This window comes from Eptesicus fuscus, chromosome 20 (assembly GCF_027574615.1).
Source record: "Eptesicus fuscus isolate TK198812 chromosome 20, DD_ASM_mEF_20220401, whole genome shotgun sequence".
In the NCBI taxonomy this organism is placed as follows: domain Eukaryota; kingdom Metazoa; phylum Chordata; class Mammalia; order Chiroptera; family Vespertilionidae; genus Eptesicus; species Eptesicus fuscus.
In genome coordinates, this window is record NC_072492.1 from 7,275,117 (window position 1) to 7,477,679 (window position 202,563).

Consider the following 202,563-nt stretch of genomic DNA (forward strand, 5'->3'; position numbering starts at 1 on the left):
TGTGCCTCTTCACATGGAGCGCTCGGACCCGCTTCTCTCCTCTCACCAGAGGCCACATCCTCCACGCGTCTGCACCCCCCATGCCCTCCAGGAGTGCCGGTGACTCTGGGTTTCTTGTGACGGCTCCCTGTTGTCTCCAATATTTTCTTCCAGCTTCGGACATGCATTCTGCGATTTTTGATGTTGGCACTTTCTTGGTCTCATCAGAAGGTGTCAGTGAAGGGTGTCAGATGACAATCAAGACTTCCATTATTTGCTCAAGTGGCTCTTCAATGGTCCAGGTACGCCATCATACGTAGCAACGGAATTCTCATGTGCATTGGAATGACAATATGGCACAATGGCCACCTGCCCAAAAGTGGTTGTGAGACGCTAAGGCTCATCCCAAATTTGGAAATGGGAACATGTGCCATCACATTCAGGAACGATGGGAATGTGCTGCTTTCTCTGAGTGCTCTCTCCCTTTGCTTTACCGAGGCCATTCTTCTTGCTCTAGAGTCGCCAGCTCAAGGGTTTCTTCCTCCATATGGCCTTCTTCTCCAGGTCTCGCCTGCCTCCTTGAGGGCCTGTGTCTCAGCCCGGATTCACTTTACAGGTGTGGCTACAGTACAGTGGGAGGAGCAGATAATGTACTGAAAGGATGAGTGTGTGAATTCCTCATGGGATCTGCATGCAAATTAGTCAGAGCATAAGGAATGGACATAACTGTAACTCATTATGCATTCAACAAATATTTCTAGCCCCTTTATGCCTTGAGCATTGGAGTGGGGGAGGTATATCATGAGTGAAGATGATATGATATGATATGATATGATATGATATGATATGATATGATATGATTGATATATGATCTCTAGCAGGTAGTAATGAGTTCTGTCACAGAGGTCCAGCAGGGAGGGGTGGAATAGAACAGCTTTGGCGATGGCTTCAGGGAGACTTCTCTGAACAGGTGCCATTCGAAGACCATGAGAGCATCTGATGGAAGAGCGTCCTGGGCAGGCAGGAAGGCAAAGGCCTGGGCGGGAGGATCCGGCATGATTGAGAGACAGCAGAGGGGCTGGCATGCGGGGCGCCCTGTGAGAAGGAGGGAGCAGTCATACAGGACGTGAGAGGCAGCAGAGGGACCATTGCAAGGCCTTGAAAGCCCGCTGGGCTGGTGACACTGCTCAGTTGCCCTGTGTGTCCTCAAGAGCCCTTAACTCTCCCTCGGTGTTTTAGGGGCAATGGCCCAAACAGTCAGATGAGTGAGCCGCCCCGTCTCCTTTCCACACCTGGTTGGGACGCCCTTGAATCCGACCTCAGGAAGCAAAGCTCCTCAGGGTAGGGGTGTTTGCACACTGAGGTACCTTCTGGCAATAAATACCGAACAAGAGGGATGTGTAGGGCACAATGGCTGCAAAGAAACGTTTTCTTTATCCCCTTTTCCCGCGCACCGTGCCCGTAGGCCCCTTATTCCCCTGACTCCGGATGAATCTTCAAGGCGAAGCTACAGACACTCGTTCTCAAATCTGGACGGAAAAGGTGCAAAGACGTGTCAAAGAGCGTGAGGGCTACGAGGTTGCGCAGTCATCTTTGAAACCGCGGGGTCACACGGCGCCTGGGAATGTGTTACATCTGGAAGAGGGATCCATTTCCAGCCCAGACTGCTTCAAAGGCCTGCTGTGCCTGTCAAGCTCAGGGCTCGTCTGCTATTCCCAGCGACACGCTGACAGCAGGGCTGGGTGGGGAGCAGACCCCAGTGCAAGGTGACGAGGGGGAGCACAGAGCGTGCCTCTGGAATATTCTGCCATGCTGCGTACGGGCTTATGTGTCCTTTCGGTTTTCAAATGATTCTAAACAAACCCAAATTTATATTTCTATATTTAGCAGCCCCCAGTTTGATCCCGATCCTGTCTGGGACTGCATGGCCCTCCGCCAGCGATTAAATTAGGCTGTGGGATGTCTATTGCGCTGAGCTAACCAATGGTCATGGGCTATTTTTAGCAGCTGTAATATAATGTTAGTAAAAATGCGCACTTTTATGACTTTTTAAAGTAATCTCTAATACAGTTTCGAAGTTGGCGCTTATTAACTCCATCAGGGCCGCAGACTCTGCCAACAAGAGAGAAATAGGTGGGGCTCTTGATTGGGAGAGAGGCAAGACCGTCCGTGTAGGAGGTCGCCCCACAGAACACCACACTCAGGCCTGGGGAGCAGTGTCTCCTCCCTCCCTCGCAAGCCATTTCCTTGGCTGTGCCAGGAAAAACGGGGAGCCAACGCCGGGGAAGTGGGTGGAGTCCTTCTAAAAGGCCCTGAACGACCCCCTCCTGCAGAGGAGCCTTCCTCGGCCCACACCCACACGCTCAGCCCTGGGGCGCAGGTGCCAGCCCAGTGTGCACCCCACATCCTCCCTTTCTCACCCCCCTCCCCTCACACAATCTCTCCTGCAGGATGCTCTGACCCATCGCTGCGCCCAGCCTCCTTCACGCTCAGCACTGCCTTCTCCAAGAAGCCTCCTCGCATCGTCCCGGGCAGGCCTCCTCTACGTCTGGTCTTCATGTTATTTCTGTAAAGACAGAAAAATATTCTCTTAAAATGTTTACGAAGGTCACCCAAGGCTCAGAAAGTCTGAGATCGGCACAGCCAAGAGGAAACTAAGGAGTCACGACGACTAAAGGCCCTGCGCGCCCTGAGTGGGTCCTGAGCAGAGAGAGGGCATTAGGAGCAGAGGGTGGGTTTCACTCACTGGGCCCCAATCAGTGTCGGTTCATTAATTGTATCAAACGCTCCGCACCTGAACCCCGGATTCCAGGCAGGCGGGAAGGCTCACTTCTGTTCACAGATGTTATTAGGAGGGGAATCTAGGTGCAAGGTACACGGGGACTCTGTACTATCTTTACCATTTTTCTGTAAATCTAAAAAGATTTATTGAAAACAGAAGAACAGGAAGGACCTCACAGTGAAACCTGATGAGATGAGATTAACAAGTGGTCGCTGCCGGCCTTGTCTGCCTCAGGAGAGAGCTCAGAGGGCCCAGAGCCCGGCCACAGCTTGCTCCCGGCGGGCAAACCCTCCCTGACCGCTCCCTTCCCAGACCGGATCTGCTCAAATACACGAGTGTGACGCTTTGGCGCACAGACAGAGACCTACAAGATGTGTGAAATAGACAAGTGGTATGCAGTAGTTTGAACAAGAAATAAGACACCATCTGATACCCAAAGAAAGGTACATCCCTCTCCGGAAAGTCATATGCTGCTCTCTGTTAAACTGGAGGAGACATACACCCTTTGACAGAGCAGTTTCCCTTTAGGACCCAGCCTGAAGAGTGAGTGTATTTAGCAAGCAAGGCAAGAGGTCACTAAAGAGAAGAATCAAGTGGGCTTCTCGGAGAGCTGCCTTGGCCTCAGGAAGAAAGTCACAGAGGCAGAGAGGGAGCCAGCTGGGCTGTGTGGAGTCGGGAAACAAGTTACAGAGGCAACAGGAGGCCCCTGAGAAGGAAAACAAAGGTACCTGAGTTCCTGAGTTAGAAAAGAAAGGAGGGGAGAGGTGTGTGTGGGGGAGAGAGAGAGAGAGAGAAGAGAGAGAGAGAGCGAGAGCAAACCTTTGAAAACGAAGGGCAGTGTACATGAGGACATGGGAGCAGGGTCCATCACAGTAGCTCTGTTTAAGGGGACATGGGGGGAAATGCATGGGTTAACTGTGGTACAGGCACACTATGAAGTCATATTGCAGTTTCATCAAATAAAGAGTCCTTTGGACTGGTAGGGTGTCCCTGGTGTCTGGTTAAGTGAGAAAAGTAAGTCATAGCGGGGAAATGGGGGCTGACTGATGGGCTTCCTTTGGAGGTGATGAAAATCTGGAATTAGATCGTGGTGACGGTAGCACTGCACTGTGAATGAACTGAAAGTCACTGCGTTGTACATCTTTAAATGGTTAAGGTGGGTAATGCTATATGCATTTATCTCAATAAAAACTAACAAGTCCTGTGGATGTGTGGGTTTCCTGTGCTTGCTCAAGAGGACACCTGCTGTTTATGAGCGCGCTGTGGGAGGAGAAGTGAGCCTCCCAGGGCCTCCTGGAATCCAGGGTTCAGGTGGAAGGAAAGAAATCTCTCTGAGGGGGAAGATAGGAGGAGGGAGGAGGACGGTGGGGTGAAGGGTGAAGGGGCAGCCTCCTGGCTGGGGCTGGGAGGAGAGTTAGGGAGGAGCCCGTCAAGCAGGAATGTTTCGGGGAAATACTAAGCGCTGAAGAACAGAGAACAGAACCTCTCCACCATGACGTTACAAACCCGCAGGAAAGCCCAAGCATGCCTACTAACGCTGAGCTGACGCATGCTTAGAGTGCCTCGTTCTCTTGTGCAAGCCAAAGGAGAGGAAAAGGTTTAAGTCAAGATCGAGAGGAAGCTAACAGCTGAGTGAGCCCGTGGAGGCCTGGAGGACAACCTTCGGTGGGCGATGCTTCCTTAGAAGTCATGGTCCTCTGTGCCTCAGTTAATGGGGGGGGCACACCTGTTCCAAAAGGACACACTGGGGTCTGGTCCATCTGTGTGGTCTCTGCAGCACTTAATACAATGCCAAGCACATAGTAGGTGTTCGATACACATTTATGGAATTGAACTGTATTAAGATGGATTTTTATATTGAGATGTAATGATATGCAACATTGTGTACATTTAAGGTGTACCTGTTGATTTGATATATTTCTATACTAGAGGCCCAATGCACAAAAATTTGTGCAAGAGTAGGCCTTCCCCCTCCTCCCCCTGCCGCTGCTGGCACTAGGACCTGGGCTGCCTGCCCTCCTCCAACCTCTCCTGCCAAGGCCCCACCAAATCAAATTTCTTCGTTGGTGAACTAATTTTATATATATATATATAATTATGTATGTATACTAGAGGCCCGGTGCACGAATTTGTGCACTGGTGGGATCCTGGGACCTGGGACCTGGGCTGGCTTCCCTCCAGCCTGGGCTTCATCAGGAAGGATGTCCGGAATGACGTCCAGAAGATGTCTGGTCTAATTAGCATATTACCCTTTTATTATTATAGATTGCAATATGATTGCCACTATAGCATTAGCTAACATTTCTATCTCATCACATAATTATTATTTCTTTCTTGTGATGAGAACATTTAAGATCTAGTCTCCTAGCAACATTGAGTACATAATGCAGTATTGTTGGTTATCATCACTATGCTATGCATTAGGTCTCCAGGACCTATTCCTCTTCTACATGCAAATTTCCCTTTGACCAACATCTCCCCAATTTGCCCATCCCCCAGACCTGGTAACCATTGTTTTACTCTCTATTGGTTTTAGATTTCACATATTAGTGATGCCCTGTAGAATTTGTCTTTCTCTGTCTGGCTTATCTCACTTAGCATAATGTCCTTAAGGTTTATCCATGTTGTTGCAAATGTCAGGATTTTCTTCTTTCTCGTGGCTGAATAATCTTCCATTGCATATATGTACACTATATCTTACTTACCAATTTATCCTTCAGTGGACACTCAGGTTGTTTCCAAAGGATGCTGCAATGAACTTGGGGTGCAGTTATCCCTTCAAGGTGGTGATTTCATTTCCTTCAAATATGTCCCCAGAAGTGGGATTGCTAGATCATATGGTTCTATTTTGATTTTTTGAGCCACTTTAATAGTGTTTTTAACCGTGGCTACATAAGTTTAAATTCCCATCAACAGTGAACAAGTGTTCCCTTATCTCCACATCCTCACCGACACTTGTTATTTCTAGTCTTTTTGATGATAGCCACTCTACAGGTGTGAGGTGATACCTTATTGTGGTTTTGGTTTGCAGTTTCCTGATAATTAGGGATGGTGAGCATCTTTTCATGTCCTGTTGGCCATTTGGATGTCTTCTTTGGGAAAATGTCTATTCAGATCCTCTGCCCATTTTTTAATTAAATTGTTAGTGTATTTTTATATTGTGTTGTATACGTTCTTCACATATTTGGGGTATTATGCAACATATGGTTTTCTCCTAGTCTATAGGTTGCCTTTTCATTTTTTTATTGTTTCTTTTGCTATGCAGAAGCTTTTTAGCTTGATGTAGTCTCACTCATTGATTTTTGCTTTGGTTGCTCATGCTTTTGTCATCCAAAAATATCATTGCCAGAATCGGTGTCCAAGAGACTCTTTCCTGTTTTCTTCTGGGAGTTTTATGGTATCAGGTCTTGTGTTTAAGTCTTTAATTTATTTCGAGTTAATTTTGGGGAATGGTGTAAGATAGGGGTACAATTTCATTTTTTTGCATGTGGCTGCCCAGTTTTCCCAACACCATCTGTTGAAGAAACCACCCTTCCCTACTGAGTGGCCCTGGCCTTAGATGAACATTTTTTACACTATTCCCAATCAAGAGAGGAGTCCAAGCTTGCTGATACTGACCGAGTTGGCGCTCAACCCAAAGCCCAGAGGACTTACAGAGTCTGTCCGTCTCCTCTTGTCACTCTCCTTCGGAAGCTCTCCTTGCCCGGCTCTGCCCATTGCAGTACCAGCACCCAGGCACCTGGTACATTCCTCCATCTAGGACTGCAACGGCGGGAATTACTAGTATATGCAGACCACAAACCAAGGTGTGCCGACAAACTGTCCCTGCCCCAGTGATCAGCACACCATCAATTGGTCACTTTCCAGGCCAGATTCCTCTTCTACCCTTGTGGTTCCTTGTGCACCATCCCTAGATTTTTATATTGAGATTTGCCCTCCAACCCCCTGCCACCTCCACCTCCAGACAGAAGCTACTAACCACACATAAGAGCGGATCACACACTGGCCTCACACCTGGAACAGGTCTAAAGTCAAGGTAGTAGCTTCTGGCATCTGCTTAGCTCTGCACCCTTTGCTCAGTTCTTTCACGGGTGGCATTACCTTGGCCTCCCAATAACCTGAGAGGTACACAGGGCAGGTCTTAAACGCTCAGAAAGTTGTAAAGGCAGCAAGCAATGGGGTTCTCACTTGGACTCTAAATCACAGGGAAGATTTTTGAGTCAAGTCAACCAATTTGGGGAATGAAATCTACCAGTTGAAGTCGATGTGTTAGTTCACCCATTTAATCATCTATCTGTTTGCTAACCTTTGTATTCCTCCATCTGGCCCAGAGTTTAAGGTAGTAGTAGCAAGCTTGATGGAATGTTTTACAATTAACAAATGGCACATTTTCTTTCCTAAAAAAATGGGAGCCTATGATCAGGTTGTAATGATAAACAGGTAAACAATCAAAATGCAGTGTTATAACTATAACTATGTTCATTGATTCCGTTAATTTTGTTAGTGCTCACTGTATACAAAGAGATGGAGAAGACGGGCCACTGCGGAGTGGAATGGATCCATGTGTAACCGCGTGTAACCGCGAGGCTGCCGGGAGCCACCCTCAGCCCTGCTTCTTCGGTTTGGAACTTGGGCAAATTATTTAATGTTATGGAGCTGCAGCTTCCTCCTCTATGAATGGAGATAATAAAACATCCTTGACAGGGCAGTAGTCAGCATTATTAGTTACTAGATGTAAAAGTTTCAATGATGATTGCTCCATCATTGCTAGTTATAACTATTACTAGTTGTTACTGTTATGAAGCAGTGATGGAAAGGGCAGAGTCTGCAGTGGGAGAAAACTCAGATTTTTAAAATTACAAACTTAAAATCAAATCTATGATTTTAAAAAAATAACTATAACCCATAGAAAGATACATATGTTCCACTGATTTTTTATTGAAGTGCAAAAACGAATTTGATGGGGAAATGAGAACCTTCAACAAGTGATGCTGGCATAACTGGATATGGGGAAAAAACACACATTCCAGGCCTCACCTCACACTACACACCAAATTTTACTGTTAGTGGACCACAGACCTAAATATAAAAGCTAAAACTAAAATAACTTCATCCCAAAATGCTCCCTCATACCCTATGCAGTCTACCCGTGACAACCCTCTGCTTGCTTCCAGTCCCTGCAGTTTTGCTTTTAGAAAAAGATAATGCCACATGAAGTGGAATCACACAATACTTAGTCTTCTGTGTCTGGCTTCTTTGCTGAGACTGACAATTGTGACTCACCCATGTCCTGGCACATTCTGTCCATCGTTATAGCTGAGTGGTATTCCATGGTGTAGATGGTGTAGCTATACCACACCTGTTCGTCGGTTCTGTGTGAGCCCTTGGACTGGCTGTAGTCTGGGCTACGGTGACTAAGGCTGCTGTGAGCATTGAGCACAGGTCCTTGGATGGACTCACGTCTTCCTTCACGTGGGGAAATGCCTGTTCATAGGGCAGGTGAATGTTTATGAGAAACTGCCAGGCTATTTCCCAAAGCTCAGACAGTTTTGCATTCCCACAGCCTCTCAGCCACACTGGGAGGACGAGGAGGACAGGCAGGGCCACTGAGCTGGCCTCGGGCCTTCTGGGGGGGCACCCAGAGGGTGTCAGATGAACAGAAAAGCAATGTTTCCTCCCCAGACACACGCTAGGGAGACAGAGGCAGAACTGAGGCCCAGGGCAAACTAGTGCATACCCACCACCTGGGCCCCAGGGAAAGGCAGGGCCTCCTGCTGGCAGAGCCTCGAGGCTCTTACAAACAAGAGAGAAGACTTTTACTCTCAAGCTCACATTCTGTATCCCCGTGCTCACCCCTTGGTGTGCAGAATGGCAAATATTTAGCAGACGAGAGGATGGGACTGTGCTGTGTGCAGACCAAGGCCCTCCTCTCGGATTGTTTCCATTTCATGTGAGTATTTGATTGGTATTTGCCTCGTCTGTTTAAATTCATTAGACAGTGACCGAGGTCCCAATGAAACCAAATAGTTCTATTGAAGCTGGAGGAAACCCAGAGCAGTGGGCTGTGCTGTCAAAACCTCTCCCTGCAAGTCCTTCCCTGTTCGCGGCGGCCAGGGGCCACAGACCCAGCCCACGGGGCTGCTTGTCACAGTGGCAGAGTGGGGAGAGCAGTGTGTGCTGGCCGGGGCTGGGGTGGGAGAAGGGACTCGGACGGGTCAGAAGGGCTGGTGGCTGCTGCTCATGGTTACAGTGTCGGCCAGAATCCACAGGTGGCTGGGGTCAGAGTTCAGACAGGCTTCTGGGGTCTGGGGTAGGGCTTTCCCTCTCCCTCCTGTGGAGCTTCGAAGCTTCCACGGGGACATGAGGGGCTGTGGGCTTCAACAGAGCAGCTCTGCTTTCATATATTTTATATATGTACTTTGTACAAGATTTCATTGTTCGTTTTTAATTTTAAAGAAGTATTTTCTACAGAGTGCAGAATCTTGCGGGGGAGGGAGTAATCAACCAAGAACCTTGTATGCATACATGCAAGGCCCATAGCCAAAGACAACAGGGCAGTGAGGGCCTGGGGCAGGGCGCAGGGGTGGGCTGGAGGGGATTAAAGGCAGGGGCAGGGGGGTGTGGGGGGGGGGTTGGGGGGAGAAGGCCATGTGTAATACTTTCAACAATAAAGAATTAATTAAAAAACAAACAGCATTTTCTTACTAAAAACAATTTGAAAATGACTAGTTCAGAGCTACCCAAAAATCAGTTCTACCAAGGCAGAGAGGAATATAAACGGGGGAAGCAGGCTGAAGAGCATATAAAAGGGGGAGTGGGGGGTGGGGGTGGTGGCAACCTCCACAGGCAGCTGCTGCTTGAGCCCAGCTGTGTCTGGGAGGGATGGGGAGCCCGGAGTTGCCTGATCTGCTGATTCTCAAGAAAAACCAGGAAAACAGATTTTTACATATAAAACCTCTCAATTATCACATGTCACCAGCTAATCCAGTTCGTTTTATAATACCATGTGGACGGAAGAGCCCAGGAGGGCCTAGGTTTGCCTCTAGGTCACTAACGAGCTCTGGTCTGGAAAACACTGGAAGCAGCGGTAGCTTTTCTTTATGGGGCTGAGGATGCACACCTTTCATGACGGCAGAGCTAGTTCTGACTTCCTATTTTATGTTCATCACGCATCCTCGGCGCTTCGCCCAGAGCCTGGCGCGTTCGTGCCCAAACTTCTGTCCAATGACCAGCTGGGGGGCCTTCACCTGGCCCTCTGCTGCACCGAGCGAGCCTGGGACCTGGGACAGGCCCCATTTCTGGTCTGACAGTCCAGGTGGCAGCCCTGTGGGAGGCACACCTGGCACATCTGTGTGCCCCTGGGCACTGGTGAGTAACCTAAAAAGACAGGCTCTATTGACGGCAGTCAGAAGCCGCGCTCTGCAGTTCCCAGGTCTCTTAAAGGTACAAGAAACTTCTGGTTCGTGCCCGGAAGCCCCCCCGCACCATCACTTCCACTGAGGCCCGCAGGCAGCCTCGCTGCTCTAAGGAAGGACCCTGGGGGGACTGTCATGACAATGCAGATGGATGTCAGGCCGCTGTGCGGGTCAGCAGGTGCCCAGGGCACTGAGAGCGAGTTCTCCCACACTTCCAAGTGAGGGTTCCACCACCTCCGCAGGACTCGCTCAGGAAATACCCGCAGGATTCTGTGACCCTCAGCTCACCTTGACCTCCCCAAAAGCTCAAAACAGTGCAAGTTGGAAGTCAGGGGAGAATCGTCTTTGTTGAGTATTCAGTGGCAGTGAGAACCACTCCCTGCCCCCCAGCCCCGCGCGGGAGAGGGGTTTGTCCTTCACCTAAGCGCAGTGACAGGGACAGAAGGAACCATCTGGAGGGTCGCCCTTACACCCTCTGGAGTTCCAGCAGGCCAGGAACTGTGCTCAGGAACTGCAGCCCATCCCAGAGCCTCTTCCTGAGTAAGAGAAGGTATGATTGACAGCCAGAGGGGTAGTCGGGTGGAGCTCTGTCGGAGCAAAGCTATGCACGTGTGTCTGATGGATCAGACATGACCATAGGAGAGAGGTCCTTTGTGGAACCATGAAATACTGCCCAAGAGAGCTTCCCGGAGGCATGGCGGTGCCAGCCAGAGGCGAGTGGTTAGACCTGGGTTCCTAGGAGCAGAGGGAGAAAACATAATCGGCGCTGGAAGAAGATGTATCACTATGCTACAGGAAGTATAGTTCATATTCCCAGCACCATCCAAAGCAACCCACAAGAAACCAGGTCGGCGTTGCTCATCTGCCATCGTGTCGTGGTCAGAAGTGGTCAACTCTTATTACGTGAATACCAGCCACGCCAGACCTCGCCTGTCCCTCACCTCTCCTCCCTCCTCGGTTCAGACCTGGAGGGTCCGAAACCTCACCTGGTGAGCGGGGGACAGGGCTGCAGGGAGAGAAAGAGAAGAGAAGCCTCCCCCTCACCCCGCACCCAATGTGTGTGCCGATATCCTCGTGTGCGTGGACTGGGTATAGTCCTCTCTAAAATGAGACGCTTCTCGAAGCTGAAGCTGACCAGAGAACTGTTTCATTCCTAAGAATGAGCTAGCCAACTGCTAGCTCCCAGGACTGTATCAACGTGTGAGTGCCAAGGTGGGGAGAATAAAATTGTTAAAATAATAGCTTTTTAATATGGAGGCAGAGGCAAGGTGGGGAGAATAAAATTGTTAAAATAATAGCTTTTTAATATGGAGTCAGACCTGGGGGATAGGATGCCCAATGGCATTAAAGGGGTGAGCACAGGAGGAAAGGCAGGCGGGCTGATGTGGCCAAAGCAAAGGAAGTGACAAAAGCAGGTGGTGGGAGCTCCCAGGACGCTGTCTGCAGTGCTCTGATGGTGTCCTTGACCCTTGACCCTGCTGCCGAGAGGGGCGCTCTCTGAGGAGGCAGCGACGTGGCCTGCTGGGTACTCTCAGGGGTAAACCTGGACCATGTGGGCACAGACTAGAGACCTTCTGTGGCCATGACAATCACTCACGTGACCGAGGGAGGCCTGGGTTAGGAGAACTGTGGTTGGAATGGAGGGAGGATGGATCTGAGAGCCTCTGGGGGCAGCGTGGACAGGAACCAGCTGTCCTTGGAGGGAGGAGTGGAGGAACGAGAGGAGTCAAGGAGGACAACTAACTGCAGAGCCTGAGCCTCAGGTGGCTGCCTGGTGCCAGTGAGCTGGGTGCCACGTAGAGAAGGAGGAGGAAGTTGGAAGGAAACCATGAGTTCAGATTCAAACATGGTGAATTTGAGGGCTATTGGCAAGAAAGGCATCTGAGAAGCAGCTAGAAATCTGGTCTTGGAACTGCCCAGAGGTCATGGCTGGCGAGATGGAGGTATTTGTCCCACCTCAGCGTTTTCCGCCAGGAGGTAACTGCAGCATAAGGCGTTCATCCACCCTTGAAACATTCTCCCAATTACTTTTTAGCACATCTTAGAAGCAGAGGAGAAAAATGGATCGCTTTTTAACATTTTCATTACGTTCATTCTAAAATTATACTCTCCTGGTTTCCAAGGACTTCCAGTGCCTGGTGTTGATATATAACCACATAACTTCACCCTCCGTGTACAATGCTGAGTTACTCACGCCTCTTCCAGGGCTCGCTCCTGACACGGGATGTCAAACAGAAATAGAACATGCATCTCCTGTATCGGCTGAAGCCTTACAGAGAACTCCACGGGCCACAATAAATAATCCTCGTGTTCCTGGAAAGGAGCTGCGTGTGCAGACAGGGCAGGGTCACTGCAGATTTATGAGTGCCTCTCCCAGTCAGCAGGCTCTGAAGCCCCGGGCAGGGCCCTGAGGCTGTGGGAGGTCCAAGGCAGCAACGCCACAAAAGATCAGCTGGTCCTCGGGCTGTCACACCGGGCACCTGAGGGGCCACAGCACATGTCGCCATTTTCTAGCTTTCTTACTGCTACTCCTGCTGCCAGAGAAAGAACTTGAGGTTCGGTGAGATCTGGGTGTGTTTTCTTACTGGCATTCAAATCTGATAGACAAACACTAGACAAATGTCTACTATTGTGACCTGCCCAGAGGTGGCCTTAGAAGAACTGTGTGTGGGTGAAGATCGCCTTCCCATCTCTTCTTCCTTATTTTTTCTCATTTTCCACAGCCTTGGCTTCTCCCTCCTCTTTCTCCCCTGTCCTCTCTTTCCCCCTCTCGCTCTTCCCCTCCTCCTCTAATTTTCCTGTGACAATCCCCTTCTTGTGCATAATCTGGAGTAAATTAATTTACCTCTCAGGCCCTTCATTTTCTCACCTGCAAAGGAAAGGTGTAAGACCAGGTGCTTCTCACACGTGAGTGTGCAAATGATCCCCCTGAGGATGTCGTTAAAACACAGAATCTGATTTAGAATTAGAATATAGGGGTGGGGCCCATGATCCTGCATTTCTAACAAACTCACAAGTGATTTCAGCACTGTTGCTCCCAGAACCTGTGGATGACAAAGACTCCTCCCCTGTGGGGCTACCTGTCATTACACTGGTGCTCCGTTGGCGAAGCTGCTCAGAGAGCTGTGTGCAAGTTCTGCGGGTGCATTCAGCCTCAGTGGGGGAAGGTGAACGTGGTAAACTGCTTTCAAAATAAGTACAGCAGATATTTGCCTTCAATGGGATAGATGCTCTCTAAAGACTATTACAATTCAATAAATCTGTGGTTCAATTTTAAGACACCTGTGGTTCTCTTCAATAGGGAGCATATTCGGGTATGAAAGAGTCTAATTAACTCATCAGTGTTGAGGATGAATAATGGAGGCCATGTTTAAAGAAATAAGGAGAATGGAAATCATAACAGAAGGGTCTACAAAGCAATAAAAACATTATAGATGGTTAACAAAACAAAAGTTGGTTCATAGAAAAGCCTATTAAGATAGCACTTTGGCCCAGCTGGCATGCCTCAGTGGTTGAGTGTCGACCTATGAACCAGAAGGTCATGGTTCAATTCCTGGTCAAGGCCCAGGCCCAGGTTGTAGGGATCATGCAGTGGGCAGCCAATCAATGATTCTCTCTCATCATGCCCCCTAATTGGGATCGAGCCCACTACCCAGGCATGTGCCCTGACCAGGAATTGAACTGTGACCTTCTGGTTCATAGGTGGACACTCAACCACTGAGCCATGCCAGCCAGGCTGTTTTAATAACTTTAAAGAAATATTATAAGCAAGAAAACACCAGCACATTTCAAAATCTAGAAGCAATGGATGAATTGTTTTAAAAGTATAAAATGCAAAAGTTTTAATATGAAAGAATGGAAAACTTATTTAGACAAATAATATTTAAGGTGAGAAAGTAATAAAAAGCCTTTTGTCTAAATTAAAAACTGGGCACAGAGGCCTTACAAGTGAGTGCTATCAAACCTTCAAGCAACAAATAATCCTTATAATATACAAAATATACATTTCGCCTCACAAAAAGTAAAACAGTTTTACTTGACTTGAGGTGGTGAACACCCAATATAATATACAGATGATTATAGAATTCTATAATCACCTGAAACCTATATAATTGTATTAACTAATGTCATCCCAATAAAATCAATAAAAAATTTTTAAAAAATTAAAAAGGAAAAATGTATAACCTATATACCAAAACCAAACAGGGCCAATATAAGGAAAGAAAATTATAGGCCAATTTCACTTAGAAATATAAATAAAAGTCCTAAGTTAAATATTGACTAACAGAATCCAACATGTATTTTAAAATAATTCATCATGCTGAAACTGATTTGGCTCAGTGGCTAGAGCGTCAGCCTGTGGACTCACAGGTCCCAGGTTCGATTCCGGTCAAGGGCATGTACCTTGGTTGCGGGCACATCCCCAGTAGGGGGTGTGCAGGAAGCAGCTGATCGATGTTTCTCTCTCATCGATGTTTCTAACTCTCTATCTCTCTCCCTTCCTCTCTGTAAAAAATCAATAAAATATATTATTTTTTAAAAATAAATAATAATTCATCATAATCAGAATTTACCCCAGATATTGGAGGATTATTCAACAATATAACATCTATCAGGGAGGAACCAAGATGGCGGCATAGTTAAACAACTAATCTGCTGCCTCACACAACAATTTCAAAAATACAACTAAAAGACAAAAACGTCTACCACCCAGAACCACGGGAAAGCTGGCTGAGTGGAAGATTTACAACTAAGAAGAGAAAGGAACACAATCGCTGAAAAGCTGAGGTACGGAGGCACGCAAATCGGGCCGGCGGCGGGCGGCTGGGTGCGCAGCTTTTCTTCAACCCACAGGGAGACAAGCTCCCAATCACTCTGAAATCCAGTTTCTGGGGACACTCGGGGGACCCAGGCACCTACGGGGAGAAGCTGGACTCTCGGCCATCGGGTCGGAAAGTGAGAGTGACTTTTTTGCAGAGGTGCGCCCAGCAATCATTGTTTACTGCGCTGGAGCGCGGGGCACAGGGACTTGGAAAAGTGGAAAGGCAGAGACAGCTGACGGCAGCCATCGCCGTTGGCCACGCCCCAGCCTAGTGACGCCCTGAGACCCCGCCCAGCCCTGAGACCCCGCCCTGCACATTCTACAAACCCGCCCAGGCTCCACTCAGCGGCTTTTGCATATAAATGGCCTGTTCTGGGGCAGCTCAACCAAATTAACTGCAGCTCCAGTCAGACTGCTCCAAAACCACCCAAGCAAAGGAGGAGAAAACTAGCCCTTGCTGTAGCTCCTGCTGGGGGACACACAGTACACAAGGGTACACCAAGAGTGTCCACCTCAAGTAACTGGGAGGCTGACCCGTTGAACCAATAGGACACCTTGTACACAAAACTACCCTACCAACTTAGGGAAGCAGAGAATATGAGAAGGCAAGGAAACAGATCACAAACCAAAGAAATGGAGGAGAACAAGCAACTGGACATAGAGTTCAAAACCACGGTTATAAGGTTTTTCAAGAATTTCATGGAAAAGGCCGATAAATTCAATGAGGACCAACTAGAAATTAAACATACACTGACTGAGATAAAAAATATTATACAGAGACCCAAAAGCAGACTAGAGGATTGCAAGAATCAACTCAAAGATTTGGAATACAAAGAGGCCAAGGACACTCCTCCAGAGAAGCATGAAGAGAAGAGAATTCAGAAAGTTGAAGATAGTGTAAGAAGCCTCTGGGACAACTTCAAGCGAACCAACATCAGAATTATGGGGGTATCAGAAGAAGAGAGAGAGCAAGATGCTGAAAACCTATTTGAAGAAATAATGAACGAAAAATTCCCCCACCTGATGAAAGAAATTGACTTACAAGTCCAGGAAGCGCACAGAACCCCAAACAAAAGGAATCCAAAGAGGACCGCACCAAGACACATCATAATTAAAATGCCAAGAGCAAAAGACAAAGAGAGAATCTTACAAGCAGCAAGAGAAAAACAGTTAGTTACCTACAAGGGAGCTCCCATACGATTATCAGCTAATTTCTCAACAGAAACCATGCAGGCCAGACGGGAGTGGCAAGAAATATTCAAAGTGATGAATAGCAGAAACCTACAACCAAGACTACTCTACCCAGCAAAGTTATCATTCAGAATTGAAGGGCAGATAAAGAGCTTCACAGATAAGAAAAAGCTAAAGGAGTTCATCACCACCAAACCAGCATTATATGAAATGCTGAAAGGTATTCTTTAAAAAGAGGAAAAAGAAGAAGAAAGATAAAAATTATGAACAACAAATACATATCTATCAACAAGTGAATCTAAAAGTCAAGTGAATTAAAAATCTGAGGAACAGAATAAACTGGTGAACTTAATAGAATCAGGCATAGAATGGGAGTGGATTGATAATTCTCAGGGGGAAAGGGGTGTCTGTGTGGGGAGTATGGGAAGAGACTGGACAAAAATCATACACCTATGGATAAGGACAGCGGGGGGGGGGAGGTAAGGGCAGAGGGGGGATAGGAACTGGGTGGTGGGGAGATATGTGGGGAAAAAGGAGAAACAATTGTAATCTGAACAATAAAGATTCATAAAAAAATATATATAACATCTATCAATCTGATTCAAAATTTAAAACAGAAAACTCATGATTATCTCAATAGATAATGAAAAAGCATTTTACATATGTCAACACATTCTTATTAAAACTTTCATAAGATGGGGACATAAAGTTTATCTTTCAGAAACCTATAGCAAACAAAATACATAATGGAGATACTTTACAAGGTAGAGAACAAAGTAAATACACATGCTTTAATCACTACCATGTTGGCCATGGTTTAGAAGGTCTTATCTAATTCACTAAGTTTTTTTTAAGCAAAAGATTGGGGGGAAAAAAGAAAAGAAAGAGTTGCTATTCTTTGAAGAAGTAATGCTCATTTACCTAGAAAGCTCAAAGTAATTAAACTAATAAATCTGTATTAAATTGATGAATGAATGAATAAGTGAATGAATGAGATGGTTCAGCAAGATTTCTAGACACAATTCAATACATAAACACAGTAGTATTCAAGAAGCACTTCTGGAATAGCAGATTTACAAGCTCCATATGCCCTCTCTGTCAGTCTGGGTAGCTTTTAAACAGAAGAAATTTATTGCTCATGGTGTGAAGGCTGGAGGTCCAAGATGATGGTGCCAGCATAGTCGTGAGGATCCTTCACCAGGTCACCGACTTCTCATTGTGTCCTCACATCATGAAAGGAGCTAAAGGATCTCTCTGGAGCCTCTCATAAAACACCAATCCCATCTACACAGGCTCCATCTAATCACCTCCCAAAGCTCCCTCTACTAATAACATCACATTTGGGAGCTAGGATCCAACATGGATTTTGGGGAGGCATATTCAGACCATAGCACTCTCCCCAGTGAAATAACCATAACTGGTAAAAATTATTTTAAAAAATGATCTAAAGTCTCTGTCTGGAAATTGTTCTAAAGGCATACATCAAGTGGAGAAACATTTATTCAAGAAAATCTACTAAATCTCAGCAAGACAGTGAGAGTCTGTGATGTTTGAGTCATGATTCACACCTTACCTGGCTCTCCACACCCCATCTCCCCACCAGCACAGTGTGAAAGAAGCTTTACTATAGCTAGGAAGACAGGGCTCCCTCTCACCCCACTTTCAGTCTAGGGTTCCAGTTTCCCCTCGGGAGGAGCAGATTGACAAAAGTTCTTTTGCCCCAGCTCCTTGTTTCAGATGCTCTACTGAGAAGAATAAAACCTGGAGGCCTGGGGCTCCCCTCCTCCACCCAGCCCACACTCATTAAGTGGAAACTCTACCCTAGGTATGGCAGGCCAATAATACTTGGCCCAGATCACCCTAACCCTGGCTCACTTGTAGGATGGAGGTTCTGAGTTGGAGAAGCAAGATGAGAAAACCAGGGATTGCCACTGTGCTCAGAGCTGTGCTCATGGAGCAAGGATACCAGTCCAAGCAAAGAGGATCATTGTCCCCAGCCCCAGCTCCAGAGCAGTCGTGCAGAAGTCCTGTCCATGCGGGAGGCAGGTTGTAAGAACAGAGATCCATAGATCTCCCTAAAAAGACTGACTTTACTTGCAACAGAGGGTGGAGAAGTTCAAGCCAAAAGGCACTTTGACAGACAGTAAACATTTTGTTGTTAAGCAATTAGAGAACATGTGTAGTTTCAAGATAGCAATCAGCAAAATGGTAGATCAGCAGGAAGTTTAGTAAAGAGAATCAGGGAAGACAGAGAGATGGCTAAGAAGAGCTATCATGGACTTGAAACAAATCTCAGAGACTGGCCTCAAAAATTCACCTCTGCAAAGGGCCTGACTTTAATTTGATAAATTGTAGAGCAATATATGCCCAAAAGCAAATACCCAGTTTCAACAAAAAATTACAAGATATGCAAAGAAATACAAAAGTGTGATCCATACACAGAAATAAAAGCAATTAAAAGAACCTGCCTTTTGAGAACAATCAGATGTTGACTGGACAAAGACTTCAAAACAATTATTATAAATATGTTAAACTAACAAAAGGATATAATGTTTAAAGGATCAAAGGAAGATATGATGACAATGTTGCAGTAAATAGAAAATATCAATAGAGATAGAAATTATTAAAAAGGACCAAATGAAAATTTTGGAATTAAAAAGTAAAATAAACACAATGAAAAATTCACTAAAGGGGTTCAATAGTAGATTTCAGCTGGTAGAAGAATCAGCCAACAGAGAAAAAAGAGGAAGAGAAAAAGTAAGTGGAGCTCCTGAGAAATATGAGACAGCATTGTGTGATAATATGTGCATGATGTTAACATCAGATGCAGAAAAGAGAAAAGGCAAGAAAATGTATTTGAAGTAATAATGACCACCACCCCCATCTGTATATGTGCACCGGGCCACTAGTATTATAATAAAAAGGTCAATCCTAAAGGAATATATAACCATTATAAACATATAATGAACTGAATAGAACCTCAAAATAGGTTTCCCAAAAATATTTTTAAAACATTAATCTATACACTCAAGAAGCTCACCAAACTCCAAACACAGAGAAATTCACATCCAGACATATCATAGTCAAAATGTTAAAAGGCAAAGAGAAAATTTTGAAAGCAGCAAAAGAAAAATAATTCCTTGCACACAAGGGAACCCCAATAATATTAACAACTGACTTTCCATCAGAAACAATGGCTACCACAAAGCAGTGGGGGTGGCCATATGCAAAATGCTGCCCTAGCCAGTTTTGCTCAGTGGATAGAGTGTCGGCCTGCAGACTGAAAGGTCCTGAGTTCGATTCTGGCCAAGGACACATGCCCGGGTTGCAGGCTTGATCCCCAGTGTGGGGCATGCAGGAGGCAGCCGATCAATGATTCTCTCTCATCACTGATGTTTCTATATCTCTCTCCCACTCCCTTCCTCTCTGAAATCAATTTAAAATATATTTTTCCAATGCTGAATAAAGAAGCTGTCAACTAAAAATATTCCACCCAGCAAAACTATGTTTAAAAATCAATGGAGAGACTAAGACATTACAAAATGAACAAAAACTGCTTGCAGATCCAGTTAACAGAAATTGTAAAGGAAGTTCTTCAGACTAAGAGCACATGGCACCATACAGTAACTCAAATCCACAAGCAAAAACAAAAATCTCTAATAAAAGTAATTATATAGGTAATTACAAAATACAGTATAAGTGCACATTTGTTCTCCTTTCTTCTCTTAACTGACTTAAAAGCAATTGCATAACTGACATATACATAAACGATGAGGTAAATGTAAGTCTGCAGTTGTGAATATATGAAACACAGAGTTTATTCTTGTATTATTAATTATGGTATTATTTTCTATTCGAACAACTATAAACCTGGTTTTGCCCCACCCTGTATATATCCAAGCACATATATAATAATAAAAGCGTAATATGCTAATTAGACTGGACAGCCAGACAACCTTCCAGATGAAGCCGGGGCTGCAAGGGCTGAGCCCTTGCACGAATTTCATGCATCAGGTCTCTAGTAAACATATAAATTGCATATATTATATCTAAACATATATCTATCATGTTGTATATCTAAACATATACAACACATATATCATATATGTATCCTTGTATTGTTGGACCTATAATCTATAGAAATATAGTATATTTGACAATAACAACAGGTGGAACAAAGCTGTACACTTAACAATAACAGTGGGTGGAAAGGAGAAAGAAAATGACACCAGACAGTAACTTGAATCCACAGGGAGAAATAAAGAAAACCAAAAATGGTAAATAAAAACTCTGTAAAAATATACTTGCTCTTCTCTATTCTCTCAGCTTCCCTAAAATACATAAATTTATAAAAAGTAATAATTTTAACAATGTATTATGGGCTTACAGCATACATAAACATTGTGTGTGTGTGTGTGTGTGTGTGTGTGTGTGTGTGTGTGTAACAATAGCACAAAACACAGTGAGTAAGGAATAGAACTATACAGGTGCAATATTTTATATTTCACTGGAATGAAGATAGTATAAATCTGAAGTAGATTCCAAAAAGATTTATACTGTAGCCCCAGAGAAGCCACTAAGAAACTATCTCAAAAAATATATATTAAAAAAATAAGTAACGAAAATAAAATGTTATAACAGAAAATATTTAATTAATGAAAAAGAAAGCAGCCCTAGCCGGTTTGGCTCAGTGGTTGAGCAATGACCTATGAACCAGGTGGTTTTGGTTAGATTCCCAGCCAGGGCACATGCCCGAGTTGCAGGATGGATCCCCAATGTGGGGTGTTCAGGAGACAGCCAATTGATGAGTCTTTCTCATTATTGATGTTTCTATCTCTCTCTCTCTCTCCCTTCCTCTCTGAAATCAATAAGAATATATTAAAGTAGGAAACAGCCTAAGTACCCATCAGCAGATGAGTGAATAAAAAACTGTGGTACATCTACACAATGGAATACTATGCTGCTATAAAAACGAAAGAACTTTTACCATTCACAACAGCATGGATGGACCTGGAGAGCACTATGCTAAGTGAAATAAGCCAGTCAGAAGGATAAGTATCACATGATCTCACTCATTTGTGGAATATAATGAACAATGTAAACTGATGAACAAAAATAGAGCCAGAGACATAGAAACATCGAACAGAACATAAAACTTCAGAGGGATGGTGGGGGATAGGGGGGGCATGGAGGGGTGGTAACCTAAGGACTTGTATGCATGCATATAAGCATAACCCATGGACACAGACAGTAGGGGGGTAAGAGCATGTGCTGGGGGATGGGAACGGCCGGGGAGAGGTCAATGGAGGAAAAAGGAGACATATATAATACTTTAAACAATAAAGAATTTAAATTTTAAAAAAGAATATATTCAAATAAAATTAAATTTAAAAAAGAAAATCCTCAAATCAAAAACCTAATTCTCCACCTTAAAAAAAATGGAAAAAGAAGATCAAACTAAACCAAAAGCAAGCAGAACAAAGAACATATTTAAGGACTAGAGTAGAAATAAATAGAAGAGAGTAGAAAAAAAAATAGAGAAAATCAATGAACACAAAACTTAGTCAAGAAAGTTCAAGAAAATTGACCAAAAAAAATCTTTAGTTAGACTGACTAAACATAAAGGAGAAAAAAATTTGACTTACTTAAGTCAGAAGTAAAAGTAGCAACATCACTAATGACATTACCAAAAGAAAAAGAATTATACGTGAGTACTATGAGCAACTATATGCCAACAAAGTAGGTAATTTAGATGAAATAGGAAAATTCCTAGAAAGATACAAACTATGAAAACTGACACAAGAAATAGTAAATATGAATAGGCCCATACAAAGAAAGGCTCAGGGATATTCATGGAAAATAACAACAATCCAATTCAGGCAGGACCACTAATGGCCTAGTCCAAGCATGTCAAACTCACAGCCCGAGGGCCGCATGCCTCGTTTATTTGGCCCATGTTAGCCTTTGAGTTTGACATGCTTGGCCTAGTCCTTCCAGAATTGAAGGCTCCAATCTCCTCACCAGGCAAAGGGCCATGACCAGCTCAGGTGCTAGCTGAGAGGATATGGGATGAATAATTTAAAAAAGCAGGAAGTTACAAATACCAGCTACAATCACATGACTAATTGCAGATATGAGGACTACAATTGTTATAAGTATTTCTTCCTTATTTTATTACTAGAGGCCCAGTGCACGAATTTGTGCACGGGTGGGGTCCAGCCAGCCTGGCCCCAATCGGGGCAGATCGGGGCCGGGACTCTCTGGAGGAGGAGACAGTGGGAAGTTGGCCAGCTGGGGAGAGGGGCTATGGGTGATTGGCCGGTGGGCCCCACCCCTGATTGGGGTGGAGGGGCCGATTGGGGGCAGGGCTGGCCATGGGGAGGGGCTGTGGGCTGGCCCCACCCCTGATTGGTGTGGGGGGGAGCCAATTGGGGACAGAGCTGGCTGAGGGTAGGGGCCAAGGGCCGATCGGGTGGTGGGGGTTGATTGGGGGTGTGGCCGGCAGGGGGGAAAGGGCTGCAGGTGGTTGGCCAGCAGCCCTGCCCCTGATCGGGGGGTGGGGGGCAATCTGGGGTGGGGCCAGGCAGGGGAAGAGGCTGTAGAAGGTTGGCTGGTTGGCCACGCACCCTATCGGGGTGGGGGGTGATCAGGGGTAGGGCTGGCCAGGGGGAGGGACCACGGGAGGTTGGCCAGCTGGCCCCACCTCCTGATCAGCTGGTTCGCTGGCCACAGTAGGCATCATAGCGACCGGTCATTCCGGTCATTACAGCATTCCGCTCGCTGGCTTTTATATATGTAGATGAATATGTCTGTGCGTATGTATCAAATATCTTTATGTTCCACTCTCTCTTGTCCTCTATAACATAGATATATTAATAATAGTTCACCTTAATCACATTACTTAAATTTCAGGATATGAAGAAGATTGAAGACTGCCTTCTCTTCTGTAGAGAGGGTAAACGCACCTTGGGTTGTGTCAGGATAGCGGTACCTTGTTATGCAAAAGTATGGCTTTACTACTGTCTTTATTTGGATATTAAGTATGGTTAAGGAGATGAATACAGGTGTCATGTTGATAGAGGTGGACCGTGCTGGGTAGGCCCCCCAGTTACACAGTCCAACACTGATCGAGACTCTGCTGTGAGGTATGTTAGAAATGTGAATAATGTCCAAAGTCAACTGGCTCCAAGTCAAAGAGATTGTCCTTGATAATGTGGGTGGGCTTCATCCGATCAGTTGAAAGGCCTAAAAAGCCAAATCAAGGTGATGAGTCGAATTACACCCGAGTTATTGTCTTGCAACAACAGAATACAATGAAGAGGGGCAAGGAAGTGGTTGAAAAGAATGACCATGGATTTAAGCGAGACGCGAAAGAAGCAAGAGCATGAGCGGAGGAGGGACAGTGAAGAGACGGTAAGAGCAATGGACGAAAGGTCCCAGGTGTTGTTGGCGCCCAAGCTTTGCTCCTGCCAATATCCTCACTGTTGCCTTCACACATTAGATTCCCTTCTGTCCATTGTGAAGAGGAAGACATAAGGGAGTATTCACATAAACAAACCCAATGATTTCACGTAGTGACAAATGCAAGCAAGGAAACAAGCAGAGCGAGGGCACAGAGAGCCGTGCAGAGACGAGGACCTTTAACAGAGACCTCTGAGCAAAGGCCCTGCTCTGCCATTACTGTTCTGTGCCAATTCCTCCCTCTCACGAGCCCCAGTCCCACTGCCTCTTTCCCACTCTCCAGATAACGGTGCCTCCTCCTTCAGGGAAGTATCACAGGCCCTTTCGTGTTTCCTCCAAGCGTTCAAGAGTGGTGAGGGGAAAGGTGACATGCAGTGCTGACAGGAAGGGGTGAGGGAGGGAGCTCTGCAGGCATTTGGGGTCAGGGAGGCAGGGAGCAGCAGATGTTAGGGATGGTTGGAGACACCACAGGGAAGCGCAGCTATAAGGACTTGGGTGAGATGGGGTGCCACACTGCTGAGAGTCACCAGCTTAGTCGGCCACTCCACAGAGTAGCCACAGAGGGCGGAAGCGGGGGGTCAGTGTGGAAGCCATGGCAACAGCCAGAGATGAGGTGGTGGCTCGGCCCACGATGGGCGCTCTGGAGGTGGGAAGGAGTGATTGGATTCTGGGTTTATCTTGAAGATAGGGCCAGCATGTTTGCAGATGAATTCAATGTGGAGAATGAGAGAGGGGGCTTAAGGGCAACTCAGAGGTTCTGGCTGAGCACACGGGGGATGCTAACTGAAATACTAGTAAGAAGGTCTGTTGGAAGAATAAGTGCGGAAGGTAAGGAGCTCAGCGTGACATAATGAGATGTCTCACAGGCTTCCAAGTGGGAACTTCGTGTAAGAAGTTAGATTCATGAGCCTGGAGTCCAGGGGAAGATCTAGGTTGGAAATATAAATTTGAGAATTATCTGCTTATAGGCCGTACTTGAAGCTTTGAAATGTAATGCGATCAACAAGGGGAGTGTGTGTGTCGTTACTCCTGCATATAAGTAAGTTTCTTGAAAGCAATACCTATTGCCTGCGCTTTATACGCCAGAGCACCATATATATTAAACAACCTCTGTTAAGCTACTGCCATTTAAACATAGACCTCAATAAAATAAAATAAAATAAAATAAAATAAAATAAAATAAAATAAAATACGGCACAAACTTAGCCGAGAACTTGAGAAGGGCAGGATTATTTTTAACTCTACGCAGACACGCCACAGAGCAGTAAACGTAGCTAGCCATGCTTGAAAACTTGTAGGCTTGTAGCTAAAGTTGATCTTGGGTTGTCAAGTGATTCATTAAAGAAATAAAAAGACTCTACTCTTCAGAATCCCAGTTACTTACATGACTATAAGCAAATCATTTCTCCTCTTTGAGCCTCTGTTTCTCCAAATACAAATATGATTCTCCCTAGCAGGCAGGCAGAGCCGAAAATGTACTTTGCTTTCCCAGGAACTCGGTGTTTTCCAGCTATATGGCTCCCCCAAGTGGTCAATAGAATGAATGCAACCTGGGTTTTGGGCAGTGATTATTGATCGTTGGGCTCCTGTACAGGTTACCCACCAGGGGTCAGACACTCTGGTAAGCATTTGGGTATGTTTTCTTGTTAAATTCTCACCAAAACACTTGGCGGCAGATATTTTCTTATCCCTATCTTACAGATGAGGAAACCGAGGCACAGATTCAAGTTTGCGTGATAAGTGCTGATCCAGGATTCAAACCCAGGCAGTCTCGTCCGGGTCTGAACCCTCGTGACTGTGTGGGTCAAGGTGAGGCCCGCCTGGCAGTAAGAACGGACGGACGGACGGACGGCCCAGGCCGGAGAAGCTTTCTGGGTGGGCCGGGGGGAGAGGAGATGATGGCTGCCTGCTGGGTGTGGAAGCCCTCCCTGCTCACCACCTCGGGTCAGGAAGGGTTTCAGAAGCCAAGCAGGCCCCCCACCCCCGGAAACCGCGCCCCCCTGCGCCATGCAGCTCCTAGCTTGTGGCTGGATTGACTTTCCTGGTCCAGTGAGCTGCACCCCGGGAGAGAGGGTGGAGGGCAGCCACGTGTTCCTCCTGTGCCTGCCTGCATGAGGCTTGCCACCCGAACCTGTTTCCTAGCACAAGCAGACTCGCACTTCCCTCCTCCTCGGTGTTACTGTTCCTCAGGATCCTTTTAGGAGCTGAGCTGCGAAGGCGCCCATGCGAACCAGACTCACCAGGGTGATGACTTCGGATCGCACATAGATGCCTAATCCCTATGTTGCACACCCGAAGCGAATATAATATGGTGTGGACTATAATGGAAAAATACCTTTTAAACAATTCCTTGTGAGGTATTTCAGATCGACAGGGCATAAAAGATAAATGTACAGTTTAAAGACTCAAGCGAACACCCCTGGCCCACCACCAGCTGAAGGACGGACCGATGCTGAGCAGGTCGGAGAAGCTGGTGCGCCCTCTCCTGCGTGCACACAGAACCCATATCCGGGGTTTTGAATTAATCACTCTCTTGGTTTTTGGAAGTATTTTGTCACCTTTTAATGTATTCCTAAAATAAGTTTTTTAGCCCTGTCTGGTGTTGCTCGATGGTTAGAGCGTTGGCCTGCACACAGAATGATCCCAGCTTCAATTCCCAGTCAAGGGCATGTATCTGGGTTGCAGGTTCCATCCCTGACCCACCCGGGCAGGAGGCAACCAATCGATGTGTCTCTCTCATATCAGTATTTCTCTTTCTCTCTCTCTCCTTCTCTCCTTCTCTCCTTCCCTTTTGCTCTAAGAATCAGTGGAAAAATATCCTCCGGTGAGAATTAACATGTATATTTTAGTATTGCCTGGTTTTGAACTTTATATAAATGGATCCACAGCTTATGTAGCTATCTGTGATCTGCTTCATATATTCAATGTTACACTTGGAGCTTCATCCAATTTGACATGAATATGGGTGTTTCTTTCATGTTCAATTATTTATACTATTCTATTATTACACATACTATATAATAAATTATGATAGCTGTATAGTCTCTGTCTATAGATGAATAGTTACACATCTTCTCTATTGTTGTGGACATCTGAGTGCCCCTGGGTCGTTATGATAAGCAATATGGGCATTCCTGTGTCTTTCTCCTGGCGTTCAGAGCTTCTCTAGGACACACTTAGGGCAAGACCACTGGATCGCAAGGAGTGTTCATACTGAAATATCCTATCTAATAAAAAAGTAATATGCAAATTGACCATCACTCCAACACACAAGATGGCTGCCCCCATGTGGACATAAGATGGCCAGCAGGGGAGAGCAGTTGGGAGAGACCAGGCCTGCAAGGAAGGGCAGTTGGGGGGATCAAGCCTGCAGGGGAGGGCAGTTAGGGGTGACCAGGCTGGCAGAGGAGGGAAGTTGGGGGCGACCAGGCCTGCAGGGAAGGGCAGTTGGGGGGGACCCAGGCCTGAAGGGGAGAGCAGTTGGGGGGGACCAGGCTTGTAGGGAGGGCAGTTGGGGGGGACCAGGCCTGCAAGGAAGGGCAGTTGGGGGGATCAAGCCTGCAGGGGAGGGCAGTTAGGGGTGACCAGGCTGGCAGAGGAGGGAAGTTGGGGGCAACCAGGCCTGCAGGGAAGGGCAGTTGGGGGGGACCCAGGCCTGAAGGGGAGAGCAGTTGGGGGGGACCAGGCCTGTAGGGAGGGCAGTTGGGGGGGACCAGGCCTGCAGGGGAGGGCAGATAGGGGTGACCAGGCCGGCAGAGGAGGGAAGTTGGGAGCAACCGGGCCTGCAGGGAAGGGCAGTTGGGGGGGACCCAGGCCTGAAGGGGAGAGCAGTTGGGGGGGGACCAGGCCTGTAGGGAGGGCAGTTGGGGGGACCAGGCCTGCAGGGGAGGGCAGATAGGGGTGACCAGGCCCTCAAAGGAGGGCAGTTAGGGGTGATCAGGCCTTTAGGGGAGGGCAGTTGGGGGGGACCAGGCCTATAGGGAGGGCAGTTGGGGGGGACCAGGCCTGCAGGGGAGGGCAGATAGGGGTGACCAGGCCTACAAAGGAGGGCAGTTAGTGGTGACCAGGTCGGCAGAGGAGGGAAGTTGGGGGCAAACAGGCTGGCAGGGGAGCAGTTAGGCATCAATCAGGCTGGCAGGGGAGTGGTTAGGGGGTGATCAGGCTGGCAGGCAAAAGCGGTTAGGGGCAATCAAGAAGGCAGGCAGGTGAGCAGTTGGGAGCCAGCAGTCCTGGATTGTGAGAGGGATGTCCCAGATTGGAGAGGGTACAGGCTGGGCTGAGGAACAACCCTCCACCCCCATGCACGAATGTCATGCACCGGGCCTCTAGTATGAATAATAATACTCAAAGTTACAGCAATTTCCCCAAAGTCTGTATATCAATGTGCACTCCCAACAAGGTATATGAGAATTCTGAGTTCTGCATCTTCTAACTTCACTTTTTTTATCCCAAAGACCTATTGCCCCAAAACCACTAATTTTAACTTTCTCCACAGAAAATCCTCATACTTTCAAAAATTAAGTTTTTGGTATATTCATGAGTTTGATTCTGATGTCTCTATTCAGTTCTTCAAAAACTGAATTGGAGAATGTACCTATTATTCTATTCTCTGGAAGACTTGGTAAAATTTGGAATTATCTGATCTATAAATGTTTGGGAAAACTACCACCAAAACCAGGCATCTCAGGATAGTGTATTTTTAAAAATCACTTATCAGCCTTATGGAAAATGAATTCAAATTTCAAATAAATATCATATCTATTATCATCTCTAATTGCAATGTAATTAAATTCCAAGTTAATAACAAAAAGGTATTTGGAAATGTAAAAGCATACTGTTAAATAATTCATGTTGCAAAAAAGAAATCATAATGTAAACTTGAAAACTTAGAATAATTAAACCATTATATATCAGAAGTTATGGGATACATGCATAGCTGTTCTTAGAGAAAAGTTTATAGCCTTGCATGCTTACATTAAAAAAGAATAAAGTCTCAAACTTATTGAGTCTACTATCCATGTTAAAAAGTTAGGAAAATAATGTAAAACTAAAGAAAGCAGAAGATAAGAGGTAAAAAAAAATGATAATAAAAGCAGAAAAGCAATCAGGCCGACAGGGGAACAAGCAGTTAGGGGCGAAATCAGGCTGGCGCAGGAGAGCAAGCAGTTAGGGGTGAGATCAGGCCTGCAGGGGACGGCAGTTGGGGGCAATCAGGCCGGCAGGGGAGTGGTTAGGCAGCAATCAGTTCGGCATGGGACCGGTTAGGGGGCGATGAGGCCAGCAGGCGATGAGGCCGGGAGGTTAGGGGTGATCAGGCAGGCAGGCATGCAAGCATTTAGGAGCCAGTGGTCCCATATTGTGAGAGGGATGTCCGACTGCCGGTTTAGGCCCAGTATTGGGCCTAAACCGGCAGTCGGACATCCTCTGAGGGGTCCCAGATTGGATAAGGCTGGGCTGAGGGACATTCCCTCCCCCTTTCTCCCCACCCCCGACCCCCCCATGCACAAATTTCAGGCACTGTGTCTCTAGTATCATTAATGAAAGGGGGAAATGAATCAGACATTAAAACAAAAGAATACTATCAATAATCACATGCCAACAAATTCAACAACTTACATGATATAGGAAAATCAACTTCTGAGAACTAATACAAAAAGAATTTTTTCAGTATATGAATCATGCTATAAAGAAATTAATGTGATTTAAAACCTCTCAAAAAGAAAGCATCAGGCCAAAATAGTTTTACACCCAAAGTTCTAAAAAGCTTTCAAGGAATACATTACACCAATTTGATACATATTCTTCCAGACTAGATGAAAGAGAGAAAAAGCACCCCAATTCATTCTGCAAGGCAAACATAACCTGATTTTTTTTTTAAGTGTTACAAGAACAGTATATATTTTTCACACAGGATTATAGATGTGAAAATCTTAAACACAACCAAGCTGTGTTTATCCCAATAAATAAAGCATTGCTTAAAGGGTGCTTTAAAATTGAATGTTTAATTTTACTGTATGGTAAAATCCATAAACTAAGGAGGTAAAAGACCTATACGTGGAAAACTACAGGACACTGAAAAAAGAGATAGAGGAAGACGTAAACAGATGGAAGAACATACCGTGTTCATGGATTGGTAGAATCAACATCATTAAAATGTCCATACTACCCAAAGCAATCTATAGATTCAATGCAATCCCCATTAAAATACCAACGGCATATTTCACAGACCTAGAAAGAACTCTCCAAAAATTTATCTGGAATAAAAAAAAGACCCCGAATAGCCACAGCAATCCTGAGAAAGAAGAACAAAGTAGGTGGGATCTCAATACCAGATTTTAAGCTGTATTACAAAGCCACTGTTCTCCAAACAGTCGGGTATTGGCACAAGAACAGATATATAAACCAATGGAATAGAATAGAGAACCCAGAAATAGACCCAAACCACTATGCCCAATTAATATTTGACAAAGGAGGCATGAATATACAATGGAGTCAAGACAGTCTCTTCAATAAATGGGGTTGGGAAAATTGGACAGATACATGCAAAAAAATGAAACTAGACCATCAACTTACACCATACACAAAAATAAACTCAAAATGGATAAAGGACTTAAACATAAGACGGGAAACCATAAAAATACTAGAGGAATCCATAGGCAGAGAAATCTCAGACATATGCTGAAGCAATTTCTTCACCGATACCACTCCTAGGGCAATGGAAACTAAAGAGAAAATAGACAAATGGGATTACATCAAAATAAAAAGCTTTTGCACAGCAAAAGAAACCATCAACAAAACAACAAGAAAGCCCACTACATGGGAGAACATATTTGCAAATGTTATCACCGATAAAGATTTAATCTCCGCCGAAACCAGTTTGGCTCAGTGGATACAGCGTCGGTCTGCGGACTGAAAGGTCCCAGGTTCGAATCCGGTCAAGGGCATGTACATTGGTTGCGGGCACATCCCAGGTAGGGGGTGTGCAAGAGGCAGCTGGTCGGTTTCTCTCTCATCGATGTTTCTAGCTCTCTGTCCCTCTCCTTTCCTCTCTGTAAAAAGTCAATAAAATATATTAAAAAAAAAAAGATTTAATCTCCAACATCTACAGGGAACTTATACAACTTAATAAAAGGAAAATAAAAAAATGGCAACGGACCTAAATAGAATCTTTTCGAAAGAAGACAGAAGGAAGGTCAAGAGACATATGAAAACATGCTCAAAGTCACTAATTATCCGAGAGATACAAATCAAAATGACAATGCGGTACCATCTCACACCTGTCAGAATAGCAATCATCAACAAATCAACAAACAACAAGTGCTGCAAGGATGTGGAGAAAAAGGAACCCTCGTGCACTGCTGGTGGGAATGCAGACTGGTGCAGCCACTGTGGAGAACAGTATGGAATTTCCTCAAAAAACTAAAAATGGAATGCCCATTTGACCAAGTAATCCCACTTCTAGGAATATACCCCAAGAAACTAGAAACACCAATCAGAAAGGATACATGCACCCCTATGTTCATAGCAGCACAATTTACAATAGCTAAGATTTGGAAACAGCCTATATGCCCATCAGCTGATGAGTGGATTAGAAAACTATGGTACATCTACACAATGGAATACTACGCTGCTATAAAAAAGAAGGAATTCTTACCATTTGCAGCAGCATGGATGGACCTGGAGAGCATTATGCTAAGTGAAATAAGCCAGGCAATGACAGAAAAATACCACACAATCTCACTCATTATAAATAAAGAACACTATAACCTGATGAACAAAAAGATAGATACAGAGGCAGTAAAGCACCGAACAGACTGTCAAATTACAGAGGGAAGGCTGGGGAGTGTTGGGGAGGGGCGGAAAGAGATCAACCAAAGGACTTGTATGAATGCATATAAGCACAACCAATGGACACAAGACACTGGGAGGGTGGGATGAGGGCACGTGCCAGGGATTAGGGGAGGCTGGGGGAAGGTCAATGGGGAAAAAAAGGAGACATATGTAGTACTATTTGTAATACTTTAAACAATAAAATAAAATTGTTTAAAAAAAGAAAAACAACAAAAACCGTTACCGTAGATATTGAACTACTAACCCTGATTCCGAGGTTTGAGATGAGAATTCCTGGATGTTCACTTATCTGAAAGATGGGGAAGACCAGGAAATACATTGCTTCTGTCTATAGCACTCTTAGAAGATATATAGAAGCTGGTTCTTCGCATACTGAAGGTGATCCTCATACCATGTGGTCCAATACCAACTGTCCACTCCACGTGGTTCCCATGGCGTACCCGGAGTCACCCATCCCGTTTCCCCTCAAACCACTTAATGAGGTATTTAAGGAAACCAACAAGTTCAAAATCAACAGTTTTGAGGTTGTCTATCACACATTCCGAGTACTAAGCACAGGTGCTGCGATGTGACTGATGCACAGCCCGGGCCAGAGCGGGACATGGGCCCACCTTGGACTTGAGGCGGGGCAGCCAGGGCCCGGGACATGGGCCCATCTCAGGCCTGGGAGGAGGGCAGCCAGGGTCCGGGACATAAACCCATCTCAGGCCTGGGAGGAGGGCAGCCAGGGTCCGGGACATAAACCCATCTCAGGCCTGGGAGGAGGGCAGCCAGGATCCGGGACATAAACCCATCTCAGGCCTGGGAGGAGGGCAGCCAGGGCCCGGTGCACCTGACCCTCCTGCAGCAGAGACAGGTGTGAGAAGCCAATGAGCAGAGGGCACCTGAATACTGACTGAAGAGCCACCTCAGATTTCTTTACCACCTGACCCCCTTCTCAGTGATGGAAACCTAATGCCATCATGCTAACAGGACACAGTGGCCTCTGCACTGATGCTCAGGCGTCCCACTTAAGCATTAGGAACTAGAGCTACTCTGGTTGGTTCTAAGGTAACCACCTTCTACCCTTTATGTTGGCCACTGAGCCTCTGGGACCTTGGGTTTAAACTCACCTCCAAGATAACAACCAGGCCTTGGTTAGGGCTATGAACCCAGGTTCCCCCAACTACAGTTCACTCTTCTCAACTCCACACTTCTCTGCTGTCAGGTACTTTAAATCAGTGTAATGTCTCATCTCTAACTCCACGAGAAAACCAGTGCCACAGCCTGGATTTGCTCTCACTCTCCCCCGCCACATCTGTCAGGGCAGCACTTCACTTCCCTCAGCCTTGCTTTGCGGTTCTCTGTGTTACAGTCAGAATCAAATGAGATTAACGAACACTGCACTGTCCACACAGCATGGAGCTCCCATGGCACCAGGTCGGGGCTCAGCGGGGATCTGGAAGCTCCATGGGATACCTTTCTGGGGGCAGCTAAGGCTCAAGGGGAGGCCAGGATTCCTACAGCCACACCCTTCCCTGGAGAATGCCTGCTCCTTACACCTGGTCCTGTAGTGGTCCCTCCTGCACCTCTGGTCAGATCAGAAGCAGGCGCAGAATGGTAAGGTGCCGAGTTAACATATGGTCAGGAGTCAGGATTTGCTCACTGACTGAGGTGGCAGGATCACAGACACATTCAGTGCCCAGGCTTCAGTGTCCTCTCCAATAGTTCCCAGGGTCCCGAGGCTTTTGCTCACATACAAGTCCTCCCATTCATAAACCTCTCAGGTCTGAGGCACAAATCCCTTCCCTTCCCCTCCTCTCGCCCAGGGAGCCGTGAGTAACTGCGCTGAGCTGACATGGACACTCACCAGCAGCCACAGAAGCAGGAGCAGAGAGCGTGGTTGGTGACCAAGCACCAAGCCCAGCAGACTAGACTCCACCCATCCCAGGGGGAACTGCGCCCTCTCCCTCCGGCAGTAAGAACATTGGGCAGAGCAGGGCAGGGCAGGGCAGGGCAACCAGCAGAGAACACACTCAGGGGACTCCGCCTCACACTTGCTCAAAGAGAAGGCAAAGCCATACAGCAACCACAGGAGGAGCAGAAAGAAAAGCCATAAACACGTGCAGAAGAGACTCTCTCCCAAGGTGAAACTCACAGATAATTTAATGGAATTTACTTAATCTTCCCCTCTCAGGGTCTGACTTCAGAAAATCAAATTACAAAGTCATCATCACATCCTAGATTTATTACAACTGACCTGCAGGCAAAAGGATAGAACTATTACATAAACACTTCGATTCCATGTATATATCTTAAATAGAGGAGGATTTCAAACAAGAATACAGGATAAAATATTCCAAAGCTCCAAGAAGCAGTTATGTTACTGAGCTCCATTTTTACAGACAAATAAGGCAATATCCCTGCACATTAGCTTTTTGATAATTTTTATACATTTTTCTATGATACAAGAGAAAAATAACCAGAGCTCACAATGTACAGTTCTTACACTATTTTCACAGTCTGTGAACACTATACACCCTTTTGTTTTAATAAAGATACATTGTAATAAACTTGCCCTTAAGTTTATAGTTTATAATAATCTATGATTAATACACTAAAATTGCTTTGATGTGGTCATCCACACAACAGAACGGTCAGATCAGCTTAGCTCCTGGACAGTCAGCACTGCTTTGATCTCCACTGTAGAATGGCAAAGTGACCCTGCGCCGAGCCCGACGGGAAGTTGACAGCAGACGGGAAGTTGAGTCCCCGGGAGATTCGGAGAATGATGGCTTGGTGTGGCTGAAGGAAGACACCTAACAACGCTTCCTTTCAGAACACTGGGAAGTCTAAGGTTTATGATGCCATAGGGGAGAAAATAGGAAAATTAGGCAAGTGGACCAAAGCGATAAATCATTTTTTAATTCTGAAATTGACAGGGAAGTGACTTTAAAACAGCACCATTCTCCCTTTATTGTTGTATAGTGTTGATGACTGTCACTCTGGGAGGAGACACAGCAGTACCTGCCCCGGGGGTTCTGGAACGGCCTCACCTGGTCTGGGACCACGGCTGTTTTATATTCCAGCGTGCTGGGACCACTCACAGTGCTGCTCACAGAGCCGAATGCTCAGTGCCAGGGAGGCCAGAGCAAACCCAAAGGGAACCTGGCTAGTGGGGGAGTGAGGAAGCACAGCAAAGAGAGCAGGTTTAAATGGGCTTATCACTATTCTGGGGTTGTTTGGGTTGTGGGGTTGTTCTTGTAGAATTCCAATTCCAAGACATGGTGACCTGTTAGAGGTTCTCACAGGTGCTGAGCTCACCTAAGACTGCCGTTTCAGGTCCTCCCTGGGTCACTCGAGTTTCTAGAAAGATGCTGCCTCATCACCTACCACGTTACTGAGCCCCATGTTGTTCAGCCTTTTAAACATTGGCACATCTAAGAGATTTGGGGCTAGAAATCCTTGGTAAGGAACATCCCTGGTAATTATAAAGGTTTTTAATAGGGGGGTGGGGGGAGGAAGGCAAAGTACTGGATTAAGCAAAAGACACATAGTGGCTAGAGACTACAGGGGCAGGGAAAGAGGCTCAGAAACCGAAGACCTGGACCAGTGACGGCAAACAGCTGAGATTTGGTCTTTTGCTGCCTACGAGAAATCTCTATCTATCTAATCAATCAAGGCACATTGCTCCTCGCTACTTCTCCCTGGTAGTGAGTTACGATGGCTAAAGTATCAGGCTCGGGAAAAGGGGGAAAGACAGAGCTGCTAAGAGCTGTTCCAGATAAGATGCTAGCATTGAAAACATCTGTAAACATTGCCCTCCGTACTTCTTTCTTTTCAGTCCCGGTGGTTGGTGGCAGGTGGAACCTCAGGTTGGCAGCACATCAAATGCTGAGTGACAATTCTTAGGATCAGCACCTTCTTTGACAAGGGGCAGACTCCCAAGTCTCCCAATGAAGAGCAGAAGGACCGGTCAAGGAGAAAAGAACACATTCTGTCCTGTCTCAATATTTTACTGTTCGCCTCTTTGAACGCAACATGGTTTTTGGTAAAGATAAATTCATTCTAATTTAAAACGATGTTTCAAACGGGAATTTGGCCGAGCACATCGATCCCCGAACATCGACTGTGACCGTAAAGCAACAGGACCTCAGATCAGAAAGTCTATTGCACTTGGTGAAGAACAGAAACCCTCCTGTCTCCCGGCTCCAGAAGGCAATGCGTCTCTCTGGCTGTGCAAGCTCTTCTCACTCACACCGAGTCTCTACGTTCAGATACAGTATGTCCTTCACTGAGTTCTTCCAGGACCGGAAGTCTGACAAATACCACTCCAGTAGCTGCGTCTCCAGGTTTTGAGTCTAGAAATGAATTAAAGATGTGATCTAATCACAGTCAATAAATTGATCGTACTGACTTCCACGTTTCATGAGTATGTCATCAGGAAAGAGCAGGATGAGGTCTCTGACCAGCACGAACACTGTGATCAGTCGGATACTTCGGGGATGCACGTCCTAGGTGACAGGAGTATACAGACATGATGGGAACAAACACCAATCGTATTGCACATGGTGTCTGGGCGAGCAATAAAAACACTGTGATACGGGTGAAAATTCTTTACGTCTTGCTTCCTCTCAGCCCTTTTTTCTAGAGTCTGACATAGCAGCCGCATCAATCGACATACATGGGAGAGCTGGGAGATGCTGGCATTTGATCCAGGATTTTACAAACATAGCTTGCGACCTCTACAGTACGTTCTTCATACATTAAAATAAAGGGATGTTTCTGCAAGAAAATGGAAGAAAAAACAAATAAAAATGTATATGAGAGCCCACGTTGGGCTTTTCCCAATTTTGGTACAGCACAGAACCAAAGGCTCAACCACGCAGGACTATGAAACAATAGCACAGGCTCAGCACTGCGAGCAGAGCCTGCATTCCCAGGAGGCGTGTCAGTGGGTGTGGCCTGCCGGGCGAAGCTCAGGCTGGAATCTGGAGCTGGCCTGGAGGTGAGGTCTGGGTACTAATCTGTGGACCAGGGAGCATTTGCTAAGGCAGACGGCACTGCTGTTCCTCTGCATAAAGCATCTGAGAACCAAGAACTACAAGACCACCAGGTGCTAGTCTCAGGACAGACACCAACTCAACTGCCCATTCACCCAGGCAAAGTGAATCCTGAACAAAAAGATCTGTTTCAATCCTTCTCACGCCCCCCCCCCACACCCCCCCCTCCCCCCGGCTCCAAAGGAAACTAAATAGAAACTTACCCTATGAACTTCTGCACCACACTCTCCAAAGCCTGGAGCCCATATCTGCCTCACAAACCCACCTTTTCATACTCCATCTCCACTAGTATTTTTCCTTAACAGCTTCTCTAAGCACAATGACTGGATAGCTATTTTTTTTTCATATATATTTTTACTGATTTCAGAGGAGAGGGAGAGAGAGAGAGAAACATCAATGATGAGAGAGAATCAATTGGCTGCCTCCTGCAAGCCCCCTACGGGGGATCGAGCCTGCATCCTGAGCATGTGCCCTGATCGGGAATTGAATCAGTGACCTCCTGGTCCATAGGTCAACGCTCCACCACTGAGCCACACCAGCCAGGCCTGACTGGGTATCTTTAGTCACACCTGGGGTTGACCATAAGTCTGACCATAAGTCTGAAAGACAGAACCTAAGTGTGACAAATAGGTGGGTTTTTTTCTTAAAATATTCCCACATTATCAGATCACAGTACTTTGTTCACCCCTAAGACCAATGCCACTACCAGGAGACTATTTAAAAGGCCTAGGTTCCATGGGGGGTGGGGGGAGTGGGGGGAGAACTTTTAAAAGAAAGGGGAATTGGCTGTATGAATCTAGATTTATTTTCATGAGAACATTTTATAAAGGCAGAGAAAGCACAATAAATTCTTACAGATGTGTTACACATACATAAACCACATGGTAAAATAAAATGGCTCCTTAAAGTGAATCTTAAAATTCTCCAGTTACTCAGTGGTTGAGCATCAGCTTATCAACCAACAGGTCACCAGTTCAATTCCTGGTCAGAGCACATGCCCAGGTTGCGGCATCGATCCCCAGTAGGGGGTGTGCAGGAGGCAGCCTATCAGTGATGTTTCTCTCTCATCAATGTTTCTATCTCTCTATCCCTCTCCTTTCCTCTCTCTCTAAAAATCAACAAAAACATATTTTTTTATAGATTTTCCAGGTTAATTTTTATATGTCAAGGTCAAAACTTTCCATAAGAACAAACCTAGTAAATCAGTAGGAAAGCTGTAACTTCAAATTTTCTCTTTCCAAACACTTTTGTTTTAGAACCTTTTACAAAAACCCAGTGAGGTGGAGCTGTCTGTCTGTCTATGAGAGGCCACCACCTGCTCAATGAGGTGGAACTGTCTGTCTGTCTGTCTATGAGAGGCCACTGCCCACTCAGTGAGGTGGAGCTGTCTGTCTGTCTTTGAGAGGCCACTGCCACTGCTCTTTCCAAACACTTTTGTTTTAGAACCTTTTACAAAAGCCCAGTGAGGTGGAGCTGTCTGTCTGTGAGAGGCCACTGCCGGCTCAGTGAGCCAGCACGCTGAGCAGACCAAGGCTGAGGAGACAGCTGACATTACCAAGGTCTCATACTCACCAGAAGTTCTTTATACTTTGGCCTTTTGGATTCGTCCTTTGTAAGGCTAAAATAACAAAACAAAACAAACATTATTAATATGAAGACACATTTACCCCAAGTATTTTTTTCACACAAAAAAAATATTATAAAGAATCGAGTAGTTTTTTTCCTTCAGATGCAAAGTGAATAGCAGACAACATGCCAATCTCAGAGAACAGGAAAAATTAGGCAATCTATGAGCAAGAGAAAAACAAAGCAGTTTTACGAATGTAAAGAAGATATACTAAACACTCTGGCTTTTTGCTTGTAAATATAAATTTTTAAATTATGTTGGATAAACAATAATTATTAAAAATAGTCAAATAATAACAAAACCTGTTGTATTTAAAATACAGATTGAAACAGCATGAAGCCAGATTATGTCACCATAATTGCCTAAGTTTATTCTCAGGAGCTGCACACACAGGCACGCACACATGCACACACGCATACGTGCACCTGTTAAAAGGTGGCCAAACATTAGGTGTGGAGTTGACCTTCCTTGGAATAAGGTTTCAGAGAGCTAATCTTCAGTTCTGCCAATGTAACGTTAGGCCTAACTTGACTCCACACCCCCAACCATGTTATATGTTATGTCAGAGTAGAGATCCACCCCTGAAAGTCTGACCTGGTAGGATCTTCACTTGGTAAAAGCTTCCAAGTGATTTGGTACAATTCACAATTAAAACCACATCAGAATGAGATGGCCAGTCTCACCTGGGCTGTATTTCTTGTACAGAGAACTAGAAACCGGGAGGCTGCGCTTCTCCACCACCCGCAGCTGTTTTCATCCGTGCCTGAGCAGTAGAATAAGAGAGCAGGGCCCTCCAGGCTAGCTGGAACCGCCCATGTGGCCGCAATGATCCGGAGTCCCAGCTCAGGAGACAGAGTGACAGCAGAAGGCTGCCCTTCCCCAGTGTGAAGTACCAGTGTTGCTAAGGTTAAATAAACCTCCCTGTTCTCACTGCGCATTTTTGAACATTCGTAATTCAAGTACTCACCACAAGTTGACAAAGTTGATGAAACTCGGGGAGAATTCCCTTTCCTCCGAATTACTCAGCTGCGGGGGGTCTCCTTTCACGACTTGCGTTAGTTGATCAAATACACTATTCCACTTTGGATAAGGAAATCGGCCTGTGGCCAACTCGTACTGAAAGAACACAGAGGAAAAAGCAAAATACACTAAGGCAGTGGTCGGCAAACTGCGGCTCGCGAGCCACATGCGGCTTTTTGGCCTCTTGAGTGTGGCTGTTCCACAAAATACCACGCACAGGCGCGCACATACATTGGGATTGAAACTTCGTGGCCCATGCACTGAAGTCGGTTTTCGGCTCTCAAAAGAAATTTCAATCGTTGTACTGTTGATATTTGGCTCTGTTGACTAATGAGTTTGCTGACCACTGCACTAAGGCAATGTTTACTCCTCATCCCTGAAATGGCCATGTTGAAAATCTAAACTCTAAGCAAAATTCTTATAAAAGCTTGGCATTAAATCCATGTCAGGTTAAGGTGGAATCTTCAGAAGTATTGAGGCTAAGTGGAAGTGATACTAGAATCAAGATAATATAAAGAATTCTGTATCAACCAAATGTAAGAACTTGGACTAAAAGGAAACACTGAACTTAAGCCCAAAGTCCCACAGTGCATGCTTCAGGTCTGACTCCTTTGTATACAGGATTCTGCAAGGCTGGCTTCACAATTATTTTAGTACAATGTCTTCACAATTTATAGTCACCTGGAAAGCCATGTCCAGAACTGTGGTCAAATTCATTTTTAAGGTAAAATAACATTCAACATACAAAACATCCAACGAGCTCCCAAGAAACATTGTGTATGTCCTGATCGATTGCAATTCTGCAGTTACTACAATTCCAACCACAACCAGATGTCACCATCGCTGAAGAAAAAGTCAGGGTCAAAGCCTTCACCTTGAAGCCCAATAATGATGCTTAAGAAAAGGAATAAGGTGAAGGACCTAGGACCCTAGAAATTAATTTCACACATTTTATAATTTTATGAGATTATCCATATTAAAAAAAACAAATTATGAAGCAATTATAAGTACTGAATACCTTGCTTTAAACAAAGACATAGTACTAAAGAAACTTGCTAAAAAATTTTTTCTGTTAGAACCTTTCACAGAACAAAAAATTTGTTTTTATAATGAAGTAAATACTTGATTTTTAATATAACTGGTTTGGACACAGATAGGTATTTCTGAATCGTTAGTAACCCTTCTAAGCCAGCAGTTGCCTCAGCTAGAGGTTAGAGTCTTGCTGCAGTCTTTGGCACCAGCCACCATCTAGATCTAAAAGATACCCAGGTTCCATGCTCTCTCCTGACTGAAAAGAGGATTCCTTCTCCTTTGCTCAGTTGGCTGCACAATGGGAAAAGACTCAGGAGGTGCCTCCCAGATCTGGTCACAAGAGAAACTAGAAGCAGTCTTCAGCAAAGGTGAGCTGTTAGCCTCAACTCTCTACTCAGAGACTTCACCAGGCTGGCAACATAACTCACCAAGGATAACTAAAGGGTAACTAACAAGGACAACTACAAGGATAATTACAAGGGTAACTACAAGGATAACTAAAGGATAACTAACAAGAACAACTATAAGAATAACTAAAGGGTAACTACAAGGATAACTACAAGGATAACTAACACAGCCCATCTAGTGGCAGAAGATTCACACCCATGTAGGCAAAGCTGTCGAAAATCAGAAAAATGCCATCAAGCCTGGTAAAACAGCAAGCACAAAAAAATGAACCCAAAACTTCAAAACAAAACTTGGTGTGTGTGTGTGTGTGTGTGTGTGTATGTGTGTGTGTGTGTGTGTGTGTGTGTGTGTATATATATGTATATATATATATATATATATATATATATATATATATATATATATAAAAAGCCTAATATGCTAAGTGTCCAACCGATTGGTTGACAGTTCAGTCGACCGCTCTACCAGTCGCTATGACGTGCACTGACCACCAGGGGGCAGATGCTCTGACTGGTAGGTTAGTCTGTTGCTGGGGTTCGGCCGATTGGGACTGGGCGAAATGGGCCAGACACGCCCTGGAGCCAACCTCCCATGGTCCCTCCCTGGCCTCTAAAATATTTCTTCCAATTAATTCCTTTCAATGTGCACAAATTCGTGCACCAGGCCTCTAGTTAAGGAAATAAGCAAATAAATATGCTTTTTAAATAGAATCAAAATTTCAACACAGTCAAGAAAGAAGAGTTTATTTAATTGTGCTTAGTTGCAAATTAAGCAGCTTTCTTGCTATTCTTTCTGTGTTGTTGTAAGGTAGAACTCTCATTTAGAACTGTCACCTAAGCAGTTCTTATTTCTCAACAACTGAATTACTTTCAGTTTCTCTGTGACTTTTCTATTCCATGACTGGAAGACTCCAGTGGAAACGATCTCCACACACATGAACATATTCCTCTAACACACACCCTGCACAGTGTTACTGAACTACTCAGGCTGAACGGGAGGAACCTGTGCCTTCCTGGGACTCTGACTGCACATGAACTGCCCCTCCCCGTTCCGTTCTCAGTGCATGAGACTCCTGTGTGTGTGACCAAGACATCCACAGCTAAAACGTTACAGAGCCCTACGCACCTCAGAGAACCTTGATGAAAATAATCAATTACGGTTTAATTTTTAAAGTATAAAACATACTTTTATTCAACAATTAGAAGATACAGTCCCTGTGATCATAGCCATGAGGGAAAAAATAGGTAAATAAAATCAAAGACTAGAAGAGACAAGAAGCAGTTCTTATGAGGAGTGGAAGACTGATGAAATTTATTTTCACTTCTAAATTTCTTGGTACATTACTGAGACAAGGCTGGGTGGACATCAACATACCAATGTGATCCCCAAACTCCAGACATCAGAGCGGACATCATAGCCTTGTCGTGATGCACTTGGGTCTATTCTTTCTGGCTGGAACACAAAGAGAAGTCACAGTCAGTAATTAGTCACACGATTAAGGAGCAGGGAAGTGGAAGCAACAGCTGGGCAGGTGGCCCAAATGCCAGCATAATCCTTACAGGAACCCATGTCTGGGGTCAGATTAAGAGACACGGCTCTAGTCGGTTTGGTTCAGTGGATAGAACATTGGCCTGCTGACCAAAGGGTCCTGGGTTCGATTCCAGTTAAGTGCAACATACCTTGGTTGCAGGTTCCTTCCTGTCCCTGGCCCAGGGCCAGGGAGGAGCCCTGCAACCAAGGTACGTGGCTCATGCAGGAGGCAACCAATCAATGTGTTACTCTCACATCAATATTTCCCTCTCTCTTCCCCGATCTCTTCCATTCTCCCTAAAACTCAATGGAAAAATATCTTTGGGTGAGGATTAACAACAACAATAAAAAAAAAAAAATAGTAGGAAGGCAAAATTAAAAACAATCAACAGCAAAAAAAAAAAAAAAAAGAAAACCTCAATAGCTTCCTCCCTAAAAGGGAATACAAAGCAACTCTTCTAATTTCCCCCCTACGTACTCACAAGCACTTACAACCCTGAAGCTGAGAACAGCCAAAGGGAGATATAGGAAGAAAACTAGAAAAATTTAAAAAATAAAAAATTGCAGTGTCAGCTTAGTAGCAAGTAGTGGCAAATAGGGGAAAAAAGACTAAATCTGTTTCCATGAATAAGGCCCTACTGCAATATATTTGAGATACAAAAGCAAATATGAGCCAAATTATAATTATTTTACCCATTCTTCATCAATAAGCTAAATTTATCATTATTTCTATTAGTCTTTTTAACCAAATTAAACATTGTCAATATAGTAATATATCACCCTATCATTTAAATAGCTAACATCATTTTTAGTAACTTCTGTGAAATTAGAGACCATTATCTACACAATGTGTCAGGGATAAGAAGACGAGAGACAGAGACGGAAATAGAGATAGAGCGCACATCGGTGGCAGAGCAGACCATGGATCATGACTATGACTGAGTAACTGCTGTTGAAAGGCATGCCCAGAGAAGCATACCAGCTGGCCATATTATATTCTATTACTGTTGGCAACGACTAGTTTGGACACCTACATATTTTGTTTTGAACATAAGTACTGTGGCTGCATAAATTTTCATTGTAAGCTACTTATTATTCATGAGGACAGACACTTAAGTTACATGATAACTTGCAGAAATTTGTACATTAGGGATACAAATGATTTTTGCCCAAAAGCTATTTCTAATCTTGGCATGACAAAAATCTTTCAAGATATGGCAAGAGCTAGAAACCTCAAAGTTAGCAATGGATAAGCTCATCACATTAAAATTTTCTATTTCTGTAATTGAGCCAAAAATATATAAAATTTAAAGATAAATGACAACTTTTGAGAAAACTATCCTATATAATAAAAGGTTAATATGCAAATCAACTGAATGGCAGAACGACCAGTCCCTATGATGCACATTGACCACCGGGGGCAGACGCTCAACACAGAAGCTGCCTCCGGTGGTCAGTACGCTCCCACAGGGTGAGCGCCACTCAGCCAAAAGGCTGGCAAGCACAGCGGCAGAGGCGGGAGCCTCTCCCGCCTGTGCAGCAGCACTAAGGAACAGCAAGCTGAGCGGTAAGGAACGGCAAGCAGGCGGGCAGTAAGGAGCAAGGGGTCCCAGACTGCGAGAGGAATGTCTGACTGCTGGCTTAGGCCCCCGAGGGTCTGGACTACAAGAGGGCGCAGGTCGGGCTGAATGTCGTGCACTGGGCCTCTAGTGTAACATAATTCTTCTTTTATTTTATATTAACACAAAAGATTAACAATCTAATGAAAATGGACAAAGGATAATGCATTAAAGTGGCCAAATATAAGGAAAAAAGGCAAGTCCTAGTTGATTTGGCTCAGTGGATAGAGTGTTGGCCTGCAGACTGAAGAGTCCGAGTTCAATTCCGGTCAAGGGTACATGCCTGGGTTGTGGGCTTGATCCCCAGTAGGGGGCGTGCAGGAGACAGCCAATCAATGATTCTCTCATCATTGATGTTTCTCTCTCTCTCTCCCTCTCCCTGTCTCTCTGAAATCAGTAAGAATATATTTTTAAAATATTTAAAAAAGAAAAAGAAGTCATGAATTTATACCCAAGATTATGTGGGGCAGTTGTTTTCTAACATTCAAAAATAAGCAATTCAAACTGCTAAAGAAAAAGTACTGATTACTCAAGTGCAAACCTACATTTCCAAAGGTGACAGCACTTTTAGCAATAGTCGCTTACTAAATTTGACTTCTGTGAAGTCAAAATTCTCAGGGATTGTATCTTTACACCTCCAGTAGTCTCAGTATAACTCACAGAGAATGGTGGCCTTCAGTGGCTTTTAAACAACTTTACTGAGATGTAATCCACATACCATACAATTCACCCACTTAAAGTATACAAGGCAATGGCTTTTATACAGTGACAGTTATCTGTATCCATGACCAGAATCTATTTTAAAGTATTTCCTCACCCAACACCGTTTGGCCATCATCCTCTCCCCATCCCCTCTCCCAGGTCTAAATAACCACTAATCTACTTTCTGTAGCTACAGGCTTCCCTATTCTGTCCTTGCATATGAATGGAATCATATCGTATGTGGTCTTTAGTATCTGGCAGTATTGAAGACGGCATCCAGCATTCCCAGTATAGGACCATGGTCCCTAGTCCAGGAGGAGGAAACAGCAGACCTTACTCATAAAGAATTGTGTTTATCTGTTCTATCCTGTCTGGGATAGATGCAAGGTGCCTGACTTTGTTTTGCCTAAACTTGAACTCACTTAAGGCAGAAAAGCAATGGACAGTCCTTGAAAACAATGTAAGGTAAATGAATGATCCATATATGCTTGGTGCAAGAAACTGGGATTGAGGCATACATTAGAGTATCAAAAGTTAGGAGAGCCTTGCCGGTGGGGGCTCAGTGAACAGAGCATCAGCCCACACTCCGAAGGGTCATGGGTTCGATTTCCAGTCAAGGGCACATACCTGGGTTGCAGGTTCAATTCCCAGCCACGGTCAGGGCTCATGTGGGAGGCAACCAACCCATGTGTCTCTCTCACATCAATGTTTCTCTCTCTCCCTCTCTCCCCCTTCCATTCTCTCTAAAAATCATTAGAAAATATATCCTCAGGTCAGGATTAGCCAAAAAACAAAAACAAAACAAAATACAAAAGCCTGGGAGAAAAATTGAAGGGTAGAGATTCTTTGGGAAATTTGGCTATTCAAAATTACCTGTATATATACCCAGGGCAGGACACAAAAAAATGAAAAGACCCAAAACTTTAATCTCTGGCTGATCTACTGGCTTAGGGCAAGTAGGAAGTGAAAGTTAAGACAGATTTATAAGTGACCTGGCTAAGGACTGAAGGAGAGTCTCAACACAAAGCCAATGTGCAAAAACTGGAATAGTTGTTTTGGTTTTTTTCCCCTTTGTTTTCTTTGTGGAAAAAAAAATTTTTTTGGAGCCTGGTATTGCCCACCCCCCTCCCAACCCTGCACCCCAAAAGAAATCTGTCAAAACACTTGCTGAGTCCTGGCTGCCATTGCCCAGTGGTTAGAGGTTAAACTGGTAACCTATTGGTGCACGGGACAACGCTCAATCCACTGAGCCACACTGGCTGGGCTGCTAAATAATTTCTTTACCAGACATTTTAAAAATCTAAATTGTTAAACAAAGGGAAAAAGTGAATACCATTTTTTCAGCCTGTATACAAGTGGAAAATGAAAATTATACCCTAAAGAATTAAGTTCTTTTGAAACTAAAGGGAAAGAGAAAGCTGAATATGAATGAATGAATACTTTTAAATTTGTTGAATGAAGATCAAAGGAAGTATACACATCAATAATTTCTCACTATTGATTAGATATAATAACTTGATTAGATTTTCCTGCCTGATAGGCTTGCACATATTTTAAAAGAAGATTATGTCAGGGTTTGAGAAATGACCCAGGTAAATAGGTGGACATATTTCATAAAGTACTGCTATGAAATGTGTTATTTCTATTACTGATTAAGACTATCTTGCAAACTAATAAGGATAGGCTTCTATAATGTAAGAAGAAGAGGTAAAGATAGAGAAACTGAAGTTACTTTTTAGAAGCCTCTTCAAGTTGGAGGATACCAGAGGGAAGGGTGAGAGGATCCTGGGTGAAGGAATCCTTCGAAAATGAAGAATATCAATTACTCCTTTGGGGAAGGAAAACAGGAAAAATTTTGAGGATATGAGTTTCTATTTTACAAATGTTTCAAGTGTTTAAAAGAAAAAAAGCAATTAGTGAAATAACTTAGCATTATGTTCATGCAATGTGATGCAACATCAAGTACACCTCATCTATGAAGCATCCATACCAAAAAAATGGAGCGTCTGAAGAACAATCAGACAAATCCAGTATGTAAGACATTTTAAAAACACTCCCAGAAATGTCCAAATCACGAGGAAGAAAAAAAAAAAAAAGAATGGTCTAGACCAGTTTAGATTAAAATGCAAAATTTAACAACTAAAAATAATGTATTATGTATCTTGATGTGATCCTTACTAACAGCTATTAACATACATTTATTTTGGACAACTGGGAATTTTGAGTATAAATTGTATATTGGATGATACTATGAAATTTGTTAAGTTTTTAGGTTTATGTTTTAGGTATGGTAATGATCTTGTGGTTACACAGATGAATGTCCTTTTCTTGGTAGGATGTGCTGAAGTGTATAGAATGAAATTCATCATATCTGTGACTTCCTTTCAAATGGTCCAGAACACACACATACATACACACACACACACACACACACACACACACACACACCCCTAAATGTACATATCAGGGGTAGGAAAAAGTAGGTTAACAGTTGTTCGTATGGAAAATATATAATACAAGAATGAATAATAATACAAGAATAAACTCTGCATTTCATGCACTCAAAACTGTAAACATCCTTTTGCCCACCTCTGTCTACTAGTATGTTTATGTGTATGTGTATAAATACAGACTTCCCTAGATGAGGAGGTAGGGAAGTGACAAGATGTTAACTGGTTTAAACTCTACACTTTGTACACTTTCTATGTTAAATATAATCTAAGAAATCACAATTCCTATAGACAAGATGCATTGCTGATACCTTCTATCAAGATACATTAAAGAAAGTCAAGTAACTCGGAGGCTTGTAGGATGAATGCTGATTATATTCTTGTCCATACATACCAGCCTAAGAAGACTGGAATGGACAGAAACGCTTCATTCAGTCCAGTAAAGATGAGAGGCAGAGTTTATCATCAGCTGCCTCCTTCAAAGCTGAAGTAGGTCGGCAGGAAGAGAAAAGCCTGCCCCCCCCCCCGCCCCAGGCCTGTGAACCTTACTTCTACACAGAAGCCGAAAGTCTACTTCTTTCTAAAAGTTACCTGAATGCAAGTATCAGCTGTATCAGGGCTGCAACTGCACCTTTAACATCCACATAAATCAAATATAATTCTTAACCAATGTTACACAGCAAAAACAGTCAACCTTAGTACTGAGACAAGCCCTAAAAGTACAGACAACAGTTTACACTTAATTCTCAGGGCATGATTGCTAAATGTGTAAATTATATGAATTCCCAAATACTCCATATTTTAATTTATTTTCTTGCTTTTGATCTGGTTGTTCCATTTATCCCTAATTATCATGATGAATGCAAGATCATCCAAATCTCCCCAAGACTCTTTTTGTATGTATTAACACACACACACACACACACACACACACACACCTCTGACATTTTCATCTGTGGAAAAGGTGACATGAAAAGATGTAACAAAATAAAAACAGGTATTAAAAACAAAAATTCTAAAATATGGTTAATAATGGAAAATCTTCTAATATAATCATTTTCAAGTGCAATGACCAAAGTACAGGCCACAAAACATATATAAAGAATATATGTAATCCTGTGCATTAAACTATTTAGAGGCTGAGAGATAAGTGAAAAAATTTTACTTTTAAATAACACTGAAAATACAATGTATTCAGGTTTTTAAAATAAGTGTACATTTGGGGGTAGCACTGAGTCTGCCTATCCACAAACAAGATAAAAAAGTTGTAACATGTAGCCTATGAGATTTCGTACTTTTCTATTGCTTACAGCACTGGGTTTGGAAATGTATAAATCAAAAAAGAAGCTAACAATTAAAAGGAGAGAAAAACTGTATTCAGCTCAAAGCTAATCTTCAGTTTAAAAGTCCTAAAGACTGAAACAGAAACTACTGATGAGAAGGACTGCTTTAATAATGATGCAAAACCTGTCCGCGAAGAACCATAGCCTCAGTAAGAAAATGTTTACAACACAGACACTAAATTTGCAGTGTATGCAGCACTGGGACAAGATGAGGGTGACAGGGGCGGGGCATGCTAGAAGAGGTCAATGGAGGTGGGGGGGAAGAGACATATGTAATACTTTTAACAATAAAAAATTTAAAAAAAGATGAGGATGACATGTGCAGGATAGTGGAGCTCTGTCTCCCTGAAGGGAAAGAGGCTCCAGATTAGCCAATACCTAAAGCATCTTCCTTGCATTTGTTAGTGTGCTTCGTCCACCTCTAAAGAAGAGATCAACAATATATAAAACATAGCCTCAGATCTATATGATACACTGAGTTCTACCATGAACTTGAGTCTTCCATTCTTCTCTAAGTAATAGTATCACTTAATGGCCAGGACACATTATCAACATGTCCAGTGGGGGACTTGCAGGAAGCAGCCAATCCATGATTCTTTCTACAATGGTATCTATTACAGTCAAGATAACATATGGAGTGCTGAAAACACAAAGCGGCCTTCTGAACACTAATGATCTAGTTGATTAGTAGAGTCAGAGAAGCCACAAGTAGAGTCTAAGTACCAAAGAGGAAGAGAGTAAGACAATAAAACAGGAGTTCACTGGGACAATTTTGCAACAATTCATGGAGCAGCTAGAACCTGAATTTGGTCGTTAGGGAAGAGAAAAGGATTCTAGCCTGGTGAAACTGCATGACCAACCAATGACAGAGTCCTCAGAAGTACAGCACCAAAGGCGGGCTCCCACTGCAATGACTGTCGAGCTTCTAAGAGGACTGGGCCTTTCACTTACTGCCATGTACGGCCTACACCCAGCATCTCTGGTCTTGGCAATGGAGTCCACGAGCTGTCCGCTGATGCCAAAGTCACAGAGTTTAATATTTCCACTTCTGTCCAGAAGGATATTGGAAGGTTTGATATCTGAAAGAGACGGGTACCATTCAGTGTAGAAGTAATCAATCAAATGAGTTACATTCTAAAGTATGTATTTTAAGTAAAAATACTGAAAAACCTTAGACAACGTAAGTGATCAAGTCCTTAATATTCAGATGTATGAGAAGATGAGAAATATGAAATTTCTCTAAAGACCGATGCTTAAAAACTCAGTACCAAAAAATACTATACAGCCCTAGCCGGTTTGGCTCAGTGGATACAGTGTTGGCCTGCGAACTGAAAGGTCCCAGGTTTAATTCCAGTCAAGAGCACATGCCCGGGTTGTGGGCTAAATCCCCAGTGGGAGACTTGCAGGAGGCAGCCAATCCATGATTCTCTCTCATCATGGATGTTTCTAGCTCTCTCTCCCTCTTCCTTCCTCTCTAAAATCAATAAAAATATTTTTTTAAAAAAAAATACCACAAATGTATTAAAAAAAAATACTATACAATACATTTAGGCATTCTATTATGTTGTTTTGTTCTCATCAAGGGACATATTCATTTACTTGCTTCAAATTCATTACTTAACAGTCAAACTATAAAGAATGAATTTAACCTATCTATATATATAAAAGCCTAAGCAACCATTGCAACTGTTATGACTGGCCGGTGGCTATGACGTGCACTGACCACCAGGGGGCAGACACTCAACGTAGGATCTGCCCCCTGGTGGTCAGTGTGCTCCCACAGCCAACCTCCTGCGACCAGCCAACCTCCCACAGCTGGCCAACCTCCTGCAGTCCCTCCCCTGGGCCAGCCGGCCCTGATCGGTCCCCATCGCCAGCCAGGCCGAGGGACCCCACCCGTGTATGAATTTGTGCAACAGGCCTCTAGTACTCTCATAATTGCAGAGCATAGCAAAAAGGGAGGGGAAAACCCCAAAACAAGAACAAGATGAACTATGAGAGAAACAAAATAATTTTGTTTAAAGAAAAATTCATTATTTTATGTTAAAAATAGTATTAAAAATTCATTATTTTATGTTAAAAATAATATCAGGTAGGCAAAAATAAATGAATTATTTTGAAGTTCAAGGTTAACTAATTTCTGGACCAGGGTCAACCCCAAACTACAATTACTTAAATAAATGTCCCAATTACTAATTTCTCTAACCACTAGAAACTACGATACTTAGAAATCAAGGTTCTGCACTTCTCTGAATATGATCTTTGACTTTCCTACTTATTTACTATCAGGATGAATCACACACTGTCACATATTGTCTTAGGTCTGTCATGATACCAGAGCAACTATTTAGTCTGAATTAAAGTCAGGATTCCCACTGTCATCCAATAGATCTACATCAAATGTTTAAAAATTTTTGAATGTGTGTTTAATAAGGACAAGATCACTATTCTCACAAATACAAATGCTGTATAGCAATTTCAATTAAAGGAATCTCTGATTGCAGCACTTGACAGGGACAGTAGTGTGCCTGTAACACACAAGGGCAGTTCCCCTCTGATTCCTCTTTGACTGCCCACAGGACCACCTTCACGCCTTAGTTGTATACAAGAGAAACGCTAATTATCTATCGGCAAATGAATAATGATTTTTCAATTAAGAATAATATGAATTTACAGCAAAATCTCCTTCAATTATGAAGCACAACATATTAGTAAGGTAGACTAAAATTTATAGACACCCAAAAGAAAAAAACCCTAATAGTGAAGTTTTAGGGTACATGTAGTAGGTTTTTCTTGAAAGTGGCACTGAATTTTCAGTATTTTTTCCCTATTAAGAAAAAATTGTTCTATAAAAAATAATTCTAGCCCTAACCGGTTTGGCTCAGTGGATAGAGTGTCGGCCTGAAAACTGAAATGATTACGGTCAAGGGCATGTACCTTGGTTGCGGGCACATCCCCAGTAGGAGGTGTGCAGGAGGCAGCTGATCAATGTTTCTCTCTCATTGATGTTTCTAACTCTCTATCCCTCTCCCTTCCTCTCAGTAAAAAATCAATAAAATGTTTTGTTTTTTTAAATAATTCTATACCCACCTCTGTGAATGATTTTCAAGTTTTCTTTTAAGTGGTTTAGTGCTTTCACAGTCTGTGGAGAAAAAGCAGAGATGGGATAAACAATTTCCTTTTAATCAAACGGCACAATAGTTTATCATAAGTAACAGCCCACATAGCCCATTGCATTCTTGTAATCTAAATGTTTCAACATCCTATGCAATTTTTGTTAACTGAAGATGCTGAATGTTGACTTTAAATTTAAAAACTTAGTTGCCCTGACAACTAAAAAGAAAACCCTGTAACTTACAATTTTTTAGTAAGTCATTAACAAGTTGTATAATATTTCTTATATCTTCAAACTCTTCAAGAATAGAAATATGTAGTATAAGAAAAGTCCAACAGGTTGGATCCATTATCAACCCTAACTTAGTAAGTTCTTCCAAACTCTCAGTTTCTCACATCATTCACACTCATTGGGTGCTGAGCCTTCGAAGTAACTTTTGCAGAGCCACATCTCTCTAATGTCTCAAACAGCCAGGCTTGCAAGTTCATAGAATTATTAAATTAGCAATAAGAGATTTAATCGACCTGGCTGGGTGGCTCAATTGGTTGGAGCGTCATTCCATACACAAAAAGGTTGTGAGTTTGATTCCCATTCAGGGCACATGCCTAGGTTGGGAGTTTGATCTCCACTCCATTAGCAAACAGGAGTTTGATCTCCACTCCATTAGGCAACGGACCAATGTTTCTCTCTCACATCAATGTTTCTCTCTCACTCTAAAAATCAATGAGCATATATATCCTCAGGTAAGAATTAAAAAAGAGAGATTTAAATCAAAGTAATTTTAAATGTTGTGCTCAATATAAAAGGTGATCACCAAGACTAGAGACATAGGCAAATATATAATACATTATTTATTAGTATATATATACTACACATATTGCATTATACAATAAAATAATTTTATCTATGTTTTCTAACTTCATAATCACCTTGTATAGTGGTTAAGAACAAGATTCTGGGATTAGGCTGCCTGGGCTTAAAGCATTTACCAGTTAAAATTATATAAACTTCAAAGCAAATTAATTGCTCAATCTCTCCATATTTCAGATCTGTCATCTGTAAACAAGTTACACTATTTATCATAGAGAGTGCTATGAAGATAAAATGTCATAAGATCTTGGCCTGATATAAATAAACATTCAATAATCACTAGCTATTTTCATTATGCTACTATTGTTTGTATGAATAATATCAAATTCCAAGATAATATTGGCTTTGGTATACTGGAGACAGATGACTAAACTGATCAATATAAAATTTCCTAGATCAGACAGAAAAATTAACGAAGTTTTTAATAAAACTCTACTTCTTTTTATAAAATATATGTGAGGGTATATATCTTAACATTTAGCTCATTAAACATTTAATTTTAAGCATTAAGTCAGCTAAATAACTTAAAACATTAACAAGAGACGTATGAATCTTAAGATTATAATGACCAGAAATGTAATTTTTAAAATTTCAATCATACACACACATCTCTTATAACTAATATACAATTCAGAAACTATATATTTTTAACATTAAAATTAGTGTTTAAGTAGGATAAAATGCAATGGACAGACAACCTATGCTGGATATTGAGGATGCAGGAAAGGAAGAGACAGGAAATTACATGCAACTAGGTATCTTACAGCTTCCTATAAAATTTAGTTGACATATCCACCAAACCAGATCGTGATCAGAGTCTCAGGCATTTCTAAGAATCGTATTAATTTTACTCTATCACAGAAAATTATTTTTGGAAAAAATAATTATGAACAACCTTTGTCAACTAAAAGATTCAGAGCAAGAAAGGAAATAATCATGACCCTACTTTAAGGCTATAAAAACATAAGTAAAAAAGTACCTCTTTTCTTTTTGGTACTTGGGTAAAAGTGAACTGACCAAATAAGCAGTAATGCTGGTTACTGAAACTGCTGGTCAAAAATTGAAATAGTGCCCTGACTGGTTTGGCTCAGTGGATAGAGCGTCGGCCTTCGGACTGAAGGGTCCCAGGTTCGATTCCAGTCAAGGGCATGTACCTTGGTTTCGGGCACATCCCCGGTGGGGGGTGTGCAGGAGGCAGCTGATCAATGTTTCTCTCTCATCGATGTTTCTAACTCTCTATCCTTCTCCCTTCCTCTCTGTAAAAAATCAATAAAATATATTTTTTTTAAAAATTTAAATAGTTTAGTTTGGATAGCCCAACTCTTAAACCACAAAGAGTTTTAATTAAGAGACTTCAAGGAGACGGCTGTGATTCTGATTAATTTAGGCATAAGCATGATAATATAACGTATTTAAAAATAGTTAAACCAATAGTGGAAAAGGGAACAGAAAATTGCTTGTTCTAATCTTACTGATAGAACAATCTATTGTGGTTGATTGTGATTTTGTACTACTTACAGACCACATTTTGAAAATAGTTCTTTATGATTGTGTCAATTACCCCACAGAAGTGGTTAGTCTCTGTCCCTTTACCAGTGATCCTCCAGGAAGTCAGTAACATTCTGTGAAGGACATCTGGGCATGTGCATTCAAATGCCAGCAGCATCTTCACATGAGCACATAGAGAACGAACAATTTGAAAACCAGGTACTTACTGCTAAAGTGATTTTGCCTAAAATTTCTTCTGGAATAACATCATCTAATACACTATATACATATTTGTAAAACTTATCAAACGAGGTAGACATGAGTTCCATACAGATCCAACAGTCACCCTATAAAATAACAAATATGTTACTCTTATACATCATATTACATACAATTTTTCCTTCACTTAAAACAGAAATACAATTAACAAAAAAGCAATCTTCATTTAAAAAAAAATATTGTAGAAATTTTTGGTTCCTTATTAAAGCTCTGGACAGAACATTCTCCTCATGCTTAAACACAAATTGATTTGCCCAATTTTCCCCACTCTTAATTGTAAGGGTAGGAACAGTCTTACATAGAAAACTTTTGAGCTTTATAAGAATTTCAAATATTGCCATAATTAAATATACAAATAGAAAATATGGAAAACTGTTCATTCTCACTAGGAAAGAAAATAGATTACAATTATCTTGATATACTGTAAAAACTTCTTAATAAGTAAATAAAATAAAAAAGAGAGACAGAAAATACATAAAGCAAACCCAATGCCTCAAAAGTCATCCCACTCTCAGCATCCCCTTGCCTTGCCTTGCTGTTCTTTGAATGACCCGTATTATCTTTTAATATAAAATATAACTTATTTATTTTATTATGTTTTTCATCTACATTCCCTACACTCCACCAGGACAGGGGCTCAATGAACATTCCTTAAATGAATGAATGCTGGCTATAATTAAACTGAATCGTTAAAAAACTGATGGCAGCATCATGGAGTGTTTTAAAACAGTCTGAAGGCAACTGGACAATAAAACAAGAGAAATAAAAGTGTTTATACCCTTTGACAGAATCATGACTGGGAATCTAATTTAAAGAAACAGTCCAGAAATTACAAAAACAAAAAACAAACTAGAAACCAATGAACTATCCCAAAAGAGGAAATGGTACATCATTAAAGGAATTATCTAAAATTAAATTATTTTAAAATGATACAGTTCATGAAAGGTATGCATGAGCAAAATGTAGACCCTAAGTAATACCATGATAACACTACTAGAGGCCTGTGCACAGATCCATGCACCGGTGGGGTCCCTTGGCCTGGCCTGTGGGGATTGGGCTGAAACTGGCTCTCTGACATCCCCCGAGGGGTCCCGAATTGCGAGAGGGCGCAGGCCAGGCTATGCGCAGGGCCTCTAAGATGCATATAAGATCTTTGGTTAATCTCTTCCCGCCCTCCGACCTCTCCTCTCTCCCCTTCCCTCTGAGATTCATCAGTCTGTTCCATGTTTCCATGCCTGTGGTTTCTACTCCTGCATTGAGCGTTTGCCCCTACCAGTCGGACAGTCACTTAGGCTTTTATATATATAGATAAAAGTATTTGCACACATGAACAAGTACTACAAAGTACCTTGAAAGAGTGAAAACAACTATCAGGATGATATAAAAAAATTACCTAAAAATGATTTTGTATGTTGTCACTAATCTATGGATCCAGCTGTACCCTCTGAGATTTCCCACCACTAATCTTCCCCTCACGCCTGACTTACATTGATTAGAGATGAATGCCCCTAAAAGTACAATGGCTTGCCCAGAACAACACTGCTATTAGTGATATAGCCATAAACAGAACCCAGTGTACTTAACTCCTTTCTCCTATCAACACCTACAATGCAAGGACACTGACCTTGTAAGGAGAGAGGGCCTATGTTTCAATGAACTGAGGTGAGCACAGAGCTCTCACAACAGGAGCACCTGCTGGAGCACGCATGTAGCCCAGGGCTTCGCAGAATACTTATGGGAAAGCATACTTGACATGAACTTTTACTTCTATTTCTTTTTTTAAGTCTTTTCTCTCTCTCTCTTTTTTTATTTTGAGTGCTTTTACAGAATGACTCTCACAAAAGATTCAGTAACACCCTTCACTCAAAACATACACTTGAATTAAGTTAGTCTAAAGACATTATCTCAATAGATTTACTAGAATTTTTATTACACTTAACTCATCTACTTAGAAAAACAGTAAGGAAATAATTGAACATCAGTAGTGTAGTGAAGCAGAAAGACCACTGATATTAGAGTCTGCAGGCCTGACTTAGTACCCAGACTCTCCTACTTTCTGCTTATATAAGACTAGAGGCCCAGTGCATAAAAATTCATGCACTGGAGGGGGGGGGGGGGTGTCCTTCAGCCCAGCCTGCTCCCTCTCACAGTCTGGAAGCCCTCAGGGGTGGGAGGTGACCCGGCGATCAGGGGAATGTAACGCCCCCATCACACCTCTGCTGCTGCCACTGCCAGCAGCACAAGCCTCGGCCGGCCCTGGTACCTGAGCCTTGGGCGGCCCTGGGCAGCTGGGCAGCCACCATCCAAGGCTTGCCTGTCCCTCGGGGGGCTGAGGGGACTGGGGGACTTCGGAGGCAGGCGCATGGAGTGGCTGGACCCGCCTGGGCGCGGGCCCGACCGTGCAGTGCGCCTGCTGCCCCGGCGGGGCTGAGGGGACTGGGCGCTGTCATCTTGTGGCTGTGGGCGCCGCCATCTTTGAGGGCGTGGCAGTCAATTAGCATATTCCCTCCTTGTTGGCTGTGGGCGCCACCATCTTTGTGAGGGTTTGACCATCAATTAGCATATTCCCTCTTTATTAGATAGGATTGGGCTCCTCAATTCCTCATCTAGGAAATGGGATCTCTCCACCATCCTCAATGAACTGTGATAAAGATCAAATGAGCTAACATATGCAAAACACAAAATAAAGTGCCTGGTATGTGGTAAAAACTATAGCTAAGAAAATAAATGGAGGACAGGGACAGGTGGAAAAACAGAAAGGCAATCAAAAGAGAAAGAAAAATATGGGAACCAGAGAAGTGAAGGTAAGAAGTAAATTACGGACTAAGGATGAGAAGAGCAGGCAAAAGGGGCAATCAGCATTAGAGAGGAAGATGTCTATAGTTTCTAAGGCACATAACCTAATGTAAATTTCTTATTTCTTCTGGTAGTTCCTTTTGGCCATCACTGAGAATAGGCAATGTTTAAAAAAATAAAAAGGAATGGCCTGAGCTGCCTCAAAAACCAGGGACGGCAGCATAGCTCTCATGTTCACATGAAAGACGAAATGGCCATGTGACCAAAATACAAAAGCAGAAATTACTGAATGTGGATTTACTGAAAGAAAGGCGGGGGACAATGAAAATTTGAACTACTAAGATCAAGATAAGGGTTCCTAAAGACAAAATCTAGATAAAACTAATAACATACTTATGTATCAGCAGTAACCACTTAGAAAAATGTTTACAGAGACACCACTAACAATAAAAAGGAAACCTATAAAGCACCTAAGAATATATCTAACAAAAAAAGCAAAATGTTTACAAAAACAAGTATGAAATGTTACTAAAGGACATAACAATCTGACTAAATACAGAGGAAAAGCATACTTACAAATGTGAAGACTCAAAATCATAAAGATGCCAAATTCCCCCAAAGTAACCTAAGAATTTAGTTAGATTCTAATCAAAATTATCAGGCACCTGGACAAGCTTATCCTAAAACTTATGTAGAAAAGTAGAGGCACGCATAGCTCACACAGTTTTTAAAAAGGGGGACTGATCTATTAGACAGAGACCTTTATATAAAGCGTTCACAATAAAAGATGGTGGTATTAATATGGGGGCAGGGTAAAGATGCCCGTGGATCAGATTAAAAACCCATGCACCCAGGCAATTTGATTTATGACAGATTTAGCAAAGCAAGCAGTGACAAAAGGATGGACTATTCCAGGAATGCTGCTGAGACCAGTAGCCTTCCATACACAAAAACATTAAATTAGGTCATTACCTCAAGTTAGTCACAAACAAAAATACAAAAACTCCCAAATGCAACTTTTGAAAAGCAAACGTTTAAAATATTTTTGTTTTGAAAGTCTAAGACTTCAGGGTGGGGAAAAAATTTCTTCCCATACGCGTACATATGTGAAAAGAATAAATCACAAAGAGTAAGACCTGTCAACTTTAACTCCACTATAATGAATACTTTTGTATGATAAAGGATACCATACCAAAAGTTCAAAAATAAGACAAGAACATCTACTTGGATATAAAGAAACAAAGGATACCCTGGATAATAAAGCATATGCTAAACTAATTAAGAATAGACAAAACTTAATAGAATAATGGCAAAGGTATATGAAGAGGCAAGTCACAGAAAAGAAAACCTGAACACACAAAAAATTCTGTACTTCACCAAGTGATTAGGTAAATGTAATTTTAAAAGTGAGACACTACTTCAAAGTCACATGACCGCCCAAAATGAAACACTTAATAGTACCAGATACTAGCAATGAGACCTGTGACAACAAATGCACATGGCCTACCCAACATGCCAACCTTTGTTCTGCACAATGTGCCCAGATAAAACTACATTTCCCAGTCTTCCATGAAAAGTAGGGCAGCCAAGAAATGTCAACACAAAGGGTTGATGATTCCAGGGCAGACCTTTTCGTTCTTCCTTCTTCTCTTCCCTCCTGTGGCCATGACAGCTGTACTCTAGGAGCCAACTTGGACCATGAGGCAATTTAATCATGAAAACCACACACTAGGTAAGCCACTATCAGTCTCCAGTGTTGACAACTGAATTCAATTCCTGACAGAGAAATTATCATTCTGACTAGCAGGAATATAAGTTAGTATAACATAGAAATACGACAACATCCACTAAAGTTGAAGATATTCATTATCATTTAACCTAGCAACTAGATTTCTAGGTATGGATTCTACAGAATCTGTAACCTAAGTTGTCAAGGAAACATGCAAAAGGAAGCTCATTTTTACTTTCATAATTGCAAAAAATTAGAAACTACCAACATTAAAATTATTAAACATTTAAAAAGTGGTGTATTTACTCATCAGAATGTTACAAAGCTGTCAAATAAATTAACCAAATCTAAATCTATACAGGATTGGGCAAAAGTAGGTTTACAGTTGTTCATAGGGGAAATAATACAAGAATAAACTCTGTTTCCTGTACTCACAACTGCAAACCTACTTTGCCCCACCCTGTATTAGAGATCTCTATTTACAGGGGCAAATTCTGAAAACTATGCTATGGAAGATACAAACAGGATGATTCCATCTAGGTAAACTCTGAAAATACATAAAGCAATACTATGTATTACTTAGGGGGAAAATACATATTTGGAAAGCCTAAATAAAAACAAGTTGAAGGATGCATTAATTTCAAGGTAGTGTTTACATTGGGAGATTAAAAGGGGAAATGGTATGGGGACTTCTATTGTATCTAAAATTCAAACACAAAAAAGAGCAAATATGCCAAAATGTTAATCTGTGGTGTGGCTACACTGCTATTCCCTGCAATTTTCTGTATGTTTGAAATATTTCATAGTTTTTAAAAAAAGTAAGAACTACCTTAAGAAACGAGCAAAATAAACCAAAATAAGTAGAAAAAAAAGAAAATGTATGACCAGAATAAAAAAATTAAATTAGAAAACAGAAAATTAATATTACTGAATGTTGAATCACTTAAAGATTAATAAATTTGAGCTGGGCGGGTGTGGTTCAGTGGTTGAACACTGACCTATAAACCAGGAAGTCACGCCTGATTCCAGATCAGAGCACATGCCCGGGTTGCGGGGTTTATGCAGGAGGCAGCTGACCAATGATTGTCTTTCATCATTGATGTTTCTAACTCTAACTCTCTCTCCCTCTTTCTTCCTCTCTGAAATCAATAAAAATAAATTTTAAAAATAAATTTGATAAACCTCTAGCCAGACTAATCAGGAAAAAATAGAGAAAGTGCAAATTACCTACATCATGAATGAGAGAGGGAGAGGGAAGAAACATCACTATAGATTCTACAAATATTAAGATGATAATAAAGGACTATCATAAATAATTCTATGCCAATTAATGTAACAATTTAGATGAAAGGGTCAAATTTCTTCAAGGAAATTTACCACCCAAGATCACTCAAGAAGAAACAGATACCTTGATTGGAATTCTATCTTTGAAAGAAATCGAATTTGTAGTTGAACATCTTCCCACACAAAAAATGGCTCATGTTCAAATGGCTTCATTGGTGATTTCTATCAAATATTTACAGAAGAAATAATACCAATTCCATAAATTCTTCCAGAAAACTGAAAATGGGGAAATATTTCCCAACTCATTCTATAAGGCTAGCATTATACTGATACAAAGCAAAAAAATAAATAAAACCATTATAAGAAAATTACAGATGATTATCTCTCATGGGATGTATATAAAACTTCTAAGTAAAATTTTAGCAAATTTAACAATATATAAAAAAATAATACATAATAATCACATGGTTTTAGCCCAGAAAGACAAGGCTGGTTTAACATCTGAAAAGCAATCCATGTAACTTACCATATTTTAAAAAGAAAAATTTAGCATACAATCATCTCAAGAATGTATAAAAACCATTTGACAAAACTCTAGTATCCATTCCTGAAAAAACCTCTCAACAAACTAGTAATTGAAGGGAACTTCTTCAGCCAGATGAAGAACATCTATGAAAAACCTACAGCTAACATCATAATTAATGGTGAAAGGCTGAATGCTTTCCTCCTAAGATCAGAAACATAACAAGGATGCCCACTCTCACCATTTCTATTCAATAGCAGTGCACCAGAGGATCTAGCTAGTGCAATAAGAAACGAAAGAAAAAGAACAAAACCAAACAACAACAAAAATAGAGGTAGGGAGGAAGGGAGTGAAGGAAGAAAAAAGAAAAGAAAGTGTGTTAGAGAGAAAGAGCGACAGACAGACAGACAGAGAGACCCAAATTGGAAAGACAGAAATAAAGGCTCTTTATTCACAGATGACATGATAATCTATGTAGAAAATGTGATGAAATCTACAAAAAGCTTCTAGGATTCATTGAGTTTAATAAGGTTGCACTATACAAGATTTAAAAAAAAAAAACAAAAAACAAGAATAGAGACAGAGAGAGAGATCCATATGAGAGACACATCGATTGGTTGCCTCCCACAGGCACCTCAACTCAGGTGGGGATGGAACCTGCAACCCAGGTACGTTGCACTTGACTGGGAATTGAACCCCAGACTCTTCAGTGTGTGGGTGATGCTCTAATCTCTGAGCACACTGGCCAAGGTGCCAGCTTTTTTCTTTTCTCTTTTCTTTCCTTTTTTTTTTTCTTTCTTTCTTTCTTTCACTTTTTCTCTTTTCCTTTTCCTTTCTCTTTCTGTCTCTCTCTCTTTTTTATTTATTTATTTATTTTTTGTCCAAGGGAACAGCACTCCACGCACAGGTAATAGCTAGTGTGAAGTCGTAAGAACCTGATGAGCTTAGCTTACCTGTTCCTATCTATTTAGGAATGGAAAGAAGGTTGCCGTCTGCTGTTGCTGGAACATAGTAGGCAAAGAGCAGAGCCATAAAGGAGAGGCAAACAGCAATCAGGTAGTGTGAAGCTTTGCAAGTAAAGTGCAAAGTTTATTCTCAGTGCAATTCTCCGGGGGTAAGGTTACCTGATTTACCATTTTAAATCACTGCTGCATGGGAATGAACCTAGAAGGGCAAGACTGGATAGGAAAGACTGGTTAGACTGTGGCTTGGGCCAGGATTACAGCAGTGAGATGGCAAGGAAGGCCACCTTAAATATTAGGGTATATTTTGGAGGTAGAGCCAGTAGAACTTACTGATTGGAATGTAAGGAAATAAGAGGAATCAAGGTAACTCCTGACCTTTTGGCCTATGTACTTAGGCTGATAGGATCAATTGTGGAGATAAATCCTGGGGGTGATGAGGGTTTGGGAAGTGAAGAACAGATGTGAGGTAGTAAGCTGAGAGTTCTCAATTTGTGATCATCTTAATTTTTAGTTGCCTATCAAATATCCAAATGGAGCTATTGGTTAGGCAGGTGTACGAGTCTAGAGTTCAGGGGAGAAGTCAGGGTTGGAGATATAAATTTGAAAAAAACAAAAAACAAGAATCACTTGTATCTCTACATATTAGTCACAACATAAGAGGAAATAATTTTTTAAAATCTCATTTATTAAAGCATCAAAACATATCACATACTTAATTTAACAAGTAATGTGAAAGACTTATATGGTAAAAACTATAAAATACTGCTGGAAAATGTTTTAAAGATGTAAATAAATGAAATAAAATACCATGTTAATGGGTCATTAGACTTAATACTGTTAAAATATTGATACTCTCACAAAAGATGTATAGATTCAAAATAATCTCAATCAACAGTTCTGGGGATTTGTTTTGTAAAAACTGATAAGCAGATACCAAAATTTATATGGAAACAAAAAGGGCCTCAAATAGCTAAAACTTATTTTTTAAGAAAAATGAATTTTAAAGACCAGTAAGTACTACATGATTTCAAGACTTTCTATAAAGCTAGACTAATTAAGACAGTGTGAAACTGGCAAAGAGAGACAAAACAGATGAATGAACAGACTATAGACCCACACACTGATTTCTGGTAAAGGTACAAAGGATATCCAAATGCAAAAAAGCAAACATCAATCCACACATCTCACCACATGAAAACTAATTCTAAATGGATAATATAATTGTGATGTCTAAAACGATAAAACTATGAGAAAAAAACATATGAGAAAATTTGACTTCAGCAAAAATTCCTTAGATACACCAAAAGCACAATGCATAAAAGAAACAGACAGACAAGTTGTCTTACATTGACATTAAAAACTTTCGCTTTCTAAATAAATATTTAAGCCCTAGCTGGTTTGGCTCAGTGGATAAAGCGTCCTGAGGACTGAAGGGTCCCATGTTCAATTCTGGTCAAGGGCACATACCTGGGTTGCAGGCTTGATCCCCAGTAGGGGGCGTCCATAAGGCAGCCAATTAATGATTTTTCTCTCATCATTTATGTTTCTCTCCCTCCCTCTCCCTTCCTCTCTGAAATCAATAAAAATATATTTTTTTTAAAAACCACTCAAATGTATAACAGATAAAACACAGACATGGGGGGACAAACATTTGCAATCATATATCTGATAGTAAACCTGTCTCCAGAATAACATTTTTTTTCAAAACTCAATAGTAAGAAAATAAGCAAAACAATTAAGAAAATGACAAAAATATTTGAATAGAAACTGCATCGAAGAAGACAGCTGGCAAGTTAGCACAGGAAAAGCTGTTTAACAGCATTTGTCATTCGAAAAATGAAAATTAAAAATGCAATGAGATTCCACTCTAAATCTATTAGAGTGGCTAAAAATTAAAAAGACAGACACCCCAACTGTTGAAATGTGGAAGATATAAAGTCATCAACTACCACTGGAAGCTGAAAATGCAACCACAGTTGACCCTTGAACAACATGGGTTTGAACTTCAGAGGTTTACTTAAATGCAGATTTTTTTTTTTTTCAATATACAATCACCCCTCCATATCCCTGGTTTCACATCCTCCTAGTCAACCAACTGTGGATGGAAAACAAGTTATTCTGGATCTGCAGTGGGGAATCTGAGAATGCAGGGCGCCAATTGCATGCATTGTTCTATGCTATTTTACATAGGAAATTTGAGCATCTCTGGATTTGGGTACTGATGAAGTGCCTAGAACCATCCTCTGCAGATACTGAGGGACAACTCTAGTTAAGTTTATGGGGAGTTAAAAGTTATATGCAGATTTTCAATGGTAAGCGCCCCAACCCTCAAGTTGTTCAGAAGTCAACTGCACTTTTAAAAATAGTTTGCCCATTTTTTTAAAAAACTGAAACATATGATCCAGCCATCCCACTTCCAGGTATTTAACCCAAGGGAAATAAAATCATACGTCCACTAAAATCCTTGTACACAAATACAGCAGTTTTACTGTAATAGATAAAAACTGGAAACAACCCTAATGAATAAACAAACTGTGGTGTACCCACGCAATGGAAAACTAATACTACTCCACAAACAAAAGGAACAAACTATTTATACATGCCACAACATGAATTGCAAAATTATTATGCTGAGTATAAGAACATTTCTTTTAAAAAGAGTACATACTGTATGATTCCATTTACACAAAATTCTAGAAAATGCAAATTTATCTATAGTGGCAGAAAGCAGACCTACGGTTGCTGAGGATGCTGACAGCAGAAAGGAAGTGTGTATTACCTGTGGGACACAAGGAAACTTGTGAGTGATGAAGTTCATTATCTTGAGTATGGTGATAACTGTACAGGTGCATACATTTGTCCAAACATATCAAATTGTATACTTTAAATATGTGTGGCTTATCATGTGTCAACATTAGCTCCATAAAGTTGTATTTATAACTTGCAAGGGGGAAGGAAAGAGAAAGAAGAACATGAGAAGAAGGAGTAGAAAAGAGAAGGTGACTAAATTCAGCTAATAGCACTTTTATATAATCTGATGAACTTCTACAATCACAACTTACTCAAAACAGTATTTCCTACACTAGAATTTCTCCAACCTCAACCTAAGGATTTCCTTGCTATTAAATTCTGGCAATTTATATATTAAAAGCCTTTAAGTAAATTATAGGCTAAAAGTTACTTTAATTTTTCAATACTACCAAGCTCTTTTTCCCAGTCTACAAAGCCGGAAAACGAATTTAGAAACCTGTGCAATTGGATGTCTTAATAACTTACTTAATCGAGTCCAAGTTGAACTTGGGGCTTTTTATTTGAGTTTAGGTCCATCCTAGAAAGAAGTATACATGGTTGGAAACAATGGCAACATATAAGTTACCAACTTCAGTAATAAGTATTATTTATTCACTGCTCTAAATAAAGCTATAGAACTTACAAAGGCTCAAAATTACCCAAAGGCAAGATTAATCTCTACATAGTAGCTATAAGAAGAAAAATACCTTTTCACAAACCCCTTGATTGATGGTGACTGAATCAGACCAAAACCTGATGTCTTATGGACACTAAATTATGTGAAATATTCTGGAGGGTTTCTCTCAGTGACAGGATTAAAAGCATGTGTCTCTCACACAGTGATATAAGGCAAAACGTCCTGACTGCACAAACACTTCCATTCTTTCCTATCATAAACCCAGAAATTTTGGGTCTATTACTGATACTGAAGGTCATGTAGCCAAAAGAGATCTTTATTTTTAAGTAATCAATCTTGAAAGAAAAGTGTTTCTCTAAACGCTTATTAAATCTGTTTAACATTTTTACTCTTTTTAACTTGAGAAAACAAACTTTGACTACTCACTTTTTTGTTTTAATCCTTACTAGGGGATATTTTTCCATTCATTTATTTATTGTCTGCTTGTTTGTTTAGAGAGAGTGGAAGGGAAGGGGAGGGACAGAGAGAAACATTGGTGTGCGAGAGACACCTGATGGCTGCCTCCCACACAGGCCCAACCAGGGCCTGAGCCTGCAACTGAGGTATGTGCCCTTGACCGGAATTGAAACCGGGACCCTTCAGTCTGCAGGCCGATGCTCTATCCACTGAGTTAAACCAGATAGGGCTGACTATGCACTCTTTAAACGAACTTTCTGCTTCTAAAACTTCATTTTTTACTATTAAGAATATACCTATTATTTCTTCTATTCTACGGTTTGGGGAGAAGTTTAAGTTTACTCTAGGCATTTTGTGACTATATACAGCTTAACTGTAGAGTTCTTAAGATTTCATCTTATCATAGTCAAAAACTGTAATGTTTAAAAAGGTTATATTTTAAATTAAGCTAAAAGTTCTTCATCCCTGGACCACTTGTGGTATATAATGACTGAACAGTGAGAACTTTGTCTCTGAATTCCCAACTCTGACACGTAGTGGCTGTGTGACTTTTTTCAAATTAGTACTCAAATCTCCGTTTGCTCTCTGGAAAAAGGACACAGTACCACCAGACTCCCTGAGACCGTTGTGATGATAATATATGTGAAAACGATAGAGCATTCAATAGATGCTAGTGCTTATAACTGCTTATCTCAACTCCCTGCGACCTTCCTGAGATGTAAAACTGAGTTTTACCCAGCTATTCATGAGAAACCATAAGGATACCATTCAGATCCTATTCTTTTTGCTTATACCTTAAAAAGCTTTTTGTTTTATTATCAGTAAGTTTTCAATTGTGGATATCACTTATTGGTACTTTGCCTTCTTTTCATGAAATCAGAATTCCACACTACTTAGCCTGGGGCTAGATATTTAAACGTTGCTTAAATGAAGGATTAAATAAAAGAATAGGAGCACTAAGTTGGCATATTCAAGCACTAGGGAGGTGAATTTCAGTGAAGATGAGCCAGTGGGAGACTTTAGTGAACACAGCACTGGAAAAGCTGACTATGGAATCTAGTTAGGAAAGAAGATCTAGTCCAATCCTAAATAACAACTCTTTTGCATAAGATTGAAAAAGGATTTAGTGATTATGAAGAATAAAGTTATGGCTTGGTGAAGAAGGAGAGAGGAGATACCAAGATTCGTGTGCAACCTAAAGAAGTTCCAGACTCATGACCTTACTCACAGAATAACTTGATGTAATACTTACGTCCAGGATACAGTTATGTACCCAAATACATGACTATATACAGATACAATGTCATACTGAAGTGAAATAGTGAAGTAAGCTAAGAAATTCAATGTATTGGTTAAAAAAATATATGAATGTTCAAGTCATAAAAAGTACAAGGACAGGAGGAAGAAGAAACTACAAGTCTAGAATTAACAGTGATTAATTAGTAATTGAACAAAGAAATAGGCTTTATCATGAAGTAGTATTCTTCCAGTTACTAGAGTTACCTATTTAGAACACACACACACACAAAATAAATAAAGAAATAAATTTTAGGGTTGGGTGGAGAATTAATTGATTAACCTCTAAGACAGTGATGGGCAAACTTTTGAGCTTGGTGTGTCAAAAAACTGAGCATAACTCGGGCAGTGTGTCACTTTGAGGAAAAAACATTATTTCGCAAATGTTTCATCCTCAGGAGCAGCAAATGTTTCATCCTCGGCATGCGGCCGCCTCAGCGGCCGCATGTCATCAGAAATGGCTACACGTGTCAGTGCTGACACGCGTGTCATAGGTTCGCCATCACTGCTCTAAGGTCTTCTCCAATCACAAGATTTCATACTTCTAGCCAGTATACATTCAGTCCTGTCTTATAATGTAGTTGATTTTAAGTTTCAATAACTACAGTAAAAACCCCAAGGCTATACTCTTTGTGAACCAGTTCCAGCACATCCGAACATTTTCAAAATGAGAATGGTATTTTTAATGAGCATTTAAAATGCTTAAGAATTCAAAGTTGAAGGTATCACACTACCTTATATGAAAGAATACTACAAGGCTATAGTAATCAAAACAGCATGGTACTAGCATAAAAACAGACACATAAGTCAATGGAACAGAATAGAGATCCCGGAGATAAACCCATGTCTATATGGTCAATTAATATTTGACAAAGGAGGCAAGAACATACAATGAGGTAAAGGCAGTCTAGTCAATAAATGATGTTGGAAAAACTGAACAGGTGCATGAGAAAAAAATAAAACTATATCACTTCTTATATCATAAAAAAAAATAAACTCAAAGTAGATTAAAGACTTAAATGTAAGACTCAAAACCATAAAACTCCTAGAAGAAAACAAAGGCAGTAAAATCTCTGACATTTCTCTTAGCAGTATTCTTTTTGAAGCATTTTGTTGGGCCATGGAAACCAAATAAATAAAGAAATAAAGGTACATCAAGCCCTGGTCAGGTAGCTCAGTTGGTTAGAGCATCGTCCCAATGCGCCAAGGTTGTGGGTTAGATCCCCTTAAAGAAGAGAAAGTATTTATAAATAAAGCAAGGAAATAGGGAATTCACAAATGACAGCCATTTTTTTAAAAAGTGTAAGATTCACCCTTTAACAAAAGGAAAAATAAGTGGTAAAAATTTATGTATAGATTATCAAGGCTATATACTAAACTACTGAGAAATTAACTTATTACTAATGTATGGCATTTAATTGTACATTAATATCTAAGCCTGCCACACCCTTATTTATCCCAATTAGATATTCATTCGCCAGCTCAAAACGCAATTAGTTCATTCCTACCTCTCTGAAGAGTGCACCATAAAACTGAACAATGTATGGGCAATCACTACTCCGCATTACTACATCCAAATCCATAAGAAGTTGCTTTTGTTCTTTTTCATCCACTGTTGACCGAATTCTCTGGAAAAGAATGAGAGAAGATGTCATAATAACATAAAACAACTATAGAAGCCTGAGAAAAATCACTACCACAAAAAGATCAAAAATTCCTAAGCAAACTTCGCAAATACTAACCCAACATGAAAGTTATTATCTTTGTTATACTTTACAAGAACAATTTCTACCACAGAAAAACAAAATAGGATATATGAATTTTTATTTTTAATAAAATAGTACTTAATAACTCTTTAAAGGACTCAGGCTCTCAAAACACAAGCATTCACTGATGATGTTGGAAATTATGCAATAAAGTTCTTGGGCAATAAAAATTAACCTTATGCAAAAGGAAATCATAAGGAACTACACTTTAAATCATAATGGACTATACTTTAAACAGTTTTCATGTGAATAATTAGAGATAGCTTCATATATGCTTTAATGACCACTTCAGAATTGTATGAAATCAAGGCATTCAATGCAAGAACATCCCTCTTCCCTCCTGGGATCCTTGCACCACCATAGCATCCTCATTCATTAGAGAGAGAACATAGTTCAGAACAGGTAAAAGCGAGAACTACTGTATGAGCAGCACACAGTCTACTATCCATGTCTCCAAAATCCTCGACTGGAATTCTCCCCATTCACCACTTCCTGAATGGTAAAATCAAAAAGTTCTACCTGACTTTCCAAACCATGAGTCAGAATGCAGAACAATATAAACATGTTGAAAAAAACCCTAAAATTGAGGAAATACAGGGCTCTTTGTCTATTCTAAGCTGATGAGGCCTTGCTCTGTACACTGTAGACCTAGGGTATATTCCTAACCCATCTACAGAACAACTTCTGTGCACAATCCTAAAATACTGCCACAAAAAAATTAGCATCCCCATGTTCTACCCACAAACAGTATAGGGCATGGAGATGGCCAGAGGGAGAGTTCTCACTGCACTACAGAGACAGAAGTTCAGAAATTATAAAACATTAATAACAAAGTTATTTCTTAACATTAAGGCATACAAACAACTTTTGTTCTCATAAAAATATTCAAAATGTCACACCGTGCCACTGTGTATAATACATAGCACATACTTACAAGGCAAGTTAGTATCAAAAAATACGTAAGGTGGCATTATGTCTTCCAAAGACTTCAAGGTATCTGTCCTCAATGTTCTTGAAAGGGATGAAGGTGTCAATTAAGTTCTTGAGCCCATTTTACAGAAGAGAAACCAGAGGCACAGAGAAATACAAGAGATGTATTCCATGGGACATGACAATAAGCAGTTATGTAAGGACTAGAAGTAGGTTCTCTCATCTTCATTTTCCACACTAAATAGGAATTCCATGCATTTCAAATACAAAGAAATTTAATTTTGCTACTTAAAATATAGAGCCTCCTAGCTATAGTACTTCACACCAAATAAAATTTACTAACTGGCATCCATCCGTATATGCTATTTATTTAAAACTTTGACATTAAATTTCACTGCATAAACAAGAAAACATAAGAATACAAAATACGAGCAGTACTTTCAAAATTAAAATATTTCCCTTCTCTCTCTTCTATCTTTTCATTGTTCTGGAATAAACAATCTTGCTTGTAAATCAACATCAGCATGTGTACTCAAAAATAGCCTACTGGTGCAATGTGCATTTATTCAAAATCTGACATTGATAATTCTTATAAACATTTCAACTTCATGTATTCCTGTTTTAAATATATAACTTTGAAAGTGCAGCTGTAAAAATACTAATTTGGGAAGGCAATTATTATTTTTTTAATCTAAATTTAAAAGACAGAGACCTGGTAATTAGAGACAAACAGGAAAGAAAAAGCAAATGGCCCTCTATTTGGGTAAGATTTCCACCTATTAAAGAATTCTCACTTTTAAAAGTTGTAAAAACGTATTTTTTTGCTATTTTATTTGCATGTATGTATTGGCAAGTATAAATATACTAGCACACGCACTTACGAAATACTATTTTAAAAGATGCCCTCTTTGCTAGTTTTTGTTTCCCTAAACTGGTTATATGGTTGTCTATATTTAACATTTGTACAAATGCTTATATTTCAACTACTAGAAAGCATGTTACATTCAAAAGTTTAATAGTTATCATCAATACCTGAATATTGGGGACTCTTTTTTTTAAATATATTTTTATTGATTTCAGAGAGGAAGGGAGAGGGAGAGAGAGACATCAATGATGTGAGAGAATCATTGATCAGCTGCCTTCTGCACTGGGGATCGAGCCTGCAACCTGGGCATGTCCTCTAACCGGGAATCAAACCGTGACCTCCTGGTTTATAGATCGATACTAAACCACTGAGCCAGGCCAGCTGGGCTGCTGGGAACTATTTCTAAAAATACTGCTGTAGCTACAGAAAGAATACCTGTTACTATGTGAACTGGAGGTGGAACTGAAGTCCCAGCAACTGATTAATATCTATACTCAATCCCTGTCAGGATTATTATTAACCAGAATATAGAGATAATTCCTGGTGCAGCTCTAACCTTTGAGATCATCAGCAGAGCAGGAATATCTATTCATCTTTAATATATTATTTAATACCACTACTAGTACAACACAGAACATGGGGCAGCTAGAGGGCCTAGCATGAAACTGATTTTGCTCCTGGATGCTTGTCAACAGACTAAGACCTCCTCATGCTGCTGGTATTACATCTGAATCATCTGGGATTAAGCAAGTATAGCTGACTCTCAATTATACTGAAGTTTTAGGGTTGTATTGCAACATTTCTTATATGTGAGCACTTAATAAAATAATTTAAAAGGTCTAAAGTACTCAAAAGGAGATTAACTACACATACACCTACAATAGCTTCAAATTGAAATTAAGTCAATAATTTAATAAATGATTAAAGTCGGAGAGAACTGTTTTTCAGGGCAAAATTTAGACTAGATTTTTTTTTTAATTCTAAAATTTTATTTATTTTTTTCCTTTGTAGTGACTTTATTGGGTTGTCACAGGTCAACAAAATTATACAGGTTTCAGTGTACAGTTCTACGACCCATCATTTGTACACTGTGTTGGAGATTGCTTAATGATAATCAATTATTCAAATGAGAGAATACTTAGTAACAAAAGTCACTACCAGGAAAGTTCTAATGGAACATCAAAACAATGTATATGAAAAAGATTATTAACATCTGAAATAAATAAGGCCCGAGTTCTCTAATATTAAGGAAGCATAACCACCTAAAATGGAACACATCAATAAGAAAACTTCTCTAACTTCTAGAAAGCTGTCCTTAACTGAGGGCACTGAAAAATGAAAGTGCAAAGGTGAAGCCAATTATACTACTGGAAATTCTCTTGTAATTATAATGTTCAGAAGTCAAATGTATGGGATAAATGCCTTGAATTACAGGCAAGTTTTTTATTTATATAATAAATCTAAAGGCTGATGTTTTATTTGTGTTCAACAAACTATTTTTTTCTCATAAAGAGTAAGGATGAAAATCTCACCCAAGAACACAAATATTTTTAAAAATCATCTCAAGGACCTTACCTTTTAAAAAAAGTTTCATTTTCACCCAACTGTTAGACTCATTAAAATCGCTTGTTTCTATACTATGAGGATATTGAGCTCTTTTACTTAGCACTATTTTATTAACCTAGCTTAAGTAATTATGTAATGCTCTCACAAATTAAACTGTCTTTTTTGAAAATCAATCCACATTGCTTTTCTAATAATAAAGTATTATAAGTTTTCTTTTATTTGGAAGATAATGTAGAGAAATACTTAAAATCAAATCAAGACTTACTACCCTATATATATAAGTGGTTTTCCACAGTGAAGAAATTTATATACTTTAAGCTAAAAACATTTTTCGAATTATTGTCCAAATCTGTATTCTTATACTCCTAAAAAAAGCTTTAAAACAGGTAAATACCAATAAATAGAGCATGTAGCTCCAGACCAGCAATGCCAAATGACTCCAATTAAATGTCACTTAGAGATACAAGGAAAAGGATCAACTGAATTCCCAGTTCTCTGGTTTTATGGCTGTGAGGGTTATATGTGTTTCCAAAGAGCGTCTCGTATATAAACACGAAGCACCGGGCAAGGGCTTGTCCTGAAATGACCCGACTGTGTCTGCCTGTGTCCTGCTGTGAGAACTCCTGCCTCTCACCAGCCTAGAGCTTTTCTTCCCACCAACTCAAGCTCTAAGGAAAGGTCAGGCAGGTGGCAAGCTCTAGCTCCTGAACAGTGTGTTCATGGAGAGGCCCGCTGAGTCACCTGATTCCATTCCTGCTTAGAGAACGAGAAAATCAGGTCGTCAGAGACTTGAAAGACTCAGAATAAGAAGGACTGATGACAAGTCATATACGTTCTTGCTTAAAAACAGTAATTCCAATCATCCGAGAGATGCAAATCAAAACAACAACGAGGTACCATCTCACACCTGTCAGAATGGCTATCATCAACAAACAACAAGTGCTGGCGAGGATGTGGAGAAAAAGGAACCCTCGTGCACTGCTGGTGGGAATGCAGACTGGTGCAGCCACTGTGGAAAACAGTATGGAGTTTCCTCAAAAAGTTAAAAATGGAACTCCCATTTGACCCAGTGATCCCACTTCTAGGAATATATCCCAAGAAACTAGAAACACCAATCAGAAAGGATATATGCACCCCTATGTTCATAGCAGCACAATTTACAATAGGTGACATGGGGTAAGGTAAAGCAAGCGATTAGTATTTTGGCCATTAGCAATGCAAAGTGTTATTTTCTTTTTGTTAATCTTCACCCAAGAATCTTTTTCCATTGATTTTTAGAGAGTAGAAGGGAGGGGGAGAGAGAGAAGAGAGAAATATCCATGTGACAGAGATATATCTTCCGCGCGTGCCCGACCAGGGCCAGGAATCTGGCCTGCAACCGAGGTACATACCCTTGACCGGAACCAAACTCGGGACCTTTCAGTCCACAGGCCGTTGCTCTATCCACTGAGCTAAACCGGCTAGGACCAAAGTTTTATTTTCAATTTACCACCAACCCAAATCAGAACACCAGAAGGTATTTACTTTCCAGCAAAGCTGTGTGGGATCTGCTATCAGTTGCAGGTAGCTAAAACTCATCTCTCAGTGACTGTGGCTCCTTCCTTTACATATGCACCTCTCACCATCTAAAGTTCCAAAGGCACTTGTATTTGTATTCCATATTCCAAGTGACGTCCAAACGTATGATGTCAGAGCAACCACTCACAGGACAGAATGAAATCAGAAGCTCCCTGTGTTGTGTGCGCCAAGGGGGCACTGATAAGTATCATCCATGTGAAGTCCTAGAACACGGACATGAGTGACCGTATCACATGAGAGCTGAGGTGGAACTCCTCACCAGAAAATAAAAAGTGAGATAGTGAAGGTTCAACAGTCTTTGCTTTAAAATCTAAAGATGAGTCAGTTACAGATTGAAGTCCTCCTTCTATATTGCCTTCCTTCTCACTACTGCATTTGACTAGCCAAAATAAATAAATAAATAAATAAATAAATAAATAAATAAATCTAAAGATGAAAAGAACAAAAAGTATGTCAACTGACATAGTTATAAGAATGGTATTTTGAAAATGTGTCCTCTTTCTGGGATCTACAAACACTAATACTTTTCTGCCACAAACACACCCTTGGTCATTAGGCATTCCTTGCTAAAGAAGCCTCCTAAGGTTAGTGTCTGTAAATAAAATGGAGGGCAGTCCATCGCCTGGCCTGTCAGTGCTGACTTCAGATCAACTTCCATCAGTGATGTAGGGGGTAAAAGAGCAAAGATTACACCCAGATCCCTAAGTGTCCCCTAGGATCCTAACATTCTGATCCTTACAAAGAGGCTGCTTTCCCCACAGAAATGCCCAGAATTACATTCTAATACAAAGCTGGGAAACCCCAGAAATCACCACAGCACATCACTTTGCGATCACCTTCTTCTGGGCTACAGAAAGTCCTAGGCATCCTCACTTTCCCTATTTCCAGACTAAGATTCTATATCCCACAGATTCAGCAAGACTCTTATCCCTGCTGCTCAGGTTCATGCTCAGCTGTTAAAGAGCCCTCTAAATAGACCACAAACAAAGATGCCCATGACAGCTCACATGCCATCACTGATAAGGTCCAACCAGAAGCCAACATCAGCCAAAACAAACAAAAAAGTATTTGGGATGCTGATTATAGGTGTAAAAATGGTTTTCATGTCAAAGAGTGTCTGTTAAATCAATTGTTTGAAATTATGACAATACATGCTTTCACTAAGGCAGGAAGGATACTAAATCTTAACTGCAAAACCATCCAAGTCTTTAGAATCAATTTACTGAACTCTCAATGGTATCTTAGTCTAAATAATTAATTAATGGTGGTACCTCCCATTCTTCTGACGATACTGAGGCCCAATTAATTGCTTTTTGAAAAAAAAATTTTATTGAGCTTTTTTTTATAGAAAGAGGAAGGGAGAGGGACAGAGAGAGAAACATCAATATGAGAGCAAAACATCAATTAGCTGCCTCCTGCACACACCCTACCAGGGATTGAGCCTGCAACTTGGGCATGTTCATTGACCAGGAATAGAACTGGCACCTAGCCGAGACCGGTTTGGCTCAGTGGATAGAGCGTCGGCCTGCGGACTGAAGGGTCCTGGGTTCGATTCCGGTCAAGGGCATGTACCTTGGTTGCGGGCACATCCCCAGTGGGGGGTGTGCAGGAGGCAGCTGATCGATGTTTCTCTCTCATCGATGTTTCTAACTCTCTGTCCCTCTCTCTTCCTCTCTGTGAAAAATCAATAAAATATATTAAAAAAAAAAAAAAAAAGAACTGGCACCTTTTGGTGCATGGAATGACACCCAACCAACTGAGCCACACAGGTCAGGGCCCAATTAATTGCTTTTATATGTGTCCTGCAGTTCCAAAAACAAATGCAATAATACATCATGGGAAAAGATGCCCTGGGGACAAAGTTAATGGGACAGGCTTGATATATGGTGATAAGGTTGGTATCATCTTCTTCCTCTTTCCTATTATATCACCCACATGTAAAGGACACAATGTTAATCTTAGCATTAAAATTTTAAGGGCTTACATACAGATCATAAATTACAGATCATTACTTCAGTACCGACAACAAAAAAGTGAGAGAAGAGTGAAAATTTGATGTATAACCAATTTTAGAGAAATGGCCATAAGACAACAAAGAATGACAGAAAAATGTGCAAGAGGTATATCAAATATTGGTTAGATGACCCTCATTTAGAATGAGGTGTGATAAGACATGTTTTTCTCCAAGTAACTATATAAGCTGGAATATGTGGTACTATGTCACAATTCAGTCAAATCAACCAAGTGATAGTAGAGTTTCAGAAACTAGATATCCAGAATGTTCAGAAACACATAGTGGTTGACTAAAGTTCCCCTAGAGCAACCATTTCCAAACTGTCCTACTTAGACCCCAAAGGTTTTCTTAGAGGTCATGCCAAAAGGACTTTCAAATAGGGGTAGGCAGATTTCCCACCTCTTGCCCCCTTACATCAACCAGAATAGTACTAATTTTGTCTATTTAATTTATTGGGGTGGATATATAATTCTGAAACCACACTCTAAAAACCACTAAGAGCAACAGCAAAAAAACACATGTATACTAGAAGTTCCAATCCCAAATACACAAGGGACCTGAGTTCAAAACCAAGGCTGGCCAGAGGGCAGCCCTGCCACGTCCTTGAGATCTGCCCAGTGCTGGAGGTGATCCACTTACACTTTTCATATGCAACACCACAACTTTAAGTAACACTAGGAAGCCTAAAATAATACAGCTCAATCAATCATGTATTTCTTAATTAAGCCACATAATCCAGCCAATCAAATGAGAGCCTAAGACACTAGAGTCAGTGTGAATTCAAAACAAGATGGCCATGACTTGTGTATCCCACAAGTGATCTGATAATCAAACACTAGCACTGTAGCCTTCGAAACTCAACCAAATTGGTTCCATCGTGTAATGGTTAGCACTCTGGACTCTGAAACTCAACCAAATTGCCTAACAAAGCACTCCATACTATCAGAAAAAAGCTTTTCCAATATCATTCTAGCAATTTCAAAACAATGTGCAACACCAACATTTAAAGACTAAAATGAACCTTCTCCAATAATGCTCACACTCCCTACCAACAGAAATGGCAGGGCCCCTGCAGTGGTGGGGAAAACAAGCCAAGCTATACTTTGCTGACCCCTGCCTTCCCATACTGGCAGTACCACCTGCACCAAGGAGGCCTTCCTAATGAGCAGATGAAACACCACACTGCTCAGGGGAGGGCTCAGCGGTGGGATGCTGATACTGTCAGATGCAGGGCTCTGATCCTTCCCAGCAGTCCTAGGGGTTAACACAGGTCTCAATTCCAGATCAAGGACACTGAAGTCAAGATCCAAACACCAAAGAGAAGCAGTAATGCAGGAATCGAGGTCAGGTTACCAGCCCAGGATCAGGAACACTTAAATCAATGCAACAGGACAGTTGGAAGAGTAGAGAAAACACACTGAGTGTTGAAGAAATAATACAAGTTAGATCACCAAGAAACAGAAAACACCTGAACCCTTAAATACAAGGTCACATCACAAATTCAGTCTGGCCTACGCACCTAACCTCAAATAGCCAACCTGACTTTCTTATTAACCCCAGTAACTTCACAAGTAAAAGACTAAAAGGTCCTCATAATGATCAATGGTGACAGCTTTAACATAACTTCCTAGCCCCACCTACCTGTCCAATATTAGTTCCAATCTCCAATGAGATCACAGCTTTATTTCAGCATTAACCCTCCAATTAACAATCTCATTGCCTTCCATTTTTAGTCTCAGCAATTTCCTTCCCTTACGTTCCCTCTCACTTTCATTCTTTTCTACTCTCCTGTTTCTTCTCTCATAGCCTACAAACAGGAGCAGGGCACACATCCTTAAGGAAATCAACGTGGACATGAGTCTGTTAGGAAACATTAGGGAAGCTGGTAGTCTACGCAAGCAGGATTTACACTGCAGGCAGGGCCAGGTGGGGGCTCCCTGTCAAGGCCTGAAGATCATTCCTCCCTGTCAGCAATGTGTGTGTCACTCCACTCAATTCTAGCCCACAGGCCTGAACCACAGCACTTCAGCTACTCTCTCCAACTGTTTATTCCTGGGTCCTGATTCTGATCATCCGTGGACCTAACTCTCCTGGTGTTTCTAATCCTGGCTCAAAAAGCTAATCCCGAGTGCTTCTTCCAACGTTTGCTCCGAATGCTGGGCTTTTTCTATGATTAACCCTGCCAGAGAGCTAGCCAGGCACCTGCTTTACTGTTATAAGACAGCGAGGTACATGTCTAATGCCTTCATTCAGTGGCTATCCCACCATCATGCAAAATGGGCATAAAATGCTATCTGCAGAGGATGCTGACCAAAGTCTGGAGTACCCAGCCAGTCGAAGGTTGGCCTTCCTGAGCTCTAGAAGGCCCTGTGGTGACAAGGGCTCTGCACAGGGCTGCCTGCGAAGCTGTCATTCAGGCAGACGTAAACCAGTCCTGTTGCCACCATGCCGGAAAGAAGAAGGCCGTTTCCTCAGGTGTGTGCAGTTAAAACTAAAGGACTAAAATTTTCCAAATTGTTCGTCCTAACACAGCACCACACTGACAGCTTGGGGACTGTCCTCAGGTCAAAGGTCAAAAAATTATTTTAAGTATAACTTTTATAGTGTTATCTTATTGAACCTGACTTATTATATCTGAACTGATTTTTAGATTAAGTCTTGGAGGTAATTATTTCTGGTACTTAAGAAGTCGTCTTTTCAAACATTTCTTATATTTGGCAAAATAAACTTGGGGAAGGGCTCCCTCCCTCAACATTAAAAATTAGAAATAACTATTTAACTATCAGGTTAATATCACAGTTCATTTTGGTACAGATACTGCAAGTAAATCTTAAGGATGATTTCCAGGATAAGCTTAATATCTAACAAAGTAATCCTTCTAAAGTCCCAAATTGCACATTAAAACACTAGTACAGGGCTACTTCAAGTGTATTTCTCATTTCACCCACTGCAATGGAAAAATCACAGCACTGTGAACCATGGTCTCATAGTTCATTTCTATATCTCCACAGTCCTACTTTCAGAGCTAAAAACTGTGGGTGCTCAGTAACTCACTTTCTACATGTACAGGTCAAATCAAACTCCTTATTCATACATTGCTTCTATGTATTTGTACTTGTTAATCTGGCTTGTGTGCCTAAGGAATGAGGGAACAAACTGTCTTAGGTGTGATGAAAGGTTAAGCTTTTTCAAAGAGACCAACAATATATGTATTTTATAATAGATGGCATATATCAGTCATCAAATACACCTTATCAATACATTGGTTAATATGTATATTACCATCCTCCTCATGCTAGACTATAACACATGCTCAAGAATTCAGGGTATCAAATGTGACCATTACCAGTATGTAGGTCCCAAGACTGCCTTAAAGTATTTCTTACGAGTTGGGTTGTTGTTTTAATATATATATTTATTGATTTTTAGAGAGAGAGGAAGGGAAAGGGAGAGAGAAAGAGAAACACTGATGTGAGAGAGAAACATCAATGGGCTGCCTCCTGCATGCTCTCACCAGGGATTGAACCCACAGTCCGGGCATGTGTCCTGACCAGGAATCAAACCAGCAACCTTTTGGTGCATGGGATGATACCCAACCAACTGAGCCACTCCAGCCAGGGCAAGAGTTGGGATTTTTAAATTTTATCTTTATTGTTCTAAGTATTACATATGTCCCCCTTTCTCACCCTTTAATTCCCCCCCCCCACTTCCCCAAGGCACCCCCTTCGCCTAAAGCACTACTGTCTGTGTCCATGGGTTATGCATATATGCATAATAGCATCCCAACAGAGGTTCTCAAAATAAGGTCAAATTACAAATGGCGACAATTTCCTATTCTCACTTTTAAATTCCTTCAAAACTTGAGTCAGCATTATACAGTTCCAAAGGTTATCAAATTAAGAAAAACATTTTTAACGTCAAAATGAAGTATCTTCTTTATTTACCTTTAAAACCGATTAACTGTAACTAAGCCAGTCCAGATTACTAAAACAGATCCCAGTGTGAATTAGCACAGGGGAACACACACAGCACAAACTGAAAAAAGCAGAACATGACTACTTAAAAGTGCTTTCCCTAGTGTTGGGGTCAGAACTTAGTTACAGAGGGCAGATTTCCCTTAAGGCCCAGCTAAGTAAAAGCGGATGTTATGAACAGACAACGTGGGGCAAAGCAATACTCATGCAGAAGAGTCTAAATAAAATGACTTTCCTTCCACTTACTCTGCAGTGGCACAAAATCAAAAGAGAAACAATTTATTCTAAGAAAAACAACATTTTATTTCAACAGATAATCCAGAGCAAAGATCTTAGCATCTTCATCTTTAGAGGCCTATGGGGTATATGCAAAATTTCATACATGTCTGCACCTTTCTGAGAAAAAGTCTATAGATCTCATCACATTAGAAAATATGACCAAGATAAGAACCTACAGAGAAAATCATAGTTTTCCATCATTAATTTCTCATTAGTTTTAATGACCCAGCAAAAAGAAATGCTCAACAATGAAGGAGGCTAAAATAGCAACATTTTGCTCACAATAAACTTCAACACAGGCAGCCTTTTATATTAATATAATATAAATCCACTCCCCAAAATCAAGTCAGAAACTGAGGCTCCTCCTCTCATCAAGCTACTTTGATAAACTCTCAAAATAGGGAATTAACAGGAAGATAGATAGCTTAGTCTGCAAACCCATTCTCAATTCTTACAAACTGGAACATTATTTATCACTCTAAGAATTTTAAATTCAATGACAGTATATCCATATCTTATTTTTTTACTTTTCTTTAAATTGCCCCCCACCCCAACTGTCAACTTTCCTAAAATATCTTACACAGAGCAAATATTCATTAAACATTGGAACAAACAAGTGAACAAATTACAATTATATGGGCCAACTAAGAGTGGGATGGAAACCATCAGTTCATTACAGGTGCCAACACAAGCCTGCCAGGTACAATCTATGGGCCAATCTCCATTTCTGGCCACTCTTTGATTTTTTTTTTTTTAATGAACATATTAAGTGGCACGACACTCACAATAAGGACAGAATGTGACAGCATTATCACAAGGTTTACATTTTAATACATCTTCCAAACCAGGGAACAGGGCAGTACTGAGTGGAGATGAAATAAACAAACAGAAGCCGAGCCGGTCAGGACCGAGTAAGGTTGAGGTTAGTGGCAACAGCATGTGCGTGGTTTCCAGGAAACCTTCAGTAAGACTGCTGTTAGCCCTAGCCCCGCACCTTGCCCAACCCAGTGCGCTGCCTCTTCTTCCAGCTCCCCGCCTGGCTCAGTGCAGCACTGCCCTGCTCCCAGGGGGGCAGCCGCCCGGCCTGAACTCACCTGGGCCGTGGAAGGGCCTGAAGTTTAAAACATGTTAATGCATCATGCCAAAAGTGCAGTGAACATGCATACTTCATACACTCATGGTTCCAGAGAGCTAGAAAACGTGCCACCGATAAGACAACCTCTGTACAAAACACTCTCAAAGAATTCGAAGAAACAATTTTATAGACACCCACATTTACCACAAAGTAGTAAGAACAGAATAGTAGTATTACTACATCAAGAAACTGCACCTAACAGATTAAAGTTCCAAAAATAATTATGTGCTTCACCTACTTTAACTGCCATTATTTGTCCACTTGGTTTGTGGACCATTTTGTTGACAGAACCATACGCTCCTCGTCCGATTTCTCCCAGGTCTTTCAAGTCCTCTGCGGTGAAATCCCAGTGCTGTTCAGGGGAGATCTTCAGTTTTCCTGACGATTCGATGCTGTGTGTTCTCAGTCTCTCTCTGTTAAAATATTGAAAAGCAATTTCCACATTTTAAGTAGGGTTTGACTTACTTATTTTAGCTAGCAGCGATTAATGTGTGGGAAATTTGTTTTCTCATAATTTACTGAAACAGTCTGACCTCCAGATTTTGGGAGTTTTTTGTTTGTATTATCTTGATTTTTTACACACTGAATTAAGAAAGGCTGAAATTTAGGTAATCCATAAACACAGCTTTAATGGGATTTATAAAACCAATTTCCATTTATTGAAGAACCTAATTCTGCAAACCAGTTTTTATTTCCAAATACAGATCTTTTCCAAACTTTGCAAATTGTATTATCAAATGTGGAATCCCAAGAGCTATAAGCCCCATTTTCAAAAAGTTCTTTTCCTACCTCACCCAACATTATTTATTCCAGGTCCACAATCCGGGTACAGCTGTTCACAAACTGCTGCACATTCAAATCATCTGGGGAGAATTTTTTAGACCCTACAGCAGTTAAATCAGAATATCTAGGGACAAGAGGCAGGAAACCATATTTTTAAAGATCCCCGGGTGATTCTGACAGAGTTTAGGAACTTGCACCTCAGTGTACTGCCGTGTTCATGATAATGCCGTGCTCAGGAAGGGGAAAAGCTAAATGAGTATTCCGCTGGCTCTAAGATGAAACTGTCATGTGCTATTCAAATTTGAAACTTTTAGCCTTTGTTCGTTAGATAAAGCAATGGAGTGAAAACAAATAATTTATGGACAAAAGCGCTTACTCATTACAGATTTTCATTAAATAAAAACTTCACCTCCAAAATCCCAACCTAGAGAACATATTAACTTCTAACCATGCTTCGTTAAAAAAAAAAAAAAAATCCAATTAAAACTACAAAATCAATCTCTCTCCCTCTGTGTGTGTGTGTGTGTGTGTGTGTGTGTGTGTGTGTGTCTCTTTCATCACATACACATACACTGCAATGTGTAGGAATAAACTGCATCAACTAGAGTGAAACATACATAAAGAAAACATTCCACTGAGTATCATCTACATTTTTTCAATTTCATATTAAATGATCAGAATCTTTTTTTAAATCTCATCTGGTGATACAAATAAAAGTTTACATGCTTGTTTTTTTATTTTTCTTCTTCCAATATTTATGAACGTTTCTCATATTTTTTGGTTTTTGTAGCTATTTTTAAAGTTCTCAAAATATTTAGAATTTTAAGAGTGCTCCAGAATAACCACATACACTAATATTAATAATAACCAAGATTTGGTGAAAAGGTACAACCTTCCAGTTATAAAATAAACAAGGCCTGGGGATGTAATGTACAGCGTGGTGACTATAGTTAATAGAGTATTATATATCTGAGAGTTGCTAGAGTACACATCTTTAAAGTTCCCATCATACACAAATTTGTAATTATAGATGGTGATGGATGTTAACTAGACTTATTGTGCTGATCATTTCACAATATACACAAATATTTAATCATTAAATCATGTACCTGAAATAAATATAATGTCAATTATACCACAATAAAAATAAATAAAACCTCTTCAAGGTGAAAAAATAATAGCCAAGATTCAAGATTACAGTTCAAAGATTAATACACTGTCAAAATAATAACTTAGTGAACTAGCATACCAAAAGCCAGATTCTCAAATCATAATATTAACATGTCATAATACCAGCCTTCATTCATACAAGTTTCCAGTTTACCAAATACTTTCACTGGTGTTCCTCAGACTCTAGAATCTAGAGTCACAGAAGCCCGGAAATTAGTGGCCTAAGTGACCAGTCAGGAACGGATGTGAAGCCTGAACGAAGTTTTTAGGATGGAAATCAGACCCAGGCAAGTACACCAAGCTCAGAGACTAATTTTCTCAGTAACCTTTTCCATGAAGTATACAAATTAAGCCAGGAAATATTCTAACATCAAAAAGTTCCACGCATAGTGATTATTGTTCTATGATCAATGGCAAGTAAGCACCATCTGTATGGTACAGTTTAACCACTGGTGAAATATACAGCACCAGTCTACCGCTGAGGGAGCTGGAGAAAGGTAATTAAAATTGTGTGTAAATTGGAAGCAGCATTTTGAAGTATTCACTAATTCAAGGCTATGGCAGAGAGGCTCTGCGGTGGTCCCTAAGCTCCACATTCCTGGTGCTCACATCTCTGTGTAAGCTCCTCTGAGCACAGATGGGACCTGTAACTTGCTTCTAACCAATAAAATATGGCAACGGATATCATGTTCATGATCACACTGTGTTATAGAACATTTATTGCTAGCATCCCTAAGATACAAAATGAATGATATTTCATTACTACATAAAAATCACACAACAGCTATAATATCTTTGCTAATAGTTTAGCTTACTATATATAGGCTGATATGTGATTTCCAGAAAAAGTCCTCTTTTTTTTTGAAAGTGAACAGATTGATAGCTAAACTATGCAGGTTACCTTCTTAGGTTAATGAAAATGTTCAAAAATTGAGTAAGGTAACAGATGAACAACTCTGAATACACTAAAAGCAACTGATTGGACAGTTTAAATCGGTGAATTGTGTGGTATAGGAATTATATCCTGTATAATAGAAGGGTAATATGCAAATAGATAGAATGGCAGAACAACCGAACAACCAATCAAAGTGTAGCATGCTAAGGCAGCTCAACTGCTCCCTATGACACCAGGGGGCAGTCAGTCAACTGGTCGACCAGTCGCTATGATGTGCACTGACCACCAGGGGGCAGATGCTCTGACCAGTAGGTTAGCTTGCTGCTGGGGTCCGGCTGATAGGGACTGAGTGAGATGGACCGGACATGCCCTGGAGCCCTTCCATGGCCCCTCCCCAGCCCCATCGTGCACCACTGGGGTCCCTCAGCCTGGCCTGCACCCTCTCGCAATACAGGACCCCTTGGAGAATGAGTGCCAGTTTCAGAGTGCCGGTTTCAGCCCGATCCCGCAGGCCACTCCCCTTGGGAGGGTGCCAGACACAGGGCTTATGGCTGGCGAGTGCTGCTGCGGCAGCGCGAGCCTCTCTGGATTGGGACTGATTGGGCGCGAGCCCGTGGCAGGCACAGTGGGACCAGGATGAGCAGGAGTGGCAGGTAGGAGCTGCAGGTGGCGTTGGACTGTGGGTTTCGGCCCGATCCCTGCAGGCCACCCAGAGGGACCCCCACCCATGCACAAATTCGTGCACTGGGCCTCTAGTATCTCAATAAAGCTGCTGAAAATTAGATAAACAGGAGGATGTGATTACTACCCAGAGCTCCATTTTCTCATTTAGACAGGAAAAGAGGCATGAAAACTATGCTCTGGAATGTCACCAGGGCATGTCCATAGTCTTCAATAATACGGGCTGGCCATCTTTTCAGTGATCCTGAACCAATTTCACAGCTACTGTTTTTAAGTGTTTTCAACCACAATGGCTTCCAAAGAAGGACTGTGCGTAGAACAGACGCAGTGCTCTAGAGCAGGCATCCTCAAACTACAGCCCGCGGGCCACATGCAGGTGTTTTTGCCGTTTTGTTTTTTTACTTCAAAATAAGATATGTGCAGTGTGCATAGGAATTTGTTCATAGTTTTTTTTAAACTATAGTCCGGCCCTCCAACAGTCTGAGGGACAATGAACTGGCCCCCTGTTTAAAAAGTTTGAGGACCCCTGCTCTAGAGACTAGCCCAGAAGCCAACCTGAGCCTTCACCACTGAACTCTAGCAGTCCATCGCTGAGGCAACTGAACCAAGTGGCCAAAACCTTAGCTGCAGTTTTTCATCTGAGGAAAATTTGTTCAACAAGATTTAAGTGTTACTTCTACTAGACAGTATCAGGAATTCCTAATCATTTCATTATTAATTTCTTACCTGAAAATTCAATGACACCATAAAGCTACAAGTTATACCCAGGGCCATTGTCCTATCAGTAAATAAGTTCCGCCTATTGACTTATATTTACTCATATTCCTCCTAAAATATATGTTAAGTCTCTACATGGGCAATTCTTAACCAAGACATCCCACATTCTCTTTTTTTGCCCACTCAGGAAACGAACAAGGGATTGATGTTCTAAGTTTCAAATTAACCCCCAGCAAACCCTCTCCATAAAATAGTACAGTAGGAAAAAAAGTTCATAGAAAAATGAGTAACATTCTCCTTTGGATTTGGAGGTCTTTAATATGAAAACAAGTTTCAGTAGTTCCTGTTATAACAGAACTTGTAATTGGACTATCAAATGATATACATTCCAGTTAAAACTCAGCTATATTAACATTTTTTTAATGCCTAAGATCACAAATCTGAATTAAATAGTGTATCTCTTGAATACAGTATTTCGAACAGTATGCATTTTTGGATACATATTAACATCAGGGACACTGTTTAGTTATAGACTGATGTTCCATTAAAATATTTTCTCCTACATAAAGCTAAATAGAATTTCAGTGGCAATATGAACTTGAAATCTAAAGACACCAACACTAAGAACTAAAATCTAAAAAAATATATATCAGCCTTAGTCGGTTTGGTTCAGTGGATAGAGTATCGGCCTGTGGACTGAAGGGTCCAGGGTTCGATTCTGATCAAGGGCACATGCCTGGGTTGGGGCTTGGTCCCCAGGGAGGTGGGGGGGGAAGGGCTGTAGGAGGTGGCCAATCAAGATTCCCTCTCATCATTGATGTTTCTATATCTTTCTTCCTCTCCCTTCTTCTCGGAAATCAATAAAAATATATTTAAAAATATATGTATCAATCAACCTTATTGAGTTGAATCAAATTTGAAAAATCAATTCATGGACATACTGTATCTTACCACCATATTCACTAATTAATATAAATAGACTAGGTGTATGTCCCATGGGTTAATATCTTCACGTTCCTTTTCAAAAGACGACATTCCCTAGCTTTATAAAGGGATGTCATAAGAATGACTGGAAAATATCAAAGATTTTAGGGGTTACCTCTCCCAATTGTTTAAGGGAACACTTATTCCCCCAAACCTCTTCTTTCCGTGCCGAGGAACCTGGTCTCTCATCTGAGCCCTGTTTGGACTCAGGAACCAAGTTACAGAGGCAAAAGAAGGGCCCTAGGAGTTTAAGAAAAAGAAAAGTAGAGAGAATGCACCTGGGAGAAGAGAGGGAAAGGCAGAGGTATGCTAGGGGTGGGCCCCTGGGGAAAGGCGTTGGGGCTTGTCCGAAGTCTTCAGTAATATGGAGAGAGAAGGAGAGAATGAGCATGCTGGGTCCTCCGTCCTGAGGGTTTTTATCCACTCTCTAAAGGTGGGATCTTAGGGGAGGATCTCAATAGAATATTCATCCGCTTTCCCGGTATGTCCTTTCAGAATCCTGTGCGCTACTGACTGGTCTGTGCCAGGGCAGGGCATTAGTCATCGCAGCTGGTCCTGATGTCAGCCATGGCATCACCCTACCTGTATCTTACCACCATATTCACTAATTAATATAAATAGACTAGGTGTATGTCCAATGAGTTAATATCTTCACATTCCTTTTCAAAAGACGACATTCCCTAGCTTTATAAAGGGATGTCATAAGAATGACTGGAGAGGAGGAACCAAGATGGCGGCATAGTTAAACAACTAATCTGCTGCCTCACACAACAATTTCAAAAACACAACTAAAAGACAAAAACGTCTACCACCCAGAACCACGGGAAAGCTGGCTCAGTGGAAGATTTACAGCTGAGAAGAGAAAGGAGCACAATCGCTGAAAAGCTGAGGTACGGAGGCACGCAAATCGGGCCGGCGGCGGGCGGCTGGGTGCGCGGCTTTTCTTCAACCCGCAGGGAGACAAGCTCCCGATCACTCTGAAATCCAGTTTCTGGGGACACTCGGGGGACCCAGACACCTACGGGGAGAAGCTGGACTCTCGGCCATCGGGTCGGAAAGTGAGAGTGACTTTTTTGCAGAGGTGCGCCCAGCAATCATTGTTTACTGCGCTGGAGCGCGGGGCGCAGGGACTTGGAAACGGGAAAGGCAGAGACGGCTGACGGCAGCCATTGCCGTTGGCCACGCCCCAGCCTAGTGACGCCCTGAGACCCCGCCCCGCCCTGAAGCCCCGCCCCGCACATTCTACAAACCCGCCCAGGCTCCACACAGCGGCTTTTGCATATAAATGGCCTGTTCTGTGGCAGCTTAACCAACTGCAGCTCCAGTCAGACTGCTCCAAAACCGCCCAAGCAAAGGAGGAGAAAACCAGCCCTTGCTGTAGCTCCTGCTGGGGGACACACAGTACACAAGGGTACACCAAGAGTGTCCACCTCAAGTAACTGGGAGGCTGACCCGTTGAACCAATAGGACACCTAGTACACAAAACTACCCTACCAACTCAGGGAAGCAGAGAATATGAGAAGGCAAGGAAACAGATCACAAACCAAAGAAATGGAGGAAAACAAGCGATTGGACATAGAGTTCAAAACTACGGTTATAAGGTTTTTCAAGAATTTCATGGAAAAGGCCGATAAATTCAATGAGACCCTTGAGGATATGAAAAAGGACCAACTAGAAATTAAACATACACTGACTGAGATAAAAAATATTATACAGAGACCCAAAAGCAGACTAGAGGATTGCAAGAATCAACTCAGAGATTTGGAATACAAAGAGGCCAAGGACACTCCTCCAGAGAAGCATGAAGAGAAGAGAATTCAGAAAGTTGAAGATAGTGTAAGAAGTCTCTGGGACAACTTCAAGCGAACCAACATCAGAATTATGGGGGTACCAGAAGAAGAGAGAGAGCAAGATGCTGAAAACCTATTTGAAGAAATAATGAACAAAAACTTCCCCCACCTGATGAAAGAAATAGACTTACGAGTCCAGGAAGCGCACAGAACCCCAAACAAAAGGGATCCAAAGAGGACCACACCAAGACACATCATAATTAAAATGCCAAGAGCAAAAGACAAAGAGAGAATCTTACGAGCAGCAAGAGAAAAACAGTTAGTTACCTACAAGGGAGCTCCCATACGATTATCAGCTAATTTCTCAACAGAAACCATGCAGGCCAGACGGGAGTGGCAAGAAATATTCAAAGTGATGAATAGCAGGAACCTACAACCAAGACTACTCTACCCAGCAAAGCTATCATTCAGAATTGAAGGGCAGATAAAGAGCTTCACAGATAAGAAAAAGCTAAAGGAGTTCATCACCACCAAACCAGCATTATATGAAATGCTGAAAGGTATTCTTTAAAAAGAGGAAAAAGAAGAAGAAAGATAAAAATTATGAACAACAAATACATATCTATCAACAAGTGAATCTAAAAGTCAAGTGAATTAAAAATCTGAGGAACAGAATAAACTGGTGAACTTAATAGAATCAGAGGCACAGAATGGGAGTGGATTGATAATTCTCAGGGGGAAAGGGGTGTCTGTGTGGGGAGTATGGGAAGAGACTAGACAAAAATCATACACCTATGGAGAAGGACAACGCGGTGGGAGGTAAGGGAAGAGGGGGGGTAGGAACTGGGTGGTGGGGAGATATGTGGGGAAAAAGGAGAAACAATTGTAATCTGAACAATAAAGATTCATTAAAAAAATAAAAAAAAAAAAGAATGACTGGAAAATATCAAAGATTTTAGGGGTTACCTCTCCCAATTGTTTAAGGGAACACTTATTCCCCCAAACCTCTTCTTTCTGGGTCTGAAACTGAATCACAACTGAGGCCTAGATGTTCTCTCTGCTTTGACCAAAACTCTGCTAACAGACCCTAGGCTTTGTTGCTAAGATTATTTTTTTTAAAAATATATTTTATTGATTTTTTACAGAGAGGAAGAGAGAGGGATAGAGAGTTAGAAACATCGATGAGAAAGAAACATCGATCAGCTGCCTCCTGCACACCCCCCAACTGGGGATGTGCCCGCAACCAAGGTACATGCCCTTGACCGGAATCGAACCCGGGACCCTTGAGTCCGCAGACCGACGCTCTATCCACTGAGCCAACCCGGTTTCGGCTCTAAGATTATTTGATGTGGCCAGAACCTCACTGACTTGACTTCGATGTGGCTTAAGGGTGTGGTCGTGCAAGAGCTTCTATGGGACTTAAAAGAGGCTATTCTCTGACGCCCTTGTTCCTCCCCTAAGGGGGACTACCACATGACTAAAGACATGCTAGGGGAGGAAAGGTCACTCTGGGAGCCAGGTCCTTGTCTTCCCAGTTTTGTCCACTGCTACGTACCAGGGGCTTTCTGCCCTGGTGACATTCCTACTCTGCTCATGCCTAACTTCCTATTGCAATTACTGTTTACATGCAAACACACTTCTAATATAGCCCCTAACAATATTTCATTTCCCAGTGATCCTCACAGGAGGGGATACTACCCCACACCCTGAGTATCTAAGTGGGAAGGAGGGCGGGCATTGGTAGCAGTTCGGTCATCATGAGGAATGGGCATTGCTATGCGCATTTAGTGACTAGAGGCTAATGATGCTAAATGTTTTAAACTTTATCCCATTTTATTTCCTTATGTGTATATATATATTCTAGATAGCTGCCAATAAAAAATAGAACATTAAAGTCTAATTGTAGTTGAATTTTAATCCTTCCGTGAAACTATTTAGGCTATGCGTACATGACAACCTGGGTGGCACTTAATGCACACAATCCTTTGTTAGAGAAAACTTTCACCCGCAGGCTTCCTGACTTCTCAGTTTGGTGTTCAGGACATACATAGTTACAGACAAGAGAATCTGATTAGAAAGCAAACAGACTTCATCCAGTCTTGTCCTCCAGGAAGTTGCCTGAATTCTGGACTGGGCTCAGTGTTACTGCTCTGCATCCACATATACTGAAATCAAGAAACACCCAGTCCTCAGCAAATCCCTGATCTACAGTCCCAATAACTTTTTTAAAAGTCTATTACACTAATTTGTACTACTTATACCCTAAGTTGAATCCACTTCTAACCATTCTTGCTTAATTATTCTAATGATTATCTCCATAAATCTAAATCAGAGGTTTCATTTTAAGGTACACAGGTGAGGATATAGGCATTAGGCTAGGATCCCTCAAATTACATAGTGAAGAGGATCTCCCTGCAGCTCCAGCACGCACAATGGAATCCCACGTCTACTATTTGACTCTTTGCCATGGGCATATATCACTTCTGAAACATTTCCAAATATACCAATATGCTAAATGACACTTCCAAGGGATAGAAGGATACATATCTACTACGGTTACCATGGCTTACACATGCGCTCACATACGAAGAACACAGCAGACCCTTCCTACATGGGCTTGTGTATTCCCACAGTGACACAAAGGTTCTCCCCAGAGTCAAGTCTCAGACTCATGGCTTCACACACCACTGTACACATTCTACATTGCTACTCCTCCATTCATTTAGGAAATCTACTTATTTTGAATCATTCACCATTTGTCAAAACTTACCACTGTCATAATCCAGTCATGAGTCCAAGTCCTCAAAACTCTGAATCTTACTTTGGTGCCAATTACCTTTCATTCAAATTCCAAATTCACTTTGCTGTTTTGGGTAAGTGGGAGTTGAGGTGATACTGATGAAAACAGGAAGTGTTAGACACTGCTCATCACTTTCCTGTGAATATTTTAATATTGTTGTTTTTCCTGTGATATTCTAGTACTACTCCCACCCTGCTGCCTATGTTTGCACCATAGAAGCTGTCTTCTATGATTTTTACCTATGCCTATACCATCCTGTCCTTGAAAAGTAAATTTAATACCCTCCCTAGCAGATCAACAAACCTATTGCTGAGAATACATTCTTCATAGGTTTCCAAAGGAAACTTGCCAGGAGCTAGCTATTCTTAACATAGAATGTGGTCTAAAAAGTCAAAACCAAGTCTTCAAAACAATTTGCAGTAGGCCCCCCTCCCCCAAAAGATAGGTCATTTGGAATCTCAGAAGGGTCTCAAGAAAAGATCATTGCAGATTAGGGTGGGCTCTAAATACAATGACAAATCCTATATAATAAAACCCTTATATGCAAATCGACCGAACAGCGGAACGACAGGTCACTATGACACGCACTGACCACCAGGGGGCAGACGCTAAACGCAGGAGCTGCTCCCTGGTGGTCAGTGCACGCCCACAGGGGGAGCGCTGCTCAGCCAGAAGCCGGGCTCATGGCTGGTGAGCACAGTAGCGGTGGCGGGAGCCTCTCCTGCCTCCGCGGCAGTGCTAAGGACCCCTCGGGGGTCCCAGACTGCGCGAGGGCGCAGGCCGGGCTGAGGGGTCCCCCCACCCCCAGTGCACGAATGTCGTGCACTGTCCTCTAGTACCCTTATAAGTGACAGAATTGGAGAAGACAGAATACAACACAAAAAGACACAGGAAGAAGGCCAGAAGAGGTTGGAGGCAGCAACTGAAATTCTGCTACCACAGCCTATGGAACATCAGGAGCTAGCAGAGCTGAAAGAAGAAAGGGTGGGATCCTCTAGAGCAGTGGTTCTCAACCTTCCTAATGCCGCGACCCTTTAATACATTTCCTCATGTTGTGGTGACCCCCAACCATAAAATTATTTTCGTTGCTACTTCATCACTGTAATTTTGCTACTGTTAATGAATTGTAATGTAAATATCTGTGTTTTCCTATGGTCTTAGGCTCTACAGCAGTGGCTCTCAACCTGGGGGTCACCACAACATGAGGAAATGTATTAAAGGGTCGCGGCATTAGGAAGGTTGAGAATCACTACTCTAGAGCCTTCAGAAGAAGCAAGGCCCTGCCAACACCCTGATTTCGGATTTCTGGCCCCCAGAACTGCAAGAGAATAAATCTCTGTTGTTTAAGCCATCAAATCTGGTAATTTGTTGACAGTCCCAGGAATCAAATACACCAAGAGTCCAAACCAAGAGTCACCAAAATTTTTCTATAAAGGGATAGATTGTAAATATTTTAGGCTTTGCCAGCCATACAGTCTTTGTTGCAACTATGTAACAAATGGGTGTGACTATTTTCAATAAAACTTTATTTACAAGAACTAGCAGTTGGCCCTAGCCAGTCTGGCTCAGTGGATAGAGCGTCGGCCTACAGATCAAAGAGTCCCAGGTTCAATTCCGATCAAAGGGCACGTACCTTGGTTGCAGGCTCCTCCCTGCCCCAGGTCCTGGTCCGGGCTCATGCAGGAGGCAACCAATCAATGTGTTTCTCTCACATCGACGTTTCTCTGTCTTTCCCTCTCTCCCCTACTCTCCCTAAAAATCAATGGAAAAATATCCTTGGGCAAGGATTAACAATAAAAAGAGAGAGAAAAGAACTAGCAGCTGGCTACATTTGGTTCCTGGGTTATAGCTTGCTGATCACATGATCTAAATAATTGTCATCTAAATTGTTTATCTTTTAAATGATCTAAATTATATCTACTCATTTTTCACCTTTTCTCTTTCAAATTTATAATCAGCTCTGAAAGACAAGCAACTTCACTTATCCACCCAAACCCTGTATTTCCAGAATTTAAACCCAAGATACAATTCAAGCTTTTTCTTAAAAATCCCCCACAAATCAACAGGGAATGAAATTAAGGGTCTGATATCCCTTCCCTGATTCTATCACATTACGATATATGTATATCATAATATACATATAACTATGTAATTAAGTCAGCAGCCAACCTCCTTAATACCTCCCTTATCTTTGTCTTCTTCAGAGGCATGAAAACTTGATTCCTGAAACTTTCCAATACCTACTGATTTTCCTTTAATATATATTCTAGAGCCACTATCCAAAAGAACCTTTATTTACTAGTAATCAAATGGAAGTGCATTTTCTCCTCCTGTTTCATTATCACATTCTCCTACCTCATTTATCTTGATCTTGATTTCCTAGAAATGCTTTCCAATTTCTTCCTTTTTCCCCCTAAGCATCCTTGATTTTATCGAGCCAACATATACTAAAATGCCTCAAGCTCTTACTCTTTTCACCATATGTATATATAACTAGCAATGCTCTTTAGACAGGAAAATAAATGGAACACATACCCTGCACACCACTGCAACTATTCTTCTGTGTCCATACTGTTAGGATGTCTAGATGAATACTGCTTTATGCATCCTTCTGCAATGCAGCTCTATTAATTCCGGAAATTTCCACAGCAAACTCAGTCTGCCAGTTGCCATGGAAACTGCCTGCTCCCTAGCATTACTAACAAAATGAGTATCTCTGCTAAGATCTAAGGTAAAGCAAAAGGAGGAAAACTGAAAAGAGATGTCTAGAAAAATTGCTCAAACACTCCAAATATAAATTTTCAAATTCTGATGTCCATATTCAGTGAACAGAGGTATTAACCATACAAATCTGCAGTATTGTGAAGCAGTACAGATTTATGGAGTAGAAAGCATTTTTTATCACTAAGGAAAAGGGTATATTAGAGAGAATAGGGTAAACATTGGTGTTTGCATGTTGCTGCTATAGACGGCCCATTCACTAAGAGCTGACCGAGGGTCAGCTGTACTCAGAGCTTACCTTTACAATAAATAGTATTTCTGGGCTGTGTTTCTTACAGAAAAGGTCAGGAAAGATGCCCTAACCAACAGGTAACAAGTTTTCTTAAGCTCTTTCCCTGTTTGAAGCCCAAGCTCAACTGGTAGCTAAAACTCCTTCCCCAAGTACGTAAGTCAGAATAGTTAAAAGTGCGTCCCAGGAGTCATCACCAACAAAGCAGCCTGTCCTTAGACACAGTGACCACCACCCCGTCCACCTGCCCTCTGAAACAGTGCTCGGTTTCTATGACATCGCCCCCTACTAACTTGCTTCCTGCCCTCTCGAGTGTCTTTCCCATCTCTGCCTGTTGTTCCTCTTCTATCCACCTCTAAATATTAGATTTCCTCGGGACTAAGTCCTGGATCCAATTCTCATCAAGATTCTCTGTCTCCAGACAATAATATCATCTATATGCTGAGGACTCTCAACCTGTAATTCCCGATCTAGACTCTCCTTTGGATAGCTAAATTCTTGTTTTTCTACACTCCCTCATCCACAGATACCCATACCCAGGGTCCCCATCTCAGTAATGGCAACTGAACCCATCATCCAACCCAGAATTCTGGAAGTCACTAAGAACACCTTCCCCTCTTTCACCACCCACATTCAAAATAGTATCAATTTTTGTTAATGCTACCTTCAAAATTTCTTGGAATCTGTCCATTTCCCTCTATCTCCACTGTAGTCAACCTTTATCATTCATTGTCACCCATTGTGCTTCAGCTACATGACCATAACCTTACTAGGACTCCCCAAGTTCATTTTTGCCTCCTTCCAAAACATACTCCACAGCAACCAGAATAATCACTTTAGAATATCAAGCAAATCATGTCATTCATCTGCTCATAACCCTGCAGACCTTCCCACAGCACTTCAGATGTCATCCCAAGCCTTACCTATAAGGCCATACATTATCTGGCCCATGACTACCTCTCCACACTTATTTTAAACCCACTTTCCCTTCTCATCCAATCATTCTCTAAACAAACTGCCATTCGTTCGGTTCCATGAAAAGCTGAATCTTTCCTACCTTGACGTCTTGCAACTTCAAAGACAAGCTATTCCCTGCACTTGGGACACTCTTTATCAGTCAGTCCCTTCCTCAAATCTACTAAAAACGACACAAGCTCAGAAGTCTTTAATTACTTCAACATCTCCACTCTAAAGCAAGCTCCTCTTCCATTCTCTCATAGCATCTGGTTCTTTTCCTTCAATAATGCATATACTAGTTATAATCATATATAAAATATATTTTTTTAAAAATATACAGGGGTGGGCAAATGTAGGTTTACAGTTGTTTGTATGGAAAATAATACAATAATTAATAAATAGAAATACAAGAATAAACTGTCCCGCGTACTCAGAACTGTAAACCTACTTTTGCCCACCCCTGTATATTTTGCTGAATGCCTGTGTCTACCTCTATACTTTAATCTTCATGAAGTAGCAATCACACTTCTTTATTTTAACATGAACACAACACCATGTCCACCATAGTACCTAGTAGAGGTTAGGTATTCAACAAACACTTGTTAAATGCATGAAACATGTGTTGAGTTGCTTAGGTTTCTGACAGCTACCATTTGCTCAGAAAGCTTTGTGCACTCCCTGACTCTGAGATATCCTTATTCCATTCCCCAAGCTCCCCTTTTTTGTCATCCACTCAAACCCCAAGATAAGGAGGAACACACCTTATGCCTGAAGACTTTGGCAGTTCCTCAGTCAGGAGAGAGGCAATAGTAACCACCTGTGTGAAGCTGCAATGTTCTCTGTACCAGTGGTCCTTAATCACGGACAATTTTGCCCCTCAAGAGTCCTCGACAGTGTCTGGAGACAATTTTGGTTATTACAACCGGGGGAGGAAGGGGCTCCCGCCTTCTAGTGGGCAGAATCCAGAGATGCTGCTCAGCATCCTACAATGCACAAGACAGCCCCCACTGCAAAGAATTATCCACCCTGAAATGTCAACAGGGCCAAGGTTGAGAAGACACAGCCACTTCCACAGTCTCCTAAGATAGAAGGGTCAAAAACTAGTACTGTGAAGGATTAAACAATTTTTAATTAAAAAAAAAATACATTTCACCAAAAGTTGCTCTTTAAAACACTGTTTTCAATTGAAAAATGAAAATGATTAATGGCTATCAGTAAACTAGATAAATATATAATACATCTACACAATGTAATAACAGATATATAAATGACTGAAAAAGAATAATGTGCTAATTTAGAAGTACGTATCCTCAAGATGTACCAAGTGAGCCCTAGCTGGTTTGGCTCAGTGGGTTGAGAGTCTGCCTACAGACTAAAGGGTTTGATTCTGGTTAAGGGCACATGCCCGGGTTGCAGGCTCGATCCCCAGTAGGGAGTGTGCAAGAGGTGGCAGATCAATGATTCTCTCTCATCATTGATGTTTCAATCTATCTCTCCCTCTCTCTTTCTCTATGAAATCAATAAAAATATATTTTAAAAAAATAAAGATGAAAAAAAAATCAAGCTACAAAGCAGCGTACAATAAAACTGCTTTTTGTATAAATATTTTCATGGATTTATACAAATTATTATATATTTTGATATTTGAACAAATTTTTCTGCAAGGAATTATTACACTTACAGGGTTTAATCTTCAGAGAGAAATATTAAGGGCATGAAGCTTACTCTTTATTTTATCACTTTCTGCACCAAATGAATTCTCTTACCACAAGCACACATTACTCATTTTTAAATTTTCATTGTTGTTGTTACTCCTCACCTGAGGATATTTTTCCATTGATTTTCAGAAAGGGGATCGAAGGGGGAGAGACAGAGAGAGAGAAACATTGATGTGAGAGACACATCGATTGGTTGCCTCCTGCACACACCCCAACCAGAGCCTGGGATCGAGCCTGCAACCAAGGCCCTTGATCAGAATCGAGCCTGGGACCCTTTAGTCTGGGTTGTTTCTTGTTTGGGGGCTATTACAAATAAAGTGTTTATAAACATTTATATGCAAATCTTTCTGAGGACGGTTTCACCTTCTGTAAGTAAGGAGTAGAATTATTGAGTAATGAGGTGGATGTAAGTTTAACTTTGTAAAAAACTATCAGAGTTTTCTTAAGTGGTTGTACCATTTTCTACTTCCCCAACAATATATAAAAAGTCCAATTACACCATATACTTGCCAATATACTATGTGGTCTTTTAAATCTTATCCATTCCAGTGGGTATGTAATAATGGTATGAATAGAAAAAATACACACACACACACACACACACACACACACGCACACACGTATATATGGTGTCCCCCAAAAAATGTATACACACCTTTCTAATACCTCAATTGAGTTTCTTTCTTTTCAGATTTAACCAACTGGAATTAATAAATATTCAAAGTCTGTATACATTTTGGGGGGACACCCTGTATATACCTACTCCCCACTTCCTGGCACAGAACTCTCAAAACCTTTGTAAATTCCTAAGTAACAACAGCACTAGGAGCATCTTTTGTTCTAATGCAGTGGTTCTCAACCTTTCTAATGCCGCGACCCTTTAATACAGTTCCTCATGTTGTGGTGACCTCCAACCATAAAATTATTTTCGTTGCTACTGTTAATGAATCGTAATGTAAATATCTGTGTTTTCCTATGGTCTTAGACTCTACAGCAGCAGTCACGACCCACAGGTTGAGAACTGCTAGCAGGGTCGCCTAAGACCATCGGAAAACACAGATATTTACATTATGATTCATAACAGTAACAAAATTACAGTTATGAAGTAGCAACGAAAATAATTTTATAGTTGGAGGTCACCACAACATGAGGAACTGTATTAAAGGGTCGCGGCATTAAAAAGGTTGAGAACCACTGTTCTAATGAGTTGACTGTAGACCCCTGGATGGGGGCTGATCACCAGAAAGACCCAGCCATGATTAGAAACTTGGAATTTTCAGCCCCGGGCCTCCAAAGTGCAGAGAGGCTGAACATGGAGCTATTAACTGATCATGCCTGTGTGCTGAAGCCTCCATGAAACTCCGAAGGGTGTGGAGAGAGCTTTCAGGGTGGGGAACACGTCCACCCCGGGAGGTGCTGGTAGCCCACCCAACTCCATGGGACAGAAGCTCCTGCTCTGGACTCTCCCAGATCTCACCCTATGAATCTCTTCATCTGACTGTTCATCTCTGTCCTTTATCACTTCTTTTAATAAACTGGTAAATGCATTTACTAAGTTCTGTGAGCCACGCTAGCAAATTAATAGAACCTGAGGAGGTAGCTGGAACCTATAGCCTGTGGTCAGAAGCACAGGCTTTTGACCAGCACCTAAAGTGGGGAGGGGGTCTGGCCGGTGTGGCTCAATGATTGAAAATCTATGTATGAACCAGGAGGTCATGGTTGGATTCCGAGTCAGGGCACATGCACAGGTTGTGGGCTCTATCGCCAGTAGGGGGCGTGCAGGAGGCAGCTCATCAGTGATTCTCATCATTGATGTTTCTATATCTCTCTCCCTCTCCCTTCCTCTCTAAAAATCAATAACAATATTTTATATATTAATATATACATGTATGTGTGTGTGTGTGTGTGTGTGTGTGTGTGTGTGTGTATAACTTGCTGCCTGTTTAGAAATGGTTGGAAACCTCAACAAAAGCAAGGAAAGCAGACATTCCTTTAAAAAGCAGAACTTTGCTGGACTATAGGTTAAAGAACAGGGAAATCTTTTAAATGTCTGCCTAAGTCTCTGATTCAAGAACATAGATGATTTAAAACAGCAGTCACCAACCTTTCGGACCTCACCGACCATCAGTGGTCCGCGGACCACCGGTTGGCGACCGCTGATTTAAAATATCAAAAGTAAATTCATTTTTAGCAGACAAGCAATTCAACATTATTTATCATTAATTTCTTTCAATAAACATTTCAGAATTAACACTCAATCCCTCGCCTATAAACATCCAACTTAAGGAGACGATACCAGTGAATCTCCAGGGGTGGGGGCCACATAGACAGTCAGGTCATCCACACCCTCTGTTGAGAATCACTTCTCCATGAATCTCTCACTCAAGGGAATGTACCAAGCTGGCAGGTACACTGAGGCAGAATGTGGGGCTGAAGGAAATATTAAATACCTCTAAACTTGAGGAAGTACCATACGAAAGCTTTAAAATATTATCTCACACAGCAGCATTACTCACTGTACTCAAAAGGTAGACACACCCAAATGTCCATCACAGACTAGTGATAAACAAAAGGTCATATACACATACAATAAAATATTATTCAGGCTTATAAAGAAAATTCTGACATATATTACAGCATACATGGAGTATAAAAATATCATGTTAAGTAAAATAAGTCAGACACAAAATATTGTGTAATTCCACTTATAAGAGATACCTAATCATATTCATAGAGACAGAAAGAGAATGAGAACAGGGGCTGCCAGGGGCAGGGGCAGGGAGGAGGAATGAGGAGTTAGTGCTTAATGGCTACGGACTTTCAGTTTGAGAAATGACAGCGATCTAAAGATAGATGGTAGTGAGAGATGCACAACAATGTGAACGTGCTTAATACCACTGAGCAGTACACTTAGAAATGGTTCCGTTTATGTTATGTATGCTTTGCCACAATAAGAAAAAGTTTGGCCTCGCCAGTGTGGCTCAGTGGTTGAGCTTTGACCCATGAACCAGGAACTCACAGTTCGATTCCAGGTCAAGGCATATGCACAGGTTGTGGCCTTGATCCCTAGTACGGGGCATGCTGAAGGCAGCCGATCGATGATTCTCTCTCATCACTGATGTTTTCTATCTCTCTCTCACTCTCCCTTCCTCTCTGTGAAATCAATAAAAACATATTTAAAAAAAAAAAAAGTTTGCAGCAGTAAATCTAAACCAGCTGAGGGGGTGGGGGGGAAGATCCCATAGTATTTAAATTTGGTGTTTTAAATTTTGGGGCAGTAATTTATACCTATAAATATTTCCTTTTTTAAAATATATATTTCTTTATTGATTTCAGAGAGGAAGGGAGAGAAACACAGAAACTTCAATGATGAGAGAGAATCATTGATCAGCCGCCTCCTGCCCACAACCCAAGCATGTGCCCCTGGCTGGAACCTGGGACCCTTCAGTCCACAGGCCAACGCTCTATCCACTGAGCCAAACTGTCTTGGGCTATACCTATAAATATTTATTCCATTACTGTCATTTTGTGAAAGTGCTCCACTATAGAAATTCCAAATTACTGAGACTGTGTCAACAATTTTCAGAGATGGAAAATAAAAAACAAAAAACAGCACCTTTTAAGCTCAAGTATACTGGTGGCTTTCTCACTTAGGAAGTAACCAGAGATGTCCTAGGCACATCTCTGGGGAATGAGAACACACAAGACTACAGAGCCCTCTCCCTCCTTACAAACACTTAGCCTATGAAGCTTAAGCATGAGATTTCACATGAAATAGTACACACCTGAATCAATACCCTCTCCCCTCCCTTCCTTTCCCCTCCCCTCCTTCCTCTCTCTCTCTCCCTCTCTCTCCCTCTCTCTCTCTCTCTCTCTCTCTCTCACACACACACACACACACACACACACACACACACCCCAACTCCCTCTCTTCTAACTCATCGTATAAAATAATGAAAGTCACGCCCACCCAGCCGTGGCTCAGTGGCTGAATGTTGACCTATGAACCAGGAGGTCGCAGTTCGATTCCAGGTCAGGGCACATGCCCAGGTTGGGAAGCCGATCCCCAGTGTGGGGTGTGCAGGAGGCAGCGATCAGTGGTTCTCTCTCATCATTGATGTTTCTGTCTCTCCCTTTCGCTTCCTCTCTGAAATCAATAAAAAGTAAATATTTTTTAAAAATAAAATAAGAGTTAAGTGGCTGGGATAGAAGCCAGGACTCCAAAATTAACTACTATGATTAATCCATGATAATAAAGTATAAAAGATAAAGAAGCTTCCACAGTTTAACCAGTAATAAGTGCCTAGATAATTTATAATTAGTGTTCTAGTTTTAAGATGAAGTTCTCCTGAGTAGGCGCATTATAGAATGAAGAATATAATGATTAACTGGGGGACTTTAAAACTTCCTAGATGTTCTGTGGCACAACTAAGCCATTTTCTGCTCAAATGTAATAAAGATAAATGAGCTACTAGAGATCCTCTTGGTCTCAACAAACTTAGAACATATGGTTCCAAAATGTTTAGCTTAAGGCCCAAAATGTATCTGTATGCATCATTATTCATTTCCAATGTTAGCTTTTAAGCTAGTGTTTCTTCTTGTACCACTCCGATACGCTGTGAAGATAAAGGGACTGTTCTTTCAGAGTCACAATTGTATGTGGTGCATTCTAAATGATGCAGTACACTGAGAGCATTCACTCCCTACTCGGCATGACGAAGCACAGACTCTAACAGAATACCTGCTACTGTTCGTGTCAAGTTTATATACAGAACATGATTTTAGAACAAGCCTGCCACATTTATAAAAATACCCCTGGGCTATTAAAAGACTTATAGCGCCTAGATAACCCAATCCTGATGGAAATTTAAAAGGTAGCCACACATTTTCCTTTAGTTTTTCCTTTTATTCTTTAGTTTTACAGCTTAATCTTTCACTTAAAGAGCCCAGGAGCATATGTTAACATTTGTTACATCTGGGTCAAGCATGTAAACTCGTTTATTTAAAAAAGACATGCCGCCCGCCCGCTGCGAGTTTAACATGCTTGATCTAGGTAGCAGGTACAAGAGTCTCTATAAAACTCATGCTTTACATGTTGGAAGCATTTATAATAATTTTAACCAATGATAATTAAAAACAAAGACTTCCTGTTCAGGTTCTCTCCTCACTCTCTAAGGACTTGCATAAAAAGAATATTTTTTTTAAAGACAGTAATGAAAAACAGAGATTTAAACAAATTTTCTGAATGCCTGAAAGCAGACAAAATGTCTAAACAAAGCAAAACCGATTACTTCCATGAGAAGGGACTCAATGGCTTCAGAATTATCAGCCAGCTGCAGGTGGGACCGTGTTCAGATCCTGCTTCAAACTACTCAAAAATAAAGCTGAAGTAATATACTTATTTGATGACATTCAAGATTTATTTTACCAGCTATAACAATTGTATTGTTATTATGTTTTTTAAAAGGAGTCCTTGTCTTTTAGAAATACATCCTGAAATATTAACAGATGAAATTATATGTCTGAAATTTGATTAAAACTAAGGGGCTGGGTGGGTAGGGAAAGGGGAATTGAGGAATAGATAAAAACAACATTGGCCACATTAGCTGCGGACACTGCTAACGCTGATTGGTAAATACAGACAGATTCGCCTACCACTCTCTAGTTTTGTATGTATGTACTTGCAACTTTCCATAATAAAAGGTTTAAAAAAAAATAGTAGTAAAGAAAACTACTGCCCATAACACAAGGTGGAAGGGAGCATACGGCAGAGATGAGAGATAAGCAATGGTCCCAACAGAACCTCAGAGGGTATCCACAGTAGGAAGGTATGGAGGCCTAGAGACAGATGAGTTCATTAAAAGTCTTTCTAAAAGAAAGGTCTACTCAGTTCCTCCTTTCTTCTCTAACCTTCCCTCAAAATAACAACAGTAAAAAAAATAGCATGTCTCTAAAGAAAATAAACATATTATATGAAAAGAACCAGGCCTCCTAGGGTGAATATTGGTCCCACTTATTACTCTGGCATCTAGAATACTCATGGCTTGACAGGCAGATCTCAAACCATTCACAGAAAACTAAATAAAGTCAAGGTCACCAGTTGCCCTTCAATAACCAGAACTTCCAAATCAGCCTTCTAATTTCCTCATCCTCAACCATCTATGAACAATTGAGACTTATAAGACAGTAGTGGCAAAAAAACTAACACAAAGGAGAAAGACAAAGATAAAAGAAAAACTGACCCTTTAGGAAATAAATTCCCTAGATGATAGAAAAGACTTTAAAATTCCAGACTTGACACCCATAAACCAAGAATAAGATACTAAGAAAAAGCCACAATCAACTCATAGAAATTAAAATATATATGAGAGTCAGAATATAAAGGAAATCTCCAAGGCTATACAGCAAAAAACACAGAAATGGAAAATATGAAAGAAAAGTCAGAGAACCAGGGAATTCAAGAGATCCAACATCCAAATAACACACATTTCAGGAAGAAAGAATAGGGAAAACATGAAGGACTCCATTTTTTTTAAAAAACTGGCAGAAATTTTCTCAGACACAGATACATGAATCTTCAAACTGAAACAGTTCTTCCAGTACACAGAGAAAGATGATCCAAACCTAAGCATACCCTCATCCTATATAATAAAGCGGTGATATGCAAATTAACCCTCACACCATCACAAGATGGCTGCACCCACAGCGGAGGCGCAGTTCCCGTAACAAGTGATCAGCAGAGACCTGAGACTGCGTGGCACAGGGCCGGGATAGGGGACCTGAGGCTGCACCCCCCGCCTAGTGGGGCTTGACTGGGGACCTCAGGCCACCCCCAACCCACTGGGGCTTGATGGGGGACCTCAAGGGCGCCCCCCGCCCTGGTGCCGGGCTGGGGGACCTCAGGCTGCGCCCTTCGCCCTGGGCCAGGAGACCTGAGGTCACACCCCCCGCCCCAAAACCAGGCCGGGGGACCTCAGGCCGCACATCCCCCCTTGGCACTGGCCCGGGGGACCTCAGGCCGTGCACCCCGCCCGGCGAGGCTTGATGGTTGACTTCAGGCCACGTCCTTTGCCCCGGGCCGGGGAACTTCAGGCTGCACCCCCAACTCTGGCACCGGGCCAGGAGACCTCAAGCCACGCCCCCAGCGCCAAGGGACCTGAGGCTGCGCCCCCCACCTGGTGTGTGCTGGGGGACCTGAGGCTGCGCCCCCCGCCTGGTGTGTGCTGGGGGACCTGAGGCTGCGCCCCCCGCCTGGTGTGTGCTGGGGGACCTGAGGCTGCACCCCCAACCCGGCGAGGCTTGACGGGGGACCTGAGGCTGCGCCCCCCCCCGCCCGGCGGGGCTTGACAGGGGTGGGGCCGGCCAGGTGTGGGTCTTGTGCGATTTTGAGGCGCACACTGGTGGGTGGGGACTTGACTCTGGGTCCCACGGCACGCCCCAGACTCTGACAGGAAGAAGATTTTCATATACATTTTACTAATTTTCTTTCATCTCTGACACTTCTATTATAGAGAAAGGGCAAATAACAATATTAAAATATTTTCTCTAATTCCCTTTTAATGTGCACGAATTTCATGCACTGGGCCACTAGTATAATTATAGAATACCAAAAATAAAGAAAAAATGCTAAGTTTCCAATGAGAATTAGAAATAGGTAATATATAAATAACATCTCTGCTACAATTACATAGATCTATACATGGTACGTACCCAAAACTTACCTTGTACTTACACTCACCAGAAAGCCATTCTCCCTTCTCTCTATCTATCCTCTACTTGTCTTTCAAACTCCCATTCAAATCATGTTCCCTTTGTGAAACTTTTCACCAAGTTGTTTATTTACTGTGATCTTAACCTTGCTGCCCCATTCATTCATTTGAAATTCAATCTGTATTACTACTTACTTCTGAATTGCTGTAGCCAACTATCATTTCTTGGAATTTTTTTAAACTATTGGTTCAGAGAAAATAAGAACAGTCTTAATTTCTTTTTAAAATCTTTTACAGAATCCTGCAGCCAGGTGACCTGAAACTTCTTCTCGGGACATAATCTTAATCTTAACTTCATTAGTTGCTTATAGCTCATCTTATCTTTTCCTAAATTCATGAAAAAGTATTATCTATATATATAAAAGCCAGTGACCGGAACAGCGGAATGACCAGAACAACTGGAACAACCAGTGGCTATGACACGCAGTGCGGCAGCCAACAAACCTGATCCAGGCCCTGATTGCCCCACCCCACCCCGATCAGGGGCGGAGCCAGTCGGCCAACCACCTGTGGCCCCTTCCCCTGGCCTGCCCGACCCTATGGGCCCTCATTGGGGTGGGCCGGCTGGACCCCACCGATGCACGAATTCGTGCACCGGGCCTCTAACCTATCTATATAATAAAAGCCTAATATGCAAATAGACCAAACGGTGGAACGACCAGTTGCTATGACACATACTGACCACCAGGGGGCAGATGCTCAATGCAGGAGCTGCCCCCAGCCCGCAGGCCCCAGGCCAGCCAAGGCAGGTGTGAGCAGGGAGGCGACCAGCGGCGGTGGCGGGGGACAGGGCCGGTGAGCAGGCGGTGCCAGGCCAGCCAAGGCGGGTGCCAGCAGGGGCCCCCTGATCACCCTGCTGGTCACCCTGCAGAGGGAGGTGACCAGTGGCAGGGGGTGGGGCCGGTGAGCAGGTGGCACCAAGCTGGCCAAGGTGGGTGCGAGTGGGGGGCCCTGATCACCCCACCGGTCACCCCACAGATAAGCCCTGATCAACAGCCCGGCCTAGGGACCCTACCCATGCACGAATTTCGTGCACCAGGCCTCTAGTATAATAAAAGCCCAAGCGATCATTACGGCAGAATGACCAGAATGACCAGTCGCCATGTTGTGCACTGACCATCAGGGAGCAGACACTCAATGCAGGAGCTGCCCCCTGGTGGTCAGTGTGCTCCCACAGAGGGATTTCTGCTAAGCCAGAAGCCAGGCTCACGGCTGGCGAGCGCATCGGCAGTGGCGGGAGCCTCTCACGCCTCTGCGGCAGTGCTAAGGAGCAGCGAGCCGAGTGGTAAGGAGCAGCAAGCAGGCAGCAGGCATGCGGTAAGAAGCAAGAGGTCCTGGACTGCGAGAGGGCACAGGCTGGGCAGAGGGACAACCCTCCCACCCAGGTGCACGAATTTTGTGCACCAGGCCTTTAGGGTTTATATGTGTAGATAAAGTTGAAGGAACTTTTAGGAGGAAACATATATAAATAGCACAGAGGTAATCATTTTCGAAACCCCCACAAACTTTAAGTTATATTTCCTAATTGCAACTACTTACCCTAAACAGGGACCAACAGCAGTTTCAGTGCTGACAGCACACAATTCAGAGGAAGAACACAGAAGGATTCCTTTATGGAAAGGGTGGGAGGATAGAGGAGATATGCTGCCCTGAGTAGTGAAACAATTGTCTTGGACCAATATCTAAGAGGCAGTTGCTATTCCAACCCAGATAATAAGCCAGTGCAGTAAGAAAATTCAAACAAATTCTGGGTCTAAAATTTTACACACCAAAAATCAAATTCTAGAGATTCTACACAAACAGTAAAAATGCCTATTACTTTGCCCTCTCAAACTTTTGGTATCTGCTGGGAAGAAATAAAGGATAAGAAATCTAGCTGGTTATAGGATTACTAGTGGCCCAGTGCACGAAATTCGTGCATCGGGGGTGGCGGGTGTCCCCTCAGCCTGGCCTCACCCTCTCCAATCTGGGACCCCTCGAGGGGCATCCCTCTTGCAATCTGGGACCACTGGCTCCTAACCGCTCACCTGCCTGCCTGCCTGATCATCCCTAACCACTCTGCCTGCCGGCCTGCTCACCCCCAACTGCCCCCCCCCCCGCCCGCTGGCCTTCTCACCCCCAACTGCCCCCCCTTGCCAGCCTGCTTGCCCCCAATTGCCCTCCCCCCGCCTGCTGGCCTGATCACCCCCAATGCCCTCCCCTCCTGGCCTGATTGCCCCTAACTGTCTCTGCTTCAGCCCCGCCACCAAGGCTTTGTCTGGAAGGACGTCCAGAAGGTCTCCCAGAAGGTCTCCCAGAAGGTCTCCCAGAAGGTCTCCTGTTCTAATTAGCATATTACCCTTTTATTAGTATAGATAGATGATGAAATAGATTTAACAACAACAGAAAACACCTGATTGACTCAAATTTTGCAAGAAAGCATTTTTTCACCCTCTTTATTGTTAATTTAAAAAAAAGAAATTTTTGTCCATAAATTCCCTATACATGAAGAAACTCTTGAGGGAAAAGAGTTCCAATACATCTGAATGTTTTTCCAGTTCTAATACAAATCAGGTTGTCTTTGTCTTTGTCCAAGGTGGCTTAAAAAAAAAAAAGGATGAAGAAATATCTCTTAAGTTTGGCGATTATTGCATAGCCTTTCTTTCTTACAAATATATGGTTCAACTAGCAACCAAGGTTAATAGACTATGTTCAAGAACCAGCTTTCACTAAAATTTCTAAGAAAGGAGGAAGGAGATTCTTTTAAGAGTGTTTCCTTGCACTGAGCTCTGACTAATCAAGCAGTACTGAGTTTCCTTCCTCAATGCTATAGCCCCCACTTGTCAGGCTGAGCTCTGACAAGAATTTCCATTATGAACATCAGTCTAATTAAACTGACAGACACTATTCCCAGTCAAATAAACTGTTACTCCAGTTTTCATTTAAAATATTTTTCATTCCCTTTAAAGTTATAGGTGAAAGCATAAGAGCAGATACACAGGTAAACATTATTCCATTCTAGACTGCTGTTTTAAAAATAAAATATTTTCAGCATTCCTATTTCAATATACTCTTCCTTCTACCAATTTGTTAGTGCTTGTAAATACAATGCATACCTAACATCAAAAGACAAAAAAATAGCAATAAATGTGCATCTTTAGGAAGAATAAATATACTTTTAGTCTAATAAGGTATGAATACAAATTATTGAGAAATTATTAAAAACTATAAAATAATTTATTCTGACAGGTTTTTTTTTAACCATATCTTTCACCACTTGCTTTATAGTTCTCAATACCAGAACTGGGTGAAAATTATTTTTATGGACATAAATATAAATGTAAAGCCACTACTTTTGTGCATGACAGATTTTCTGGGGTAAAGACATTATTAATACATCACTTCAACTCAATCAAAGGTTTCTGTAAAGTATTATTCTGAATGTATTGTTTTAAATGAACAGATGTTTCTAATAATTTCAGTGACATGTTCTAAAACATCCTATTTTTCAATAAAAAATATTCAAAGAACAAATTTTAAAAATAATCACTGACACCTGTACACACTGTTTCGATTTACTGTGACACAGAAATCTCACAGAAAGTCAGTTTATTAGGAATAGGAATCTATTTTGTCACCTACTCAGTGGGGATGATTAATACAGATATACAGGAGAAAATTACGTTTCCTAAATATCACTTACAATTTAAATGGAAATCCAGAAAAAAAGGTATAAACAATATTCTCAGTTCAGTGAGAGAGAAACTAAAAAGATATAAATATATCCAAATCTTTAGTTATTTTTCCTTTTAAGTAAACTTTAAAAAGGAAAATTGTGTTTACCTACTCAAATACAGCACAAATAGCTTTCTATTTAAGTTCAAATAGTAATATTTTTAATGGCCCATAAAAATAATGGAAATACCAATCCCTCAACTAGAAATAATCCATAAAATGCAGTAACTTTTAAAACCTTTGCTTGAGTCGCGTCTTTTATTTATTACAGAAATACTCACATGTGTGGGTTTTGAACTCCTGTAGGATTGGGATTCAGAGTAAACCTTGCTGTAGATTTGAAAGGTGGATTTGCAAAATTCAACTTCAGTGCTTTGCGTTTACCTAAGAAATAACAAATAAAAAGTAAAAGTTTCAAGTACTATAAAACAGGTACTATTCTGAGGGCACAAGGAATTCATATCAAAAGGCAGACAAATTTCCTTTAACATATAGTTAACATAACGTTCTAAAATGCAACCAAGATTTCCAGAATTAAAGAAAAGTAAATAAAAAAGATCTAAAAGTTGTTACTATCCATAAACCACTCAATATGCTCCAGTAAAACTGAAAACAATGCTCAGTGCATCCTTTATATTGTTCAGAGATGCTAACACTTTTGCAAATGAAAATCATTTACCTCAGCAGTAACACTGAAAAATGCTAAACCTTTCCAGTATTATACTTTAATGCCTTAGTTTAATAAAAATCATTTTCTCTCAAATATGCTATAAACAACTGAGAGTAGAATCTGAAGCATTCGCAACCACAATGGGCTAAAAAATTTCATGGTAGGGTCAACTTCAAATTAATAATAAAGGTATGCCAAATAATTTATTTGGAGCAATTTCTTTGGGACGAAGGAAGGTATCAATATTTTATATCAAACACACAAAACATGTCCATTATAAAAAGCCAGAAATATCAGAAAAGATAAAACAAAAAAATATATAAAATATAATATATACATCTATAAAATACAGGTTTTAAATATTTATATTCACTTAAAAGTCCAATTACCCCAAACTAATCATTGTATTACCGACTATTTTCTATACATAGACATTATATTTTTTTCTCTACAATTAAAATCAGACCTAATACCGTTTTGTAGCATGCTTCATCCACTGACCATGTTTCTTTCTATTTTAATAAATCTTATAAACCATTTCTTTAGGATTCTAGTATATGGAAACTGTAACTAAGTTGGGATTTTAAGCATTTGTAAGCCCATCTTGGTTTCATTACATTTAAAGGATACTTGTCCCAGCATTCACTCTTCACAGTTTATTATACATATATCTCCCTACTCAAACATCTCTGCAATCCAAATACTTTCCCACCTCCGTGGATTCAAAAGATGAATTAGAGAGCTCAACCTGTTCAGCATGGTACTTCGATGGGATTTGGAAGTTTGAGTGTGCACACTAGCTGGACAAGACCGCAGAACGCACAGAGCTCCTGGCACAGTTCCGGGTCAGCTCTCAGGGCTGGGCCTTCTACAGGACGTGAATTTCGAAGACCAGACACATCATTTTCAGAGATAAGCACAGTACGACATAAATTTTCCACATAATTTGCCTTTCAGTTACCAAATATCTACTTTAAAATTATTTTTATTTGACTAGCAGGGTAAGGACATTCAAACTATACCTGCTAAAGGTACTCTATGAAAAATGGCAGACCTGGCTACATTAAAAAGCAAATTCTGTATATTACAAAAAAAAAACTTAAAACAATTAAAATGAAACCCTAGCTGGTTTGGCTCAGTAGATAGAGTGGACTGAAGTGTCCTGGGTTCGATTCCGGTCAAGTGTACATGCCCGGGTTGTGGGCTCAGGCCCCAGTGGGGGGGTGTGCAGGAGGCAGCCGATCAATGATTCTCTCTCATCATTGATATTTCTATCTCTCTCCCTCTCCCTTCCTCTCTGAAATCAATAAAAATATATTTTTTTTAATTAAAATGAATACTTGGGAAAATCTTTGCAATACAAAATCAGAAACTATAAATATACAAAAACATCACACTAATCAATAAAAAATTTAAAAATTGGCAAGGGCATAAACAGTAAAGAAAAATTATGAAAGAATTATTAAAGGCACTAACACCAAAAACAGTTAAAAATTTTATTCATGTGAAATTGGCAAATTTTAAAGGTTTTATTTTACACATATGCATATATCTTTTTAATGATAACATATGATCCAAGTGACTAGGTAAAATAATCACTAGTATAATACATTGCTGGTGGAAAAGTAAATTGATATAACTTTTCTGGTGAGAGGTTCAGCAATATACAAGAAAGATTTTTAAATAAATGTGCTCTTTTACTTGTTGGAAATCTGTCTTTAGGAAATATTTAAACGCAGATTATTCTCAGGCCCTGAAACCTGGCGGAATTTGCCCTGCTGGATTTTGAAATTGCTTGGGACTGCTGACTCCTCTCTTCCTTCCATTGTCTCCTGTTCTCCCTTTAATTTTATCCAATGCCTGACCCACCACTGTATCTTGAAAGCAGATAACTGGCCTTCTTGTTTATATAAAAAACTACTAGAGGCCCGGTGCCCGAATTCGTGCACCAGGTGGGTCCCTTGGCCTGGCCTGCAGATCGGGCCAAAACTGGCTCTCCAACATCCCCAAGGGTTCCCAGATTGTGAGAGGGCACAGGCCAGGCCTAGGGGCCCCACTGGTGCACAATTAGGGCCCAGGAGGGATGCAGGAGGTTGGCCAGCCAGGGAGGGACTGTGGGAGAGCTCCAGGGCGTGTCCAGCCCATCTCACTCAGTCCAGATCAGCTGGACCCCAGCAGCAAGCTAACCTACCAGTTGGAGCATCTGCCCCCTGGTGGTCAGTGCATGTCATAGCAAGCAGTTGAGTGGCCTTAGTATATCATTAGCATATTATGCTTTGATTGGTTGAATGGATGACCAGACGATCGGACACTTAGCATATTAGGCTTTTATTATATAGGATGGGTTGCATTCAGTCTCACCCATACCTGATTTAGAGGATTTTGGTGGTCAGATTTCAGACTGTGGAGCTGATAACGTCCAGTAAGATCTGGATTGGACCTGTAGGGTGAATGTACTTTGCACTTGGGGCAGAGGTGAATATCTGGGAGCCAGAAGGCAGACTGTAGCAAACTAAATGGTGGACCCCAAAGATAACAGGTCCTAACCTTTGGAATCTATGAATGTTACTTTACACAGTAAAGTTTCTGAAGATAAAATTATATAAGGGCTTTTGCAATCATAAATTGAATAAGATCAAAGCCCACAAACACCCCAAATCAAAGCTGAACACCACCTATCATGTGAAGTACATCTGAAACCACCGGATACATGGTCCATTACCTCTATATGGTGAAAACTGATAAAAAGACTAAGATCAAACGTAGGGCAATGACACAACAAAGAATCATTGTGAAAACTACCCAAAGAAAAACACCAAAATTGGTCCTTCCTTCAAAAGCCCAATTTTAGAGGACAGTAGCTCACTTCTGCAGGCAAACAAAATATATTATTACAATTAAAACTTACTCAAACTGTTTAATTGAAAATAAATATCCTACATAATGAAGATGTAATATGCAAATGGTCGTTACGCAGTGAAGCATAACGACCGACCACATAACGACCAGATCACACCTCAGCAGGAGGGTGGGGCAGCGAGCTACAAGCGGGCAGCGAGCTACAAGCGGGCAGCGGAGAGCTACAGGAGGGGGCAGGGCAGCAAGCTATGGGGAGGGGGGCGGGGGGAGCTACAGGAGGGTGGCAGCAAGGTACTGGCGAGCTACTGGCACATGGATTCGTGCACAGGGCTACTAGTTTATATATAATACACAACACAAAGATTCTTTTTCAGCATTGCAATCACATTTAAACAAAAAAAATTGGTGTCTTCAAAGGCCATTTATTGCAAAAATGAATAAGCACATGTGTAATGGAATATGACTTAATTTGCATACATTAGATGTAAACACACTCTATACTTCAGAAACATCTACAACTATCTTGAAAACTACCCAGTATATATTCTGATCTTTTACTAGCAAAATACATGAAATAATTCTATAAACTTCAAAGCCCCTTTAAGCAGAGGTGACTGACAGCCTAAAGCTGGTGCCAAAGGGGTTTAGGATAAGATCAAGTTACATCGCCTGTTCTCCATAGTGCCCCAACTCTCCAAATAATCATTTTAAGATGAACTCACAAGGCAGTGTTAAGGAGGAAAAGGAACAGCCCAGAAAGTCAATCAAAGGTGAGCTTCAGGGAAGAATAGTAAGAGACAACTTTACAATACTTTGGAGAGGAATTTCCAGGCTATCTGTAGATCTGTAGGCATGAGCCTTTTATGTTTGTTTGTTTGTTTGTCTGTTTAAAACATCTCTCCTCCCATTAACTTTCTCTAAGAACCTCTTAAGTACTGGTCTTTCTCATCTCTTTCTCATCGGCCTCAAAAACTAAACCCTAAAAGGCAACCTGTCACCATCTATTCAGATATTTTTAATGACAAAACTATAAATAGGACATTAGACTAAAATGAAGTTTTTCCAAAAGCCTGCAACAACTTCCATAGGAAGAAAAGGATACAGGGAAAGAAGTGATACTGTAACTGGCCTGTGGAGATTGTTGGAAGCTAACAGAAATTAAAATACTTGTACAACAGGGTTTAAAGTAATTGATCAAGAAAGATTATAAACTTGTGATTATAATTACCCCCAATCAGCAGAGGTAAACAGATCCTCCCCTTTATCTACAACAGGCTAGAAACCAGGTATGATCAAACATCTTAAGTTATTTATGTGGCAGGAGAAAATACCTTCTCTATGAGAAAAGATTGTCTTTATATACTTAAAGCCTAAGTTCTGTGCTTTATGTAGAAAATGCTCTCAAATGTTTATTGATCTGAAAATAAATTTGACATGGACAGCCCAGACAACTCAGTGTGGGTTAAATTAGCTAGAATAAGTTTCTGTTGTTTGCAACCAAGAACCCCGACTGATAAGAAAAACAATATCTGTCCTCAACCCAAAATGTTTCCCAAGCACTGCTATATCCTTTAGGACAGCACTGCCTAACTTTCTCATGTTCTGGCTTATAGAGAAAATGAGGACGTTTGTTCAACACTGGGAAAATTAGAATGATAGCTAGTCCAGAGGCTGGCCTAGTGGATCAGCAGCCTCAGGCCCCACTCAGCCATTCCTAGAACTGAGGGTACCAAACTCTACACCACCCTTGAAATTCTGGTTTCAAAGCTCTCCCTTAAGAGAACACTCATCTAAGACAATTTCTTTCTCAACAGTTCTCATGAGAGAAGCATTCCCAAGCATGGGATCTTCAAAAATATTCAGAACTCTGACTGGAAAACAAGAATTTGCATTCGCAGGCATAGGATCTTCAAGAATATTCAAAACTATGACTGAAGAACAAGAATATCTTTTGCTGTAATTCTGACTATAGAGCATCTCACAGGGTCACACAATATTAAAGTTAGAAGGAAGGTATCTTTCAGCTGTATTTGGCCTTAAGCAAGGAGATAAAGAGCCCTGAATATTATCCCTCCATGTATCTTCTCAAGTAATACAAACCTTTAACATCACTTCCATAATATTCTAAGCTGAGCCAACAGTTGAGTTCAACCTTGGTCAAAGATTTCACGAAGGGCAGTAAAGTGTCTACCACTCAAATATGGAAAATGACCTCTCTGCACTCTAGATTACCAAAAGCATCTCTCCCCCACCTTCCATAGATAAGAAAAAGGTGTCATTTCCCTGTTATTTATTAAGCAGCAGCATTATTTATAGTTTCCAAAACCAGTCTGAGATACTATGTTTACACTGGATCCACCTTGTAACCCTTTCCCATCCTCCTCAAGGCTGTTGCCATCATCGAATTGTGAACTATTTTCTGTTCTAAATGTTTATCTTGATTTATCTTTGAGCTCTGCAAATCACCTGTAATAGGTAACTAGAACAAAATAGAAGTTCAACAGATATAGGGTGTCCCACAAAAATATACACACTGAATAGTTATAAAGTAAATTTTATTTTCAAAATTGAGCTATCAGCTGTTAAAGTGTGTATACATTTTTGTGGACACTGGTATTTATTGAATTAGAAGTACTAGGTTGTTTTTTTAATCAACATTGCACTATCCTCTCATACAAGCTAGTGGGCTTCTTTTCTTTTATTGTATCACTAGAGGCCCAGTGCATGAAATTCATGCACTAGAGGGGGTGGTGGTGGTGGTCCCTCAGCCCAGCCTGTGCCCTCTCCAATCTGGGATCCCTCTCACAATCCAGGACTGCTGGCTCCCAACTGCTCGCCTGCCTGCCTGCCTAATTGCTTCTAACCGCTTCTGCCTGCCAGCCTGATACCCCCTAACCACTCCCCTGTCAGCTTGATCGACACCTAAGTTCTCCCCTGCTGGCCTGATTGCCGCCAACTGCCCTCCCCTGCTGACCCGGTTGCCCCCAAGTGCCCTCCCTTGAAGGCCTGGTCACACCCAACTGCCCTCCCCTGCAGGCCTGGTCCCCCACAACTGCCCTCCCCTGAAGGCCTGGTCCCCTACAACTGCCCTCCCCTGCCAGCCCAGTCACCTCCCCTGTAGGCCTGATCGCCCACAACTGCCCTCCCCTGCCAGCCATTTTGTGGTGGCCATCTTGTGCCCTTGGTCAATTTGCATATTACTTCTTTATTATATAGGATTAGAGGCCCAGTGCACGGATTCGTGCACCAGTGGGGTCCCTCGGCCTGGCCTGTGGAGATCGGGCCAAAACCAGCTCTCCGACATCCCCCAAAAGGTCTTGGATTGCAAGAGGGGACAGGCCAGGCCAAAGAACCCCACCACTGCACGAATCCATTCACCAGGCCTCTAGTATGCATATATGATCTTTGGTTAATCTTTTCCCACCCTCCCCTTCCCCGCTCCCCCCTTCACTCTGAGATTCATCAGTCTGTTCCATGTTTCCATGCCTGTGGTTTCTGCTCCTGCGTTGAGTGTCTGGCCCCTGGTGATCAGTGCGCATCATAGCTACCAGTCAGCCAGTCGAATGGTCGGCCGGTCGCTTAGGCTTTTATGTATATAGATAGGGAAGCAAGATTGTTACCATTATGATCAGAATGCTCCCACCCAACCTGTAAGAATGGAAACCATCTGTAAAATATTTTAGTCAATCTACATATTTTCAACACCAATGATCTCACCAAATTTGAAATAGTAAATAGCAAAGTTCTTATTGCTGACTAGAGGCCTGGTACACGGGATTCGTGCACTGGTGGGGGACATGGCCTGCGGGGATCAGCCCCCTGTGGGAGCACCGCTCATCCCAGTCAGCTGAGCGGCTGTGGACCCACCCTCTGAGAGGCTGCTCCCACGGCGGGCTGATCTGTAGTAGTGCACTGACCACCAGGGGGCAGCTCCTGCGTTGAGCATCTGCCCCCTGGTGGTCAGTGTGCATCATAGCAACTGGTCAACCAGTCATTCTGGTCATTCTGCCATTCGGTCGCTGGGCTTTTATTATATAGGATGGCAATAAAGATCACTGAAGGGCCAAACCATGTAACAGCCACCTCTAAATGAATGCTTTTTTGATACAATACCAAGGAATCACTGGGGGTTATGTCATAGATTGTTATAAAAATAGTCACCAATGATTCAGAGCTCCCTGTGTCCATACCTCTTTGTAATGTGACTTTACTGTTCCTCCCTTTAAGAGGTAAAGTAGATTTCCCTACCTCTTGTATCTGGGTTGGCCTTGGGATTTGCTTTGATCAGAAAAATATAGCAAGCAGAAGGGATGTTTAATGACTTCCAAAACTAAGCCTTTGAGGCCTGTGGCTTCCACTTTTACTCTCTTAGAAAGCTACTGAATCTAAACACAAAGCAGTTCAATCTAGCTTCCTTGGTTGAAAGGAAGCAAAAGGGAGCTTGAAAGACCACAGGGAGCAAAAGAAATACCAGCCATCCCAGCTGAGCTTAGTCAGCCCCAATAGACCTACTAGCTGAATGCAGACATGTGAGTGAGCTCAAGGGAGACCAGCAGAACTGCCACTCAGCTAACAAAATCATGAAAATTAAATAGTTGCTCTTTTACACCACTACTAACAGGCCAAAGGAACTAGGTAGGAATAGTCAATCCCTCTTAAGTACCCCCACTGCCACCACAGGAATTCCATGGAACCCAGCATAGCAGAAAGTGAGAACTTGCAGTACAATGAACAAGTCACTCATATAATACCTTTAAGAATATTGGTGACTGACCTGCAAGTATTCAGAGCATCCTACCTAAGGTGTGTGTGTGTGTGTGTGTGTGTGTGTGCGCGCGTGCGTGTGATGTGGGCAGGGGGTAATACCTTAAATCCTCATTTCTCCCTTGGCTTTCATTCTTAGTACCTTTTTTTCAAACCAGAAGAAGAATCCAGAATAACTTTATATAAATAAATATTTGAAATCACTGGTTATGAAATGAGGAATACACAATTCTAACTATGCAACATTACTAGGTATATTCAAACAATTTCGGAAATGAGGAAATAGAACGGTAGACAAGAACTTAATTTCATTTCCTCTTCTGCCTAAATTACTACAGTAATGAGTGCCCTAATTTATTTCATAAGTTCCAGAGAATAAGAGAGGAAGTAGTTGGACTTGGAATATAAGAAATGGAAAACTTTGTTAGTTCTATCTTAGACTTGCAATCTCAGGCATTCCAAATATTAAATGAGCAACTATCAGCTAATATTATATTGCCCTGCTCCTCTTCCATCTTTGATACCTAACAGTGAGCAAAAATTCATAACTCTCACTTGGAACTCTGAACTTCCATCAATAAAATAAAACACTGTTATTGATCCATGCAGCTATGCATTTTGAAAACTGAACTGTTCTGAGTTTAAGAAACCAAGTAAATATGCCAACAGCTACCCTTTAAAATATTTTAATACTCTGGTATAAGATGGATTTTGGAGAAGTGCAATATAATAATTTACACAGCCATACATGCAGAAATATCACAATTATACACAATCTAGTGTGCCAGGCAGTGGAAACAAAATGACCTATCCACAAAGTTTTTGTTTGGCATCCTGCCAAAATTATAAAGGAATGTGGTAGGAGGAGGCTAAAGGATAAGAATGGGGGAAAAATATATTCCTGCTAGATGCTAAATGATCACCACTGAAATACTGGTAAGGATAAAAACAGGGATATTTCTACAGTATTGTCATTTACACATCTGTAAACCCAAGATAAAAACAATTCCTTACTTGGCAGTACTGCTGTGGTGAGGATCACTATACGTTAAAAATACAATGACTGGTGAAGAATAGTTACAAAAAAATAATAACTACTATGATATTAGTTATATGTATTTACACTAGATTAGTTATAAAAATTATGGCACATCTATAACTGGAATACTACACTACCACACACACACACACACAAAAAAAAAATACAGGTAGATGACTACTGACACCAGAAAATGTTAATAGTAAGGGTTTTTTTTTAATCAGACAATCAGAAATGTATCTCATAAATTATCATTTTAGTAAGAGCATATATGTTCACAGGGAAACTCATATTTGGTATTAATCCCAGGTTGCAGCAACCCAAGCAATTTCCTAAGTGATAGGAATGTCTTCTGTTATTCATAACAAGCCCCTTTCAACCAAACCAGAGTTTATGCTAGTAAGAGATGAGGGTTGGAGAGACCCTACAAAACTTCTGGATGGGGGCAGACCTCCAGATAAATCAATTAAGTGATTAGAGTTACAATTTTTAGCCCCACCTCCTAAACTCCATAGAGGGGAGAAGGGCTGGAGATGGAGTTCAATCACCAATGACCAATGATTTAATCAATCCTGAGTGGGTAATGAAGCCTCCATTGAAACCCCTAAGCAATGAGTTTGGGGAGCTTTCTGGTTGTTGAACACATCAAAGTCCTAGAAGAATGATGCACCCAAAGCAGGCAAAGAAGCACTGCACCACCTCTCCCTCCACACCTTGATCTACGTATCTCTTCTATTTGGTTGTTCCTGAGTTGTATCTTTTCTAATAAAGAGTAAACATGAGTTCTGTGAGCTGGTCTAGAAAATAACTGAATGTGGGTGCAGTGGTGAGGAGGCGGAGGAGGGGGTATCAAGGGAACCCTGTGATTTGTAGAGAACCAAGCAGAAGTGTGGGTAGCCTGGGCACCACATTTGCTACCAAAGCAAGTCACAGAGGTGGATCTGAAGTAGGGGCAGTTTTGTGAGACAAAACCCTTTAACTGGTGAGATGTTATGCTAAATACAGGCAGAGAGTGTCAGAACTGAAGTGAACTATTGGACACTCAGTTGGTGTCAGAAAACACCTGAGTGCTAACATCTGGAATACTAAAAAGTAAAGAATATTAAGATTTTCTAAAAGCAACAGAAGTCAGTTTCAAGAAATATTTTTATTTCCATTAATATTTATAATTGACATTTTATACTATCAAAATCTATAAGTAAGCCTAAAAACAAAAAATATTTCAATCCAATTAAAGTGGGAAGGTATTATTCATATATATTTTTCTCTCTCATATATCAATAGTTGATTTATAAACAAATATAACACATTATCAAGAATTATCAAGTCAAAAGTCCTTCAAACACCTGACTTCATAAAGGTCTTTTAAAGCAAAGCATGAACATACATGACCACATAATGCTGACTCAGGAAAATCAAAGAGGGTCTTATTTGCTTTTTTTCCTTTCTACTTGGCTCTATAATGGTTCACAGTTAACTTTGACCTCTATCTGCTCTCCAGGGAACATCTGACTCCCTCATCCTACTGCCCAATTACTTTATCCCCAAAGCAAATAACACCACCATATAAAACTTTACCTATAATAACCCTGCTTTACAGCATATGTACTTAGGAATTCAGAAAGACAAAAGGAATCAATTTTGTTCATACACAACATTTTGCATATACTTTAATGCAATTATGATAAATTGCAAAGCCTTCCTGTAACCTTTTACCACTAAATGGCACCTTTAAATGAAAATAAGGCTCAATTTTACTGACCATTTGTGGCTGGAGACAACCTGTACTCAAACAGGAGAGCTAGTCACTGCTGTGAAGCAAGAGGATATAAACTTTGTTCCGGTAGCTTGTTCCACCTAAAGCAGAAGTAAAGCTTTATTTCAAAGATGACTTCCCAATTCTAAAGCACATCAACAGTTTAGCAATAATTTAACAACTGCAGAGGAGGGGCACGCAGAAAATCACACCCTGTAATTTTTAGCTGTATTTATAAAAGCCTAAGTGACCTTTACGGCAGAACAACTGGAACAACCAGTCACTATGATGCACACTGACCACCAGGGGCCAGACGCTCAACGCATGGGATCAGGCTCCCTCCTGTCTGGATTGGGCCTGTGGGGATCGGGCTCTCTCCTGTCTGGATCGGGCTGAAACTGGCTATCCAACATCCCCCAAGGGGTCCGGATTGTGAGAGGGCACAGACCAGGCCAAGGGACCCTAGTATCTATATAATAAGCCCTTTCTTTTTCAGGCACACAGTCAGCATTCTAGCATATGCGTTCTTCACATTCAGAACCTGACATTCACTGGATGCCTCTGTCCACTGGAAATTAGATACAGCAGCCCAGTGACTCAGTACTTTATATAACAGCACCTGGAATATCACAGCAACTCAAACATTCTGGAATTAATAATCCAAGCTTAAGTTTTTGACTTAAACAACTTTAGAACAAATAGTTTTCACACAGATATCTCAATTGGAGGTTTTATCTGTTTTTCTTGGTATATCTAATTTGTTGCTTCATTTTTTTCTCAATCAAAATATGCACAAATAGAAGTTATGTGGGTTCTTTGAAAAAGTTAGCTAGAAGCTTTGCCTGAAAAAATGCTACTTACTGATAGAACCTCATGACACATGAGTTAGTCAGCCATCTTCTGGCTTTTAAAAAGAAAACTTGCCATTTTTACCTGTCTCAAATTGCACGGCATGTGACAATCCTTTGTATACTCAATTTTTTCCATTTCACTGCTACATTATACTATATATCTTTTTAAGAAATTTTATGATTTACAATCCAAATTTAAATTCAGATCCACTGTGTCACTACCAAAGCAAATAACAGAGGTGGAAAACGAATAAGCATCTACTACACAAAGCTCATATTGTATATATACAAGCAATAACTACAGCACTATTATACTCCTCTCACCAGCATGTGAATAGCTTCTTTGGACTCCAATGAATACTACCTCCCAATTTAAAAACCATTAAGATGTGAATAACACTTTCTTTTCTTAGTGAACACAAGTACTATTTGTTGCCCATAAATATATTCTATAATTTGAAGTTTTTTAAGTTAGACTAAAGTTATATTAATCAAGAGTAAATTGCACTCAAGGAGGGTCTGTTGTATCCTATCTACTTCCTGAATGTATAAGTACATGAGACTGAAATTTCTCTAATTTGTTATTTACAAATTGTACAAGAGCCAGTCAGTTTTAGAATACTATGAAGGAGAGACTTCAATAACTTAGTTACAAGATGGGTGACTAAACAGAATAGTGAAAAAGGAGAGCTGGTTAAGAAATTGTTACTACGGAAGGGTGAATAATTACACCTGTTGGACAAGAATATACCAGTCATTGAAAAGGTGATTGTTCATAAATGAGAACTCTTATTTGTACTATAACCGAAGTGCCTGCTTTTCGATGACTAATTCTGGTTCCCAAGTACTGGGGAAGGTAATGCCTGGAAGGACTTGAGCATTCTGAGCACTGAATATAAATTAGTAAACAAAGCTTATACCAGTTTAAGATTGATCTTAATTTAATAGATCTGGTCTAACATACCCACTGGTTCTACAACTTCATCAAAAATATCAAGAATTGTTATTTGACATGTTTTTTCATTATCTTCAGAAATTAGAAGGTTTTTAAAAGTTAAAAAGAACCCTGATTAATGAACATGTCAACTCGTATTCCAGGGTATGAAGGATAAATGTCCAGTTTTAATTCTCTCTGTTAACATAAAAACATTCAAACCTGTAAAGAATTTTTGTGAGTTTATTTGAGCCAAACTGTTGACAACTGCCAGGAAGTATAATCTCTACGGATTGGGATAATGCTCCGAAGCATGGTGGTTTTTCACCTATTTTTATACATTGCATCAAAGGAGGAGATGTAAGTGAGTTATTGGTGATAGATTAGGGAGGCAGGAGAAAGCAAAGTGGGGGCGGGGGGGACTTCTGGGATTGGATAAAACGTAAAATGATAGACACATACTTCTTTTACTTAGGTGGGTGCAGGATAGTTAACAGTCAACAATAACCATAATAACAATAACAATGAAGGAATTTATGATCTCTGTCCTAGCGTCCAGAGCATTTGGTTGTGCTCTGAGGGATCCAGCAAAAAGGGAAGTTACAAGTTACCCTGACATTTCAAAAATATGTTATCAATAGATGCAAAATAAAGATTGATCTTGTCAGGGAAGATACCAGCCTAGGACTTGACTATCCATCATAACTGCTTTTAGTTAAAGTTTAATTTTAGCATCCTTTGTGGGTACTTTAGGTCTCTGAGTTTGCAAGACTACTATGCAGGCCTTCCCTGAGCTTGTCAGGTTAGCATGTGGCCCCTTTCGTCCACATCTCAAAGTACAGAAAATCACGATAAATGTTTTTGTATATGTGTGCATATCCTATATAATAAAAGGCTAATATGCAAATCAACCGAACAGCAGAATGACAGGTCGCTATGACGCGCACTGACTACCAGGGGGCAGACGCTCAACGCAGGAGCTGCCCCCTGGTGGTCAGTGCGCTCCCACAGGAGGAGCGCCACTCAGCCAGAAGCCGGGCTCACTGCTGGAGAGCGCAGCAGCGTGGCGGGAGCCTCTCCTGCCTCCACAGCAGCATTAAGGATGTCCAACTGCTGGCTTAGGCCTGCTCCCTACAAGGAGCGGGCCTAAACCGTCAGTCAGACATCCCCCAAGGGCTCCTGAACTGCGATAGGGCGCAGGCCAGGCTGAGGGGTGCACCAGACCTCTAGTATACACATAATTTCACATTTAAGTCACAGATGGTCAATGCTTACCTCTAAAATTTGCATTTGATGGTATGCCCCAAACACAAATTTTTTTTTTTTGGCTGACTACTATTTGCAGAGTCCACAAATGTTTGGAAACACAAATTAACCATTTTTAACTTAGAGAAAAATCCCTGATGGTGGCCAAGCCACCAGGTTCAAGGTGATGGGGAACATTAGCCTATATCAGTGGTCGGCAAACTGCGGCTCTTTGGCCCCTTGAGTGTGGCTCTTCCACAAAATACCACAGCCTGGGCAAGTCTATTTTGAAGAAGTGGCGTTAGAAGAAGTTTAAGTTTAAAAAATTTGGCTCTCAAAAGAAATTTCAATCGTTGTCCTGTTGATATTTGGCTCTGTTGACTAATGAGTTTGCCAACCACTGGTCTATATGAATCACACTGACAGCTCTTAAACCCACGTACCAATCTTAACACGACCAACAACCAGAAATCATCTGCTTCCTGATGTGATGCAACAAAAAACACACAACTCTATCTATTTTAACTTCTATGTGATCAAGTCTCTACCTAGCTACCAATTAACAGGGAATACAGGACAAAGAGGGGCATGTGAAACACTAATTTCTAAAAGGATATAATCAGCCAAATCCAAAATGTGCAAAATGCTACAAAACACATGACCCAATTTTTTCAATGGATAAATGGCAAGAAAAAAGAAAAGAGGAAACTGCTCTAGATCTAAAGAAATTAAGAGATTTATCAACCAAATGCAGTATGTGTGGACCTTGTTGAGAGAGATCTCAACTTGAACAAATCAACTATAAACACAGCATTTGTAAGGCACTGGAGGAAATCTGAACATGAGTGGCTATCTGATATTGTTTTGGGGTTTTTTTAATGATGTAATAATGGTATTGAGGTTATGTATTTAAGAGTTTTTATCAATTAGATTTCTGACTGACAGATATGTGGATAAAATAATGATAAACAGAATCACCTTTAAGATATTTCAGGAGAGCCCAGCTGGCGTGGCTCAGTGACTGAGTATCAACCTATGAACCAGGAGATCACAGTTCAATTCCTGGTCAGGACACATGCCTGGGTTGTGGGCTTGATCCCCAGTGGGGAGCATGCAGGATGCAGTGGGTCAATGATTCTCTCTCATCATTGATGTTTCTATCTCTTTCTCCCTCTCCCTTCCTCTCTCTGAAATCAATAAAAATATATTTTTTTAAAAAGATATTTCAGGAGATAGATGGCAGGAGAAGGAACAAATGAAATAAGATTGGCCATATATTGGTAACTGTTGCTATGTAATAGGCACATGGGGGTTCATTATACTATTCTATTTTTATATGTTTGAAAACTTCTATAATTAAAAGTTTTTAAAAATTAAATAATGTTCTCTCTTCCACCTCTAAGTAAAATAAAGTAGGAGGGACATAAATATTTGTGCTAAAAGCATCAACTCATTGTTAAGAGGGTCTATATACTAGTACAAGTCCATCCCCATGCAATGCATGGCTAGTCCATCTTGTTCATTGACTAAGTTTCCTGACCACTTATCTTGATCAGCTGTTTTCCAGACACACCAAAGTTATCTGAGGACCCCAAGGCAATTCATTTTCTATATCTGTCTAGGCCAGAATAATTTGGAGTTTTTGATTAAACATTTTTCCCTACTGATAGATCCCCTATGTCCCTTAGCTTCAGAGCAACAAAAAGAAATCTTTCCATTTAATGCTCTGTCTGGCTTATTAGATAGCATTGTCAAACTCTCCGGAGCCAGAAAATAAAAAAAAATTATTATCAATCATAAGTGCAGTTCTCATAAGCCTTTGCGAGTGAACATCCCTCAAAAACCATTTCTATGAGTGCCCAGTGCTTTCTTTCAAGAATCAATAAAACACTATGGTTTATAGCATGTAACCTGTGACTAGACTAAGGTCACGCAATTCTGTCATTCATTAACTGTATGATTTTGGAAAATTTACTTAATCTTTCTGTGTTTCAATTTTCTCATTTAAATAATTGCTATACCCACTTCCTAAGGTTGTTATGAGAATTAAAGCAGTTAATATAAAGTGTTTAGAATGGGATTTGGCATGCAGTAAATAAGTTATTTATTATTACCACCAAATAGTCTGTCTCATGTTCAAGCTCTCAAACATAAGGTGCTTCAGAGTAGGCTCTAGATTTAACTCATCTCTAAAGACACAATGCCTCTGACCATTAGTGATGCATAGATATTTGTTAAGTATTACATTTATGCCTGTTTATTTAATGTTACAAAAGGTTCTCTAAAAAGGAATGAATATGCTTGAACACACCTGATTTTCATTTCTGATTAATGTGCACTTAATTCTACCTAATGAGAAGATAAACACCAACACGTCTAGTACTAATCTTTTCATCTAGACCAGTGGTTGGCAAACTCATTAGTCAAAAGAGCCAAATATCAACAGAACAACGATTGAAATTTCTTTTGAGAGCCAAATTTTTTAACTTAAACTTCTTTTTTTTTTTAAACTTAAACTCCTTCTAACGCCACTTCTTCAAAATAGACTCGCCCAGGCCGTGGTATTTTGTGGAAGAGCCACACTCAAGGGGCCAAAGAGCCGCATGTGGCTTGCGAGCCGCAGTTTGCCGACCACGGATCTAGACAGTTGTGACTGGATTTTGAAAGCACTCAAAATCATTTAGTGAGAATTCAAGCATTTACTACACCTTATTTGAAAATTATCACCCTAAATTTGTAAGCTAAATTAAAATCCACTTAATTGAAACTCTCTAGAAACTTTCCACATCATCTCTGCCCTATATATGTTTAACCTCAAAAGTTTTGTCATATATCCCTTCATTGTTAAGAGTCAAGTTCAACTGGCAGCTAAAAGGAAAACTTTCTGCAATGTGGGTCATTACTAATTTTTTTATCGCTCAAAATATCACACAATAAGCTTCTCCAAATGATTTTAAAGGTTCAATAGCTGTTTGAAATGAAACTTTCCTTCTTCTAGTACCACACCCATTTTTTGTTTCTACCACCTCCAAGATAAGAGATAATTAGGCAACATTTCCCTTGGAATGGCATCTACACTAATAAAAGAGTAAGATGCAAATTGACCGTACCTTAGGGACACCCACCAGCCAATCAGGAGTATGCAAATTAACCCAACAAAGATGGCAGGTTAATTTGCATACGCAGGCTCCAAGCCGGGGGCGGGGCGGGATGCTTACATCGTGGCCACAGCGACGACACAGGCATTCCACACCGCCCCCAGCCACTCTGGGCCTCTGGGCAGTGTGGGAAGGCGGAAAGGCGGAAAGGCGGCTCTGGGCCAGAGCGAAAAGGCAGCTCCGTCCGCAGCGAAGGTGGTCCCAGCAGCCAGGGGAAGGAAGGCCCATTCCTTCACGAATATTCGTGCATCGGGCCTCTAGTAATGTATAAAGGGACTAGTAAATCTTGACTGCCTATACCAATACTACCATCATTGGGTTTTATTAGTATAAAAGCTGTTTCCAAGCAGATGGACTTTCCTCTGGCAGTTCATCATGGTCCACAAAGACAGTGATGACTATACTGGATGCTAGCTGGGCTTATGGCAAGTCCCACAAAAGTCTCATTTTCAACTTACTTCAGCATCTATATTAATTTTGATAAACCTTGTTAACAGTTTACTAAGTAGTAGCAAATATGGTCATCCTTACTCCAGTAGTAGCAAATATGGTCATTCTTTTTCTGGGAAATTGGAAATTTAATCAGCTGAATTTTCTAAGCTCTTCTTCTTTTTATTATTATTTTTTTTTAATACTCACCCAAGGATATTTTTCCATTGATTTTTAGAGAGAGTGGGAGGGAGAGGGAAAGACAGAGAGAAACACCGATGTAAGAGAGACATAGAGATAGGTTGCCTCCTGCATGTCCCTGACAGGGCTGGGAGCCTGCAACCAAGGTATGTACCCTTGACTGGAATCGAACCTGGAACCCTTCAGTCTGCAGGCCGACGCTCTATCCACTGAGCAAAGCCAGCTAGGGCTAAGCTCTTATTTTAAATGCAGGGTGGTTTGTCCCTCTCCTCTATTCCTTACCTTCCCTGCTTTTTATATGCCACCTCCAAAAAAGTCAAATACTCCCTTGAGCAAAACACTGTCTTTTTTTAATGCATGTTTAGTACATTTTATTTTTTAGTATTTATTTAACTGATTGGGGTGACAATGGTCAACATGGACATATAAACACAGGTTTCAGGTGTGGGTTTCTATGTTACAAGATCTGTATATTGCACTGTGTGCCCACCACCTTACTGTCACCTTCCATGAGAACCCCTTTCTCCCCCAACCCCCAATATTATCTTTTATAGAATTTCTTATCCAGTCAGTAAACTTATTAGTGACATACTCGAATTTCTATAAAGATTAAAGAAACATCCTTCCTCCCCTTTATTGTTTCCTTTTTATTATTACCAATTTAAAAACTATTAGGTATACTCAACCTTAAAGAATAGTTTCAGAATGAAATGAGAAGCTGTCATTAGGATACCTCCATTTTTTCTCCAAATACTCAGATGTGCAGTCTGCAAAAGCAGCCACTATATGCAAATTTCCTCTAGCATATTACTTTCTAAATAAAGACCCCACTGCTATGCAAACATCTCCAAGTAAAAGAACTGTTTAAAGCCACTAAAAGTTTTTAAAGCTACTAAAAGTGCAAAAGGCAAAGCTGCAGAAAGTCAACACTATCCAAACTTGTCTTTAGCACTCAAGAACTCTTCAGCTGAGGGCTAAAAATACACTGCAGTACAGAAGGAAAAGGGCTATGAGAGGGCTTGTGTGAAAACTGAACTATCAACAGAGGGCTGCCAAACTGTACCTGCGCTCACTTGCATCGGCACAGGATTGTCAGGCATTTTCTGAGAAGCCCAATGCCCCTGGAAGATTAATGGGTCACAATTTCCACCTGAATAAAAAATCAGAATGCTGATACAACTCAGGTAAATCTGACATTTATAAAATAATTTCTCAAAAACTTTGTTTCTAGGCAAATCTACAACCCCCTTCAAAAAATTGGTTTTATAATGTAAATTGAATCATATTCTCAAGAACAGTGTTTACAAGTTAGCTCATTAAAACCAGAGATATAATCATTCAAACTTGGCCATAAATCACATAAACATCTTTACAAATACAAAATTATCATCTACAAATGATAAATGATTACTTAATCAACCTTCTAAATGTAGCTCTACATCGTAAAGAATGTTTTCCCTTAAGCTGTTTGACATTCAGACTTCAGAAAAATCTCAATGACCCAACAGTGTTAAAAGAAATATAATATGTTTTTTAAATAATTATAACTTTAACTGATGAACAAAATAGATCCAGAGTAATAGAAGCATGGATCAGACTGTTGAACCACAGAGGGAAAGAGGGGGAGGGTGGGTGGATGAGAGATCAACTAAAGAACTTATGCATATATGCATAACCCATGGACACAGACAATAGGGTGATGAAGGCCTGGGGTGAAGAGTGGGGGAGGGCTAGAAGAGGTCAATGGGGGAAAAAGGGAACATATACTTTCAACAATAAAGGTTTTAAAATAATAATAATTATAACTTTATTACTTATCATCTTAAATATATTCTTAAATATATATATTTAGAAAACCAAAAAGCAAATAAATGCACAAACTATAACTGGTAAGGAAGAACATGAGGTACAAAGTGGATTTTTATTGAATTTCTATAAAAATCTGGTTCCAAAATTATATATGTAATCTCACACTATTTGCTTGTGTGTGTAAACACCTACTGGTACACACACATCTCCAATAAAACTCCACTAACTTATAACAGGCAATAGTGATGTAGCAATATAGAAAACAAAAACTATGTGAAAGTCAAACAATGGAAAAAATTAAACCTTCAGAGCTTCCATTAGTCATCAGAATTATCTTACAAGTCTCTTTGATTTGTGATGGAGAACTGAGGATTTGAAGCAGCAGTAGTCAAACTTATTGGACTTTTAACAATATCTAATTTTGAACTCTTTTGCCCCATTCCCTCCTACAACTGCTGTATGATATAAGGGCGGGGCAAAAGTGTGTTTAAAGTGTGTTAAAAGTGTGAGTACGCAAAACAGTTTATTATCTTCCATATGAACTGTAAACCTACTTTTGCCCACCCTGTGTAATTATTTTTAATGAAGTAAATATAAGTTTTTCTGATAATCTTAAACACCCTTAAAATAAAACTGGAGATTCTGATACTACAGTATGCCCTAAGAGGTGAGAAAACACTGCTTTGGTCATTTCAAGCCCTCTATTTTTATAGAAATGAGTGACTACTTTTAAGGTAAAGTTAATGTCTATATTCCAGAGCAAACTGGAAGACTGAATGTCTGCAAACATTACAAAATTGCAGTTTTTAACTTTTAAGTCATATCAATCACAAGACCAGTTTTGGGGGAAAAGTGTTAATATGTGTAAACAACTGAAAACTTATCCTAAAATATAGGTACCAATAGTGCAAAAATAAATGCTGTCAACTTAGAGCTAGCCATCCCAACCAACAAAGCAGCTCCCACCCTTCCTCATATGTGTGCTCCCTTTTCTAGAGTCTTCCACGGAAGTCCCAGCCAGCGCAGACGGCTCTGCTAACTCCACAGCAGGGCAGGCCCGCTGTTGGGTCTGAGCCATGGTCTCCACTCAGGAAAGAAGCTATGGAGAGGCCCACAGCGCCCTCAGGCTTGTCCTCACTCAGGAGAGAAGAGCAGGAGCCGAGGTGCCCAGCACGCAGCTGCTCCCGCACCGCCTCACTCAGGGCCTAGGTACTATCAGTGCAGCGTCAGTAGTGAAGCACTGAACAACCAACCAGGATCAACTCCAGTGAGCCCACTAAGGGCAGGCACCAATTCTATTCATTTCTGTACCAATAATCTTCCTCACTTTATGGTACCTACGTGTCCAATATGTGCTTTGTGAATGAATGTATGAAACTGTCTTGAATCCCAAAAGCTGGAAAATAATGAAGAGGACCTCCCAGAGAGGGAGAAATAAAAAGAGACATGTAAGAAAGTAGTCACAGTATGGCATGGTAGTGAAGGCAACCCAAAGTGGAAATATATGTGCTCCTGTGTTAGATTCTTCCCTGTGTATTAAAGTAGGCAACGCTGTAAACATATCCTTCCTATAACAATGGGAAAGAGACAGGACCATTTAAACAACCTAACGGCATTTTTAATCTACCTACAAAGCTATTTATAGGCAATGTGTACATATTTTAAATTTAATCTACCTACAAAGCTATTTATAGACAATGTGTACATATTTTAAACTTAATAAAATCAATGTTTCTCTTGTTTTATGCCCACAATAGGAACTAAGAAAAAAAGAGCAACAATGTGAATGCAGTTTTAAATTTTAAAATTGTTAGCATTTTTGTTTAGATTTTATGTCAATATATAAAAACTAAAAATTATATTATTAAAAAGAAATATTTTATATTAAAAGGTAAATGAAAGCTAAAAATTATCTTAGGTTAAAATTAAAAGATAGCATAAAACAGCCCTGGCCAGTTTGGCTCAGTGGATAGGGCGTCGGCTTGCAAACAGAGGGTTCCAGGTTCGATTCCAATCAAGGGCACATACCTCAGTTGCAGGATCCTCCCCAACCCGGGCCCTGGTTATGGTTAGGGCTCATGCAGGAGGCAACCAATCGATGTGTTTCTCTCACATTGATATTTCTCTGTCTTTCCCTCTCTCATCCATTCTCTCTAAAAACCAATGAAAAAATATCCTCAGGTGAGGATTAAAAAAAAAAAAGCATAAAACAGAAGTTGTAACTTCATTACATATACATCATATATTTATGTTCATTATGGGAAGGATATTATACACTATTACCTATTTTTTTATTGATTGATTTGAGAGAGAGCGAGACTGATTGATTTGTTGTTCCACTTATTTATGCATTCACTAGTTGCTTCTTGTATGTGCCTAACCAGGGATCAAACCCACAACCTTGCCTATGGGGCAATGCTCTAAACAGCTGAGCTACCCAGCCAAGGCTATACACTATTATTATTTTAAAGTAAGAAAAGGATGATAATAATGGGCCTATTTTTAAAAAATTATCCCAGGGTATAGGAACCCCACTCTATTACTCATTATATATTTATATCATTGGTGAACCACTCAAGAAATAAATCTTTGCTAACTACATTTCAAAGGAAGTCACAGTGTTCAACCAAAAGAAATTAAGCATTTGATTCCATCAGAAAATTTAAAAACAGAAATGTTTTCTTCAGGTTAAACTTTGTTCCCTTTGAACTTTAAGAATGATACATATCAGGGGATTTAAAATGTACAGCATGCTAACTATAGGTAAGAATATATTATAGCCCTAGCCAGTTTGGCTCAGTGGATAGAGCCTCAGCCCGTGGACTGAAGAGTCCCAGATTCAATTCTGGTCAAGGGCACATGCCTGGGTTGCGGGCTAGGTCCCTGGCTGGGGGCGTGCAGGAGAAAGCCGATCAATGACTCTCGTCATTGATATTTCTATCTCTCTCTCCCTCTCCCTTCCTCTCTGAAAGCAATAAAAATATATTAAAAATACATATATATATATATATACATATATATTATATACTTAAAAGAATAACCTTAAATGTTCACACAAATATTAATTATGTGAGGTGATGGAAGTGTTGACTAACCCTACTGTTATCATTTCATAATATATGTGTGTCAAATCAACACGCTGTACACATTAAGCTTACACAATATTAATTGTCAATTATATTTCAACTAGAGGCCCAGTGTACAAAATTCATGCACCGGGGGGGGGGGGGGGGGAGTCCCCTCAGCCCAGCCTACACCCTCTCCAATCCGGTACCCCTCGGGGGATGTCCAACTCACAATCCTGGACCGCTGGCTCCTAATCGCTCACCTGCCTGCCTACCTGGTCGCCCCTACCTGCCCCCACTGCTGGCCTGATCGCCCCTCACTGGGCCCCCCCCCCCCCCCCCCGCCAGCCTGGTTTCCCCTAAATGTCCCCTGCTGCCGGCCAGGTCGCCCCCAACTGTCCCCTCCCTGTCGACCTGCTCGCTCCTAACTGCCCCCCACCCCCCGCCGGCCTAATCACCCCTTACTGCCCCCCCTGCCGGCCTGGTCACCCCTAACTGCCCCCCTCTGCCGACCTGGTTACCCCTAACTGCCCCCCCACCAGCCTGGTCGCCCCCAACTGCCCCCCCACTGGCCTAGTCACCCCTCACTGCCCCCCTGCCAGCCTAATCGCCCCCTGCTGGCTTGGTCGCCCCCAACTGTACCCCCTCCTGCTGGCCTGGTCGCCCCTAACTGCCCCCTGCCGGCCTGGTCGCCACACGCAGCCTGCCGTTCAGTCGTTTGGACGTCCCTCACTAACCCCCCTGCTGGCCTGGTTGCCCCACGCAGCCTGCTTGTTCAATCATTTGCTCGTCCCTCACTAACCCCCCTGCCGGCCTGCTGTTCAGTCATTACTGTGAGGGTGTCCTGACCAATTTGCATATTACCCTTTTATTAGTATAGATAGGCTAGGAGAGGAAAGGAATAATATATATAGAAAAGTGGTCACCAGGCCAGCTGACTCAGTTGTTGAGCATCTGAACCAGGAGGTCACGGGTTCAATTCCCAGTCAGGGCACATGCCCAGGTTGCGTGCTTGATCCTCAGTGGGGGCATGCAGAAGGCAGCTAATCAATGATTCTCTATCATCATTGATGTTTCTATCTCTATCTCTATCTCTATCTCTATCTCTATCTCTATCTCTCTCTGCCCCTCTCCCTTACTCTCTGAAATCAATAAATATATATTGGGGGGAAGAGGGGGTTGGGGAGGAGTAAAGCAAAGACACTTAAAAAAAAAAGTGATCAGTCTTCCCCACTCTATGAATAAATAAGCAGATGAAACTAGTTACATTTTATTTTGATATTTTTATGTTAACTGGAGAATAGTCTCCTTGAGTTGGGGTTTTTTAAACTGCATTTTATACAGTGATATTTAAGCTTAAAATGCATTTGTTTTAGCTTTATAAATGTTGCTTTTTAATAGAAACCATATTCTGTAGTCTATGAAGACTAGTGTAAGAATATAAAACACTAGTCTATTTTGGGGGATGGGAGAGGCAGGAGGAAGAACAAGCTTTGTTTTAAAGAAAAAATAATAAAATGCATTAAATGTATGGTTTAAATAAATTAATTTTAAAGCATGAGACCTTTGATACAGTTATATACATTTTGCAATGCAAATTTTAAAGTGAACTTTCCTCAACTTGTGACCTAATTAATATAACAAATTATAGTTAAGTCCAAATACCTGTGTATATCCTTCTAAAACTATCTACACATGAACCTATATATACCTTTCTATACCCACACACATTTCTAAAGCTAGCATATCTTTCTATACCTATATACATCTGAATATACAATGTGTCCCCTAAAAATGTAACACTTTTAACAGCTGATAGCTCAATTTTTAAAATGAAATGTATATTAATAAACACTGCCTTTATAATTATTCAAAGTGTGTGTATACATTTTTGGGACTATATATATATGTGTGTATATATATATATGTATATATATATACACACACACACACAGTATATATATAAATCTTTCTATACCCATATACATTTGAATTCCTAATATGTATGTATTCTATTTCAATTTCAAACGAAAATAAGAACAAAATTTTTTTACATTTGGAAAAAGAATGAAAAATGGAAGCTCTTTTAATGTAAAATTGCCATGGCTGGTTAGTTAAACAAGAGTAGACACATTCCCAATACCAAGATGGATATGAAAGAAATAAGTAGCATAGTATCATAAAATGTATAGCTTACTTTGTGCCTTTTCACAGAAGTTTATCTGAAAGCCTAAAGTAAAAGAGATAAGTTCCAGTTCATTTACTGTAAATCAAACAAACCAAAATTAGAACATGACATTGCATTTTTATATTACATTTTGAATAAAACTAATTTAAGAACAGTTCAAATCACATAACCCCCACCATCACAGATGTAACTATAACACAATTCTTTAATAATTCAACTTTTTCTGATGTAGATGTACTTTATTATAGAACTGAAATCAAGTTTAAATTATAAGAGTTACATTGTCTTTACCTTTATTTTTCAGATCTATTCAATAAAAAGAATAGCTATTAACCCTTAGAAGCTAAGAGTATTTTTTAAGATAGATCAGTCAATTCTTTCATTCTGTAAATTCAGAATATTACAATTTTATTAATTCAAATTACTAACTTAGAACTGCTCATGATTAATTACTACCTATGATTCAAAAACTTTAGTGGTTCATAAATCGTGAAACATACCTCAACATTTTCTAGCCAATTAGCTACCTCTAAATGACAAGACAATGAACTATTTCAGAGGTGCTCAAATTCTCTAGAGTAGGTCTGATTTAAAAAGAGACCATGTCCCTAGGAACGATAAGACAGAGTAGGAAGTTAGTTATAAGAAAAAAACCTGTGACTTCTCCTTAGAAACATGAACACATTTTCTAAAACCGATTGAATCTAGTTGTATCTAATGCATACAGTGTATACAGATATATTTTTTTTGTAAAATACACCCAGTTCAAATAAGCTGTTTAAAATAAACGCCTTCTCTGCCCAGCGGTGTGGCTCAGTTGGTTGAGCAGCGTTCCATGCACCAAGAGGTTGCTGGTTCAATTCCTGGTCAGGGCACATGCCCAGGTTGCGGGCTCAATTCCACTGGGGGCTTGCAGGAGGCAGCCAATCGATGTTTCTCTCTCACTGATGTTTCTGTCTCTCCCCCCCTCTCCCTCAGTCTCTCTCTAAAAATCAATATTAAAAAACTGAAAGTTAAAAAATAGCCATTTCAAATAATTCTTTCACCCACTTAGTTCATTGGGTGAATAGCTGGTTTTCTTAGTAGTCTACCTATGCCTGTGTTTATTACTGCTCTGGGGAACAAAACAGGAAAGTAAATTTAGAATGAGTATTACTCAAGCTTGTATTTATACAAACTCAGTCAAAACTTGTAGGAAAAAGAACCAGAACTAAAGGAAGAATATGTGTAAGTCGTCTTTCCCATCTAGTTATGAAAGTGCTTGGGATTCCAAAAAGATAATGTAGGAAACCTGAAAAATGCTAGTGTGTAGCTACTTTGACAGGAAGGTACTTTGGTGCACAAAAGTAACCCACTGCTTACTGCCTAACGGCACAAATGGCAACACAGGAGGAAGTGGGAATGGAGACTTCATGGGACAGAGGTACTGGGGGCAGCTCAGTATGTGACACCTTACCAGGTGAGCAGCAGCAAGACTTCAGAAAGGAAAAAATCAAAGATCCATGGGTCTTATAAACCTAAGAAACTAAAAGTCAGCCAGCCTCCTGAATAAATGAGCAGAGCACAAACAAGGCAGGAGGAAAGGGAACTGGCTTTCTGGAAGCAGCAGTGGCATCAAGCGCAGAGGAGCCTGAGCCACAGCTCAGAAGTGGGTTGCCCACCTTCTCCAACTAGAAGGAAGGGAAACTGCACCTGTATTCCTGGAGAGGAAACTGATGAAACACTGAAACAATTTTAAAGCAATTTTTTTCTCACCTTTTGTTTGCATTTTTTTCTCACCTTTTGTTTTTGCTACCTAGCGGCAACTGTTGACTCTGTTTAGAGCTAAAAAGAGAAGAACTACTCTTCTCTTTTTAGCTCTAAACAGAGTCAACAGTTGCCGCTAGGTAGCAAAAACAAAAGGTGAGAAAAAAATGCAAATAAAACAGCCATATGAATAGGGAAAGGAATAAGAATTTGAAAAGTATGAAAAAGATTGAGTTGGACCCTAGCCGGTTTGGCTCAGTGGATAGAGCATTGGCCCACATACTGAAGAGTCCCAGGTTTGATTCCATTCCAGTCAGGGGCACATACCTTGGTTACAGGCTGATCCCAGCCCTGGACTAGGGCACCTGCAGGAGGCAACCAATCGATGTGTCTCTCTCACATCAATGTTTCTCTCTCTCTGTCTCTCCCCCTCCCTTCCACTCTCTCTAAAATCAATGGAAAAATATCATCGGATGAGGATTAAAGACAATAACAAAAAGGATGAGTTGGATCTATACATATGGTTATATAAAAATAAGTGACAGAATAAAGCAGGATAGAAACAAATTTTAAAGGTGTATGTAACTGAGGATGTTAAAATGTCACCAATTACTGCTCTAACACTTAAAAGTTAAACTCACTTTTTTTTAATAATGAACTGGGAATAAGAGGAATCCATACTCCTCATTTTCTTTTTTTTATAAATACTGATTTTAGAGAGAGGGAGGAGAGCTAGAAACATCAATGATGAGACAGAATTATCGATAGGCTGCCCCCTGCACGCCCCCTACTGGGGATTGAACCTGCAACCTGGGTATGTGCCCTGACCAGGAATCAAACCGAGCTCCTAGCTCATGGGTCAATGCTCAATCAATGACCCACACGGGTCGGACTAAGCCCACTTTTTTAAGTTCTTAAAAATTCTCAAAATGTGAAGTTCGGCCAGTACAGAAACAATGCAAGTAGCTAAAACGGAAGGGGGTGAAATTCTCAAAGCATAACTACAGACTTGCTCTTTTTACTTAATTATGAAGTAACCCGGTAAATGGACTCTAAGCCTCATCCCAACATCCATGTCTGCATTACTTCTCACTCAGAAAAAACTTCCTAAACTGCTAACTGACCCAGAGTCCACCAGGCAAGCAAGGGCTAAACTAAATGGAACATAACAGCTCACCTTTTCCTTGGAATTCCGTTTAATCTTATCAATTAAATCAGATTAAAAGCTATGTAGCTAAATCTTTCTAGACCTCTAAATCTAAAAGACTATGTATATACAGACTCTCTATATGACTATATACATAAAGAGGTTTTATGTATATATGAAAAAGTACCTGCAGAGATCAGAAAGTTGGTGCTTGTAGTACAGATTTGGAAAGTACCGAATAGCTCTCCTACCTCATCACACACAAAGGACAGGGAGGGCTGTAGGGGACAACCAGCACTCTTGTAAAGAGAAAGATGGGGTGGGAGAGTAATGCTGAGGAAACCTTTCACTAGCCTCAATTTTATAAAAAACAACTTTGTGGCTATGCTGCAATTAGTCCATTAACACTCATTCACAGATGTTCGATGTTTTAGGTCTCCTGGTATCAAAAATTCTGTCTAAATGCCGTCTTTCCATTCACATTCTTCAAGTCCCACATCTCCAGAAGTACTAAATATCAGCTGAATCTGTTGCTAATAACCAGTTATTTCTTGAAGTTTTAGATGCCTTACTCTTTTGTATCCTGTTGTTACCAGTACCCTGGGACTTAACTTCACACGATCCTCTCCTTCAAATTTGAGTCTCATTTTTTCTGGCTCCAGGCAAGTTTATTTTCATTAAAATCAAGATGTATTGCATGTTTGATCCCTGGTCGGGGTGTGTGCAGGAGACAACCAATTGATGTTTCTTCCTCTCTCTTTCTTTCTTCCTTCCTTCCTTCCTTCCTTCCTTCCTTCCTTCCTTCCTTCCTTTCTTCCTTCTCTCTCTCTCTCTCTCTCTCTCTCTCTCTCTCCCCCCCCCCCCCCCTTCTTCACTTTCTAGAATCAATTAAAGAAAAACGACACACACGCCAAAAAAAATCCTCAGGCGAGGATTTAAAAAAAAAATGATGTATTGGGCAGAGTGCTAGCTAGTATGCCTATAAAAAAAATAAAGCTATGTGGGGCTTTTTCTCCCTTTTTTGTCATTAGGCCTCTCCCTGTCTTTTTCCCCTCATTCTCACCCTCTTACCGTTCTTGGGAGCCCTTAACTTGGCCATACCTTCAAAACCGACAATTGACTGTATTTACCAAGTAAAGTGAGATTGCCCATATTGGCTTACAAGGCTGTTTAGGATGGGTGTAAGCATATACAAAAATAAAGGCAAACAGTGTTTGATAAAGCAGAAAATGAAATGAAGAATTCCAGGAGACCAGGGTTCTAGTTACAAGTATGAATTTAAATCATAATATTACCTCAGAATTTGAAAAGTGTGTGAACCCCTAATTTTGCTTGAGTAATTACCTTCATGGGGTGTTGCAGTTACCCCCGTGCCCCTTCCTCTGGGTTGATGGTATAACCCAGGGAGGTGCAAAGCAGGGGCATAAGTGGTTTCCCGCCTTCTCAGTAGTTCCTTATGGTTCCCTGGACATCCTGGATTTTGGCACTACTGAAAATGGATTGTGAACACAGAATAAGCCCACACTAATGTAAAAAAATCAGAGCTGCCTTACTGGGTCATGCCCAGAGACCAATCCACCAAGTCTTCCTTCTGACACAAACATGAAGTCTAGTTGTTTGCTGCCTTAAAGTTTCAACCTCAAAATGTTGGCATGTGTCTTAAACTGCAAAATCACTGAGTATATCATTCAGCTAAGAATTTATCTAAGCTTGCCCAAAATGTCTACTTCCGTGGTACTTAGAATGAGCCCCACACGATTTATTTCCTGCTGTGTTATTTCTTTAACTTTCCTTGCACCTCTCTCAAACTTAAAAGGGAGTCACCTTAATTTAGTAACTCTAGGTTGTCTGCATCATCCAGAACCATTCATAATTTTATAAATATTAGTCAAATATGCCAGTTCTTTTTCCTCCCTGTAGCCAATGACTTTCTCTGGTTATGTAACTTTAATGCTATATTATCATCTCAAGCCTTTTCTTTTCTTTTTAATTGATTTTTTTAGAGAGAAGGGAAAGAGAAACATCCATTTGTTGTTCCACTTTTTTATGCACTCACTGGTTGATTCTTGTATGTGCCCTGACCTTGGATCGAACCCGGAACCTTAGCATCTCAGGACAATGCTCTAACCAACTGAGCTACCCAGTGAGGACCTCGAGCCTTTTCAGTGAAGCCTAGGACACCCAGGGAGAGTATCAAACCTCCATAAGCCTCAATTCTCTCGTCTGTAAAACAGAAAGTACTACACAAATGTGTTTTGTGATGGTTAAGGAAGGCAATATATCTAAAATGTCCAACACAGAGCCTGGAATAAAGCAGGTTAATATTATCAGTCATTACAATTCCTGGCCTCTCCCTCGGGTGAGCAATGATTGTGGCACCTTTCCTACCAGACCAGCTTAACCTACACAAAGCCAGTCTCTCCCTCTCCTTACATTCCCAGTCAACTTAAGACAGATAAAAAGGAAGAACTCTGGAGAGCATGGGGATCCCCAAACCACTCTCTACACTTCTTGTTCTTTCTTTTTTTTTAATAATGTTTTTTCCTCACTCGAGGATCTTTTTGAGAGAGATAGGAGGGAGGAGAGGGGAGGACATCAATGTGAGAGTGAAACATCATTGGCTGCCTCCTGTCCGAGCCACAACCAGGATGAAAACTGGTATGTGCCATAACCTAGAATCAAACCCCAACCTTTTGGTATGACAGACAACGTTCCAACCAACTGAGCCACTCAGCTAGGGCTCTCTACGTTACTGCTACAGGCCTTCCTAGACACTGTCTGGTGTCCTGAGGACTCTAACAACTCAAAAAAGGAGATACTTCCCCAGGTTCCCTGACAGGAACCTAAACCAAATATCAGGGATACTGGCAAACATTAGGGGAACCACTTAATGTCTTTATTTTTTAGCAAAGCCAGGCAATGAACAGACACGGGCATGTCAAATACATAGCAGAGCTATCTCTGGCAACACTTATCTTGTATCCCCTTTTTAAAATTTGGAGTGATTTTTGGTAAGATGAAATATGGTATGAAAAAAACTACTGTGGTATCCACTTCAATGATCTTTCTCTGTGGTGAGAATGATGTATTGATCCTCAAGAATCAAGCTGTGACTGCTTCTTTCAAAAGGTCCAACTTGAGTTCTGTTTAACTACTGGCCAACACTCCCTTTCACTGTATATAGCAAAGTTAGGCCAATCTTATCGCTCCTTGCCCTTGAATCCTGTCTATAAGTATCCATTAATTCCCAAACCTAAAAGTATGAAGAGGTACATGAAGACTTTCTGGAGTTGGGGGTGAAGGGCTAGAAGTTAACCCATGCCCATAAGCAGATGGCAGACTTATCCAGGATGGCAACGTATGTTATTAACTCTTATGCTAAATGGATTTCTTTTATATATTATATATAGTGCTCAAAGAGTTCTATTACCTTTCATTTCTACACTGACCTCTTGGGCCTCAAGGCCTAATTAAAGTTTTCTACTTACTTGTAAATTCCCAGTCAAAATGCCTCCAAATTCAAAATGCAACTGGGAACCCTCCAACAAGTTCACATCTGGTTCATACAGGAGCATCAGGAAGCACCACAGCTCCAAAATCAACCCAAGTGTGGCTGAATGCTTCGAGTTCCACCCCTAACTGAAACCTAAAGTGATCTTTCCCTTCTATTCTGGAATCTGCATCACTTCTGGCAAAGATTCTTCTCTCAGCTCTGAACAGTTAAAATGAGCTCTAGCTGGTTTGGCTCAGTGGACGGAGCGTCCGCCTGCAGACTGAAGGGTCCTGGGTTTGATTCCAGTTAAGGGCACGTGCCCAGGTTGCGGACTTGATCCCCAGTGGGGAGTCTGCAGGAGGCAGCCAATCGATGATTCTCTCTCATCACTGATGTTTCCGTCTCTCTCTCCCTCTCCCTTCCTCTCTGAAATCAATAAATACATTTTTAAAAAATAAAAATAACAATAAAATGACTTAAAGAGAGCTCAGAGAACCATGTGAACCTGTGTAGTAGAGTGGTAAGAAAAGCAATAGCTACCAATCATACAAGTGGGCTAACCCCACCTCTACTAGAGCAAATTACTTAACTTAAAAGTCAGTTCCTCTATCTATGCAAGAAGACTATGCCCAACTACCCTTTAACAGATGCATATGAGCATCAAATTAGGTAAGGATAGAGAAAAAGAGCTTTCTTAACTACGAGTTTCTCATTATAAGTCTGAATTAAAGTTTCACAGGTTGTATCATTTGGGCCATCTCCATCTTCCAGAGAGAAAAAGAGATTGACCTGGATTATGCATGATGGAGTTAATTATGATTTCCAGACCCCGAAAAATAAGGAAAATTCTATGGGCCCAAATCAATTCAGCTTCTCAAATTAGGTAAAAGAAACATAATTTTAAAAAGAGAACTTCACAATGCCCTAGCCGGTTTGGCTCAGTGGATAGAGCGTCAGCCTGCAGACTGAAGGATCCAGGGTTCAATTCCAGTCAAGGGCACATGACCAGGTTGCGGGCTTGATCCGTGCAGGCGGCAGGCGATCAATGATTCTCTCTCATCACTGATGTTTCTCTCTCTCTCTCTCCCTCTCCCTTCCTCTCTGAAATCAATAAAAATATGTATTTTAAAAAAGAAAGAACTTCACGAAAAAAGAACACAAGACTCAAAAACAGGATTAACTAATATCCCACCTTCAGCAACTTTCAGCATAAATTTACTATGATAAGATACGTTAAAGGGAAAGGTTATAAAAGAAGTATACTAAAAGCAACATATTTTTCTACGTTTTAATTTTTAACGCTAGGACCCTGGCCAGGTGGCTCAATTGGTTGGAGTGGTGTCCCATACACCAAACAATGGTGAATTCAATTCCCTGTCAGGGCACATACCTAGGTTTCTGGTTCAATCTCTAGTTGGAGCAAGTACAAGAAGCAATTGATCAATGTTTCACTCTCACATCAATGTTTTCGCTCTCTTTCTCTATCCCTCCCTCCCTCTCTCCCATTCCTCTCTCTCTAAAAATCAATAAACATATCCTCAAGTGAGAAAAAAAATTGAACACTAGGGTTGCTCTCATTTAAGGGAACATAGAGTATTGCAATATATGCTTTCAAAGGGAACTAATTTTCTGAGCTGGAATGGTATCAGGTTATAGCAAATAAATGGTAAAAGAAATAGTATCCAACACAAAGGCAAGCAATTCTAGGATTTAGAACTATGTATAACCAATGTCCACACAATTCAGTTCTTTAAAATTAAGATAAAGACACCCTCCTGTGGTTTTTGAAAACCACAGACTAAATGGTGAATAGATAGTCCAACAGTATCACACATAGGGCATCTCATACATATTGTATATATTCCAATGTTATTGTAAGAAAAAGCATATTGATTTTAAATATTCACTTTTTCTTAACAGATATGCTTCATTACACTTGAAAGTTTTAAATGTTTTTTAAAGGTAGAATCTCACTATCATATTGTTACTTCAATTGGTATTTATAAAATGTTCAGTTGACATTTATAAAATGTTCACAAGTTTTGTTACACATTTATATTTGAAACCTAACAAGAAAAAAAAGAATAACTATTTAAACCAGCTATTAAGAGAATCAGAGGCACCTACAACATATTCTGTATTTCCTATAACAAGTACTTTACAAATGCCTCCATGTTTTTCAGAACAATTATTGATTCTAAGCAATTTTTTAAGTTTTAAAAAACTGACATTTCTTAGTTTTATATTTCCCTGCTTTTTCTTCTATAATAAATTTAATCTCTTGTGTTTATGAGATCTTCTAAATCTATTACATTTTAAGTGACTAGTAACTAAAGAAGGTTATCATCTCTGATAACAATTCTTACATACTTACTATTTTCAAAGCACTTTCACAGGCATTACTCTAATGTGATTCGCATGATAGCCCTATAAGGTACGTATTATCCCTATTTTAACAGATGAAATACTCAGTTCAGAAAATGTGGTTAATTTCCCTAAGGTCACAGAGCTTGTATATGGCAGAACAGTTACCTGAACCCAGGTAGAATAAAGGTTCATCCAGCATATTCTGAGGGGGAATGCTCAATAATGAAAAAATGGAAATCAACAGGTTAGAGAGGAGGATAGAACCCATTAATAATGAAGCTGAAGAAACTGTGAGTGGATCATGAGCGGTTAGGGACTCGTCTATTAATAATGAAAGAGACCATTAATGAGACCATTATAAATAAAAGTATTGTTGCTTTTACCAATGATGATGGCTAACATGTCTAGCAAGCACCCTTATTATATGCCAGTCCCATGCTTATATTTATATGTATTCTCAGAGTACCAGTGAAGTAAGCATTAATCCTACTTTCCAATTGAGAAACTGTGGCTTGAAGAAGTTAAATATCTAGCCCACGGTCTCAAATATCTGAAGTCCTGATATGGGACTCAAATCCAGGACTCCAGAGCTCTGGCTCTTAAGCATTATGATATTAAGAAAACAATACTTCCCAGCCTGACTGGTGTGCTCAAGTGGTTGAGCTGACCCATAAACCAGGAGTTCATGATTCCCGGTTAGGGCATATGCTTGGGTTGGGGGCTCAATCTCCAATAGGAGCATGTAAGAGGCAGCCACTGGTCAAGAATTCTCTCTCATCATTGATATTTCTATTTCTCTCTCGCCTTTTCTCTCTCTGAAATCAATAAAAATATACATATGTTTAAAAAAAAAAAAAAAAAAGAAGCAAATAATACTTCCGAACCCGGACCACTTGGACCACTCCTGAGTCACCAACATCTAGCATGGTCCAAGCTGGGAAAAGGTGTGCAGGGTTATCCAGTGCCCCATGCAGTGCTTATCACACAGAAGGACCTCCAGTATCTGTTATATGAAATGTCGTCCATAACAACTCCCTGAAAAGTAATGTTTGGGTGGCAAATAGAAGCAAACTGTGGGAAGGGGGTGTAAATACAACAAACACCTTTTAGGGACCATCTCTGTTTGATCTAAAGCTAAAGGTCTTTGGTAGATGAAGTATTGGAGGGTAGGCTTTAATATTACAAAACAAACAAAAAAGAGAGATCCTAAATTGCTGCTTAAGCTCATGTTTTATAACCTGAACTCAGCTAGACAACATTCTGAGAATTTCAAGCACTTCTCTTCATTCTGAATAATCAAAAGAGGTAATAATAATCAAGAACTGGCATAACAGGTCCCTGAATCAATCAAGCCTACACACAGTACTGATAAAAGAAAAGTCATCAATAATTAAAGGAAAAGTCTGAAGCCTCCTCCCTTTTAAAGTGAGTTCAGGTTATTAAAAAGTTTAGCTTACTAGTATACAAACACAGAGTTGGGGAAGGAAGAATGGAGAGCATCAGAATAATATCTCACTGCAATGACTTCCTTTGAATTCCTAGACTCTTCCAAGCTCTTTCCCACTTTGGAAACCTCACACAAATGGTTCTTTCTGCTGAGAATTGCAACTCTCTTCTCCAACATGAGACAGGTCAACCTCCTTACTACCCCCCGCCCCCCCCCAAAAAACAACAAAAAAAACTACCACCTCCCAAAATCACATTACCGTATTTTATGTCACCCATTTTGGATAAGCAATACAATCCTAAATTGTCGTTTTGCTGTTTCATCTCCCACCAACAACTAGACTGAAAAGCTGTAAGATCAGGAAACCCAAATTGGATTTCGACTGTATGCCGTGATTTGCAACACAGTGGCATCCAATAACTAATTCAATCTGAACTAATTACCTGAGGGCCTGCACAGAAAGTGCCCTGAGCTCTGACATCATCCTCTCTATATATCTATCACTGTTCTTTATGTATATTAAAATCAGCTCATGGGGAGGGGACAGGATTATAAAAATGAATATAACCCTGTCTCTGCCTGAATCACACACGTTCTCATAAACATGAAATATTCAATAAATGCTGAACTTAACTAGACACACAGTTGAGAGAGACCCAGAAGGAGCCCTTTAGGGAGATTTTAATCAAAGAATAACTATGCTCACACTACCAAGAGCACTCCAACTGATTCTGCTAATAATTTAGCTAAGCAGTTTGCTAAAGTTGTCAAGAGATTTCTGAGATTCCCTTTTAAAAATAGCATTGCTCCTCGAAATTCCCCAGTAAACTCAAGGAAATGGTCCCTCATGGGCTGGGGCCTGGTATTTTCACAGGACCGCTGTCAAGAGCCACACACAGCTAATAAGCATTTCCAGTGGGAAAAGCCATTAATTAGGAGGGCTGCCTCAGATGTCCAGACACTACACTGTGCCACCTTGACCCCTGCCTTCCTATTTCCTGTATCTCTCCATTAACCGAATCCACTCCTTATTTATGTATTTTTTTTCTGCATGCAATGCTCACACAGGGATCCCTGGGCCGGAATAAATGGCTGCTACCAGGCCAATGGCTGTCTCACTACCTTCCAGGTGGCACAGGCCCGAGCAACCCCCACCCCTCCCAGCTCGCAGAAACCCTGCAGAAGTTTGGAAACGCAGGTCCGACAGGACCGCGGAAGCCCGGAGGTCAACCCGGGTCCGGCTGCAGCTGTGGCCGAAGGGAACCAAGATGGCCCTGCGCGGGGCCGGGCGGCGGCGGGACCAAGCGAGGGAGCGGGCCGAGGGCCGAGGGCGCGGGCAGGGACGCCGCCGCCGCCTACCTGGGCGCCCCGGGAGCGGAGCCAGGCCCCGCCGCCCCCGCCGCCCCCGCCGCCGCAGCCCGAGCCCGCGTCCGGGGCGGGCGGGCGGGGCGCGCCAGGTAAGCCGCCGCGGCGGGGCGCTCCCGCCAGGTGGGCCGGGGACCGCGGGGGCGTCGGGCAGGCCCAGGGCCGAGCTCGGGCGGAGGCCGCGGCCGGGGCCTGCGCGAGCCCACGCCGGATCCGGGCCGAGCCGAAGCGGCAGGCCGGGCGCGGGAAGCCGTGGGGGTGGGCGGGGGGCCGGCGCGGCGACTCTCGGGGCTGCCCCTGCGGGTCGGGGGGCGTCCGCGCGGGGCGACAGGCCGCGACGCCGCCGACGGCCGCGCCGGGGAGCCGGGGTCTCGGCGCTGCCACGCTCCTTACCCTGCATGCTGCTGACGGCCGGGTGGCCCGGCGCCGGGGACCCCACGGGGCCCGGGGAGCCGCTGCCGCTGCCACCGCCGGAGCCGCCGCCGCTCGGGCTCGGAGCCGCCATTGTTGGGAGTGAGGAGCCGAGCGGCGCCGCGGCGGCTGCAATGCAGCAAGCTCGGCCTCTTCTCGGCGAGGGGCGCGGCCTCCGCCCGTGGCCCCGCCCCCGCCCGCTGTGACCACGCCCACGCCCGGGCTGACGCCGAGCAGCGCCAGATGCTGAGCCCTGGAACCGCCCAGGTCGCGGATGCGACCCGAAACGGGGGGGGCGGGCAGAAGTTCTGCCCCCGGGCTGCGGGACCGCCTGCGGGGCCTAAAGCGGTTTGCTGAATTAGGCGTGTGTGTGCATTTGGGGGAAGAAGAGGGTACCTAGCTTGCATCGTTCCCACAGAGGTCTGTGACCCCAGAAGTTTAAGAACACACTTGTTAGATTTCAGAACCCAAAATCAGAATGGTAAAGCTGAAAGGGACCCCAGGGGGGACCCCAGGGGTCATGCTGCGTGTCTAAGCGATTACAGGGACCTTCCAGAGGGGAGCTGGTTCTACCTCTGGTTCCATCTGAAGCTCCTGTTAAGCCCTACCTAGCACCCCACCCTCTCTTTGCCTTTTTTTGGGGGGGAGATGAGGGCTCCCAAACTCATCCATCCCAAAACTACTGAATCAGAATCTACAATTTAATAATCTCCCCAGGTAATATACATATATACCAGGATCTCCTCCAACCTCCTTCCACCCAGACATTACATTACCTGTGCTCGGACTTCCTCATAGCACGTTGGAAATGTGTCCTCAATCAAAAGAGCCCGCTTTCTTGTTCCAAACCCAACCTCAGCCATCAGCTTCATTGCTCAGATGCTGGCGGCGGCTACAGATGGGAGCAATAAAGACAAATTGAAGGTGAGAGCAGGTAGGTGTCCTTAAGTGGAGAGCCTTTACATTCTCACCTGCCACTCTCCTCAGAGGGTTTGGCTGACGGAACAATATGTCCAAATCCAAGTCATTATAAAAATGGCCAAATCCCCATCTAAGGAGTCAGTAGCCCACCTTGCCCTTGTTGGTCCTGGGGAATCCTAAATGTGGACTCCTTCAAGGGGAAATTTTACCAGAACCAGAAAGGGAAGTTTCCCATTCAGACTGTTCAGCGCAGAGTACAGACGACATTTTCTATCTACATCGTCTGCCTAGTGCTGATAGAAGAGACCTAACACATGACAAAAGAAAAGGAGACACCTGGCTCCCTGCTAGTCTCCCCTGTTGGTAAAGATGGGTAGATGGCTTTCTTTTCTTTTGGGGTTTACTTTATAGTGCCCGGAGGAGCTACCATCTATAATCAAATGAAATTCTTCTTTCAAAACATCAACACAACTTGCCAAAGATTAGAAAAGATGGATGCAGAAAAATACAGTAACACACACCTTGCATTTCCACACTTTGGCATACTGGGAAAAGGCATCAGGAGTCCCTTATTTTGCTAGCAAATGAACCAAGTGCAGGATCCTGTCATCACTAAGCTCCAGTTGCAGGATAACCAGATGCCAAATAGTTCAATTTGAACAATTTACTTTATTCCAGTACCTGCCAGTGGGGTTCCCCATCAGTTCCTGTTGTCTAAATGTCACTGTTGTGTGTGTGTGCTCATTTCTTGTTTCCAGTTCCAAATCCCACCCCATTCTTTGATGTGGACAATTGACATATTCACAGCCTATATAAAGTGCTACAAGCCCCCTTTTCGAATTATACGTATTTCTTTAATAGAAACTTACTGATTCTTTACTAGAAATCCTAGAGGCAATAGTACAGATTAGGCAACTATCAGAAAAAAATTTTCTTAAACATACAGTTTTCCAATATTGTTTTAGACTATGTATAGGTTACACTTAAGTTTGTTCAAACGGAATTTAATAAATTAAGAAAAACCTGATATAGTTAAATAAACTTAAATAAGAAAAAATATATAACAAATAAACTTAAGGAAAGCATTCAACCTAGGACATTCATTCAGGAAAATTAAAAGAGTGATATATAACTAATTTGGATTTTTTTATTTAATAATACCTAATGCTGGGTTTGTGACAAAACCCAGTTCGGCTGGAGTGGCTCAGTGGTTGAGTGTTCACCTATGAACCAGGAGGTCATGGTTCGATTCCCAGTCAGGGCACATGCCTGGATTGCAGACTCAATCCTCAGTAGGGAGCTTGCAAGAGGCAGCCAATCGATGATTCTCTCTCATCATTGATGTTTCTATCTCTCTCTCCCTCACCCTTCCTCTCTGAAATCAATAAAAATATATATACTTGCCCTGATCAGTTTGGCTCAGTGGATAGAGCATCGGCCTGCGGACTGAAGGGTCCCAGGTTCAATTCTGGTCAAGGGCATGTACCTTGGTTTTGGGCACATCCCCAGTGGTGGGGGTGCAGGAGGCGGCTGATTGATGTTTCTCTCTCATCGATGTTTCTGACTCTATCCCTCTCCCTTCCTCTCTCTGTAAAAAAAAAAATCAATAAAATATATTACATATATATATATTTATTTAAAAAAAAAAACAAAAACACTGACAGAGCACTTGCATTGATGTTTGCATTGTAAACTGCTGGATAAGAGTCAGGAAAAAGAACCCTCAATGAGCAAAATAAGGGCAAAATAAGAAAGGACCTTGATTTGTTCAAACTGATGAAGTTATGAGATTTTTACATTTTCATATTTTTGCTTTGCTCATATTTTTCTTATGGTTTTATGAAGTTTTTTCCTTAAGTATTTTATGGTTTGTTATAGACTGAATTGTGTTCCCCAAATATTTGTATATTGACATCCTAACTCCCAATACCTCAGAAAGTTCTTATATTTGTAAATAAGACTTTTAAAGAGATAATTGAGGTAAAATGAGCTCATATGAGTGGAACCCATTCCAATAAGACTGATGTTCTTAAAAGGAGACTGAGACACAGACAAACACACAGAGGGAAGACTGTGAGGACACAGGGAAAAGAGGCCATTACAAGGAGAGAGGCCTCAGAAGAAACCAGCCCCACCAACACCTTTACCTCAGACTTCCAGCCTTCAGGCCTGTGAGAAAATGAATTCCTGTTGTTTAACCCACCCAGTCTGTGGTACTTTGTTATGACAGCCCTACCTAATTCACAAATAGTTCAAAAAAGTGAATGGCTTAAAAGAACTATAGCCTTTTTAATAATAATAATAGCAATTGGCATGATCTTTGGGGAGAAGGAAAGGCAACTAGGTAATGTGTATCAGTAACCAGAAAATTCACATTTATAAGAGCTCCTTAGAAAAATCCCCAAATGAGCTTAAAATTCTTGGCTCTGTCATGTAGTGATTTTCCTTTCCACTAGAGGATGGGAATAACAGGTTAAGACCATTGATATGAATAATTGATGGCAAGATCAGTGTCCTGCCCTGACAGAGGATGGAGAAGAGAGTAACATCTGTATTTCCCCTGCTTAGAGCACTTCTGTTTAGAAATCTAGCTTGCTGGTTCTTTTTGATACATCTGTCTTAGTGGTTAGATTAAGAAGACATTTTTATTTTTAAAAAAATATATATTTTTTATTGATTTCAGAGAGGAAGGGAGAAGGAGAGAGAGAGTGAGAGAAACATCAATGATGAGAGAGAATCATTGATCAGCTGTCTCCTGCATGCCCCCTACTGGTGATCGAGCCTGCAACCCACGCATGTGCCCTTGACAGGAATAGAACCCAGGACCCTTCAGTCCGCAGGCCAATGCTCTATCCACTGAGCCAAATGGGCTAGGGCAAGAAGACATTTTTCAATTCATGTTCCAAATAAATTAAAAATAAGTTACAACTGGATTTCACCTTAAGATCCCAATTTCAGCCTCTGAGGAGATAATAAGAAGAAGGGTCAGGCACTTCTATTTGGCTGGAACAATCATCAGGTATTCCCTGTAAGTGCTCAGCAGTGGGCTTTGAGCACAATCCATCTTCTGTCCATTCCCAAATCACTGAGGGCGCAAGACCACGCCATGCAATGACTGCTTTTGCCTCTCTAGGCAGAGGGCTACACGCTGGGCAGGTTGCTGGAAATTGGTTGAACATTGCATTTAATTGAAAATAAAGGGCAGGTAGGAAGTTTGACTGGTTTATGCTATCAAAGAGAAGCTATGATTCTCATCTGTTAAAACTATGCCTACAGCCTGTCCTCATATTTTGTATTCTGTTTATCTATTCTCACTAATTTTTTAAAGGCACTACATTGGAAAAAAGAAAACAGTGGGCATGTCTTTGGCAGGGGGAGGAGGAAATGCAGCATGATTGACTGGAAAGGGGCAGGAAGGGTCTTTCAAAAGTAATGATTATTCTCTACACCTTGATAGGGGTTTGGGTTACACAAATGTATGCACTTGTCAAGTGCAACAAATAATGCTGGGGTTTGTCTACTTCAATGTATGTAAATTATACCTTGAAAGAAAAAAACAATAAATAAGTATTGAACTTTAGTTAATAGCATAGATGCTAAAGTATTCAAGAGGACATGTACTGCTATCTGCAATTTACTTTGAAATATGTCAATAACAAGATGGGTGACCGAAACCGGTTTGGCTCAGTGGATAGAGCGTCGGCCTGCAGACTGAAAGGTCCCAGGTTCGATTTCGGTCAAGGGCATGTACATTGGTTGCAGGCACATCCCCGGTAGGGGGTGTGCAGGAGGCAGCTGGTCGATATTTCTCTATCATCGATGTTTCTAGCTCTCTATCCCTCTCCCTTCCTCTCTGTAAAAAATCAATAAAAAATATATTTAAGGCCACGCGCCCCTGGGTCCGGGTGAGGCCACGCGCCCCTGGGTCCGGGTGAGGCCACGCGCCCCTGAGTCCGGGTGAAGCCGTGCCCCTGGGTCCGGCCGAGACCAAACCAGAGGGAGTCGGACCTGCATTACCAGCATTTGTCCACCATCCAGAGCTGAAAAGTCAGTGCCGACCTGTACACATAATGAACTGGTGGACATTGATATTGGGTCTCAAAAGAACTGTTGGTCCAGAAAGAAACTCACTACAGACTGATTCATTGCCTGTCAGTATAACTATTATTGCTCGTCTCACATTCAGTTCTTATAAGTATATTTCTAGTGACACATGATCTCGCTTATCTAGGGGAAATGATGAACAACATAGACTGATGAACAAGAACAGAACCAGAAACAAGGAGGCATCGATCGGACTATCGGGCCTCAGAGGGAGGTTAGGGGAGGGTGGGGGGATGGGGGAGAAATCAACCAAAGGACTTGTGTGCATGCATACGAACCTAACCAATGGTTAAGGTCAACAGTGGTTTGGGGCATCCGTGGGGAGGGGTGTGGGATGGGAATGGGGGAATGAGGACAAATATGTGACACCTTAATCAATAAAGAAATTTAAAAAATATATATTTAAAAAATAAAAAATAAATAACAAGATGGATGAATGAAAGAAAAGTGGAATAAGTTAATGGATAGATATGTGCCAAAATCAGCAAAATGAAATGTTAATGGTAAAACCTAGGTGGTGGGTTGTACTTAGGCACAAATTGTACTTATACAATTTTACTTATAGAAATCTAGCTTGCTGGTTTGGGTTGCAAGCTATGAATATTTGTGTTAAGTACAATTTTTTCAACTGTATGTTTGAATTTTTCATAATATTAGGTGGAAATGAAAAACAATTTAAAATCTAAAAATCACACAAAAATTAAACATATTGCTAAATTATATTGCCCCCTAGAGCTAAACTTACAAACCAAATAATAAAATCTCTAATGACTAAGTATAAATTTGTCTAACTAATTTGTCTAATTGGGTAGTTTTCTTATAAAAATCAGGACATATTGAAACTCCTCATCTAAAAGAAAGGAATCAGCCCTAGCCAGTTTGGCTCAGTGGATAAAGCATCAGCCTGTGGACTGAAGGGTCCTGGGTTGGATTCCAATCAAGGGCATGTACTGGTTGCTGGCTTGATCCCTGGCCCTGGTCAGAGCGCATGCGGGAGGCAACCAATCTATGTCTCTCTCTCACATCTCTGTCTCCTTCCCTTTCTTTCCACTCTCTCTAAAAATCAATGGAAAAAATATCTTCAAGTGAGGATTAACAAAAACAACAACAGCAACAAAGGAATCAGCCTGGCCTGGCCGGAGTGGCTCAGTGGTTGAGTGTGGATCTATGAACCAAGAGGAAACTGTTCAATTCCAGGTCAGGGCACATGCCCAGGTTGCGGGCTCAATTCCCAGTGTGGGGGGTGCAAGAGACAGCTGATCAATGATTCTTTCTCATCATTGATGTTTCTATCTCTCTCTTTCCCTTTCCCTCCCTCTCTGAAATCAATAAAAATATTTAAAAAATAATAATAATAATAAAAGAAATCATCTCAGGTACAGCCATGCAGGGTCCTCATGTGTGAAGACATAGGTCGCTGTGGGCTTGCATGAGGCCATACAAGCATCTCTGGCTAACTCAATATTGTAGAATTTAATAACTACCTGAGGGAAGATATTATGGTTTTTGGTTTTGTTTTTGAGATTAAGTAAAAGTATCTGGTTTGAATTTAATAACAATTTTTAGTTTCATTGGGGTTTTTTTGTTTTTTTTGTTTGAAAAGCTATATTGAGCTATATGTAATTCATATACCATATAATGAAGTGTACGATTCAGTGAGTTTTAGTATATTCATGGGGTTGTACAACCCTCATGATAAACAAATTTAAAATATTTTCATCACTCCTCCCAAAGAAACTCCATACCATTTGTAGTCTCTTTTTATTGGCCCCAACCTCCCACACTCTAGCTTTAGGCAACCACTAATCTGCTTCATGTCCCCATTGATTTGCCTATTCTAGACATTTCATGTAAATTAAATCATACATGGCCTTTTCTATCTGATTTCTTTCACTGAGGTTAACATTTTTATGGCTCATCCATATTGATAGCCTGTATCAGTACTTCATTCCTTTTCATGGCTGGCTAATATTCCATTGTATGAATATACCACTTTTCTTTTGTATTCCCACTGATGGAAATTTTGAGCTGTTTCTACCTTTTGACTATTATGAATAATGCTGCTATGAACATTTGTGTACAAGTTTTTGAATGGATATACGTTTTCTAATCTTTTGTACATACCTCAGAATGGAATTGCTGGATCATATGGTAACTTTATGTTTAACCACTTGAGAAACTGCCAGACTTGCTGAACCATTCATTTTACATTCCCACCAGCAGTGTATAAGTGTTCCAGTTACTCCACATCTTAGTCAACACTTACTATAATCTATCTGTTTTACCATAGCCACCCAACTGAATAGCATTGTTTTTTAAGACACTTCATCTATAGTATCTACTGAACTGGACATTGGTGGAGATGGTATATTTTATAAACTAAAAATGAAACATATGTTCATTTCAAGAGGAGATACCACAAGATAAATTCTTGTGACCATACATCAGTCACTTTTGGTATAATCAGACCACATCAAATTCTATCAATCACAGCTTGAGAAAGTTGTGCTCTTTTCCAAGAGCTACACACAGTTTTTGGATTGCTCTAATGATCCGAAACGGGTACCTAAACGCTTATTAGAGAACCAAGATGGCAGCATAGGTATTCACCACCTCCCACAACCACATCAAAATTACCACTAAAATACAGAACCATCATTCAGGACTGCCTGAAATCTGGCTGAAGGCAAGTCCTACAACTAGAGAAGTAAAGAAGAAAGTACATTGAGACTAGGAGGAGGGGCAGAAGCACAGAATGGGGATAACTCCCACATGTGGCATTTTTTTAATTGAGAGGGATATCTTCATGGCAGAGGTCTCCCATGAGAAGCAAGGGGTCCAAGCCCCACACCAGACCTCTAGCCCAAGGTTCCAGAGCTGGAAAGAGAAGTTCCAGTAACTTCCAGCTGTAAAAACCAGCAGGGACTGTGGCTGAATGACACTGAGGCTGCTGGAGACCCAAGCAGTTCCTTTTAAAGGGCTGGCACACAGCTTACATGGTCCCTCTCCCTCTGAGCTCCAGTGCCAGACGACAGCTTTGGGGGATCCAGGTACAAACAGGAAGAAACTGGGTTGTCTGGCATCGAGATGAAAACTCAGGGGCGGCTTTCTCCCATATGGGGGTGCTCGCAGGGATCATTGTTCCTGTGCTGGGATCTCCCCGTCACAGAGCTGACTGGCAGTCATATCTGAGTTTTCATCAGTGTGGCCCACACTGTTCGTTCTGCCCTGGTGATTCTCTGAGATCCCACCCCATTCAATTTACAACCCCACCCAAGCTGTGTGCAGCAGCTTTTTCATATGAATGGCCTGTCCTGGCTCAGGCTTCAGGCTTGCTAAAATCTCTCAAACAAGCAGCAGCTGGCATCAGTGGCCCCAAATCTATCAATAAACAGCCCAAGACTCAGCATTAGCACTAGCTTGCCTTCTTTACAGCTGGGTGTTTGGTCTCGCCTGGGCACTTCCAAGCCCAATACAAGTAGCAGCCATCTGCAGATATTTCTGTAGCTCCTGCTGGATGACCCCAGGTAGTTGCTGCCTTTGCACCTCCTGGGAGACCCCAGAGCCAGTACACCCAATGGACAACTTCAGACCATACCATATTACAACTCTACACATCCACAAGCAATACACTCAAGGGGCAGACTCAATGAACACCAAAGCCCACTGAAGCAAGCCCTGCTCCATAAGTGTGTCTCCTGCACAGCAGCACTTCCACTGTAGTCACAGCTGGTCCTCACAGCCAATTAGCCTGGAGATCAACTCCTCCCAGTGACGCCAATAGCAATTAAGGCTCAACTACAACAAGGCTGTGCACACAGCCCACACAGGGGTGCACCTAGAGTGCCCAGCTCAGGTGATTCGAGAGGCTGAGCCACTGGGCCCTACAGGAAACCTACTACACAAGGCCACTCTACCAATTTCAGGAGACATAGCAGCTCTTCATAATACATAGAAACAAACCCAAGGAAGCAGCCAAAATGTGGAGATAAAAAACATGTCACAAATGAAAGAAAATGGAAGCAAGGTAACTACTGGATACAGAGTTCAAAACCATGGTTATAAGGTTACTCAAGGATCTTAATGAAACCTTCAAGGGACTTAATTAGCGCTTCAAGGGACTTAGTGAGACTTTCAAGGATCTTTGTGAGAATAACAAAGACATGAAAAAGGGCCAGTCAGAAATTAAGCATACAGTAATAAAAATAAAGAATAATTTTTATTCAACAGTAGAATAGAGAATTACGAGAATCAAATCAATGATCTAGAATATGAGGAAGCAAAAAACACCCAATCAGAAGAGCAAAAATAAAAAATATAAAAAATATATGAAGATAGTGTAAGGAGCCTCTGGGACAACTTCAAGCGTACCAACATTTGCATTATGGGAGTACCAGAAGGAGAAGAGAGAGAGCAAGATACTGAAAACCTATTTAAAGAAATAGTGACAGAAAACTTCCCCTATCTGGTGAAAAAAATGGGCTAACAAGTCCCAAACAAGAGGAACCCAAAAAGGCCCACATCAAGACACATAATAATTAAAATGCCAAGACAAAGAGAGAATCTTAAAAGCAGCAAGAGAAAAGTAGTTAGTTACCTACAAGGGAGAGCCCATATGATTGTCAGCTGATTTCTCAACAGAAACTTTGTAGGCCAGAAGGGAGTGAGTGGCAAGAAATATTCAAAATGGTGAATAGTAAGGACCTGCAACCAAGGTTACCCAGCAAAGCTACATTTAGAATTGAGAATCATTCAAGAGCTTCACAGACAAGAAAAGCAAAACGAGTTCATCACCACCAAATCAGTATTACATGAAATGTTGAAGGGTATTCTTTAAGAAGAGGAAGAAGAAGATAAGGAAGAAAAAACAACAACTATGAACAATAAAATGGGCAATAAATACATTTCTATCAACAATTGAATCTAAAAATCAAAATAAATGAATAAGGAATCTAATGAACAACATAAACTAATGAATAGAGTAGAATCAGAGGCATGGAAACATGGAACAGACTGATGAACTCAGTGGGAAGGGGGTGGGGAGTACGGGAAGAGATTAACTAAAGATCTTATATGCATATATGCAGTACCTATGGACACAGACAATAGAGTGGTGACGGCCTGGGGTGGGCCAGGAACCAGGTGGAGGGGAGCAGTGGGGGGAAAAGGGAGGACATCTATAATACTCTCAACAATAAAGATTTTTTTTAAAATAAAAAATAAATTAAATAAAATATAAAAAAATCTTATTAATTTTTGATGAAGTACTTTATCAGCTACATAGACTAAAGAATCATTGCTGGGCACAAAAATTTATCTATTTTCACAACATTAACAAATGAATTACTCAACATCAGAATTGACAATAAAGTTATATGCTACACATAGCACAAAAATGTTAATGAGCAGGAAAGATGTCATAAGAACAATAAAAATCTGAATTTGGTTTTACAAAAAGACAAAGTGGACACTTAGCAAAAATGTAACTTACCTTATATTAGTCAGATGCTCTAAAGATATCTCTGACAACTATCAACCATTATACTGCAAGAGCACATCATATTTTTGTTTGTTTGTAATACATAAGTGGCACACAAACTTTTATTTATTTTAATATCTAAACAGCACAATAACCAATAAATAAGCACCAACAATGCAGTAGAAATAAGTAAAATGTAAATAGCTAATAAACCAATGATTCCAAATCTCATTCATAATAATAGTAACATGCATCAAGACAAACAATAATGATGTATATAATATTTTTCTTAAAAATTGACAAATATAAAAATATTTGATGATATATTTTTCTTTGACCTTTCTAACATGATGAACTATCTCAGACACAAGCTCCCATTAGTTCAAAGAAAGGTCATCTTTAACTCAACTCAACTCAACTCATTCATTCAGTCATTCTCTCCCTGATTCTGTGTCAGTTATCAGACAGAAACTGGCATACTGCCACTGATAGCTCCCAAAATATAGGTACACTCTAATATCAATTTAGAGTTGTAAGACTTTCACATGATACTACATTGAATTTTTAAAAAATAAATAACTAAAATTTCATAAAGAACTAGAATTTTACACTTCCTATTGCCTTTGTTTACCTTTGCTTTCCCATAGATCATCTCCATCTTTCCCTTCCTTTTTATTTTCCTTTAAAAAAGAGACTGTCTTTCTGCTTCTCTTTCTGCTTATCGTGGCATATCAGCCCCTGCATTATGGGCATTTTTGTCTTCAGTGCTTTGTTGTGGGTACACTATGGGTCCTGCTCATCACAGGAGGTTTAACACCATCTCTGCTTCTACCCAGTAGATGCCCAGAGCACCAACACCCCTGCCCCCAGGCATGACCATAAAAAATGCCTTCAGCCTAGCCCGTGTGGCTCAGTGGTTGAGCATAGATCTATGAACCAGGAGGTCATGGTTTAATTCCCAGTCAGGGCACATGCCTGAGCTTGATCCCCAGTAGGGGGCGTGCAGGAGGCAGCGGATCAATGATTCTCTCTCATCATTTTTTTAATTTTAATATTTACAAAATAAACATAATTTTAATCACTAAGTTCTTCCTCATCACTGAAATATGTGCTTTTCTTTATCCTTGGGCGTCTTGAATCATTAGAGGTTGAGGGATCCCCTGAAGTGGGTTTCCACTTTTTTTTTTTTTTAATCATATATGAGCATTTATTCTGATACTGCCAGCAGTATGGGAGAGCAGCAGGTCATCCACAAAAATTTGCTCTGCCACCCCCATAAGCCAGCTGCTTATATAGGACTAGTAGCCCGGTGCACGAAATTCGTGCACATTGAAAGGGAATTAATTAGATGATATATTTTAATATTGCTATTTGCCCTTTCTCTATAATAAAAGTGTGAGAGATAAAAGGAAATGAGTACAATGTATATGAAAATAATACATAAATTTATTAATAAGTAAACAATAACAAAATGATATAACAATAACAAACTGATATAACAATAACAAACTCATAATATAAAAACAACATTGATGCAAATAATGATTGATAAAGTGATTAAACTTATTCTAATATCTCCCTGTATACCACATTAAGAGTAAAAACACTTTCAGAGTGCTTGACTAATTTCCCTTGAGATAAAGTATTTACAACTTTAACTTTAATGTAACATGCTCTTTGAACTCGAGAAAGCAACAGCCGTAACTGGTTTGGCTCAGTGGATAGAGCGTCGCCCTGTGGACTGAAAGATTCCAGATTCGATTCCGGTCAAGGGCATGTACCTTGGTTGCGGGCACATCCCCCGTAGGAGGTGTGCAGGAGGCAGCTGATCGATATTTCTCTCTCATCGATGTTCCTAACTATCTATCCCTCTCCCTTCTTCTCTGTAAAAAAAAATCAATAAAATATATTTTTTAAATACTTTAAAAAAGAGAGAGAGAGAAAGCAACATATAACTGACCATGTCCAAAAACGGGTTCAGGTAGGAATATTCCTACTCTGTCTAGAGTTTGTCCTTGTGATTTATTAATAGTCATCACAAATGCTGGCATAACAGGAAAATATCTTTGAATTAATTTAAATGGGTGGCCAGTGTCAGATGGGGACAAATCAATTCTTGGAATCAGAACAATCTCTCCCTCTGCAGATCCTGTTAATATTTCAGCTTTGATAATATTAGGTTGCAATCTTTTGATAATAAATCTGGTACCATTACAAAGACCCCATTTACTATTAAGATTTCTCAATAGCATGATGATTGCAACCACTTTCAATTTTAATTTATGACACGGCATTCCAGAAGGAGTAATACTATTAAGAAATTCAATAGGAAAATTTTCCTTTTCAGCATCATCTGTTGAGTCAATGGAATCATCACTCAAATAGGCGTGAAAATCTCCATCAAGTATATCCAAAATTACTTCATTTAATTTTTTGAACGTGCTCATTTTTTTAACAAAGAATTGCATGTTTAGATATATTTTTAATATTATCTATAGATATACTATTTCCAAATGTGGCTTTAATAATAGATCCATTAAAAATCATTTCATGGGGAATTTCAATAATATCCATTCCTAAATGAAAACTGCTATCAAGTTTGCCATCTCCAAGTTTTACTAACCATTCACTATAAGCAGAATCCTCTGATCTCATATTTGTTTTAAGAGACAACTGTCTGAAACATCCCCAAACACTACAGTACTTTAAAACTTATTTGTACTATGGCCAATCGTATAGCATGGCAACAAAAAAATCCCCTCTGAAAAGAACTTTCCCACCAAATGCAACCTTCAAATTAGCGCCAGCGAGAGCTTTATATGTATGGCACGTGTGCGAGTCAAAGTTTATTTTTATATTTCCAGTGCGTCATATGTACCGGTTGGTCAGACGGATGGACAAATGTCGGTCACTTAGCCTTTTATCTATACAGATTATGAGTCATGATTTTAACTTTTTAAAAAATTATCCTTTAATACCTCCAAAGCACAATGAGTAAGAATCTGAAGGTTTATGTGGCTTCTATTTGGTTTCTAGGACAAAGTTCTTTCCTTTACCCACCACTCACTTCTCTCCTTTTTCTCTTGAATGTTAATTCCAACATAATTTTTGTAACACCTCTTGAAAAGGATCCCACCAAGTTTTTGATAGTCCACATGATAAAACTTACAGAAAAATATAGCATGAGACTTTCATTCTCTCACTAAGTTCTTCATATAACTATAATTCCTCAGCCTCTAAAGAATGAAAAAGGAAAATAAAAGTGCCTTCTCTCATTCCAACGCCTTTCTCAGTCAGGCAACCACAAAAAGAAAGAATGAGCCTACAATGCATGCCATGTAATCTCTATCAGGCATAATTCAAATCAAATCCCATCATGCAAAGTCTGGGATAATTAAAATGTATAAGAGAACAGTGGTGACCTGGGGGAGAACTTATGAAACCTTGTCTCCTGCTTTTGCTGACTATTCTTTTCGTTATGCTAGACTCCAAGTCCCTATTGGGGACCTGGGCAGGCGGCTGCGGGTGCTAACCCATGACGCCTGCCATGGTCCGTGATCCGTGATCGTGGACCTGGGCAGCCTGCTGCAGGCGTTAACCCACGCTGCCTGCCCTGGTCCATGATCCCTGATAGGGGCTTTGAGTCAGCTGCTGCTGGCGGGAGCTGACTCGAAGCCCTTATCCCGGACCTGGTCAGGTGGCTGCAGGTGCTAACCCACGCCGCCTGCCCTGCTCCGAGATCGGTGATCACGGACCTGGGCAGCTGGCTGCGGGCGTTAACCCACGCCACCTGCCCTCGTCCGAGATCGGTGATGGCGGACCTGGGCAGGCAGCTACGGGCGCTAACCCACGCCGCCTGCCCTGCTCTGAGATCGGTGATCATGGACCTAGGCAGTCGGCTGTGGGCCTTAACCCACACTGCCTGCCCTGGTCCATGATCCCTGATAGGGGCTTTGAGTCAGCTGCCACTGGCGATGGCTGACTCAGAGCCCTTATGCAGGACCTGGTCAGGCAGCTGTGGGCGCTAACCCACGCCACCTGCCCTGGTCCGTGATCAGTGATCGTAGACCTGGTCAGGCAGCTGCGGGCGCTAACCCACGCCACCTGCCCTGCTCCGAGATCGGTGATGGCGGACCTGGGCAGGCGGCTGCGGGCGCTAACCCATGCCACCTTCCCTGGTCTGTGATCCCTGATCGTGGACCTGGGCAGGCGGCTGCAGGCCTTAACCCACACGGCCTGCCCTGGTCCATGATCGGTGATGGCGGATCTGGGCAGCCGGCTGCCTGCCCTGGTCCATGATCCCTGATAGGGGCTTCGAGTCAGCCGCTGCCAGAGGCGGCTGACTCGAAGCCCTTATCCGGGACCTGGTCAGGCGGCTGCAGGCGCTAACCCATGCCAACTACCCTGGTCCATGATCAGTGATGGTAACCCATGCCAACTACCCTGGTCCATGATCAGTGATGGTGGACCTGGTCAGCTGGCTGCCGGCGCTAACCGCCTGCCCCAGTCCACCATCATGGCTTGGATCCCACTGGCATGGGTGCTGCCCTCTCCCCCCCGCCATCTTTGCTGGTTTAACGTGTATATTTGCTCCTGATTGGCCGGTGGGCGTGGCCGGTGGGCGTGGCTTATGGTGTAGCGAAGGTACGGTCAATTTGCATATTACTGTTTTATTAGGTAGGATAGGACAAGGATTATATGGGGAAGTAGGGATTACGGGCGTGGGGAAGTAGGAGGCTGGAGTCCACTGTTTTTGTTCTTCAATTCTGGCTTGCTGGAAAGCTATGGCCTGACTGAGGCTGTGAAGAGCAGGATCTTCTCCTTCATCTTCACTTTCTTCTACTTCTTCAATTTCTTCTTCTGGTTCAGGAATTTTATTTTATTTCTTCTTCTTTTTCTCTGGAGGTTCGCATTCTCCAAGCATATTTTTAGGACAGGCATAACTTAAGTGTCCACTTTCCCCACATTCATAGCCCTTAGATTTATCAAAGTCCTTTTGTCTTCGGATGAACTCAACTGCTCTTCCATTGTTAATAGCAATGCTTGCTTTTATTACTACCAAATACCTTTGTTGTCTATGTCCCTGGTACAATTTTGTGCAGTCTTTATCCAAAAAGAAAATAAATGCAACACCTTTACTCTTTCTGGTATCTTTATCTTTCATTATAGTAACCTTTACAACTTTGCTGTACTTGGAAAATATCTGGTATAAGTCATCGTTGGTCAGGGAAAAGGGCAAGTTGGATACATACACTGTGCTTTTACTTGGGGCCAATCCACCACTCATTTCTTCAGGTGGGGTGGGCCCGGCTATCGGAAAAGCGTGAGGCTTGGGCTCAGTGGGGTTCAACCCCGACGACTCCTTGCCCCTCGTAGTGGCCTTGGCATCATCACATCATCCCAGGGACTAGGAAGGTTCCAGGGACTGGGAAGGTTCTGGGACCCCAGACAAGAAGGCAGCTGCTGCACAGCCTCTTCCTGGCTCTCGCTAGATCCGGGCACTGGCCAGGCAGGTGCCTTTCTCTCATCATTGATGTTTCTATCTCTCCCTCTCCCTTCTTCTCTGAAATCAATTTTTTTTTAAAAGTCTTCAGACTTCACTAAATGTCCCTTGGAGCAAGATTGCCCCTCATTGAGAAACACTGACCCAAATTCTCCTTAATATGGATTTGAAGTATATTTTCTTAATTTATTACATTTATTAAGTGGAAGTTTATCAATCCACTTCTTTTTTTTTTTTTTAAAGAATAGTGTATGGACTTTGAGATAGAGAGGGAGAGGGAGACAGAAACATCAATGGGAGGGTGAAACATCTGTCAGCTGCCTCCTGCACGCCCCCAACCAGGGATCCAGCCGGCAACCCAGGCATGTGCCCTTGACGTGGAATCAAACTGGCAACTTCCTGTTAGCATGGGACAAGCCTAACCAGCTGAGCTACACCGGCCAGGGCTCAATCCACTTCCTTCATTCAGAGAACGAAATTAAACATGTTGTCATTATTATAAAACCTAAATGAAGTTACTTTTTACTTTTTATATAACTCACTATTCTTTTTTTATGGGTTGGTCACACTTTATAGAAAAAAAAGATTTTATATTCATAGCCTGAATAAAACTAAACAAGCTGATTATAAAATTCATATTAAAATAAATAAATCAAAAGAGTCCTCCTCCCCCCCCCAAGAAACTTAAAAAATAAAGAGATACAGCTCTACCATATATTAAAATACTTTAAATTTATAATAATTAACATTATGGAACTGGCCAATGAAAGGACTAATTAGAAATGCATTTTTGTGCAACTTGGTAAAGCACAATTTAGCAATGGCTATCAAAATTACAAAAGTATATGCCCTTTAATCCAGAATTTATACTTCTAAAAGTTTATTCCTACAGATATTCTTACATGTTTGCAAAATGAGACATGTAGAGGTTCTTGCAGATAGCATTTTTAGCAAAATAGTAAATCAACCTAAATGGCCTTTAGTAGGAGAATGATTAAATAAATACAGAGGAAGCACCTTACTATGAAGTTGTGAAAATGAGGACACTCTTTAGGTCATGATGTGGAATGATTGCCAATATGTATAGTTGGTGAAAAAAGCCAGATGAAAACACCATGCTTAGTATATTACTATTTATATGAAAGAGGATAAATAGATTCAATATACACATACTTGTTTAAAATATATTTGGAAGAATACCCCAAAAAACTAAAAATATTAATTCTCCCAAGGTAGCAAAACTGGTGACTGGGCAACAGGATTGGGAAAAAGTCCTTTCATTATGTAGTCTTTGGTCGCTTATGAATTGTGAACATTGTGAAGGTAATAGCTAATGAAAATTAATATGTACCTAAATCAGGAGTAATGCTGTCCTTTTGTTGTGCAATGAGCAGTCTTATAAACAATTACAAAATGTTTATTACCACATATTTATATGCTTTTAAACAGTTTTATTTAAAAAGTCTCAAAACCAAATTATTATTATTTTTTTAATAATATGGTTTTATTGGTTTTTAGAGAGAGAAGAAGGGAGAGAGATAGAAACATCGATGAGAGAGAAACATCAATCAGCTGCTTCCTGTATGCACCCCTACTGGGGATGGAGCCCGAAAACCCGGCTTGTGCCCTGACGGGGAATCCAATCAGTGACTCTTTGGTTTCTGGGTCGACACTCAACTGCTGAGCTGTACCAGCTGGGCAAAAACCAAAATATTTTTGAAATGTCTGTTTTATAAAAAGATATGTCTTTTCCTTATAAATATATTCTCTTTTACTTACACAAAATGATTTTTCCCCTTTATTAAACCAGGAAATTAATGCACCAAGTTTCTATTTTCTGCTCAGATTCTTCTTGAATAGCAAAGAATTATGAGATACATAGATGACTAATCCTGTAAGAATCAAATTAGTAAACATTTGTTACTAGATTAGCAGAGCAAAATTCATTGATAGAACTGTTTTACTTAAAAGTCTTCATTGGTTCTCCTAGGACTGAGAGTAAAGTCCGGTTAGGTGGCCCTCCCATCGCTCTGTCTCTTCTATCCTGTTCGCCATAGGTGCTGCTGTAGGGCTTTCGGTCCATTGTGTCTCATTGAAGCCAGGTCACATGTGCAGTCAAGGAAAAAGTGACATCCTTGTAGTCATTTCTAAGCTACCCTCTCCTGAGATTACACATATAAGCCATATTTTAGCTAGTTTTTCTACCCTCTCATAAATATATGTGTTGGAATTCAGGATAGTTTGGTGGAGTTGAGTGGTTTTCAGGAAGCAGAGTTAAGGAATTTTTTGTTCCTTTCCCCTCTCAGCCAGGCAAGGGGCAAGGAGCTACGGGATCTTTAAAGAGCCAGGAGTGTATGACGCAGAGATGGATGGGATCTGATTATGGAGGACCATAGGATCCCGCAGCAGCCTAAAGAGGAATCACGTCATTATTTGTGCAGTCATGCAATTTGGAGTAAAAGGAATGTGTTTGCAAGGCTGTTGTCCCGGAACCTTGGGTGGTGTGGGTGGTTCTGGCAGTAGACCTATAGAGACAGACGCACAGGCCGCATAAAAGGTTTTCTACACCAGTCATGTCTCTGCCAGTCTGTATGTTTTCAGGTGTTTGGAGGAAATCTGAGATCATTCATGTACTCCTCACTGAGAAAGAAGTCCAGATCCCAGTTTACAGGTGAGTGTAACCCTGAAAACATGTCTCCCTCTCCCAGTTACCACCCCCAATCCCCATTGGACGGTTGCTAAGCTCTATACAGCTCTAGTGCTCATATGTGAAGAATTTTCCAGGGCAGTCACAGTTTCCAATACTATGTTTCCAGGTTTGAACCATGAGATCTGAGTTTTGGTTCTGGAAATACAGTAACAGTACACCTAGGTTATTGACCTTGACCAATTCCTTAGTATTTCTTTCTTGAGAGTTCCCCCCAAAATGGGAATATTGAGGAATTGAATGTTTTTAGATGCCTAGTGCCTAGTGGAGGCAACAGACCTATGCAAGCTGTGAGTGTACTGTGGGATGAAGGCTATGACAGCTAGGGCTCTGCCCAGTCTGCAGTGGGCAGCCTTGCCTCTTCACCTGAATCCGGTGGTTCGCAACCTTCTTAATGCCTCGACCCTTTAATACAGTTCCTCATGTTGTGGTGACCCCCCAACCATAAAATTATTTTTGTTGCTACTTTGTAACTGTAATTTTGCTACTGTTATGAATCGTAATATAAATATCTGTGTTTCCGATGGTCTCAGGCGACCTCTGTGAAAGGGTTGTTTGACCCCCAAAGGGGTCGCGACCCACAGGTTGAGAACCGCTGCCCTAGACCCTCTGACCAGCAAGCCCTAGCATCCCTAATGGGCTCCAAAAGCCAGAATCCAAGTTGAGCATCAGTAACCTCTCATTTCCTTTGCCTTCTAGAGAATATTACTGAGCAATCTTGGTCAAATGCCTTCGGAGGCCAGCTAGTAAAGCACTGTAAAATATGTAAAGAAACCTGAGTTAAAAGGGGAGGGGAGGGTCAGACTTATGGCGAACAGGAAATTGCATGCACCACAAAAGATGTTCACATTCAAAGTGAGAATTTTTTTAAAAATATATTTTTATTGATTTCAGAGAGGAAGAGGAAAAGAGATAGAAACATCAATGATGAGGGAGAATCATTGATCGCCTGCCTCCTGCACGCCCCCTACTGGGGATCGAACCCACAACCCAGGCATATGCCCTTGACAGGAATTAAACCCGGGACCCTTCAGTCCACAGGCCGACGCTCTATCCACTAAGCTAAACGAGCTAGGGCCAAAGCGAGGGTTTTTAAAGTTGCACTTGCCAAATGAAATACAGGCTTCCAGTTACCAACGCCTGATTTGGGGTATCCACATCGGCACGGGAGGAAAGGCCCTTGGGTGGAATTCTGCAAGCTTCAGTGAATGCATTTCGTGCCTAATTCTTGGTAACCAGTCTCTTCCAAGATGGAGCTTATGTTTGGTGTCTTTGGCTACACGCTGTTTCTCCTGCACATCCCCACGGGCAGCCCAAATCTCTCTGCAGTGGCTTTCTTTAAGACTTTCTCAAGCAGACGACGGCTGCTGGTTAACTTCATTTTCTCTGTCCTTCTAACATCACATGATAAATAGGCTATGTTCTGGAAGAAAACTAAAAGCCTGGTGTCTGGTTAATCTCAGTCCTTTTCTCTCTGTGCTCCCCAATGTTCAGACCCTTTGTGCTCATTAGCAGTGACAGATGAGTCACTGGTCTTGCCGTCTCCCCAGGGGAAGGAAAAGCTGGCTTCTCTTAATGATCTGGGAGACCTTCAGGAGTCACCACATGGCTCTGGGGCTCCTGTCTGAGGGAGGAAAGTTCAATCTGAAAAACCCAGTGCAGACAGAAGCTCCACGTGGGCAGGTGTCCAGCCATCCCCAGCATCAGACAGCAGGCACAGATGGGACTTCCCACTGTTCAGTGCTGATGGGATTTTTTGGGAGTCTGGCCATTAAGTCGAGATAAATGTCACAGACCCAGCAAGGGCAAAGTCTGGCTGTCCAAAGTTGGCAGGGTCATCAGCCCAGAGAAGGATCCAGCAGCTTAAAGTGAAGGAGGCCCATCCTAGCCGGTTTGGCTCAGCCGATAGAGCATCAGCCTTCGGACTCAAGGCCCCCGGGGTTCGATTCCTGTCAAGGGCACATGCCCGGGTTGCAGGCTTGGTCCCCAGTAGGGGGCGTGCAGGAGGCATCCAATCAATGATTCCCTCTCATCATTGATGTTTCTATCTCTCTCCCCTCTCCCTTCCTCTCTGAAATCAGTAAAAATATTTTTAAAAAATAAAAATAAATAAAAAATAAAGTGAAGGAGGCCCATGAGTGGCAACAAGCGACCATGCAAAAAAAAGTAGAAGTCAGTTACAAAGGGATCACGATGAGGCATTGATGGGGACCAAAGGAAGTGGGTCCTCGTGGTGGACGGTTGAGAGGAGTACGTACGGGGCCTTTCACCAAATCCCTCTAAGACTCTTACCTGAATAGAACTCCCCAAGTGTTAAAGAGGCTCTGGTCAGTTAATGAAATAAAAAACCACCTATAGCCCTGCCGGGTGCCCAGATGGTTGAAGTGTCGTCCCATCCACAAAAAGGTTACAGGTTTCATTCCCAACCAGGGCTCGTACCGAGGTTGCGGGTTTGATCCCCAATTGGGGTTAGGGCACATATATAGGTTGCAGATTCTATCTCCTGTCAGAAAACAACCGATCCATCAGTTTCTGTCATGAATTGTAGTTCAAAAGGGAGACCAAGCCCTGACTGGTTTGGATCAGTGGATAGAGCATTGGCTGATGGACGCAGGGTCCTGGGTTCAATTACTGTCAAGGGCATGTACCTCGGTTGCAGGCTTGAGCCCCGGCCCTGGTCAGGGTGCATGTGGGAGGTGCATGAGGGAGACAACTAATTGTTGTGTCTCTCTCACGTCAATGTTTCTCTCTCTGTTTCTCTCTCTGTCTTTCCTCCTCCCTTCCTTCCATTCTCTCTAAAAATCAATGGGAAAATATCCTCGGTGAGGATTAACAACAACAACAAAATAGAGAGATCAACATGATAGAGAGAGTTTTGGCCAGGTGAGATCCCAGCATCCAGTCAATTTTAGGCTCTGTGACTAGAGCCCTAACTCCCTTCTTGATGGATTCAAGCTGGAATCTTGATATTTACAAACCCGGAGATTAAGCTCAGAGGCCCAGGCTCAGTCTAAAAAGATAGAAATAAAATAAAATAAAATTGACCTGCCACAGAAAACTGCATTAGTGGTAGGTAGGTATCTCTATGAGATGACCTCACCATTTTCATTTTGGGTTTACTTTTAGTATTGAAAAAAATGTGATATGTATTACACTTTACAGAATATGTCATTTTTTATATAACTACATTCATGTAATTGAGACTTTTATTGCCTTTTTAATAGTTATAAATCAGTGTGTTTTTTCTTCTCAGATATCTAGACATTATGTTGCAACGCTGTAGCAAAAAGTGTGATAAAAAACAATGTTTATGCTCAGATATAATAATTTTTATTGCCATTCTCTCCAGGAATCTCCTATTCTAAAATGGATGGTAAGTAAAAATTATATCAGTAACAGCAAGATTTTACTACATGCCAGACACCATTGAAGGCATCTTACATATATTATCTCATTTAATTCTCTTAATCCTAAGAAGTAGGTGGTTCTCAGACCTCTCATTTTACCGAGGAGAGACCTGAAGCACAGAGGTGGGAAGCTATTATACTAACGGGATCTCTATGCTAAGAAGAAAAGTCGGCACTGAAAGCTTATTCTGTTTTAACTTCTCCCAAAGGCATCCAGTTACAGTGACCTGTATCACGCTTTGTGTTGTGTTATCATCATTCCTGCCCATAGACTGTCTGGCAACTAACTAGATAGGTTTGTCTCTTGAAGTTTGATTTCATGGACAATTATGCATAACCGTGCATTGTAGTGCTTCTCCGATCACTGCCCGAAACATCGCTTCAGAAATGCTCACCAATCATATTTCTAAGCTCTGCTACTCAGAGAATCTGATTAGGGGAGAAGGGAAGGAATCTGAGCTTCGCATGCCCACTGTGTGAGTCCCATGTGCTGGAACCCGTTTGAGAAGCACACACTTCAGAGGCCCTCATTCTGTGCAGTGGGCTCCCCACTTTTCTCATCAAGCACTCCTTAGAAGTAAAATCACTTTTAGGCTGAATAGCCACTATTTGTATATTTGTTTATTCACAAATCATATACAGGTACTATTTTGCCTACATATTATATATTATAAAACATATGTAAACATAAAAGTCAAGAAAAGCTGGGGTAAGAATGAAAAATAATATTAGTATTTTATGTATTTGAATAAAGTTTCCACTAAAACTATAATTAACTCTGAGATAGAATTTTCCTCATTATTTATAGAGCAAATCTTGGTTTAGCACTCTATTAGACAGAGATTTTTCAGGCCCGATTCTCAGTTTAGTTTACTTTTCACACTTAGTGTAAATGGTTGTTATAAGTGAAAAAAGAAAATTTGCAATACCTCCAAATGGAAAAAGTACATCGTTGGCAACACATATTCATTTTCCAATACCATCGGCTAGTTAAACAATAATTTTTAAATTATTTTTTTATTAATTTTTATAGTCCCTGATGTAAGTCAGAAGCTCTTGAAAACTAATTGTAAGATATGTTGAATTTTAGCCTGCAGATTTAAAATGTAAAACTAAAACCTTTTATATGGAACAATTTTGTGTATTGATTTTCCTTTATTAGGATCCAAAGAGGCTACCAAACATTTTTTAAAAATATTTTTATTGATTTCTGAGAGGAAGGGAGAGGGAGAGAGAGATAGAAACATCAATGATGAGAGAGAATCATTGACTGGCTGCCTCCTGCATGCCCTGCACTGGGGATTGAGCCAGCAACCTGGGCATGTGCCCTGACCTCCTGGTTCATAGGTCGACAGCCACTGAGCCATGCCAGTTGGCCCTACCATACATTTTTCCATTAGATTAAAGAGTGCTTAATGAAATTGCATAAAGTTCCTGATAGAATATTGTATGACTTTAAGCAATGCTAAAAAATTATCTTTGTGTTTTATATATATATATATATATATATATATATATATGTGTGTGTGTGTGTGTGTGTGTGTATGTGTGTGTGTGTGTATGATCTGTGTAGACATAGAATCTATATCTATTCATAATTTGTGTATATTTAGTACTCTGTATATATACTCTTACATAACTATATATTTTTTATACTAGTATATATACTTATATATTTACAGTAGTAAGTATACATGTATATTTACATATAGTGTAGGTAAGTATTATACATATACTTACATACAGTATATATAAGTGTATATACTATATATAAGTAGACATATCTACACATGTATAGTTAGGGTGACATTCATCACAATGATAGTGGATATAAATGCGCATGTCTAGTAGACTTCTTAACATTTGAAAATAGTTTGTGTCCGGTTGGCAGTGTCATTAGGTTGGCAGTGTCTGATTAGGTTGGCAGGTCATGACTCTCCCGTGTATCGGAAAAAGGGCTCAAACTAGAAGTACAGTACTGCCATTTTCTTCCTTTTCACCCGTGCCTGCATTATTACCATAAACTTCAAACTGAGATTACTTTGCAGAAAACTTTTGAAACTACATGCTCATTTCGTTAGGGTTAGTTTAGTTAAACCTGAGTAATATAATCCATAGATCCACTGAATCCAACACTTCTCCTTAAATAAATTCATTTTTTTTAAAATCACCATCTGAGATGGCTACTTAGCCTGCCAATGCCCACCACCATGTTCACCTTTCAAATATGTCTCAATATGTTGCAAGCAAATGAGAATGTGGGACCCCACTGTCAACTGCTCGATTGCATGGAATCTTTCCTCTCCCCCCACAGCACCTCCCATGCTGTGACGCTTCAGCTCAACGTGGCAAATGAGGGATGAGTCAGCCCATTATATTTGAAACCAGACAACCAATGGGTTCAGGCTGCCTGCCACTACTTGAGCCAATTAAGCAGAGACAGGGTCAAATCATCTGTGAGCATTTATTACAATAATGCCAGCAGTATAGGAGAGCAGCAGGTCATCCATAAAAATCTGTTCTGCATCCCCCCAAAATAAGCTAGCTGCTTATATAGGGTACAAAGGCAAAGATTACATGGGAAGTGGGCAAAAAGAATATGAATGGGTATCATGGTTACAGATTGCAGGCAATGTGGGCAATGTGGGGGGGAAGGGGTTTGCAAAAGGCAGGAGGCATCCGGGACTCCATTGTTTCCTTTCCTCAACAAGGTTGTTAATCTTTCCATGATAATAGGCAGTTTCAGGTTGGGGAGGATGGGCAGCGTTTCCAGGTAAGCTCCCAGGTCTGCATACAACTCCCAGCCAGGTTAGAATGTGCTTTCTTTCTTTCTTTCTTTCTTTCTTTCTTTCTTTCTTTCTTTCTTTCTTTCTTTCTTTCTTTCTTTCTTTCTTTCTTTTTTTCTTTTTCTTCTTTTCTTCTATGTGGGATGGTTGATCTTGAGCCTGCAGGGAGCAGGCTGGCTCCAGACTTCTCCAAGTCCACATTTCTTTGCCTCCAATTCTTACGTGTCCAAAGACAGGGAACCACAGACTCGCCTTTGTAGGAGGGTAGAATGTGCTTTCTTTAATCAGAATAAAACAATCACATTTAACAGAGTATGTTTCATATTTCTTATAACTATAGCTAGTCCCCAATATTCTATTTTTGCCCCCAACACAAGGATATTTGTTGTTTATGACCATCATGAAAATTAGACCTTTTCTTTTCTAAAAAGTGAATATCTTTTAGTTTGTAAAACACATACTTGACCCTACAGTTTTATTTTTTGTTTCCTTCTTCCCATCATGTCTCCTCCCCTTTCCTATAATGTTATTCTTTTGTTTTATAGTTTATACTTCTTTGTCTATTCGAGCAATTCAGAATATTTATTTTAAATGTTTTCAGAGTGCTCTATTATCTCTAATTCTTGGGGTGCAAGTTCTCTCTTTGTTTTTTTAAACTGGTGACTGTCACTTTTGATGGATTGTTTAAGGTGTGGCTCTTCATTTTAACTTTAAGACCCTCTTTATTGGAGAATATTTTCTATAGGGGTCCCACATGGCCTCGATTGTAGGAGTACCCAAGAACCTAGTTATTAAGGAATCAACCTCTTCTTTGCTGAAGGAGACTGTTCAGTAGTTGCCCCATCCCTCCCCCACAATATGATTTTTTTCCCTCCCTCCCCAATCATTCTAATTAACACAAAAACATGCTGTAATAGCCCCTAATTTGTCTTGTTTGGATATTTTCTTTAATAGCAAAACTTCTTGAATGACTTGCCTACATTTGTTGCTTCAGTTTCTCTAATGTTTCCCCTGTTGCTAAAACCAATGATCAATTCTCAATCCTCATCATACATTTGATCATGAGCCTTTGATCCAGTGATTATCCCTCCTTTTCCTTCTTTGAACATTCTGTGCAGGTGGCTTCCAGAACATCCCTCTCTGTTTTCCTACTACCTCGGTGCTCCTCCATCTCTTTCTCCTTTGATGGACCCTCCTTATCTCCCTGACCCCACATATTGGTATGTCCCAGGGCTCACTCCTCAGACCTCTTCTCCCCTTTATTTTCACTCATTGTGTCAGGGCTTGGGCATTTGTTTTTTTCTCTATCTGGAGAGTTCCCTCAGGTATTTCCAAGTTTTGCTTCTTCATTTCAAGTCTGTGTTTAAGGTTGTTTTATCAGTTGGCCCTTCCCTGACCATTCTATATAAATTATACTTCATCTCTAATATTACCTATCCCCCCACCTTTACCTTCATTTACTTTTCACTACATCAGTTACCTTCCCCAACATACTAATTATTACTTGTGTATTTATGCTATTACCCATCTTTCTCACAAAATATAATTCCCATGAAGGCAGGGAGTTTGTTCAGTTCACTGTTGTATACCCAGATGTTGGAACAGTGCTGGGCACAGAGGAGGCATTTGATAAATATTTATTGAATGAGTGAGTGAATAAATAAATGGAAATAGATGACACCTTCCAATTATTTCCTAACCTGAGGTAGATGTTTCCTGTTAAGGTCACCAAAGGAGGAATGCACAATGCCAAAAGTGATAAAGAATCAGAAATTTATTGTTATATCGGTGAGCAGAAGGGCTGAGTCCAAAATGGCATCATTAGAGCAGAGTAGGGGGAGCGGGATATTTATGTCTCCTGTAAAGGTCAGTCAGAGTAACCAGCTGGAACAGGTGCAGGTGGGGGACTGGGTGTAGGCAGTCCACTGGAAACTGGGTGAGGTGGTTTACTGGAATCTGAAGGCTGTTAATCATGTCTTGCGAAACCTGTAATGAGAATAACAGGAAAACTGCCTGGAGGGGCAAGAGTCCCAAGCAGAGCATAATGGAGCACAAGAATGCGCCTAGCATTCCAGTCTCTCTCTCTTTCTCTCTTTTCCCCTGTAAGCTGAGGTTCCTATAAGGTGGGATTTCTTCAAGGTGAGGATTGTTAGAAATAAGGCAAGCCCCTCAAGTCAGGGGTCCTGGTAGAACACAAAACATACTCAGGAGCCAGGCAGCAAGGCAAATATCTTTACTTCTACATAGAAGGGTGCGCACACTGAGCAGGTGATCTGCTCGGGGATTTATAATCCCTGACGCACGTGACCTGTCCCTTGCTCTTGATTGGAGCTCAGGCACACAGTCTTTCGTGATTGGCTAATTCAAAGGGAAGGGTTGGCCTTTGCTGTTTCAAGATGGCGGCCCCAAGGAGATGCAGTGGCCAATATGGCGGCTGTCTAAACTGTTCTTTGACAGAAAAGATGACTTGTTTATTCTCACAGGATGATGAGGGAGGCTGATCTCATTCTTCTGTAACTTCTTCATGCTTAGGTGGGGTATAGAGATGTCCCTAGTGAGTTGGTGATTGAGGGAGGGGATGATATCTAGTGTAGGTCTGGAATAGCATCACTTTCTCTATGGATCTATTGGTAATTGCCTGAATGCAGTTTTGGAGGAAGGAGGAAAAGGCTCTTAGGATATATGGGCCAAAGATGAGTGCCAGGAAGAGCATTAAGAGGGGTCTGACTAGAGGGAGAAGCGAGGAGGTCCAGTTAAGATTCTGTAGCCAGGTGCCCAAGGATTCTGAAAGTTGTTGTTGGACTTTTGAAGTCCCATACTAGTAACTAGTTTCTTTTTTTTTTCCCCACATAGAAGTTTATAGTTTATTAATCCTCTCACGAAAAATCTGCACAACCATCACAGATAAAATCACCGAAGAATCTTTACTCCTTCTGTTGTTCAATCTCCAGCTCACTTTTTGCCAGCACCAACATTGGCCTTAGCAGTCCCCCTGACTTTCTTCATCCTGTTCTTGCATTCCTTTCTCTGTTTTCTTGAGGTCTTCTTCTCATATAGGCCATGTCTTGCAAGTCTGTGTTTGGGTTCATTTTTCTTTGCATAATCCAAGGAATCATAAATCATGCCAGAGCCAGTGGTCTTGCCACCACCAAAGTGGGTTCTGAATCCAAACACAAAGATGACATCAGGTGTGGTCTTATACATTTTGGCTAGTTTTTCCCGAATTTCTCTCTTGGGTACTGTTGCCTTCCCAGGGTGAAGGACATCAATGACCATTTGCTTCCGCCGAAGTAGTCTGTTGGTCATGAACTTCCTGGTCCGGATGGTTACCGTGTCATTCATGATGAAGGTTTATCTTCAAGCAGCCAGGGAGGAAAAGAGAGCCACCTAGTAACTAGTTTCTTGGCCCCATCCCTTACTATGTCAGACTGGTTGGTGTAAAAACAGCATTCTTCCTCTAGGAATAGGCATAGCCTTCCTTTCTCAACTGTGTGGAGGTCAAGTCCTCTCCGATTTTGGTAAATTGCTGCCAGTGGATTTATCTGGTCCTGTACTACGACAATACTACTTTGGGCAATCTCCTGTTAACATAAAAACATTCAAACCTGTAAAGAACTTTTGTGAGTTTATTTGAGGCAAACTGTAGACAATTGCTAGGGAGCAGTATCTCAATGGATTGGGATAATGTTCCAGAGAATGGTTGTTTTTTATCTATTTTTATACATTACAATCAAAGGAGAGGATGTAGGTGGGTTACATGAAATCCATTGGTGGTGATAGACTAGAGAGGCTGGAGAAAGCAAAGTGGGGAAACCTCTGGGATTGGATAAAAAGCAAAATGATAGACACATACTTTGGTGGGTGAAAGATAGTTAACAGTCAACAATTAACATGATAACAATAACAATGGAAGATTTTGTGGTATCTGTCCTGTCGCCCAGGCACATTAGGCTGTGCCCAAGGGGTCCGGAAAAAGGGAAGTTACAAGTTACCCAGACATTTCAAGGATATATTATCATAGATGCAAAAAGACAGGTAGGCTCAGTTAAGGCAAAGGTTGATCTTGTCAGTGAAGATACTGGCCTAGGATGTTACTACCTGCCATCACTGCTTTTAGTTCAAGTTTAATTTCAGACCATCCTTTGTGGATACTTTAGGTCTCTGAGTTTGCAAGACCGCCATGCAGGCCGCCCCTGAGCTTGTCAGGTTAGCATGTGGCCCCTTTCGTCCACACTTCTCTAAGCTATCTGCAAGGTCTTCGGATAGGCTCTGATAGTAGGAAAGGGGGGTTGTTAGGCCCCCTATCCCAGTGCCTAGACCTGTGGCCGTTCCCAGGCCAGCAAGAAGGTGAAGGAGCGCAATGCCCCTCTCTCTGGTCTGAGCATAAGCAGTGAGAGGAACCTTAAAGGACTGATTATTAGGGCAATGTCTATTTTGGTGTGAGATATATTAGGGTGCAGGTCCTAGTCCAGTTGGCTGCGAGACAGAGATAGGTATTGATGCCCCACAGAAAGAAAATTCCCTGATTTTCTAAGCAGAAAGTGTTCTCAATAGTGAAGAGGTAAGTGACCTTGCTGTTCTCATTTTCCCAAACAGAAAATTCCAGCTAAGGTTGCCCCTGTAAGGGGCTGAAAAGGGCCTTTGGGAATGACCTGTGTAGCCTAGTGGTGGTCCTCTCAGTCTCCATCCAAAATTCAGAATGGGTGAGACCATGGGAGGGCAGTTGGCAGCAGTTTGACTGTAATTGTGAACTGTAACTCTGCCATGGGAAACAGCCAACGCAGGAAAGGGGTCGACCTAAACAGAACTGGGAGGTATTGGCCATTGGGAAGGTCCCTGGGATGATGGTCCAGGATGAGAAACGAACGGGTTTCAGAAAAAGGGCTGCTTGGGTGACGAAATAGCTAGCCCAGTCGGAGGAAGACTGGAGGTTGAGAGTAAAGTTTCGTAAGCATTGATCAAGATGTCCTAACCCTTTCCTGCAGGGAGTGTTGTGTTGATGCAAAGAGGTGGTGCCTGATACGCTAGGACAAGTGTTGGTTATTCCAGATCATAAGATGGGGACTTTGTTGGATGCGTGTTCAGTTATGTTGTTTAAATGTGACTGGAATAACTGAACAGCTCTGCCTGTGAGTGTTCCTCTTGTCATTTCTGTGGTCTGGAGAATATAAAGTTCATCCACACCATGAGTTGGAACGGGAGCCCTCCATGCATCTTACAGTGGAAGGATAGACTGGAGTTGGCCCATGGGTGTAAGTAGGTTGGGGCTTCCGTGTAGCTAGTTGATGAGAGGGGAAGACAGAGCCAGCAGTCCTACGAGAGAGTGGGGTTGGTGGTGCTGAGGAGGTGATGTGTTAGGTTTGAGAGAGATAGTGAGGACTTAGAAGATTTTTTTTTAATCCTCACCCGAGGATATTTTTCCATTCATCTTTTAGAGAGAGTGGAAGATAGAGGGAAAGACAGAGAGAACATTGATGTGAGAGAAACATTGCTGTGAAAGAAACATATTGGTTGGTTACCTCCTGCACGAGCCCTGACCAGGGCCTGGGCCGGGGAGGAGCCTACAACTGAGGTACAGGCCCTTGATCAGAATTGAACCCGGGACCCTTTGGTCCACTGGCCAGCACTCTATCCACTGAGCCAAACTGGCCAGAGCAGGAGGTCTTTACAAGGTATGGGGTAGACCTGCTACACAATAAGAGGAAGAGAAGGCTTGCGGGGAAGTCATTGTAGACTCTTGCCGGGGCTGACCAGCAGACCCTGAGTGACGGATGAACAGATAGATTACTCCGACACAGGTTTCTGTGAAAGAGAGGCTAAGGGACTGTTTTACTTTAGAAGTAAAAGCAGTCCTGTTCACCTGCCTCGATGGTTTTTTTTTGTAACAACAGCTTGAACTCAAATTAACCTCTAGATACAATCAGCAGGGCAAGTATCCTTGAGAAAGTATGTGGTTCTACAAGGTCAGGTCTTTTTTTTTTTTTTTTTAAAGTATAGAGGGCTTTTATTATTTGTAACATAGGCACAATTATTTAAAGTTAAAAAACTTTTATTTATTTAAGGAATTTCACATGTTCTGAGTTTTTCCACTGCCTTAGTTCCTCTGGAGTTTGAGTCTTAATCATCTTACTCCCTTTTTTGCTCAATCCTGATGTCATTTCAGTCAGTCCACAATCCTTTTAGTTGAGCTTCTTTGATCTACACTTGAATATGGACATGCTTCAAAAACTCTGCACCTATAATAGTTGGGAGCTAATTTCCTCAAGCAATTTACTTTAGGGCCGTGGTTAGGGTATGAGTAGATGTATCTGCCTGGTTTTTTAATTTCAGACACCCGCTAAACATGAGTAAGTGCAAATCTTCACTCCTAAGCTATCACTCCCTAGAATAGTACAGATCTTCAGGATATACAAAAATACCTAAAGAGTAAGACATAAATCCAGATATTGTGTTCAAGATAAAACCCTAATAAAAAAAGAAGTAAACTTTGTTACAGTGTTATCAACAGCAAAATTAAAATACTAAAGCAGTATGGTTGCTATTTCCCTTGTATTCTATGCTTTTTAAATTATTAATCCTACAGTCCTGGAACCAGTGACTTAGGTATCATGTTCCTTCTTATATGTATCAAAACTCATACTGAACAATGAGTTCTGGGTTGCAAAAGAGGCTTTATTTTTAGCACCTGAATGTAGTTTTTGTCCACAAATTACAAAAACAAACACAAGTGCTATACAAGGTCAGGTCTTTAAAGATTAAACATAGAAATTCTAGCAAAACACCCCCGGGGGGATCGGACTTGTTTGGAAAAGTCAAGGTAGCGGCTGCCGCCTTCTGCAAGGTCCCCTCAGAGGCCCCCCCGACCTTTCGGAGAATCTTCCTTACAGACTTTCCAACCAAGTCCCATGCTTCCCCACAGACTCTAACATCTGGTAATTCCAACCAGATGGTATAAGACAATGGTATATTAATAATGACAAGGGAGATTCCGAGGAGTGCTGGCCAGAACAGAGGGTGAGTAAGGGCCTCCCAGGCTAAATTCTTGTTAAGTTAATCCCCAGAGTTGGCTTCTAGCCAGGAGGTTATTTGATCCCAGGAAAAGTCTATGAAATCTCCCTGAAGATAACAATCCCACAAGAAAGTCAGTCACTGTGTCTCAGTACTGGGACGAACAGAAGGGACTTCTTTGAGTAAGGGTAAGATAAGATCATAGAATTGTTCTGCAGTAGGTCGTTAGGTAGGGAGGGGGCTGGCTGGGGTGGGGGCCAAGAGACTGGGATCAGCATAAACAGGACAGTGAGGGGTGTTGGGGGAAGCCTGGCTTATAGGGGATTAGCTTAAGGGTCTGGGGCTTACAGTTCCTGAGGAATTTTTGTAAGTTTGAGGCAAGTTGGTCTGAGGCTGATGCTCGGATACGAGCTGATTGGCGGTGGAGTCTGGGGTGCAGGGGCTGGCTTCAGCTTGGAGGAGTGGACCCAGGATGGATATCCTCGTAGCTCGGCCACCGTCGGTGTGGTCAGGAGTACCTGGTGTGGGCCTGTCCACTTCGGCTTCAACTTTCCTGTGCTGTAGGATGCCTGGAGGAATACCCAGTCTCCCGGCTCTAGTGGAGGATCAAGGGGAGACTCAGTGGTAGGCCTGGGGAGAACTGGTCGGCAGGCTGCCAAAGGGGGTGGCCAGTGAGGCTGAGGGTGGGGAGATAATCTCCCAAAGGGCTAGAGGCGTTTGGGATGTTTCTGAGTAGGAAGGGTCTGCCATACATAAGCTCGAAAGGGCTGAGGCTGTTGGGGTGTGAGGGGTTGATGGAATGCAAATGAGGGCTAAGGGAAGTGGGGTGATCCAGGTTTCTCAGGCCTCCAGACTTAGCCTAGTGAGGTGTTGTTTCAGGCTTGAGGATAAGGGATATGCAGGCTCCGGCAGATCTGTAGTGCAGTGGCAACCCCTTGGGTGACTTGGGAGATGAAGGCTGGACCATTATCCAGCTGCAGGGAGGTGTGCAGGCCAAAGCTGGGAACGAGATGCTCAGCGAGGCCCTTCACTACCTCAGTAGCCTTTTCTGAGGTGGCGGGAAAGGCCTCTCCCCACCCAGAGAAAGGGTCTACAAAGGTTAGTAGATATTTGAAATGCCTTCCGGGGGCATGTGTGTGAAGTTGACCTGTCAGTCTTGACTGGGAGCCTGTCCTCTGGCCTGGTGAGTGGGAAAAGATGGGGGTGTTTTGAGGCCCCCCCGGGGAGCAGTCTGAGAGCAAGTAGAACACTGGTTATGTTCTTGAGGTGTGTGGCCACCTGGTGACAAATGATTAGGGGCTGAAGGGATTTAAGGAGGTACCTATAACCTAAGTGGAGGGAGTTGTGAGTTTGGGTTAGGATTGGGGTGTCTGTGGTGGTGAGGAGGAAAACTGCTCCTGCCTGTGTGAGTCCGACATGTCTTCAACCTGCTAGCTTTCAGCTGATCACCTAGCAAGGAAGATAACAGCAACTGGACAGCTTTAATAGGGTCACAGATCCCTTTGTGAATTTAATGGAAACTATAAATCTTTCCCCACTGAACTCCAATACTGAGAGCCAAGTGGAAGGAGAGCGCCCAGGAAATGCAGAGTTGGTGAGAGTTGGAGAGGACAGCGAGGTAGGGGCAAATCACACGCCTCAGGAAGGCCAAGTGAGGGAAGAATAGCCACAAGTCCAGACCCGGGTTCAGAACCGGGGATACAGGCAGGCCTTTGAGCTCTGGATGTGGGACTGGCGCAGGCGTCCGGGATAGACAAAGGGAATTATCTTCGTAGCCCTCGCCGTGCAGCCCAGTGCCTGGAACGCACTGCAGCCTTGACAGGTGTGTTTGCTGAGAAGCACCAGAAGCTTGGAGGGATAACTGAACGGCCCGCGGCGCTGGACTGAGGGCGGCCTCGGCGCAGCGGAGCCACGGGCGAGGCTGGACGGCGCGGGCGGCCAATCGGAACCCGCCCCTCAGTTTCTGCCCCGCCCCTCGCGCCCCGCCCTCACCTTCACACGCCCCGCCCCGCCCCGCCCCTTTCCCGCCCCTGGCCACCTAGCCCCGCCCCGCAGCCGCCTAGCCCCGCCCCTTTACAGACCCGCCCCGCTGCCGTCTAGCCCCGCCCCTTTACAGCCCCGCCCCGCTGCCGCCTAGCCCCGCCCCTCCGCCGCAGGCGCACGCAGCTGCGGGTCTCCCGGAAGTGCACCCAGAGCTGGCGCCGCAGGCTGAGGTGAGCGCGCAGACTGGGCGGGCCCGGCCGCGATCTCCCGGGATCGGGCCTGGAGCCGCCCGCGTCCGCGCTGGGTCGGGCGGTCCCCGAGAGGGCGGCGGGGTTGGCGGACGCGCGCCGTGCGCCGTGCGCCGGCAGTGCGCGCGGGGACGCGGCGACGCGGGGACACGGCGACGCGGCGAGCGCGGGGGAGGGGCGGCGGGTCTGTGAGTGCACTCCGGGCGGTGAGACGCCGGTACCCCGGCCCGGCTCTCGGTCCTGGAGCCTGTGGGCCCCTCTGGACTCTCCAGCCACGTGCCTAGACTGGGATCGAAGACGGGCCCCGGCTTCCAGTCTTCCCCCAAAGGCTGGGAATGAACCTCAGGCAGAGGGAACCCCGACGGGCTGGTGATGCCCGAGTCGGCCCTCGGTGCTGTCGGAGTGGGGGCCGGAGCGTGGAGAACACTTGGTAGCATTGCCCAGCGCCTTTTAGGGCTGGAGCAACCCCGGTCTCCAGGCCGCTAAAAGCCGTTTTTGACAACCCCAAACCCGCCCCCACGAATTTCCAAACGTTGGCATCTCCTCCCCAAAGCACAGGCATCAGAGCTTCCTGGGGTTAAATTTGGCTGCCTCTGGGGACCTCAGAGGTTCCTAATCTATACACTTTATACTTACCTTGCAGGGTAATTGTGAGGTTAGAAATGACATGAACAGGGCCTAACACGGAGCTGACACATTCCTCAAGTCACCTGTTAAAAGAAAGAAAACGTTACTCAAGATACTTGTCGGAGACGGTAAGGCCGACTTTATTCCTGGGTTACTGCTAAGATGGGCTTTGCAGTAACCGATTGACTACAACAGGGCCACGAGGGGGTCAGTGGATGGAAAACTTCTAGAGGAAACACCTGGCTTAAGGGGGGCTTCTCACTAAGCCGACTTGACAGGAGTTTTGGGGAAGGCAGACTAGGGTGAATGGTTTCTCAAGAGTGGTCAGCTACCAAGGGCGGGGAATAGAGACTTTGATCAGATACCAAAGCTGGAGGATTTTCCCTAAACTGGATCCAGCAGGATTCTTGATAAAACGACTAGAATGTCCAAGGACAGAGCACAAGGGCCAGGCCTAGTCAAAAAGAGGACGCAGGCGCTAGCCGGTTTGGCTCAGTGGATAGATAGAGCATTGGCTTGTGGACTGTAGGGTCCTGGGTTCGATTCCTGTCAAGGACAGGTACCTTGGTTGCAGGCTCCATCCCCGTATTTATTGAGCACATAATATATGTCACTGTAGCATACTGGTTACTGCATGAATATCTGAGTGAAATATATTTACTTTGCTTTTTTTTTGTTTTCTTGAAAAAGTTTTTTAAGGATGATTTGGTGATATGGAATGACTTTGGGTGAAGTAGTAGGGATGAGGACATAGGTTTTTGTATGTCAAGGAAAAAGCCGCTATCAAAAGCTAGAGTGTTGTACTGATCTCTGATTAAGCCAGATACCCACGTGACTGGGTGTCTATTGGATGTGGTTAGTGTTATGGAGAATGATGCCCTTTAGGTCCTTCAAAACATTTAAGGATTGACTGAGTAATCAATCCAATATTAGGATTACATGCAAGAAAGTTAACTAGATATAGCATTTACTTTGCCGTTTAATATTTCTCCTTTTACCGTCTTCTAAATTTTGATACCATTCACCATAATATTACTAGGTTCAAGTCCGTAGGAATGCTTTCAAGGTAGTTAGCATTTATTCTAAAATTTTTTAAAGCCCAAGGTTGAGCCGAAACTGGTTTGGCTCAGTGGATAGAGCGTCGGCCTGCGGACTGAAAGGTCCCAGGTTCGATTCCGGTCAAGGGCACGTACCTTGGTTGCGGGCACATCCCCAGTAGGGGGCATGTAGGAGGCAGCTGGTCGATGTTTCTCATCGATGTTTCTAACTCTCTATCCCTCTCCCTTCCTCTCTGTAAAAAAAAAAAAATCAATAAAATATATTAAACAAAAAAATAAAGCCCAAGGTTGAAAATTTCGGGTGTGACAGGTTTTCTTTATAAATTCCCCTGGCACTCAAAAGAGGTCACCTAGAAATTTCATTGCACCTTTTGGGGAAGAGTTAATTTGCTCTGTTCAACCTCATATTTATTATGGAAGCATCTGCTCATCTCAGCATTAGCCTTTATTTCTAGGGCATTGATGTCCTTGTTCAGCTTCATTTTCCCGTCTGCTGACATGTGGGTGCAGATCGAGAAGTGTTTTGCAGAAGAGCTGTTTACCTGGAAACCCGTAGTGAAGCTGCTTCAGGTGGTGCATTTCATTTTTCTACTTGGGCTGGACATTTGAAGACCGAGAGGGACTTTGTAAAATGGTCAGGGTGATGGTGACGGTTTAGATAAGTATTAGTGGTTTGCTTTGTGGCTTCACGTTTACAATCTTGCAAAATAAAATAGTGTACCCATCGATTTGAAAAGATCCGTGGTTGACTCCTTGGCTTCTCAGGTAGAGCACGTGAATTTGTTCTTTCTGAAAACGTGACCCCTTTCTTCTCTGTAGCACTGGATCTCACGCCCTCTCGTGTTCCTGTGCGAGGCTCTGTGAAGACCTGGTTCTCCCCAGAGACAACTTCATCCCAGAAGAACTTCACCTGGAAGGACGTGGCAGGCCTGATGATGCCTGTTGAGCAGGGGCAGGCCCTAGTCCTACTGCCACCGCCGGCAAAGGACCCCCCGTACTCTGGACCAGATGCTGCCCCTCCAGGGGAGCCCTCCAGCCCTGAGGCTGCACGCCAGCTTTTCAGGCAGTTTCGTTACCAGGTGATGTCTGGGCCCCAGGAAACCCTGAGACAACTTCGGCAGCTCTGTTTCCAGTGGCTGCAGCCAGAGGTTCACACCAAGGAACAGATCTTAGAGCTCCTCATGTTGGAGCAGTTCCTGACCATTCTGCCCGGGGAGATTCAGATGTGGGTGCGGACACAGTGTCCTGGCAGCGGAGAGGAGGCAGCGACCCTGGTGGAAAGCTTGAAGGGAGACCCCCGGAAGCTGTGGCAGTGGGTAAGCAGAGGATACTGTGATCTGTTAGCGAAGCACGGCTCCTCGGGGGTCTTATCAGGTGTGTTGTCTTTTCTGATAGCAAATATGTAGAATTTTCTACACTAACAACCAATTCTCTGATACCAACTGGGTGTCTTACAATTCAATTCAGTTCTGACACTGGATATCGGGGTTACTCAGATCCCATAGGATGAGGGTCAGTCTCAAAGACTGCCCCCATTTCAGACACCAGTTACAAGTCTCAAGGGCCACCCATACTTATAAGGAACTGGCTAAAATTTGGAGGTTCCCCAAACACTGTCCTCATATAATACGCTAGAACGAATCATAGAACTCAGGAAAACACTTTACTTACATTTACCAGTTTATTATGAAGGATATGATGCAGGATCAAGCAGTTGGAGGAGATGGGGTCACCCAGAGCTCCCATGCCCGCTCCAGGCCACCAACTTCTGTGTATTCACCAACTTGGAAGCACCTGAACCCCATAGTTTAGGTGTTTTTATGGAGGTTTCATTACTTAGGCATGATTGATTTATCGGTGGCCACTGATGATTGAACATTTCCAGCCCCTCTCCCCTTCCCCAGAGGTTGGGGGTGGGGCTGAAAGTTCAAACCGTCTAATCACCTGGTTGTTTCCTCTGGTGACCAGCCTCCATCCTGAAGCCATCTCAGGGTCCACCAAGAATCACCTCATTAGCAGAAACTGGTGTGGTTGAAAGGGGCTCATTATAAATAACAAAAGCTGCTCCTGTCACCCCTGTCCCTCAGGTAATACCAAGGGTTTTAGGAGCTCTGTGCCAGGAACCAAGGACAAAGAACAAATATGTATTTCTTATGTGCTACATCAGTGTATTCCCATATCACACCTAATTCTAAAGATTCCCTGTGACTCGCAACGCTTTTTAGCCAGTTAGGGATTGAAGATAAAGCCTCCCATCCCATTCCATCTTTGTTTTTTCTTTTTCTTTAATTCTCACCCAAGAATATTTTTCCACTGATTTTTAGAGAGAGTGGAAGAGAGAGGGAAAGTCAGAGAGAAATACCGCTGTGAGAGAAACACATCAATTGGTTTCCTCCTGCATGTGCCCCGACCAGGGCTGGGGCCCAGGAGGAACCTGCAATGGAGGTATGTTCCCTAGATGGGAATCGGACCCGGGACCCTTTGGTCCACAGGCTGACACTCTATCCAATGAACCAAACAGGCTAGGGCCCATTCCATCTTTAGACTATCAGTGGTCGGCAAACGTCGGCTCGAGAGCCACATGTGGCTCTTTGGCCCCTTGAGTTTTTAGCAAAGGCAAGCTTAGGAGTACCCTAATTAAGTTAATAACAATGTACCTACCTATATAGTTTAAGTTTAAAAAATTTGGCTCTCTATAGAAATTTCAATCGTTGTACTGTTGATAGTTGGCTCTGTTGACTAATGAGTTTGCCGACCACTGCCCTAGAATGAAAAGCTGTTTTTCTCTTGCCTCTCTCCATGTCCCTAAAGGCTGTCATGGTCTGTTATAGAAGCTTTCAGAAACTCTCCTCTGCATCTTTTAGTAACTAGTCCTCTGTCTTCTCCAGATCAGCATCCAGGTTCTAGGACAGGACACCTTACCCGAGCAGGTGGAGTCTGCAGGCCAAGTGGGGGCAGTGGAGTCTCCTCTTGAAGTGACACCTCAGGAGCTGGGACTTGGTAATTCACCCTCTGGGCCCGGGGAGCCACCGAGCCACATGGAGTCTGAAGCGGTACAAGAGCTAGGTGGGCAGTTATTCAGGTGGTGTGTGTGCACTCTTGGAGAAACATGTGGCCTACGGGTGAGTGGGTTGAAAATAATAACGCTGCCCAGATGGGGGTATCTCTAAAAAGTTCAGAAACAGGGTAGTCATACTTCAACCACGCTGATTTGGATATTCGAAGCCTGTAACTAATTTAAACACTTTATGTCTGGGCTAGGCCTTTCGGATTTTGGTTTTGAGGAAGGAGGTGGGAGAAAATATGGGTGAGATTGTTTGGAAGGTTGGAGGGAGTTGCAGTTTGTTAGGGAGGTCCCTCCCATCTCAAACTATTCAGTTCTCGACCAAGTTGTTCTCGACCAAGTTGTTCACAGAAAAAATGTCTCGGTTGTGAACAAAAACTTCAGTTTTTGATCTGACAACCCTTTTATGCTGATACCTCAGCATGACAAAAAGCGTCTCAGGCAATAAACAAAGGAGTAATGCTTTTGTTGCCTGCAGAAATTGAGGATTAGCACAATTTTAAAATATAAAGAGGCCATCTAGCATGCTAATGTTGCAAAGTGTGTGAAAGTGCTCACAAAACTACAATCACAGGTAAATGAATAGGCAGAAAAACTGCTTTTGATTGGCTAAACAAAAGCAGTTAGGTGGTAGCATTTTTGGGACAGTGATATATGAAAAATTCCTTGTTTAAGGCTAGTAGGGTGTGGTTCGATAAATTTAAAAAGTGTGTATTTATAGATTAAACAGTACATTAGACATTCACTGTATATAAGAAAAGTTAAAATAGGGAATCATTTAGGGTTCTGGAACTTTAATTTACATTATTATTATTTTTTTTAAGTATATATTTTTTATTGATTTCAGAGAGAAAGGGAGAGGAAGAGAGAGAGAGATAGAAACATCAGTGATGACAGAATCATTGATCGGCTGCCTCCTGCAGGCCCCACATGGGACTGAGCCTGCAACCCAGCCATGTGCCCTAACTGGGAATGGAACCATGATCTCCTGGTTCATAGGTTGACGCTCAACCGCTGAGCCATGCAGGCTGGGCCAATTTACATTACTTCTAATGGGGAAAAATGATTCAGTTTTCTAACAAACTTTTTTTTTTAAGTTTTATTTATTTTTAATTGACCTTTAGAGAAAGGAAGGGAGAAGGAGAGAGAAACACCAATGTGAGAGTGAAACATCTATTGGCTGCCTCTTGCATACCCCCCAGGGATCAAGCTGCAACCTGGGCATGTACCCTGACCCAGAATCCAATTGGCAGCCCTTTGGTGCATGGAATGATGCCCAACCAACTGAGCCACACCAGCCAGGGCACAAATGGCTTCTTAAGCAGCCTTCTGGAATTAAAGTTTGAGAACCGAATTTCTACTGTACAATTCCTGAAGGCATAGATGGTGAAGCAGGTGTCAGTTCTAATTTGCAGAGATTTTTACCTGTACCCTCTGGGGACTGATTGAGGACATCGGATTCTTGAGACTTCCTGTTTTTCACTTCGGCAGTGCCTGCTTCCCAGCTTCCTGCCCAGCCTGAGGAGAGGCTCATCGGAGACCAGGACTTCGGAACCTCCCTTCTCCACACGGCACCTCAGGTGAGCTGGGTGGCCCTGCCTCTCTCTCCCAGAACCAGGCTTTGAGGGTGTATCAGTGAGGAGGAGTGAAAGTGGGAGGAGTCTCAAAAGTGGAGTAGGAGGAAGGCCTAGCAAGGATAACAAGAATAATATCTGTGGAATGAGACCTGACTTTCAGTTCTTAAGACGGAATGTTTCCTAATTGTCATCTTGAGTAATGGAATCTGGAAGCAGTTGCTCTGAAGAGGCAATCTTGTGTCTCCTTTTTTATTATCTTTGAGTTATGCTGAGAAAATACTATCTCCTTTCCTATTTAAGCCTCTCACAGTCTGTTTGAGATTTTGAATGGTTATATCTAATGTGGGACAGGTTAATCTCCCCTGCCCAACTCTATGGAGGAGTAATTGACAAACAATGAACTGCACATGTTTGAAGTGTAGAGTTTGGTAAGGTTTTTGATGAACATACATATATACACACAAAAATGAAGCCGTGACCATAAACAAGATAATAAGCAAATCTGTCGCCACCAGAGGTTCCCTTTTCCTCCCTCCTATCCCTCCACATTCTGTGGGTTTATAGTTTTCATCAAATTTTGAACATTTTTGGCCATTCTTCCTTTTCTTAAAAAAATATATATTTTTATTGATTTCAGAGAGGAAGGGAAGAGCAAGAGAGAGATAAAAACACCAATGATGTGTGAGAATCATTGGTTGGCTGCTTCCTGCACGCCCCCTACTGGGGATCAGTAGTTCTGAGACAACTACTGATCTGTTTTCTGTTATCATACATTAGTTTACATTTTCTAGAATTTTGTATAAAATAGAATCATGCCATATGTACTATTATCTTTGTTCTGCATATAATGCATCTTTCATGCTTGGTTCTTTTAATATTTTCTCACTGGTTTTAAACAATTTGACTGTGATAAGCCTTAGAATAATATTCTTTGTGTTTCTTGTGCTTGGGTTCATTAAACTTGGTCTGTGGGTTTATAGTTTTCATCAAATTTTGAACATTTTTGGCCATTCTTCCTTTTTAAAAAAAATATATTCTTATTGATTACAGAGAGGAAGGGAAGAGGGAGAGAGAGATAAAGACATCAATGATGAGTGAGAATCATTGATTAGCTGCTTCCTGCACGCCCCCTACTGGGGATCAAGCCCGAAACCTGAGCATGTAACCTTGACCGGAGTCGAACCTGGGACCCTTCAGTCTGCAGGCTGATGCTCTATCTACTGAGCCAAACCAGCTAGGGCATTGGCCATTATTTCTTTAACTGTTTTTTTCTGTCTTCCTTTTTTTCTCCTTTGAGGCCTCTGAGAATTATACACATGTGGCATGCGTTCTCTTTCTTTTCTACTTTCTGTGTTTTATTTTGGATAGTTTCTATTGTAATGTCTTCAAGTCCATTAATCTTTTCTTCTTTGGTGTCTAATCTGCTGTTAACCCCATCTGTTCTATTTTTAATCTTATGTATTTTTAATCTCTACAAGTTTGAATTGGGGCTTTATTGTATCTTCTATGTATATACTTAAAATGCTATGTATATACTTAAAATGTTCAATCTTTCCTCCACCTTCATGAACATATGGTTATAACATCTGTACTAATGTCCTTATCTGCTAATTTTTCACCTGTGTTTGTTCATTATGAGTGGTGTTTTCCTGCTTCTTTGTATGCCCAGTGATCTTTGATCGGATGTTAATCCTTGTGAATTTGACCTTGCTGAGAGCTGGATATTTTTGCATTCCTATAAATGTCTCTAAGGTCTGCTCTGGGATACAGTTAGGTTATTTGGACACAGTTTGTTAGATGGCATCAGAGAAGCTTTTAGTGTAGGGCTAATTTTTCCCCACTACTGAGGCACAATACCCTTCTAGAACGCTACCCAAAGCTCCTTGATGGATAGGGTTTCCCACTGTGGTTCTGGAAATGTGAGGTGTTTCCAGCACTTCAAGCTCTGAGGATTGTTCCCTCTGTTGCTTTTATGGGGTTCTTTTCTCTATTTGAGGGGTCCCTCTGCAGATCTCTGGGGCTCTCCGAGTGCAGCTCCCCCATTCAGGTCTTCTGCCCTGCTAACTCTATACTCCTTTGAGCTCCTGCTCAGCTCAGGGAACCACCTGCTCTGTCCAGTTCCCCTCTCTGCTGCTCTGGATGTTCTACAGGCAATAAGTGTGGGCAACTGTGGGGCTCAGCTGATTCATTTCCCACTTTCAGAGGCCTCTGTTCTGCTTTAACATGCACTATCCGAAAACTCTTGTATCAGATAGTTTGTCTCTTTTTTCAGTTGTTTCAGACACAAAGGTAAATCCAGTCCCTATTACTCCATCTTGGCTGTAAACAGAAGTCTCTGGGACTGGTTCATCTTGATAATGTAGTTGAAAGTTCTGAAAAGTTGCATTTCATAAAAATAAAGTTTTCCAGGAACCTATACACCTTAATCAAAACATTCATTGTTTCAAACCTTTGGGGAACCCTTGAGATTTGCCTGGTGAAGTAATACAGAGTGCAGGTGAAGGTAGGGAAGCTGGTAGGTGGTGCTTAATGTGGGGCTGGAGATCAGGCCTGAGCTCTAGCTTGACAGGCTCCATGATGTGGAAACTGGATACCAGCTTTGCAGTTCACCCTGGGAAAGGGATGAGGAGGGTGCAGGGAAGGGATATATCTTTTCAGTTACTCAAGGGTGCCTTGTTACTTTCAAGGTACCCAGAAACCAAATTTTTAGGCAGGAGAATGCTTGGTTTAAAAAAAAAAATATTATATATGTATATATATATGTATATATATGTACATACATATATATATATATATATATAATTTATTAACACATTTTGACTAGTAGAATTAAGCATTAACTCTACATAATGACATTAACCATGACCTTTTCTGGATAGTTTAATGCCAAAAGATTTAAAATGCTCAGTAGCAGCACAATGCGTGCGTGCGTGCGTGCGTGCGTGTGTGCGTATTAAATTCCTTATATGTAGTGGATAACTGATTAACAACCACTTAACCTAAACTAATAAGTTATCTCTATCCAATCCTAATATCCCTCCCCCAAACTAACAACTATTTGCATCAGAAGGACCTTGATATTTAATGGAATCCTTTGTAAGTGAAGGGGTCTTTTATTTTTATTTTTTAACCCTTTGCACTCACTTGCTTTTTTCTCGATTCCTGCTACCGATGCTAACCGTGTCGAGTCACACTCGACATCTGAGTGCAAAAGGTTAAGTATATTTTTATTGATTTTGGAGAAGAAAGGAGAGGGAGAGAGAAATAGAAGCATCAATGATGAGAGAGAGCCACTGATTGGCTGCCTCCTGTACACTCCCCCACTGGGGATCAAGCCTGCAACCTGGGCATGTGCCCTGACCGGGAATTGAACCATGATCTCCTGGTTCATAGGTTGAAGCTCAACCACTGAGCCAAGCCGGCTGGGCAGTGAAGGGTTTTTTAAATATAAACAATCACTTTTCTTAATCTCTTTTAAAAAATATATTTTATTGATTTTTTGCAGAAAGAAAGGGAGAGGGACAGAGAGTTAGAAACATTGATGAGAGAGAAACATCGATCAGCTGCCTCCTGCACACTCCCTACTGGGGATGTGCCTGCAACCAAGGTTCATGCCCTTGACCAGAATCGAACCTGGGACCCTTCAGTCCGCAGACTGACACTCTATTCACTGAGCCAAACCTGTTAGGGCCCTAATCTCTTTCATCAATTAGGAACTTGGTGAATAATGCCAGAATAACAAAGTAGTGTCCCTACTCAGTGATACTTTGTATTAGGAACTAACTGAGTTAGAACCTCACATGCACTTGGGGATACATTTACTCACAGTCCTATGTTTTAAAATTTTGGGAAAAGAATACAGTACAAAGAACTTTGTGCAAGTCAGTTGTGGTAATGTCTTAACTCACCAGATGGTGCTGTTTCTACATAAAATTAACGTATTTCTCCATCAAATCTTTTACTTCCACCCTTCCAGAATAGGAATTTAGATTTTTCTTCCTCTTTTAAAAATGAGAAAAAGCAAGGGTGAGTGCAGTTGGTATCTTTGCCTCTTTTTTTTTTTTTAATCTTCATCCGAGGATATGTTTATTGATTTTTTTTTATTATTATTTTTTTTAGAAAGGGAAGGGGAGACAGGGAGGGAGGGCGGGAGGGAAGGGAGCAAGGGTCTGTGTTCTCACTGAAGACTCAGAGCTCTTGTAGTCAGCAATGTTTGTTCAAGTTGGTTATTTTTAGGACCTTGTTAAGGTAGCTTCATTCACAGAAGATTTACAAAGTAAGTTGCTAACAATTTCAACTTTAAAAACACTGTCAATAAAAACATACTAAAAATATGGTTATAGTTAATAATTAAATATATTAAGGTCACTTTTTTTTTTGAATACTCCTTCATTTTAAGGTCACTTTTTACCTTTTCATTTTTTTCACCCTAAAAAAGTCAACTCCTTCCTTCCTCCTTCCCTCCCTCCCTTCCTCTCTTCTTCCCTCCCTCCCTCCTTCCCCCTCCCTTTTTTCCTTCCTTCCTTCCCTCCCTCCTTTCCTCCTCCCCTCTTAGTACCTGCTAGTTAACCTTTTGCACTTGGATGTCGAGTGTGACTCGACACGGTTAGCATCGGTAGCAGGAATCGAGAAAAAAGCAAGCAAGTGCAAAGGGTTAAAAGAGTTTTTGGTGTTCCATTACTTTTCAACCATTTCCACTTCACTTTGATGCATATTATTTGTAACTAGAGGCCCGTTGCACGAAATTTGTGCACGGGGGTGTGTGTCCCGCAGCCCAGCCTGCACCCTCTCCAATCTGGGACCCCTTGAAGGTTGTCCGACTCCCTGTTTAGGCCCCATCCCGGTAGGATTGGGCCTAAACGGGCAGTTGGACATCCCTCTCACAATCCAGGACTGCTGGCTTTCAACTGCTCGCCTGCCTGCCTTCCTGATTGCCCCTAACCACTTCTGCCTGCCAGCCTGATCACCCCCTAACCACTCCCCTGACAGCCTGATTGCCCCTAACTGCTCTCCCCTGCAGGCCTGATCACCCCTAACTGCCCTCCCCTGCAGGCCTGGTCACCCCTAACTGCCCTCCCCTGCAGGCTTGAATGCCCCCAACTGCCCTCCCTTGCAGGCCTGGTCCCTTCCAGCTGCCCTCCCCTGCTGGCCATCTTGTGTGTTGGAATGATGGTCAATTTGCATATTACTCTTTTATTAGATAGGATAGAGGCCTGGTGCACGGGTGGGGGCTGGCTGGTTTGTCCTGAAGGGTGTCTTGGATCACGGTGGGGGTTCCCTTGGGGTGTGGGGTGGCCTGGGAGAGGGGCCTGTGGTGGTTTGCAGGCCGGCCACGCCCCCCGGCGACCCAAGTGGAGGCCCTGGGATCTAGGATTTATTTATCCTCTATAATTGAAACTTTGTAGCCTTGAGCGGAGGCCTGGGCCAGCCAGGGTGTGCGGAAAGCTTGGCTTCCTCCATTGCCCAGGAAACCCAAGCCGCCTGTTCGCTTTGTGGCTGCAGCCATCTTGGTTGGGTTAATTTGCATACTCGCTCCTGATTGGCTGGTGGGCATGGCTTGTGAGAATAGCAGAGTGATGGTTAATTTGCATATTACTCTTATTAGATAGGATAGGAAGATAACGTCATCTTTTCATTCTTCTTTTCTGCTCCCTGTAGCCTAGCTGGCTTTTCATGACAATAATCCATGGCTATCAACTGTGGGGTTCCTGAAAGTGATCAGAATCTCTTAATTCTCTCTGCAAACCCTCGGGTTAGCCTGGGAGATTGAGCATCCCATAGATTGCATATGATAACAATATATATATAATTTACTGAGGGCCTGTTTGCTAAGAGCTGTATATTTCACCCAGATGATATGTGTTGTATGACTACTCTGTCCTGGACAGGGCCTTGGGGACTGGAAGAGAACAGTGGAGAGTCCTTTTCTCATGGTGCTGTGTGCTAGTGGAGTCAACTATTGATTAAATATTTTATATGCATGTGTATAGAAAAGATTGGGTATTCTGTCATATGCATAATATACATATACATAACTAATAAACTGATGAGTGCTATGAATGAAGAGTACAGTGTGCTCAGATGATACTTGCACTATTTCTGTTAAGCCTCCCAACAATTTTTGAGTTCAGTACTATCATTAGGTGAGGACTTGAGGCCCAGAAAGATTAAGTCACTTGCTCAAGATCACACAGCTAGGAAGTGGCAGAACTGGGACTTGAAACCCAGTATGTTTGACTCCAAAGACTCTGCTATACAATCTTCAGGGGAGATTGAAATTTGAATTCATGAAAGTAGACCCTACTTAGATGGCATTCCCAGTTTTGAGTCTTTAGGTCCATAGCCTAAGAAAGGCATGTTTTGGGGGTAATTGAAGGGTTCCTTGCTCTAGACAACTCATCAATTTTCCACTCACTGAGAGGAAACCTGATTTGATGTTAGACCTAAATGCAGAACTGTCAGAGGGCCCAGGTGCGTGTGGCTGCAGCATCTCTCTCTGCTCTGAATCCACTTGTCTCTTTCCCACTGAGGTGTTCAGCTTAGTTGACTTCATTGTTGCTTCTTCCCACATTTTTGCTGATTTACAGTTGCCTTTCCAACAAATACCTTTTTAATTTTTCTCTTTTCCCTCTTGAATTTCCAGATTTTAATGAAATATTGGTTAAATCAGGCTCTTACTGTTCAAAGACCTCTATGTAAGCAGTGGAAGAGTTAAAGCAAAGGACAGTGTAGAAAGGGCTCCTTGCAGGTTGGGTTGGGGGATGGGGGCGGGCTGGAGGAAATTAAAAGGGAGAAAAGGGACATATATAATACTTTCAACAATAAAGAATTATTAAAAAAAAAAAGAAAAAAGAAAGGGCTCCTCGCTTTCTAACCTCTACTCTTGAATACAAGCAACTTGAAAATAATGTAGAACTTAAAGCCTGTTTTCTACCCAGAATAAAGAATACTGATATAGGGACTGTAGTTTTCCCTTTGGCCTTTTTCTTGAACCACCTCCTATGATTTTCTACATATTCTGATGGTAGGCTCCTAAGACACATTGCTTTCTTCTGAGCCTCGATAGGCAGGGAAGGCAGGATCCAGAAACCTTCGGTGAATTTACAGCATTGTGTTTTTTCTAGGAGCACTGGAGGCACCTGGATTCCATTCAGAAGGAGCAATACTGGGATCTCATGCTGGAGACCTATGGGAAAATGGTCTCAGGAGGTGAGGGCATGGGTTAGCTGGGTGGAAGAACATGGAAAGGCTGTTAAGCATTTTCTGTGTCCTCTTAGCTCCTTGAGGTCCTCTGGGTGAAGACAATCATAGTGACACCATTGGGAACTGGAGTGAGCTGCAAATAGCAGAGTTATAGTAACAACTTCCTGGTATTAAACGTGTTCTGTGTACCAGGAACTGTCATGGGTGCATAACATATAGTAATTCCTTGAAGTGGGTGATGATATTCTCATTTTTTGTTGTTAATCCTCACCTGAGGATATTATAGAGAGAGTGGAAGGGAGAGGGGGAGAGACAGAGAGAAACATCGATGTGAGAGAGGCACATTGATTGGTTGCTTCTGCATGTGCTCCCCGACCAGGGCCAGGATCAAGCCTGCAACTGAAGTGTGTGCCCTTGACTGGAATCAAACCAGGGATCCTTCAGTTCTCGGGCAGACACTCTATCCACTGAGCCAAACCAGCTAGGGCTCTGATTTTTAAGGTGATGAAAGTAGTGACAGATCAAGTCACTTGCTCACTGTTACGTAGCTCGTAAGTGCTGAGTTAAGAAGGAACTCAGTTGTGGCTGGCTCTGAGTCTATGCTCTTTAATACTTAATCATAGTCTCAACCAACTATTGGAGGGGTCTTTGTCATCAGGTGGTCTGACTACCAGCCCAGATTCTTCTTGTGGCCTTCACCATTTATCCTGGCTATCTTGTGAGTACTGGTGTCTTAGAAGCTCCAAACAAACTTCTAAGATGAGCTACCTTTAGTGGTCTCCAGAGCCTTCCTATTTCCTCTCTCACCTAGGACACTCCTTTGAAAAACAGCAGGTCCCCAATCCTCCTAGTTCATCGAGGCCCACATGTTATTTATCTCTGTCCAGGCATTTCCAATTCCAAGCCTGGCCTGACTAATTCAACAGAGCGTGGGGAAGAACCGGCAGGACTGCGCCTGCATGTCAGTGAGAAGATCCTAAGACCCACTTGCATAGGTGAGTCATCTTTCATTGGTCAGAGCCATTCTGGTCTCTTGTCATTAAATTGGAGGTGGTGGAGATATGTTAGGACATGGGTTTCCATTCCATTAGTTCGGACTGGCCCTGATCTGGTTAGTCTGGTTTGGATCCGGAGGTCAGGTCTTCTTAATCTCTGGTATGGGGCTGTTGACACACATAGCTAATCTTGGAAGAAAGAGTACATCTTCAGTCTTATCTGTTGTGACAACTGTCTTTCTCAGAGAGAGTTAAGATTAGTATAGATTGAGACCAATAGGTATAATTATAGGTATAATTCTATTACAAAAAAGAGTATGAAACAGCCATTATTACCCTTCCTCTTGTTCAGAGTAATTAGACTTTTCTTATTCTGGTTACAGTGAATAGTAACCAACACATCTGTAACAAAATAAATCAAACCAAACCAACCAACAGAGAATATATGTTTTAGCTAATCTTTTTTTACATAGTCAAAGTGCTGAAAGAACAAGACCATCAGCCAAGAACTCTATATCCATCAAAACTACCTTTCAGAAATGAAGGAGAAATTATGGCATTCCCAGATTTTTTTGGGAGAGATAATTCATTACTAGCAAACCAGCCCTACCAGAAATACGAAACGAGTCCTTCAGGATGAAATGAATGGACCCTAGACAGTAACTCAAGTCATGTGAAGAAATAGAGTACCAATAAAGGTAATTGCATATCTCTCTATATATAAAAGCCTAAGTGACTGTTCAACCATTCAACCATTTGACTGGTAGCTATGACATGCACTGACCACCAGGGGGCAGATGCTCAATGCATAGGCATGGAAACATGGAACAGACTGATGAATCTCAGAGAAAAGGGGGAGGTGGAGAGGGCAGGAAGAAATTAACCAAAGATCTCATGTGTATACTAGAGGCCCGGTGAATGGATTTGTGCACTGGTGGTGTTCCTCGGCCTGGCCTGCAGGGATCGGGCTGAAACTGGAAGTCTGACATTCCCTGAGGGTCCTGGATTGCAAGAGGGTGCAGGCCAGGCCGAGGGACCCCACCGGTGCACGGCACTGGTGCATGACTCTCTGCACCGGGTTTCTAGTGTAAATATAAAAGACAATATAAATGAAATATTTTTTGTAATCCTCATCTGAAGATATTTTTCTTTTTTTTTTTTTTTGAAGATATTTTTCCATCAATTTTTAGAGAGAGTGGAAGGGAGAGGGAGAGACAGAGAGAAATATCTAGGGCCATGGATGGAGCCTTTAACTGAGGTACATGCCCTTTACTGGAATCGAACTTGGGACCTTTCAGACTGTGGGCCAATACTCTATCCACTGAACCAAACCAGCTAGGGCTATTTTAGCTAATCTTAATGTATCTTTCATTAAGTAGCACAAAGAAGAAATACAAACTTGTTCTGCCATAAAATAGCAATCCCCCTTTAGCCTCCTCTACATTTTTCTAAAATACTGTGGTTATGTGGAACCTTTCTCTCAAACCTATCTAGACACACTGTTATATATATAAAACATCCCCGAGTCGTGGCGGAAGGAAAGGGTGAAGGATGTGACCCGTATGACAAATCATTCTTTCTCCCTAGTGGAGGTCTAATTAATTATTTTTCTTTGATGAAAAACCACAGAGAGAGCAAGCATCAAATGGGGGATATAATTTTAATTTTAAGCAATACATCTACACTAATAAAAGAGAAACATGCAAATTAACCATCACTCTGCTATGCCCACCAGCCAATCAGAGTGAGTATGCAAATTTGCTTCCTTCTCTGCTTCGCTCAGGCCGCAGGAAGCCTTATTCTTGCAGGAATAGGCCCAAGGAAGCCCTATTCTTTCAGGAATCTTCCTGCAACGGGCCTCTAGTTTATTATAATACTATTTCACAAGGATTCCTTTGGAGCAGTACTTTTCAAACTGCATTTCATGACCAATTAGTGTATTGTGAAATCATTTATAGATTATAGCCATCATTAAAAAAATGAAATAAGTTTAAATAGAAAATATCAGAATGCAATGAGAAAATACTAGATGTCAGGATAGGTAGTGTTGCAGGAAATTTTTGTTCCGAATATATGTGCATATACTTTATTTTTGATATAAACATATTTTTTACTGTGGGTAGCAGACAAAAAAGTTTGAAAATACTGCTTTAGAGGTTGTTGCAATAGGAATTCTGTTTTACTAGACTATTTTTTAGAGCAGTTTTATGTTCACAGCAAAATTGAGTGGAAGGTACAGAGATTTCCCATACATTCCCTTGCAGTAGGATTTTATTTATGCTGTGTAGCTCACTATATCCCTAACTTATTCTTTTTTCCCCATTCATCCCAACTGCTGGCATGGCTCATTACGTCTTACCTGGAACCAGACTGTAGAGAATCTGCAAAGCCAGTCTGCCTCAATAACGGAAACTGATGCCAGTGTGGGTCCCTGAGAGAGAGAAGTGGAAAGGGAGGTTGAGGAGGTAGCGGTGTGCAAGCAAGTCTGGGAGGGAACACGTGGAGGAGAGGAACCCTGTGGAAAGTTGATGTAGAAGTCCTGATGTGCAGGGATGAGACCCCGGATCATGTGGAAGCAACAATGGAAAGATGGAAAAGGACTGGTTCAGTCTGTTTGGTCTAGAAGCTACAGTTAGCCGGTTTGCCAGATCTGGACTCAGACTGAATGTAGATGTCACAGGAGGGCATGTATGTGCTATTTACTTGACCATATTGAAGAAATGCTCCTGGTTAAAACGGGAGCCCTACACACATACTGCTAATCAAAATCCCAAGGGATTAAAAACAATGATTTGGAAAATGATTCTTAAGTAGTTATCTGTACTAATACTGCAAGAACAGTAAAAAGTTTTGAAAGATGAATATTTCATCAATATTAGATCTGTAAATATTAAGAGTCTGTCATTTAAAATAGGTAAAATCATTAAAATAATGGAATACTGTTGTAAAAATAGATGCACAGACAAATGGAACAGAAAAGGCAGCTTAGGAAAAGAAGGTAGTCTGTATAAGAATCTCACATATGATGAAATTCTCACCGATCCATGGGACAAACTGTCCTTCAGTGAGCAATGTCAGGAAAAAACTTTGGGAAAAGGTATTAGTTTAAATTTGATGTATATCATATACCAAAATAAGTTAGGGATGGATGAAAAAGGCAAATTAACTGCCACAGAAATGGCTGCCGCCCCGAGGGAGCAGCAGGCTTCGCTCTGCTCCAGGCTACAAAGTTTTAATTGTAGAAGGAAAATAAATTCCAGATACCAGGGCCTCCCCTTGGGTTGCCAGGGGGCGTGGCCGGCCTGCAAACCACCACAGGCCCCTCGCTCAGGCCGCCTCATGCCCCAAGGGAACCCCACCCTGTTCCGGGACACCCTTCAGGGCAAACCAGCTGGCCCCCACCCATGCACCAGGCCTCTATCCTATCTAATAAACGAGTAATATACAGATTGATCATCACTGCAACACACAATGTAGCTGCCCCCATGTGGTCAAAGATCTTGCCCCCATGTGGACACAAGATGGCCACTCAAGATGGCCAGCAGGAGAGGGCAGTTGGGAGGCACCTGGCCTGCAGGGAGGGCAGTTGAGAGGGACCAGGCCTGCAGGGAGGGCAGTTGAGAGGGACCAGGCTTGCAAGGGAGGGCAATTTTTTTTTTTAATCCAATCCTTACCCTAGGATATGTTTTTACTGATTTTTAGAAAGAGGAAGGGATATATAAATAGAGAAACATCTATCAGTTGCCTCTTGCGCCCTGACCAGGAATCAAACCCACGGTATGTGCCCCGAGTGGAAACCTAACCGCAACCTTTTGGTATACAGGATGACACTTCAATCAACTGAGCCAACTGGCCAGGGCAGGATGGGGAAGGTTTTTATAAGTATGAAAGCAATGAAAAAAATCATGAAGGAAAAGATTAATAGACTTCAGTATATTTAAAAAGAAAAAACCCACAACTTCTATAAAAATAACCCCAAGCAAAATTAAGGTAACCAGACTGGTGAAAAATATTTTTTATGAACATGACAGATAAATGATTAATATTCTTAGTATATAGTTAATGCAGGTTGATAAGAAAAATGATTTTCCCAATAAAAAATGGACAGCAGTCTTAGAGTATGAAAAATAGCTTATAAATGGGAAAAATTCATCTTTTAAAAATTAAAACTTAGAGCAGTGAAAAAAATCATTTTTCACTGGTCTAAATGAAGGTATTTTAAAAATATTTAATACTTCAGTATTGAACACTGTTCTTCACTCTGCCCAGCTTCTCAAACCAGAGAGTGGCATGGTTGTTCTGGAAATCAATTCGTCAGTAAGTGTCATGAGCCTTAATGACAACATTTATGTCTGTTGACAGTAATTCCACTTCAAGGAATCTCCTTTAAAGTATTGATCAGAAATGTGGGTAAAAATTTATGAATCAAAATGCTATCCCTATATTATTTATAGTTGTAAAAACAAAACAACAGATTTCCATAGTAGGAGAATTCTTAAATAAAATATAAGTTTATTATCATGTGTTTATAATGTCATCTCCATGATGGACCATTATTCAGCTTTTAAAATGATACTTATAAAGGCTTCTTTAAAGATGAGAGAAAGTACCTTTGCTATAGGAGAAGAATATGTGGTAAGGCTTTGTGCATTAACAAGTTCAGGTCTACTTCTCTCGCACATTCCTGGGTCGCTAGCAGATAATCTGAAAGACAAGTATAGTAAAGAGAAAGGGAAATAGCTTCATTAGATCTGCCTAGAATAAAGTAATTTATAAAAGCTGAAAATAAATTTCATCACCAAAATAAAATATTTACTATATGTGCCATTAACTTGTAATGACCAAAAACTTAAGCTATGATGAAAAAAATTAAATTTCAACTGTTATATACATGAGTTAACAAAGCACAAGCGAGTACTGGATTGAAGCATAGATTCACTTTTATGCTACAGCTTCACTGTATGTTAAAACCATAGTAAAATGACACATTGATGCATTTCATGAATTTCTGTGTTTCTTGAGAAGGGGAGAATCCATGTGAAATTGATAAAGACCACTATTTACAATTTAAATGCTACAAAGCCAGATATAGAACTATATATACAACATATCAATTATGTCAGGTGAAAGCACATACATATATACATATGTATTGGTTAAATAAAGACTGGAAGGAAATGTATACTCATAATTGTTACCTCTGGGTTGTGTGATTGAGGTTGATTTGGTTATCTTCTGTATACTGTTCTCTTCAAATTATTTTTTTTAAATATATTTTTATTGATTTCAGAGAGGAAGGGAGAGGGAGAGAGAGATAGAAACATCAATGATGAGAATCATTGATTGGCTGCCTCCTTCAAGCCTCCTACTGGGGATCGAGCCAGCAACCCAGGCATGTGCCCTTGGCTGGAATCAAACCTGGGACCCTTCAGTCTGCAGGCCAATGCTCTATCTACTGAGCCAAAACAGCTAGGGCTCAAATTATTTTTAGTGATCATATTTATCTTTTACATATCTTAATAATAAAGAGGTAATATGCTAATTAGACCGAACAGCCAAATGACCTTTAGGACATCCTTCTGGATAACCTTTCAGACAAAGCCGGGAGTGCGAGGGTCTGCAAGGGCCACCCGGGGCTGTGAGGGGCTGTGAGGGATGGCCGGAACTGCGAGGGCCGGACGAGGCTGTGAGGGGCTGTGAGGGCAGACCAGGGCTGCGAGGGCTGGCCAGGGCTGCGAGTGGCTGTGAGGGCCAGCCGAGGTAGCCGGGGCAGCGAGGGCCAGCTGGGGCAGCGAGGGCCTAGCCCCTTGCATTGGGCTTCTGGTAATCAGGTAATAGCCAGTCATTTTTTAAAGTTGCACTCTCATATAATACCCTTGTTTTACTGATTCATAATAATAAATACATGTAAAATATAACTACTATATGACCTAGCAATCCATTTCTGGGTATTTACCAGTATCTTCAGAAAATGAAAACATTAATTTGAAAAGATATATGCACCCACCCATGGTCATTGCAGCATTGTTTACAATAGCCAAGATATAGAAGCAACCTAGGTTTCCATTGACAGATGAATAAAGAAGAGGTGATGCATGCACACACACACACACACACACACACACACACACACACACACACACAATGGAATATTACCCAGCCATAAAAAAGAATGAAATCTTGCTATTTGCAACAATGTGAATGGACCTAGAGAGTATTATGCCAAGTGAAATAAGTCAGAGAAAGCAGATACTATACGATTTCACTTATATACAGAATCTAAAAAACAAAACAAATGAACAAACAAAATGAAACAAACTCATAGATACAAATAACAAACTGATGGTTGAGAGAAGGTTTTGGGGGAAGTACAACCTTGTGATGATAAGTCATGGGAATGTAATGTACAACTAGGGAATAGTCATTAATATTGCAATAGCTATGTATTCACTGATGACCTTTGACATGGATCAGAAGGTAGGGCATGCCATGCATTGAACTATTTTAAATCTTTTCTTTTAGGAGATAGACAGGAGAATGACAAAGAGAACCTTAACTTGGAAAATCACAGGGACCAGGAGCCTCCAGATGCCCCCCGTCGCACCTCAGAGGAGCCACCTTCTCAGGCGTCCCAGAGTGGCCTCTTCACTGAAGAGGAGCCAAGTCACTTTGGAGAAGAGAATCTTCCTGAGGCTCAGGAAAGCCTTCCAGGCGAGCAAGTAGAGGAACAGCTCTCTCCTCAAGAAAAGAATTCTGGGAAGCAGCCAGGCCGTCATGTGCCTAATCCTCATCCAGGGGAACGGTCCGTACCGTGTCTTGAGGGGAAGAAAGAGGCCTCCCCTAAAGGGCAGCTGAGAGCCCCCATGGTCCAGAAACTGCCCACCTGCAGGGAGTGTGGGAAAACCTTCTACAGGAACTCTCAGCTTGCTTTTCACCAAAGAACTCACACCAGAGAGAAATACTTCCATTGCCTCATCTGCAGAAAAGCCTTCCGGCGGAGTTCAGACTTCGTGAAACATCAGCGAATTCACACCGGAGAGAAGCCCTGTAAATGTGACTACTGTGGGAAAGGCTTCAGTGACTTCTCCAGATTGCGCCACCACGAGAAAATTCACACAGGAGAGAAACCCTACAAGTGTCCCATCTGCGAGAAGAGCTTTATTCAGAGATCAAACTTTAATAGGCATCAGAGGGTTCACACAGGAGAGAAACCTTACAAATGTTCCTGCTGCGGGAAAAGTTTCAGCTGGAGTTCTAGCCTTGATAAACATCAAAGGACCCACTTAGTAAAGAAGCCCTTTCAGTAGCCATGCACGCTTAGCCCATTTCTGTGTCCTGGCCTGTTTGAAACACATAGCTCCCCAGGAGGAATTAGTCCCTTAGTGGATATCCCTGCTCTCTTATGCCTGGATGAGGGAAGGGAGCGTCTGCACATGAGTTTGGACTTGGAGACTATGTCGGCCTGTGGATTGGATCTCATGCTGGTTTAATTTTTTGCTTCTGCATCAGGAGACGGAATAGTCTTTGTCTTTTTTCACATCTCTTTTTGGGAAGAGATGGGAAAAAACCTATCGCTTGGAGGTCCCATTTTAGAAGTGCTACCTGGGAGGAGGTTAACTGGATTAGCTGCAGTTGCTGTCATGGGAAGCACCTCGGATTGGCCCTTTAGAACTGTGGGTCCTGGAGCAGGCCATCTGTTACAGAAGGGAGGCATAGAGGACCAGGAGCTCAGTGTGTTCTTTGTCATATTGGTCCAAAATTAATGTCCTGTCCCTTTTTAAAAATAAACTTAGTAGAATCCTATTTTATTTGTGTCTGAAGTGTCCACTGTGCATTGACTGTAACTCAAAATGCATTTTCTCATAGAAGACCCTCAGTGGTAGATCATCCCACACAAACGCATCAAGTTTATCAAGTAGCTGGACGTCGGTAGGAAAGTGCTAGCCTGGTGCTCCGGTGTGAGAGTTTGGTCCATGCTGGGCACTCCTGGTCTCAGGTAAGTCTGTCCCAGTGTCCTCTTTCTGAGCCCACCTCCCACTTGCTTGCACACCTCAAGCTGCCCCCATTTTTCCTAAGCATCCGCTTAGGCTATCGTTTTTGCCAAGTGTTCTGTGCCTTAAAAATGTCTTCATTATTTAACTAGGGGCCTGGTTCATGAAATTCGTGCACTGGGGTGGGGGGGGGGAAGGGGACGTCCCTCAGCCTAGCCTGCCTCCCCTCACAGACTGGGAGCCCTCAGGGGATGTCTTACTGACGGCTTAGGCCCGCTCCCCGAATCTAACCAGCTACCTTTCAGAACATGGGCTGACACAGCCAACTGAGCCTCACCAGCCAGGACTGGCTTTTTATGTTTTAAATCAGGAGCTCTCAAAGTGTGGTTCCCAGACCAGCAGCTTTGGCAAGTTGTTCCTTATTGAACCATAAATTCTAAAAGGTGGGCCCAGCAATCTCTTTGTTAACAAGCCCTCCCAGAGGACTCTGATGCCTGCTCAATCCAGCAAAGTCTCTGCACAATATTTGGGAGCAGAGATCCTGAAAGGGATACTGGGCCCTCCTAGACTCTTCTTACCAAAGAAGCCTCGCGATAGAGTTCTTTAAAACACTAAAACTGTGGAACTCCTTGAGCTCCCCGTGAAAAGTCATTCCACAGAGTAAATTCTCGGAAGCTTTATTAGTAAGTGAAGGGTTTCTTCTTGGGTCCCTCCTGATGATCTGATGGATGACAGAGATACAGGAAACAGCCTATTATTCACAGTGTGTTCTTAGCAAATAGTAGGTGTTAGATAGAATGTATTGAAGATGTGTGAACGTATGTGTGGATTATTCTCTAGAGTAGTGATCAGCAAAATACGGCCCACTGACTGTTTTTGTAAAGAAAACTTTGCTGGACTGTGCCAATCCCATTTGTTTCTGTACTCTCTGTGGCTGCTTTGGGGCTACAGTGGCAGAATTGAGTAGTTGCAACCAAACTATATGTCCTGCAAAGCCTAAAATATTTTACTATAATCCTTTACAGAAAATGTCTGGTGGCTCCTGGTCCAGAGTAGTGTTTCTCAAACCATAGTGTGCATACAAAGCACCTGGGGAGCTTGTTAAAATGAGACTGATTGAAGGGTGATGCCAATGATGCTCATCTGTGGAGTAGCTGGGAGCCAGAGCGCGGAGCGTCGGTGCCCTGCAACAGCGTCAGGGCTCGTGCTTGTGGCTTCTCTTTGGCTCTTAAGGATCGTCTAAGACCCTGCACCTCAGAGCCTGGGCCAGACACAGCTGGAGAATAAATCACTTTATTAGGGAAGGTTCAGTGTCAGGAAATGCCTCTCCCCTAGCTCTTAGATCCACACTCTTCCAGCTC

At 41.8% G+C, this 202,563-nt stretch overlaps 3 protein-coding genes, 2 non-coding genes and 1 pseudogene across 17 annotated transcripts; 1 reads left to right on the forward strand and 5 right to left on the reverse strand.

Annotated features, from left to right (window-relative positions):
* Positions 1–33,623: 33,623 nt before the first annotated feature.
* MAP2K4 (mitogen-activated protein kinase kinase 4) lies at positions 33,624–144,692 on the reverse strand. Of its 10 annotated transcripts, none has more exons than XM_054708994.1 (14): positions 144,524–144,692; positions 132,575–132,607; positions 126,567–126,653; positions 107,879–107,981; positions 80,848–81,022; positions 68,011–68,130; positions 64,061–64,102; positions 53,975–54,094; positions 51,365–51,416; positions 49,226–49,353; positions 42,005–42,082; positions 39,138–39,286; positions 38,116–38,161; positions 33,624–36,265 (listed from the first exon to the last, which is right to left on the reverse strand). In XM_054708994.1, the coding sequence occupies exons 1-14, from the start codon at positions 144,633–144,635 to the stop codon at positions 36,152–36,154; spliced, it is 1,359 nt and encodes a 452-aa protein (XP_054564969.1). In that variant the 5' UTR covers positions 144,636–144,692; the 3' UTR covers positions 33,624–36,151. The 10 variants fall into 10 exon arrangements, with proteins under 10 accessions (XP_054564969.1, XP_054564968.1, XP_054564972.1 ...); XM_054708993.1 differs by having other exon boundaries at positions 132,575–132,640; XM_054708997.1 differs by lacking the exon at positions 126,567–126,653.
* An 11,405-nt stretch (positions 144,693–156,097) lies between these two features.
* On the reverse strand, positions 156,098–160,340 carry LOC103296846 (zinc finger CCHC-type and RNA-binding motif-containing protein 1-like; annotated as a pseudogene).
* A 9,242-nt stretch (positions 160,341–169,582) lies between these two features.
* Positions 169,583–169,713, reverse strand: LOC114227081 (small nucleolar RNA SNORA38). The gene has a single exon (XR_003613177.2). It is a non-coding gene; the product is annotated as a small nucleolar RNA SNORA38 (small nucleolar RNA).
* Positions 169,714–172,307: 2,594 nt separating this feature from the next.
* On the reverse strand, positions 172,308–172,829 carry LOC103296847 (40S ribosomal protein S24-like). The gene has a single exon (XM_054709403.1). The coding sequence runs from the start codon at positions 172,788–172,790 to the stop codon at positions 172,401–172,403; it is 390 nt and encodes a 129-aa protein (XP_054565378.1). The 5' UTR covers positions 172,791–172,829; the 3' UTR covers positions 172,308–172,400.
* Positions 172,830–176,055: 3,226 nt separating this feature from the next.
* Positions 176,056–176,180, reverse strand: LOC114227085 (small nucleolar RNA SNORA40). The gene has a single exon (XR_003613180.1). It is a non-coding gene; the product is annotated as a small nucleolar RNA SNORA40 (small nucleolar RNA).
* Positions 176,181–178,611: 2,431 nt separating this feature from the next.
* ZNF18 (zinc finger protein 18) lies at positions 178,612–201,014 on the forward strand. Of its 4 annotated transcripts, none has more exons than XM_054709400.1 (8): positions 178,612–178,669; positions 179,331–179,442; positions 181,192–181,688; positions 183,261–183,372; positions 184,928–185,016; positions 192,138–192,222; positions 193,104–193,211; positions 199,734–201,014. In XM_054709400.1, the coding sequence occupies exons 3-8, from the start codon at positions 181,305–181,307 to the stop codon at positions 200,516–200,518; spliced, it is 1,563 nt and encodes a 520-aa protein (XP_054565375.1). In that variant the 5' UTR covers positions 178,612–178,669; positions 179,331–179,442; positions 181,192–181,304; the 3' UTR covers positions 200,519–201,014. The 4 variants fall into 4 exon arrangements, with proteins under 4 accessions (XP_054565375.1, XP_054565377.1, XP_054565374.1 ...); XM_054709402.1 differs by lacking the exon at positions 178,612–178,669 and adding an exon at positions 180,828–180,942 and having other exon boundaries at positions 178,871–179,442; XM_054709401.1 differs by lacking the exon at positions 178,612–178,669 and adding an exon at positions 179,104–179,117.
* The last annotated feature ends 1,549 nt before the right edge of the window (positions 201,015–202,563 follow it).

What these genes read in the sequence shown, in the direction of transcription:
- MAP2K4 (XM_054708993.1), bottom strand. Translation starts at nt 144,635, where the DNA reads ATGGCGGCTCCGAGCCCGAGCGGCGGCGGCTCCGGCGGTGGCAGCGGC. An exon ending in GACAAATAATGGCAGTTAAA is followed by an intron (nt 68,131 to 80,847) that starts GTAGGTGAAGCA and finishes ATTCTTTTCCAG; the next exon opens with AGAATTCGGTCAACAGTGGA. An exon ending in TGTCAGCATCCTCAGCAACC is followed by an intron (nt 54,095 to 64,060) that starts GTAGGTCTGCTT and finishes GTTATTTTATAG; the next exon opens with GGTGACTGTTGGATCTGTAT.
- LOC103296847 (XM_054709403.1), bottom strand. Translation starts at nt 172,790, where the DNA reads ATGAATGACACGGTAACCATCCGGACCAGGAAGTTCATGACCAACAGA.
- ZNF18 (XM_054709400.1), top strand. Translation starts at nt 181,305, where the DNA reads ATGATGCCTGTTGAGCAGGGGCAGGCCCTAGTCCTACTGCCACCGCCG. An exon ending in CCCGGAAGCTGTGGCAGTGG is followed by an intron (nt 181,689 to 183,260) that starts GTAAGCAGAGGA and finishes TGTCTTCTCCAG; the next exon opens with ATCAGCATCCAGGTTCTAGG. An exon ending in TTCTCCACACGGCACCTCAG is followed by an intron (nt 185,017 to 192,137) that starts GTGAGCTGGGTG and finishes TGTTTTTTCTAG; the next exon opens with GAGCACTGGAGGCACCTGGA.